Source organism: Bubalus bubalis, chromosome 7 (genome assembly GCF_019923935.1).
Source record: "Bubalus bubalis isolate 160015118507 breed Murrah chromosome 7, NDDB_SH_1, whole genome shotgun sequence".
Classification (NCBI taxonomy): Eukaryota; Metazoa; Chordata; class Mammalia; order Artiodactyla; family Bovidae; genus Bubalus; species Bubalus bubalis.
In genome coordinates, this window is record NC_059163.1 from 80,648,587 (window position 1) to 80,936,944 (window position 288,358).

The following is a 288,358-nucleotide window of genomic DNA, read 5'->3' on the forward strand; positions in this document are numbered from 1 at the left end:
AAAAAGAAAGATTGAGCCAAAAATATTGTGCCCAGCCCATTTGTTTTATGTTTATGGCAACAGAAAAGCAGTCTCAATTTTGTACAGATTCTGGGAACAAAGAAGCATTAATGAGCCCTTCTTTTAAAAACAAAAAAAAAAAGAAAGAAAGAAAAGAAACTACTTAATAAAAAAATCTATCCCTAAAGGACTAAATCAAGAGAAGTAACCCAAACGGGGGCAACTCATATTTTAAAAGTACTGGCAATGATTACTGAGCATATCTAAATATAAAAAATAGATATTATATTTATTATTTAAGGAAAAAGTGAAAGTTTATAGACTGGCTACATAAAAGTTACTATCCATTTTAAAAAGTGTTCGTGGAGAGTATACATTTGTTAATATACTTATCTTTCAGAAAAAGAGTCAAAGATTACTGAAAGATTGATGAATTAAAAAATAGTTGCTTGCTTCATTAAAAAAAAGGTGATTGACATTAAGAGTTTGTAAATAATTTCAAAATATCATTTAGACAGAAACCCAACATAGATCACTAATGCTCTGTGATAAACTGATGAGCAGCAGCCCTTTATGGGTTAGACCAACATAGGGACTGAGAGTGTCATTCAGTAAAATTAAAATATTAAAATTTACAACTTCAAAAGATCTTATATAGCCAGTGAGGGAGAATGTGAGGGTAGCTATCATAACCAAACCAGGAAGGAATTAGTAAAGGTTAAACACCTGAGTCAAAGGAACAGAACAGATCACCTAGAAATAAACTCATGCATATGTAGCCCATTTTCAGTAATGGTGCAAAGGTGATTTAATAGAGAAAGGATAGTCTTTTTGCTAACAGTGCTGGAACAATTGCATATCCATATGCAAAAAACAGAAACAAACCCACCCTCCATACTTCACATCATATACAAAAATTATCTCAAAATGGATCATATGCCAAAATGTAAAACGTGAAATTATAAAACTTCTAGAAGAAATATAGGGGAAAATGTTCATGGCCTTAAGTGAAGCAAAGATTTTTAAAATATAATATCAAAGTTTCACAATCCATAGAAAAAAGTTATAAATTAGACTCTAACAAAATTATGAAGTGATGCTATTAAAAATACTGTAAGAATTAAAGATATTTTTAAAAGGCCCTTTGGAAATTACAGCAAAGATTTCAAAGATATTAAAAAAGAAAAGTAGGGTTCAGCATCCTTTCAAATCTCTAACTTCTTAACCCTTGCAGAGTGGCCTAGCCTACTAGCCATCCCGTATGCCCTACTTAGCCGATTTAGCTCAGATTATCAATTGTTCATATAGCATCTTACCCATATCATTACCACAACCCTTACCAGTCTGTATGATCTACTTCTATTCAAATCTATTAACTAGAACCATTTCAAGTGCAAGGGACAGAAACTGTAACCAAAAATAATCAAAAAAGAAAGTACTGGTTATTAAAGCCCAGGAATAGATCTAATTTCAGTGCGGCTTTCACGGGCTCAAAAGATGTCATGAGAACCTGGTAATTCTCCACCTCCTAGGACCCACCCAACACACAATCAATTAGAATCCCTAGGAGCTAGACTCCAGACCCTTAAATAGCAACCAGAATAAAAACAACATCAACAACAACAGCAAAAACCTTTCATATAGCACTCACTGAATAATTGCTTTATCTGTGTATAGCTTGTCCTTGCAAGCTAATTACAAGTGTTATAGGCAAGGACAATTTCTTTTGCACTCTAATGACATATAAAATTATGCTAGATGGATATAAAGCATATATTCTGGCAAGTCTGATAAATCTGGGAAAGCTGTAAACATCATCCGTGTTGGCATCGAAAGGCTCTGGAAAAAAATCTGACATCCTTTTGGAAACCGAACTAGTGAAAACAGAGCTATATTCAAAATTTTTGAAAAACTACACCCAAATTGTAATAGTGAAAAAGTTTAAAATGGTAAAGAGAAAAGCTTCACACAAAATTCCAAAGAGCTCTATTATTGATCCTATATTATTCAAAATTCTTTTGACTGTGGATAAAGACATATATATATATATATATATATATATATATGCATCTGACAAAACTGAAATATAGTAAATTATAAAAATGTATTTTACAAAGTTCTTGAATAGCATGGCCACCCAAACATTATCACCAGTTCAATTTTGGTATTCTTCCAGTCTTCACCTTATATATTTTTATGTATATATATTGTTGGCTTCTATTTTTCCCCTGGCATAAACATTTTGGCTGCCAACTTGTCTAGACTTACATCCTTACAACTCCAAATCTAGTGGGAAGAAAAGCTTTTCTTTTCCAAGAGCTCGAAAAAAAATTATGATGCCCTGATTTCCATTGGACAGAACCATCTCCCATGCCTGTTCTTAAATACCATTCACAGGTGTCAAGGGGACGATATACCCTGGTTGGCCAAGCCTGAGACCCACATCCACCACTTAGGAGCTTAGTGATGGTGTCGTCCACATCTGAGGAGCTCATGGACTCAGAATGGGAGAGAGGGTGGCTCCCCAGGAAAATCTGATTACTGCTATAATAAGAAAGGGAACTGACTTCTAGGCTGCTAAACTACAAATGAGCCAGGGTCTCTGCTCCCCAGGGACTACATTCCTACTCGGAAAAACTACTGTGTTAACAGATAGTTTCAATATAAGGTGGTAAATGTTGTAATAAAGGTTTGCAAGATAGAGAGACAAGTATATTCAAACAGCAAGGCCAAGATTGTGGCTAAAGAAGTTTCCAAAAGGAGATGACGCCTGACTAGATTCTTAAGTCTTTACCAGGTTAGAAGAGGGCTTGGGAGTGATGTAAAGATGTTTGTTTTTAGGGGGAGAGAGGTTCAAGAGGGAGGGGACTTATGTATGCCTATGGCTGATTCATGATGATGTATGGCAGAAACTATTACAATTTTGTAATTATCCTCCAATTAAAAATAAAATAAAAATTTTAAAAATGTTTGTTTTGTCTTTTTATTGAGGTATTGTTGGTTTACAATATTATATTATTGTCAGGTATAAATGGCATCCTTGACTGAGGAGACTTGATCCTCTTGAAGGCAGGAATCATACCTTATCTTTGCCTTCCCAGAATTCCACATGGTGCCTGATGACTAATCTGTGTTTGATGCATTTATTAACATTCCCTCATTATGTCTTCAACAAAAACTGTGCAGTAATCTGTAAGGTTGATATTTAATCTCATTATTCAAAGTCAGAAACAGAGGGAGAGATTAGATCATCAAAATCAGAGTGCCAACCAACAATGGTGCCATGGCAACCCCCCACAGAGGCAGGGACATATCCAAACCAAACTACAGACATGAAGAAGAATACCACAAATCCAAGCCTTGCCTTAACAGAGCAGTAAAGTGAGAAATTAAATAAAGTAAACATTTTAGTATGCTTGGCAGTTCTTATAAAGCCCCAGACACCAAATTTTCTTCTAATGATTTCAGATGTCAAGTGATAAAAACTTATTTTAAAATGTTCTTGAATAAATAAGGACTGAAGAAAAAAATTGAGAGAGAAATATGTTTGTTTGGGTGAGTTGCTAAGCAACCCCACACATGCCAGAGACTCCTTTTGGATATCCTTCTGAAGGTGGAATCTGTGGGACCAACAGTACTTTGGCTTGGGTCTGTTTCATTGGTTCACACTGGAAAATTAAAGCAAAACAGGAAACAAACAAGCAATTCTAATAGTTCTGAAGTCAGAGGTGTGGAGAATACTAAGTATTAATTAAGCTGGACTATTTTGAAAGTTGCCTTTCAGATGGCTTCTGAGTGTCCTCAGTGGCATTAACATTAATAGGTGAGGTTTTATAAGTGTGTCCCCAGAAGAATCAACCACACAGATGAAATAAAACCAAGTTGCATTCAGGCTATATTATCTATTCCACACAGCGTTTTAGGTCCAGATGCCTGGAATTTGTAATATGGCAATAGAACATAGCAACCAGAAGAAAAAAAATATGAGTTGTGCATCTCATTTAATTTAATAAGGGATAACTTCTTAGAAAAACAGAGTTTTACAATGGGTACTAAAGGAAGAAATTCTGTGAGAAAAGAAATTTACAACCTCAAGGCCTGCTTGAGCAAAAGCTAGGGAGCTCTGAAGGGGCAAAATACGTCAAGGTAAAAGCAGAAAGAGAATATTGGTAAGCCGGAAAGAATAAATAAATATTTGAGCAGGAAACGTATTTGACAGCTGGGGAAAGGTTTATAAAGACTAAGATAGAAATTAGTACTGAAATTCCTGGAATGTAAGAAAAATCTTCACTGCTGACCTGATACTAAATTATATTCTCTTGTCTATTGTTATTTAGACTCAGTGTGTGTATCTCTCCAATGAGATTATAGCTCCCTGAAGGATCTGCCCAGATAGTATTTTGTTTTGTATATTCTAACTAAAATAATAATGTTACTTACTATGTACAGTTAACGCACAGAATTTGAACCCACAAATATTCTCCTCCTTATGTCTCTGGACTCTAAGCCTGCTAGCAGAAAATATTCATAGGAAGAGCAAACAAAAAATGAATAGGCAGAAACTTATTGTCTTCTAAACCTTGAACTCTGGAAAACCAAAATATCCTTGGGGGTCAAATATCACAAAACTGAAACCAGCATTTTGAGCTGGGAATATGATAGCTTCATGTGGGCATAAGCTATTTCAAGGGCCCTTGGAGCCCAGAGGAGAAATGGTGTTCTGCAAAAGTTAAAAAGAGATCTACATGAAGAATTAGGAACTCACTGTCAGAGTCAGCAATCTAGCTGTGTGGCTTAAATGATTGTATCTGACTAGATTCATTCATTCCTCCAACCAATCTGCAGGGAATACAAGCTCTGTAAGGGTGGGGCTTTTCACTGGTGTCATCGTTTGACTCTCTCCTGGTGTTGTGCCTGGCACCTAGCAGATGCTCACTTAGTATTTGTTATGGAATCCTCTGTCCTGGTCATGGAGTGGCCATCTCAAGAAGTTCACTGTCTGGTTAGGACAAAGATTTCCCAACATGCATTTATCACAGATGAAAACATTTATCATGAATAAGCCCTAAGAGTGCATAAGGCTTATGCTTGAGCATTTACCCTGTGCCAGGCGGTGTTCCACATGCCCTTACATGTATAAATTCACCTAATCTTCACAACAACCCTGTGAGGTGAATACTATTAGTATTTCCATATGCACAGACACAATAAGGTTAAGCCACATGCCCAAGGTCACAGCTAGGATGCAGCAGAGCAGGAACTGAAGCACGGTTCATAATTAGCACACTGTAGGCACAAAGAATTAGTCAGACTTAAGGACCACTGATGTTTCTTCTAGACCTGGATTGCAGATGATGGTACCACTGGTGATAACAAACCACTAGAAATACCAGGGAAATGTTTCATGAAACCCTATCCATTTGGAACATATTGGGACTTCTCAAATGTAGGGTGCTCCAGAATTCTTCAAGAAGATACAGAATTTTAGGCCTGAAATTCTGAAGCTTCTGAATCAATAAGGTTAGTGGGGACGTAGAATCTGTATTTTTAATAAAGCATCACACCAATGTTAATAATCATATTTTAAAAAATACTATACTAGACCTATTTGGGCATGATTTAGCAGTTCAACAACAAGACCTATTCTACAGTAGAACCCTTTGATTGAGATTCTGCCCTCTTTTTTCAGGCCTGGCTCTCCTCTGGCGAGATGTCTGTTGGGATTTCTTTGACTACTTGACCTGATAATGCTCCGCTGGGGGCACTGACATCTTTAGAAGCTCCTCAGATGACAGGCATCACAACCCTTACCCAAGACAATTATTTCTGGTTTATTTATCTATCTTCTCTTGATGTAGCTCAGATGGTAAAGAATCTGCCTGCAATGCAGGAGACCTGGGCTCAATGCCTAGGTCAGGAAAGATCCCCTGGAAAAGGTAATGGCTACCCACTGCCGTATTCTTGCCTGAATAATTCCATGGACAGAGGATCCTGGTGGGCTACAGTCCATGGGGGTCACAAAGAGTCAGACATAATTAAGTGACTAACACACTTTTCTTGAGGGCAGGGGCTGTGTCATACTCTGCTCTACATGTTAGCTCCTAATTCAGCAAGAAATGTCTTCTAAAGGAATTGATGGGCGGCATGAACCAGGCCAATGATTCACATCCACCAGCCCTACCCTTGAGAACATTATAGTTAAGTGAAGGATATAGATACCTGCAGATAAACTACAGGAATAGATGATAAAAATGGCTGTGATTACCTAAATAAAAGTAGCATTTGATGAGGGCACAGGGAACCAGCAAAAGGTGCTGCATAGGTGGCTGTATGGGGTGGGAAACCATGCTAGAAGAGTAGACTGGGAGCTTTAACGGGCTGAATTGTGTCCCCCTCAGAAATTCCTATGTTGAAGTCAAACACCCTCCCCTCCCCTACCAGAGCACCTCAGAATATGACTGTATTGGAAATTGGGTCTTTTTGAAAGGTAATTAAGTAAAAAATGAGATCAATAGAATGGGCCCTCATCCAGGAATCTGACTGGTGTCCTCATCAGTTCAGTTCAGTTCAGTTGCTCAGTCATATCCAACTTTTTGCGACCCCATGAATCACAGCACGCCAGGCCTCCCTATCCATCATCAACTCCTGGAGTTCACTCAGACTCATGTCCATCGAGTCAGTGATGCCATCCAACCATCTCATCCTGTCATCCCCTTCTCCTCCTGCCCCCAATCCCTCCCAGCATCGGAGTCTTTTCCAATGAGTCAACTCTTCTCATGAGGTGGCCACAGTACTGGAGTTTCAGCTTCAGCATCATTCCCTCCAAAGAAATCCCAGGGCTGATCTCCTTCAGAATGGACTGGTTGGATCTCCTTGCAGTCCAGGTAAGAAGAGGAAATTAGGACACATGCACACAGAGGTAAGGGCATGTGAAGAAGCAGGGAGAAGACAGCCACCTACAAGCCAAGGAGAGAGGCCTCAGAAGAAACCAACCTTGTCAACACCCTGATCTGAGACTTCCAGCCTCTAGAATTGTGAGAAAATAAATGCTGTTTGAGACACCCAGACTGTAGTACTTTGTTATGACAACCCTAGCAAAAAATATAGGAGCAGATTGTGAAAATTTACTGTCAAACTACAGAAATTAAATGCTATCCTTTAGGCTGTCAGAAGCCTCCATAGAGGTCTAAGCATCAATGTGACAGGAATAGGTTTGGTTCCAGAACATAATTTGGAAACAGTAGATATCAGGAGAAGGAAGGTGGAGTTGGCAGATCCATTGTTCCAATGAAGAATAAAACAAGCTCTAAGGGCCCTGGACAAAAATCATTGACAATAGGAATGAGTATCAGAGGTCCTATCCGAGAGATATTTGTGGGGCAGAAGACAGTATGGGGAAAATGAAGTGTAGGACAAGAGTAGGTAGGTGAGGATAACATGAAGTGTAGTTTGGGTAGTTGAGGGATGCCTCAGATCTCAACCGGGGATACAGAAGGTGAAGCAGGCTTAGAGAAGAGGTGAAAAGATAATAAATAATAAATGTCGTTTGGGATGAATGAAGTTTGAGACAACTGCAGAGTGTCGAGCTGGATGTGTAGGATTCCACTAGTCACGGGTGGTGGTGTGGTGGGAAGGGATCGGCGGACCTCACGCGGAGCACCAGCCATTCAGAAGCCCCAGGACCATATTCTTGGGGTCCCCACAAAGTGTGGAGAAGGAAGCCAACCAAAGAGACCATCCAAAAAGCAGCAGAATTCGGGGCGAGGAGGGCCGCCCTCCAAAGGCCAAGGAAGTCAGCGCTAGGAGTTTGTCAGTATTGACAGTTTTCAGATGAAGGAAAGATTTTGCCCCTGGTGCAGACATCAGTTCAGGCTGGATCTCGTTTTTTCTCACTATCTCATAAAGTGGTTTACCTCTCTCCCCGCACTTTGGTCAATCGAGGTAGAAGTGACTGGCGGGTAACGGGGACCCAAGCATTATCTCAAGTCACGCAGGCAGTGACAGCTCCTGAAACCCTTTCCCTGCGGGCAGGCAAGGGGGCGGGTCAGCGACTCGCACCCCGCCCGAGCCCTTCCACTGGAATGGAATGTGGGCGCCCGCGCCCGGGCTCTGGCTGCACTTGGAACTCCGGCCCGGACGCCGCTCCCAGAGCGGGCCGCCTGCGGGGGCGGCTTCCTCGCGCCTCCCCCTGCAGCGCGCCGCGGCCGCTGGGCGAGGCGAGGCTAGCGGGAGGCGGGCCGAGGGGGCGGGAGAGGGACGCGGGACTGCGGGGAGGTCGGGGGCGGGGAGCAGGAGGCGGCGGGCCCAAGGAAGAAAGGAACATGGCTCCTGCGGCAGGCGGCGCCGAGGACGGCGCGCGGCGAGGGCTCCCCGGGCACCAGTGACCGCGATGGTTAACTCGAGCCGCGTGCAGCCGCAGCAGCCCGGGGACGCAAGGCGGTCGCCGGCCCCTCGAGCGCCGGGCCCCGGGCGGCTGATGGCGGGCGGCGCGATTGCCGGCGCCGGCCTCGCTGTCCCGGGCGGCCTCCGCGAGCAGAGGGGCCTGGAGATCGAGATGGAGCGCATCCGGCAGGCGGCCGCGCGGGATCCCCCGGCCGGAGCCTCGGCCTCCCCATCTCCTCCGCTCTCGTCATGCTCGCGGCAGGCGTGGAGCCGCGACAACCCGGGCTTCGAGGCCGAGGAGGAAGAGGAGGAAGAGGAGGTCGAGGGAGAAGAAGGGGGAATGGTGGTGGAGATGGACGTAGAGTGGCGCCCCGGCAGCAGGAGGTCGGCCTCCTCCTCGGCCGTGAGCTCCGCGGGCGCCCGGGGCCGGGGGCTGGGGGGCTACCACGGTGCGGGCCATCCGAGCGGGAGGCGGCGTCAGCGAGAGGACCAGGGCCCGCAGAGTCCCAGCCCCGCCGGCGGCGGGGACCCGCTGCATCGCCACCTCCCCCTGGACGGGCAGCATCCCCGAGTGGCCTGGGCCGAGAGACTCGTTCGCGGGCTGCGAGGTAAGAGCGCGACCCTCAGCAGCTGATGCACAGACCAGAACTGCGGGTGCTGTCGGAGCCATTCCCGCTGAGGGCAGCTCTCCCGGGCTCCAGCTCGCATCCCCTTTGCGTCCCCGCCTCCCTTGGAAGCGTCTTCCCCACCTCTGCTAATTCTGCTCTATTTCCGGTACCTAGCGCGGAATTCCACGGCGCCCTTGTTGGTGCAAATTTATTGGATACCTCCTTCTAAAAGAAGATCTGTCATCTTATGTTTGCCTTTGGAAATAAGTGAAAGTCGTATTAGAGTAAAGAGGGTACATCTGAAGATTTTTTTTTTATCTTGTAGGGGGAAAAAATATTCTAAGACAGCTAATGGTGGTTGCAACTGCATATTTGCTAATTTCACTAAATAAAAACGAAAATTCTGTGCTAGCACCCATGGTCTTCCACTGGCCTGGATGCCCTGTTGCCCCTTATCCCGTTCTGGAAAGGGTAAGCAACAGTGTCCCGGTTGTGGGAGGAGTGTCATTGGGTAGTCACTGATGTTGTTTTGGTGATGTCTGTGGTTGTTTAGGGGAGAGGGAGCTGTTGAGAACACTACGAATAGAATACAATGCTTAGGAAAACAGTTATTTGGCCATTTCTAAGTCTAGGCATTTTTTTCCCCTAAACAGTTGCAAAGTAAATGTTAACATTGTTTGAAAAACTTGAAAGTATGTTTTTAAATAACTAAATTAATGTTCTTTGACATTCCAATGAAACAGTGAAGTCATCAGATACCAGCTGTGTGGAAATATGTCAGTTTGGTGCACCCAGCTCTCCAAAAGGCAGGAAAGGAATTTTCAAAACTTGCCAGTGCCTTTTAAGAAGACACAAATTTTCCAGGAGCAGATGGGATCCTGTTTTTGCAAAGTTTTGTCAGAGGCATCCTTGGAAAAGAGTTGCATTTGCTCTTACCATCCAAATGATTTTAATCTCTAGTTTTAAGAGTTTTTTCAGTCTCAGTCTTTTGAAATTCTCCCTTCCCTTCCGTTCCTGTCAGTTTTGAAAATCTTGCACAAAAAACTATCCAGGTATTTTCATAGCAATATGATTAATACCAAGTCAGGCTTGTACCTGAATCCCAGTTCTACCACACATTGACTGAATGACCTCTAGCAAACTGCTTAACCGCTCTGATCTCCAGTTTTTTTTATTTTGTTTTAAAAAAGACATAATCATAATACTTAGCTCTTGACATGGGAAAATTAAATGAGACGAGACATAAAATATGTAGCAAGTCTGCCATGTTGTGAGTGCTTCATAAGTAGAGATTAAATCATGGATTTCTACATTTTGGTGCTCTTACGTAGTGATTATGCTAGTTTAATTGATTCAGGGCATGGTGGGGATCAAAAGATCCTTTTTAGTCACCTGTGTGAGAAGATTAGTGAAAAAACTCATTAATACTTTTTTAAGGTTCCAAATTGTATTCAAACAAAATTTATATTATTTTACTTTGTACTAATTGTGCTTTTTAAAATATTCACTGAAATGAGGGGTTTCTTATAAGTTAATAAGTAATGTAAAGTCATGATCCTTTTAACTCAGCTTAAGTATTTAATAACACATTTCATATTGTCTGAAAAAGCTCAGTAATGGAATATAACTACGTGAAATATGTGAATGCATATGTAAGTTTATTTCTTTTAAAGAAAAGTTTCAGAAAATTTACAGTGAATAAAGTAATAGTAAAACTTCTGGTCCAACTTTATCAATGGTTGATAAGATCTCCTAATCTTATCAATTAGGAGAGTAGAATCATGAGAATCTTTTTTTTATAGAAAATTTTAGAAATAAATTTTATTACTTTGTGAAGAAATATAATTGATATCCTTGTCACTTATTAAATAACCTTTGTTAGATAATTAGTAGTACCTACTGTGAAAATAGACTGTGCTAGTTGCCACCAAAAAAAAAGAAAGAACTAAAATAATATATCACCATTTACCTATGGACGGAAACCCAGAAATGTGAAATGAGTAACCATGAATAAATTGTGATTTTTTTCCCCTCATAGGATATTGTTATTGTTGTTTAGTCACTAAGTCATGTCTGACTCTTGTGATCCCATGGACTAGCCTGCCAGGCTCCTCTGTCCATGGATTTTCCCAGGCAAGAATACTGGAGTGGGTTGTCATTTCCTTCTCCAGGGGATCTTCCCAACCCAGGGATCAAACCTGAGTCTCCTGCATTGGCAGGCAGATTCTTTACCACTGAGCTATCAGTGATCGAACCCCCGTCTTGGGATACAATGACAGAAATCTTTAGTGCATTATATAAGTAGTGCCCAGGGTCAGAAGTGGAGAAGGAAATGGCAACCCACTCCAGTGTTCTTGCCTGGAGAATCCCAGGGATGGGGGAGCCTGGTGGGCTGCTGTCTATGGGGTCGCACAGAGTTGGACATGACTGAAGCGACTTAGCAGCAGCAGGGTCAGAAGAGAGAGAGTGACTTGGAATTTCTAAAGATAGGAGCCAAACTCAAGTTTGGCGTTTTCAGGCGCTTCCCTGGAGGTCTCACATCAGACTTCCTAACCTTTGTTTGTCATTTATAAAATGGAAGAGTTGAACCTAATCTTCAAGTTCCCTTCTAGCTTCAGCATGTTGTTTAATGACACGAATCTGAGTGGGAAAACAAATGATCATTTCTCCTTGGACACTGAATAGATCTATTCTCTTAGCAGGAGTAAGATGGCAAAGAAGAAGTTTGAGGCCTGATTATGGAAAGCATTGTGTCTAACCAAGGAATTAAGAAATTACCTCTAAATATTAAGAAGCAGTTGAAAGTTTTTGAGCAGGAGCAGAACATGCCAAAAGGGAATATGAGTCAGGCCTCGTGCTGTGCAGGAGCGCTTACAGAGGGAGATAGGGAGGCAGGAGGACGAGGTAGCGGGCAGCCAGTGAAGGGGAGGTGATGACCTGGACCAGAGGCAAAAAAAGAAGGCTAAAAGATCGAAAGACTGCTCCAAGCTTAAAAGCATCTCCAACTCAATGATCTTGTTTACTTTTTTCTTTGCAAACACTTTTTAACGCAGAGATAAAATTTGAGACTCTATATGAGTTATCAGATTTTCTGAATTTCCAAAGTTGAATGTGTTTTATGGATGTATCAATTTATTAAAGTCACTTTCTGTTTACTGTTTCAGACATACGTCATCACTGTCCATGTCCAGAACTTTTTCATCATCCCAAACAAGTCTGCCCATTAAATACTAACTCCCAACTCCCCTTTTCTTCCCTGCCCTGCAGCCTCTCTGTCTCAATGAATTTTCCTGTTCTGCTGCTGCTGCTGCTGCTAAATCGCTTCAGTCGTGTCCAACACTGTGCGACCCCATAGACGGCAGCCCACCAGGCTCCCCCGTCCCTGGGATTCTCTAGGCAAGAATTCTGGAGTGGGTTGCCATTTCCCCCTCCAATTTCCTGTTCTAGGTACCTCATATTAGTGGAATAATACAGTTATTGTCCTTTCACATCTGGCTTATTTCGCTTAGTATAATGTTTTTTAACATTTATCAATGTTGTAGCATGTATCTGAACTTCATTTGTTTTGATGACTTAATAGTATCCTCTTGTATGTATACAACACATTTTGTTTATCCATTCATCAGTTGGGAGAAGGCAATGGCACCCCACTCCAGTATTCTTGCCTGGAAAATCCCACGGACGGAGGAGCCTGGTAGGCTGCAGTCTATGGGGTCACTAAGAGTTGGACACGACTGAGTGACTTCACTTTCACTTTCCTGCATTGGAGAAGGAAATGTCAACCCACTCCAGTGTTCTTGCCTGGAGAATCCCAGGGATGGGGGAGCTTGGTGGGCTGCCGTCTATGGGGTGGCACAGAGTCGGACACGACTGAAGCGACTTAGCAGCAGCAGCAGCATTCATCAGTTGATGAACATTTGGGTTGTTTCTACCTTTTGGCTATTATGACTTTCCCTGTATTTTTAATCCAACCCTCACTCCATAATTTCTTCCTTTTCCCCTTTTTATTTGCACTATAATTGTGAACAAATGAGACTTTGTATTTTCATTGTGAGGGGATTTTGTTTGAGGGAGGGCTGTTACTCTGTGAGGTATGATAAGACTCTGCTAGTAACAGAATTTGTGCAGTCAACAAACATTTATGGAGCATCTCCTCTGTGGTAGGTACTAGGGATACAGAGATGAATAATATAAGGTCCCAATTCCCAAGGAGTTTAGAGTTTAGTAGGGGGACCACAGATGTAAGTAAATAATTGCAGTGCCAGGTCCCAGATATGGCGGGTACCCAAAGAAGAGAGGACCAGTTAGTTCTATCTGGGGAGGTTAGAAGTAAAACTAGAGTAACATTTTGAAGAATTCAGTGAGGGGAGTTGGGAAGGGAAGAATAGCAGAAGTAAGACCAAGATGGCTGGTACCTCATTGGTATTAATACTTTTTCCTATAGACAGACAGTGAGGGCTTCAAGCAGGGGACTGATACAGTCACATGCCAATCTGAAGATGATTCTAGCAAGGATGTAGGGAATGGGGTGAGTGGAGAACAGGTTAGGAAAAGGTGACAAAGGCTGCAGCCAAGGATTGTGAGCTGGGATGGAAGAAAGCTAGATTAAAGAGAGGCAGAACCCATCAGAATTGTGGTCCAGCCCCATGTGAGGGTTATGAAAAGGGCCTATTCTAAAATGAAACCCGTGTTTCTGACTTGGTACCATTAACCCACCTATTTAGCCACAGGGAAAACAGTTTTCTAGATAAAGGAAAAAAGACAGAAATCTCAGTTTGGGGCATGTGAGTGTAAGTTGTCTGTGGAATATGCATGTAATCTGTGACACATTCCTGTCTTCACCTCAGGAGGAGGCTGCCTAAGAATTGGAGGCTCAAAAGTCAGTATCATTTAAAGTAGCAACTGACTGTTCTATAGAAAATGGACCAATAATAAAAAGTCACTTCCCTTTCTGAAGGTGTCCAAACAATTCAAATGACTATTAGAAAGGATTGTATTCATCTTTCTACGCAAGGTCCACATGTGTCCACAAAAAACGGGATTCTTTTATGACATGAATCCAATGAGAATTCTGTCGGGCTATTCACAGTGACTTCAAAGTCTGCATGGATTTGAGTCTTCACACCAACTTAGCATCAGAAGTAGGATGTCTCCCAAATTTGAACCTATTTCTGAAACCATAAATGGGCCTTTTCCAACCACTCTAAATGCTGTACACATATAAAATTTCTTATTCCCAGAGCAACCCCATGGAGAAGTACTCTTATCCCGTTTCCAAATGAGGAAGTGAAGGCTCATGGTTTGAAGTTAAGGTCTCATAGCTCCTAAGGGCTGATGCTTCATTTAAACACAGCTCAGACTCCAGACAGAGAAGGCACGGGCAACCCACTCCAGTACTCTTGCCTGGAAAATCCCAGGGACGGAGGAGCCTGGTGGGCTGCCATCTATGGGGTCGCACACAGTCGGACACGATTGAAGCGACTTAACAGCAGCAGCAGCAGACTCCAGACCCCCCACCACACCTTGTCATGATCAAGGAGTCCTGAGGAGGTTAATGCATTTCAGATGAGACAGAGTTAATGTGAGGCAAAAGATCCACACTGAATCTTTTTACCATAGAACTGAGAGATATTATATTAACAAGATGAGATGATATGATCACTGCAATTAGTTTCAAAATAATTGAGGAGGACTTCCTTGGCAGTCCAGTGGTTAAGGCTCAGTGCTTCCAATGAAAGGGGCTTCATCCCTAGTCAGGGAACTAAGAGCCTACATGCCCTGTGGCATAACCAAAAAAAAAAAATACAAAGAAACAACAAAAAAAATTGAGGAGTCGGTGAGGATTTTGAAGAATCAAGGTTGGTGTGGAGTTGATGGTAATTGTTAAAGCTGGGTGAGGGATACATGAGAGTTCATTATATCGTTCTCACTGTGATATTTTTTATAAATTGCAAAATAAAAAGGGCTTAGAAGCATTTGGGCTTCCCTGATAGCTCAGTTGATGAAGAATATGCCTGCAATGCAGGAGACCCCGGTTCAATTCCTGGGTTAGGAAGATCCTCTGGAGAAGGGACAGGCTACCCTCTCCAGTATCCTTGGGCTTCCCTTATGGCTCAGCTTGTAAAGAATCCACCTGTAATGCAGGAGACCTGGGTTTGACTCCTGGGTTGGGAAAATCCCCTGGAAAAGGGAAAGGCTACCCACTCCAGTATTCTGACCTGGAGGATTCCTTGGACTGTACAGTCCAAGGGGTCTCAAAGAGTCGGATACGACTGAGAGACTTTCACTTAGAAGCATTTGGATAAAAGAGTTGCAAAATGGAATTTTTTCAAAATTTTTTTTTGGCTGCGCCACACAGCCTTTGGGATCTTAGTTCTCCAACCAGGGATTGAACCCATGACCCTTGCATTGGAAGCCTGCAGTTTTTTTTTTAAGATTTTTTTTTTGTAGACCTTTTTTTTTTTTTAACGTCTTTTATTGAATTTGTTACGATACTGCTTCCGTTTTATGTTTTTTGACTGCAAGGCAGGTGGGATCGTAGCTCCCCGACCAGAGATCAAACCCACATCCCCTGCATTAGAAGGCAAAGTCCCAACCACTGGACCACCAGGGAAGCCCCATCAAAGTCAGTTATGTTGGAGACATTTTTGCTGTTTTGGATTATCCATCTCAGGATTCCCCATATGCATATTAATAAGGAACACTATTTAGGTAATGTGCTCTGACTTTGGGCTCTGGCATTGACTAAGCACCTTCTTACACAGGAAGGAAATTGCGTATTGTCCCCTGTCTTCTCAGATCACAGTCTCCTAACAGATGGAGACACGTTATCTACAGAACGTGAGTACCTTTAGGTACTCCGTCCACAGCTGGGACAATGATGGGAAAAGACAAGAGTTACTTTTGAAGAATGCTGCCATTTTGGACTTGAACTCTACCATTAACCATTCCTATTGTATCATTCTTGCTAAACACGGGAAACATGTTGGCTATAGGACAGCTATTTTTCCCATTTGTAGTTGCAGCCATTTCTTACCCATCAAGATGTGAGGGGTTCCCTGTATCCGAAGACTGACCCTACATATATACACCCAATAGGGAAACTGTATGAAATTTTTATAGCAATACATATTTGAGGAGGTAGGTAGAGTAATTTAGAAAAAGTAAATGCATAGAAATACATTTTTATAAAATATAAATAAAAGGGCTTCTTTTTGTTTGAAATGTTTCCTTCAAGGGCTAGAATTAAATTACTATCAACTCTTGCAAATTTAGCTTAAAGAAAATTTGATAGGAGTTTGGTTTTTCTATTTATAGGTCAAGCAAAACCATTTGTAAATATTAAGAACTATGACTTTTCCTTAGTGCATAATTGTTTATAAACCATGGGAAAGAGTGAAATCACTGACCAAGTGAAGCAAGGCAGCCGTCTCTCCTGATGGTCAAGGGACTAGCAATTTCCACTTATGTGTATATTTTAGGCCTGGCCTCCAAAAGAAATACACTCAAAGAAATGGTGTGGTCGTGTCCAGGGCTACTGAGCCTAATATTTGGCTGCCTCTGTGTTATTCTGAGTTGTAATTTTCCATGTCATCTAAATTTGTAATAATTCTTTAATATGATAGAGTTTCGGCGAACAAACATTCTACTTGCTGCATTTCTTCTGAGTGAGTAATTCCCTGACAACTACCAGATCTTGGCAGAAGCAAACCTGGTCATAAGTTATGCTCCACTTTTGGGGTGGTGAAACCCAGGACGCGTAACACAGTGTCTTTGAAGGCAGATGCTGATTTTTCCAAAAGAAATTTGGGAGAGAAAAAGAAAAGGAAATGAAATACCCCAATTTAGGAGTAGAACTAATGTATGATTATAAGACTTAAAAAGTACATAAACACTAGAGATGAAGTCATTTCTTCCGAGTGCAAGACCATATACCATTCCCCCCATTCTCTGTGGCTTGATTGTGGCGTCAGTGGCTGTGTGAGTTTCCATGAGGAAGGGGTTAAAGTCTGTGGACTCAAGTGGGAGGCAATTTGCCATTAACAGCCGAGTTAATCTAACAAAAAGGATTGAGAGGTTTGTCTTTTTTGGAAAATGCTAAGGCTCTTCCAAGTAACTAGTAATGTGACTTGACCACATTGTTCACTAGCGGGGGTTTGGACGGCCACCATGTCTGTCTGCTGGCCGCGTCCAAAACTGCGGGATCTCTCTCCAGCCAGCTCACCAAGGCTTATGTCATCTTTGCTCAGCTGGCCCAACACTTTTTCCATCTGCTAAAATATGGAGCACGGTTGCTGATTTTACTCTTTCTCCAAAGAGAGAGAGAGAAGGCGGATGAGTTGTTGCTTTTAATTTAAAAATCATCTGCTAATTGAAATTTTAAAAATCTGTTCAGCTAAGCATATTTAGTGTAATCACTCAGCGTTGAATTTCTTAAAAGGCAAAAATGGGTACAGAGCAGAGATTTTATACCAGTGTGTTAGAATATTGATAGATGTTTCCACGATGAAGTGATGCTCCAACCAGGACTTCTTTTTATCAGAGGTGACCTAAAAGGTATCCTTTACAATGTAGTTACTTAAGAGGATAATTAATTTAGTAGTATGATAATTCCTCCTGCATATAGGAAGAGCTGATATGTATGCACAATTATTTAACCTCCTTTCACAGGCTGCCCAAATTTCCTCTTCTCTTTCTAATTTTTTACTAAGATATTTTCTAATGAGGTTGGGAGCTTAGACAGTGATCAGATTGTTGCCTTGTGTTTTGCACATCTTGTGGAGGTGAGACAGTGGAGACTGATGTATTCCCAAATTAAAGGTACTTCTACTAAAACCATTTCTCAGTTTTTTTAGAGCATGCTAAAAAAAAAAAAAAAGAAACAGGAAAACCCTTAAAGTATACTATTTTTATGTATTTTTTTCTTTCACCATTCATGAGATTTTTGAAAAATAAAATGACATCTTTTATTATTATTTTAAAGGTCTCTGGGGAACAAGACTCATGGAGGAAAGCAGCACTGACCGAGAGAAATACCTTAAAAGTGTTTTACGGGAACTGGCCACATACCTCCTTTTTCTCATAGTCTTGTGCATCTGTAAGTAGAACATTTCCTTCCAATAGAGGAAAAGTTTTGAAAATATTTGCCCTGTCAAAATCATGACTAAAAGGACCTATGGATGCACCTAAACAGTTACTTCAGAAGTTCTCTTCTCTGTTATTAATTCTAGTTTAGAATTTGGTTAAGTTCTCATCTCTCCTCAGATAAACGTTGATCAAAATTTGGCATTATCTGATCGGCCACTTTATTATCAGCTGTGACCATTTTCGCTATGACATGCACGGAGCAGACACCAAGACGCCCAGATATCAAGGAACCAAGTAAAAGGACTTTTGTGTTAGATGTTTGAGCGATAATTATAGTGTCAGTATCACTACGTCAGTTAGTGTAAAGTCTGTAAAGGAATTGAGTATGTAGTTTAACTTTCAGAAAATACATATAGTGTCACCTAATATTGCTTTTATGGCTCTATATATTTAAAAGTCCCCTTTTTCTGGATTTGGATGTGTTGTGTGAATGCCTTCATTCTCATTATTTCTTCAAATCTTCAGTAACTGTGGATTTTCACTCTACAGGAAACTTACTGCAGACTCATCTCCTTCTTCTTTCAATACATACCCACATCCTCTGAGAACTGGGGAGGGATGCCTTAGCTAAAAAACATGTCTTTGAAACCATGTGCCTCAAAATCCAGAAAGTCACAGGCAATGGATTACCTCTGAATCAAAGGATGATGATAGAGTGCTGTCCTGTCCCATCTGAAGCCCTTTATGAGAACAGAGAGGAAACAGGTTTATGACCAAAGGCCCTCTTAGTATATTCCTCAGGGAAAGGAGTTTGTTCTTACAGTGTCCACTAAGAAATGCTTAAAAACCGACACTATTCTTGGAAAGTATCCCCTTCTTTGTAAGTGGAGAGAGTTAGGATTTAATCAATACTTTAATAATGCCATTCTTATTATATTAAAATTGACCACCTTGAATTTAACTGAGTGCTAAAAGCTTCCTTAAAAAATGGTTTTTTTTAACTAGATTTATAAGAAGATGTGTAAGTTGAACATAAAAGATTAAGGAAACATTTAAGTTTTGATATTTGTAATTTTAAGAAATTAAATATTGATTTATTTAACATCCCCACACAGGTTTTTATTAATACTAGTAAGCTTTTAATGAGCTTTAACATAGCATGACTTCTTACACTTTCTGAGACTTTGCCTATCCACATGGGAACTTAAGGGGGTGGGGGAAGTTAGTTAAGCTAAAAAGTGTATATGTATGAGGGGCTTCCCTGGTGGTTCAGTGTTAAAGAATCCCCCTGAAATGCAGGAGACACAGGTTAGATCCCTGGGTCAAGAAGATCCCCTGGAGAAGGAAATGGCTACCCACTCCAGTATTCTCACCTGGGACATCCCATGGACAGAGGAGTCTGGTGGGCTATAGTCCATGGGGTCACAAGAAAGGTGGACACGACTTAGCAACTAAACAACAACATATATGTCTGAACAACATCCATTTTCTTGCTTTTTTCTACCTAATTATCTGAAAATTTCTGTTATTTGTTTAGGAAAAAATCTTTCATTACTTCTGAAAACATGTGTTATCTAGGCAGTGCTGAAAATCTACAAATGATCTATTTAGTTCTTTAAAGGTTATAAAGCAAGAGATGGGATATTTTGAGCTTTTATGTTCTATGCTGTTAGATCTTAGAATAAATACTAAAGGCAAGTTTGCTTCCACTGTAGAAATGGTGCTTAAATATTAAACTATGTTGTTTTTGTCCAGTCACTCAGTCATGTCCAACTCTTTGCAACCCCATGGATTGCAGCATGCCAGGCTTGTCTGTCCTTCACCATCTCCCAGAGCTTGCTCAAACTCATGTCCATTGAGTCGGTGATGCCATCCAACCATCTTGTCCTCTATTGTCCCTTTCCCCTCCTGCCTTCAATCTTTCCCAGCATCAGGATCTTTTCTAATGTGTTGGTTCTTTGCATAAGGTGGCCAAAGTATTGGAGCTTCAGCTTGAACATCAGTCCTTCCAATGAATATTCAGGACTGATTTCCTTTAGGATTGACTGGTTTGATCTTGCAGTCCAAGGGACTCTCAAGAGTCTTCTCTAATAACACAGTTCAAAAGCATCAATTCTTTGGTACTCTGCTTTCTGTATGGTCCAACTCTCACATCCGTACATCGCTACTGGAGAAACCATAGCTTTGGCTAGACAGACCTTTGTGGGCAAAGTAACGTCTCTGCTTTTTAATATGCTGTCTAGGTTTGTTATAACTTTTCTTCCAAGGAACAAGTGTCTTTTAATTTCATGGCTGCAGTCACCATCATCAGTAATTTTGGAGCCCAAGAAAATAAAGTCTCTTACTGTTTTCATTGTTTCCCCATTTATTTGCCATGAAGTGATGGGACCAGAAGCCATGATCTTCATTTTTTGAATGTTGAGTTTTAAGCCAGGCTTTTCACTCTCCTCTTTCACCTTCAAGAGGCTCTTTAGTTCTTCTTCACTTTCTGCCATAAGGGTGGTATCATCTGCATATCTGAGGTTATTAATATTTCTACCAGCAATCTTGATTCCAGTTTGTGCTTCATCCAGCCCAGCATTTCACATGAGGTACTCTGCATATAAGTTAAATAAGCAGGGTGACAGTATACAGCCTTGAGGTACTCCTTTCCCAATTTGGAACCAGTCTGTTGTTTCATGTCTGGTCTAACTATTGCTTCTTGACCTGCATACAGGTTTCTCATCAGGCCAGTAAGGTGCTCCGGTATTCCCATCTCTTGAAGAGTTTCCACAGTTGTGATCCACACAGTCAAAGGCTTTGGCATAGTCAATAAAGCAGAAGTAGATGTTTTTCTGGAATTCTCTTGTTTTTTCTATAATCCAACAGATATTGGCAGTTTGATCTCTGGTTCCTCTGCCTTTTCAAAATCCAGCTTGAATATCTGGGAGTTCTCAGTTCATGTACTGTTGAAGCCTAGCTTGGATAATTTTGAGCATTATTTTACTAGCATGTGAAATGAGTGCAATTGTGAGGTAGTTTGAACGTTCTTTGGCATTGCCCCTTTTTGGGATTGAAATGAAAACAGACCTTTTCCAGTCCTGTGGCCACTGCTGAGTTTTCCAAATTTGTTGGCATATTGAGTGCAGCACTTTAACAGTATCATCTTTTAGAATTTGAAACAGCTCAGCTGGAATTGCTTCATCTCCACTCACTTTCATCATGATGCTTCCTAAGGCCCACTTGACTTTACCTTCCAAGATATCTGGCTCTAGGTAAATGATCACAGTTCATGGTTATCTGGGTCATTAAGATCTTTTTTTTGTATAGTTCTTCTATTTATTCTTGCCACCTCTTCTTAATATCATCTGCTTCTGTTAGGTCCATACTGTTTCTGTCCTTTATTGTGCCCATCTTTGCATGAAATGTTTCCTTGGTATCTCTAATTTTCTTGAAGAGATCTCTAGTCTTTCCTATTCTGTTGTTTTCCTCTGTTTCTTTGCATTGTTCACTGAAGAAGGCTTTTTTTATCTCTCCTTGCTATTCTTTGGAACTCTGCATTCAAATGGATATATCTTTCCTTTTCTCCTTTGCCTTTTGCTTTTCTTCTTTTCTCAGCTGTTTGTAAGGCCTCCTCAGGCAACCATTTTGCTTTTTTGCATTTCTTTTTCTTGGGGATGGTTTTGATCACTGCCCCTTGTACAATGTCATGAACCTCCGTCCATAGTTCTTCAGGCACTCTGTCTATCAGATCTAATCCCTTGAATCTATGTGTCACTTCCACTGTATAATTGTAACGGATTTGCGTTATGTCATACCTGACTGGCCTGATGGTTTTCCCTACTTTCTCCAATTTAAGTATGAATTTAATTAATTTAAGTAGTTCATGTCTGAGCTACAGTCTGCTCCCAGTCTTGTTTTTGCTGACTGTATAGAGCTTCTCCATCTTTGACTGCAAAGAATATAATCAATCTGATTTTGATATTGACAGTTTGGTGATCTCCATGTGTAGAGTCGTCTTTTGTGTTTTTGGAAGAGGATGTTTGCTATGACCAATATGTTTTCCTGGCAAAACTCTGTTAGCCTTTGCCCTGCTTCATTTTGTACTCCAAAGCCAAACTTGCCTATGACTTTAGGTATCTCTTGACTTCCTACTTTGCATTCCAAATACTAAACTATAGTGGCCTTAAATTTCAACAGGTAGATTAGAATCATTATTATTACTGTTTTTTTCAACATAGCACATATTCATACACATCTATTATGCAAAATACAAAAATTTGTATAAGTAAGTCTAAAATTTCAGTGTTCCCCCAAATTGCCTGAACATCAGAATCATTGAGAGAATTTTTTTTTATAATTATAGCATGCCCAGATCTGCTAGGTCAAAGCCTTCCAGCTGTGGCTCAGAGAAGTGAGTTTTCAGATACACTGACGAGGTTTGGGAACTAGGCCAGATAAATAAACTAAATAGCTAGCTAGAGTTTTAGGGAACAACCTTGTCATATAACTAACTTGTCATTTCTTGTTTATTTTAGAACTTTTATGCTTTTTGTTCTTTTTCATACTCATCACTTTTTCTTATATCAGCTACCCTTTTTTTACATCCAAGTTTTATTTTCAGAATATTATAGAATCTCTGGTAAGAGGGAATTTTGGCAGTCATGGATCAAGCCTCCTCTGAATGGTAAAATTCCCTCCTTTGCCTGGCAGCATCTTTCCCAAAAGGTCAGTCATCCTGCCTCTGACTGAGCAAGAGTTCTAGATTAAGGAATTGACTCCTTTGAAATAGTTCATTTCATTTTTCTATGGCTGTGTTGGAAAGTTCTTCCTTATGCGAAGCCAAAGTCCATCCTCATCTAACCTCCACTCTTCGTTCTACTCTCCAAGCCCACCTAACACCAAGGACTTTTTCCTTGTCTCTCCTCCAGCCCATCAGAAGTTTGGAGACAGACATTCGATCTCCTCCAAGTCTGCTCTAAGTTAAACCTTTCCAGTTCTGTTAACTATTGATCATGTGATTAGAGACATACTTTTAAACAACCCACGTGATAGAAATTTCCTGCAGTTTATCGTAGTCTTTGAACGTACAGCACGAGCCTCACCATGAAAGAGTGGAGACATGGGGCCATGGGCATTCTCATCCAAATACTACATCGCAGGCCGTGCATCCTGGCATTGCCTGACTCTTTGGATACATCATTCCTTAGTCTCTTCACCACAAACTATAAAGCACTGTGTCCCCCAGCTAGTATTTGAGTATTTTTCCTGGAATGTACTGAAGGTCTTCCCTTTCAGCCCTGTGCAATTTCAGCTCATTAGGATCTGTTCATTCCAATCTGTTGAAATTATCTTGGATCTAGATTCATCCATCTCATGTATCAGTTAGCCCTCTCAGCTTTACAGCATCAACAGAGTTGATATTATCCAAGTCCTTATCCTAGTAAATTAATAAATCAAAAATATTTGGTCTAAGAACATCAGTCCATTAGTCAAAGCTCTTTGGGTGGAGTTCACTGAATTATATTATCTTCTAGCTCAGACTGCTCATGAAATAAGAAAGATTTTTTCAAATGCTTACCTGAGTAACTCCACCACTCTTCTGATCTGTCAGCTAGTCTATCAGCTGTTGACCAAGTTAAAAAGCAAGTGAGGATAAGTAGGCATGATTTACTCCAAGCAGAGCCTTACTGGCTCCTAGTGATTGAGTCCTTTCCCTTTTGTTCAAAATCATCTTTTTAATTACCAGTTTTAAAATCTTACCAGTGATATCAATATCAAAAGACTACTAATAATATCCATCTCATTACTCTGTGGGCAAATAAGATAAGTACTTATCCTTGTGCCTTGCATATTAGAAGCCCTTTATATGAGGTAGATAGGGTTCGAGAAGGCAGCCTAAATAGTAGGAAATGTGATTCTTTGGCATCGCAAAGATCTAGGTTCAAATCCCACCACTTATACTCTAGGTAAACCTGAGCAAGTTATTTAACCTTTCTGAGCCTTCATTTGCTCATCTGTAGAGTACTTATTTTGAAAGATTCTTATTTTAAAAGTGGCAATTAGGAGTAATACACAAAAAGTTCTAGGATGCTGTCATTTATTATATTAATAATAGTAAATAAGAGCAAAATTTGTCCCAAAGATTATTGACAATGGCTGACTTCTCTCATCAGTAGGTTCTACAGAACTGTAGGTTCTAATTGATTGAACATTCATTTGGAGCAGTTACGTGCCCATAAAGAGCTTATTTTCCACCTTAGCAGTGTTGGTTCTAGCCCTTATGGCTTTAAAATCAGTCTGATTAACCAAGGGGATAGGAATACCATGGAAATACCAAGTATTCCCACTTTCCCTGTCATTTAGATTTTATTCTTTCTTGAAACCTAAGACTCCTATGAATTGATCATCAAAGTACTTACATATATGCTGTTGTTCAATCCCTAAGTTGTATCTGACTCTTTGTGACCCAATGGATTGCATCCTGTCAGGCTTCCCTGTCTTTCATTATTTCCCAGAGTTTACTCAAGCTCATGTCCACTGAGTCCATAATACAATCTAATCACCTCATCCTCTGCCTCCCCCTTCTCCTTTTGCCTTGAATCTTTCCCAGCATTAGGGTCTTTTCCAATGAGTTGGCTCTTTGCATAAGGTGGCCAAGAACTGGAGCTTCACTTTAGCATCAGTCCTTCCAATTGTTTAAATCTCCTGTGTTTAAACATAATAATAGAAATCACACGAGAAGTTGAGTCAACATCATAGAAATTAATAATTTCTATACATCAAAGGAACAGACAGAATTAAAAGGCAGAAAACAGTTGTAAAGAATACTTACAAGAAATACGACAAAGGCTTAACGTTTTAACATGTTTACTATCCATCAGTCACTGAGAAAAACACTAAGATTACACTAAATATTTTACAGAATAGAAAATAAAACCTATTTTACAGAGTAGGAAGTATAAACAATTAATGTGGGAAAGTCTTTAATCTTAACTCTCTAGTAGCTAAAGAAGTAATGAAAATGGAGAAAGAAACAACATAATCATCATCCAGTATGATATGTCCTAGGGCTTCCCAGGTGGTGCTAGTGGCAAAGAAGCTGCCTGCCAATGCAGGAAACATAATAGCCAAGGGTTTGATCCCTTGGTTGGGAAGATCCCCTGGAGGAGGACATGGCAATCCACTCCAGTATTCTTGCCTGAAAATTCCCCATGGACAGAGGAGCCTGGCAGGCTACAGTCCATAGGGTCGCAAAGAGTCGGAAATAACAAGCCACAGCATGCACACACGCGTGTCCTAGGACAGGAAGGGCCCTTTTAAGAAGAAACCTAGGAACCTCCATTTCTTTATCTTTGAAAGAAGGAGACTTTGCCTTATATTCTAAAAAAAGAAATAGTATCAAATTCACACATTGTACACCTTAAATTACACTAGTAGTATTTGTTAATTATATGTCAATTAAAAAGGGAATGAATGTTTTATTTTACTTGTAAAAATCTTGTAAGCATGATAGTATACAGATCAGATCAGATCAGATCGGTTGCTCAGTCGTGTCCGACTCTTTGCGACCCCATGAATCGCAGCACGCCAGGCCTCCCTATCCATCACCAACTCCCGGAGTTCACTCAGACTCACATCCATCGAGTCAGTGATGCCATCCAGCCATCTCATCCTCTGTTGTCCCCTTCTCCGCCTGCCCCCAATCCCTCCCAGCATCAGAGTCTTTTCCAATGAGTCAGTTCTTCACATGAGGTGGCCAAAGTACTGGAGTTTCAGCTTTAGCATCATTCCTTCCAAAGAAATCCCAGGGCTGATCTCCTTCAGAATGGACTGGGTGGATCTCCTTGCAGTCCAAGGGACTCTCAAGAGTCTTCTCCAACACCACAGTTCAAAAGCATCAATTCTTCGGCACTCAGCCTTCTTCACAGTCCAACTCTTACATCCATACATGACCACTGGAAAAACCATAGTCTTGACTAGCTGGACCTTTGTTGGCAAAGTAATGTCTCTGCTTTTGAATATGCTATCTAGGTTGGTCATAACTTTCCGTCCAAGGAGTAAGCATCTTTTAATTTCATGGCTGCAGTCACCATCTGTAGTGATTTTGGAGCCCAGAAAAATAAAGTCTGACACTGTTTCTACTGTTTCCCCATCTATTTCCCATGAGGTGGTGGCACTGGATGCCATGATCTTCATTTTCTGAATGTTGAGCTTTAAGCCAACTTTTTCACTCTTCGCTTTCACTTTCATCAAGAGGCTTTTGAGTTCCTCTTCACTTTCTGCCATAAGGGTGGTGTCATCTGCATATCTGAGGTTATTGAGATTTCTCCCGGCAATCTTGATTCCAGCTTGTGTTTCTTCCAGTCCAGCATTTCTCATGATGTTCTCTGCATGTAAGTTAAATAAGCAGGGTGACAATATACAGCCTTGACGAACTCCTTTTCCTATTTGGAACCAGTCTGTTGTTCCATGTCCAGTTCTAACTGTTGCTTCCTGACCTGCATACAGATTTCTCAAGAGGCAGATCAGGTGTTCTGGTATTCCCATCTCTTTCAGAATTTTCCACAGTTGATTGTGATCCACACAGTCAAAGGCTTTGGCATAGTCAATAAAGCAGAAATAGATGTTTTTCTGGAACTCTCTTGCTTTTTCCATGATCCAGCAGATGTTGGCAATTTGATCTCTGGTTCCTCTGCCTTTTCTAAAACCAGTTTGAACATCAGGAGAGAACCCATGCAGATTAATTGTTGACAACCAGGTCAGTGAAGTGGAAGTCAGTGGGTTAATCATCACACTGGCAGGAGCTAATTCCATTTCTGGTGACAAGCATTCAGCTCCCCATGGAGGTCCCCATAGCAAACGTACAGTTTTAAGTTCGCAGGCTCCCATCTGTGGGAAGTAACTACTGAAGACCCACTGTGCCTGGAAAGCTGTTTGTCCTTTTTGGTAAACTAGACAAAAGCTACAACAGCAAGAAATGTATATCCACATGTAAATATTAATTTAAGCATGGCCTTTACATGCATAGCTTTCTGTTTATTTCTTCGTGGTAACTTCTTTGTAAATATTACATATCCTTCTCTCGTGTTTTTTTTTTTTTAAAGCTACACTACTTAATACATGCATTCACTAAAGCACTTGCATTGACAACCTCTGTCCCTCAGATTTCCATCACAACTTGTTACTTACAAGTTCCTTTGAATATTAACCAAGACTGGATTAAAATATTTGGGAGTTTTACTATAATTCACTCTTTTAGTGACTAAATTTTACTAACTTTTTCTGCAGCTTCACTCTACCTCCTGAAAGACCCTCACCCAGGTCACCAGGGAGCTCTTAATTGCCACATTTTATGGGCTGCTTTTAGCCTTTCTCTCACATCTGGTCCCGTGGCATTTGGTCCTCTAGAAACTTCCTGCTTGGCTTCTGTGACTCCGTCTCTTTCTGTATTCCTCCTTGCTCTATTCATTTTCTTAATTTTTTTCTTCCCAGAATGTGTCTAGACAGAGGATTTTCTGTGACTGAGTCTTTGGCTTTCTCTTAAAGGGATCTTTTCCACAGCTACAGGTGGTCCTGTGTGCTGCTGCTCCCAAGTGCCTCTCAACCTCTCGAGTGAACTACAAACCTCATGCCGACTTTCACTGGACCCTCCCCTGCTGCATCTCACAGGCATCTCATCCTTAACATTCCTCAACCTGGACTCATTATCCTGCCCTTCCAAACATGCTTTGCTCACATTCTCTAACTAGATTTAAGTTAATTAGGTTACTTAATATTAATCTAATTGGATTAATAATGCCCAAATATGGGCATCATCCTAGATTCTTTCCCTCACTCTTCTCGTGAGATTGTTCCACATAATTCTTCCTCTATGGTGCTTTTCAAATCTGTCTTCTTTCATACATTGCTGTTATCCTTTTTAACCTTAATCGTCTCTTTCCTCACTTATTCATTTATTGATTCAATGGACTGTTCAGTAATTTAATTAAAAACATATTAGCACTAGCTTTAGAGGCGGTAGTAAGTGATAAGAAAGACAATTGGGAAGAGGGTTTCCCTGCAGAGAAGGCCTCTCAGACCTGAAGCAAGAATGGGAGCCAGTCAGTTGAAGAAGGGACAGCAAGAGTGAATAGTATGAGGCAGCATAGAGTTCAGAACATTCTGGAAGCTGAGTGCAATGACTGGAGAGAGTGCCATCAGATGAGGATGGAAAGGTGGTCAAAGGTCAGGCCCTGCAGGTCCAGTGGGCTTTGGTAAGGGGAAACCAGGGTTTTGAGTAGGGGGCTGACAAGATATATTTAAATTTTAAGAAGATGGCCTTGAACACCATTGGACCACAGGCTGGACAGCACCCGATGTCTGGACTTTGAACTCCCAGGTACTGCCTCCAGACTTCCGTCTCTGACCCAGATTAAACCAGGTCATTCTTCCATCGAACATGCTATAATCACTTCACCTTCCAGATAAAGTCTGAGTCTTTATGTAATAGATTTCACTGTATGGTCTTTGCTTACTTTTTCTAACCTTCTATTCCTTTTGAATATCTGGTACTTTCTGCTCAGTTCAGTTCAGTCACTCAGTCGTGTCTAACTGTTTGCGACCCCATGGACTGCAGCACTCAGGGCCTCCCTGTTGTCCATCACCAATTCCCAGAGTTTACTCAAACTCATGTCCATTGAGTCAGTGATGACATCCAACCATCTCATCCTCTGTCGTCCCCTTCTCCTCCCGCCCTCAGTCTTTCCCAGCATCAGGGGGTCTTTTCCAGAGAGTCAGCTCTTCGCATCAGGTAGCCAAAGTATTGGAGTTTCAGCCTCAACATCAGTCCTTCCAATGAACACCCAGGACTGATCTCCTTTAGGATGGACTGGTTGGATCTCTTGCAGTCCAAGGGACTCTCAAGAGTCTTCTCCAATAGCACAGTTCAAAAGCATCAATTCTTTGGTGCTCAGCTTTCTTTATAGTCCAACCCTTACATCCATACATGATACTGGAAAAACCATGGCCTTGACTAGACGAACCTTTGTTGGCAAAGTAATGTTTCTGCTTTTTAATATGCTGTCTAGGTTGATCATAAGTTTTCTTCCAAGGAGTAAGCGTCTTTTAATTTCATGGCCGCAATCACCATCTGCAGTGACTTTTGAGCCCAGAAAAATAAAGTCTGTCACAATTTCCACTGTTTCTCCATCTATTTGCCATGAAGTGTTGGGATTGGATGCCATGATCTTTGTTTTCAGAATGTTGAGCTTTCAGCCAACTTTTTCACTCTCCACTTTCACTTTCATCAAGAGGCGCTTTAGTTCCTCTTCACTTTCTGCCATAAGGGTGGTGTCATCTGCATATCTGAGGTTATTGATATTTTTCCCAGCCATCTTGATTCCATCTGTGCTTCATCCAGCCCAGTGTTTCTCATGATGTACTCTGCATATAAGTTAAATAAGCAGGGTGACAATATACAGCCTTGATGTGCTCCTTTTCCTATTTGGAACCAGTCTGTTGTTCCATGTCCAGTTCTAACTGTTGCTTCCTGACCTGCTTACAGATATCTGAAGAGGCAGGTCAGGTGGTCTAGTATTCCATCTCTTTCAGAATTTTCCACAGTTTATTGTGATCCACACAGTCAAAGGTTTGGCATAGTCAATAGAGCAGAAATAGATGTTTTTCTGGAACTCTCTTGCCTTTTTCATGATTCGGTGGATGTTGACAATTTGATATCTACTTCATCTGCCTTTTCTAAATCCAGCTTGAATATATGGAAGTTCACAGTTCATGTATTGCTAAAACCTGGCTTGGAGAATTTTGAGCATTACTTTACTAGCGTGTGAGATGAGTGCAATTGTGTGGTAGTTTGAGCATTCTTGGGCATTGCCTTTCTTTGGGACTGGAATGAAAACTGACCTTTTCCAGTCCTGTGGCCACTGCTGAGTTTTCCAAATTTGCTGGCATATTGAGTGCAGCACTTTTACAGCATCATCTTCCAGGATTTGAAAGAGCTCAACTGGAATTCCATCACCTCCACTAGCTTTGTTCTTAGTGATGCTCTAAGTGCAGCAATCACGGATGGAGGTTCATGACATTGTACAGGAGACAGGGATCAAGACCATCCCCATGGAAAAGAAGTGCAAAAAAGCAAAATGGCTGTCTGAGGAGGCCTTACAAATAGCTATGAAAAGAAGAGAAGTGAAAAGCAAAGGAGAAAAGGAAAGATATAAGTATCTGAAATGCAGAGCTCCAAAGAATAGCAAGGAGAGATAAGAAAGCCTTCCTCAGCGATCAATGCAAAGAAATAGAGGAAAACAACAGAATGGGAAAGACTAGAGATCTCTTCAAGAAAATTAGAGATACCAAGGGAACATTTCATGCAAAGATGTGCTCCATAAAGGACAGAAATGGTATGGACCTAACAGAAGCAGAAGATATTAAGAAGAGTTGGTAAATACACAGAAAAACTGTGCAAAAAGGATCTTTATGACTCAGATAATTATGATGGTGTGATTACTCACCTAGAGCCAGACATCCTGGAATGTGAAGTCAATTGGGCCTTAGAAAGCATCACTATGAACAAAGCTAGTGGAGGTGATGGAATTCCAGTGGAGCTATTTCACTGGATGATGATGATGTATGAGTGCTGCACTCAATATGCCAGCAAATTTGGAAAACTCAGCAGTGGCCACAGGACTGGAAAAGGTCAGTATTCATTCCAATCCTAAAGAAAGGCAATGCCAAAGAGTGTTCAAAATACCACACAATTGCATTCATCTCACACGCTAGTAAAGTAATGCTCAAATTCTCCAAGCCAGGCTTCAGCAATACGTGAACCGTGAACTTCCAGATGGTCAAGCTGGTTTTAGAAAAGTCAGAGGATCTAGAGATCAAATTGCCAACATCCGCTGGATTATTGAAAAATAAGAGACTTCCAGAAAATTCTGGGAGTTGGTGATGGACAGGGAGGCCTGGTGTGCTGCGATTCATGGGGTCGCAGAGAGTCGGACACGACTGAGCAACTGAACTGAACTGGAACTATGGTGAAGGTAATGAAGATAATGGTGACCTCCCTCAAAAGATCCCAGGTATGTACTGTTACAATCTGTGCCCCCAACCCTGCATCAGGCCACCACTGACCCACGCCTTTGCCGGAGACTCCGGGACAGCCACAGGCAAGTCTCCTGTGGGGTCACTATTCCTTTCTCCTGGGTCCTTGGTGCACAAGATTCTGTTGTGCCTTCCAAGAGTCTATTTCCCAGTCCTGTGTAAGTTCTGGCAGCTCTATACTGGGGTTGATGGCGACCTCCTCCAAGAGGATTTATGCCGTACTGACACCCAGAGCCCCTGTCCCTGTGGCAGACCACTGCCGACCCGTACCTCCACAGGAGATGCTCAAACCTAGTTCTGTCTCAGTCTCTGTGGGGTCCGTGGGTCCTGGTGCACACAATGTTTGTTTGAGCCCTTTGAGCGTCTCTGGCGGGAACAGGGTTTGATTCTAAACGCGTATTCGCCCCTCCTACCATCTTGCTAGGGCTTCTCCTTTGCCCTTGGATATGGGGTATCTCCTCACAGCCACTCCAGTGCCCATGGTCTTACTGGGGTTTTTCTGACCTTGGACGTGGGGTATCTCCTTATGGCTGGTCCAGCAAAGTGCAGCGCCTGCTCCTGACCTTGGATGTGGGGGTGGGGGGTGGGGGGGCTTCTCTGGTACTTTAACCACATCAAACTACTTTACAAGTCTCAAAAGGGTTTGGACTGTGCTGTCCCCTTCCTGTTGGTCCATTTAGTTCCTCTTCATCCTTCAGGATCAGCTTGAGAGCCAGATCTCTGGAGAAGCCTTTATCAACCATCCCCCCTCCCCGAAGCGTGTGCCCCTCAGGGTGGATTCTCAGACTAGTTCACACACCTCTCCCTCAGTGCCAGGAGGCAGCAAGGCAGCGGGAAGGTGCATCTCAGAGATGGCACATCAATGTTCCCACTCAATGTGGATGACTTGGCCCATTTTCATTTTCTCTCACATTCACTAGTACTTCTTTTCCTTCACTGCCTGCTAAGTCGCTTCAATTGTGTCTGACACTTTGCAACCCCATGGACTGTAGCCCACTAGGCTCCTTTCTCCACGGGATTCTTCAAGCAAGAATACTGGAGCAAGTTACATGTCCTACTCTAGGGGATCTTCCCAATGCAGAGATCAAACCCACATTTCTTACGTCTCCTGCATTGGCAGGCAGATTCTTTACCACTGGTGCCACCTGCAAAAGCCCCTTTCCTTCACTAATAGAGAGCTTTTCCTAATATGACAACTGAAACTGTGCAAGCCTGAACTTTCTTTGATTTCTGTGTAGTACTTTGCATGTGTAAGCACTTTTTAGTTTGTAGAGACCCTTCAAATATCTGTTGCTATTTAATTTCCACCACATCCCTGTGAGGATATGGTACAACCAGAGCTAGCAGAGAAGTCACGTTTCCTGTTAATCGTGATGGCGTTACTCCCTCTGTTGTAGATCATCTGGAATACTGAGACTAAGGCACATATACATTACATCTGGTATATTTATATTTGTGTGACCGTTTTTTATTTCTTGTTAGGCTGGCCCAAGAATTATTAAGAGAAAACATTTTAATTTCTACATGGTTGGATTTTATCTGTATCTTTGTTCATCCTTTAAGAACAAATTTCTGCATTTATGGTTAAAAACTATTGTTTGGTTGGTTTGGGGAGGTCTCTTTGATGGGGATTGTTTAGAGGTTTTTGTTTGCTTTGGGTTTTGGGGCTTCAAACAACAAAAATACTCTGGAGGCTAGAAGCCTGAAATCAAGGTGCCTGCAGAACCAGGCTCCCTGTGAAACCTTCAGGGAGTTTTCCTTGCCCTTTCCTCACTTATGGTGGTTTGCCTGCAGTCTCTGGTATTCTTGGTGTATAGCTGTATCATTCTAATCCTCCATCTTCACAGGCCTTCTCCCTGGGTCCTTTGTTCACATGTCCATCTCCTTATAAGGACACCTGCCTGGTTGACCTTTAAGGATTTGCAGGTGTTTTCTTTGTGGCCTAGAATATTCTTAAATGTTCCATGGAGATTCAAAAAAAAACGTGAGTGATCTCCTTTGACGCAGTATTAAGTATGATATATATACATTGGGAATTCTCCAGGCAAGAATACTGGAGTGGGTAGTTGTTCCCTTTTCCAGGGGATCTGCTCAACCCAGGTATCAGACCCAGGTCTCCTACATTGCAGGCGGATTCTTGACTGCCTGAGCTCCAGGGAAGCTCATACATTAGGTCATCTATTCTATTAAAGCCCCTACTATCCCTTGACCACTTTTATCTTTTTTTCTCTATCAAAGTTTGAGAGAGATGAATTTAAGTTTACAACTACTATTATGGTTTTGGTAATTCCCTTCTATGTATCTTGGTATTGTATCTTATGTATATTGATATTGTTATTCAGTACATAAAAGTTCACTATAGTTAAATTATTGTCTAAAGTATCAATTATCAACATAAAATAATCTTTCACTTTAACTCAGTACTCACCTTATAATCTCCTTATCAGATCATTGTACCACTTCACACCTTTTGTATATTTAATACATATTTTCTCACTCCTTAATTTTTTAATTCATTTTGAATGCACCTGATAAAAATTCCAAAGATATATTTAAAATTTTTAATTCATATTTAAGACTTTGTCATCTAGTAAATTTAACCTCTTCATATTTCATGCTTTTGCCCAATATTTCTCCCATCTTATTTTTTCCTCTCTTTTTATGCTTTCCTGTTACTTTTCATTTTCTTTTCTTGTTGCTGTTGTTACACTGGAAATTTTCTCTTTGCTTTTTATTCCACTGATTTGGAGTTTATACAGTGCAATCCCCTTTATATAGTTTTAGTATTTGAGCCAATATTGTTTCAACCCTGTTAAGAATAAAATGGTATTTATAACCTATTTTGAAATGAGGTCATGTTTTAAAAGAGCTTCAGTTAGTTTACATGCTGATTATTTGGCGATACTGTGATAGTATTTTTTATTCTGGCTTATTTCTTAGAAAATTGATTGAGAGTTAAGGACTTAATGGCAGAAAATATGCATGCACATAGGGTATATATGTGTTCTTTACCTTATATTTTAAAATATTTTTTCTCCTTTTCTGAGCTTCATTTATGGTTGTTTCATGCTATAACTTTTTTTCTGTACGATTCAGTTCACTTAAAGAGCATATGTTACCTTCCAAGTGGGCTTTCCCTATCAGAGACTGAAAGGAGAAATGATGTAACAGTCTTACATTTCTGTTATATTTAACAGTATGCAAAATGTGTGTTAACATGCATTATTCCAGGTAGACTACACAAAAAGCCCTAGGTGTTATTATTCCTAATTTCTAGACAATAAACTCAAGCTCAGTAAAGTTTAATACTTGTCCAAGATCCCAAGATACTGAAACCCACAATTAAGAACATCGAGGCTGACTTAAGGGTGAAGCAAATCTGAAAGTCAAACCCAAATCATTCTAACTCCAAATCCTAAATGTCCTTTAGCTACAGCCTAGGTAGACAAGTGGTCATGTATGGATGTGCGAGTTGGACTATAAACAAAGCTGAGCACCGAAAAATTGATGCTTTTGAACTGTGGTGTTGGAGAAGACTGTTGAGAGTCCCTTGGACTGCAAGGAGATCCAACCAGTCCATCCTAAAGGAGATCAGTCCTGGGTGTTCATTGGAAGGACTGATGCTAAAGCTGAAACTCCAATACTTTGGCCACCTCATGGGAAGAGTTGACTCGTTGGAAAAGACCCTGTTGCTGGGAGGGATTGGGGGCAGGAGGAGAAGGGGACAACAGCGGATGAGATGGCTGGATGGCATCACCGACTCCATGGAAGTGAGTTTGAGTAAACTCCGGGAGTTGGTGATGGACAGGGAGGCCTGGCGTGCTGTGATTCATGGGGTCGCAAAGAGTCGGACATGACTGAGCTACTGAACTGAACTGAACTGAGGTAGACTTATGGTGAAGCTGACCCCTGGAGTGGAGTGTGTGGAGCTATCACTTGATAGCTGCCTGGCACAAGGGAGGGGCTGAGTTTCTGTTTGCTGATTCAATGTGTTAGAATCATCATCCCCTTCAATGCTAGGTGGCCTTGTGCCTCTGGATGTCCAGCAGGTGGCGCTGCGTAGCCAAGAGGCTGTAAGAATTTCAAAAGCAGTCTATTAAAAATAGAGGCCAATAAAGGAGATACATTTAAAAATCAATGGCTAAATATATACATATCCATATACGTGTGTATATATATATATCATATATATATGATATTTATAAATAAAAGCATTTAAATAGTTTGTCATAATTCTTTTTCAACAACCAAAAACCCACAGGTAAAAAATTTAAGCATGATCCACATTAACCAGCCAATCCAAAGCAAATCGTGATTTCAAGTTAACTGAAAAAAAGTCAGTTTAATAATTGTTTAGTTGACTATGGGGAGTCTCCACACCTCCTCTTGAGTGTGGTATCTGCTTTGGATCTGAAGGCCATTGTAGAGTACATTGTACTTTGTTCACCCCTGTGTGGGGACTGGTAGGCAGCGCACCCCTTGGGGACACCATGAGCTCCTCTTCTTGAGGACAGAGATCACATGTTGCTCATCTTCATGTACAACATCTTGTCCCATCAATGTGAGTGGATTAAAAGTCCAAACCTGTAACTCTGGTCCAGTGTGGTTTTAAGAGGTGGCAGGCCATGTAATACTGAAAGAGGAGTATTCTTGTCCTAATTAGTGGGTCATAGGATGATGACATGGACGGAGACTAAGGTGAGGGACTGGAAGGTGTCCCTACCCTTCTTGATACAGCGCACGAGCAATGTTTTGTCTGTATTCATTGCTCCACTGACTGCTCGAGTTGGACTTGCAGACTCATTCATGTTTGGGTCACTATTATCCACTCCTCTTTTAATTCTCTCGTATACTTGGGTGGGAAAGGGGACTAGGTGAGGGAAAGATTTTACTAAATACCATTTAAACCCCAAATCACTTACTATGAGGTTTTAAAATGCATTTTATGCTGTCCCAAAGATTGTTACAGAATCAACTAAGTATTCATCACTTCCTGAGTGTTGAGAACTGTGGTCAAAAGATGTATAAAACCTCTGTGATCAAAAGAAACGAAGAAGTATTTCCTTCTTCTCGAAGTATATAGGCATGCTTAGGTATTATAGTGTATTATACTGTAGTCCGGAGACGGCAATGACACCCCACTCCAGTACTCTTGCCTGGAAAATCCCATGGACGGAGGAGCCTGGTAGGCTGCAGTCCCTGGCGTTGCGAAGAGTCGGACACGACTGCGCGACTTCACTTTCACTCTTCACTTTCATGCATTGGAGAAGGAAATGGCAACCCACTCCAGTGTTCTTGCCTGGAGAATCCCAGGGACGGGGGGGCCTGGTGGGCTGCCGTCTATGGGGTTGCACAGAGTTGGACACGACTGAAGTGACTTAGCAGCAGCAGCAGCATACCTGTAGTCATTAGAGTTCAGCACAAGACAGCACTCATTAAAGTGTTGAGATTTTTTAACAGATTTGTTGTAGCAGTTTGGTTATGGAGGAAGAGTCACCATTACTAGACTCTTAAGTGTCAACCATTGTACTGGATGAATTTTAGTAATTTTTTTTTAAGTATGAAAAACTCCCATGAGATAACTCATTATCTCCATCTTATAGAAGAGGAAACTGAGGCTTAGAAAGTGTAAGCTACTTGTACAGGTTACAAGCAACTTGTACAGGTCACAGACCTGATTTGTACAGATCAGATTCAAATCCTAATCTCCTGTGACCTACTCAGACTATGATCTCCCCACCTTTCTCCCAAGAGCATTCAGAATGGGCTGGTAAGATCGGCAAGTCTCCATGGCAGAGCTGTGACTTGAGTTTAGAGTGTGCCATACAAGATCAGGTGGGTGGATGGGAGGCAGATGTGTCTGTGTTAGTCAGCATCCCAGAAGGAAAGAGATGGGAGACGCAAATGGTAATTAAAGAAAGTTTAACAGAGGGGCTGTTTACAGAGGTGTGGCAAGGTTACAAGAGTCAGCAAGGGGACATGAGGTGCTGGGAAGGATTCCCACCTCCAGGCCTGAAGGGACAGGAGAGGGAATGGCATGGCGTGAGGCCAGCATGACTGGAGAAGAGATGCCCCCAGCAGCTGTGGCCACAGTTAGAGGGTCCTGCCAAACTGCATCCAGGTAGTGAGGGAGAGGGCAGAGGGGGAAACCAACTCCTGGGTCCCCAGATCTCCTGTCCTGCCTCCTATTGACTGAATGCAGGGGAACCCAGTGGTGCGGTCTGTAGGGGTCATCTGTAAGGCGCAGAGAACAGCAGAGAAGAATGGAGAATTGATCTGAGAATAAAGTGAGATTGGCCTACCCATCCTATTGTGGAGAGAGTGAGCAGCAGCCCACAGCAGGTGGATGAGAAGCTCCAGTGGCCTCTGCTGGGGGCATCAGACTCACTGGTCTGGACAGTGTTCCAGGAGGTGGTGGGAAGTGAAGTTGAAGGGCACGTTAAAAGTCCCAAGCATCAAGATCAGAGACGCCTGATCTTAATCTGATATTCAGTAGTAAGCCAATTCTGTTTCACATAAGCCAGTGTTAATTTATTTCTTTTATAAGCCATAGAACTGGGGAGGAACCCTGGGAGAATGATAAAGGGAAGGAAGGCAGGATGGCTGTCTGCGTGTCTACTGAGATGGTGTGACCGAGTGTGCTGGGTCCTTTGCACACTTCATTTGGCTTGTTCTGTCTTCCAGTGACCTATGGGATGATGAGCTCCAGTGTGTACTACTACACCCGGATCATGTCACAACTCTTCCTGGACACCCCGGTGTCCAAAATGGAGAAAACTAACTTTAAAACTCTTTCTTCAATGGAAGACTTCTGGAAGGTATTTGCAAATGACCTCTTTATCATTGAAAATTGTTCATTTGGCTTCATAAATTCAATTCAGTGGTGTCTACAGATCTTGCATGCACTTAACCCTGGGTGAGATGCTATAATTATGGTGAGTTGTTACCACTTCTGTTGAGAACCTTGCATGTACCTTGTCTCATACCTTACCTTATTTAACCCCCATTGTAACCTAATAAGGTAAGTACAAAAATCATGTCCCAGATTGTAAATGAAGAAACTAACATGCAGAGTGCTTACATGTGGCTAAGAAGTAAGAAGAATGGACTTCTCTCTGGTGTGACAGAGACTTCCTCACCCTAGGTTGTCATTCATTCAGTCATTCATGATGCAGTAAATACCTGTTGAGTATCTCCTAGGATATAAGGCCTATGAGGGCAGAATTTGATTGTTTTGTCTAGTTTTACTTCTGTTTTTGTCTCTTTTGTTGATGGTGGCATGTACCCCAGAATAGGGATTCATGTGCCTAGTACAAGGCAGGCACATTCTTTCAAAGATCTCTAATGTAAAATTCAACCCATCCCCTCCCCAAATTGTCACAAATTCCAACATTAACATTAGAGGATAAGCAATAAGCGATATCATAGGAAAAATATTAAACTGATCTCGAAGTTATATCCAGAATCTAAGAATATGGGAAGGGAATTTGGAGAGAAAATGCTTGTTTCCTCCTGGGGAAATACTTTCTAACATTCTTCTTATACTCTGGCGTCACAGCTGTTGATTTAAAAGATAGAGGAAATGGATCACAAGAACCAGAGTACACTAAATAATGCCTAAAAATTCTTGGAATCAAAAACCACGTATATAAATCTTCCCCATTTCAAGAAAGCAAAACATTCCATCTCAGTTGACCCTCTGATAAAGATAAGACACTGGGAAATAACTCAGTGTGACAAAAGTGTGTTTGTCATCCCTAGAGGCAAACTAAGATGTCTCACATATACACAGTTCTGTGATGATGAATGCCAAACTCTAAAAACAGAGGAGGAAGAGGGGGTGGGGGGCTAAAGGGTTCACAATATGACAGAAAACTCCAGACAATTTAAAGATCCACCAGGTAGCAGACTGGTAATCAAAGCAATAGTCTTTTATCTCTGCAATGATAATGCACCAGGATTACTATGTGGGATACTATTTTAATAAGGGAAAGTGAAATTGATCATGGTTATAGATTTATGCAAATGACATCCCCCCCCACCCCCAGCCTTTAGAACTAGGGTAAAAAAAATCCAAGTTACTATTTATGAAGTGCCCACTCTGTGCCAGGTACAGCAACCACACAAAAGATAGATATTACAGGGACGTTCCTGGTAGTCCAGTGGTTGGGACTTCACTGCAGGGTGTGCAAGTCCGATCCCTGGTTGAGGAACTAAGATCCCACATGCCACGTGATGTGGCAAAAAAATAAAATAAAAAAAGATAGTATTACAGATGCTCAAGTCCTCGCAGCTAGCAATTAAATGGTGGAGCATGATTGGAGCAAGATCCAGTTCCTCTGACAGCAAAACCCACTCTTGTCACTCTGCCCTGTTCACAGAGTTGTCAAACTGTGGGTCACACAAGCATTCCAGGAAGAAACAAGGCCGCCTCTGAGCTTGGAGCTTTTCAAAATTGTTGCCTTTGCTTTCAGTTCACAGAAGGCGCCTTGTTGGATGGGCTCTACTGGAAGACGCAGCCCAGCAACAGAACGGAAGCCGACAACCGAAGTTTCATCTACTATGAGAACCTCCTGTTAGGGGTACCACGTATACGGCAACTCAGAGTCAGAAATGGATCCTGTTCCATCCCCCTGGACTTGAGAGATGAGATTAAAGAGTGCTATGATGTCTACTCGGTCAGCAGTGAAGACCGGGCTCCGTTCGGTCCTAGAAATGGAACTGCGTAAGTGTCTGTGGCTTGTGGACCTGGGCCCTGGCTTCTCATGGACATTCATTCCGTCATTTTCTGACCCCTTCACCAAGGAGAATTTGCCTTTAATGCTTATATTTAAGGCTGTGGCAAAACTTTGGCTTCTCAAGTTTTCTCTACTTTTTACATGCTTCAGCTTCCACATATATATTTTTCAAAAGGCTTAATTATTGACCCCATCCCCACAGGCACAAAGCTACTTGGGTCTTCAGAGGTTCCTTTTAAGATGCCTGGATCCTGTGTTTATAGATCTAGTGCCATGATTCACTAGATGGTTACTAGGAAGTTCTTTTGATACAGAAATTCTTTTTTATTAGCTGTTAGAAATAAATTTGTGTTTCGAGTACAATTATTTAAAGTGTATAATAAGTTTTTGAGGCAGTTTTTCTGTCTGGTTTAAAACCTGTCCTCAAATGTGTGTTTATGATTTTGAGTACATATCTACATTGTGTGTATTTGCAGGGATTTTTTTAGTGTTCTTTGATAACCATACTTAAAACATCTTGTGTATCAAGGGAGGGCAGTCATTATTTCTAGAATTATTATAAAAAGTGAGAAGAGCTCTCAGACTGTCCCAAGGTGGATCTCTTGGGTCACGGGCCCTGGGTAAGTCACTATGGTTAGAATTTTCTTCTAAGCTTTATTACACTCTTTGAGTTTCTCTAGATCCCTTTCTTGGAAACCAAGACACCAGAATCCGTATTAGTTGACACACTTGCGGGCAAACACCTTTTCTGTAACCAGGTTCTTTGTCATTCATCCAGTGCACACCCTCTTTAATGCCCCGGCCTGTAATAAACAAAATATTACACATCAGATTTAGAGTAAAGGGACTGAATCCTCAAAACACAATTTTTCCAGGTTGTGAAAAATGATTTTGTTCTCTAATGCTCCGTTTTCTAGTTCCTGCAAAGTATAAGCATGTGTTTAAACTGTGGCTCCTTATCTCATATTTTTATTTATTTATTTTTTCTTATCTCATATTTTATTTCATGTCTTGATAAGAGAGATGTATGCAGCCTCTACTCCATGCCAGGTGCTATTTAAAAAGTGAACTCATGCATTGTCTCCTCTACTTTTCACAGAACAACTTTGACATAGGTGTCAGTTCCACTTTATGGATGAAAAGATGGAGGCTCACTTACCCAAAGCGTTTCCGCTAGTAAATGGAACCATGCTAGGATTTAACCAGCTTGACTCCAAAGTGTTTCTTCTGTGATACCACATTGCTTCTTCCATACTAATTGTGTTACTCTGGTGGTTGCTGTTGCCCTAAGCTTCCTGTCAGAATTCAAGCTTCTTGATGGCAGGGACTCTGTTTTGTTCAACTAGTATCTTTCCAAAGCTTTGAACAGTACCAAGTACATCCAAAATGTTCAGTAAATACCTGTTGGATACACAATGAATTAGTGATTTTCCATGCAGGGTGGGCTATGAAGGGGTCCTTCCTGTGTAAATACACACATCTAAACCATCCCTGGTCCTGCCAGAATCTAAGTTATTCCCATTTTGCCTTCCCTTCATCACCATACTTCTTGAAAGAAGAGTCTTCACTGCTTCTTCCTTTTCATTACCATTGATTCACACCCTAACGCTTAAGCCTTTGCTTTTGCCATCTCTCTTGGAAGCTATTACTGGGCTTGTTCTATTTGCCGATCTGCTGATCTATTACCAGCCTAATCCTCATCAACCCCTCTGCAGGATATGGTCTTGTTGATTGCTTGTTCTTTTGACTTTGGTGAGTGATAGTGAAATAGAGTTTCTCTTAATTCTACAACTCCCTTCCTCTCTCTTATTTCCAGGTTCTATATTCAGATCTCTATCTTTTCTTTCTTTATACTCTCTCCTTTGGTATTCAGATGGCTCCCATTCTCTTCTCTGTTTGATGATTCATTGTTTCTCCAACAAATATACTGAGTGTTAACATGTGCCAGGCATGTTCCCAGTGAATTCTCCCTTTTCTAGAAATGCCCTTGGTGCTGGCTGGAGTGAAGAAGCAATGTTCTGTCACTGCTAACATTCGAGTGATAGAGGATGAGTCTGCATGCTACCTGTAGCTCCTGTCATTCAAAATGCCCCAAACTGAACTCATCACTTTCTTGTTGAATCTGAACTCTCTCCTGTACATGGCACCACCATCTTTGCATTGCCCGTAAAGAGACTCAAGTCATTTTTCAGAGGTCTCCTCTCACTTGCTCCAAGTTCCAAATCAGTGCCAGGTTCTGTTGATAGTCACTGCCGTGGCCGTGTCAGTTCTCCCTTTTCCTTCCCACCTCACTGCTCTAGTTCAGGCCTCATTGCCTCTTGGTTCTTGTAGGGACAGCTGCCTCAGCTGTGCTGGGGTCCACGGGACCACCCCAGGTTCAACAAGTTGCTCAAAGAGCTCCCTGATTCAGCATATATTCACAGCTACAGTTTATTGCAATGAAAGGATATATGCAAAAGCAGAGAAAGGGACAGGCATGTGGGGCACAGTCTGGAGGAAACCAGGTGCAGTTTGCGAAGGTCCTCTCCTAGCGGAGTTGCGGGGACACGCTTCCTTCCTCCAGTAACACACTGTGACAACTCATAGGAAATGTTGTCTGTTCAAGGTGCTCATCGGAGACTTGGTGCCTGCCCTATTTTACTGGGTGCTGGTCACATAGGCAGGCTCTGCCTGCCACATCCTCAAATCCCAGACTCCCAGAAGCAAAGCAGGCATATGCAGCATAAGCTACCTTGTTTGTGTAGAAGCCTAGGTACCTCAAGCCACTGTTTCTGGTCAGAGCAAGTGTTTTATCAGTGTAGGGAGCTATTTACCACCTAAATTCCATATACCAACTGAGGACCAACCTTGCAAGCAGGGCTTTTTAAGAAATGGTGTTCTAAGACCCGCTATGTTGACTCTTTTCTGCCCATGAATTCTCTGTTCCTCACCACGTCAGGCTTGTCCACAGCTACCAGAGTAACCCTGTTCTATGCCTCCCAGAAACCTTCTCTTCTGTGACCCTGTGAGGCCTGCCCCTCACTGCCTGACCACAGTCTATCTTTCAGCCTTCTCTTCTTCATCATATGGGAGCCAAACCAAACTACTGGCAGATACCTTGTACTTCCTTGGCTCTGAAAGGCTTGGGCTTAAAAATACCATCCCCATCTCCCTGTCTGAATCCTGCTTACCTTCCACAGCCTATGTTCAACATGTTTTCTTCCCAAATCCTTCTCTGATTCACATTTCTCTTCATCACTGAAGCTTCAAAGACTAGCTTCCCTCAGATTGGTCCAAGAAATCTCTCTATGCTGCTTCTTTGGTTCTTATTATCTGCTACCTTGTATCTTCATGGTTTAATTACAGCTTATAAATTTGGGAGAGAAAGGATCTTGGTTCATCATTCTATCCTCATTAATGCCAAAGGATCATCTGCTTCCCAAGAGCCTCTGTAAATGTCTGTGGATTAAATTACTGATGCTCTGTGGAGTCTCACTTAGTTCAGTTGCTGCCAGTGGTACTTGATGAATTTGTACCTGTTTTGGCTAGAATTTTTGGGAGGCCTCAAGTCATCTAGTCCCAAAGTTACCCTGTGAAGGCAACCATATCAGCTGAGGACTAATAGAATAGACCTCGGAATACAGACAGTTCTGGGGTAGGTTTCTGACTTCACTGTAAAAAGATTGGAGACAGAGCTGACCTCACTAAGCCTCAGGGCCCTTATTCCTAGAAGGGGGGTAATAGCTATTTGAGAATTATGTAAGAAAACACAAAGCACTGTGGAAAGCACATTACCCAGCTTGATGAGACTTGCATTTATTTTTTATCAATACCTATTCTATCTTACCAGGAACCAGTTATCTCTGTAATTGCTCCAAGTGTTCCATTGATTTTACCTGTTTGTTTTGTTTTTTAATTAGTTGGATCTACACAAGTGAAAAAGACTTGAATGGGAGTAGCCACTGGGGAATGATTGCAACTTATAGTGGAGCTGGTTATTACCTGGATTTGTCAAGAACAAGAGAGGAAACAGCCGCTCAGGTTGCTAACCTCAAGAAAAATGTCTGGCTGGACCGAGGAACCAGGGCAATTTTTATTGACTTTTCAGTGTACAACGCCAACATTAACCTGTTCTGCGTGATCAGGTGTGTATGAAGAGCACTCATTCCTTCCGGTTCTGTGTATTTGTAAAAACATCCTAGTCTGGATTTTAAACCAGAAAACCATTGCCTGCAGTTGTCTCCATGAGAGTGTCAAGGATCAGAACTGATAACAAGGAAGGATGAAAACCAAAAGCTTATTGGGATGGGGACATTTAGGGGAAAGGAGTTAGGTTCCCTGAATATTGCAAGTTAGGAAGAACCTTAAGTCTGGTCCAAGTTTATCCCAAAGCTGGAACTTTCTCAGATAAAGCACTGTGTTTTGCTAGCATTTATCCTTTCCCATTATGAAGATGCTCTGTTACCAAGGAGCCCTGGCATCAAAGCTTGTCTCACTTTCCTGAGTTTCCCAGTCTCATACAATGCCCCTGCTACCACAACACAAGCACAGTAGTCAGGGGCTGTGCCTGGGTTGAGCAGGATGCCTAGGTATCTGCTCCCACTTAAAAAGATTTATCAAAGACACATAAAGTTCCTTCTACCGATTCTGTGACGTCGCCATCGCGACCACTCTGCTAATAGTGAGGAAACTAACAAAAGATCTCACTAGCTTGTTTGGGCCTCTCCTTCATCCATTCATTCAACAAACCTTTATTAGACACTTAGTATATGCCAGGCACTGTTCAAATCTTTTGGCATGCATCAGTGAACAGAATAAATTTCCCTGTCCTTGTAGAGCTCGCATTCAATCAGGAGGAGATAATAAATGATAAACAATAAACCAAAGAAGCAAATAGCATGTTAGAGGGCAGTGTGCTATAAAAAAGCAGAACTCTGGAGATTCAGCATCCACCCACTTTAATCCTCCTTGTGCACATGGTGCAAGGTGCAAACACTGCCAACATGAATTACTTGCATGTTTGTTTGTGTTGTCTGTGTTGTGTGCTCGATTGCCCAGTCGTGTCTGACTCTTGTGACCCCACCAGGCTCCTCTGTCCTTGGAATTTTCCAGGCAAGAATACTGGAGCAGATTGCCATTTCTTGCTTCAGGGGATCTTCCCAACCCAGAGATCAACCCACATCTCTTGAGTCTCCTGCCTTGGGAGGCAGATTCTTTACCACTGCGCCATCTGGGAAGCCCTGCACATATGTTTACCCACCAGATAATAAGAATAAATTGTTATAGTAGCTTTATTTTTGAGACTAAACTCAAACTCTACATTATATAGCCAAGTGGATTTTCCCAGAATTTATATCTAACAACTTTTATCACATTAAATCACATTGTAATTTACATTAAATCAAGTAATAGATATTACTAGAAATGAACGAAAATTTGCTGCAATTATTATTGAACATCTAATGAATCTAGTGAGAACAGAAAGAGGATAAACACAAGCAAGCAACTCTGATTGACATTTAAGGAAGTAACATATATATAGAAGGTATAAATGAATATGTCTCACTTCCTTCCCACACTTCAAGAGTGAATCTTTTCAAGGCAGTTGCTTCATTTTTCTGCATTGTTGCCTCAGTATCTGGAGGGGTTGACCATGCAGAACCAGAACAGGCAGAGAGACATGACTCAGCACACAGAGGCCACTTCCTGCCCTTGCGAGTTTACACTGAGGCTGTCACAAGGCTTTTCATTTCAGTATTGCTCTCTGGTTTGTGGTTCTCACTCCTACTCTCTAGCACATCAAATAGGAAGGAAACAGGATACTGATACTATGAAGGAAGGAAAATGTTTCACGTTGCTTTGACCAATTCTAATTTGCTATAGTCCCTGCGTGTACTTGAGTGTTGCTCATGCTTGAGCCTTAGATACTCAGGTTCTAGACGTCCTGTCCTGTCCATCCTGTAGTGGGAGAGATAGTTATGCCTAATAGCTGACTTTATGTCTTTTAAAAAGTCTTAAAGTTAAGGGTCTAGAGAGTCTATTTCTAGTGTAAAGGGAAATTGTACCATTAAGTGAATCATTTTACCTTCTCACTGTGACACCTGCAAAGGTGAGTTTGGCAAAGACGCATCTTCATTTCAATTATGATAAAGCACCAAAGACCAGTGCCTTCAGTGTGAGTGTAAAAACATATGTTACTGATTCAGACAATCAGACATTTACTAAGCACCAATTCACTATAAGGTTCTAGGAAGTTCCAATAGCAGAAAGGTTTTCCTAAGCAAATAGTCAATGCTGATTCACCAAATGCATGAATGAGAAACTCGGTCCCTTTCTTTATCTGTATACAAAACAGACATCCTACTTCTCAGCTGGGCCATAGGTGTTTTGAAAGATGACACAAACTTCTTATGTTCTTCATGGCCCATTTGAATGACTTACATTTAATAGAAGTCTGAGAAAGGCTTGTTTGATTAATTTCTGCATTTAAAAAGCAATTATACAGCATTCTGAGTAGTATGACTACCAGAAAAGTAAATGGGAGAGTGAGGAGAAATAATCTCTTTGGTCTGGAAGGATTTGGGAAGACAAGATTTGTTCTTCTTGTGACACGGAATTCTACAAGGAGGGGGTTACTGGCTGTGATAAGAACATTTTGTCACTTGTTTGGAGTGACTTGTGGTGGTCATCCCAAACTAGGATGACTAGGGTTTCCCAGATGATGCTAGTGATAAAGATCCCACCTGCCTATGCAGGAGATGTAAGAGTTGCAGGTTTGATCCCTGGGTTGGGAAGATCCCTTGGAGTAGGAAATGGCAACCCACACCAGTATTCTTGCCTGGAAAATCCCATGGACAAAGGAGGCTGGCGGGCTACAGTCCATGGGGTTGCAAAGAGACACGATTGAGCGCACACACACAATTGGGGTGACTTGTGGTTGCAGTTTTATTACCTTCTAGTGTAGGGACAGAGTAAATGATGTTCTTCCCTGACTGCATCCATGTGTTGTTTTTGATGTTATTGTTTAATTGTTCTTTTTACAATGCAGGTTACTGATCGAATTCCCAGCAACAGGAGGTGTGATCCCATCTTGGCAATTTCAGCCTGTAAAGCTGATCCGCTATGTTACAACTTTTGATTTCTTCCTGGCAGCCTGTGAGATTATCTTTTGTTTCTTTATCCTTTACTATATGGTGGAAGAGATATTGGAAATTCGCATTCACAAGCTACACTATTTCAGGAGTTTCTGGAATTGTCTGGATGTTGTGATCATCGTGGTAGGTTGGAGAACAACACCAAATCTCCTCTCTGTTATAGAAGCGTGTTAGAGTCTCTGCTGTCCTCACTATTGTGGGTCTTTATCTTCCCGAAGGAGAATCTAAAGTTCTCCTCTGTGATAACAGCTTCAGTGTTCCTAATTGTCTCATTTTGCATGAGTAACCCTTCTGCATATGAAGTGGAGAGGCATTTGCAATAGGCTGTTGTTTGGCCAAACTAATAAGAAGAATAGCTTAGTAATTCATATTTGGCTTTGGCATGCCATATGAGATGTGGGAGAGATTACAATGTTTTGTTTATTCTGTTTTGGTAGTGGTGTAATAGGTACATTTGCAAAATCCTACACATGATAGAATTTTAAATATTTGGATAAAAATAAGTACAAACAGAATTGTAACACTTTCTTATCACTTGCATAGGAGTTTTAATATTTTATTTCTTGTTGATATCATGGAAGTTGAGACTAGTTTTTTGGCTCAGCAGCCACAGAATTTTGCAAGTATTTTCTTGGAAACTTGCTTCCCTATGCTATTGTTGTTATTTTTTTTTAACTCTTAGTACTGACAAGACAACAATTCAGACAGTGTGCTTTTATAAGTACAGGAAACAGTTACTGGAACCCTACTTCTCCTTTGAAACCTTTTCTGACCCTGTAGAAATAGGGCATACTTTCTGTGAAGCTTATATCAGAAAAAGAAATTTCTTCTGTAGATAGAGATGAGAATCTCAAAACTTGGAGTCACATAATGACCCAAACTCTCATAAATTCTCTTTCTTCTCTTTTCTCTCTCATTCTCTATTTTGAGGGAAGAGTCTCAAGGAAATTCAGTGTTTTTCTATGATACGATATTGATGGGCTTCCCTGGTGATTCAGCTAATAAAGAATCCGCCTGCATTGCAGGAGACCTGGGTTCTATCCCTGGGTTGGGAAGATCCCCTGGAGAAGGGAACGGCTACCCACTCCAGTATTCTGACCTGGAGAATTCCATGGACTGTCTCGTCCATGGGGTCGCAAAGAGTCAGACACGACCAAGTGACTTTCACTTCACTTTACTTCCGTATTTTTATAAACATTTGCCCTGGGCAGAGCTAAAACAAAGGACACCTAGTGAGAGTTAGTAAAAGTTATTTTTAAATTCAGTCAGCCATTTTCTTTCAGCTAAGTCTATGGAGAAAACACTTATCAGTGTATTCCAAAAAGCTCAAAGGAAATATTCCTACCACCAGTGCAAAAAATACTAGGTCAAGACTGGGACTCCTTTACAGAGAAGAAAAGGAAGGTGGTGAGGTGGTCTTTTTCATCTGTAATTGGCAGCCAATCAGGTCTTGACTCTGATAATCACCAAGACAGCCGTCCCAGTAAGGGCTGATGAAGTGGTCTGTGACCATGAGAAGAAAGAGAGAATGAACAGCAAAGGTCACGGCACTTGCCACAGCCCAGCTGCCCTGGATTCGGGATCTATGTGAGGGCCAGACATTTATGGTTGACCCTTAGCACTTTCCACACATACACGTCCATCCAGAGGTGATGGATGCAAGTAGGGCCCAGTATTCCCCTCAAACCTGGTTTTATAGCCCAGAACCAAAGCGGATATGAAGAGTCGTATGGTCGTGAGTTAAAGGACAGAAACAGGCAAGGGGCCCTCTGGGCTACATCTTCCCACTGCAAGCTTCTCAAGCCCTCTGTGCCCATCATTCCCGCCGTCTAAGACCAAGCTCCTCCTTTCTTCTCACAAGCACTCCTTTTAATATGTCTCGATTTACCCTTCACCTGTGTTGTGTGATGTCAGCTTCTTCGAAGGTTTTTGTACTATTTGTCTTTGTGTGTTTATTTGCCCTTGAACCAGAGTATAAGTTTCTCGAGGACAAGGTTTGTACTTCTTACTTCCATTTGTTCCTCGTGATCCCTACCACAGTGCTGTAGGTTTAATTATCTATGTATTTGTTGAATAAAGGAAAGGATAGATGGCTAGAGAGTGAGGAAATAGCCCCACAAATGAAAACAGAGAGTGAGATGAGGCCTGAGAAAGCAGAAGAGTAAGTGATTTAAAGGAAGGTGGCAGAAAAAACAGAAGGCGTTCCTGTGTGATTTGTTTTGTAATGAAGTGACATCTCGGGTGTGTGCACACACACGTGCTCTCCTGAAATTCTGTTTCTAACTAAGGAAGTGCAAACAGTGTATGTTCCCTTTTTATGGCAGTGTTTACTGCTTTCTCTCTGGGTGTGTGAGTGACTTTTATGAATGCCATTGGGTGAATAGAGTGGTGAGCCCTAGAACTAATACACTGGTGAAGGAAAATAAACTAGTGATTTTAAGGTGAGCTATAGATTTCTAGAACACTGTAATAAAATCTTTATTTAATCTTTTGTTTTCCAGCTATCAGTGGTCGCTATAGGAATTAACATATACAGAACATCAAATGTGGAAGTTCTGCTACAGTTTCTAGAAGATCAAAATACTTTCCCCAACTTTGAGAATCTGGCCTACTGGCAAACACAGTTCAACAACATAGCTGCTGTCATAGTGTTTTTTGTCTGGATTAAGGTAATTTATAAATTTCACGTTCAGATTTTTAATATTTTTTCTTCTTTTTGTTAGTGTGAGTCACAGAAAGTGTTGAAGGACCTGAATTTGCTTCTGTGGCCAAATTGAAGTAACCAAAGCTGCTCCATGTATTATGACTGAAACAAACGAGCAGGACTCTCATGATCGTTTATCTTCACTGTTGAATGAGGCTCCTGGTTTCTTGCACTCTTGCAAGAATGTATTTGTAGGTTTTGTTTAATAAATGTATTAAGAGCCCTTTTCAGTGTGTCTGCTGGCCTAGGGCACCTGGCTATACAGAGACAGAGACAGGTTCGAATTTTACCTGATGTGGGGTGACCAGGTGAAGGAAAAGAACTAAGAAGGGGGAAGGGTGGGGAAATGGAGGGGAGAGAGACTGCATTGGAAATGTTCTCTGGAAACATTGCCTCCTTTCCAGGTGGAGGTCTTAGGGAAGCTTTACCTAGAATTGAGATTGGACAGACACCTCCTCCAAGTAGTGCCTTCAGGACTCATTTCCTTCTTCTCCTAAAGCGTCACGTGCATTTCCTTGTATGTGAAAGCGTGAGTCATGTCATATACAATAAGCCTCAATTCTGGAGATGCAGGAAATTTTAGTTCTTAGACAGCTGCCAGACTGTCACCAGTTAAGTTTTGTGATTGTCCATCCAGATAGTAACTGCTATTAGTCACAAGTGACTAGATTTTAATTTAAAATTTAAAGTTGTATTGAAGAGCACCTTTATAGAAGGGACTTTCCAACAGTTACTTATTTTTTGGAATGGTATTCATAGCTGGAAGGCCTGAGATTTATCAGGGGGTTTAGACCTTGTCCTGAGTCTCTCATGCCATTTTTTCATTTACATATTTGTTCAAGAGAAACCATCACTAACATACCAAGCCATTATCACAAACTGTAATAATAATCACAATCTCATAGAAATACTGCTGGGAGCTGTATTAAGTAATGTTACAACAACCATCAAAAATGTTTTGTTATGGCCAGAAACAGTTTATAAGAGGTCTTTAAGTAAAATGCTAGATATTTTCTTTCGGTATGTGCCTCAGGCTGAGTGTTTAATTTAGTGCTTCACCTGTGAATATTTCACTCCCAAGACCATGGGAACCATTAAGTTCTTTAAGGCAGGGATCAGAACTCTACTTCTAATGGATCTCTCCACGTCCTTCCACCAGGGCTCCTAGCTAGAACTGTGTGGGATTCATGCCCTCTAGGCTGGAGCTGCCCAATTTGGGCAGCGTCCTCAATGCCTTGTCTACAAAAATGTGCAACGTGGCTGTGCAGTCAGAGCCTGGTGCAGATCCTTACTCTGTACCCTGGCCAATGCCTGGCACACAGTTGATGCACATTAAATAACAGTTAATAATATTCAATAAGTATTTTCTGGAGTTTTTTTTAACTAGTGTTTTTTTTTAGGTTAACTCTTTTTGTTTTTGTTGGACTATAATTAATCTACAGTGTGTTAGTTTCAAATGTGTAGCAAAGTGATTCAGTTATATTTATATTCAGATTCTTTTCCATTATTCCTAGAGAAGGGAACAGCTACCCACTCCAGTATTCTGGCCTGGAGAATTCCATGGACAGAGGAGCCTTGCAGGCTGCAGTCCATGAGGTTGCAAAGAGTCACACATGACCGAGCAACTTCCACTTTTCCATTATAGGTCATTGCGAAATATTGAGTATTGCTCCCTGTGCCTTACCTAGCTAGTTTTCATTTGTGGGTTTTTTCCCTTTTATTTTAGTCTTTCTAGGGGAAAAATATCAATGATCATTTTAATTATAATTAAACTTGTTTTCTCTGTGTTTTAACCAACATGTGAAATATAAGTGACATGAGGGCAGGGGCTTTGCTCTGTTCACTGGTGTATTCCCATCTCCAAGAACAATGCCTGGTATATGGTAGTCCCTCAACAAATGGGATAATATAAGTTGCTGGATTTGAAAAAAAAAAAAAAAAAAACACATCTTTTTTGTCTCTCTCTTTTTTTGTTGTAAAATATACGTAAAAAGTCTACCATTTTAACTACTTTTAAGTGTATAATTCAGTGGTATTAAGTATCTTCACAGTGTTGTGAACCATCACCACCCTGCATTTCCAGAACTTTCTCATCATCCACACTGCAACCTTTTTATCCGTTCAACACTAACTCCCCATTTTCCTCTATCCACTCAACACTAATTGTTTCTCGTTTTCTGCAGCTCCTGGGAACCTCTATTCTTCTTTCTGTCTCTATGAATTTCCCTACTCTAGGTACCTCATATAAGTAGAATCATGTAATATTTGTCTTTTTGTGTCTGGCTTATTTCACTTTAGCACAGTGTTTTCAAAGTTCATTCATGTTATAGCATGCATCAAAATTTCATTCTTTTTTAGGGCCAAATAATGATCCGTTGCATGTATATACCACATTCATCTGTGGTATATTTTGTGGTAATGGGTTATGTGGTATATTACCCATTCATCTGTGTATATTTCCCCTCTCTTTTGCAGCTCTTCAAATTTATCAACTTTAACAGGACCATGAGTCAGCTCTCTACAACCATGTCTCGGTGTGCCAAAGACCTCTTTGGCTTTGCAATTATGTTCTTCATTATTTTCTTAGCATATGCTCAGTTGGCATACCTTGTCTTTGGCACTCAAGTTGATGACTTCAGTACTTTCCAAGAGTGTATGTAAGTATATATGAAATTAAGAAGACAAATTTAATCAGAGAAAACACTGCCTTCTCAAGGTTAAAGAAACCTTCATGGTGGCTGTGTAACTACCAAGTGTTTAAAAGTAGTGGTTTAAAATGAGAATTAATTCTCTTTTCAAAAACATTAACCCACCAATGCAATTATGACAATAATTTCTGAAATGCTAATGTTTAAAATAGAGCCTAAAAATACCATAGTAAGATAGAGAATAACAGTTATCATAAACCAGCTCTGTCCCAAAGAATGAGGTCTTCTCAACACTAAATGCAGATGGTAGCATTTAAGACAATTTGCCTCTATTTTTATACCTATCAAATATTGTTGCCGTACATTTAAACTTCAGCTTATTTTCTAAGAAAAAAAAAGCTATTTCTAATATTCAAGGAGAAGCACAAACCAATACAGAAATTTTCAGGTTTTGTCCCAAAATTCATAAACATAATATTAGAAATAGGTAAAGTAGCCAGTATCAGACTTCCATGGCCTGTACAAAGAAGTTAGTTAGGAAAGATGATGGTCATGATAATAGAAGTTAATAGGGCTTTGTGTACAAGAATGCCTAAATAATGGTACTGTTTCATGAAAGTTGGGAATGGAAACAATTTTACTGATTAAGACCCATTATCTGGCAACACACAGCAGTTCTTGACCCCACTTTAAGTGCATTGAGAATATTGGATCTTCAAACACATACAATTTTGGCTATCCTTCAAAAATCTTTTTTTCTTAAGAGATTTTAAATTCATATGCAGGGTGACCATTGTGAAGATTTAGAGTTGTCATCTTTTACCTAGATTATGTATTAAATTCTTATAGTCAATTGCTTTATAAGTCATCTAATAATAATTATTATGTTTTCTTTTTAACCAAATGAAAACAACATATTTTGCATGAAAGCATATTATTTTTATTCTAGAAGGCTTTTAATTGCTCATATAAGTAGCAAGAGTTTTCCCAAGGGGTTGACAATCTTCTGTTATTTGGCAGCTTTCCACATTGATTTTTAAAAAAGGTCCAAAAGTATGAAATTATCTTTTGAGCAATGTTATGTCAAAAGAATGCTGGACACTCTTTGTTTTTGTATTGTGGTGTTGTGTTTTGTTTTGTTTTTATAGCTTCACTCAATTCCGTATCATTTTGGGTGATATCAACTTCGCAGAGATTGAGGAAGCTAATCGAGTTTTGGGACCAATTTATTTCACTACATTTGTGTTCTTTATGTTCTTCATTCTTTTGGTATGTACACTTTTGTTTATAGTGAGGTGATTTAAACTTCATAAATCACCATCATAAATCATCATCTCTTCTTTTCTTTCACACTGTATTCTCTATCAGTTTTTTAAACACCTTGAAAGTAGTAAAAAGTAAATATTAGAAAACATGTTTTGTTTTATTTCTCATTCATTCACAGTTTTAAGTCTTTACCAAATATCTTTTCCATGATCTTTCATCTATATATATGTACTCAATTTTAAAAAAAAGTAAATCAAGTGCAGACTTATAGTTACCTAAAATAGTGCTTTGCCTAAGAAGTAGAATATGCTTATACACTTTTTTTTTTTTAACACAAATGTCAGCACTTTCATGATCACTTGCTTGCATGACTTTTCATTTCTCTCCTTCTTCTTTTCTTTTTTAAAAATAGAAAATGACAGAGCAAGCCAGATGCAGGGTACCAGGAGTGACCTTTGAGTGAATTGTTGCTTGTCTAGGTCAAGATAGGTTGTTTTAACTTATTCATGTTTCATATACCTAGAGACTGCATGCAAAAAATATTTCAAATTTTATTTAAAACTAAATCTCACAATGAATGGAAGTTGTTTTAAATTTTATTTTCAAAAATATTCCTCTTATTCTCTTGGTTTGGTACAAATTCAGATTTTTAGCATTTTGGCCTTTAAGTTTTTTTGAACGGCATTTTGTGCTTCATCTTAGCATTTATTTATTTATTTAACATTTATTTGTCCACTCCACTAAGTATTAAGTTAGCTTAACCTGGGCTGTGGGTATTTTTCATTTTAAACACTATCACTTAAGATTTTCCTTATATTAACTATATCTTAAGAAAAAACAATGTTTCCATTTTTAATTGATTTTGTAAAGATCCTTTGTATAAAGTTCATTAATTCAGTTGTAGGAGCTCCAGAGTTGGTCCAGGTATTTAGTGGTCAAGTATATGGTGTTTACTGATTGAAAATTAGATGTACTTTAATTGGACTGAAGGAATCAGGAATAGCATTTATATCTTGCTGTCTGTACATATCATGATTAGTTTTAAACTTAAGCCCCTTAAAAGTTTCTGTTTCCTGTCATATATCAAAGAAAAAAATAGAAGAGTAAGCCTTTGTCACTCTCTTACATTAGTAATATTTTGAATTCTGAAGCATCTGAATCCCAGAGTCTCTACTAAGAGAACAGAAGTCAGGAATTAAGAGTTCTGCGGCAGACCCTTTAGTTGACTTCAGGCCACTAAGTTTTCTCTGTACATCAGTCTGCCAGAGAGAGACATGATCATGGCAATTGGAAATGCTCAAATGTGGACATATTTGAATGTTGGCTTCTAACAGGCAGTGCCTCCTAAATTGTTCAGTCATTTTATCAGATCAATGCCTGAAACATGAAAAGCTCTTAGTTTTTGTCTTTATACTGAAATATTTATTTGTACTACTTCACGAAAAGGAATTGTTCTCCCTGTACCCTCCAGAGAGAGGGGAGGCTACTGTCAATACCAATCTTTTTTTTTTATTCCCTGTAAATGGCAAGCCAAGGGCAGGGCTGATCACCATTCTGAGATGACTGCCAAGTGTTAATCTATTGCCCTCACTTAAGAAACCACAGTGGTGTGAGCTGGAGCAAAAGCCCCTCCATCAACAAGGAAAGACCTCCTATTCAAAGTCCGCCCCTCAATCAAGTGACACAGAATGGAAAGGCCATGAACTTCCTCTCCCCACACCTTCCAAGAACCATTCTAGCCACTTTCCATTTTTTTAAATCTCTTCAGAAGACGCACACTATAATCCATTTCAACTGACATTTGCAGGCATTGGTTATTGATCATTTGGAAAAGAGACATAAAACATTAGACGCCTGTGTGGGAAGAACGAAGGTGGGTGACAGTCCACCAACTGCAGCTGTCTGCCCTTATTATTGAGCATTAAGCCACAAACTTCTGTGTATTTTATATTCTGTTCTCATTTCTGATTCAGAATCCTAAATGATATTCCTCCTTAATTCATAGAGATTTAGTAGCTCATTAAAATAATGGAGCTCTGATTTGTTTATTCATCAGTCATCAAGAAATATTTATGGAGCCACCACATTTCAGGCAATATACTGGGTACTGGGGATGCAGGTAGTAAGGAAAATAGATACCAACCCTCCTCTTAGACGATTCTGTGGACTTGTATGGAAAACAGACATAATACACAGCTGTATAGTCACAAACCATAGTTACATGCTAGAAAGGAAAACCAAAGGGAGAACATGTTAAAGAAGGACCTTGTCAATTAGGTGTGATACTTTGAGAAAATCCACTGGAAACAGGATTGGAAATGCAAGTCAGTATAGAGGGGGAGGGAAAAGTCAGGAAAATGGACTAACCACTACTGAATGATAATAATAGCTGTAAATAATGGAGCTCCTGCCATCTGTTAATTCTGTCCTAAGTCCTTTACATAGATGAACTCATTAATCCTTACCACAGATCTGTAGTGGAGATGCTACTATTTCTCCCATTTTATAAATGCAAAAACAAATAAATTTTAGAATGAAGAAGGGAAGAATGAATATAGTCTTGGCAGTGCCAAGATAGAAACCCAAGTTTGCTTGCCTTCAAAGTCTGTGTCTTTTCCACTGAGCTTTTCTTGACTATCTTTTCTGCTAGGCCTACCATCTTTCTATTTGCAGAGATCTTTTTAACTACTTTAAATATGTTCTGCAAACCTCAACTATTATAACAGTATTTGAAATAAGCATAGACTCCACTTGTCTGGCTTGACTACTGAAATTTGAGAACCTATTTAGAGTTCTACACCTCTAATAATTTACGTCAAGTGAAAAATGTACAGAACATAGATAAGCAAAAGTAATAAAATACCCCCACCATTCCTAGGTAAATACATTAATATTTTGTTGTATTTCATTCTTGTCTCTTTTTGAAAAATATTGCATTTGTAAGTAAGAATATATATTGCATTTTTATTTGCCATAACAAAGGAAAAACTAATTTTCCCAAAGAATTTGGTAGCAAAACTATTAATTGATGACTTCTTGAAACAGATTGTTTTAAAAAAAAGGTCAAATGTGTCAAGTTTTAGATTGATGTTTACAAAATATATTTAGGTTTCTTCTTTAATCTCTAAATTTCTTTGATTTACAAACAGAATATGTTTTTGGCCATCATCAATGATACTTACTCTGAAGTTAAATCTGATTTGGCCCAGCAGAAAGCTGAGATGGAACTCTCGGATCTTATCAGAAAGGTATGACAAGCCCTAATTCTCAGAATCATTTTATTTTCTACATGAAATAAATGTTGTTTCAGCCAGATTGCCAGATCAACATGATCCACTGACACCATTTAAAATAAAGAGTAGGTTGCTATGTTCCAGGAATAAGTTAAATGTTCTCTACGTTGGAGATAGGGATAGATACACTGCTATCTTGGATTTAAATTCTGGGAATCCTTTAATGCCCTAGAATTGAATTCTCAATAATCTCTTGCCTCTTAAGAGCTTAGCTGCTGGGTTCATCCTCTTTATTTATTTTGACACCTTCTCTAGTCAGCTCTCACTTTTAGATCCAGAGTTCAGAATAAACGGGAAGAGAAGATTATATAAAGACATTTCCCCTTCTTCTATCTTAATTTTGATTTTTTAAAAAAGAAAAGTTTTAGAGGCAAATATTTTGTTGTTCACACTTTACCCTTGACCTTCCAGGGAAGTTTTAAAATAGTCAAAGGAAGAAGTCCTTGGATCAAGTCCACAGCCTAATGTCCTGAGAACTTTCACCTACGCACCTTCTCAGGAAGTGTTTAATTGTTAAATGGAAGGGCAGGACAGGAAAGCTGGGCAACTTTGTTCTTCTCCATGTGACTTCTTGTGACTTTTCATTTGAAGTATAAAACTTCAGCAACAACAAATAACTACATCTGAAGTGCACAGCTTGTTGCCAGTCATCATCCTGCTGGATACAGTGGTTCCTTGACCATAATATTTTTCTGTTTGGTTCAAACCACAGGACAATGTTGTCTGTGAATCATGTTGAAACAGAGAATTTCCGCTTTGTAAAACAAAGACCCCTGGACAAGACCTAACATTTGTGTTATCCTGAATTTTACATAACAGTTGATTATATTCCAGCAAATCCCCAGGGTAATTACAAGCAGTCTTTACTGTGCTCTTTGGGTATGATGTGCACAATTTCAGTGATTTCAGTTAAATAACACCAGCCTTTCAGCACAGTTCAAATTTCAGTTATTGCAATATACTGACTGAGAAGTCACATACAGTACAAACTTCACTTTCAGTTATCACAGTATATTTCAGTTATCATAGCATGTTAACTGTGAATAATAACAGGAAGGACAAACTTCACTACCAGCTCTGTAAGTCATTACATAAATAACAAATGTGCCTCATCATCAGTGACTCATAATGTCACTTAGTCAAAGGTTGGTCCCTGAGCATCTGCTATTCAGTTTATGCACAAAGTTTATAGTCATATTGCCTCCTTATCTCCCAGTGATAAACCCATGTGACATTTTATAAATATGCATAATTAAAGGAGAGACTAGGCCAGCAAAGAAGAAAGTATAGCAAAGAAACAAAGAATGATAACACTGGAAGTGAAATTAAAAACATTGGATTTTTAGAAGAAATACGTAGCTGGCCATGGGAGTGTTGACATTGCTACCTCTCAAGAGCTTGAGAGCAGCCAGAAGGACTAGTGAAGGCATGTTTATCAACATAAATGAAGAAAGAGATTGTGACAAATAGGATGAAGATGTCTTGATGCTGGCAACTAATTTCACATTAAAGGGACTCTCAGAGATATTTCACGACTTTGGAAGTGCAAGGGATAAAATGTTGGAAGCTGATCCAGGTTAAGAAAGGGTTATAACTCATCAAGACGTAGAAAAGATGCTCACTTAATAGTGTATGTTATACAGTAACAACAAGAAGGCAATTATTATTTGGAGTACTCTGAATAAGTTTTTTATGAAGAAATAAAACTTCAATGTTTCTACTGTTTAAAATGTCAGTGTACTAAAATAATCATTTTACTCTTTTTTAAATTTCCTCATAGATTTGTAGCCTATACCAAGGGAGTTTTTAATGTTTTAACAAAAATTTCAAAGGTCACAGAACAGTCATAATTTTTCCCGTTGATTAATTAACATTGCTTCCCACAGTTGTACTGTCTTTTGTACAGCCCCGTGCTGCCCTGTATAGCAAGGACTGCTGTGTATAGTGAAAAATCCTCATCTCCTTGTTATTGAAGTGTTTTTACACTCATGAAAGGAAATTATCAACTGTAAGATAATATAGAAAATAATCTATGACTCAGGTTTCTTAGTTTTCTTAAGAAATATTGCACATTCCTACATACTCTGAGGCAGACAGCTGTGGAATGTACTGACTTTCGTCCTGTACACTAAACTTGAATACAAACCAAAAGATCCCTAGTTCTTCATTTACTGAAAGACCTGACTCCTCCCACATGAGCGTCATGGAAAACTCAGGATGCGTTTGTCATTCATCCCACCCACACCTGTTTTGTGGTCCATTTATGTCAGATACTGTTCTGGTCACTGAGTTTACAGTAGTTACCACTGTAATTGAAAGGCAGAACAAATGAAAAAGGAGGATAAACTAAAACAGTCTTTCTTTCCGGCAGGGTTACCATAAAGCCTTGATCAAACTAAAACTGAAGAAAAATACTGTGGATGACATTTCAGAGAGTCTGCGGCAAGGGGGAGGCAAGTTAAACTTTGATGAACTTCGGCAAGATCTCAAAGGGTAAGAATCTCAATTTGCCAGTGCTGGGAAAGTCCTTATGTAAAGATAAACCCTTAGTGCTAAGTCTCCTTCTAGCTCGAGTGCTCATAGAGACACGTTTGTTTCAGAGGTAAGTGTCTTTCTGGAATGTATTCTAAGAGGAGGACAGCCCTGACTCAGCAGTTTCTCCTTTCCTCCCACATGTCAGTGTGTCTGTGTTTGGGATGGATCGTGTGCATGGATGAGTTCATCTGTAACCTCTCACTAATTTCAGGAAAGGCCATACTGATGCAGAGATTGAGGCAATATTCACAAAATATGACCAGGATGGAGACCAGGAACTGACTGAACATGAGCACCAGCAGATGCGAGACGACTTGGAAAAAGAGAGGGTGGGTCTGGTTTAGGAGAACATGATTGGTTCAACACCTGCAATATTTCAAACAGCTTATTAAGTAGTGGGTTATTGGGAGCATATGTGTCTCTCTCTCTTTCCCTCTCTCTTTCCATTGATGTAGTAGTACCCTGCCTACTCCAAAAAGGATATATAACACCATAATATATTGAAATGTATTGTTTGCATAAATGTAGAAAAATAGAGTGAAGCAGAACAAAACTGAGATATAAAGGCAAACCTGAATGAAACTAAAAAACGCACTTCACAAAAAATATACTTTTTTTATTTTTATTTTTTAATTTATTAATTGGATGATAATTACTTTATAATGTTGGTTTCTGCTGTACAGAAACATGAATCAGCCATAAGCATGCATATACCCTCTCCTTCCTGAACCTCACTCCTGCTACCCACATCCCACCCCTCTAGGCTGTCACAGAGCACCAGGTTGAGCTCCCTGTCATGCCTAATAAGGTTGAGCAGCAGATTTAGCCCTAAGCTTTCTAGTAACCCATTTGAGGAAAACTTTGAGTAGTTATATACTTCACAGTGTCCATGAGAATGGGGAAAAAAGATTTCTCAGAAGAGATAAATTTAGTTGTTCTTTAAATTATCATGTATAATGAAATAAAACTAACCACTGCCTTCCATTTGAATATTTACTATGAAACTGTTAAAAATAAGCTTACATGAGCTTTTATAATCAGAAAAAATAATTTAAAGTTTTAACATTAACTTTAAAAATAAATAGTTAAACAAACCCCAGAAAATTCATGCTAATTGAAATACAGAGAATGCAAATGAATGTTATACAAAAGTTAGTTCCTATGAGGAGACAATATAGAACAGTGGTTTTGAAATGCTGCTCCACAAGACAATGCCCGTAAGTGGAAAAACTTCACCAGTCATAGTGAAGTATGAGCAAGAAGACAATGAATAATATTTTCACATGGCTGTATTTAGTCAAAATTCTTACTCTGAGATGGTATCCTTCCTTACTTCATAGCTATTACATGTGTTCACTTTTATGAAAAGGTGAAAACATATTTCTTCATTTACTTTTTTCTCTGCTTTTCTGTATTTTTACTGTTCTTTCTTGTCCAGACAAGGAGTTAGCAACTTCTTGCTGGTCATTAAAATCTATTTTGAACATTTGCCAATACGTGAAACTGAAAAGTGTGAGGATCACAGTCTGGTGTTAACCTCACAGGAATCCTAGGTAAATGGCACACACCCCTTTCCCGTTCGTCCCGGTCCTCCATGAAACTTCTGTGGGGCCCTAGGGTTCCCGCCCGTCACTCAGTGATCCCGTGTTCTTCAGGAGGACCTGGACTTGGATCACAGCTCTTTACCACGACCCATGAGCAGCCGAAGTTTCCCTCGAAGCCTGGATGACTCTGAGGAGGAGGATGACGACGACAGTGGGCATAGCTCCAGAAGGAGGGGCAGCATCTCCAGTGGGGTTTCTTATGAAGAGTTTCAAGTGTAAGTATTGAGGAAATGATAATTCGAGTTGACAAGGGGCTTCCCATGTGGCTTAGCTGGTAAAGAATCTACCTGCAATGTGGGATACCTGGGTTTGATCCCTGGGTTAGGAAGATCCTCTGGAGGAGGGCATGGCTACACACTCCAGTATTCTGGCCTGGAGAATTCCATGGACTGTATAGTCTGTGGGGTCACAAAGAGTCAGACACAACTGAGCGACTTTCACTCACTTATTCACTTGAGTTGACAAGAGTCAAAATGACACTAACTAGCTTTTCCCCCCTCTCTGATTTTCCATAACTAATTGTCAGTTCTTTTTAATAAATATTATTGGTGTTCTTTTTTCTTTATGAAAGTAATTTATTTATTATAGGAATTTTTCATTTCATTTCTTATTCTTTTCAACTCCAGAATTTTCTATTTAGTTCCTTTTAACAATTTCTCTTCTTCCTTGATTGATATTTTCTATTTGATGAGGTGGTGTCATCACACTGCCCTTTATTTTTTATTTTTCTACATGACTTAGTTTAGCTCTTTGGATATATTTATAAGAGCTATGTGGACTGCTTTGTCTACTGAGTCTATCTGGGCCCTCTCAAAGGCAGTTTCTGTTGCCTGCTCCCCCCCGCCCCCCCCGTGTTTGGGTCACATTTTCATGTTTCTTTGTGTGTCTCATAATTTTTTTTTGAAAACCGGAGATGTTAAATAATATTATAAATACTTATAAATTCCCCTTCCCCTCAGAGCTTGTTTTTGTTGTCATTTGTGTATTTGTTTTTTAGTGACGTTTGTTTCCCCCACATGGTGAACCTCCAGTGTCACTTCTCAGAGGTCACAGCCCGGACCACGCACACAGTTATCCTGGGGAGACAGGACTTGCAGGTCTTCCCCTGGGCTCTCTGTTAAGCCTTCTGCCTCTGTTGATACTGCATCTGCCTCTTCAGTTCTCATAATTGTTGGCTGATTGGTCTGTGATTTTCATCAGTGCCTTGGGATACAAATTGCTCCACACTCTGATCCAGTGAAATTCAGGTGCCTTCTCAGGGGGAGTTTTTGAAGCCAGTCTTTGGCTGACTTCTCTCTCCTGGTTCTCTCTGGTAAACTAGCTGGTAAATGGTTTAACTTGATGATCTCATGAAGTGACCAGCCTCCTCTTAACTGCTTATCACCACAATCTCCACTGTTTTCAAGAACACTCTTAGGCTTGAATTTCTGCAAAGTTGTTCCAAATAAAGCCAGTTCACTTAGGGAAGCTTTGGAGCTCTGTTCTGTGGCCTGACTGTCCTTCCAGGCAAAACCTTGGTGTCACTGTTCCAGAGCTAGTGGGCCATTTCTCTCACAGTGACACCCCTGTTTCATGAATAAGGCATGAGCCTTTGGTGTTCTCAGCTTGCCTTTCCGGGCATGGAAAAATCTACCCTCCAGCTGGAAGTTGAGTGGAAGAAAAGAATCCCATCTCTTCAGCCATTCTTGTCTGAATTAGAGTCTCTGCAGTGTAGATTTGGAGGTGGAGGTACAAGGGTGAGAAATACTGACAGCCTGACCCTTTCTGGGAAATAAGTATAGCCCTCCAGTAGACGCTGACAGGAGAGGGCTGAGTGTTCTTTGCTGACCCACCCCTGGAGGTGGTAAAGAATCCCCTTGCTGATTCAGGAGATGCAGAAGACACAAGTTCAATCCCTGAGTCAGGAAAATCCCCTGGAGGAAAGCATGGCAACCCACTCCAGTATTCTTGCCTGGAAAATTCCATGGACAGAGGAGCTTGGTGGATTACAGTCCATGGGGTCATAAAGAGTTGGACACGACTGAGTGAGCACGCATATGCCCCTAGAAGATCTCTGTCACACAGAGATAGGGAGCAGGAGAGAGAGAGCAGATTGTAGTTCAGATATTACTAAAAAAAAAAAAAAAAAGCTTCTTATTGTATGCCCTTAAGAAAATTTCCAGAAATTTTTAAAAAATTAATAATTTTCAACAGTTAGGGTTGTTTCAATGGGGAGAGGTCCTCCAGGGCCCTCATGCTACCATTCCAAAAGTTTTGTCTCCTTTTTTAAAAGTATTTATATAACATTGTGTTTATTCAAAAAAATGGGATCATAAGTGAGCATACTGTTTTCTAACTGCTTTATTTACATTATAAATAATGTCATTCTATTTCATGATTAGAATGTAAACATCATTCTATTGCATGAAACATTCTGTCACAGTATAATTTCTGGTGGCTTCAAATTTTATTGTGTAAAGAAACAATAACATATTTAAGCAATCTTCTATTAATTTTTAACAATTTTAATGACCTACTATTACTAAGCAGAACCCCAGAGAATATCCTTGTAGTCAAAAATTACACATATACTTATTTCCTTTAAAACTTCTCAAAGGACAGCCTGGATGGGAAGTGAGTTTCAGTGAGAATAGATACATGTATATGTATGGCTGAATCCCTTTGCTGTTCACCTGAAACTATCACAACATTGTTAACTGCCTATTGTTGTTTAGTCACTAAGTCGTATTGGACTTTTTTTGTGATCCCATGGATCATAACCCACCAGGCTCCTCCGTCCATGGGATTTCCCAGGCAAGAATACTGAAGTGGGTTGCCATTTCCTTCTCTAGGGGATCTTCCAGACCCAGGGATCGAACCCTTTTCTCCAACATTGGCAGTTCCCCCAATATAAAATAAAAAGTTAAAAAAAAAATGGAATGTCTGAAAGATAGATAGGCATACCTTTTATGGTAGACATACTTCTGATAAAATCTTGACTCGCAAAAGAACTGTGCCAGTTGGCATTCCTACCAGCAATGTATGAAAAATCTGTAAAGTTCTAGACTATTTAGAAAGTGTTTTAGGTTATAATATTGTTTAAGGAAAAAATCTTAACATTTCTGTTTGATAAGACAACTGGGCTGAAAAGTCAACAACACAAGATGTTTTGGTCCCTCTCAACTGTGGTTTCCTACAGCCTAGTGAGACGAGTGGACCGAATGGAGCACTCCATCGGCAGCATTGTGTCCAAGATTGATGCTGTGATAGTGAAGCTTGAGATCATGGAGCGGGCCAAACTGAAGAGAAGGGAGGTGCTGGGAAGGCTGCTGGATGGAGTGGCTGAGGTTAGTGGTCATCTGAAACAGAAACACCCTGATTTTATAAAATATCAAGGTCATAGTTTAAGTAACCCTTAATCTAAGAGGATGTTTTTCTCCATACGTGCAAATCAGTGCAGATAAAATGGTAATCCAGAGCTGTTGCTTTCTTAATACTCTTCACACTGATGATACTGCCTTCACTGGAACCTCCCCTAAAAAAAAAAAAAAATTGCTCCAGTGATTCTGAGAATTGTTGTTAAGACTGGTATTGTTCTAGCCTTACCTAAGTGGGATTATTGGATCCCCAGATTTCCGAAGGCAATTCCTAAATTCACGAATATACATCAGTCCACCTCAACACCTTGTTTTCTTTTTCCTTCATTAGGATGAAAGGCTGGGTCGTGACAATGAAATCCACAGGGAACAGATGGAACGGCTTGTGCGAGAAGAGTTGGAACGCTGGGAGTCTGATGATGCAGCTTCCCAAATAAGTCATGGTTTAGGCACACCCTTAGGACTAAATGGTCAGCCACGCCCCAGGAGCTCTCGCCCTTCTTCCTCCCAGTCTACAGAAGGAATGGAAGGTGGAGGTGGAAACGGGAGTGCCAATATTCATGTGTAGGACATGTGTTCTTAATAGGTGAGAAGGTGCCTGTTCTGAGTTGCCATAACAAGTACACTATTTATGTGCCCTGACCACCATATGATGCTGGTCTTTGTGACCAATCATTAATTCTTCTGCACTTTAATTTATTTTAGATAAACTTTGCCCATGATCAAAGAAGATGTTTCTTTTTCTCATATAAGAAATTCAGATGTAAATATTGAGTACAGAAAAAAATTCTTTGTAAAGTATATTGAGTGGTGTGCCCACTTGTTACCATGACTGAGTCTCCTCAGTTGACAATGAAGTAGCCTTTTAAAGCTAGAACTGTCAAAAGGCTTCTGAGTTTTATTTCCAATCACGAAAATCAGTATTGTCATTTTTGCTAAGTGTGTGAAGGAAAATAGGGGCATTCCTTTCCACTCAGGCTTAGCTCATAGGCTTAATGCATAGCTTTCTTTTAAGAAAGGAGGCTTCTATTTTAACTACCTTCCTGGGGTACACTTTTCTAAAAGATGAATTGGAAAAGAATCCCAAACCATAGAATGGGTATGTAGTCATTATGCTAGAATTTGTATGAATGGTTATGATAATTGTTGAACACTATGTTTTTTTGTTATTTTATATCTAATGCCTGTGGGACTAACCATTTCACTTACTTTTTACACTATTTTCACTCTCATTTGAAGTGAGCTGCATGAAACCATCAAAGATCAATTGTGAGTTAAATGAAATTTCTCACAATAACATAGGAAAATTGGAAAGAGCCAAATCACTAAATTTGATGTTTTCCTTAAAATTAGTTCAGTATAAAGATTTATCTGTATAGTCTTTTGCTCATGTGGCTGAACTTATTTGCAACTAATCTAGGAAGATAAACTTACTAAAATTTTTAGGATGTATCAAAAGTTTTGATTCAGCAAATATGTTCATTTTAAATGAAATATTAAGAAATTTGGAAATTCGTATAAAATATTATAAAACTAAGACTTGAGTTTTAGACTGTTTTAAGAATACAGAACTCAAATACTCTTGATCCTGCATTTCAAAATTAGAATTTATAACCTAAGTGGGATTCATTTTAATGAAAAAGAGTTTTGGTTATTGAAAGTTCAACCATCATCAGAAGGTATCAGCCAAAGTTTGAGTTTGCAGGGGTTTTTATCGCCTCTTTTTTTCATTAGGAGAGGGGCTCACCAAATTTATGGGGAAGAAATCTATTTCTTAACAAAAATTAAAAATCTTATTTTTCAAAACTGTTACATATGCTGACCTTTTGAGAGCTAATGAGACAAGCAAGAGAGAATGCACTGGTGAATAATTCTCACTTGGAGAATAGCAGAGAGACCTGTTTCTCATACTATAGCTTAAATTCACATAGTTGCTTATTTAACTGGTAGACTTTGTCAGTCAAATTTTCAAAGAAAACATGAGCAAAAAAACCTTTTTAAGCTGTCTTCTACAGAAGCGATACAGATTGCATTTCTTTAACAGTTGTTTCTTATCGCTCGTCTCCATCTTTGCTTTCTTTTGAATATTTTTTTTGAATAAAGTTCTTTATTATTAGGTACTAAAATTTGCATTCCAGGGATATTGAGTGTACATATTTATGTATGTGTGCCATGTTGTTACATGTAAACAAGCTTCAGTTTGAAGTGCAGCTATTATGTGGTATCCATGTGTATTGACCATGTGCCATATACCAATTATGGTCACTAGAAAGTCTTTTTATGATACTTATTATTATTCTGTGTTTTCATTTCACCTGTAAAAATTTGCAGAGTTCTTTCTTTTTACCCATATGTTACATTTTTTTCTTCTTTAGTCATGAAGAATTCCCACCTCATCCCTCCCCTATCATCTTCCTCTTTATATTGGTACCATTAAGAAACTGTTACATATGTAAGTCTCAATAATTGGGAATTTCATTAATGTGTAATACTGAGCACTTTACTTCTTAATAAAGACTTGATATAATAGCAGATGTAAGAGTTGGTCTGTTTCTTAAGTAGAAGCAGTTGGGTGATTTGTTTTCTGTCATGAGACTAACAGTAAAAGCTCAAACCTTGAAAAAGGTATCTTTTTATGTTCAAAAACAACAATGGACGCATTACTTTTTCTGTAGGATGTACCTCTAGTAAATTATTCTAATGACTACATAGTATTTCCTAGTGTACAGCCACCACATTGTACTTAACCATTCTGATTGGCTCCAATATTTCTGCTGTTTCAAAATCTTTGTTCATAATTCCCTTGCTGACTTTTCATTCTTTCCTCAGTGGGTACATGAAAAGAGTTGGAATGTTGAGTCCCTGGCACATGTTTAATTTTACCCAGGACTGTCAGGTCGCTCTCCAGAATAAATGCAGCAGTCTACAATTTCACTGCTGCTGCTGCTGCTGCTAAGTCACGTCAGTCGTGTCTGACTCTGTGCGACCCCATAGACGGCACCCAACAGGCTCCTCCGTCCCTGGGATTCTCCAGGCAAGAACACTGGAGTGGGTTGCCATTTCCTTCTCCATACAGTTTCACTACATGCATCAAAGTACCAGTTCTACCCACACCCTTACCAGCATTGATACCGTCCAGCTTCCCAAAATCTTTGTAATGGAATGGTTTTGAAATAAGATCTTATTCTATTTGGCATTTCTCTGATTCTTAGTAAGACTGAACACTGCCTTATATAGTTGTTCAACATTTGGATTTCCCTTTTTGTAAATTGCCTGTTCACATCTTTAAAATAGTAGACTTTGATCTAACAGGAAACAGGTGTGTTTTTGTTCGGTACCCATTTTTCCATTGAGTCATGATCTTTTTTGTTGATTAGCATAAGTTCCTCAATGTGGCTTAATTATTAATCCTTTATTGGTTTTGGACTCAATATCTCTCATCTGACTAATAATTGTTTCGAGGTTTCCTTAGTTTTCATGTAGTGATACTTGTTACTTATTTGTTAGTTGCTCAGTCGTGTCCAACTCTTTGTAATCCCATAGACTAGCCCACCAGGCTTCTATGTCCATGGAATTCTCCAGGCAAGAATACTGGAGTGGGTTGTCATTCCCTTCTTCAAGAGATCTTCCCGACCCAGGGATCAAACCCAGGTCTCCCGCACTCAGGCAGATTCTTTACCATCTAAGCCACCAGGGAAGTTACTTATCACTACATGTAGTGATATCTGTCAAAAAAATTTTTTTTTGCTTTATTGTGTTTGGGGATTTTAAAGAGACCTTTGTAAGGTCACAAACTTATTATACTTATAGTTTTATTTTCACATTTAATAAATCTTAAAGAGTAACTTTGCATAAGGTCCATAGGAATTTTTTACCATATAATTGAGCCAGTTTGTCAACACGCTATTAAATAAGTCCTTTTCCTCATTATTTCATGGCATCACTGATATATTTCAGGTCATGTTAATATACATGTGTCTATCTTTTAATCCTTTAAACTGGTCTATGAATGTTCCTGTACAGTAATTTTTATTATTGAGTTTGTAGTGTGTCTTCCTTCATATGTGCTAAGGTTTTCATATATATTCTCCTCTTTGGCCCTCATTTTATCAACTAGGCTATTTTCATCAACAGTTATTTTTCCATATAAATGTTAGACAGAGTTTGATGGGTTTCTAGGCATGTGAGTTGGGGAGGAGGAAAGAGAGGAAAAAAGTCCTGCTTAAATTTAATTGGAATTGCACTGAACATATGTTTGGGGAGAATTGGCCTCTTTATAGCATCAGAAACATAACTCCTAGTTTTTATTTATTTGGCTGTTCCAAGTCTTAGATGTGGCATGTGAACTCTCATTTGCAGCATGTAGGATCTAGTTCCCTGACCAGGGACAGAGCTTGGGTCCCCTGCATGGGAGCACAGAGTCTTAGCCACTGGACCACCAGGCAAGTCCTGATGTAACTCTTCATTTATTCAGAACTTCCTTAATACCCTCTAAGTGTTTCTTTAAATTTCTTAAAGATTTTATGCATTCTTTAATGATTTTATTGCTACCATAAACAGTATCTTATCTTCCATTAAATTTTCAAGTTTGTTAATGATGAGATAAAGGAAAATTGCTACTTTTTTACAAATTAATCTTACATATGACCATTATATCTACTACTGCAGGCAGGAATCCCTCAGAAGAAATGGAGTAGCCATCATGGTCAACAAAAGAGTCCAAAATGCAGTACTTGGATGCAATCTCAAAAACGACAGAATGATCTCTGTTCGTTTCCAAGGCAAACCATTCAATATCACAGTAATCCAAGTCTATGCCCCAACCAGTAATGCTGAAGAAGCTGAAGTTGAATGGTTCTATGAAGACCTACAAGACCTTTTAGAACTAACACCCAAAAATGATGTCCTTTTCATTATAGGGGACTGGAATGCAAAAGTAGGAAGTCAAGAAACACCTGGAGTAACAGGCACATTTGGCCTTGGAATATGGAATGAAGCAGGGCAAAGACTAATAGAGTTTTGCCAAGAAAATGCACTGGTCATAACAAACACCCTCTTCCAACAACACAAGAGAAGACTCTACATGGACATCACCAGATTGTCAATGCCGAAATCAGATTGATTATATCCTTTGTAGCCAAAGATGGAGAAGCTCTATACAGTCAGCAAAAATAAGACCAGGAGCTGACTGTGGCTCAGACCATAAACTCCTTATTGCCAAATTCAGACTTAAATTGAAGAAAGTAGGGAAAACCACTAGACCATTCAGGTATGACCTAAATCAAATCCCTTATGATTATACAGTGGAAGCGATAAATAGATTTAAGGGCCTAGATCTGATAGATAGAGTGCCTCATGAACTATAGAATGAGGTTCGTGAAATTGTACAGGAGACAGGGATCAAGACCATTCCCATAGAAAAGAAATGCAAAAAAGCAAAATGGCTGTCTGGGGAGGCCTTACACATAGCTGTGAAAAGAAGAGAAGCGAAAAGCAAAGGAGAAAAGGAAAGATATAAACATCTGAACGCAGAGTTCCAAAGAATAGCAAGAAGAGATAAGAAAGCCTTCTTCAGTGATCAATGCAAAGAAATAGAGGAAAACAACAGAATGGGAAAGACTAGGGATCTCTTCAAGAAAAACAGAGATACCAAAGGAACATTTCATGCAAAGATGGGCTCGATAAAGGACAGAAATGGTATGGACCTAACAGAAGCAGAAGATAAAAAGAAGAGGTGGTAAGAATACACAGAAGAACTGTACAAAAAAGATCTTCATGACCCAGATAATCACAATGGTGTGATCACTCATCTAGAGCCATACATCCTGGAATGTGAAGTCAAGTGGGCCTTAGAAAGCATTACTATGAACAAAGCTAGTGGAGGTGATGGAATTCCAGTTGAGCTATTCCAAATCCTGAAAGATGATGCTGTGAAAGTGCTGCACTCAATTTGCCAGAAAATTTGGAAAACTCAGCAGTGGCCATGGGACTGGAAAAGGTCAGTTTTCATTCCAATCCCAAAGAAAGGCAATGCCAAAGAATGCTCACACTACCGCACAATTGCACTCATCTCACACGCTAGTAAAGTAATGCTCAAAATTCTCCAAGCCAGGCTTCAGCAATATGTGAACCGTGAACTTCCTGATGTTCAAGCTGGTTTTAGAAAAGGCAGAGGAACCAGATATCAAATTGCCAACATCTGCTGGATCATGGAAAAAGCAAGAGAGTTCCAGAAAAACATCTATTTCTGCTTTATTGACTATGCCAAAGTCTTTGACTGTGTGGATCACAATAAACTGTGGAAAATTCTGAAAGAGATGGGAATACCAGACCACCTGACCTGCCTCTTGAGAAATTTATATGCAGGTCAGGAAGCAACAGTTAGAACTGGACATGGAACAACAGACTGATTCCAAATAGGAAAAGGAGTTCATCAAGGCTGTATATTGTCACCCTGTTTATTTAACTTATATGCAGAGTACATCATGAGAAATTCTGGACTGGAAGAAGCACAAGCTGGAATCAAGATTGCCGGGAGAAATATCAATAACCTCAGATATGCAGATGACACCACCCTTATGGCAGAAAGTGAAGAGGAACTCAAAAGCCTCTTGATGAAAGTGAAAATGGAGAGTGAAAAAGTTGGCTTAAAGCTCAACATTCAGAAAACGAAGATCATGGCATCCGGTCCCACCACTTCATGGGAAATAGATGGGGAAACAGTGGAAACAGTGTCAGATTTTATTTTTCTGGGCTCCAAAATCACTACAGATGGTGACTGCAGCCATGAAATTAAAAGACGCTTAGTCCTTGGAAGGAAAGTTATGACCAACCTAGATAGCATATTGAAAAGCAGAGACACTACTTTGCCAACAAAGCTTCATCTAGTCAAGGCTATGGTTTTTCCTGTGGTCATGTATGGATGTGAGAGTTGGACTGTGAAGAAGGCTGAGCGCCGAAGAATTGATGCTTTTGAACTGTGGTGTTGGAGAAGACTCTTGAGAGTCCCTTGGACTGCAAAGAGATCCAACCAGTCCATTCTGAAGGATATCAGCCCTGGGATTTCTTTGGAGGGAATGATGCTAAAGCTGAAACTCCAGTACTTGGGCCACCTCATGCGAAGAGTTGACTCATTGGAAAAGACTCTGATGCTGGGAGGGAATGGGGGCAAGAGGAGAAGGTATGACAGAGGATGAGATGGCTGGATGGCATTACTGACTCGATGGACGTGAGTCTGAGTGAACTCCAGGAGTTGGTGATGGACAGGGAGGCCTGGGGTGCTGCCATTCATGGGGTCGCAAAGAGTCGGACACAACTGAGCGACTGAAGTGAACTGAACTGAACTGAAAATGTATTGAGCACATCCTATGCACCAGGTACTTCTAGTAACTTCACATGTATTACTTTAATCTTCACACCTCTGTGGAGGTAGATGCTATGAGTATCCCTATTTCATGGATCCCTATTTCATTAATCAAGTCCACAGACTTGATAAATGGAGAAAGGAAAAAGGGGGAAGTAGTGGAAAATTTTGCATAAGTAACTGTAAAGATAAACAGTTTTGCACATGTTTGGCTTCTGCACGTGTTTGCAAAAGTGACACCCCGCCCCACAGTTTGGGCGCTGGTACTATTGTAGTATGTTCCAAATCTCAGCAAGGAAATGTTACTCATCTGTCACAAATTACTGGGCTAGTCACAGTTGCTGAAACTCAAGTTTCCTCATCTGCAAAATGAAGTCAGAACAGCTTGAGATTTTCTGAACAGTGTACAGCCAAGCCCAAAGTCCTTAAATCATTCCCTTTAATCACTGAGATGATGCCTCAGCTTTACTGCTTGGAAAGGGGGGCAAACCGAGAGGCCACATCCTCAGTGGACTAGAGCAGTCCTCCTTTCAGCTCTCATGATCAGAAACCCATGCCTGCTGTTTTGTGGGGTTTCCAGGTAAAAGAATGATTCTGCAGGTTAAAAAGGTTTCAAGATCCAGTGATGATAGTGAGCTCATGTAGTTCTAAATGTGATTCTGATACTTAGGTGGATACAAGATAGATGGCTTAGAACACAGACATTACACAGTGATTATTGCATCAAGATCAAATCATCACAAATGTAAATTAAATGGTCTTAACTCTTTATTCAGTCTTGCCTGAAAAATCCCATGGACAGAGGAGCCTGGTAGGCTGCAGTCCATGGGGTCGCTAAGAGTTGGACACGACTGAGTGACTTCACTTTCACTTTTCACTTTCATGCATTGGAGAGGGAAATGGCAACCCACTCCAGTGTTCTTGCCTGGAGAATCCCAGGAACAGGGGAGCCTGGTGGGCTGCCGTCTATGGGGTCGCACAGAGTCGGACACTACTGAAGCAACTTAGCAGCAGCAACTCCTTATTAAAAGCTTCAGTATTTCCCAAAAAATCACCTGGAATTTCCAGGTCCACTCCTCAGAGATTCTAAGTCAACAGGTGAAAAAAACAATAGTTCTTCCTTCCTTTTTTCCTTTCTTACATAAGCATCTCAGATGATCTTGATTCTTATCAGGCAAGCTTAGGAAACCCCACCCTGCTGCTGCTGCGTCTCTTCAGTCATGTGCGACGCTATAGACGGCAGCCCACCAGGCTCCTCTGTCCTTGGGATTCTCCAGGCAAGAATATTGGAATGGGTTGCTATTTCTTTCTCCAATGCATCCATCATGTTAAGTCGCTTCAGTCGTGTCCAACTCTGTGCAACCCCATAAACGGCAGCCCACCACACCAGACTCCTCTGTCCACAGGATTCTCTAGGCAAGAATATTGGAGAACCCAGTATTCCCGTTTTTTGTTTGTTTGTTTGTTTTGCTGTTACCCTAAGTAACAGCAAAAAAAAAAAAAAAAAAAAGGAGAAAATGTCTATAAAATGGGTTACTTCGATTTAGAATATAAGTATTTTATGTTCATATTGCTCAGTGGCGACAAAAGGTTACAATCACCATGTGAGTCAACCATTTTTTAAAAAATGTGTATATAGAGACAGAAGGCCAGGAGGTACATTAAGTTGGTAGCCACGTTTGGCTGAGTTCCAGTATTTTTCCTTCGGGCTCTTTAGTCCACTGAGGATAAACACATATCCTTGAGAGTGAGGTGAGGATACTGATTTTCTCCTGCACTGTTGTTTTTTTTTTAAAAAGATGCTCAGTTGTGTCCGACTCTTTGTGATCCCATGGACTGTACAGTCCATGGAATTCTCCAGGCCAGAATACTGGAGTGGGTAGCCGTTCCCTTCTCCAGGGGATCGTCCCAACCCAGGGATTGAATCCTGGTCTCCCACATTGCAGGTGGATTCTTTGGCAGCTGAGCCACCAGGGAAGCCCAAGAATACTGGAGTGGGTAACCTATTCCTTCTCCAGCAGATCTTCCCAACCCAGGAATCAAATCTGGGTCTCCTGCATTGCAGGCAGATTCTTTACCAGCTGAGCTACCAGGAAAGCTGTTGCAACTATTCAGGTTAGCTTAACGAATTCCTATGAATGGAATAGATATCCTTTGAATTAGTCTTTTTTAAAATTAGTCTTAAATCCTCAGGCAGAGAAGGCAATGGCAACCCACTCCAGTACTCTTGCCTGGAAAATCCCATGGACGGAGGATCCTGGTGGGATGCAGTCTATGGGGTCGCACAGAGTTGGACACGACTGAAGCGACTTAGCAGCAGCAGGAAATCCTCAGAAATAAATGAATGTTGGCTATTATTTTTACTCCTTCAGTTGCTCTGTAGGGCTTTCAAAGAAGAGTGCAAGACGACTTGCTCTGGAAGGTTCTGTGGCATCTTGGATGTTGTTATAAAAAAGGATGGAAGGAAGGAGGTTATTCATGAGTTTAACAACCTGGTGGCTTTTATTTTAAATGAAAGTAATTTATTTATCCTTTTCATTATCAACTAGTTCTTCTGACATGCAAGAAAATCAAAATTCAAAAGAATATAGACATATTCTGAAATAAATCTCTGTAAAAAATCTTTTATTTTCTACTTTATAAGACTTGCCCTTTCACTTACATTTTTAAAAAGTATTTATTTGACTGCATTGGGTCTTAGTTGCAGCCTGAGGGATTTTAATGGTGTGCAGCTTGCTGGTTTGTGGGATCTTAGTTCCCTGACAAGGGGTTGAACCCACATCCCCTTCACTGGAAGGTGGATTCTTACCCACGGGTCTACTGGGGAAGCCCTTTACTTTTTAAAATGTTCCTCAACTTAAAAATGGTTAAGATGGTAAATTTTATGTGTTTCTTACTAATAATTTTAAAAAGAAAAAAGATAATTATACAAAAGGAGGGTAAGTAGGACAAGATATATTTAAATTCTTACTACTTTTAGAAGTAGGTATTAATATTTTGGCTTTATCTCTTTTGTTAAGTATATTTTGTATATAAAGTATAAATATGTATTTCTGTCTGTACACAGAGAACTGTGTAATATGTTTCTTCCTGTGTAAGGAAGAGAGAACTGTGAGTAAGCCAGGGTTATGTAAAAAGAAAGAACTATACCAAGAAGAGGAAAAAACTCAACCCTATCAGTTCAGTTCAGTCACTCAGTCGTGTCCCACTCCTTGCGACCCCATGGACTGCAGCATGCCAGGCTTCTCTGTCCATCACCAACTCCCAGAGCTTGCTCAAACTCATATCCATGGCGTCAGTGATGCCATCCAACCATCTCAACCTCTGTTGTCCCCTTCTCCTCCCAACTTCAATCTTTCCCAATCAGGGTCTTTTCTAATGAGTCAGTTCTTTGCATCAGGTGGCCAAAGTATTGGAGCTTCAGCTTCAGCATCAGTCCTTCCAATGAATATTCAGGACTGATTTTCTTTAGGATTGACTATTTTGATCTCTTTGCACCCCAAGGGACTTTCAACAGTCTTCTCCAACACCACAGTTCAAAAGCATCAATTCTTCGGCGCTCAGCTTTTTTATAGTCCAACTCACATCCATACACAAATACTGGAAAAACCATAGCTTTGACTAGACGAATCTTTGTCAGCGGTCCTATAGTCACAAAATAATCAGGTAAAAAGGGGGTGTGATGATCTATTACAAGATGATGTATTAATCCAATGTCATAAAACAAGAAAAAATGTTCCTTAAAGTCCAAAGATGAAACTATAATGCTATGCCCCTGGATTGATGTTGCAGCAACATGGCGGGGCACCCACTGACACGAAATGATATTCCAAGATGACCGGTCATAGCGGGTCTACACACTGTTTCCTCAGCTTCACTTACTTCCTCCAATACTGAAAAGTATTTACTTTTAAAAAGGGAATAAATTAAACAGAATATCCTGAACTGCATGCTAGAACAATTAAAGAATACTAATGGAAAAGTAGTGAAATCTGAATAAAGTGTATAGTTTAAAAGTAATGTACCAATGTTAATTTCTTAGTTTTGACATGTATCATTGTACACAAAATGTTAACATTAAAGGAAGCTGGGCAAAAGATATACAGGAACTTTTTGCATGATTTTTGCAACTTTTCTATAAAACTAAAATAATTACAAAATGAATAGCTTATATTAATAACCTATTCCTTTAATAAGGAAGTGGGGGGCTTAATTAAGGATATATTTATACACACAGAAACACAAAACTGAGCTGTAGTGATAATCTGATAGTAGCAACAGACAGGAGTGCACAAGTGTCATTTCAAAAATAATCCAGAGAGAAAGGAGAAGTAGTCTTGGGAGAGAAGCCCAAGGGGGCTTCTGTGCACTAATAATGTTCTATTTTTTGATACGGATTAATGGTTGTATAGCTGTGTTCCTTTTATAATTCACTGGACAGTACCTTTTCTTATAAAAAATGTTTAAAACACTCCCCTATTACTGGTAAATGTTAGAATAAAGAGAAGATGTGTAAATATATGAGGTGTATATGTAGGAAAGTAAAAACCCTGTATAGAGCCAGTTGTAACAGTTCTTCTATGAGAAGTCTAAAATTGTCAGAGCTGGGAAAGATCATGGGAATTACCAAATCCTGCCGTGGACAGTTCTTTACACAGGTAATCCCGGCGATTACAATGCAGCAGGGCTCAAAGGACCCTGAAATCTGTGTTGGAGCAAAATTCCTCAAGAGATTATGAGGCACACCAAGATTACAGACTACTGAACTCAAAAAGGGTAAGTCGCCAGAATCCTGGCCCTCTACACCTGGGTCCAAAACCCAGCTAAGACTCTTGAGATACTCTAATTCCACTAGAGGGAAACCTTAGTAAATTCAAATAACCTTAAAAAGCTTATCAAACTGCTTTCTATTAGAAAGGCTTTTTTATCTATATATGACACTGTGTTTTTCCAGCATGGTTTGGATTTCATACTTCTACTACAGCATCAATATATTTGTTATTTATTATTTATAAGATAATAGAGGACATAGGTTTATATAATATTGAAACTGGAGGGCAACTAACCTGCCTATTCATTTTAAAGGGAAGGATACCAATACCAGATATATTAGTAACTTGACACACGTTTCTAGAACTCATTTCTTTTTCAGGTCAATAAATTAAAGTAGATTTCTTTCCTATGGTTACCATCTGACAAGATGAACTAATATGTAGTACATAATATCACTAGTTTATGACTTGGGTTTTTTCAGGTATAATTTAGTTCATTGTGATTTCTATAAATGTTTCTGTTGAAAATAATTCTTGCTTTACAACAGTATGAGGCAAGTGAAAAGAAGACAACCAAAAATAATAAAACACATTGGCATAATATAAGTAAATAAAAAGATGAAAACAACCAAAAAAACTTCATTGGATATGAAAATCAAAAAGTCCCTTTTTAATTGGGGGTAAATCACTGAAATTAAAGAGGAATTTAAGAAAATTTTTTAAGGAATAACAATTTCAGGTAGGCAATTGTAAGGAAGATAACAATCATGCATGCCAAGGCTACGTGATTCTTCCACAGGCCCCAAGGTGAGATATCGATGCCCTGGTTTGTCAGAAATTCTTCGCCAGTACATCTGAAATTCAACAGAAAAAGAATATAACTTCATTTTTAGCATCTGTCAAATTTTACTCAATATATTCACTGTTCCTTAAAGAAACCTACAGGTTACCAAGTCTTAAATTACCATCCCTTCATTTATAATAGAAAACAGTTTTAGAGGGTTTTTGTGGTGTGTGTATGTGTATGTGGTTTTAGCTTTATCGTTCTATTCTATTGGGATATAACAGGGGTTCACAGGTCAGTCATATGCATCATAAAAATATACAGAAAATAGTCATTGAGTGCTTATAATTCTGTTAGATACTATGAAGCAACCTGCTTATAATAGTTTGTGGATGTATGTGTTTAGTTGCTAAGTCATGTCTGACTCTTTGCAACTCCATGGACTGTAGCCCCCCAGGCTCCTCTATCCATGGGACTTCCCAGGCAAGAATACTGGAGTGGGTTGCCATTTCTTTATCCAGGGGATCTTCCTGACCCAAGGATAAAACCTGCATCTCTTGTGTCTCCTGAATTGGCGGGCGAATTCTTTACCAGTGTGCCACTTGGGAAGCTCTCATATGATAGTTTAGTTAATCCCTAAAACAACCCAAATTTAAAAGATGAGGAGACTAAAGTTTAAGGAACTTGGTCAACTTCACAGATTCACACTTTGAATCAAGTTGCTAGTCTCCCCAAATAGGTTGGTTTCCAAGTCTATGATGCTGCCTGCCTCTCTTCAAAGGACAGAAACATTTATCAAGTAATTTTTCACAAACGCCTGATGGGGAAAGTCTCAGCTTTAGCAGATGATACTGAAGGCACTTACAAAGATGACCAAAGCTGTTTTTAGGGCTCATTACTCGCAAATCAGCCATACCAAAAAAAAGAAAAAACACAGGCTGAGAGTTCTAAAACTAGGGGAATAGGTGAATAGAGGTCTCCTACCAGAGTCACACTCTGTCAGCTCTTACACCAAGACTGGAATGAGCATCACAGATGCTCGGCTCTAAGACATTACCAGCAGGTCAGATTATCAGGTATGCCTTAGTGGGAGCTGGAACAGAGCAGAATAGGATGGAGTAGCCCTGATTAGGGGGGTTCAGGATGGGGAACACGTGTACACCCGTGGCAGATTCATGTTGATGTATGACAAAACCAATACAATATTGTAAAGTAATTAGCCTCCAATTAAAATAAATAAATTTAAATTAAAAAGAAAAGAAAAGCAGCTGGTATTAAAAATATCTGGCACAACCATAATTATTACCTGATTCCATTTTTCTGCTACTCTTGGAATTCAGCAGATTGAAAAAAAAATGTTATACTCATATCAAAAGAAAGGGAGTAGGCAGGATAAGGAAAGCTTCTCTTCATAGAGGTTTTCTGGCAATACTTCTAAATAGCAATTTGTCCTATTATTAAGAATTACTTCTAACCCACTTGAATATTCATGAGATTTAGGATACTAGCATTCTCTTTTCTCTCATTAATTAATATATCAAAATCAAACCATTAACAACAATCATCAAAAGGAAATGTTACTTAACTTTAAAATAATACCTTTATTTCTATTAAAATCTGTTTTTCTTATTATACTGAAAAAAATGAGATTCCCTTCTCAAGCTTACTGAAATATATGTTCCTTTCTTTAGAGGAAACATCCTTCAGTAGGGAGAATTCCAAGTCAGTCAAAAAAAAAAAAAAAAAGTTGTGCAGACTTTGATTCCATGTTGTCTCCTGGATACAGGAGGAAGAGGCAAGAGCCAGACTGGGGCAGGAATATGTTCCCTCCCACTCCTAATGCCGTTTTAGCTCTTACTACTAGCCATGGGTTGGGTTTCCCTGGTGGCTCAGATGGTAAAGAATCCACATGCAATGCAGGAAACCTGGGTTTGATCCCTGGGTCAGAAAGATCCTCTGGAGAAGTGAATGGCTACCCATTCCAGTATTCTTGCCTAGAGAATTCCATGGACAGAGAAACCTGGCGGGCTACAGTCCATGGGATCACAAAGAGTCAGACACGACTGAGCAACTAACTCTTTCACCCTGGCCGTGGGTTGAGCTCACAGGAATCCTAAATTCATGGGTCCATACACTTCATATAATCCATACAGTTCCAGTACTGTTAAGGCTTGGTAAAAATACCAAAGCAGCTCTCATTTCAAACTCAAATGTTCTGAAAAATAGAAATCCAAACCCACAATCCAAACTGCAAAAGGATCTTTTAAAAGACCCCAAACAAGTAACACATAAGAAATGGTTCTCCAAGTAAAATACAATTTTGACCTAAATAGAATACCCAGGAGTTGTAGAGCACTTTTTCATGCATTAGTGGATAACTCACTTTATAAATGAGAATATTCAGACTCAGAGAAGTCAGTGTGTGAAAGGATTCCTCAGCCCAGTGGTATTTCTGTATCATACCACAACAGTAAGCAAACCCATTGTGACACTGAACGCAAACTTACATTGCATAGCTACAGGTATTGTTTGTTGTTACATTGAGTCCTGGGCAGAAGTTTTGTCCCAAAAATTCATTATGCTGCAAAGCCTATAACATAAGTGGGAGCAGGATAAAGAAAATAGTTTTAAATGTCAAAAGGTTTCCAAAGAATTATTACAATTATGTCCACTAAGTTTAATCTCTGTTGTTATCTCTAAAAACAAAGTTTCACATTCACAGTCTTTGTCATACCAAAGCAACTAAAATTATTTTTCCTGGCAATCAAGAGGCCTAGGGTTGGGATTTGGGGCTCTGATACAAAAACCAAGAAGAGAGATCTCTGGCTATATTATTCCATAGCTCTTTCCTTCTTCTCTCCCCATTTTTATAACCCCATAGTACTATAATCAAAATGATACAGTGATACTCAATGACTATTGTTCATTTATAGTAACAATCTTTGTATTTTTCTTGTTTGTTCTCATCAAAATCAGTTATAATTCTTAGGAGTTAGAAATTTAATTTTACTATATTAAGGCACATTTTTCTCTGGAGTTGATTAGCTTTCTAAAGTCAATAGTAGCTGTGAGTATGACATGTTTTTTATTCTAATTTCCCTTTCAATTTAAAATACGTATTCTAGGCCTTCATCTTCTCATTAATTTCTTTGATGAACTGAAACACTGTATTTTTTTATATCAATTAGTCAATCTTTGTCCGTAACTATGAGTTATCCCAATTCTTCAGCTCCCTCAGACGCAAGGTGACTAGAGAAATCCCAGGTGATTATCAACTTGACCCAAGGCTTAATAGGAAACTCTCCTTCATTGTCCTAAAACTTGCACAGCTCATGGCCAAGGACATGAGAGGCTTTATTCTGGTTGTTTCCAGCATGGGGATAATGAACCAGCACGGTGACAGATAAGGAGAACATACCGCATAGCCGTATCGAGGAATGCTCAAGTATTGAAGCCATGACAACCAAGACACAACGGTTTTGAGATTTACCAACAGCCCTGAAAATATCTACAAAAAACAAATACCAAGAATCAGATCTGGTGCCGTGATTTCATGAAGAATTCTAGCAAATAGCCTCTTTAAGTCCCTGACAGTCGGGTGAATACTGCTAAGGACAACTCTTCTTTGAAATTCTTTCCACTACTCTGAAGACTTACCCTATCCTCTTTGTACGTGTATATCTTTCTGGAGCTGAGGCTGTTTAGGGATCTAAATATATTTATAATATACATTTTATTTAATTGAGAGATTTCTAATTGTTGAGGCTTTTACTTTCTCTGTAACTGCACACAATGGAAAGTGAATAGTACTGATTTGCAATGATACAACCAACTATATATTCCCACCAATAAACACACCTGAATGTATCCTGAGCACCTCACGGCCCCAATTTCTGTAACACAGTAATATTTGTTATTTACAAGGGTTTACATTCTATCTCTGTATGACTTTAGGAATAATTCTGGGTTCAGTTCACATGCTTAAAATAACCCAAAGGCTGGAACTGGTACACAGCATAATGTGGTAAAGCACAGCATAAAATATGGTCAATTCCTTAATTTAAAGCTGCAAAAAGGAGCATTACAATGAAGATTCCAGAAATAACCGCTCCAGCAAGAGATGGGTACATGAGAAAATGTTCACATAAAACACTTTCTAACTGGCACAAGGTATGCTGGGATGGACATAACAATGACAATGTTCCTGGTGTGACCACATAGCTTTGAACTTGACCTAACCAAGTGCGTAATGCATAACACACAATATCTGGGTAAAATATAGTCTTATGAGTAGTTTCTAAAGTTTTATATATAATACAAATCCTTAAATAATAACAAATCAAAGTATCTAATATATAAAATAAAACATTTTAATTTTGAAGAACACCTTATATATTATATGACACTATAGAAAACATACATAACGTTGCCCATTTTCTCAATAATGGTTAGATTGGCAGTTTTCAAACTCAATAACGGAAGAATTAAACTTTGGCAAGAGTTTGTGCTAATACCTACCTTTTAAAGACATGTACTGCTACTCTACCAGAAATGGCATGTGTATGAAGTAAAGAGGCTACACGTTTCTGTTTATTTGATGTTTGTGGCAGAAAGTAGTAACTGGTTCCCTTCATCTACTGATTCATCTTTGTGTGTGCAAAATGTAGGGCCATGTAAGGTTAGGATTAAGTAACTATTTTCAAAAGGTAAAGAGAAATATATTGATACAAAGAAATGTCAGGAACCCAGAAAGGAGAGGTCCTAGTACTGGAATTTTTCAGTATTTTTAAAACACTCCTTTTCAAAATCTAGGAGGGGCCCAAGACAGACCCATGCACATGTTGCTCTATTTTCATGGAACTTAGGTTTCCCCCTCGAGAGTAGTAGATCCAACCAAACCATCTTAGCTGCCAGTTAAACAAGCCAGCAGTTCTCTCCCACCAGCAGGAAAGTCAGACAATGGACCTGTCATTTTAACAGTTTTTTTTAAATTTTAAAAATAAAAATTTTTCGGGTTTTCAAAGTTCCAATTTATCGAGCTTTGCTGGTATGTCACCAAGAGGCCTCTTTTTAAAGCTCATTAGTAACAATACATTGACTAAGGTTCTAATAACTGTATTAGAACAGTAGCAAAGCTAGCTGGGTGAGATCAAGAAAAAGCTGATACATTCTCTAATAATATAAGCTATATTTCAATATACAGCCTCCTTGAAGCAAAGAGTCCGATGTACAGAATCCTCAAGCAGATCTTACAAGATAGGCAAGTTTGGGGGTAGGAAAAGGGGAAATCATAATGCCTCAGGGAAGCACAGTTTGTACTTACCATCATAAACACAAAAGAGATGGTCATGAGCAGAGTTGCTATAGATACCACACTCTGACCTGCTGCTATAGCCAGTGCCATGGAACTAGCTGAATAAGCCACAATCATCAGGGTCAACATCATGATGAAGAAGGCCTCCACCTTTGGTTTCAGTCCTTAGGGAACAGAGAGGGGGTTAATCCAACACTGTCTATCAGGGACTGTTTATTATTTAAAAAACATTGTAATACTTTGAAAAACTACTATCACAGTGAAAAAATTCATCCTTCATCCAACCACACAATATAACCGTACAAAGTTATATGCAATTTTCTTTTTTATGCTCACTGTATAAGCACTTTTCCATGTAATGCTCTTGCTTCTTTATTTGTAATTATTAATAATTTATGAGTGCCTGAGATGGAGAGCTGTAAACAACTAGCCAGAATTCTACTGCTTTCTCTTCTAAGAAGGAAACTTGCCAAGAGCACATTCATTTTACCTAGACATCACATTACTCACTCTTTGCTATAAAAGCATTATATGGTAATGCTCAGGATTATATGGTAAGGTCAGGATTATATGACCACTCAGTGGTTTTAAAATCTGGGGGAGTGGGTCCATAATCCAAGTCTCCCAAGACAAATCACCCTATGACTCTGGGATTGAGGGTGGGGTTAAATAAGCTTCATAAGACTGCTTTATAAACTAAAATGGGCTAACACTATGGGTCAAACAAGAATCTGAAGACTTCAGAACAGCCATAAGGACACCAGATAGGAATTTAAGAATCTAAGTTCTATGCCTGATTCTTTATGATACACCCTCTTATTTGTAAAACAGAAGTTTAAACTCAATCAGTAGTGCCTTGTCAAAAAAGAAATATTTTTGGAGTGTGTATATATCTGTGTGTGTGGGCATCTGTGTATGTGAGAAATAAAAGAGAATTCTGATACAATGAGCCTGGGGTATAGTCTAAACAAAATGCACAAATCAATCTTTCTACATCTATCAAACAAATATTTTATTACCAGTAAGCCCCAGAAGTCACTATCTTCATTATCTTTATATATTCATACACAAAAATAAAAATATAAATAGGTAAGTAATAAATATCCCAGCTCCAGCTCCTCCTACATAGTTTAAAGTAGTTTTAGGAATTATTTCCATGTTTGTTGTATATAACACACAGTATGTCTATATGTATAGTTTTATAAACAGTTTTAAAAGTTACTTTGGAGAAAGCCTTGACAAAAATCTCCTAGGAGAACAGTTATTTCAGAATACGCATAATGAACAGATGCTTCCTAATCTCAGGACTCGATTTATAGTTTTGAGAACCAAAGCATGTTTACAGAAAGTCCCCTCCCATCCAAGACTAAAGACACACATCTTTTGTCTTATTGCTTACCTAACAAGAAGTATGTTATACAAGTAAATATAATACTTGGTAACATCCTCATGGGGAGTAAATCAGATAACAGTTTTCCAAAGAAGTAAGATGACACTCTATAGTATCCACTGATATATTCATGTCTAGAAACAAAAATTCACATCATACAACCTACATTAGTTTAAGACCAGGAGATTAAACCATTTGCTATACAGATGTCCTCCCTGCTATACAGATGGGATTGGTAAAGAATCTGTGGGCAATGCAGGAGACGGGGTTCAATTCCTGGGTCGGGAAGATCCACTGGAGAAGGGACAGGCTATGCATTCCAGTATTCTCGGGCTTCCCTTGTGGCTCAGCTGGTGAAGAACCTGCCTGCAATGCGGGAGACCTGGGTTCTATCCCTGGGTTGGGAAGATCCCCTAGAGAAGGGAAAGGCTACCTACTGCAGTATTCTGGCCTGGAGAATTCCATGGTCTGTATAGTCCACAGGGTGGCAAAGAGTTGTACACAACTGAGTGACTTTCACTTTCATACAGATTTCCACTGCTACCAGAAGTCTAATAGCTACTGTGTCCCCATCTTCAAGGTTAGCCTACCACCCTTCTTCCCGATCAGCATCAGGCACGTCTCACGTGTGCACCTTCCCTGGGATATCATCCCCCAAGGCTCTGTGCAATGACCCCTCTTGTCATTGCAGAACTCCCTCTGAATGCTGGCCAGTTTGCCTCTGAACACCCACTCTGGGGGAACAGGTCCTGCATCACCTCCCTTTCTCCTGACCCTGGCTCTCTTTGAAGGCCAGCCTGTCAGGAGCTCATTTCAGTGGTTCCTTTCTCCCTGCTTCTAACTATGAAGAAGGTGCTGTTGCTGTTCTCTAAGCCTCAAATGCAGCTTTGGGTCACTCATCTCTTTTACTTCTTCCCCTCTCATGATAAAAAAATAAAATGACACTTCTTTCCATGATCATGCCTGCCAGCCACAGTGCCTGCCAACCTGTCAGTGATCAAATTCTCTTTTCACCCCTCTTAGATTCTAGATCCCTCCTTTTCCTGAGATCTTCCTCCTGTAATTCCAAACTATTCCACCAAGATCTTCATTCTTTCGGTCTCTAATGATTCCTTTCCTTAACATGTAAATACGCAAATCTCTTCCAACTATGAAAAACCGAAGAAACAAAACAGCTTACACTTTTTAAGGCTGCTCTCTGGCTCCTTCATTCCCCCTTCCACTGAAGACTTGGTCTGTATTCTTGGTCACCTTTACCTCCTCACCTTGAATATACTGTTCAACACACTACCTTCTCTCTACCAAGTCCTTCAAACTTTTCTTGTGACAGTGATCACAACCTCTTATTTGCTAAAAACAAAAGATCCTTTTCAGCCTCTTATTGCTTGCTTTCTCTGCAGCATGTAGATTTGTGGACGGTGCCCTAATCTTGAAACTCCTTTCTCCCTTTTGTATCAGGCCCCATGTGCTCATGGTTTTCCTCCCAGACTCTGGCTGCTCTTTCTCAGTCAACACTGGTAATCCCCAGGAACCAAGCCATGGCCCAGTTCTGGATGTGACCAGTCTGACCAGCAGCCCCATTCCTGAAACAGAGACCTACTCACATAAACAGCTTCTTCTCCACCACCAGGAGCTCCACGGCTGACACACTGCTGAAACACTGATTGGTCGTCAGGAAGAAGAGCACCCCGGCTCTGTGATGTGAGAAAGGGAACAAAAGCCAAAGCACTGCGGTCAATTAAACATTCTCAGGTCATTCTTCTTCCTGCAAAATTCTTCCCTCAGATGATATCTTAACACATTAAACACACAACCGTTCTGGTTAAAACAGAGAGGGAAGCATGAGCCCCTCAGGTCACTCCCATACCCCTGCGTCTCCATAGTGGTACCCTTGGGACTCCACATAGCACAGTCTGAAATTCACGACCAAGTTTGCTGTAGATTGAACTGCATCCTCCCCAGGTCCTATGCTGAAGCTGGAATTCTCGGTGTGATGGCATTTACAGATGGTGACACTGGGAGCTGGTTGGGTTTAGATGAGCTCATGAGGGTAGGGGCCTCACTACAGATTAGTGGCCTCACTATGGATTAGTGCCCTTAGAAGAAAAGGAAGAGACCTCAGAGCTCTCCTTCTCTGCCATGCAGGAACATAGCAAGAAGGCAGCAAATATGAAGAGTATCCTCTTCAGAACCTGATCATACTGGCAACCTTATCTCCAGAACTGCGAGAAATGAATTTCCGTGGTTTAAGCCACCGGGTCTGTGGGTCTTTGCACCAGGGCTTCCCAGGTGGCAGTAGTGGTAAAGAACCTGTCTGCCAATGCAGGAGACATAAGAGACATTGGTTTGATCCCTGGGTTGGGAAGATCCCCTGGAGGAGGGCATGGCAACCCACTTCAGTATTCATGCCTGGAGAATCCCTGGGATAGAGGAGCCTGGCAACTAGAGTCCATAGGGTCGCACAGAGTCAAACACAACTCAAGCAACTTAGCAAGAACACAGTCTGTGGCAGTCAAGCTGACAATTAAGTATTCCATAAAAATACTATCACCTTGGATTTTAACTAACAATATGCCAATTATAGTTCTTAAAGTATGAACAGAGAAACAGTGAGACAAATAAAGCCTGCAAAGGTTAAAAACCTCTATCAGCCACTTTTTAAAAAGTCAAGTAATGAAAAAACGAAGATAAGGCAAAGCGAAAGCCAGTGGAGGGAAACACTGACCAACACCTGATCACACATCCATTGCACGACCACCAGCACAGCCTTGATACTCTCCTTGACCACCCCCTGCTAATGGGGTCTCTTTCTAATGAGCTCAAAACAGAAAACAAAAAAGAATGCTCATACAGAAAAAATTAATTTGTGTACCTGGGAGAAAAAGAAGATTATTAATGCTTCTCTGTCAGTAAAATAATAGAAGTTTAAAAAGGAAAGTACTCAGTTAATCCACGCTTGGATAGATACATGAATTTTATGAAAGCATGCCAATACTCCTGAAACACTGCTGAGCTTTCCTTCCTAACCAAGTGATCTAATTGACATTGAGAATGTGAGTTGAAACTAAAAGAGATGCGGTGACATGTCATTTAAATGATACAAGAGAATTTTTAAAAAGGTAAACCCAAGTATATGACCTTAAAAAAAAGAGTCTGTAGACAGTCAGTAATTGTTTTCAACACTTCCTCCTCCCAAACTAAAGAGCTTAGGGACTGGGGTTGTTTTAAAAGTAAATGTTTATACAATAAAGAAATGGGAAATAGCCAGGCCTACAACACAAGCAACTATGCTACTTGTGAAGCTAAGTGTGCTACTTGCCATACACAAATAAGCCTAACATCAGCGTGAAAGGTGCGTTCAGAAAGGGGGACACGGCACTATTCAGCTCATTTGCTCAGTGTTACATCTAATAGCACAATAATGTTCACAATGATTTTGAACTAGCACATAATGAGATTTCTTCTAAATCACAGGACAATTTATTTTATACTAAGTAATTTTATTGTTAAAGAATTTAATGTATTCCAGTTCTTTCCAAGGTGGCAAGTCATGTCTGTAATATCTGTCTATTGATTCAAATATTCTTAAAGTAACTTTTCCCTTAATTAATTATGATTTGTTTAGCTATCTCCACAGCTCTGTAAGGTAGTTGTTAGGTCACAGAGCTCATATTCTAGACATGATTATACAGGTTAAGAAAAAGAACACAGAGAACATTTTTCTGGAATAATTCACTCCCAAAAAGGAGAACCAAACCACAGTGGCCTCCAGGGCAACTTCAAATGATAAAAAGTGGCAGTAAGCTTAGGTCAAAGATACAAATTAAAATAGCTCCAATGCTCTATTTTTCCAGAAAACATTTGACGAAACAGTTAAGGATCTTCTATATTTCTGGATTCTTTTACCAAGAGCTTTAATATCCAGATTTCTTAAATTCCACTTGAGGACAGGTTTCCCAATATTCTTTTTCCAAATGCTTCCTGCTACACAACACAAAAGCCCCACAGGCTCTAGATTCCTGTGATTACAGGAATCTGTGCTTTGTGCTTCACAAAAACACAGCATCTACAAAGGGTACACACTGCCTATTACTAACAAGTTTCCAAACAGGTCAGAGAAGAGCCCATCCTTCAGGAAAGATAAAAAGAAAAACAATGACTCTGATAACTCTGGAAAGAAAGAAAATGAAACTCCAATAGTTATCTCATGATCTGCTGCCACATAAGAGATATTTTACTTTACCTGAGGCACTGACTTTTATGCTTGTTCTTTCTTAACAGTCACCCTTTCCCAAATATCAAAACAGATTCAACTTAAGCTACTGCAACTTTGCCTAATAGTGAAATGGGGATAAAACCATCCAACCTTCTGGCTGGAAGGGTAACCTGAGGACCCCAGATATAAAGCCCAGAGGACAATGCCTGGCCCAAAACAGCTCTTAAAACACAAAGCCAAGGAGAACTCTACAGTCTTCCACTCTGCTCAGCTCCTTTATTCAGACTATGCTGCTAAGTCACTTCAGTCGTGTCCGACCCTGTGCGACCCCAGAGACGGCAGCCCACCAGGCTCCCCCGTCCCTGGGATTCTCCAGGCAAGAAGTCTCATCAGGAAATGTAGCTTTAACAGCTGTTGTAACCAAAACCAGGTAAGGTAGTACTAACCCGACAACAGAAAAAACTTGAGTCCCAACCACCACCCCATGTCAAACAAATCAAAAATCAAAAAGAAATTAACACAGATGAAACAAAAGAAAAAAACCCCAGATAAACTGGACTATGTCAAATTTTAAACTTTTGTGCATCAAAGGACACAACAACTGAAAGAAAAGACAACCCACAGAATGGCAGAAAATATGTGCAAATTTATATCTGTTAATGGTTCATATCTAGTATATACAAAGAATTTTACAGCTCAACAATTTTTAAAAGCCCAATTAAAAAGATGGTAAAAGAACTTCAATAGGGCTTCCCTGGTGGCTCAGTGGTAAAGAATTGGTCTGCTAATGCAGGAGACACAGGTTCTATCCCTGGTCTGGGAAGATCCAACATGCTGTGGAGTACCTAAGCCCATGCACCACAATTACTGAATCTGTGCTCTCGAGCCCAGGAGCCACAGCTACTGAAGCCCAAGTGCCCTAAAGCCCACGCTCCACAATAAGAGAAGCCACTGCAGCAAGAAAGTCACACATCGCAACTAGAGTAACCCCACTTGCCGCAACTAGAAAAAAACCCATGCAGCAACGAAGACCCAGAAGAGCCAAAAATAAATAAATAAATAAACAAAATTTTAAAAAAGAACTTCAACAGACATTCTTCCAAAGAGGATACATAGATGGTCAAGGCACATGTGAAAAGATGCTCAACAGTACAATAATCATTAGGGAAATGCAAATCAAAACCACAGTGAAATACCATCTCCCACTAATGAAAACAAAACAAAAAAATAAGTGTTGGTGAGGTTGGGAAAAAACTACAGGCCTGAGCACTACTGGTAGAAATGCAAAATGGTACAGCTGCTATAGAAGAGAGGGTGGCAGCTCCTCAAAAAATTAATGGCATTACCAAATGATCCAATAATCTCACTTCTGGGTGTATATCCAAAAGAATTTAAAGCAGAGACTCAAACAGATATTTACTTGAATATCCATATTCATAACAGCATTAATCACAAAAGCCAAAAGGCAGAAGCAACCAGTACCCATGGTCGGATAAATCAATACACAAAATATGGTATATCCATACAATGGATATTATTCAGTCTTTAAAAAGAAATTCTGACACATGCCACAACATGGACGAACCTTGAAGATACTATACTAAAGACAATAAGCCAGTCACCAAAGGAAAAATACTCTGAAATTCCAATTATATGAGGTACCTAGAATACTCAAATCTAGAGACAAAATGTATAACAGTGGTTTCCAGGGGTTGGGGGAAAATAAGGAGTGGGAGTTGTTGTTCAGTTTGGGAAAATGAAAAAGTTCTAGCAATGGATGGTGGGGATGGTTGCACAATAATGTAATTAATGCCACTGAAGTGTACACTTAAAATTGGTTAATGGTAAATTTTATGTTCTGCCTAGTTTAGCACAATACATATATATATGTTATATAAGAATATGAAAACTCTCATTCAGCTTTCAGTTCACTGACTCGTCCTACTCCTCAGTGTACCCTGTGCTTGTTTCAAATTCAAATTCTTAATGTAATTTCATAAACTTGAAAGAAAAGTAACCACATACTCTCAAAATCAAGACCCAGGTTTACTCACCTGTTCTGAATTCCTGCAGGATCATTTTTTAGATCATAGAAAATGGCACCTATAACCAGTCCCAGGAAGACTGTCACAATTAACTTTTCAAAAAGAAAAAAGAATTTCAATTAAAGGTAAAAACTTAACACACCCTTTATTATTAAAATATATCTGGCTACTTAATCAAATCTATCCACTGATACAGATATTTTAAATGGCTTGAACACAGTCCTCAGGAAAATATAAAATGTACATGTTACTGGACTGCTTTTTGAGTTAAAGTAAAAATAACTTATTCATGTGTTCAGGAGACTGACAGGAAGACAAAGAAGAAAAGCTAAGATTCCCAGCATTTTAGCCGGCACTGCCAGTTCATGGTCCAGTTCAGGCTTTGGGGCCTGGGAAAGACGCACAGTGAAGCAGAACAATGCAAGCACCCAGAAAAGTAGTTTGGGGGCAAAATAAGGAGTTCTGGCCTAAACTCTCAACCTTTGTGCTAATGAAGACGCATAGTGTGATATTTCAAGAGGTTCCAATAAAAACAGGATATCCTTACTCTTAACATGAAAAACCAAATGAAAATACATAAAAATTTTAAAGTACACTTAAAAAAATTCTAACAATGGAATTTTACACAATAAGGAAGTAGGGGTAAGCTGAGGTCATCTATCCGACCTGGGGAGCCCACGTCTACACTGGAAAAGTGCTGTGTCACTGTCACCAAAGCATTCAGCCAGCTCTTGCTGAGGCACCGAGTGCTTCCATTACCCACCCTCCTGTCACTGCTCCTCCAGCAGCCTCAGCCCAGAGGCTCTACCACCAACAGCTGGACTAAGCTGCCAAGTCTTCGCCATTCTTACCCACCTTTGCTGACTCCTAAGAGTGTTTGATGACTCCTAAGAAACTTCTAAATGTTCAAGCTGGTTTTAGAAAAGGCAGAGGAACCAGAGATCAAACTGCCAACATCTGCTGGATCATCAAAAAAGCAAGAGAGTTCCAGGAAAACATCTATTTCTGCTTTATTGACTATGCCAAAGCCTTTGACTGTGTGGATCACAATAAACTGTGGGAAATTCTGAAAGAGATGGGAATACCAGACCAGCTGACTTGCCTCTTGAGAAACCTATATGCAGGTCAGGAAGCAACAGTTAGAACTGGACGTGGAACAACAGACTGGTTCCAAATAGGAAAAGGAGTACATCAAGGCTATATATTGTCACCGTGCTTATTTAACTTATATGCAGAGTACATCATGAGAAATGCTGGGCTGGAAGAAGCACAAGCTGGAATCAAGATTGCTGGGAGAAATATCAATAACCTCAGATATGCAGATGACACCACCCTTATGGCAGAAAGTGAAGAGGAACTAAAAAGCCTCTTGATGAAAGTGAAAGAGGAGAATGAAAAAGTTGGCTTAAGCTCAACATTCAGAAAACGAAGATCATGGCATCTGGTCCCATCACTTCATGGGAAATAGATGGGGAAACAGTGGTAACAGGGTCAGACTTTATTTTGGGGGCTCCAAAATCACTGCAGATGGTGACTGCAGCCATAAAATTAAAAGATGCTTACTCCTTGGAAGGAAAGTTATGACCAACCTAGATAGCATATTGAAAAGCAGAGATATTACTTTGCCAACAAAGGTCCATCTAGTAAAGGCTATGGTTTTTCCTGTGGTCATGTATGGATGTGAGAGTTGGACTGTGAAGAAGGCTGAGTGCTGAAGAATTGATGCTTTTGAACTGTGGTGCTGGAGAAGACGCTTGAGAGCCCCTTGGACTGCAAGGACATCCAACCAGTCCATCCTAAAGGAGACCAGTCCTGGGTGTTCATTGGAAGGACTGATGCTGAGGCTGAAACTCCAATACTTTGGCCACCTCATGCGAAGAGCTGACTCACTGGAAAAGACCCTGATTATGGGAGGGACTGGGGGTAGGAGGAAAAGGGGACGACAGAGGATGAGATGGGTGGATGTCATCACTGACTCGATGTACATGAGTTTGGGTGAACTCCGGGAGCTGGTGATGGACAGGGAGGCCAGGCGTGCTGCGATTCATGGGGTTGCAAAGAGTCAGACACGACTGAGCGACTGAACTGAACTGAACTGAAGAAGACTGGATAAACATCACTTTTGTGTTTAAGATTTTTAAAGTTGATAAAATGTCTCGTAAAGATATTTTTATAAACAAAGATTTAGGGTTATGTTATAACTTATATAAGGAAATTATATTTATTATACTTTTAATTAAATTTTATTAAATGTATAAAAATAAAGATATAAGAGATGATCATCCAAAGAAAACAAAATATCCTACCATATATGTTGGAATCTTCAGAGTAAAAAAAAAAACCCCAGCACTGCAACAGTGCAATGGTATCAAAGCTTGTAGTAACTTGTCAAGAGACTTTTGGCAAGAGGCAAACAAAACTGGAAAACAAGATCATGATCTGTGAAGACTAGCTTGTGAAGACCAGAGTCTGGAAAAAATATGATTTAAGATGTACTTTAAAACTTCCTTGCTAAAAAAACACAGTCAGAAATTTGAAAAAAGAAAAATTTTACTACCCTGGCTTATCTTAATTACCTTCAAAATGTACTATATTTCATGTCAACAGATCAACTCCCAAAATAAATAATGATGATCCCATTAGCAGGTGTGCATGCACATGTATACTAATCTATACTTTCACACTGTAAAACTCCAAGAATATTCAGACTTTTAAAAGAGGGCACTCTACATGCTTTGCTTCTTTTGCATTCAAACTTAATAACATATTAACAGACTGTCAGTTTTAGCATTAAGATGTTTCCTAAAGGTTTCAAAGCGCTAAAAGTATTTTCAAGGAAAGTTTTCAAACACTGACAAAGTGATTAATCTCATAATTTTAGCATGCTTTTGCAAGATGTGTCTATGTTATTCCTTTTTCCATTAAGCAAAAGAAAACAAACAGGAAGACTAAACTTTGCTCATTGGAACAAAGAGACTCTATCCTATGAGTTCTGTGCAGCTGGAGTCTTTTGAACAGAAGGGGGAAAAAAAGGAAATTTCCTAAATATGTAATTCTAATTTTGTTCAACTGTATTTAGCAACATTTTTCAAGGTGAATTCTAAGGGATGTTTATGGCTGTTGCTGAAAAAATTAATCCATAGTCAAATGTTAAATGTGCTATTAGAAACTATGACCCTCCCAGAGACATGATAGTATTTTCCCAATTGATTTGACCAGGAAAACTTTGGGACATTAAATGAATATTAAATCTTATATAGAAAATCCATTCATTCCAAGACCTTCCAAAGACAACCTTTGGTTAAATGCATTACCAAAAGCAAAGTCTAGCTCATGTAAATGACTAGTTCAAAAGTAACTATTGCTATAAGACTATCCACACGAGATTTATCAACAGGAAGCCATAAAATATTTTAATAGCTCCACATTCAAACACTTAGAGAAGTAAAAGACAGACTCCCAAGATTAAAAAACCCTAAACCGAAGTCAGCAAGCTATGGCCCTAGGCTTATTTCTGTTCAGTCCATGAGCTAAAAATGGTTTGTGGGTTTCTTGGACCATTTTTTTAATTGCAAAAAATACATATATATTTCTTGTCATGTGAAATTCATATACAATTAATATTTCAGTGTCCATGAAAAAAGCTTTATTGGAACAGAGTCATGTTTATTTTTTAAATGTATTTATGGCTACTTCCTTCCTAAAATGGCAGGGTTGACTATCTGAGACCAAGACCATGTGACCCACAAATCTTACAGTATTTACTCTGATCTTTTACAAAATTGGTTTGCCTATTTCTGGCTTAAGCTAACTTTCCAGGACTGACTCATCTGAAAAAAGAGTTTCCTCCCACAGGCAGATGCTCAGGGAAAAACAAGATTCTGTCCTTGTTCTGTGAGATTATCACTGCTTTGAACATTGTTGGGATTCCTGTAGCGGAGTTGAGTTCACTGAGGAGGAAAGCAGCTGAACATGCAACCTGGAGACACTAGGCCTGCCTGGAGCTGGCATCTGAAGAAAGCCCAGCACCAAAAGATGCATAAACCTGGTGTACTATTAAAAATAGCCCCACATTCTAATCACCCCTGCCCAGAACTACCACATAACGTCATTTCCTGGTATTAGCAGGGGGATCCCCTTGGATATCAAAATCTACAGATGTTCAAGCCCCTCATATAAAATGGAGTCATATAGTCAGCCCTCCACATCTGTGAGTTCCTCCAACCTCAGTAGGTGCAGAACTTGCAGATAATGAGGGCCGACCATATGTGACTTGGACAAGATATTTAGAAACCACTTTCAGAAGCAAGAGAAATTTCTTTTCCAAATAAAAAAGTCTAATACATAAATCACACTAAAGAATCAACACTCATATCATTTTACTGTTGAACAATAGATAATGAGGTTGACATTATTGACAGAAGTTGTTCCCAAATAACATCAAATCTACTAAAAGAATTAAAAAGTATCCTTGACTGAAAGTATATAAAACTGTTCATGTTCTGACAAATGCCAAATAACAAGTTAAAAGTGTCTGGATTAATGAGCAATATGTCTTGAAGGATATAGGCTCTCGAAATTAATACTTAAAAGGCAACAGTACCACAGTATGAAAATGATGCATGTATAGTAAGAAATCAGTGATATTTCATTAGAGCCAACAACATGCCATCTTTCAGTACTCAGTAGAAATTCAATGAAAATAAAATCAGCTACTCCCAAAATAACTGGTTAAATTGACTTCCTTAGAAAGGATGAAAAAAATGAGGGTTTTGGATGACAGAGGGCTTAAGAATAACAGAAAAATCATAAAGGAGTAATCATCAACAACTATCAATGAAGTCAGGCAAAAGAGAAAAAGGAACATTAACTCAACTTAATTAAGAGAAGGTCAGTCTGACAGTGAAGAGTCTTACTGAACAGAATTCCAGTCTGCTTACTACCTTCATGTTAACTGCACACTGTTTTAGGTATCTAGTGCTCTCCTAAGATCAGAACACCTAAATGAGGAAGGCTGATTAGAAGGGACAGCATCTGTAAACAGGCTCTTCAAGAAAACAGTGAGAGGCCCTATCGCTTTCAGGCGCATTTGGCAATGCCAAGCTGAAGGTGTCCCTGGCCACCTGATGTAAGATGCAAACCAACCAACCTCTTTCCTTTCTTTCCCTCTTCCCTTCCTTTCTCATTTCCTTTCTCTATTTCTCTGCTTAAACTCTCTTCCCAGCCCCTTTTACCATCTGACATGCTATTTATTTCTATATGAATTTATCATCTGTCTCTCCTCATAAGAAAGCTCCCCAAGAGCAGGGATTTTATTTTTGTTCATGGCTATATACAAGCTCTAAAATGCAGCACATAATCAATAAGAACTTTTTGAATGCATCAGGAAATGAACATGTGCAGCCATCAAAAAACCACAAATGTGGTCAAACATTTTCTTTACTTAACAAGTTTTGGGAAAAAAATTTTTTTTTCTACAAAGATTATCCATTACAGCTTGTCTGAACCAAAAAAATTCTGAGTGGGTGATCAAAAAAAAAACCCCACTAAAAAATAAGTCTTTCTAAAAGTAAAAACCTAATTAGGTTTTGCTTATTTCTATACCCTAAATGGAATGGGGATAAATAAGTATAGCGTGGGCAGAAGATAAGCATAATGTCCCCAAAATGAGTATTTTACAGCATAATTAGAAGACTCCAGTAGGTTACCTGAGCTATAGAAGCCTGGGGATTACCCAGTAAATTTTTGAATGAACGCCTGGAAATCCATTTGAGCTGATGACAGAAGGAGGTGGCATAAGTGACCTCCTTGTAGGATGAAAGCTTATTCCTTCTCTGATCCCCTGAGAATTTATCTAATTCAACTTTTGTTTCCTTGAAGAAGGAGGAGTTGATGTAAAACTCAGCTAATTTTTCTATGAGTGGAGTATCTTTTTTGGAAGGCTCTTCGGTCTCGTTAGCTGTGGAATAAAAGCAGATAAAAAGGAAACATTATTTTAAAAACAACAGCAGATTTAATCCATTTTTCCACAACCCCTTTCTTAGATTTTACTCTAGCACCTTCATTCTAAAGCTCAAGTATAAAAAAATTATGGGTTCTTTCACTGATTTACAAGGTAAGAAAACAAACTAAATTGGCCTCCCTCCATAAACTTAGGGATACAGCAAATTCACTGACCTTTTCCTAATTATAATATTTGGACCCTAAATCTTTCAAAATAGACTTCTCACAATTTGGAGTTATAATTCCTAAAAAAAAAAAAAAAAAAACACCTGGTCCTTGCTTTTTACAATGAATAAATGCATAAATTGCCAAGTTTCTTATTTCAAAACACTACACAGTTGGCCCTCTGAATCCGCAGACATGGAACCCAGGGATATAGAGCGCCTATAGAGGGATTGAGCATCCTTGGATTCTGGTATCTACAGGGCATGGGGGGAGGGGCTTCTGAAACCAATCCTCCATGGAAACCAAGGGACCACTCTGTAAACAATGGGCACTTCTTTTAAAATGGGAACTCTTGTTAGAACTGACACTGTCCTATCAATGCTCATTTACAGATTAAATAAATAGCACTCTCACAGATGAAAAAAATCTGTGTTGACTGATGTTATTAGATTGAAAGTTTGTGTGTACCCAAAATTCATATGCTGAAACCCAATCCCCAGTGTGATGGTATTTGAATGGAACGACTTTGAGGGATGATTAGGTCACGAGGCTGGAGCCCTCAGGAGGTGGGATTAGTGCCCTTATGAAAGAGGCCCCAGAGAGCTCGACTCCTACCACCTGAAGAAGCTATAATATGGTCGTCCATGTATGAACCAGGAAGCAGGTCCTCAACAGACACTGAATCTGCTGGCACCTTAATCCTGGACTTTCTGTCTCCAGAATTGAGAGAAGAAAATGTCTATTGTTTAAACCATCTGGTCTATGGTATTTTTGTTGCAGCAGCCAAACAAGCTAGTACAACCCATATCAGAGGACAGCAGTAATATAAATTCAAACAGCCATGGTTTAATAACCACCACATTGCTAAACTTTAGCCAACTCAATTAAAAAATAATCTGTGATTCTCAACAGATTTGCTTACCTTCATCACCTATGTCTTCTCTATTTAACACCACAGCAGAAGAATCTCCATTAATGATGTCCAGGAAGAAGTCTGCAGGGTTATTATAGGGCTCACAGTGGAAACCTGCAAAAGAAGGTAACTCAGGTACACAAAAATTGATAGTCCTGGTAAATAAAGACTGTTTTAGAGAGTGAGGAGGTGCTGCTAGGGAAGACAGAATCTAATAATTTCTCTCTCATTTTTCTTCTCTCTCCTCCCCTCATTAATTTATATTTTCTTTTTATATATTTAATCACACAATATTTCAACAGTTTTCTGACTCTTTGCAAAACAACATACTCCAAACCAACCTTGGACTATTAGAAAGTCTTACATTAGAGCTTGGTCCTTACCCATCATAATTCATGAGACCTGAAATAGCTAGCAATATGCTCTGGTGCTTATCAGAACTTCTTCAAAAATCTAGACATGGGTCTAAGGAAAGAAAACACATTGAAAAGCCATGGAAAGACTAACATTCTTTAAAGCAAGGCAACAAGCAAAGCCAGCTAAGGCACAGGACTGTGTTTGGGAGAGGCCTGGGGCATGTTCTGTTCTTCAAGTTCACTAAGAGACTGCTAGAATGCTAGTACCCACTTCAGCAATGATTATTTCTGCCCCTACTAAATTCAGGTCCAAATGGTTATTTATTATGCTATTATAATTCCAATATAGAGAACAAATCACCAGAACAGCATTCTCAAGAGAATGTAGCTGGGACAGCACAGTTGAATGCTTACCTTTGACCTCTCCTGGCACTATAACAGGGAAGAACAAATCTGACTCCATACTGGATCTATTTCTTTTACTTTAACCTTTGTATTCTATTGCTTTTGCTACAAGTTAAGAATGTTGCCTGTAGCCTGAAATATATGGGATAGCTCATTCTCCAGGGTCTGATCTCTAAAGGTATAACACTTTTCCATTCATATAGAGATAAAAAGTTCCAGAACAAAGAATAACATTTGTCTTGTTGGAGGTTTATAGGAACACCATGACCAGACCCACACAGACAGATGCAAGAACAAAGGATTCCAACACCAACAAGTTTGCAGCAATCAACCACACCCCCTTTCCTTTTAGTATAAAAGAAGCCTGATTTATAACATGGGTAAGATGGTTCTTTGGGATGCTAGCCCATCATCTTCTTGATCTGCTTGCTTTCCAAATAAAGTCGCTATTCCTTGACCCAGCAAATTATCTCTTGATTTATTGGCCTGTTGTGCAGCAAGCAGTATGAGCTTAGACTCAGTAACAACCTGATCATCTGAACTCAGCTTTGCCTATAGTCTAACCCTTAGGTTCATCTCCCCAAAACTCTAGACCCATGTAGACTTAATTTTAAATGATAGAGATTAAAAAAAGACATTTTAAAATATGGCTGGCAAATATTTTACACTATATTTGAAGTCATGGAGCATCATCTATAATCATATCCAAGTACCTCTAAAACAAAGTAGACTGCATGAGTCATTTAAAAATTATATATTTCCATTTTAAATAGAATCAGGCAGTCCAGAACCATCAGAAATGTTGGCCCATTGAAGTCAGACTTATGACTAGCCATTGTATTGACAGGTAAGTTGCATACATGCTAAATCCACAACCTAATATCACTAGAAAATTAAATATAATAGCATCTCCATTAACCCTCACCAAGGAAAACCAATATCCCATGTAAGGGAAGAACATGATAAACCTTAATCTGTATTAGCTAAGAAGACAAATAACTTAGGGACATTAGATCTTTCCAAAAATATCTATCTAACAGAAAACTGGCCATGAGGTCAATATATTTATTGAACTGTTAGGGGAAGGTCACCAGAACTGAGGACAACAGATATAGCCCCATTAGAAACACACACACACACACACAAAAACATATGTATGCATGTGCATGTACTCAAACAGGACAAAAAAGAGACATAAATAACAAACTGGCACTGCAAAGTAAAAAAAAAAATTCTAACACCAAACTAACCGAAGATGTTTCGGAGCAGTGGAAACTGTGATATATGTATATCTACTCAAAGATCAAACAGCCCTCCAAGTGACTCCTTTGTTCTCCTTTAGGATACTATTAATGAAGGATCTTACAGCACAAAAAAGGCAACCATACCAATGGCTCCAAAGTAACCCAAGGCCTCCTGAGCAGGCCCATGGAACATTAGTCTTCCTGAGGCCAACAAGGTGAGGCTATCAAACAACTTGAAGATGGAATAACGAGGCTGATGAATGGAGAAGATGATTGTCCGTCCTTGTTTAGACATCCTAAATTAATAGTGAGAAGATAACAATGAGTCATTAAACATCTGAAACTTACATTTCTTGGTAACATACTTTATTACTCCTGCCTTTAGATCATTTATTCCTCATTCAACTTGATTGTCTCTTACTAACTTCTCATCTTATATAATCTATCTGATAATTAGGGAACCTAAACTCAATGTTTTCATGAAACTAGGGTTTCTAAAGTGTTTTCCATGGGCAATCTAGAATCAATCAGAATATTAATTAAAAATGTATATTCCTGGACAGTCTACTCAGACCTGCTGGGTCCAGGGAAGCATATTTTAACAAGCAGCCAGGTAATTTGTAAGTACACTCAAGTTTGAAAACTTATTATGAACTAAATCTTAAAACAATGGTCATATGTCCCATCCTTATTGATCATTTATTTAAGTCTTCTGGCTCTTTCGGAACTAGTTTTCAATTCTCTGCCTTAATAATACAATTAACATTACTGAGTACTGACTATATCTTTTTTTTTTTTAATTTTTTTCCTTACAATAACTTTATAAATCTTGATTTTTAATTTACAATATTGTATTGGTTTTGCCATACATCAACATGCATCCACCACGGGTGTACACGTGTTCCCCATCCTGAACCCCCCTCCCACCTCCCTCCCCATACCATCCCTCTGGGTCATCCCAGTGCACCAGCCCCAAGCTTCCTGTATCCTGCATTGAACCTGGACTGGCAATTCGTTTCTTATATGATATTATACATGTTTTAATGCCATTCTCCCAAATCATACCCCCCTCCCTCTCCCACAGAGTCCAAAAGACTGTTCTATACATCTGTGTCTCTTTTGCTGTCTCGCATACAGGGTTGTCATTACCATCTTTCTAAATTCCATATATATGCGTTAGTATACTGTATTGGTGTTTTTCTTTCTGGCTTACTTCACTCTGTATAATAGGCTCCAATTTCATCCACCTCATTAGAACTGATTCAAATGCATTCTTTTTAATGGCTGAGTAATACTGCATTGTGTACATGTACCACAGCTTTCTTAGCCATTCACCTGCAGCTGGACATCTAGGTTGCTCCCATGCTTTGTTTTTATAGATGACCTCATCTAAATTCTCACAATATTGTTACAAAACAGTACCAATAATTTTACCTTTATATAACAGATAAGACTCAGAGAACTAAGCAATGGCTCAAAGCATCACAGTTAGAAGGGGCAGGCTGGGATTTGATCCCTGATCTAATACCATGGCCAAAAGATAGTAACTCCTATCTTCATACAGGAGCTACTACTTATGGAAAGAAGAAAGAAAAGCCAAAATCACCACTTAAAAACTATTACTGAGAACAATAAACTACTATTATTACTAGTAGTATGAGAAGAATCACATCGATTTAAACATTTTCTGAGTACTATATGCTAGCCATGGATACAAGTTTGTTCTACCTCAAAAAGACCAATTGTTTTGATACAAGGAGGAATAAAAGTAGCTGAAGGTGCTTTGTAAGCCTAATAGGAGACTATAACCCATCTGAAGCTGATGTAAGTAGTGTATCAAAGGGACTGACAGGGAAAGAAGGTGGAGAAAGACAGCAAACAAAATGTGCCATAACATGATCTACTTCAAAAACTGCAAGTACTTCAGTGTCATTGCAGAGCTGAGGTGTATGTGCAGAGGCAGGGACTGGAGACTGCAGAAAAGACAGCAACGAAAACCAGGCCCATGATGAATCCTGTCACTCAGAGTTGGCTCATTAGGCAGTAGACAGTTAAGGAGCCAGTAAAGGATTGGAAGCAGGGAGGTGGACTGGTGTGAGAACTCTGTTCTCCATGTGTGGTCTGAGGTATCAGTATTAGTATCCCCTATTAGAAATGGAGAACCTTGGCCTCCCATTCAGAGATCTAGAATAAGAATCTGCATTTTAATAAGATCCCAAGTGATTAGTATACACAGTGGAACTCTAGACAAATGAAGTTAAAGCTCTCCAATGTGAGGAAAGATGCGTGTGAGCTAACTAGTCCAAAACATAATGAAGCATAACACAGTATGATATTCTATGTCAAGTCATCATTGCCAAGAAAAAAAAAAAAAGCAAAATGGCTGTCTGAGGAGGCCTTACAAATAGCTGTGAAAAGAAGAGAAGCAAAAAGCAAAGAAGAAAAGGAAAGATATACCCATTTGAATGCAGAGTCCCAAAGAATAGCAAGGAGAGATAAGAAAGCCTTCCTCAGTGATCAGTGCAAAGAAATAGAGGAAACAATAGAATGGGAAAGACTAGAGATCTCTTCAACAAAATTAGAGATACCAAGGGACATTTCATGCAAAGATGGGCTTAATAAAGGACAGAAATGGTATAGGCCTAACAGAAGCAGAAGATATTCAGAATAGGTGGCAAGAACACACAGAAGAACTGCACAAAAAAGATCTTCATAACCCAGATAATCACGATGGTGTGATCACTCACCTAGAGCCAGACATCCTGGAATGTGAAGTCAAGTGGGCCTTAGGAAGTGTCACTGCAAATAAAACTAGTGGAGGTGATGGAATTCCAGTTGAGCTATTTCAAATCCTGAAAGATGATGCTGTGAAAGTGCTGCACTCAACATGCCAGCAAATTTGGAAAACCCAGCACTGGCCATGGAACTGGAAAAGGTCAGTTTTCATTCCAATCCCAAAGAAAGGCAATGGCAAAGAATGCTCAAACTACCGCACAATTGCACTCATCTCACATGCTAGTAAAGTAATGCTCAAAATTCTCCAAGCCAGGCTTCAACAATATTTGAACTGTGAACTTTCAGATGTTCAAGCTGGTTTTAGAAAAGGCAGAGGAACCAGAGATCAAATTGCCAACATCCGCTGGATCATGGAAAAAGCAAGAGAGTTCCAGAAAAACATCTATTTCTGCTTTATTGACTATGTCAAAGCCTTTGACTGTGTGGATCACAATAAACTGTGGAAAATTCTGAAAGAGATGGGAGTACCAGACCACCTGACCTGCCTCTTGAGAAACCTATATGCAGGTCAGGAAGCAACAGTTAGAACTGGACATGGAATAACAGACTGGTTCCAAACAGGAAAAGGAATACATCAAGGCTGTATACTGTCACCGTGCTTATTTAACTTATATGCGGAGTACATCATGAGAAACACTGGGCTGGAAGAAGCACAAGCTGGAATCAAGATTGCCAGGAGAAACAGCAATAATCTCAGATATGCAGATGACACCACCCTTATGGCAGAAAGTGAAGAACTAAAGAGCCTCTTGATGAAAATGAAAGAGGAGAGTGAAAATGTTGGCTTAAAACTCAACATTCAGAAAAGAATGGGATCCGGTCCCATCACTTCATGGCAAATAGATGGGGAAACAGTGGCTGACTATATTTTTTTGAGTTCCAAAATCACTGCAGATGATGACTGCAGCCATGAAATTAAAAGACGCTTACTCCTCGGAAGAAAAGTTATGACCAACCTAGACAGCACATTAAAAGGCAGAGACATTACTTTGCCAACAAAGATCCGTCTAGTCAAGGCTATGGTTTTTCCAGTAGTCATGTATGGATGTGAGAGTTGGACTATAAAGAAGGATGAGTGACAAAGAATTGATGCTTTTGAACTGTGGTGTTGGAGAAGACTCTTGAGAGTCCCTTGGAATGCGAGGAGATCCAACCAGTCCATCCTAAAGGAAATCAGTCCTGAATGTTCATTGGAAGGACTGATGCTGAAGCTGAAACTCCAATACTTTGGCCACCTCGTGAGAAGACCTGACTCATTTGAAAAGACCCTGATCTCTGGGAAAGATTGAAGGTGGGAGGAGAAGTGGATGACAGAGGATGAGATGGTTGGATGGCATTACCGACTCAATGGGCATGAGTTTGAGTAAACTCTGGGAGTTGGTGATGGACAGGGAGGCCTGGCGAGCTGCAGTCCATGAGGTCGCAAAGAGTTGCGACTGAGCGACTGAACTGAAGTCATCATTCTCTAATGAACACTGTTAATATAATTAATTACAGATAATAAAAATATCATGGATGTATTCTCTAACTGAACCTGAATCCCAGACCTGTTACTTGACATCTTCACTTACATGTGCAATTGATATCTCAAACTTAAAATGTCTAAAATCTTAGACATTTCCATCTTCCTGTTTCTTCTTATTCTAGCATAGGGGCTTGCTTACAAGGGCATGGACATCAGAAGAAGCAAGATAGGGTTTTCCCTGGTAGTTCAGTGGTTAAGAATAGCATGCCAAAGCAGGGGACATTGAGTTCTATCCCTGCTCCAGAAAGACCCCACATGCCGAGAGGCACCTAAGCCCATCTGCCACAATTACTGAACCGGTGCTCTAGAGCCCATACTCCACAAGGAGAAGCCACCTCAATGAGAAGCCTGTGCACCGCAACAAAGAGTAGCCACCACTTGCTGCAACTAGAGAAATTCCCCATGTGCAGGAACAAAGACCCAACATGCCCCCCCAAAATATATATATATCTATATAAAATAAGGAAATAAAACTTAAAAAAAAAAGGTAATAATATGGAGGGCGTGCCATATAAAGATGGTGTATCCAACAGTTTTTTAAAAATGGGGAGTAGCGGTAATTGTCCCAGAGGTGGTGAGCATAGGAAACCACCAGAGTGACTGGGAAACTGATTAAATTGAACAATTAAGTTAGTTTACTGAGGAAGAAAGGAAACATACTGAGATAATGGGAGCCAAGTTTCTCATTGTCTGAAAAGTCATTTAGAAACACGGAAAGGCAGAAGGCTAAAAAGAGCACTCAAGTGTTAGATCAGGATTGGAAATAATATAAATCCACTTAAAAAAAATATGTACACACTAATAGTGCAATAGTTACAAATATGCTTCTACATGTAAGTTCTATTCAAACTATTACACACATACATATAACATATTTATAGTAAATATATTTCCAAATAAAATATACATATGTATTTCTATGTTATATATACATACATACACATACACATTTCCTAGGTCTGTCTGTTAAGTGGGTCTAGAAGCAACGACAGTCCCATAGCAGTGAGCACACCAAGTAATCAGATCTTGGTTTTTAAATCATAGCTAAACTGGGAGGAACCAGGACTCCATGAAGAAACATCTGATACAGAAAAAGTACAAGATGAGCCTGGAACATCTTGCTGACCATAAGGTAAAGAAATGCTTAAAGAATGACAGGGACATGTAAAAATGACACAAAAGGCAGACTGAGGGCCAAATCAGGGTGAATTTTGTCATGAAAATAAGTAAGAATAACAGATTATAACCCACTTAATAAAAGGAGAAAATGAGTACACATATGAACAGAGAAGGAAGAAAGTTTCTTTACAGTAAAAGACCAATGAATACATGCTGAATGAATGATGTAAAAAGAAAATCACCACTTGGTTACCCTCATACTCATAGCTGATAGAGGCAGTTGTGAATATAGGCTAAAACTGGTGCATGGAAGATTTTATGAGGAACGGGATACTGGCCTAATATCTGATTATCTCCCCTAATAAAATACTAATCAATTATAAAGGGAAAATAGTTATTTCATAGCAGATAAAGCCAGCAGATACCAAGATGACCAGCTGATGAAGGTGAATACCACCCATGATGGGAGAAGTCAAAATCACACAGCCTGATGTTATCACTGAGCATACAGCATCATTTCTGCAGCATCCCTGCCAAGAATTCATGGCATGAGTCTGATCATGAGGAAACACTGGGTGGATACACCTTGAGGGTCTCCCTATGAAATGTACTCTCAAATATGTGTGAGGACGTGAGAAGCAGGGAAAGAATAAAGAACTGTTCAGGATTAGAACAGACCAAAAAAAAAGGGGTGGGGCAGGTTCTGGAGATAATCCTGAGCCAGAAAGGGAAAAAAAAGACACTTCTGGGGCAGCTGGGGAAGTCTGGAGCTCATGGACTGGATGGGGACAATATCATCAGTGCTGTGGACTCTGTGGCTGGGAAGTGTGTAAGGTGGCAAGGTAGTACTTGGTACTACTCTTGTAACTGTTCTGGGAGGTTGAAGCTTTTTAAAAAAGATGTCCAAAACTTTTGAAATTTATCCTATAACCATGATTCTCCTCCCATCTTCTTTGTAAAAGTAAATGACATGCTTTTTTTTAAATGAATTTATTTTTACTTAAGTATAATTGCTTTACAATATTGTGTTGGAGTCTACCAAACATCAACATGACCCAGTCATAGGTATACCTGTGCCCCCTCCCTTTAAACCTCCCTCTCCATCACACCCCTCTAGGTTGTTACCGAGCCCCAGTTTGAGTTCCCTGAATCATAGAGCAAATTCCCATTGTTTGCCTAGTTTACACATGGCAGTGTATATGTTTCCATGTTACTCTCTTCATACATCCCACCCTCTCCTTCCTTCTCCCTCTGTAAATGACATTCTTTACTCCATTCTTCCATTTTTCAGGCCCCAAACCTCAGAAGTTATTCTCTCAATAATCACACCCTACATCCAGTTCTAAGCTAATCCTGTTGACTCTATTTGGAAAACAGACAGAACCACCTACTTCTCCCCCTCTCCCCACTACCATCCTAGTCAAAGCTGGCATCATACCTCAACTGTATACAAACAGCCTCCTGACTGGATTCCTCCCACTCACCCCTGACCAATTATACAGCCTTTTCTCTACATAACTGCTGGTCCTCGGTTCTACAACTATCTGAACGCTTGCCACATCACCTAGACATTAAAAGCCATAGTTCTTAGAGTGATCTATAGTCTACATAATCTGCCAACCACTCAATCCCATCTCATGTCCTTTTCTAACTGTTATGAACTGAATCGTGTGTCCTCAAAATTCATGTTGAGGTCCTGACCCCTAGCACCTCAGAATATAACTGTATTTGGAGAGAGGCTCTTTACTATAAAGAGGCAGTTACGATAAATAAGGTCATATGAGTGTCATCATTCAATCAGGACCAGTGTCCTCATAAGAAGAGGAGATCAGGACATGGATACACAGAGGGAAGATGAAGTAAAACCACAGAGAGAAGACAGCTATCTACAAGCTGAGAAGAGGGACCTCAGAAGAAACAATTCTGCTGAATGCCTGGTCTTGGACATCTATACTCCAAAAACGTGAAGAACTAAATTTCTACGTTAAGCCATCCAGTCTGTTATACTATGCTAAGGCACCCTGAGCAAAGTAATCAATAAGTAACACCCACCCGCCTCCACAGCTTACTGGGTTCCAAACACAGGAGCCACACTCTGCCCCAGGGCCACTGGCTGTCCCTCCACTAGAACTCTCTACTCTCATATACTCAGGTCTTGTTCACTTGCTCCCAGCTCAAGACCTCGTGGAGGTCTTTCCTGATCATTCTATATATGACACAGCATCTCTATTCCACCATAGCCATATTTTGCTACACTCTCAGCCCACCTTGTTTTTCATGAAACACTTACATTTGTTAACTGACTTTCCCTGCAACCAAGGAAGACATTTCTGTCTGTTGTGCTTACTGATGAATCCCTTGCACCAAGAATAATACCTGGTACATAGCAGGTGACCACGCAGCAGATCAGTGAAAGAATAATATTCTCATAGCATTTACCTCTTCAGGAGCAAAAGGACAGCATTTGCTGTGCTTGAATCTAAGCCAGTTGTGGGCTCATCCAGGAACAAGATGGATGGATCAGTAATAAGCTCCATTGCAATACTAGTCCTTTTTCTTTCTCCTCCAGACACACCACGGATAAACTGAGTTCCAACCTAAAACACAAATATCATTATTAACAATAGCATCCTCTGCCACTATCATTTGTTGAGCTCCTAAAATGTTCCAGCCCTAAAAGAGTTACTTAATCACATCATCCTTGTTTTCTCAGAATAGCAAATAAATGACAATATGAGAGAAGAGGCAGGCTTCTCTTTAACTTGAAGAGTAAACTGAGGTTCAGGTCAGAACTGGTAAGATATGAAGCCTATGCTTTATATGTTTCTTAAGAAGCCAAACATTTAGTTTTAAGACAGTTAAGCTAGAACACTAAAAGATTTGGTCTGAAATTACAGACCAAAAAGGGAGATGAAGATAGGAGCAGGGAAGTTGAAAGCATCTATAATTGTTAGTCTTCTTATAGCCTTCTGATACCCCCACCCCATCCCCAATAAAGTCATCAGTGTGGCTTGGTAGCTAGGAAAGTTCACCTTCTATTATACCACATTAGCACCTCTTATATCAAACTGAGCCCTCCTTTACCTTAACTTACTAAGGAAGTCCTGACTCATTCTACAGGGCAACTGGATGAGTAGACTATTCTACAGGGCTATTCTACATGGGAAGGTAGACTATTCTACAGGGCAATTGGCCGGGTCTTTTCAACCAGTCAGCGTTACTGTGTGGTGGGGGACCAGGAAGGTTTTGGGGGAGAAAGGAGGTAGGAAATAATTCTTATATTAATAGTCATCAATATCCTTCTGTAAAAGATGTAGAGCCAGCATGACTAAGCTCAGGAAACAGAGTATACAGGTTAGATCTAAAGGAATAGATTCAATATGAAGTCAGGTTCAATCATATTATCACTTCAATTCTTATGAGTCCTCAAAAAGATAATAATCAAGTGCTACTCATGCCCATGATTGGATCCTCTAACAACTGACCTGTAACAGACATTTTGGAGAAAAATGAGGAAATGTGAATGAATGTGGCTTATAGTCCATACCAGATAGCCCATTCTCCAGGATCTAACCTTTAAAGGTCAGAATGATTAGACTTTTCCATTCATACAGAGATAGAAAGTTGCATAACAGAGAATAACATTTGTCTTGTTAGAGGTTTATAGGAACATTGTGATCAGATCCACATGAACAGCTGCAAGAACAAAAGATTCTGACATTAAGAAGTTTGCAACAACCAATCACACCCTCTTCCTCTTTTATTATAAAATAAGTCTAATTCTAATTTGGGTAAGATAGCTGTTTAGGACATTCATCCACTATCTTCTCAGTCTGCTGACTTTTCAAATAAAGTCACTTTTCTTTGACCCAACAATTCATCTCTCAATTTACTGGTCTGTCACATGGTGAGCTATACAAACTTGGACTCAGTAACAACTAAGTAATCAGACTATTCTCTCTACATTTGTCATGCTTAAAATTTCATAAAAACTGAAAACATTAAGTGAAGTATTTCAATTAATTAGATAAATAAATTCTAAGTCAACAAACTGTTTCAGCTTGTTTTCCTTGGAAATCCATGCAAAGAATGGGTAATGACTGCCTATTGGTAGAGAACTTTTAGTTAAAGGTAAAGAATGGTAAATACTTTATTGGAAAGACAATATCAAATAGACAGAGCTAATACAAAGGAAATCCAATCACTCTCAAAATGAATTTAGTGGAATATGGTGGCATAATACAAAGGAAATCCAATCACTCTCAAAATGAATTTAGTGGAATATGGTGGCATCTCAGAGTTATTTTTCCAAAAAAAATACAGCAAAATATACTTTGCATTAAATAATGTCAGAAAGTATCATCAAAACAGCAGCCAGCAAAATACCCCCATTCTTTGTTACCTCTACCACAAGGGGACTAAACTAGAGCCATTGCAAGCTGAAAAGCTCATCTTCACCAAAAGATACAGACGTTTTCCAGAAAATCTTTTTATACCTAGTCATCAACCATAAAGGTTACTCATTTATCTCAATTCTCCTTTCCAAACTTGCATAACTCACAAAAGGAGTTACTTTACTCTCCTGCCTACAACTGTTATATCTAAAGCCTAAAATAGACCAGCATGTAACAGTCTGTAAGTAGATACTGGTAGAAGAAAGGGAGAGGGGAAGTGAGGGAGGGAGGAATGGGAGACAAAAATGTCAAAAGAAAGACTTCAGAAAAACAAGTTGGAAGCTACACAAACTACAAATAAGTCCCTAGTTTGACTGAATATAATTTTGGAAGCCAACTGACAGCAAAGTGAAACATACTGAATCCTTGAATTTTCATCATTTATGAATTCCAGAAATATAATTCTCAAAAGCAATGGAAGAAAGCCTCATGGAAGAACAGAAGAAGAACAACTACAAGGGGATAAGAAAACAGGAAGAAGGAAAGTTAGCATGAAGACACTGAATGAGACGCGACAACCAACCAACCGGAGGGGGGATAGGATCAAGAGCTGCAATCACAGAAAGGGTCACCTGTTCACAGCAAAGAACACTTCCACATACTAGAACACATTGCCACACTTGCTGCCCAAGAGTTAATCACTTTCAGTTTTTTTTAACCTGTTAACTTCCATCTTCATGTTAGGTAACCAGTCACTTTTCTCACAGCTTCAGAAAGCAGCCACTCTTGACCATACATATTATAGAAAATCTCTGAGTAAGTCATACTATCCACACAGGTGAGGTCCTATTTGCTGACTATGATATTATCAGTTTTTTCCACATTACCTTGGAATCTGCCACTTTATCCAGACCTAACTCTTGAATAACCTTGTTAATCCGTTCATTTTTTTCATAACTTGTCATAGTTGTTGGAAGCCGAAGGGCTGCTGAGAACTGTAAGTTTTCTCTCACTGTCAGAGTTCCCATCACGACATCATCCTTAAAGAAAAAGGGCATTTTAACAAGATATATCAGGTCTTTTCTAATACCATCACTCTGTAGTATATCTAACTTATCCACAAAAATAAGATACCCAAGTTCTAACTAATAATGAACTTGTGTGTGTTGTGTGCTCAGTCATGTTCCACTCTGCAATTCTATGGACTGTAGCCTGCCAGGGTCCTCTGTCCATGGGATACGCCAGGCAAAAATACTGGAGTGGGTTGCCATTCTCTTCTCCAGGGAATCTTCCTGACCCAGGAATGGAACCCACATCTCTTGCATCTCCTGCATTGGCAGGTGGATTGCTTACCACTGTGCCACCTGGGAAGCCCCAATAATGAACTTGCAATTAAACAAATTACAATAACTCCATGTTCAGACAGCTGCATAGCCTGATGAATTAATTTTCATTTCTAACCTGTATACCCAGAGAGAACACAGGTAATTATGATTACTACTGACAGACATTTATAGAATGCTTTACACAAGGATTATATAACACTGTTCTAAGCTAGGGGAAGGACAGAGGTGAGGGTAAGGCAAAAAAAGTAAAATAGTAATGTGTTTTAGAAATGATATGATAATAAGAGTTGATACTACTGCCCTTACAAGGGTCATATTCCAGACTTTCTTTTCGTTTAATACTATTCTGAATCTTATAGGATATTATGAAAAGCGGGTATAAAGAAAAGTTGTTTCTATGATTATGTCATGTAGTCAATTGGAAGCACACTCAACTATCAGCCAAAGCACTTGCCCATATAAAAAATCAGAAGAAATCTAATAGGTAAAGTCACAAATACTTACTTGTACCACATAACCTGAGTTACATTTAAAATTGGCAGGTCGAGGTGCTCCATTGATCAAAACATCTCCAGATAATCCATGTGGATCCTTCCTTGCAGCTAAGATATCTAACAACCTATAAAAGACATATGTTATTGCCTTTTTTCCCCTCCATATCAGGCTTTACCTAATTTGAATCCAAACTAACAGATCAAGAAATTACATGGTTTAACTAAAATTATATACATATATTGTAAATCTTACCTTCTTTTTAAAAATTATGTGCTATAATAAAGCCCAAAAATATGAATGTAAAGCTCTCTTACCTGATCCAGCACAGACCACCCAAACTGCCCCCTTGGTTGTCTGACCTTGGGGGTCTCCAGGCAGGCAATGTGCTCCTTTGCTTAAGATATAAGCCTTCACTATGCCGTTGGCTCCACTCCCCACTTTCAATTTTATCCCCTTCCTTTTCCACTCCATAGCTCAAATCATAGCTGACAGCTGTATGCCAGTCACCTTATCGAGTCCTGTTAGTGTCCTATTAGTAAAGCTGACCTAATAAGACTTCCTCAGGACACAATCACAAGCTAGCACAACTGCACCTTATCCGTAGCAACCTGTACCAAACCAGACATGCAGAAAATGTTCAACAGACACCTGCTCATACGAAAGTGTTCTTTAAAAGCACCTTAAAACTGGGGGTGGAGAATAGGTGAAGGAGATTTGAGAGGTACAAACCTCCAGTCATAAAATAAATAAGCCACAGGGATGTAACACACAATATAAGGAATAGGGTCAATAATACTGTAATAACTTTATACGGGGACAGACGGCCTGACTTATGATGGTGATCATTTGATGAATGCAAATGTCAAATCTCTATATTTGATACATGAAACTAACATAATATTTATGTTGACTATAATTCAGTTTTTTAAAAACCACACATGAAAACTACAAAGAAAAAGCTTACTTATACTGTTATACTCACGAAGATTTGCCTCCACCTGTGGGTCCCAGAATGGCATTGAGGCCAGGTTTCATGACTCCACTGTAAATGCAGAAATATATCCAGTTACTGACCCAGTTTAAAACCAGTTCTATAATTTAGGGTTTGTATTTAATACACTCAATGAAGGTTGATAAAATGATAGAAAAAAAAAAGCACAAATCAACTCTTAAAGGAAAAAGAAACTGAACTGTTGAGTAATAAAAATCTAGCAAACAACAAAGAATGTTAATCACTAGTCAGGACTTAAAATAAAAATGACTTGGGCTCCTCTAAACTCACTTATTCTCTACACCATTTAAACTTTTTTAGAAAAGGACACAAGAACTTTCAAAGTTCCCTGACGTAACAGATGTTGGTGAAGCGTCTCTGTTACACTTACTCTCCTCTCACAGTGTAAAATAAAGTGCATAGTAAGTCTTGAGTGACGCTTGACGATTATTATCTTCACATCATGTGACTCACTACCTTGTCAAGTTCTACACAATTAATGTCAGTGGATTTCTAGAATCATCAGTAGTAGTGTCCTCATTGCTTAAATCTAGTCAGAGAAAGAAGCAGTAAACCTGCAATGAAATTCAATGGCTAGAATAAAGCACCTCAAGGGGGTTAAAAAGAAAATATCACCAGTTCTTAACCCTCACAAAATTCTTAATCAAATTAGAAAAGTAAAATATATACCCTCAAGATATATCATTTTCTTTCTTGTAAAGTATAAGTAGAAATTTATACTTATTTCTTAGTTTAGAAGTGGTGGGACGAGATACATATATATATATATTTTCTGGTGGCTCAAATGGTAAAGAATCTGCCTGCAATGCGGGAGACCTGGATTCGATCCCTGAGTTGGGAAGATCCCCTGGAGAAGATATAGGCTATCCACTCCAGTATTCTTGAGCTTTCCTGGTAGCTCAGATGATAAAGAATCTGCCTGCAATGTGGGAGATCTGGGTTTGATCCCTGAGTTGGCAAGATCCCCTGGAGGAGGGCATGGCAACCCACTCCAGTATTCTTGCCTGGAGAATCCCCATCCCCATGCCCCACTGTAGCATGGCAGCTACAGTCCATGGGGTCGCAAAGAGTCAGACACAACTGAGTGACTAAGCACAGCGTGTGTGTGTGTGTGTGTGTGTGTGTATAACTATACTGATTTGTGTTGATATATGGCAGAGACTACCACAACATCGTAAAGCAACTATCCTCCAATTTTAATAAATGGTGGATGCCACTTCCTACAGTAGATAACCTTTAAGGATATACAGAGATGGTGTACACACAGCATGTTCCAAACAGACAAGGCAGATGTTTGAGGGTAGTCAATATTCAGACAGAAAGCAGAAGGGAGGAAAAAATTAAGGTAGTGTTGACGGTTCTGAGTCACAAGAAGAGGGCAAATATTTTGGTTTTTATCCTAGAGGTAGACAGTAGAATGGTTAAAGAGGATGAATGGGAGAAAGAATTAAGGGCAAGGCCTCCACAGTTATAAAGGCATGATGAAATAAGAGGCCTATGAAGCCCTTCACAACTCTGATGACTAAGGCCAATCTCTCTTTGAAACTGGTAGGCAAGTCAAAATTTATTCCACAGAGAAAATGGCATTTATTCCAAGTGGAAGTTCCAAAACCAAAGGGTATTCCATTCCCACATATTTTCACAGAAACAAATTATTTGATTACACAAGTGTTGTGAGCGATAAACTTTACAATGTGCCTCAGTGCTTCCAATCAAGAGGACCTCAGCATTTATTGACTTTTGAGCTTGCAACGTCAAAACTGTGAAATGGCTGGTACTAGGATGACAAGTACGTTTCACTTTGCTCATCAGCTGAAACACTGGCAAGTAAATGAGTTAGGTAAACCAGGAACAAACTGTAAAACAGAAGAATCTCTTATTTTTTCAGTGACCTTTCCCCACAGATGTAAAAGACATACAAATGGTTGAGTGAACTTTCAAGATGCATTTATCAATAGCTCTTAATGTACCCGATATAAGCTTGTTATTCATTAAGACATCATTGTTAGGACTTCCCTGGTGGTCCAGTGGCTAAGACCCTATGCTCTCAATGCAAGGGGCAGTTCAATTCCTGATCAGGGAACTAGATCCCACATACTGCAACTAAGATCAGTGAAGCCAAATAAATAAATTAAAAAAAAAAAGATTTAATTGTCAGAAAATCTTTCCAGGTTTTAAAAATATCTCCTCAAATTAAGATCAAGCAATCTGAAATAATTAATTCTGAACTGAATGTAAACATTCTAAGAGAGAATTTTACAGGTTCTTGGAGACAACAATAGCAGACAATCACAACTGCAACAGTTCCAATGCGGAGCAGTGGCTAATTCTCCCTTCATTCATTCAACACAGTTATCCAGTGTCTACTGTGTATAACAAGATACTCTTCTAGGACACAGGTCAAAGTTGAGAATCAATGTCCTAGCCTGAGTGGAATTTACATTCTAGTACAGCTGGTCACTTGTCTTCTACTTCTATAAATGAAGTGTTACTGGAACAGAGCTACACTCATTCATGTACATGTTATTTATAGCTGCTTTCATGCTACAACAACAGAGATGAGTAGTTGCAACACAGATGGATGGCCCATAAAGTAGTCTATGGTCTGTACTTCCCTTGTTTCCCCACCCTGCCCTCTGCCCTACTGTCATCCCTCAAAACCAATTCCCCACCCTTAGGTACTGCTTTACAGCATTTATATGCAGAAAAGTTCCCCTCTTTATACCATAAAACTTTGCCAACAAGAATTATGTCATCTTGTCCTATCCCCCACCCCCAAAGCATGTAGCACAGTGGTTTACAATGGGTAGACCACCTAAATACTGATACATGAAATGAAACCTAGCTAAAAGATTCACATCACACGTATTACTTTTTAGTGGATAATGGGTTAATCCTTTGATCTTGGGTTGCAGTCAATGCCATTCCCACTGCCTGGAACATGACCCTTCTCCACCCTCTACATACACACACACACACACACACACACTCCCACACATAAGTGTGCACATATACAATTTTCACCTTTTCTCTCTCCACACCTCCAAACCTCTGATTTAGGGTTAGTGATATCCACAGTGTCTTCTAATCCTTCTATTACAGTAGAATGACACAGTGAGGTATGCTAGTTGTCTGAGTCCCCCATCAGAATAAAAGGTTTCTAAGGACAGAGGACACATCTGTCACTAGCATCTTGCACAATGTCAAGTACCTAGTAGATATTGGACATTTGTTGAATAAATGAGTCTCCACATTTCCATAAATGACAATTACTTATAGGAAAATCAAAAGAAATATTTTCAATAAAAACTAATGTCAAGAAATAGGAAAGGGACTTCCCTGGTAGTCCAGAGGTTAAGAATCTGCTTCTCAATGCAAGGGACGTGGGTTCAATCCCTGGTCAAGGAACCAAGATCCCACATGCTGTAGAGCAACTAAGCCCACACAACTAGAAAGCCTGCACATTACAATGAAAGATCCTGCATGACACAACTAAGACCCAATACAGTCAAATAAATAAATATTATTTTAAAAAGAAGTAGGAAAAGTTTATGAAAAATAGGTTTTGTCTGATTGGGAAAAAACTTAGTTATATTCCCTATTTGTTATTTGATGTTCAAATATATCAGTCATTTCTATTAGACTTCCACTTCCCTTCTCAGTAGGAAGGTGATGAAAGTGGGTAGATGTACAGCAATGCCAGTATCCAAGAACATAGGCTGCAAAGGGAGGTGGGAGGAAGAGGGCAACAGGTGAAGGTGCAGGAGTCTCATACTGAAGAATAAGAACATTGATTGAGTAAACCAGTAGGTAACTCAAAGACAGTGAGAACCAGGCTTGTCAACATTCTGAAATGATGTTTCACAAACATGGATATGTGGAAAGAACATTGGAGTATTAGACAAAAATTGGAGAACGTAATAATGAGAAAAGTCATGGGTTTTAATCTACATACACAGATATAGAAAGTTTTAGATATATGTGTAAGTAACACACGTGCATATACTGAAACATACATATGTTCCCTAGGTCTGTCCACTAAGAAGTCTAAAAGCTATAAGAAGTCTAAACCCTAATAGCGATAAACATTCCAACCACCCAGATCTTGGTGTATAATTATTTCCATCCTCCACAAAAAGGAACATCAGCTGATTCCAGGTCTGACACAGGTTAAGTACACAATGAGTCTGAAACCTCTTGCTATCCAACAAAATATTCAAAGAATGAGAATATGTCAAAAGAATGAGTTAAAAAAATACAGAACCTACCCTGAAAGTTTCTCACTGACCAAATTAGGAACAATAAGAGTATCAAGACAAATAATGACAATAGTGCACTACTGTTGAATGCTGTTGAATAAAATACAAATCTATGGGTCTATATTTATACCAATACAAATATAAGAGATGGTGAATGAAGTTCTTCCTTTTACTAGAATGCAAACTAATACATACAGAAGAGATGGATGAAAACAGAAAGTCACATTTTGGTAAATATAGAATAATTAACTACCAAAGCAGATTGTTCCTGCTCATTCAGGCAGGGGTCATCAATGGGGGCTAGAGCTGGTAGGTTGAAGTTTAATGAGAAATAGAATTTTGGAATAATGTCACAGTATCTCTCTCGTAAAATCTGTCAATTACAAAGGGGAAAATGGTGACATATGGTAAAGAAGGCTGGGAGACATTAACATAACCAGATGACCAAGATTAAGGGGTGGGACAGGAATAAACCAGCTTGGATGAGACTGAAGAGACATGATGTGGTTGGTGGCCAGTCAACCATGTGAAGAGCATGGTTTACCAAGGCTCCATAAGACCCATCACTGTGTTCATTATGAAGCTACACTTCCCCTGAGCTTACTATAGACAATGACCTGTGTTTATCTAAGAGAGGGTCACTATTTCTAGAAAATATACACTGGAGGAGTTAGGAATACTGGAGCATCATACAGACCGCTTGCTCTCAAGTGGTTTAGAAAAATCTTAGTGACAATGGGTAGATAAAGAAACAAAGTGATGAACAAATGCAGTGAAATATTCACAGCTGGGAATCTGGGTGACAGGGTTATATTCCACAAGGTCTAAACTTGAAATGATCTCACAATAAATTATTAATTTAAAAAATTCCCAAATAATATAATGGATTTCCCTGAACATGATAAGATAGCCACGCAGCCACTGGAATGGATCACTTATTCTAGAAATCTTAAGCTTTGGTGAGAAAAAAGTTCAGCTGCTGGGTATGGAGAAAAACTAAGCAGGAAGATTTTTATAAGGAAGTAAAATCTCATCTTTTTGAATTCATATAGTCAGATTTTATTTTAGCATCTGCTCCCCCAGAGGGAAATGAGAGTCTATATTGATTCTACAGGTGAGATTATAAAATGTCCAAAGGAAAAACAAAAAATCAAGATCCTCATCAGCTTTTCTGGAACAGTTACTATTTTGAATGCTGATGGTGCTATCAAACATGAATCAAATATGAGATAAATGAGAGCACCCTTTTCCCCATCCCAGAAACTCTACTTAGTTGAAGCCTGCAGATAGGGAGAACATAAAAAACACTACTGCCTAAACCAGTAGTGCGAGCAAGCAAGCAAAAAAAAAAAAAAAAAACAACCTTGTATCCTTTTAACTGTAAAATTTGAAATGATTACAAGATTTGACTGAGTTTTTATGAACCTAGAAATGCATGTAAGGATGAACTCATCTGTTGCTAAAATGCACACCACTGAACCATAAAAACATTATGAAGCCTTGAGCAGATGATGCTTTTAGCGTATCAAGTTACTAATTTACTACCTTTAAAGCATAAGCAAGGTAAATGTACCCTGGAGCAGTGTATATTTTACCAACCTGTACATATTCAAATCATTTGTTACCTTTTACTTATCAGCACAAAATCTGAAGTGACCAGCATTTTTCTTGATTATTACGCTCCACCAAAAAAAAAAAAAGTAAGCTTTACAGAAAGGTCAGTCAACGCTAGTCTAGATATGGAACAAAAGATAAAAGCTTTTCATCAATTATTCCTCTCCTGATACACAGAGTTTCTCAACATAAGAAGGTGGTACAATCTGTGTTACTGCATACAGAAAATTTTATTTAATTCTACACCACTCCTGGAGAAGGCAATGGCACCCCACTCCAGTACTCTTGCCTGGAGAATCCCATGGACGGAGGAGCCTGGTGGGCTGCAGTCCATGGTGTCGCTAAGAGTTGGAGATGACTGAGTGACTTCACTTTCTCTTTTCACTTTCATGCATTGGACAGGGAAATGGCAACCCACTCCAGTGTTCTTGCCTGGAGAATCCCAGGGATGGGGAGCCTGGTAGGCTGCCATCTCTGGGGTCGCACAGAGTCGGAAACGACTGAAGCGACTTAGCGGCAGCAGCAGCAACACAGCTCCTGGCCTTCTGGCAACCTAATCAATTTTAGATCCCTGATGTTTTTTCCCAATCCACATCCCAAAATTCTCTCCCCTGTCATTTTCTAGCCCTCTGGAAGCAGTTGGCTGCCAGTAATAGAAAAGACCACAGTCGCATATAACGCACTAAGAAAACGTGAGAAGCATCTGATTCCATACAGGTTTGTAGCTGTACCTGGCCAAAGGGTTCTTAATAAACCATTCTTCCAGTCTTAGAAAGCCAGAAAAAGCTGTTTGCTTTATCTAGGAATAATTATTCCCCTATTAAACAAAAAAAATTAACAAAACACATAGGCTGTGCTATCTAAGCAAACCCAGATGCACTTTCCACTCCATAGAGAGGAAGAATCCAGCTCGTATTTTCTAGAATTCAGAAAAACAGTAAAACCCTAAAGGCTATAATATATGAAAAAGATATCTTGGGACCCAGTAGATACTAAGTGCTCATTTTCTCCCTACTCTATTGCCCACTTTGCCACCATTTAATGCATTAGTTGCTGGATGAAGAGAATGAAGAATCAAAGTTTTGTATTAACTTGGATTCTAAACTATAATTAAATATTAATTTGGATCCTAAATTCTCTTATCACTTTGGACTTCAACTGCATAACCTAAGCTAAGATATAGTTTATATCTTAGACTTAGTTTATAGTCTTATATTTATATATACTTAACATGTGATCCAACCCTTTCATTGCTAGTTTAGTCAAATGAAATGAAAGCATGTGTCTATATATCTGTATAGACTTGCACACCTTTATGTGCAATAAGCAAAACCTGCCAAAACCTGCATGTCAATGAACCTACTTAGATAAAGTTCAAGCACATACTTGATATTTGCTAGTATTTCTTTCTCAATTGTTTTCCGACAAAGTAGAAAGCCAGTCTTCACTTTTACTCGATAGCAGATGTTATGAAAACTTAACACAGCTCCTTCAGTTAATGTCTGGAGGTCCTTAGAGGTTGTCTCTGGAATGCCGTTGGTTTTTTTTGACATTGGGATAGAAACCTCGTAACTATTGGATGACATTTTGAGCATTTCTGCCTTCCTGTGGAGGGAAAAGCAACAATAAGTTGATAGTCCAGGTAAATGAGACTGTAAACAGTAGTTAACAATACACTTAAAACAAAACTGCTTTGGTACAAATTCCAGTTATAAAATAAATAAGACCTGGGGATATAATGTGTGGCACAGTGACTATAGGTAATAATACTGTATTGTATATTTGAAAGTGGCCAAGAGAGATCTTAAAAGTCCTCACCATAAGAAGAAAAAAATGTGTGACTTTTGTGTGTGATGGATATTAACTAGGTTTATTTTGGTGATCACTTCACAAAATATACAAATATTATGTCATTATGTTGTACACCTGAAACTAATGTTATTATGTCAATTATTTGTTAAAAATTTTAGAGATCAAAAAAAGTTTAATGTAAAATGCCTTATTGGTCATTTTATATTGACAACATGTTTTAAGTAAAAATATTTTGGCTATGTTTGATACAATTAAATGTATTTTTAAAATTTTAAAACAAGTCCATTTTAAACTTCAATGCAATAAGTAGCTCCATTTCCAATGAATAGGCCATATCACAACAACAATAACAAGCTTGGAACCTACATTAGGGAGGCAGACACAACTCTGAATATATAAACTCCAATTAGATTTCAATTAAGCAGCTAACAAGTAAATAGGGAGAGTATGAAAATTACTCAAAACTCATGAAGCAGGAAAAGATGAATGGGAGTTAGAGCTGACTTTAAAAATATATTATAATATGACTCAAGATCAGGGACAGACTACATGATCACCATCAATCCATTCTTACTTGAGTGTATGACATAGATATTACAAAAAGGGGGGTGGGCAAGCAGTCAGGGACAAGAGACATTTCTTTGAATTTAAAGCTCCTGACTTTACATCTCTGGTTGCTATGTTCCTTTTTTTTTTTTTTTTTTTTTTTTTGCTATGTTCCTTTAATCAACTAAGAAGACAAACTCCAAAATTGTTTGGAATGATAAACTCATTTTCTTAATGGGCAACATATAAATTCTAGGAAGGTTTAGAATTATGTATAAAAATGAGAAAATCAAACCAAGAGTTAAGTAGTTAAAGAATTTTAAACAACAGGTGAGTATTAAATTTATAAATGAAGTTTAAAATATTTCATTTAACAAGTTAGAAAAGGCCCCTTTATAAGGATTTAGAGTAGGATCTTAAGGTGAACTTAACAGCTTGTGCAATAGCTTTGAAAAATGAAACTTCCATAAACTTGGTTTTAATTCTTAAAAATCAAAGTAATCAATGAAGAACTTTCTCTCTGGCTACTGTAGAGTAGCTGGTCCAAACCAATCATCCTCCTACGGACAACTGTAGAAGCAGACAAAATACAAGATGCAGCTCTTTGAAGAATGTTTTCTGATGGGTGTAACCAAAGCAGCCAGGACTTAAGTATCTAAAACTCTGGAAAAGAGAAAAGATGAAGCATTCCATGCCCAGCATTCTTGAGGCCAATTACACATATATGGGGTAAAACCCAGAAAAACCAGGCAGAAAGAAGCTGCTCAAAAGCTGAATGAATATATTTAAGTAGCCTCTCATTAATAGGCGGAGAAGGCACTGGCCACCCACTCCAGTACTCTTGCCTGGAAACTCCCATGGACAGAGGAGCCTGGTAGGCTGCAGTCCATGGGATCACTAAGAGTCAGACACGACTGAGCGACTTCACTTTCACTTTCCATTTTCATGCATTGGAGAAGGAAATGGCAGCCCACTCCAGTGTTCTTGCCTGGAGAATCCCAGGGATGGAGGAGCCTGGTGGGCTGCCGTCTATGGGGTCGCAGAGTCGGACACAACTGACGTGACTTAGCAGCAGTAGCAGCTCATTAACAGGGAGACAAAGTTTGGAGCTGTGAGTTTACCAGTTAAAAATACCAAGTTTTTGAGATCGTACCAGTAGGGCTATGACCTGAAAATATGAGCAACCTAGAAACAGACCAGCCTTTACTCAAGTAATGTGATCCACTCATATTTTGCTAAAAGAAATTTAAATCTATTCCAAAGTCATCATCAACCAAATTTTCAATCAAAAATTACCAAGCACGCCAGAAAATAAGACCTAATGTTCCAAAACAAGAAAATAGAAGTAGACCCATAAGTATTGCAGGTTGGAGTCATCAGACATCTGCGTTAAAATAACTGAGTAATATGTCTAAGAAAATAAATGAAAAGATAGGCTATCACCAAAGAACTAATCAATAGTTTTTAAAAAATCAGTAGATGAGTTTAATAGCAGTTTAGATACAGACTGGGAAAGAATTAGTGAACTGACAGACTTCCATGTAGAAAACATCCAGATTGAAGGGTGTATGAAAATTATCAGCATGGAAAAGAAACAAAAAACTCCAGACTGAAGAGAATGAAGAAGTAGCTTTTTTTTTTTTAAACTACATAAAAGAGCTAAGAAACATATGAGATGTGATGAAAAAGATCTGGCATACATGTAACTGGAGACCTGAAAAAGAGAAAATAAAAATGAAGCAGAATCAGTGTTTGAAAAAATATTGGCCAAGCATTTTCCAAAACTGAAGGTATCAAGCCACAGACTGAAGGAGCTCCAGGAACACCAAGACAGGATATGCATAAGAAAACCACACAGACCTGAGCATATCATAGTAGAACTTCCCCCAAACCAAAATAATCTGTAATTGTTCCTATAGCCGGAAACTGCTCTATTGTTATCACATTTAAAACATATTCCATTTTGGAAACTGCAAAAGTAGGAAACCACTTATAGACTGGCACCCAGGAAATTAAAAGAGCTTAGTTTTAATCTGTGAGCACAATGAATGGTAATAATTAGCTAAAGCCCTACTCTCTGAAAGCAGTGAAAGAGAAGGCTCAAGGTACAAATAACTATGGAGACCTTGCATATTGACTTTGTAAACTTCTTAAGCCATCCCCCATGTCTTCAAAAGCCAAACTATACTAGCCTGACACGAGCAATTGCTTCTCTTGCCATTCCCCATTTGATGTTCAGGCTCCAAGGACACTTTCTAACACTCTCCCAAGGCTGTGTGTGTGTGTGTGTGTGTGTGTGTGTGTGTGTGTATAAGGACACTTTCTAACAATCTCCCAAGGCTGTGTGTGTGTGTGGTCAGTCTGTCCAACTCTTTGCGACCCATGGAATGTAGCCTGCCAGGCTCCTCTGCCCATGGAATTTTCCAGTCAAGGATACCAGAGTGGGTTGTCGTTTCCTATTCCACAAGGCTCATTAAGAGAATCAAATAACATCCCACCTAAATTTAAATAGGCCATTGGCTCAAGACAGACATTAATACAAAATCTTTGTGAGATTTTCTGTTAATAAAAGGCACCAACTGGAACTGTAGTACCCAAGAAAGATCATCCATACCCATCCATCCATCCAAGATAGAGAACTGATAAATACAATCACAATTTTAGAAGTGTGTGCATACTGAGTTCATCTTCACTGTGATAGGACCAAGTTAGTAATTCACATTGCTAGGAGGTGCTTAGGAATAGGAGGTGCTTAGTACAGGGTCTTGCTTAGAAAATCCCATGGACAGAGGAGCCTGGTAGGCTGCAGTCCGTGGGGTCGCTAAGAGTCGGACACGACTGAGCGACTTCACTTTCACTTTTCACTTTCATGCATTGGAGAAGGAAATGGCAACCCACTCCAGTGTTCTTGCCTGGAGAATCCCAGGGACGGGGGAGCCTGGTGGGCTGCCGTCTGTGGGGTCGCATAGAGTCGGACATGACTGAAGCAACTTAGCAGCAGCAGTACAGGGTCTTAGTAATTCATGTGTCACAAATCAAGAGATAAGCAGGCATAACTGAAGTACACCATCCAGCTGAAGCACATTATACCAAAAACCAAACTTATTTCTAACACCAATATGAAACAATATATTACTCTAAGATGAAACAAAAAACTTATAGGAATGATTACAAAATTTTAAAAACACACATCTCAGCACCATATTAACCTCAAGTACTCAAGTCTCCAGTTTATACAGTATCCTGGGTATACCGTATACAGTATACTGGGTTTATCCAGATACTGGGTTTATCCCAGTATCCTGGGTTTTTAGAGGAATCACTGAAAGTAACTGTCTCTAAGTAAACATTAATCTTTCCCTACAGATATATATATATATATATATATAGATAGATAGATATATACACACACACACACCACATCTAGATTTCCCTATGACAAAAATCAACTTCCCACCTTGTTGCTGCTTCCTTGCTTCCAGTTCAGTTCAGCTTCCAGAGCATGTGCTAAATCGTTTTCTGAATCTGAGATTCACTTCAAAGACTTTAAAAATAAAAGAAGCATCCAAATGGCTTCATACAACTCGCCTGAACCAGCCTGCCCTGTTATCTGGCCTGATTATCTTTCCACCAGCTGGAACAGTCTTCCATACATGACTGAGCGGCTTTGAATAACGAGATTCTTTCCCCCTTTCCAGCTATCTCTTTTCTACCTGTGTCTACCTTTGTCCTTTCCTCTCTTCTTGTTGTTTTCTAACTAATGAGGTACATTTTTACTTTTTTGAAAAGTCTTCTTCCATAGACACTGGTATATCTATTATAAGAATGATAACTTGCATTAAAAATACCACTTTTGAATGGACTTTTGGACTCAGTGGGAGAAGGCTAGAGTGGGATGATTTAAGAGAACAGCATTGAAGCAAGCACATTACCATATGTAAAACAGATGACCAGTGCAAGTTCAACGCATGAAGCCAGGCACCCAAAGCCAATGCTCTGGGACAACCCAGAGGGATAGGGTGGGGAGGGAAGTGGGAGGAGGGATCAGGATGGGGGCAACACATATACCTGTAGCTGATTCAGGTTGATATATGAAAAAAGCCATCATAACACTATAAAGTAATTATCCTCCAATTAAAATAAATTAGTTAATTGAAAAAAAAAAAAAAAGCCAAAATAGGCCTGCTGCCTTTGAAGCCCACACACTCAACCATATATAATTCTGTTCCCTATTGCAGAGTTCAATAATATAGGACTCGCTTTAAAAAAAAAAAATACCACTTTTCTCTATCGTACTCTTTACCATACTCTTAATCAGACAGTCTACTATAAACAGAGTACATAAGTCAATAGAAATTGCACACAGGTAATAAAAGTAGAGTTCAATTCTAAAGTCCTCAGCCAGACAGCTGTCCATAGCTGTAAATTTGCACCTGCTGGTAGAAGCCAGAGCAGCCTCAGGTCAAGAGTTCAGGCCTTCTTCTTACTTTTTTTTCCCCTAGGGATAATAATAGCAAAAGTGACACTCTGCCTCATAGTCAAGAGGACATGCTGGGTAAACACACCTTCTTCAGCTATTCCCTGTGATGCCAAGACCTCGCTACCCTGACAAGGAATTAGGCTTCTTGGGTCACTGTCAGGTGACTGCTACAAAACTTATGAACAAACAGAAATAGAAGCAGGATAGTTTTGAACATTGTTAGAAAAGGAACTCAAAATCTGAATTGTGACTTCCGTAATAAATCCCTGAAGTTTAAAGAGTCCTCTATCCATCAATGGGTTTTCACATCATCTCTGCTCTAACAGTTCCACCCTGGAGCAAACATCCAGTGTTGACATCGGCACTGTAGCGTTGGAGTCAGAGGGCTGATGTCTTCAGGTCAAGGGAACGATCTGGCACTCAAGGCCCCCACAGCACTGCAGCAGAGTGATCTGGGGAGGGCGGCACAAAGAACGAGGTCAGACAGACAGACAGGAAGAAATTCCATTGTGGAAGGTCTGTATAGTCCAAGAGAAGCCACTGAGGCCTTTCAAGCAGGAAAGGCTCATGATCTTAACTGTGTTTTTTAAAAATCACTCTAGCTGCTACTGTGAGAAAAGTGTGGAAGCAAGGGCATTAGGAGGCTACTGCAGAAAACCAGTGAGACATGCCAGGACACAGGAATGGGCCTGGTAATGAAAACTTTTTCCTCCCCTCCTCTGTAGCTAAGAGAAGGATTTATCAAGGACTGAGTGCTGAGGATATGTTTAAAATAGTGGAGATTAGGGAGCACCAGCTAAGAGATATATAACTTGACAAGATAAAAATTACCCACTCCCTGGAATTCCCTGATGGTACAGTGGTTAGGACTTCGTGCTTCCACTGCAGGAGGCATGGATTCAATCCCTGGTTAGGGAATTAAGATCCCACATGCTTAGCAGCACACCCTCCCCGCCCCACGAAAAATAAAATTACCAATTCCCTTCATTCTCACAAGTTATACAACCACTGATTTTATAGATGGTAATCTGGTTTCTTATGTGTAAAAAGGCTGTAAATAAGGCCCAAGAAGTGATTCTCTTGAGTTCAAGATAATCAGAGGTCAGAGGGAAAAGTGCCTGTGCTTCTTTCCATGTTCTTTATTAATAAGCATAGGGATAATAAAATAGTGCTGTCCACCAGACACATAGGGCTGCTACTCAGCACTTGAAATATAGCTGGGGAATGTTTTATGTTATTTAACTTACTCACTTATACTTAAATAGCCACACGTGGTTAATAGTTACCATATAGGACAACACAGGTCTAAAGTGCTTACTTTTTAAAAATGTATTTTCTCATTCTTGGGTTACTTTATGAACAATCAATTTTATAACCCCATAAAAGACACATATACTTGAACACTATGAGGACACCCCAAGCACTCCCATATTCATCCTGCATCAAAAAAAAAAAAAACAACAAAACTTGCTATATGCTATTATCAAATTCATTCTCAGAGTTCAAAATATCATAAAACTATACTATATTTATAGCTCAGTCAGTAAAGACTCTGCCTGCAATGCAGGAGACCCGGGTTCGATTCCTGGGTTGGGAAGATCCCCTAGAGAAGGAAATGGCAACCCACTCCAGTGTTATTGCCTGGAGAATCCCATGGACAGAGGAGCCTGGCAGGCTACAGTCCATGGGGTCTCAAGAGTTGGACACAACTTAGTGATTAAAGAGAGAGAGATATTATATTTATTTCAAAAATACGACAGTGTATATGTTTCAGGTTAAGAATAACAAATCTATAAAATGATCATATATACAATGGCTGAAAAAAGGCAATGCTTCCATTATTTTAGAACTGTCTTTTGAACAATAGCTAAATTGAATTAAATCACTTTCCTCAAGTAAAACAAACGAGATGAATCCCTGAAGCATCTGATCCCCAAACAGAATTCACATTTTACCAAAACATTTTTTACTGCTGAGTGCAGGAAGGGGACCCCCTTACAGGACCCAAGAGTGAGCTCTTGTCTAACACTAAGAAATGAATGGTCCAAGGAGATACACGAACTGACAAAGCAAAAGACTTTATTAGAGAGGGGTGCCTCAGTGGAGAGCAGCAGGGGAAGGGAACCCAGGAGAACTGCTCCGCCACGTGGCTCAGAGTCTCAGCGTTTATGGTAATGGGGTTGGTTTCCAGGTTGTCTCTGGCCAATCATTCTGATTCAGGGTCCTCCCTGGTGGTGCCTACATCTCTCAGCCAAGATGGATTTCAGCGAGAAGGATTCTGGGAGGTTGGTAGGATATATTGACTCCTCCCTTCTCCTTTTGGCCCCTCCTGAACTCTTTCCTGTTACTTTTTGGAGGTAGTACCTCCTTCTTTACCAGGACCTCCTATTGTGAGACAACTCAGACAAGCAATTATCATCATGCCTGGCCAAAGTGGGCAATTAATGGTTCCCTAACAATAACATAAATTTCATAGCATTTTCATGGTAAATTTCAGACTACTTTATTCCAAATTTCAAATACTGAAGGTGGGCTGATGAAAGAAAAATAATAAATTTAAATGAACTATAGACCTTCCAGCCACCCTCCAAAGCTTTCTAATAATAGTCACAAAGCTTTATCTAACAATGTATGACCAGTATTTGGATCACAGCTCATCAAGCAAATTATCATTAAAATGTTTTTTCTAGCCCTAGCTCACAGTGCAGGAACATTCTTCTCATGCCCTTTTGGCCTTCAGCCATCTCCCAAATTATAAGTAAAATCATGATATTTTACAGTTATCTCCTTTGGACTTTATTGCAAACCTGCATTTCAGAAAGCCATATATGCGTTTGCAAACTAAAAATTTGCCCACATGTCTGTTGTAAGAGCAGGGACCTAATGTCCATCAATTTTGTATCCTTTAAGTAAAGTGAAGTCACTCAGTTGTGTCCAACTCTTTGCGACCCCATGGACTGTAGCCTACCAGGCTCCTCCCTCCATGGGATTCTCCAGGCAAGAGTACTGGAGTGGGTTGCCATTTCCTTCTCCAGGGGATCTTCCTGACCCAGGGATCGAACTCGGGTCTACTGCATTCCAGGCAGACGCTTTAACCTCTGAGGCACCAGGGAAGCCCTTGTATCCTTTGGAGTCACTCATATCATGTTCTCAATTATTCCCGCTGAATGAAAGACTAAATTACAATATGCCACACCCCTGTATTAAGCAAAGTAGCTTCATAAAGATATTCTGAGCACAAATAAAAGGAAGTCACTAACCACCCTATTTAGAGAGGTCATCTACAGAAGTTAAATTCTGCCAGAATTAGTAAACAACATGTACAAATTAGAAAGGACACAAATACCACCGAAGATTTCACCTGGACTTTGTGGAAGGTAAGGACAAAACTTAATGAATACCCCCTAAAAACTCACTGTATTAACCCAGGTGGAGTTGAGAGAAAATATAATTATCCTGTTTCAAAGCAGAATTTCCATCCAGGAATGTCCTTTCCTACCCCTTTGCCTAGAGCTTCAGAATTACTTGAGGGATTAAGACCAGTTTCATCTCTCAGGGAATACATGGCTTGGGGCAGGGCGGGTGGGGGTGGGGGTCACAGTGGTTAGAAGTGGCCTACTAAAGGAGACTAACCAGTTATATAGGAAGGAGAGAAGAGAAAAGAAAGTTGTCCTAGTAAAGGAAAGCAAAATCATTAAACTGAAAGAGATTGCTTTGGGAAGTGCATGCAGTTTGAGAAATGGAGTACTTCCTGCCATATCAGTAAACAATGAGGTCACAGTCACCAGTGATCCCAGCCCTCCAGGGCACCCAGGAAGGAGAAGAACACCAGCAAGATCTGGCAGCCTTCAGGCTGCAGCCACTCCCTATGGGGAGCCCAGGAGAACTCAGGATGTGAAAAACCACAAGATACTGGCCCCAGATAGCTGAGATACATAGGAAAGGAAAGACTTCAGCGAGCTCAGAGGCTTGCATCTTGCCATATACAGAAAAGTGCTAAATTCCTTAACTTGAGATAGCTGGTTTTCTTTAATTCACAAAAATACTTTTGATGTTCAGACTACCTATCCTTTGTTGCCAAGGTCTACATAACCTGACTCCTCCACCCTGCCTCCTCAGAGCAGTTCTCTCAAGGCTACTTGAAATGTTGCCTCCCGGTCTTGAAGTCCTAAAAATTCCCACCAAATACAACATAACCCTCAACTTTTAGGTTGTGACTTTTTTTTAGTAAGTAAGTTCATTATATTAAAGTTCAGCTTTGGGGAAAGGGCAGTAAGAAAATTAGGCTGGAGAGGCAGCAAAGGCCATCAGAGAGTGACGTATGCCCTGTAGGGAGCTAAGACTTGACTGTGGAAGCTCCACAGGTCCCCTCAGCCATCTCCTCACTCATTCTACAGATCCCCGTCCTTTCTGCACTGAGGAGATACACAGTAAGACCAGTGAGGGATCCATGGAGAATTGGTGACTTATGGCTCAGATGGTAAAGACCCAGGTTTGATCCCTGTGTTAGGAAAATCCCCTAGTGAAGGAAATGACAACCCACTCCGATAGTCTTGCCTGGAGAATCCCATGGACAGAGGAGCCTGGTGGGCTACAGTACACGGGGTCACAAAGAGTCGGGCACAACTGAGTCACTAACACACACAAAACACAGAGGAAAAAGGAATAGATAACAAACAAGAGGGGGAACGTTTTGGTACATATAACATTCCTTCCAACATAACACCAACTCTACTCATGGTTCAGCCTAATCTCTGTTTTTTGTCATGTTTATTCAAAACGTGTCAATAGTAAACAGTGTTGTAGACCATCAAACATCCTCTTTAAGTACAGTTTTTGGACCTTGAAGATGTATACAGACATGTAATCATGAAAAGTAGGACACAGACCATTTCTATCATCCCAAAGAAATTCCCTCTGCCGCCTCAGCCCATGACAACCATAGATCTGTTTCCTGTCCCTTTTTTAATTTAATCTTTTAAAAAAAATTTATTATTACTATTTTTTTACTTTTTGGCTGCACCCTGAGACATCTGGGTTCTTAGTTCCCTGACCAGGGATTGAACTCACACCCCCTACATTAGAAGGCAGAGTTTTAATCACTTGACCACCAGGGAGGTCCCTCCATTTAATCCTAATCCTCTCTTTAAATAGATACAAGTGTACCTAATGCAACTACAACTGACCCTTGAAACCTGGCAGGACCCTGTGTGGCCCTCTTGCATACAAAAGTCTCTCTGTGTCCCGTTTCTTGTTTGTAGGGAAAAAATTTCAGCTTCTCAGACCTTCCCTGAGTTTCAAAGGGCAGATTCAAATGGTTGCTAATTAGAAGAGTGAAGGAATGCAGAAACCAAGGAAAGGCAGTCAAGAAACAATAGGACAGCCATGGGGCAGGGTCCTGGTTCCCCCTCAAGGGATATACATTACAATATCTTTGAGTTTTTCTATAGGAATTAAGGCCCCCACCAGGATGGACAACAGTAACTTCAGGCTGAGCACAAGATTCCTGAAACACCACCATGCTAACTCATCACCAACCAATCAGAAGTCACACACCCTGCAGTCCTCACCCCAAATTTTGCCTATAAAAACACTTCCCTGAAAACCATCAGAGTTCACATCTTATGAGTACAGCCACCCATTCTCCTTCCTTGGTCCTTGCAATAAACCTTTCTCTGTTTCAAACTCCAGTGTTTCAGTTTGGCCTCACTGTGTGTCGAGCATATGAACTTGCATTTGGCCATACCTTGAACAAACAGATTTGAACTGTGCAGGTCCACTTATATTGTGGATTTCTTTTCAATAAATATATTGGAAGATTTTTTTTTCAAGATTTGCAACAATTTGAAAAAATTTGAAATATTGAAAAAAATCAAGAAAGTTAGATATGTCATCAATGATAAAATACATGTAGATATGCATATAACATATAAAATATGTGTTAAGTTTTGGAGGAGTCAAAAGTTATAATGGATTTTTGACTGCATGGGGGTATGTCCCTAACTCCTATTCCTTTTTCCTTTTGATGAAAAATGTCAGAGTCAGCAGTGCTAAAGAGAAAAAAATAAAAGTGAAGGAGGAAACGAAGTCAGGGCAGGCCTTCCCAATGAGGTCTTGGAGCAGAAACCTGAGGGTGGCTCTCTGGAGGTGTGATGCCAAGATCAAGTGCTAGCCTGAGGACTAGCACGGCCAGGGGGACTGAAGCAGAGGGAGGGAGAGCATAGGATATGAAGTCAGAGGTTCAGGTCAATTCTGGCAGTGTCCATACCTCAGGCCACTGCAAGAACTTTGCTTGGCTTCTAGGTGGAGGAATAACATAATCTAATTATGTTTAAAAAGATCACTCTGAGTTGGGGGTAGGGGTGGGGGTGCTGGAGAGAGGAGCAGAGCAGGGAGACCACATAGAGGCTACTGTAGTCATTCAAGAGCCAAGATGCGGACACTGTCCTACCTATGACAGCTAGGTCCTGCACTACAGGCATATTCTTACCACCTGAGCCACCAGGGAAGCCTCTTAAATACAACACCAGACACAAAACAAGCACTCTGAAACTGTATGTAAAAACATTATCTGGTTTCTAAGGAAGAGTGTATTCAGATATATATCTTAGGATGCCAGTTACCCTTGGTGTGCAGCCTTTATCCACAAGAGAGTGGGGCTGGTAGAGCAAGGAAGATCCAGCATTCCAACAAGCAAAAGGCACCTATTTCCACAGCAAGGTCACAGCCAATGGGAGTTTTATAATGACTCTCTACTGTTTGCCCCATTCCAAAGCAACCCCACTCTCTACCTCCCCCAAATCTGCCCAATTAAGGGAAAACAAGGGCAAGTATAATAATGGTCCAGCTTCGGGTCCATGGAAACTCATTTTATATTCATTTTACATTTACATCCACACTCATTTACATTTAAGAGGAAACTGACAAGACGTGGATGTGGACAAGGAACATTGCCTGGCATTCTAGTAAACAAAGAATGCTGCCTCTTACTCCAGTAAACAAGGATCAAGCCATTAGCCACTGCAGTCACATTCCCCAAACCCCCCTGGTACAGCTGAGGAGAGATTAGGATAGAGAAGAAAAGGAAGCATTGTGTGTTCTGGGCACTGGCCCTAGATAAGTTAAGATGCATATCTAAGGAATAATTACAATGAGCCCAGAGTCTTGTATCTTCTCATACAGAAAAGCACTAAAATCATTAACTAGTAATGTCTATTTTTTGTGACTATCAGTTATCTTTGATGTTTGACTACATGGTTTGGTTTTTCCTGTCGTTGTTTTTCGTTTCAGCAAAATCTCCTAAATATCCTGGCTACTCCCTTATTCTTTTGTCTTTGGAGCAGTTCCTCAGAGTGATCTGAGAGGCTGTCTCCTGAACCACAGTCCTCAGTAAGATCCACAAATAAAACTTCACTTGCAACTTTTAGGTTGTGCGTTTTTCTTCAGTCGACCGCTTTTGTTAGCCACAAAGGGACCCAGAGCAGACTTCTTGCCCTCACCCGAACTCTACAAGAATCTGGAGCCTTGGTACCAGCAAAGACCTCTTGTGCCTAGCCACCTCCTCAGAGTCCATATGAATTTAGCTAAGTCTCTTCTGGGTCCTGGATCTCCACCATTGGCTGATTATCCTTAGTTTTATTTGGTAGTGAATAAAATCCTCGCTGGAGGAGATTTTCTTTGAACTTAATATCAAGAAGAGGTACCTGGGTTATCCCAGATGAACTGACAATGGAAAGATTTTGCTCAGTTGAAAACTGGATTACCACAGTTGAGAGACGCTGGAAAGACTTTATTATGTATGTACAGAATTTATTCCTACAAGTACCTGCTTTGTGGGGAATTAAAGGAAATCGCACCTTAAAAAGGACCAAATGTGGGTTCTTTTAACACTCCAAAGTTAATTTTTGTGTGCATGTGTGCAGCTAGAAAAAGCCAGCTTGATAAAACATCTTCTCGGAAATCTGACCTTAAAGGAACAAAAAACTTTTCAAAGGAGGAACTAGCATTTCTCTCACTGTGTCTTTGAGATATAAATGTTTTACCTGATCTTAAGACTTTTTTTCCTCCCTGTGTTATGAGAGCTCTGACAATGGCCAGACAATGGAGATTAAAATTGAAGAAAATTCTAAACTGGTAAATTTTTAGAGAACTCTCAGTATTAACAGCTGGATTACTGGCACCTATGAAAAGATCAAAGTAGAAATCGGATACAAAAAAATATAATGGCTAACCTTAATAACTCTCTTAGTTTAAATGAACAAAGAGCAACAACAAAAAAAGTTTGGGAACCTAAATCTATGGTCAATTTCCCCTCAATGTGTCTTACAGATGCTAATAAAAGCATTAGATTGTTAGTTAGGTTGATTAACAGGAATAAGAAAAAACTGCAGAGAAAGTCTAGAGACATCTCTCAACAAGGTAGAAATTTTAAAGGGACTTGCTCCAAAACAAAATCTTTAGATGGTTAAGAAATGGGATAAATAAAGCAATAAATAAATGTATGAAAACAAACATTTTGTACAATGCTAAGGTTGGATGGCCAAAGGGACTCCCTATCGGTCCCCATCATTAAAGAACCCCAAACAAGTCCACTCTATTTACCCCAGTTTGGGCTTCCCTGGTGACTCAGACAGTAAAGAATCTGCCTACAATGCAGGAGACCTGGGTTTGATCCCTGGGATAGGAAGATACCCTGGAGGAGGGCCTGGCAACCCACTCCAGTATTCTGGCCTGGAGAATCCCCCATGGCCAGAGGAGCCTGGTGGGCTACACTCCATGGGGTCGCAAAGAGTCAGACACACTGAGCAAAATTAAGCACAGCAAAACATATACATATTTAAAAGGCTGCTAGAAAATTCAGTTGCTTGGGGCAACAGTTAGGCCAATTAATCAAGTTAAAATATCAACGAAAGGCTTGAGTCCCTTGGCTCAACCCCTTGGCTGGGAAACCCAAAGCCTTTTATATAAAAATAGATAACGTGGTCAGGGAGATAAAAAGAAACGTTTCTGGGACTCTGTGTAAGACCAAGACAGGTTGATGGGGACTTAATGGAGGTTAAAATTACAGATATAAGAGCTGAGAGAATTGAGATGAATGTTTATAAAAGTTGGTATGTTTAAATGGGCTTTATATAAGATGGTTAAATCTCTTCTGCCAATTATATTATGGAATAAACTTAGGTCTCCCTTGCCTGGTGTATAGGGCTTATAAATCTGCCCCTCAGGCAACATTGATTAAACACACTAAGGAAAATCAATAGGGTTACCTGAGCCCACACAATATGAAATAAAACTGGGGTCTAATATTCAGGAGTTAATAAAAATAATGAAGACTTTTAGCCCCTAGAGTGAACTGCTCTGGGTTTAATTTGTATACTCAAAACAGAGGGCCTTTATTGAATGGCTTGTGCAAAGTTTGGAAAGCAGGATAAACTGAACCCTAAAATTCTAGAACATATAACTCTTGATTTTCACTGTAGTTGGAAATCTTTTTACTGATATAAATAAGCAAATAAAGAAAATGTAGTTGGGCAAATCAATCTTTCAGTACCATATAGGTGGCAGACCAGTTCTCTGAGGAATTAAAAGCAACTGTCTTGTCTTACAAATCTCTACATATCAGAAACATAAGTACATCCCACAAGGACCTGAGACTGAGCTGAATTAGCTCAATCAGGTAGAACCTGCACCAAAAAAAAAAAGAGAAAGAGAGAAAAAGAGAGAAACAGGCTTTCCTGAACTCAAACTGCTAGAAAGCATCCCTCATCAAATCTAATTCACAGCCTCCTTCAGGATTTATCAAGGACAAATACAAACTTTAAAATATTCTCCACAAACAGTGAAAAGCTTTAGTCATCTGAGCAAATATATTTAACTTATTCAAATTGTTATTTATAAACTAGTAAATTTATAATGCAATAACTGATACATAACTAAGTTTTCAAATGAAGCTATGAGGTCTCTAGTTATGCCTTTTTATATTTCTGTGTGTACATTATACATACAGTATGTTCCTAACTCCAGATAATATTATCAAAATTACACATATAAAAAAGCTATATTTAACTGATGTAAAAGTTCAGTTCATTTGCTTAGTCGTGTCTCTTTGCAACCCCATGGACCACAGCATGTCAGGCCTCCCTGCCCATCACCAACTTCTGGAGTTTAGCCAAACTCATGTCCATTGAGTCCGTGATGCCATCCAACCATCTCATCCTCTGTCGTCCACTTCTCCTCCCACCTTCAATCTTTCCCAGCATCAGGGGGTCTTTTCCAACAAGTCAGCTCTTCGCATCAGGTGGCCAAAGTATTGGAGTTTCAGCTTTAGCATCAGTCCTTCCAATGAACACCCAGGACTGATCTCCTTTAGGACGGACTGGTTGGAACTCTTGCAGTCCAAGGGACTCTCAAGAGTCTTCTCCAACACCACAGTTCAAAAGCATCAATTCCTCTGAGATCAGCTTTCTTGATAGTCCAACTCTCATATCCATACACGACTACTGGAAAAACCATAGCCTTGACTAGATGGACCTTTGTTGACAAAGTAATCACTTACAAATTGATATTTTTAAAATATAATAAAAAACCAGCCTGCAAATTGCCTGGCAGTCCAGTGGTTAGGACTCTATATGCTCACTGACAAGGGGCCTAGGATGATTCCTGGTCAGCAAATTAAGATCCCACATGCTTCAGGGCTTGGCCAAAAAATTAAAAATAAAAAATCTTGAAAAAAAAAATTTTTTTTAATTAAGTTACTTAAAAGAAAGCCAACCCAAATAAATTTCAAGTTCCTGTGATCTGGGAAATAGTCAATATTATACTAATAATCAGTTTTGCCTCTTGAGAAATTTGTATGCAGGTCAGGAAGCAACAGTTAGAACTGGACATGGAACAACAGACTGGTTCCAAATAGGAAAAGGAGTACGTCAAGGCTGTATATTGTCACCCTGCTTATTTAACCTACATGCAGAGTACATCATGAGAAACGCTAGGCTGGAAGAAGCACAAGCTGGAATCAAGATTGCCAGGAGAAATATCAATAACCTCAGATATGCAGATGATACCACCCTTATGGCAGAAAGTGAAGAGGAACTCAAAAGCCTCTTGATGAAGGTGAAAGAGGAGAGTGAAAAAGTGGGCTTAAAACTTAACATTCAGAAAACGAAGATCATGGCATCTGGTCCCATCACTTCATGGGAAATAGATGGGGAAACAGTGGAAACAGTGTCAGACTTTATTTTTGGGGCTCCAAAATCACTGCAGATGGTGACTGCAGCCATGAAATTAAAAGATGCTTACTCCTTGGAAGGAAAGTTATGATTAACCTAGATAGCATATTCAAAAGCAAAGACATTACTTAGCTAACAAAGGTACGTCTAGTCAAAGCTATGGTTTTTCCTGTAGCCATGTATGGATGTGAGAGTTGGACTGTGAAGAAAGCTGAGTGCCGAAGAATTGATGTTTTTGAACTGTGGTGTTGGAGAAGACTCTTGAGAGTCCCTTGGACTGCAAGGAGATGCAACCAGTCCATTCTGAAGGAGATCAGCCCTGGGATTACTTTGGAAGGAATGATGCTAAAGCTTCAATTCCAGTACTTTGGCCACCTCATGTGAAGAGCTGACTCATTGGAAAAGACTCTGATGCTGGGAGGGACTGGGGGAGGAGAAGGGGATGACAGAGGATGAGATGGTTGGATGGCATCACTGACTCGATGGACGTGAGTCTGAGTGGACTCCGGGAGTTGGTGATGGACAGGGAGGCCTGGCGTGCTGCGATTTCATGGGGTAGCAAAGAGTCAGACACGACTGAGTGACTGAACTGAACTGAACTGAATCAGTTTTAAAGTTTAAATTTGTTGGTTTAATGAATACAGACCATTCTTACTTTTATTGCACCTAGGTTTACCAAAAGTTAAATAGGTCATACTATCTCTGTTATAAAATTTTCAAGAAAAATATCTTGAAATGATGGCTTATTTTGTGTAATGTCTCATTAGTTTTCATGGGTAATCTAAACATAACTATAATTCAACAGATATAAATAGAGTAACAATTTTGAGGTAAATTCTTTAAGAATAATTATGTCTTATGGTTTGTCTACTTAAAAATAATTTCTCCAGATTTTAGGTAACTTAATATTTATAGTTTTGCTAAATTAAGTGAAATGATGGAAATTATTAAATATCTGCTGCTGCTGCTGCTGCTGAGTCACTTCAGTCATGTCCGACTCTGTGCAACCCCATAGACGGCAGCCCACCAGGCTCCTCCATCCCTGGGATTCTCCAGGCAAGAACACTGGAGTGGGTTGCCATTTCCTTCTCCAGTGCATGCATGCATGCTAAGTTGCTTCAGTCGTGTCCGACTCTGTGCAACCCCATGGGCAGCAGCCCACCAGGCTCCTCTGTCCATGGGATTCTCTAAGCAAGAATACTGGAGTGGGTTGCCATGTCCTTCTCCGTTCAAATATCTAGATCATTCCCAAATAAAATAAGATACTGAAACATTAATTACTCAACATAGGCTGCCTTTTTACAGAGAAGATACTTAGGTCTACTAATAAAAATATCACATTGAAAAATTTTCATTAAAAAACCACACATTTTTTAGAAATCATAAACAGTATTTGTGATTTTGACAATCTACAGAATAATAATCGAAAAATGGTTTATAATTGCATACTTCTTAGTTTTCACTAGAAATTAAGGTTTTTAAAAAGTTAGAATTCTGGTTAATGTATGTAATTGAGACAACTAAAATTGGTAAGGAAAACATCTTGCATGAAAGGAAAAAAGGTATAAGAAATGAAAATACAATTTGTTGAGGGAAAAGAAAGTAATTTTATCCTAGAGAGAGAGAAAGGAAAAGCACAGGACAAAACCTATCAGTAAAAAGAAAGTTAAAGAAGGTTTGTGGAAATGGAACTCTTAGAAAAGACTTCTGTACATGGTCCGGACTGGCTTAGATTAAAATAAAGTTTAACTGAGTAAATTTCAATATTAAAAGTAAGCTGGCATGATTAACATAAATCAGATATGAAATTAAACTGAATCTTTTTAACCAGTGAACCAATAAACACACACTAAATTATACCTAAAATATAGAGAAAGGGTCCAAAATTTCTGGATATTAAAGGGTCCTCTGAGCCCACTAAGAGTCAAGAGAAATGAAAATCTTGCCTAAAACCTTTCTTTTCAGAATGAGAAAGTAGGCTCAAAGACTTACCCAGAAGTCTTTGTCGTGTGGGGAAGTGGAGGCCAGGATGTCACAATTCATTTAAAGACATTTTGCATTTCTGAAAGATATGATCTATGCATATCTCCCCTTCACATACATTCAGTAAGTAACAAGCTAATTTCTTATCATAGCCTGAGTAAATAAAAATTAATGTGTTTATTCTATTTGTTTTATAAACACTTACAGGTCTTCATTTGAGAAAAACTGGGAACTTTTAAAATTCTAGCCCTTCCAATTGTATTTCTTTCCCATAAGAGACTGAATGCAAATTGGCAACTATGGTCTCTAGAGTCTTTGAAATTTAAGGCATTACTCCTCCTGTAGAGATGCATTTGCTAAGTCACAAATCTATGAAACTTAAAAAGTTCAAAGCAACTTCAGTAACACACCAAGTACCCAGATCTTGGTTTCTGATAATAACAGCCTCCAAAACAAGGAACCAGAGTGCCTTGGAAAAATGGTTGATGCAAGGGTCGGGGCATGGAAAATAGAAAAATCAGCTTGGAGCATTTCATGATACCAGAAAGCAAGGAAATGCTTTTTCAAAACGGAGGATGGGGAGGTGGTACATCAAAAGGGCACAGGGGCCAACCTGAAAGAAGAGCTCCCAGTGGCCAATGGTGGAACCATTTGATCAGCAATTAAATAATGACTGTATTCAATTATAACCTATACAATAAAATAAATATCCATGAGTCTATATTTATACAGTTGAATAAATAAATGAACAGCTCTTCCTTATAAAATTCTCATTAATAAAGAGAAGTAATGAGAAAACAATCTTTAAATCACTGTTAGAACAACACAGTACCATGTGCATCCAGTCCCACCAATGGACTAAAACTAGTGAATAAAGACTTAAGGAGAAACAGGATATTTGCAAGGCCCAAGTTTCTCTCCCATGATATATATTAAATACAAACGGAAAAAATGATAACTATCAGGGACCTGACAAACAGCACTTAACCAAAGTTTACATCAGTTTACATCAGTAATAAGACATCATGTACCCCTGATATGATGCACTGGGATTACTTCTAGAGAAAGTGAGGTTGCTCAGTCCTGTCTGACTCTTTGCCACCCCATGGACGGCCTGCCAGGCTTCTCCATCCATGGGATTTTCCAGGCAAGAATACTGGAGTGGGTTAGCATTTCCTTCTCCAATTTCTTCCTAAAATGCATAACTTCAATCTAATCATGAGAAAATATCCAGTATTAATTGCAAGACAGTCTACAAAATAACTAAACAGTATTCATTATAAGTGTCAAGGTCAGGAAAAGCAATAGAAGGTTGAAGAGCTGTCATAGTTTGAAGGAAATTAAGGATATACAAAAATCAAATGCAATGTGAGCTCTGAGGCTGGATCCTGAATAGAAAAGAAGATAGTGGAAAGCTGATGAAATCCAAATAAGTTTATAGTTTAGTTTTAACAATGGTACTATAGTTACATAAGATGTTATAGGAACTCTCTGTACCATTTTCTATAACATTTAAGTAAGTCTAAAAATGATTTCAAAATTAAAAATTAAAAAAATAATAACCCCAATATTTTTCAATGTTTATAATGCTAGTGTAATATTAGACTTAAACTGCCATCTGTTCTTTAAAACTTCCTTATCAAGACCGATGCAACCCAGCCACAGCTGTATATATTTGGAAAAGCATTGTTTTATAAAGACTAATGCACCAAAGATCTCTTTTTCTAGTTTCTCATATTATAGAGGGAGAGAATAGCAATTTTATTTTTGTTGAAAAATTTAAACCACTTGAATTTACTTCTGGGTAAGGGTGGCCTTCTAGGAGGCTAGATAGAACATATCTCACTGGGGGAGAGGGCAGGTATATATCTAAGTATGAAATCAGAACACAAGAATAGCTTGTAGCTCGAGGAAAGAGCTAATCAGCACATACACTGTAGCAATGTAATGAGTCACCTGGCCCTAGGTTGCTAGTAATAGCTGGGTATAAAACAACATTGCACATGTCAAATGGATTATACTCATAGCTTAGATTCCAGAGGAAGCAGTGAATGGTCTGGCATGATAATAACAGTACTATTAGATTGAAGAGATAACTGAAATGATACTATTGGGTTTTTAATTACAGTTAGCCTACTACTTTAGGTTTCTGAAGTACATATGTTTATTAGTATCATATGAGATATTCTAGAAAGACATATAACAGTCTCCCTATGTTATGAAAAGGAGAAATGGATCAGAAAGATTCTAAATCAAAGTAGATGGTTTGCAGAATCCTTTATTGTAGGATAAGGTAAGAATACTAAGAATTCTCAGCATACCTAACACTTACTACTATTCTGGCAATTTCTACTAACTCATATTCTACTTCTGGACTCCTTAAAAAAAATCAGACCTCTCTTGCGCAAATTCCTATATTCTTTAGTCCCACGAAGAAACTGGTTCACAAAGATGAAGAGATTTCATGGCACAGTGACTAGACCCAAGTTAGGTAGGTCTGGGCCTCCCTGCTCTCACAGGCTCTTTTCACTGTCCCTGCATGCCTTTACAATGAACTGAGCTGCTCTGTGAACATGGAAAGAAAATGTGAAACAAATGACCAGGCTGTTTAAAAAAAAAAAAAAGAAAGGGTTGGTGATCTTTAATAAAGTACTTTGTCCCAGCAATAAATAACCCTGTCAATTCTCTGCCTCCTCCTCTGTAAGTACGAAACTCCAATACTTCCCTGAAAGGCTTGGTGTGACCAAAAAATGAGAATAAATATAAAAACCACCTGCAGACAGCAAGCATTCAGCAGTTAATGGCCATTTCCGTTTATTAATTCTGAAGACCTGAACAACCTTTTGTTGTTGCTATTCAGTCACAGTCATGTCCAAGTCTTTGTGACCCCATGGGCTGCAACCCACCAGGCTTCCTGGTCCTTCACTGTCTCCAAGAATTTGCTCAAACTCACATTCATTGAATCAGTGATGCCATCCAGCCATCTCATCTGTCACCCCCTTCTCCTTCTGCCCTCAATCTTTCCCAGCATCAGGGTCTTTTCCAATGAGTTCGTTCTTCGCATCAGGTGGCCAAAGTACTGGAGAAAAATGTGGATGGAAAATATAGCTACTGCTTCAGCTTCTCAGAATTTTTTTAATTTCAATTCTGTTCAGTTGCTCAGTCATGTCTGACTCTGCGATCCAATGGACTATAGCACACCAGGCTTCCTTGTCCATCACCAACTCCCAGAGCTTGCTCAAACTCATGTCCATTGAGATGGTGATGCCATCCAACCATCTCATCCTCTGTCGTCCCCTTCTCCTGCTGCCTTCAATCTTTCCCAGCATCAGGGTTTTTTCCAGTGAGTTGGTTCTTCACATCAGGTGGCCAAAGAATTGGAACTTCAGCTTTGGCATCAGTCCTTCCAATGAATATGCAGGGTTGATTTCCTTTAGGATTGACTGGTTTGATCTCCTTGCAGTCCAAGGGACTCTCAAGAGTCTTGTCCAACACCACAGTTTGAAAGCATCAATTCTGCAGCGCTCAGCCTTCTTTATGGTCCAACTCTCATATGGCATTCCAAACTAATATGGGATGGTGGAGGAAAAGTTGTAAAATGAAATACTTTATTCTCCCTTTCTAAGGATTCTGTGGTCCCTGTACCTTTTGCATCCCTTCTTTTCACTCCTCTAGGGTGAAGTCCAGGGCTTCCCTGGTGGCTCAGAGGTTAAAGCGTCTGCCTGGAATGCGGGAGACCCGGGTTCAATCCCTGGGTTCGGAAGATCCCCTGGAGAAGGAAATGGCAACCCACTCCAGTACTCTTGCCTGGAGAATCCCATGGAGGGAGGAGCCTGATAGGCTACAGTCCATGGGGTCGCAAAGAGTCAGACACGACTGAATGACTTCACTTTACTTCACTTCAGGGTGAAGTCAGGGTGTGGTCAGCATAGAACTGCCCACGCAGCAGGACCAGAAGAGAAGAGACAGGTCTCCTGTGCAAAACATCTGAAGTTTGGGTACCCCTCAGGCAATCTTTCCTCTTTCTTTGTAAGACACTCAGCTCAAGTGTTTTCAGAGGGAGCTAACAGGGCGTGCTGCTTTCTAGAGACTTGTTTTTATGCTTCCAGATAAGAACTTAAATCCTGTTAAATGACAGAGAACTGCCTACTGCTACCTCCATCTAAGCAGTAATTTCCAGCCAACCATTGCTCTAAAGAGTAACAGGTCTTTTCAGTTGCAAAGGGACTGAGCTAGTAATCAGCATTTTCAATGGAGTTTTAAGATTTCATTCTACCCTTCTTGCCAAAAACAAAACTTCTTCACTGGAATTGGGATGTGGGCAGCACTTCTGCTTCACCCACACCCACCCACCTCATTTTAAACAACAGAACACCACTAACTTTCATTGTTACGATTCTCTGACTATTTTACTTATTTCTATAAACAAGCTAAGTATGTGGCTCAAAAATTAGATGTCCACTTTCTAATAGTCTCCTTGTGAAGCAGAACACTGGTTTCCAAAAAACTACAGAGGCTAAGGGGATTATGGTGAGAAGGAGGAGTGAGTGTTAACTGGTTTTTAGGGGCGAGAATGATGAAAATGTGAAGACTGCAGAGACTGCATACTTTAAATAGGCATGAACTGTATGATATGTGAATTAGATCTCATAAACTGCCGTTGGGGAAAAAAAAAACTATAAAGCCAAACTCATCTAGATACTCCATCATTATTGGTTCACATTCTGAACTCAGAACTGATTTTTTAAAAGGATAAACTTTAGCTTACTGTAGACCTATATGGGCTTCCCTGGTAGCTCAGCTGGTAAAGAATCCACCTACAATGCAGGAGACCCTGGTTGATTCCTGGGTCAGAATAGGGTTCCCAGAGAAGGGATAGGTTACCCACTCCGGTATTCTTGGGCTTCTCTGGTGGTTCAGACGGTAAAGAATCCACCTGCAAAGAGGGAGACATTGGTTCGATCCTGGGTTGGGAAGACCCCCTGGAGGAGGGCATGGAAATCCACTCAGGTATTCTTGCCTGAAGAATCTCCAGGGACAGAAGAGCCTGGCAGCCTACAGTCCATGAGATTGCAAAGAGTCAGACACGACTGAGCGACTAAGCACAGCATAGCACAGACCTATATACCCTGTATCAAGGATGATCATTCAGGTTCTTTAAGTTTCACTAAAAGAGCCTCAACCTTAACCTCCAACCCCAGTAAGCAACATAGAATAAAACTTCTCACTTGATATAACCTTCAACTGACACCAAACTTCTGTCAGAAATGCCTAAGAGAAAGAGTATCTGAAAACATGAGGTCTACCTACCCCTCTATAAAATCCAGATTTATTCCCAAACTATCAAACCACAGCATGTGGGACCATAGAGGCTTAGCATCCTACAAGTGTTTCTCATAATACTTATGGTAAGGAGAATGACAACTACAGCAAGCGGTCCTAGAAAATGCAGGACCGCGTGTCCTATGGGTGGGCACCCAGGAGACTCTTCCACCGCTATACTTCAGTCTCGTCTGCAGCCTTCTGTGATATTAGACATTTCCCTCAGAAGTAGGTGCCAGGAAAAGCTTCTCTAAGGAGCTCATGTATATTTCCTGCCTTTGTCCTCACTGAATTGTGTGACTGATTGGTCCATTTTTATTCTAGCTTCCAAGATATAACTTTAATTTGCTGTCCACATACATCCAAATGTACTCCCCCACAGTGACTCTTTTTTTGGTGCATTTCTCTTTCCATTTGTAATACTTAGGCTTGTCTCAAAAGCTCATGAACACTTAACACAAATAAATGTAGAAATTGGTTTTGGTAAGTGTATTTTAATATCATTTTGAGGCAACAGCACCTCAGGGGGCTCTAGCTAAATGTTCAGGGTCCAGAACAAAGATGACCAATGAACATTTGTTACTATAAATCTTTTTTTTCCCTGAAAGTGGAATGAGCTTTTATTCTCATTTTTCTCATTTATTCTACCACTGAGTGAGAAAATGAAGCAAAGCAACATTATGGGTATTTTTTTTAACTGTTTGCTAGATTTACAATCTAACTTTTTTGGTTATGTATTTTTCTGTATTCTAACTTTAGTAGCATTTTTAACAAGTATTTTTAATAAGCTGGTTAATTTTTTGAAGTTAATCATTGAGTCAACTATCCACAGAAAAATTACAAAAGGCAGCTCAATAATGCTTTAGCACACCAACCAAAGTTGTGGACAAACTTTATGTCCTAGGGAGAAGAAATGGGCATAGAATATATCGGTTAATCCCTTTAAAGGTACCAATATTAACAAGTTTCTCTGCTGCCTCCATACTCAATAACTTTTTATCTATCCAATATCATACATTTGGGGAAAGGGAAGAGTTTTACCAACCGGCTAACACACACTGCTGCTGCTGCTGCTGCTAAGTCGCTTCAGTCGTGTCCGACTCTGTGTGACCCCATGCTACCAGACACGAAATCGGTTGCACCAAGGAGCTGTTTTCTGGAGGCGGGGTGGAGGTCCAAATTTAGGGGAGTCTAAATTTTCAGTCTGTTTCATACTCACTTTCAAATGAAACTGAGAGGGAATAATTAAAACCCAGTCATTTCAATTGTACAGTTTTCTATTGCCTACCAAAAGCACACACAATAGCCACGGACCTTTCATGCCACATAATTCCAAACGGTTTTCACAATTTACTCACTCAGTTAGCGGTTCAGTTTTAACCGAGGGCTTCAATCTCAAGAGCTGTTGTGCTCAGAGGCAGAGCACTAACAATCATTTATATAAAACGCTGAGTCAGCTGGACCTTCCAAATATACCCTACGGAAGCAGCTCCTACTTAACAATGACATCAGGCATCCGTACAGTGCTTCCTAAATGGTGAAAAGCTTTTACAAAAACTCTCTGGCTCCTTTCCTCCTTCCAGCGTCTCCCCAGTCCCTATCTGACCGCCGGAAACTCCCTCTAGCGTCTCGCGCGCTCGGGATTTGCCAGGTAACGGCGTGGGATTCAGGACACAGCCCGCGCTGGCGGCAAAGCCCAGCCGGGGGCGACTTTCCCCGACCGACGCCCACGACCCCCGGCGGCAGACCACCCACCGCGCCCGCGCGCCCCCCTAGCACCCCGCACTCACCGGCGCAGCGGCTGACCTGGGAAGGAACTGGCCCGGGGTTACCGTCACGTCGGAGAGAGCGGGCGGCGAGCCGGCGGTCGAGGGCCGACGAGCGAGCGCAGGCAGCACCGACTTCAGCCTCACTTCTCAAGCTTTAGACTGCTGACCGGGACAGCGCCCGGCAGCGGCCCCACCCTCACGCCCCTGTTCCCTCGGGGTTGATGCCCGAGGGCCGTGAAAGGTGTGGCGCTGCCTGCCTGGCTGCGATAAGCGCCCGGCGTCTGGGCTGAGAGCACGCAAGTGTCATTAGAGGACCCAGCCAGGTACTGGACCTGACCGTCACCCGGCCGCCGGGAAGAAGTCAGGGAGATGACTATCCCTGGGCTTGCGGCGACAACGCTACAAATCCTGCTTCCCGGGCTGGTATGAAATAGACAGTGGGGAGTACCCCTGGAGACCACAAAATGCTACCCCGGGGGATCAATACCTGGTCTGACCTGGGCGGATTTGGCCACTGCCAGTGTCCCACACCCCTAAATACCAGGGGACCCTGGCACCGAGGTTTTTTCCTGTCACACACATTGTCCACCCCCAGGGCAAGTAGGCGGTCTCTAATGAATGAGCTTCTGAGAAATGAGGTCCCTGCTTCCCAGGGCCAATAAAATCAGGAACTGAATCTAAGGGTGTCCGGAGGGGGAAACAAAACTTTTTGAATGAAAATATTCAATGAATAGTTTAAATATGTTCCTCACAATCCTGTGATACATGCATCTATTCAATACTCCGATCGTGTAGAAAAGCTGTAAGAGTGTGCAGATTCAGGAAAAGAGTTCATAACCTCTTCCTAATGCTTTCTCAAGTGGATCATTGCCATCAAATTCTGTTCGAAAATTTAAGATTGAAGCCAGCATTTCATAATTGCATTGCATTATAGAAATGAGTCGTTTTAACTTTTAAGTTAACATTTTACTTTGGGCTAAGCTTCACAGGTGGCTCAGTGGTAAAGAATTTGCCTCTGCTGCTGCTACTCTTAGTAGTAAAGAATCCACCTGCAAGCAGGAGGCACAGGTTTGATCCCTGGGTCAGAAAGAGCCCCTGGTGAAGGAAATAGCAACCCACTCAGTCTTCTTGCTGGAGAATCCCATGGACAGAGGAGCCTGGCTGGCTATAGTCCATGGAGTCACAAAGAGTCAGACACGACTTAGTGACTGAACAAAACCAACTATTTTCAAATGCCGTTTTCTCATTTAGTGTTTGGGTATTTTAGGTAACAGAATATTAGGGAGGGAGGAACCTAAAGACTACCTTCCTAATTTTAAGATGACCCACCTGGTCCAAATGAGGCCATTTTGCACAAGGTCAAAAGTTAGGAGGATAAATGGGTGACTCAGTTTCTCAGACCACTGCCCTCTGCTCACCCTCTTTGAACAGAATAACTGCCCAGTATTTATAGTGCCTGGTTATTGGGACAACTACTGAATGTGTTCTCTTTTTTTTTTTTGACCCCACAGTACCCACTGTTTCAGCCAATGAAGATCTTAGTTCCGGGCAGGGATCAAACCAATGCTTCCTGCAGTGGGAGCACGGAGTCTTAAACACTAAACCACCAGGGAAGTCCCTAGATGTGTTCTTAATCTAACACTTTTTCATTTCCATGTAACTAAGCTTTTTGTCCCTCTCTTATTACATATCAAGAAATAGATGAAAATCATCTGTACCCACCAGCCACATACCATCTGCTTTTAGTCTCTTTCTCTGCATACATGTTTTCTTAAAAAACAAAAATGGGCTTGTATACAAAGTACGGGGATGGACATCATCATCTCTGGAGTCCGATAGTCTGTGTCTGAATTCTGCTCTCCCAAACCCTGGAGACCTGAACTAGTTCCTTAGTCTTTAAGTGGTTATTGGTAATCAGGGGAAAGGGTCTCTCAGGATAGTTACATTAAATGAGACAATGTGTATAAAGCACTGACAATGTATGTAATGTCATTAGATAGCACTTAACAGATGCTGGGGCTTCCTAGGTAGCTCAGTGATAAAGAATCTGCTGGCCAATGCAGGAGTCCATCCTAAAGGAAATCAGTCCTGAGTGTTCATTGGAAGGACTGATGTTGAAGCTGAAACTCCAATACTTTGGCCACCTAATACGAAGAGCTGACTCGTTTGAAAAGACCCTGTTGCTGGGAAAGATTGAAGGTGGGAGGAGAAGGGGATGACAGAGGATGGGATGGTTGGATGGCATCACCAACTCAATGGACATAAGTTTGAGTAAACTCTGGGAGTTGGTGATGGACAGGGAGGCCTGGAGTGCTGCAGTCCATGGGGTCGCAAAGAGTCAGACACGACTGAGCGACTGAACTGAATGCAGGAGAGGCAAGAGACCAAGGTTCAATCCCTGGGTCAGCAAGCTCCCCTGGAGTAGGAAACAGCAACCCATGCCAGTACTCTTGCCTGGAAAATTCTATGAACAGAGAAGCCTGGCGGGCTTTGGGGAGAGTCAGACACAACTGAGCACGCGCACACACACACTAGATGGTAGCTATTACTATTAATATTTTGTAAAACTGCTATTTTGCAACATGGTTCCCTGTCATTCAAAATCTTTCTACAACTTTATATTTAATGGGCACATGGTATTCAGTGTTTGTTATGTACTTTAACCAATCTTCCTATTATTCACAAAATATCTTTATAAGCTCTGTCATTACACACACACTCAGGTAAATTCCAGACAGGGAATTGCTGAGGCAAAAGGTATGCTCATTTAAAAGTTTTTAATACATATAGCTAAATTTCCCACAAAAAGTTGGTCCCAGATTCAGTCTCCCAACAATTGAAGAGTGCTTTGTGCTCAGTCCCATTTGCCTCTGCCCTTGAAGTCATAGTCATGTTTTACATGCCTTACAGTCAAATCATAGACTTATCAAAGTCAGGATTTCCCAACTGAAAGGTCTGAGGTCAACTGGAGTTCACACCTTTGACACACATATCATTGTTGTTGTTCAGTAGCTAAGCCGTATTTGACTCCTTGCATCCCTATGAACTTCAGCACATCAAGCTTCCCAGTCTTTCACTATCTCCTGGAGTTTGCTCAAACTCATGTCTCAGTCGGTGGCGCCATCCAGCCATCTCATCCTCTGTCTCCCCCTTCTCCTCCTGCCCTCCATCTTTCCCAGCATCAGACTATTGGAAAAACCACAGCTTTGACTATATGGACCTTTGTTCACAAAGTGATATCTCTGCTTTTTAATATGCTGTCTAGGTTTGTCATAGCTTTTCTTCCAAGGAGCATATTTCTTTTAATTTCGTGGCTGCAGTCACCATTCACAATGATTTTGGAGCCCAAGAAAATAAAATCTGTCACCGTTTACATTTTTTCCCAATCTATTTGCCACGAAGTGATGGTACTGGATACCATGATCTTAGTTTTTTGAATTTTAAATTTTGAGCCAGCTTTTTCACTCTCCTCTTTCACCCTCATCAAGAGGCTCTTTAATTCCTCTTTGCTTTTGGCCATTAGAGTGGTATCATTGGCGATCTTAAATGAGCACTAGAAGGGCCTAGGTGTCACCATGCGTTTCTGTAGGCAGTGCACACAGGCATAACTAGATGTTTCAGAAAAAATGCCTTCAGGAAGGAAGCCAATAGTCTTCTTCATAAAATCACTTGAGCCACCCTTTTGAAAACTCTAAAAATAACTGGGAGATTTTGCAGTGGGGGCAGGGAGGGAGCCTAATACTCCTTTCCAGTCATCACCAGTGAAGGGTGTTTGCTTGTATGGCTTTCACAGGGGTATCAGTGCTTGATGGAATGTCAGCAACAGATGAGTTGATATCAACTTAATGTTGATAAACTTTATTAATAAACTTAATAAACAAATTAACTTAATATTGATAAAGTATAAAGGGTATGATTTATTATACAGAATGGCAAGAAAGTAAAAATCAAAAACAAAGTCTTCTCATTAAAGGAACAAGCTTCCTGGGCCTATAATGCCATCAATCAGGCAACCCTATTATCAAAGCTCTTATATGGACCTATTAGAAGTTCTCTTCATCCTTCTCATAGAATTCTTAATATCCTCCAAACCTCTCCCAGCCCCCTTGAGCTCTCTCTGTCTGCTTGCCTGGCTACCAATTGCAAGGAAGTGGTAAGGACTTGGCCCATTCCTTATGTGTTCTCTAAGTGGTGAACACAATTCCCCCTTAGCAAATTCAGGTGTCAGTTCAGTTCAGTCGCTCAGTCGTGTCTGACTCTTTATGACCCCATGGACTGCAACACACCAGGCCTCCCTGTCTACCATATCCATTGAGTCAGTGATGCCATCCAACCATCACATCCTCTGTCGTCCCCTTCTCCTCCCACCTTCAATCTTTCCCAGCATCAGGGTCTTTTCAAATGAGTCAGTTCTTCACATCAGGTAGCCAAGGTATTGGAGTTTCAGCTTCAACATCAGTCCTTCCAATGAACATTCAGGACTGATTTCCTTTAGGATGGACTGGTTGGATCTCCTTGAAGTCCAAGGGACTCTCAAGAGTCTTCTCCAACACCACAGTTCAAAAGCATCAATTCTTTAGCACTCAGCTTTCTTTATAGTCCAACTCTCACATCCATACATGACTACTGGAAAAACCATAGCCTTGACTAGACGGATCTTTGTTGGCAAAGTAATGTCTCTGCTTTTTAATACACAGTCTAGGTTGGTCATAACATTTCTTCCAAGGAGTAAGCGTCTTTTACTTTCATGGCTGCAGTCACCATCTGCAGTGATTTTGGAGCCCACAAAAAATAAAGTCTGCCACTGTTTCCACTGTTTCCCCATCTATTTGCCATGAAGTGATGGGACTGGATGCCATGATCTTAATTTTCTGAACGCTGAGCTTTAAGCCATCTTTTTCACTCTCCTCCTTCACTTTCAACAAGAGGCTCTTTAGTTCTTCACTTTCTGCCATAAGGGTGGTGTCATCTGCATATCTGAGGTTATTGATATTTCTCCCAGCAATCTTCATTCCAGCTTGTGCTTCAACCAGCCTGGTATTTCGTATGATGTACTCCGCATATAAGTTAAATAAGCAGGGTGACAATATACAGCCTTGATGTACTCCTTTTCCTATTTGGAACCAGTCTGTTGTTTCATGTCCAGTTCTAACTGTTGCTTCCTCACCTGCATACAGATTTCTCAAGAGGCAGGTCAGGTGGTCTGGTATTCCCATCTCTTTCAGAATTTTCCACAGTTTGTTGTGATCCACACAGTCAAAGGCTTTGGCATAGTCAATAAAACAGAAGTAGATGTTTTTCTCAGAGAAGGCAATGGCAACCCACTCCAGTACTCTTGCCTGGAAAATCTCATGGACAGAGGAGCCTGGCAGGCTGCAGTCCATGGGATCGCAGAGTCGGACACGACTGAGTGACTTCACTTTCACTTTTCACTTTCCTGCATTGGAGAAGGAAATGGCAACCCACTCCAGTGTTCTTACCTGGAGAATCCCAGGGATGGTGGAGCCTGGTGGGCTGCCGTCTATGGGGTCGCACAGAGTCGGACACGACTGAAGCAACTTAGTAGCAGCAGCAGCAGCAGTTTTTCTGGAACTCTCTTGCTTTTTCGATGATCCAACGGATGTTGGGCAATTTGATCTCTGGTGTCTCTGCCTTTTCTAAAACCAGCTTGAACATCTGGAAGTTCACAGTTCATGTATTGTTGAAGCCTGGCTTGGAGAATTTTGAGCATTACTTTACTAGCGTGTGAGATGTCAGGTGTCAGGCAGGGCTTATTATAGCCCTGGGGGCATTTGGGAATATAATATCTGTATTGGCTCCCAGTGTATTTATTTTCACTACTACTTAAGTTGAAGCAAATAAAAACCAGTGCAAGAGGCTGTATGCACCATGTCCCCCACCATGGCTCTGCTTATCAGCTACCAGGGGCCTTCGATCAATTCAGTGAGAGAACAGTTAGTCTCTAAATAGAAACAGGGTATAAACAACACTTTCCAAAAGTCTCACTATAAAAGGAAGGTTAGAGAAAGCAGTATATCTAAAGAGTATCTTGGGGCTCCGAGAAAATATTTCTTGTTTGGTTTAAATTAGGCCAGAATAGGTGTGCATGCCAAGAAGACAAGCCATAAAGAAGAAAAGGTGGTTAATCAGGTAACTTAGAAAACAGAATGGATCTAGAATTCAGAGGAATTAGAAAAGAAAAGCAAATATTATATATTTTTAAGTTGTGACCAAAGGGGACGGAGTCAAGATGTGTAGATAAATGTTTTAATTAGGGAAAAGAGAGAAAATTGAAAGAAATATCTTTGCTTCTTTCCCTAAAAGCCTACTTGGCTTTCCTAAAAGTCCTTTGTTTTCCCATAGAATCCCTTTCTCCCCATCCCACTTTCCCCTATTAAACTGGTCTATAAACCCCAGGACCTTATCTTTTTTCTTTTAATCTGTTGTCAATTAACTTTCAGCTCATCCCCCACCACCACTAGACCTAAATTGGTAGACAAAAAGTTTTTCTTCCAAGGGACCTAAAGAGAGATTGCCGAGCACCAAGACCCCTAAGACTGGATTCTATAAATGTGGTGACATCAGAGTTACAAATGGACATGGCTTTCCCAATCACAGAGAAGTAAAGCTAGAGCAGGTTAGAAGGCTGAATAAATTTGAGGATGTGGTTTTGCTGGGTGGATAAGGCAACAGAAAAATGGAGCAAGAGTTTGAGCAGGTTAAGTGATTCATCACAGAAAAGTGAAGGCAGGAAGACAGAGGTGGTGAGGGGACCTAAATTAGGGTCACTTGGAGGCTGAAGAGCTGAAACCAGAGGGTGAAGTCACTGAATATAATAATATTATATTATTAGCAATAATATTAGCATATAATATAATATTAGCAATCCAGGCTTAACAAGGTCCCATGATTTGAACATGACAGTTGAATTACGGAAATGGAAGAAAGGTGTATCTGTCTTCTAGTGCTGAGTAAGAACTTGGCATTGGTTTAGCATCTTAAAGCAATACTCATTTATTATTTCACTGGAGGTCAGGAATCTAGGTGGGCTAGGCTGGGCTCTGCTTAGGCTATCATGCATTCAGTCCCGTCAGTCAGCTGGATTCTTATCCGAAGACTTCCATCTGAAGAATCTGCTAAGGACCGATTGTTGGCAGAATCCATTTCTTTGTAGTTTTAGGACTGAGTTCTGTGTTTCCTTGCTGACAGTCAACCATCTTCTTCAGGCTGCCCACATTCCTTCTCATGTGACTCCTCATCTCAAACCACGTCCTCAAGCTTCTCTCGGATTTTATCTCCCTCTTTTTAAAGGGCTTGTGTGATTACATCAGGCCCATCTAGATAATCTCACTATTTTGGGGTGAATTCATTTGGAACTTCAGTCACAACTTCAGAATTCCTCAGAGCAGTTCCCAGATGGGGATCTTTAGAATTCTGCCTACATTGAAGGTTACCTTGAGATCAAAGAACACAAAAGCTAGGGTGATGGCTTGGTCATCTAAATAAACACAGACTCTGCCGAGGTATTGACCATCTTGGAAAGAAGAGAAATACCAAAAACCAATTATCAATGTCTTTTATGGGTATGGAGAAAAGAGGCTGGCATTAATACAGAGAGACAGCATAATGGGGGGGGAAAGGGGAGTGGTGAGAGAGCAGGGTGTGGTGGAGGTGTTGAGGCCAGATGTGAAGCCAGATCACCTTGATTCTAATAATTTTCTTTATGTAGCAGACAAGAGACCAAATGATTCATTTGGTTGTAAAGTTCACAGAGGTAGTCAAGCCCTAAAAAATAAGCATAGTAGAGGGGAAAATGTATATAATTAGGTACAGATAATTAATCTGCAGAGTTAGAAAGTGGGGCAGAAGATGTAACATTTGTCCTTGAAAAATAGACTGAAAGTTTAAACGTTGACAGTTCACCAAACTAAATTTCACGTATCTATAAAGTCTTTAAACTTTTTAATTGAAGTATAATACACATATAGAAAATGTACAGAAAATCTAAGTAAACAGCTTGATGTATATTTACAAAGTAAACACACTTGTATATCTGTTACTCAGATCAAATATATGCATATATATATTTGTATGTGTATTTGTTATATGTCAATTATATTTCAATAAAAATAAACAAGCCAAAAAAAAAACCCAAATAAACAAAACTCATGTATAGTGATAAAAGTGAGATGAGTAGTTATCTTTGGAGGGGACAATGACTAGGGTAGAACATAATGGAAACTTCTGGGATATTGATAATAAACAAATATAAAAATATGTATACACATATATATAGACAGAGAGAGAGAGAAAGAGGTTAGGGTGGCAGATATACAGGTATGTTCACTTTTTAAATATACATCAAATCGTTTACTTAAGATTTTCTTTGCTTTTTCTGTATGTATGTTATACTGCAATTTAAAAGTTTACTTAAACAAAAGACTTTATGAACACGATGTGGGGAAAAGAAAGATGAGGAGATGCTAGATTAAAACAAGTTGATTAAGTAGGTTTCATCATTGCAGAACACGTATACAGCATTTGTTCATGGAAGCTCTTCACCAAAAAGTAGTTCAATCACTGTAGTCTCAGAAACATACTAACAGAAATGTAAGAGAATCTTCTGGGGCCAAATGTGGAGGCCCTAAGGCCAAACCAAGAGTGCAGATTTATCTTGAGAGTGAGAAACCATTGAAAGTTTAGTGCAGAGGAATGACACTGTCCAAGTGGTGTTTAGGAAGAGTAATCTGTTTACGTATAGGATGGAAGGCGGATGTGGGTAAGCAGTGAACAGTCCGGAAATGAAAAAAATAGACTGAACTAGAGTTTTATGGTGGAAAAAAATTTGTGAGGAAAGAAACACCATAAAGGAAGAATTTACAGTCCTGGTAACAGATAAAACATTGAATGTGAGAGACAAAGAAGCTGGAACATCTTGTGGGTCATTAAAGGGCATTACGAAAGTAGAAAGTATGTCTCCCACCTCAGTGTATTTCCTAAATGTTGCCTTGCTCAGAGCCTTGAACACAACAGATACTTGATAAATAATTATTGACTGAATAATAAAAGTGAGTTTATCTTATGTAATTCAGGGGCTTATCCACCCTGACCTGAATGTTGTAAAAGTGGAGAAGGGTTTATTGAGACTGACCTTTTTCATATGATACCTTACTGACTACTATAACATTTTATTGACTGTAGAGACAAGAATTCATTCGTGGGAGCAACTGAAGTTAAAGTGTAATGAGCATTAAATGACACATCATTCATTATATAATGTCTTAGACTTTTTTCATATCTGGCTGTCATGCCATCTATTATAACAGATGATGTCAACAGAGCCAAAGCTTATAACTTCATCCAGAATGAGATTTTAGTCTTCTCCATGTCATCACCCATATTAGAGCAAGAAATATACATTAGTTATTCTATTTTATAACAAAGTCAACAGCCAGTCTAGATGTACCCAAGGTTCATCTCACCTCTACAGCTTTTGCTATTTGATCCTTGGGTGCCTCAATTTCTTTACTTCAAATTAAGGGTGATAATACCTATGTCACAGGGTTGAATAAAGACAATAAAATTATGTATATTTGGAAAACATAAGGTAGCCTCAATCTTTCCCCAGTACCAATAGTAGTGGCTAATGTTTATTGAGTACTTGGTACTTGCCAGGCAGTGTTCTAAGTGCCTTTAGGTTTTGTGCAGTTTTTTCTAAATCTCATTTGATCTTCACAACAATGCCTTTAGGTGGGTTCTGTTAAAATTTTTATCTTGAAGATGAAACTGAAGCATAGTGGGATTATGCAAAAACTGCTAAAAGATTTCTTTGAAGAGAGAATGTAAAACAAATTTGTTCACCCTTCAAAATCCTGCTCAGTCACAATGTATCAAAATAAAAGAAGAAAAACAAGAAAATCCAGGCAGTTGCAAAACCAAGATGAATATCTCCATGAAAGAAATCCAAAGTGGTGAGAATTACCAAGCTTGTGGGTTGAAGGTCTTAAGTCCAGGAACAGGTGATGGTGGTAAGGAGTTTGGCTAAATAAAGGGGACTCCACTGACAAAAAGTTGGGGACCAGAACCAGGCTCTCTGCTTGAAGCCCAGGCAGGGATGAGGCTGCCCACTTATAAAAGGGTGGAGTGGTATTTCCCTGGTGGTGCAAAAACTCCTCACTGCCAATGCAGGGGGTCCAGGTTTGATCCCTGATTGGGGACCTAGATCCCACATGCCACCACTAAAGATCCTGCATGCCTCAATGAAGACTGAAGATCCCATGTGCTGCAACTAGGACCGTCGCAGCCAAATAAAAGTATATTTTTAAAAATACGCTAGTTGTAAAAATAAATAAAAGAGTGTAGATAGTGGGAGAAAGTGCCTGTGGATGTGTGGTATGGATGGAGATGTTGAGGCAGAGACACACCACCTGATGGTGAAGCCCCTCAGCCCATCGTGTCTCCCTGGTGCCTCTAGGGGCCTCTGTGCCGCCATAAAGCAGGGTGGGTGGGGGGAGGCAGTGGACCCTGAGAGCCACTGGAGTGGACCTCTGACTGTGATATGCCTGGTCTCACCTGTTGCCTCTGAGAAGGTCTCTAACACTGCTGGATGGACTGTGGCACCTCCACGGCCTTCTGTTCGCTAACAGGCTGTTCCTCAACAGAAGTGTAAAATTCAAGCTACAATCCCGGCCTTACCCAACCTCAGTAATTTGTAAGACTGATAATGAAATAAATCATGTTAATGCCAAAATTAAAATAAAAAAAAGTACAGCTAAGTACATGTCCGACTCTTTGAGACCCCATGGACTGTAGCCCACCAGGCTCCTCTGTTCATGGGATTTCCCAGGCAAGAATACTGGGGTGGGTTGCTCTTTCTTTCCATTAATCTTTCTTTTAACTTTCTATCCATTTGAATCCAGGAACTCTGCTCAGTGTTATGTGGCAGCCTGGATGGGATTTCAGTACGTTTTTTTTTAATTTCTAAGAGTAATCTTTTGTTCTTCTTCAAATTGGCCTAATCATTAGTCTCCTATTTTTGCTCATGTTTTCAAAGTCCTTTTTTAATCTAAAAGCATTTCAAGCAGGCTTATTTTTTTAGTTTAATTCTGATAATTAATTTAAAAAGTTGAACTCTCTATGGTTCTGGGTTTGCTATCTATGGCTTGCTTGATTTTTGTTTTATACTTTTTACTATGAGCTTCTTGTTGACTGTCTCCAGGAATTCTTTGAGGCCTGCTTGAGGGTATGCTCATCTGGAAAAGGCTATTTTTACTTCTATCAGGCACCTGGGGATAGTACCTAACCTGCTACTCTTTAAATTATAGGCTTGTGTTTTTGGATCAGGCAAAATATGTGGACTGAGTCCCAAACTATGTGACATCTAGCCGGTAGAAAAAGTTCTCAAAGAAAATGTTGTTGTTTTGTTTTCTAACTTCCATTCATAGCCCAGTCCAACACAGAAGCGTGTTCTTGGGGTTCACCTTGAGTTCGCCTGTTCTGAGGGTGTGCCTCTCTAAGATGTAGGTATTATGCTTCCCTTCTACGTGACTTCAGGCTTTGTTTCTGTCCCCTCTGTGCAATGCAGTTCAGAGTGTCAATAAAGAATACTGCAGGCCTCAGAGTAGCCAAGGCTCTAAAATTTAGTTTACCTGCCTAGTCTGTACTCCATTCTGATCTTAGTGGGAATCATCCAATCAATTAAGAGTGGTTTCAATATTTTCAACAAGGACCTACTATATACACATGGAACTCTGCTCAGTGTTATGTGGCAGCCTGAATGGGAAGGGAGTTTGGGGGAGAATGGATACATGTATATATATATGGCTGAGTCCTTTCATTGTTCACCTGAAGCTATCACTATATTGTTAATGGCTATACCTCAATGGAAAATAAAAAGCTTAAGTTAAAAAATAAGAGTGGTTTTAATATTTTATCAAGCATTTTTAGATATTATGTAACTGAGTAGTTTCAGGGCCTCTTAACTCTGCAATATTGCTGAAACTAGAAATTCTCAAATGTATCTGTCATCTTTTTCACTTTTTCTTACCACTGTAGTGGCTCAGACAGTAAAGAATCTGCATGCAATGTAGGAGACCCAGGTTCAATCCCTGGGTCGGGAAGATCCCCTGCAGAAGGGAATGGCTACCAACTCCAGTATTCTTGCCTGGAGAATTCCATGGACAGAGGAGCCTGGAAGTCTACAGTCTCAAAGAGTAGGACATGACTGAATGATTAATACACACAACACACGGAAATTTCCAAGTATTTCACAAGTACAAAGAACAGTACGATGAATGACTACTTGCTAATCTCAACTGGTAGTCAATTTTCATTTCACTGATACTCCTCTTTTCTCCCCCTTTCCCATAGATTATTTTGAAACAAATTTCAGACAACAAATAATTTTATTTCATAAATATTTTCTTTCATGTCTGAAGATGTGGATCTTAGTAATTTTCATTTTATCTCAAATATTCATCTTCCGCCAACTTTTAAAAAAATAATTTAATTAATTAATTTATTTATTTTTGGCTGTGCCGGGCCTTCCTTGATGCCTGGTCTTTTTCTCTAGTTGTAGCAAATGCGGGCTACTCTCTAGCTGCAGTACGTGGACTTCTCATTACTGCAGCTTCTCTTGTCGCAGCGCACAGGCTCTATGGCACACGGGCTTCTATAACTGAAGCACCTGAGCTCAGTAGTTGCGGCTCCGGGGCTGCGGAGCACAGGCTCAATAGTTGTGGTGCGTTGGCTTAGTTACTCTGTGGCATGTGGGAATCTTCCCAGATCAGGGATCAAACCCATGTCTCCTGCATTGGCAGGTGGGCTGCCAATTGATCCTGATGGGCTATAGTCCATAGGGTTGCAAAAGAGTTGGACAAAACTTAGCGACTACAACAACAACAATATTCAACATGGTACTGGAAACTGTAGCTAAAGCAAATTAGGCAAGAAAAAGAGAGGCGACCAGACTTGAAGGAAATAAAATGATTTCTGTTAATAGGTGACATTATTTTTATGAAGAAAATGCTAAAAATTTCATACACAAAAAACTGTTAGAGCTAATAAATTCATCAAAGCTTCAGCATACAAAGTCAATACATAAAAATCAGTGGATTTTCTATACTCTAGCAATGAACAATCTGAAAAGGAAATTAAGAAAACAATTTCATTTATAATAGCTTCAAAAAGAATAAAATAAATTTAACCAACAAAGTGAAAGACTTGTACACTGTAAACTACAAGACATTGCTACAATAAATTAAAGAAAACATAAATGAATGGAAACACATCATGTATTCATGGATTGGAGATTTAAGATTGTTAAAATGACAATACTACCCAAAATGATCCACAGATTGAATGCAATTACTCTCTAAATTCCAATGTGTTTTTGCAGAAATAGAAAAACTCATCCTAAAATTCACATGAGTCTCAAGGAACCCCAAATACCCAAAGTAATCTTGAAAATGAAGAACAAAGTGGAGTTCTCACACTTTCTGATTTCAAAAATTGCTGGAGAGTAACTTCATGGGAAATAGATGGGGAAACAGTGGAAACAGTGTCAGACTTTATTTTTTGGGCGCCAAAATCACTGCAGATGGAGACTGCAGCCATGAAATTAAGAGACGCTTACTCCTTGGAAGGAAAGTAATGACCAACCTAGATAGCATATTCAAAAGCAGAGACATTACTTTGCCAACAAAGGTCAGTCTAGTCAAGGCTATGGTTTTTCCTGTGGTCATGTATGGATGTGAGAGTTGGACTGTGAAGAAGGCTGAGCACCGAAGAATTGATGGTTTTGAACTGTGGTGTTGGAGAAGACTCTAGAGAGTCCCTTGGACTGCAAGGAGATCCAACCAGTCCATTCTGAAGGAGATCAGCCCTGGGATTTCTTTGGAAGAAATGATGCTAAAGCTGAAACTCCAGTACTTTGGCCTTCTCATAAGAAGAGTTGACTCATTGGAAAAGACTCTGATGCTGGGAGGGATTGGGGGCAGGAGGAGAAGGGGACGACAGAGGATGAGATGGCTGGATGGCATCACTGACTCAATGGACGTGAGTCTGGGTGAACTCTGGGAGTTGGTGATGGACAGGGAGGCCTGGTGTGCTGTGATTCATGGGGTCGCAAAGAGTCAGACACGACTGAGCGACTGAACTGAACTGAACATCAGCATCATGGCAGTGTAAGATGCTTTATTTCTCCCCCTCAATTTCCAACTAGTAAGACATCCATAACTTGCCTCTGCTCAAACTACCAGGATGCTGCAGAGACCCACACATCTGTATATCTGAAGGTGGGTGGTTTGGAACACACAGAGGAGGTGGAACTAGGGTAACAGTGGCGGCAGTGCCTACAACCCCCACTTCTCTTCTGAAATGGCTAAGCCTGCAGTCCCAGAGAGCCAGGCAGCAGCTGTGGAGGCAGTGCATATGGCTTTCTGGTCATGGCAGAACCAGGCAGCAGTAGTGGCAGGGCCCATGACTCCGGTCCTTCAAGCCATGGTGGTGCCCGTGACCCTCATCCCCCTGCCCATGGTGGTGCCTACGAACCTGACAACCCCAGCTGTGGTGGAGGCACCTGTCTGACCCCAGCTTCTCCCACCCACCCCTCCTGCTGAGACTAACCAAGTGACCCCAGACACAGCGGGGTACCCATCATCCCAGTGCCCCTGGCAGCAATGACAGTGACAGCTATGGCACCGACATCAGCAGGGCACCAATGAGCCTAGAGGCACAAGCAGGGCCCATGCAGGGCACCTGTGACACCTCTGGAAAGGCAGTGAAGGGTGGAAAGTGTCAATTCTCAAATATTGTCAGAGGCAGCTCAGCAAGAAAAACTGAAAACTTGTGCTATAGCACCATCTACTAAAAAACAGAAGAAAGACCTCTAATTATCAATCTGTTGAATTGTTAGAGTTTAAGTAAACCAAACTTCATCTAAATTAGAAAGGGGTTTGCTACTTCAAACCAGGGGCTTCCCAGAGGTTAAAGCATCTGCCTACAATGTGGGAGACCCAGGTTCAATCCCTGGTTTGGGAGGATCTCCTGGAGAAGGAAATGGCAACCCACTTCAGTATTCTTGCCTGGAAAATCCCATGGACAGAAGAGCCTGTTAGGCTACAGTCCATGGGGTCACAAAGAGTCAGACACAACTGAGCGACTTTCTTTCTTTGTTTTCTTTCTTGTTACTTCAAATGCACCAGCAGAGAAACAACTCATCAAACACTGTGAAAAAACCCAGTCACACAGTATCACAAAAAAAAAATGACCAAACTTGAAGTCAAGGAAGATTGTGATCTAAATGACAAAGAATTAAAAATAGCCATCGTGAAAAACTCAATGGGCATGAGAAAGCTCAGAAGGCAGTTTAGTGAGCCTAGGAATAAAAGTAAGGAACGAACCAATACTTTACCAAACAGATTGAAACTTTAAAAAGGGACCAAACTGCTGAGCTTAAGAACTCAATAAATGAGATGGAGAATGCATTAGAAGTATTGGTAAATTCCATTTTCTCACAAAGAAGAGAAAATTAGTGAGCTCAAAGATAGAAATCTAGAAGTGATTTAAGCAGAAGGGGAGAAAGAACCAAGATCTTAAGAAATTGAAGAAACTCTATCCAACTCCATTAGAGAAGGCAACATAAAGAAAATTGGTATCCCAGGAGAAGAGAGAGAAAATGGAACAGAAAGCTTATTTAAAGAAATAGTAACTGGGAACGTCCCAAAGCTGGGGAAGGAAATGGACATACAAGTCTACCAAGTTAACAGAATACCTAATTATCTTGATGCAAAAGAATATTCTCCAAGACAGAATTTAATAATAAAGAAAGAATTTTAAAGATAGCTATTCCCTGGTGGCTCAGTTGGTGAAGAATCTGCCTGCAATGCAGGAGACCTGGATTCAATCCATGGGGTCAGGAAGATCCCCTGGAAATGTGAATGGCAACCCACTCCAGTATTCTTGCCTAGAGAATTCCATGGACAAAGGAACCTGGTGGCTACTGTCCATGGGGTTGCAGAGTCAGATACAACCAAGTGACTAACACACACACAGGGGACAAAAGATAGTAACCTACAAAGATACCCCCATTAAGCTATCTCAGCAGAAACTATAGAGCAAGAGAAGGTGGAGTGATATATTTAAAATATTGAAAGATAAAAATTATCACCCAATGTGGAGAAAAGGGAAGCTTTGCTTTGCACACTGTTGGTGAGAATGTAAATTGGTGCAGCTTCTGTGGAAAACAGTACAAAGGTTTATCAAAAAACTGAAAACAGAACTACTTTATGACCCAATAATTCCATTCCTGGGTATACTCACCCCTCCCCCCCAAAGAAAACCAAAAACATTAATTCAAAAAAATACACGAACTCCAATGTTCACAGCAGCAATATTTACAATTGCCAAGATATGGAAGCAACCTAAGTGTCCATCAAAAGATGAATGGATAAAGAAGATGTGGTATATGTATTCAGTGGAAAACTACACAGTCATAAAAATAAACTTTCCATTTGCAACAACATGAGTGGATCTATAGGGTGTTATGCTAAGTGAAATAAATCAGATGGAGAAAGACAAATACTGTATACTCTCATGTATATGTGTAATCTAAAAAACAAACACAAAAATGAAAACAGACTCATAGACTCAGAGAACAAAGGGTGGTTGCCAGAATGGAGGGTGGGGGAAGAAATAGACGGAGGAGATTGAGAGGTACAGATATCAGGTTATAAAATAAATAAGCCATGGGGATGTAATATACAGTATATATGGTTAACAATATTGTAATAATTTTGAATGAGAGATGGTTATGAGACTTATCATGGCAATCATTTCATAATATATGCAAAGGTCAAGTCACTACATAGTACACCTAAAACTAAATAATATTGTATACCAATTATATTTCAATTTTAAAAAACGGTGTTGAGAAAACTAAATCTATGTGCAAAAGAATGAATATGGAAACTTTCTTTACACCACAGACAGAAAACTAATGAGACGGATAAAAGAACTAAACCTGAGAGCTAAAACTATAAAACTTTAGGAAGAAGCATAGGAGAAAATCATTCTAAGAATAGATTTGGCAATGATTTCTTCAATATGACACTTGCTTACTTTACGCTTTCCCTCCTTGGCCTATGACCACTACATGCCAATAGCAACCCTCAGACATATGACCACCAAAAAGGGTAGCAGACATTTCTAAACATCGTCTGGGGGAGGGCGGGGGATGCACTGCTCTCACTTGAAACCACTGCAAGACTGAAAAAATATTTGTGTGATGTTAATAGCATGTTTTCAGAGTTGGAAGAGAAAACTTCATCTAGTGGGGTATCTTTTTTGACAAGTATCCTTAACATAGAAAGTTAAACTGACTAACTGACCCTTTGGGAACTTCATTTATTTAAAAATTCTTTTTTAATATAAGAATTATGCGTCTCGTTTCAAGTGATTCAAACGATTCAGAAGTTTTAAAAAATCAGTGAAAAAAAAAATCCACATCTGAAAAAAAAAAAAAAAAAAATCCGCATCTGTTCATGGGATTTCCCAGGCAAAAAGACTGGCTGCTGCTGCTGCTGCTGCTGCTAAGTCACTTCAGTCGTGTCCGACTCTGTGCAACCCCATAGACAGCAGCCCACTAGGCTCTGCTGTCCCTGGGATTCTCCAGGCAAGAACACTGTAGTGGGTTGCCATTTCCTTCTCCAGGGGATCTTCCCAACCCATGGATTGGACTCAGGGATTGAACCCACATCTCCTGCTTGGCAGGCGGATCTTTATCATTGAGCCACCTGGGAAGCCTTTGCTGAACAAAAGTGACAAAAGCAGGCATCTTTGTCTCATTCCTAATTTTAGGGAAAAGGCTTTGTCTTTCACCATTGAGTAAGATGTTAGCTATGGATTTTTCATATATGGCCCTTGGGTTAAAGAAGTATCCTTCTACTTCTAGTTTGAGGTTTCTTTTTTTTTTAATCATAAAAGGTATTGAATTTTATCAAATGCTTTTTCTGTATCAATTAAGATGATCATGTAATTTCTTCCCTTCATTATGTTAATATGGTGTATTACATTGATCTTCCTATGTTGAACCATCCTCATATTCCAGGGTTAAATCCTACCTGGTCATGGCATATAATCCATTTAATATGGTGCTCAATTCAACTTGTGAGTATTATATTGAGAACTTTTGCATCTATATTCACAAGGGATAGTGGTTTAGTTTTCTTTAGAGTGTCTCTGTGTGGCTTTAGTATCAGGGGGCTGTTGATCTCACAGATGAATTAGGAAGATTCAGGTTTTTTTGGAAGAGTTAGTTATTTAAATATTTGGTAGAATCTACCTGTTAAGCCATTTTGTCCATTGCTTTTCTTTGTTCGGGAGGTTTTTAATTACTGATTCAATCTCCTTCCTAGTTATAGGTCTGTTCAGATTTTCTATTTCTTCATGAGTTGGTTTTGGCAGATTGTATTTTTCTAGCAATGTGTCCACCTTACCTAGGTTACCCACTTTGTTGACAAGCAATTCTTCATAGTATCCTTTTATATTATTTTTATTTCTATAAAATTTATAGTAATGACCCCACTTTCATTTATGCTTTTAGTGGTTTCTGTTTTTCCTTAGTCAATATAGTTAAAGCTTTATTGATCTTTCCAAAAAAACAACTTTTTTTTCATGGTATTTTTATACTCAAAAATATACCTACTTATAAAATATGTTAGAGTACTTACTCCATAATTTTATAACTGCTACTTATGTATTTTCTTTTTCTTTTTTTAAGCATATTATTTTTATTAGAGCATAGTTGGTTTATAATACTATATTTCAGATGTACAGCATAGTGATTCAGTATTTTTGCAGATTACACTTCATTATAAATTTTTTTTAAATTTTATTGAGAATTAATTTTTAAGGCTAGTTTCTAGCTTTAAATAGGTACTCAATAAATTCATTGTTAAATGAATGAATAAGTTTAAAGAGGTAAACAAAAAGAAATATACATAAATCACAAATGCAAATGAGGCATGGCATAGTTTGAGGTAAATGTACAAAGTTAACCCTCAAATACTGAACACAATACAATTCCCTTATCAGCATGAATTTTTTTCTTTGTTAGTATTTACAACAGTCATTGAGGTGAATTTCTAATTTTAAAGCCTGGTTTCTACAGAGTTTAGAGTTCTTTCTTACTCTTCTTTGATGCTTAACCTGTTTTTCATCATGAGCCAGCAAATAAATCCCTAGTCTTATCAGGAAACATTGATTTTTTTGTACTCCTGCCTTAACTGAACTTCTGACTCCTGGTGTTTTTGTTTGTCCTCAAATCCAGCTGTGCCTCCAGTGCTCCATAAAACCTTTCATACAGCATTGCAATTAAGTCATTCAAACATGTAGGAGTTTATTTACAGAATTAGAAGTGTTAATTCTGCTTAAGTTTTAGGTCCTTTCCAACTTCATCAGTCCAGGATTCTGCTAAAAATGAGATACTCAGGTTGCTGAGTTTAAATGCCACTCAAACACTTCCTAGCAATAGGTTGCAAATTATGGTATAATAATCCTAGAATACCAAGAAGAGGCTTTAGGACTTCACAAACCTTTTATTTAAATATTGTTTTTAAACCATTTTTGCCATTCAGTTCAGTCAGTTCAGTTCAGTTGTTCAGTCATGTCTTGACTCTGCGACCCCATGAACCACAGCACGCCAGGCCTTCCTGTCCATCACCAACTCCCGGAGTTCACTCAAACCCATGTCCATTGAGTCGGTGATGCCATCCAACCATCTCATCCTCTGTTGTCCCCTTTTCCTCCTGCCCTCAGTCTTTCCCAGCATCAGAGTCTTTTCAAATGAGTCAGTTCTTTGCATCAGGTAGCCAAAGTATTGGAGTTTCAGCTTTAGCATCATTCCTTCCAAAGAACACCCAGGGCTGAGCTCCTTCAGAATGGATTGGTTGGATCTTCTTGCAGTCCAAGGGACTCTCAAGAGTCTTCTCCAACACCACAGTTCAAAAGCATCAATTCTTCAGCACTCAGCTTTCTTCACAGTCCAACTCTTGCATCCATACATGACCATTGGAAAAACCATAGCCTTGACTAGATGGACCTTTGTTGGCAAAGTAATGTCTCTGCTTTTGAATATGCTTTGGTTGTTGCAAAAGTAACTGTGGTTTTGCACTGTTGAAATTTGCTGTTTGAAATTGGAATACATTCTTAAATAAATGTGGTTATGTTATATGTCATTTTAATGCACATTTCTCACTTTATGTTTTTTGCTAATGATTTATTACTTGCTGTTTATTTTATATTTATTTTGGACTAGGGAAAAGACATTAGACAAAAAGTAAATTCAAGCAATTTTCTTATTCAAGTTCAAAATGGGTCGTAAAGCAGTGAAGACAACTTGCAACACCAACAAGGCATTTGGCCCAGGAACTCCTAAGGAATGCACAGGGCAGAGGTAGTTTAAGAAGATTTGCAAAGGAGACGAGGGCTTGAAGATGATGAGCATGGTGACCAGCCACTGGAAGCTGACAACAACCAACAGAGGATCATCACAGACTAGAGCTGCAGAAGGAGCAGGGGCTACTCTATGGGTGCAGTAGTTGTGGCGCCTGGGCTCTAGAGCACAGGCTCAGTAGCTGCGGTGAGTGCGCTTAGTTGCTCTGCGGTTGCTGTTTCAGCAGCAGGGTCAGCCAGAGAACCCCGTGAGCTCCACTCCTGTCTTGCCCGCACAGCTTGCAGGGTGACCTCATTTGCTAGTCAAGGAAGAAGTCTCTATAGTCTCATGGGCTTTTGTCCAAACCCATCCTTTGTATCACTTCTTTCCTTCTGTAACATACCTTAGTACATTATGATGTAACTGACTGTCCCTTGTCATCACTTTATCATAAGGTCAGCTACCCTACCCCAGGGCCTGTTTCACACCTGCTTAGTCCACCTGGTACCTCTCACCTGTATCTGTTTCAAAACAGCATTGTCACCTTATCAACTCCAGAAAAAAAGGAAGTTTTAAATCCCATGGAGTCAATCTGTCAAAAGCAGGTGGGGGAAAGTCCTGTATAGTGTTACTACTTTTACTGAGAGACAAACAACTTTTACTGAGGCCAACTTTTACAGCAGTTTTGTAGAAACTGCAAGTGTTCTCTCAGAAACAGAGATAAGAGTTTGTGAAAGACAGTTCTTTGATTACACACTGTGTATAGTGAACCTGCTTACTTAATGTCAAGTATCGTATCTAGCAAGTATGCCTTCAGTTTTGTTGGGAATTGTAAGTCTTCCTTCTGGCAGGCATCCAAAGCCACAGAGAATGTCATCTGCAACTTGCCAGTCAACAAGAAAGCATTGGGCTTCCCTGGTGGCTCAGTGGTAAAGAATCTGCCTGCCAATGCAGGAGACATAGATTCTATCCCTGGTCCAGGAAGATCCCACATGCCACGGAGCTACTGAGCCCGTGCACCACAGCTACTGAGCCTGTGCTCTACAGCTCATGTGCCACAACCACTGAAGCCCGCGGGCCTAGAGCCTGTGCTCTGCAACAAGAAAAGCCACCGTAATGAGAAGCCCACACACTGCAACTAGAAATTAGCTCCTACTTGCCACAACTTGAGAAAAGCCCTTGCAGCAATAAAGACCCAGCACAGCCAAAAACAAAAAACCAAAAAAAAAAAACACAGCATTATGTAGTGAAAACTCTGGACATCAGAAGAATTGCCTCTGATACCATATGAACATTCCAGTTTGACATATAACACAATTCAGTACCAGTTATGCATTATTACACAGTACTTACAATGAATCAGCTCACAGGCCTCTCAATGACAAAATCACTTTTAATTTTTATCTTTGACTACAAGTTCTACAGATATGTTCAAACACTGTTTACAGGAACACAGATCATGGATATTTTTACACAGGCATTAAGACACCAGCTCTCAGATCATCTATTCCTCTCAGGTAGAGAGGGGGAGGAAGCAGAGAGGGTACAACTGGCACCAGTAAGCATAAGTTTGTTGTGAGCTTTTTGAGGTAATAGAAAAGTTCTAAAATTAGATCAATAATGGTTACACAACTCTATAAATTTATGAAAATTCATTGAATTGTACAATTAAAATATGTGGTATCCAAATTTCAATAAAGCAGTTTTAGAGCAGTTTGAAGCCAATCAACAACAACAATATGTTCATTTTATATATTTATTTTTATATATATAGTATATTATATACATTACATATATATTATATATTTTTTTATATATATATATATGTTGTTGTTCAGTCACTAAGTTACCGACTCTGTGACCCCATGGACTGCAGCACCCCAGGTGCCTTTGTCCTCCACTATCTCCCACAGTTTGCTCAAACTCATGCCCATTGGGTCGGTGATGCTATCTAACCATCTCATCCTCTGTTGCCCCTTCTCCTCCCACCTTCAATCTTTTCAGCATCAGGATTTTTTCCAATGAGTCAGCTCTTTGCATCAGATGGCCAAAGTATTGGAGTTTCAGCTTCAGCATCAGTCCTTCCAATGAATATTCAGGGTTTATTTCCTTTAGGATTGACTGGTTTTGATCTCCTTGCAGTTCAAGGGACTCTCAAATGTCTTATCTAGCACCACAGTTTGAAAACATATATGTGTATTTATCTATTCATTTAAGACACTTAAGAAATTGTATAAAAACATACTTCCTGTGCCTTCTCATGTACTATCTACCACACTGGAAGCCTATGTGTTAACCTGTGTCATTTTTATATGTATCTCAGAATAAATCTTCTCTTTTCATCTCTGTTTAATCAGAGAAAATCATAAAATTGTAAGATGAACAAAACTTCAAAACCTGAAGCTATTTCTGACTACTACTTTTCACTTTCATGCACTGGAGAAGGAAATGGCAACCCACTCCAGTGATCTTGCCTGGAGAATCCCATGGATGGAAGAGCCTGATGGGCTGCAGTCCATGGGGTCGCTAGGAGTCAGACACGACTGAGCGACTTCCCTTTCACTTTTCATTTTCATGCATTGGAGAGGGAAATGGCAACCCACTCCAGTGTTCTTGCCTTGAGAATCCCAGGGACGGGGGAGCCTGGTGGGCTGCCGTCTATGGGGTCGCACAGAGTCAGACACGACTGAAGTGACTTAGCAGCAGCAGTCTCTGAATCAGATTTTTCTCAATACTACACAACCAAATTTAGAAATAAATTTATTTCAGAGACTTTCTACAACTATAAAAAAATTACTTTACACAACATTTCTATGCTCATCAAAAATATTGCCTTTTACTAACTTCCTAGTAAGTAAATATATACATTTTAACATTTAAAAATACATTTTTAAAATATTGAAGTTGTGCATCCATTTTTAATTTTAAAAAATGTTTCTATTGCTAAAACAAACAAAAAGGATCTAAACTCTCCTGGGCCACAGGTGGCACAAGAAGATCAAGCTTAACTACAGTTTTACTAGTACGGTGATTAGAAATAAGTTAAGTTTAAAAGAATACTTTATTATTGTCCTCTGAGGCTCCCATGAAGGTAGATGGGATTTTACTAGACAACAAAGTTTTGGGATTTTTTTTTTTCTGACATCAAAGTTTTAACTTCAAAAAACATTACAAAATAAAAAACTCATGTTTCCATTTCTTCCTTTACCCAACATTTCTTAGAAAACTAGAATGCTCTTTCCTGCTTCCTCTTTCCTCTGGGCTGAAATTCAAACAGGACTGGCATTCCTAATAGCTATCACTATCGTGGACAGTGAGATGACTCAGAATAGAAACCACAGATAGCAAAGCAAAAAGATAGAAGGAATGTGAGTTCTTGAAACAGGAAATTGTTATACTGTCTCTGGAATGCTTACCTCTGGATTTTTTGAACATGAGAGACAAACATCTACATAATCAGAGAAAATCATAAAATTGTAAGATGAATGAGACAATATAACGACTGTTTTATACCACAGTCATACAACTAAACTCAAAAGAGCACGCTGAGATCAGAATGGTGCTACAGAGGGAGCAATAGGCCCAAAGCCCTCAGATTGGAAGTGCTTGGCATCTCCATGGACCAGCAAGGTAAACAGGCTAGGGCATCTGTAATGGGAAGGAGAATGTTAGGAGACAGGGTGACGGCTGATGGGGAGGCAGATGGTGTAGGGCCTAGTGGCTCACTGGGTCTTTGAGCTTTTATTTAAATGTAGAAAACCAGTGGAGTGTTTCAAGAAGAAAAGTGACTTGTTTGATTTATATTTTTAAAGAATTTCTTTGTAGAAAATAGACAGATGTCAATGCATAAAAATCCTCATGGTAGGTACATAACTATTTATTACAGTATGCTCATATTTTTATGTGTGCTGTGCTCAGTCACTTCAGTTGTGTCCGACTCTTTGTGAACCTGTGGACTGCAGCCCACCAGGCTCCTCTGTCCATGGGATTCTCCAGGAGAGAATACCGGAGTGGGTTGCCATGCCTTCCTCCAGGGGATCTTCCCGACCCAGGGATAGAACCGGCGCATCCTTATCTCCTCCATTGCAGGCGGATTCTTTACCACTGAACCACCAGGGAAGCCCATTTATTACAATATGCTCTATATTTTTATTTGTTTAAAATATTCTAGTACTGATTTTAAAAATAAAAGTCAACTACTTTCCTGGCAAAAAAGGAGGGTTTATCTGGGTGTAGCAGAGAATTACAATTTGGGACAAACAACTCATGGCAGAAACCATAGGCAAGCCCAATGAACAAAGGAAAGAAACATTATTTTAAAAAAGAAACATGGAGAAAAGAGGGGATGTTGCAAGAGGTTGTTTTGAATCAAAGTCCCTTGGAGAAAAGTGAGAGTTCAGAGTGATGATGGTTCTCACTGACTGAGTTGCTAGGAAGTGGATTTCTTCTAGGAGGCATGATACACATCTTTTCCTGGAGATGCTATGTATACTTTTTCCTTTTGGAGACTATAAATGATGAGTCTTTGTTGATGATTCTTTTGGGTCTATCATTGGCATTTCTTCCTGTAATGGATGTGGAGTTGTCCTGCATGAAAGCTCCCCATTCTGGCCTCCCAGCTTCATTTTTAGTGTCAGTCAGTTCAGGCACTCAGTCGTGTCCGACTCTTTGTGACCCCATGGACTGCAACACGCCAGGCCTCCCTGTCTACCACCAACTCCTGGAATTTACTCAAATTCATGTCCATTGAGTCAGTGATGCCATCCAACCATCTCATCCTCTGTCGTCCCCTTCTCCTCCCACCTTCAATCTTTCCCAGCATCAGGGTCTTTACCCATGAGTCAGCTCTTCGCATCAGGTGGCCAAAGTATTGGAGTTTCAGCTTCAGTATCAGTCCTTCCAATGAATATTCAGCTGATTTCCTTTAGGATGGACAGGTTGTATCTCCTTGCAGTCCAAAGGACTCTCACGAGTCTCCTCCAACACCACAGTTCGAAACCATCAATTCTCAGGCACTCAGCTTTCTTTATATTCCAACTCTCACAACCATACATGACTACTGGAAAAACCTCATTTTAGTGAGGTTTTACTTATTAATTTTCATACCAGGTTATACAATTTCATGGAAAGCTTCACACAGTCACCTTTATTAACTTGCCAAAGCTAAAGAGGAACCACTGATAACTAGTATTAGAGTAACCTGTCAGAAAAACTAATGTGTTAACACAAGGGTTTGTTCTATTAATACATAGAAACTAAAACTGGTCTAAGATAGTGTACGGAGGGCTCAGAGAATACTATGTTCAAATCCTGTCTCTGGATTTTATTAATTGTTTGGATGAGCTTGAATAAATCATTTAACCTTCCTAATCTACCAAAGTGTAATCATCTTTATCTCTGAAGATTTTGTGAGGATGAAGTTTTTAGCCAATTTTCTGGCATAGAAGAATCATGTTCCATGATAAATGATAAATCACATCTTCTATGATTTATCACCTTCTATGATTGCCAGGAGAAATACCAATAACCTCAGATATGCAGATGACACCACCCTTATGGCAGAAAGTGAAGAGGAACTCAAAAGCCTCTTGATGAAAATGAAAGAGGAGAGTGAAAAAGTTGGCTTAAAGCTCAACATTCAGAAAATGAAGATCATGGCATCCAGTCCCATCACTTCATGGCAAACAGATGGGGAAACAGGGGAAACAGTGGCTGACTTTATTTTGGGGGGCTCCAAAATCACTGCAAATGGTGATTGCAGCCATGAAATTAAAAGACGCTTACTCCTTGGAAGGAAAGTTATGACCAACCTAGACTGCATATTAAAAAGCAGAGACATTACTTTGCCAACAAAGGTCCATCTAGTCAAGGCTATGGTTTTTCCAGTGGTCATGTATGGATGTGAGAACTGGACTATAAAGAAAGCTGAGCGTCAAAGAATTGATGCTTTTGAAAAGTGGTGCTGGAGAAGGCTCTTGAGAGTCCCTTGGACTGCAAGGAGATCCAACCAGTCCATCCTAAAGGAGACCAGTCCTGGGTGTTCATTGGAAGGACTGATGCTGAGGCTGAAACTCCAGTACTTTGGCCACCTCATGCGAAGAGTTGACTCATTGGAAAAGACCCTGGGAGGGATTGGGGGCAGGAGGAGAAGGGGACGACAGAGGATGAGATGGCTGGATGGCATCACCAACTTGATGCACATGAGTTTGGATGAACTCCGGGAGTTGGTGATGGACGGGGAGGCCTGGTATGCTGCTATTCATGGGGTTGCAAAGAGTCGGACACGACTGAGCGACTGAACTGAACTGATGATAAATGATAAGCCATGTCTTTATCATTACTAGTCACAATTATTAGAGTTTGAGAATATTTAACTACATTTTCAACGTTAGAGCAGGGCAACATGAAACACCCAGTTCCTAAAGATGTTTTCCTCTGTCATAGGTTGAGACAGCTGACACAAGCATTTTCCATTACTTGGATGAAACATCTCTCAAGCGTATACACTTATCTTTACTCTCATACCCAGAAGTGACCGTATAGGTGACCTGAGTACTTCTGTCATAGGAAGGAATGTCCCTTAAGAGAATCAATTAATTATCATTCTGATTCAAGCTGATCACCTCAGCTTCTTGAGTTTAACTGTCATGAATCAGCAACTATGAGTTCCAACCTAGCATAAGTACACAGTGAAAAGACCCAATTTCTGAGCCTGCAAAGTAAAGCCAGCATCTTAACTAAGTTGTTCTTATCTCAGTACAGTTTAGTATTGGGGTCCAGGACAGGCTACCACAGAATATGCCTCAATGGCATGATGATTACACTGAATTAAAGTTCCATGAAAAACAACTGGCGGGAAAAAATATTTTAAAAAACCTCAGACCCTCCTCTTTCTCCCTTCAGTGGGAAATGAATCTCCTCCATGAACGTTCCCTCCTTATACCAGGAGAATAGAAAGCAGTCTTGTCAAGAGAGTTGGGGAATTTGAGGCTAAGAAAGCTGTGTAAACTTTGTTATTTCTTCATTAATCTGATACCCCATGCATAAACCCAATTGTTTTGTTAAATCTTTGCAAATAGTTATTTCTTGGTCTTTATATATCAACAGCCTGCTTCAGTTGCTTCAGGCGGCCCCATTTCTAGAGACCTTCATGCATACAAATTAAATCGTTTTATTCTCTTGTTAATCTGTCTTGTGTCAATTCAGTTATTAGACCAGTCAAAAGAACTCAAGAAATTTCCCCTTCCCCAATACTACCAAGTACTAATTATTGCTGCTTGAGCATCAATTAATCATTTGGTAACCAATTCAGACATAGAAACACATCCAAAAAAAATGTGTTTGCCATCACTGTTGAGGACAGAAATTGGCATTTAAAACCATTCAAGCAGACTCCCAATTTTCAGTCAGATCCATAAAGACCTTGGAAGACATCACTCTTTCCTAACAACAAATTTTAAAAATCAGTAATTTTTCTTAGATCTGTCAGAGAAGTGAGCACATGGGGCAAAGTTTCCCCTACGATTGGAAGGATAGAGAAAAACACAACTTAGAGTAGAAATCCACAAACAAAACCTCTGTGAGAAGCAGTGCTAGGGTAGGAGAACCTGGACATAATTGATGAATTGTCAGAGACTCAGAGTGGCTAAGTCTGTGAGTTAAAAATTCCAAAGGGTTCCCTCTCTTGTGAGTTTTACCTCCTGGAGTTCCCCCAGGTTCCCAAAGAAAAGATCAGAGAAAAAGCCCCTTGGGCTTCCTGCAGGAAAAGTAACCATTTTGAAATACACCAGAGCATTCAGTTTTTAACAAAGCTTGCCCTCAACAGAAATTATTTCACCAGAGTCTAACTGCTCTGGGGAAAAGGAACTACCTAACCCCATCGGGCACCCCATTCCAGTACTCTTGCCTGGAAAATCCCATGGACGGAGGAGCCTGGTAGGCTGTAGTCCATGGGGTCGTGGAGGTCGGACACGACTGAGTGACTTCACTTTCACTTTTCACTTTCATGCATTGGAGAAGGAAATGGCAACCCACTCCAGTGTTCTTGCCTGGAGAATCCCAGGGACGGTGGAGCCAGGTGGGCTGCCGTCTATGGGGTCGCACAGAGTCGGACACGACTGAAGCCACTTAGCAGCAGCAGCAGCAGCAACCCCATCTAGCAGTCTCCAGCCATCGTGTCTTATCTATGTTTGGGGGCGTGGAGAGAAACTGAGAAGTACTTACAAAGTTCATAGCCCAGGGTACAGGTTCACTAAACAACTGAGACCTAACCACAGGACTACAGAAAGCTTCTCCTCTCCATTATCTTACCACCACATCACTTAAGACCTATTTATCAGAGTTTCTCTTACCCAGTAAATGCCTGGCTTTCAGCAAAAAATTTCAAGGCATACGAAAAGGCAAAAAAAAAAAAGTTTAAGAGACAGAGAAGGCATCAAAACCAGACTCAGATAAGGCAGGGATGTTGGAATTATTAGACCATGAATTTAAAACAACTATGATTAATATGCTAAGGACCCTAATGGAAAAAAAGTAGATAAAATGCAAGAACCAATGTGCAATATAAACAAAGACAGAAATTCTAAGAGTCAAAAAGAAGTGTTAGAAAACAAAAACACTCTAATAGAAATAGAGTGCCTCTCATGGGTTTATTAGTAGACTGACACAACTGAAGAAAAATCTCTGAGCCCGAGGCTCTGTCAACAGAAACTAAAGCAAAGAGAAAAGACTGAAAAAATTAAGGGTCTAGAATATCCAAGAACTGTAGCAGAACTATAAAGATAGTAACATACACATAATGGGAATATCAAAAGAAGAGGGAAAGGAAAAGAAGCAATATTTGAAGCAATAAAGACTTAGAATTTCTCCCTATTAAAATCAGAAACCAAACCACATGTCTTAGTCAGCCTGGGCTGCCATAACAAGATACTACAGACTGGATGACTTAAACAAAATTTATTTTTCACAGTTCTGAGAACTACAAGATCAAGGTACTGGCAGATTCTGTTTCAATGAGACCTGGTGTCCTGATTTGTAGGTGGACAATTTCTTGCTGTATTCTCCCATGGCAGACAGTAAAGACAGTGACAGCAAGTGCTTATGGTTCTTTTTATAAAAGTACTAATCCTGTTCATGAAGGCTCCATCCTCATGACCTAATTACTTCTCAAAATCTCCACCTTTTAATACCATCACAAATGGGTTAGGATTTCAACATATGAATTTTGGGGAGATACAAACATTCAGTCCATAACATCACAAACCACAAGAAGCTCAGAGAACACCAGAGAGAATAAATGTCAAGTAAACTACACCTGGACATGTCATATTCAAACTGCAGAAAATCAAAGACAAAGAAAAAAATCTTGAAAGAGGCCATAGGAAAAGAGCATCTTACTAAAGAACTCTTAAAACTCAATACTAAGAGAACAAACTTGTAATGCAGGAGATGCAGGTTTGATCCCTGAGTCAGGAAGATTCCCTGAAGAAGGTCATAGCAACCCACTCCAGTATTCTTGCCTGGGACATCCCATGGACAGAGGAGCCTGGCAGGCTATAGTCCATGGAGTTGCAAAAGAGTCAGAGATGACTTAGCAACAACAACAAAACAACAACAAAAAACAAAACAACAACAAAACAAAACAACAACAACAACAAAGAGAACAAACCACATTAAAAAATGGACCAAACACCTCACCAAAGAAGATATATACACAGCAGCAAATAAGCATATGAAGAGATGTTCCACATCATGTCATTATGGAAGTGCAAATTAAAACAAGAATGAGATAGTGTTACACACCTATTAAAAAGGCCAAACTCCAGCACGTTCTCTAGCAGTCCAGTGGTTGGAACTCAGCTCTTTCACTGCCAGGGACTGGTTTCAATCCCTGGTCAGGGAACTAAGATCCTGCTCATATCAGGTGGCCAAAAAAAAAAAAAAAAAGTCAAACTCTAAAACAATATCAAATGTTGTACAGGAACTTTCATTCATTGCTGGTGGAAATTCACATTGATACAGCCACTTTGGAAGACTGTCACAGTTTCTTATAAAATTAAACATACCCTTACCACCAGATCTAGCAATCACATTCCTCAGTATTTACCCAAATGAGCTGAAAAGTTAAGTCCTGACCAAAACTCGAACACAGATGATTAGAGCAGCTGTAGTTATTAATTGTCAAAACCTGGAAGCAACCAAGATATCCTTCAATTGATTAATGGATAAATAAACTTTGGTACAACCGGACAATGAAATATTATTCAGTGTCAAAAAGAAAGGAGCTATCAAACCATGAAAAGACAAGGAGGAAACTTCAATGCATATTACTAAGTCAAAGAAGCCACTATGTAAAGGCTACATACTGTATGATTCCAACTACATGACACTCAGGGAAAGGTAAAAGTATGCAGACAGTAAAAAGTCAGTGGTTGCTAGGTGCAGTGAGACAGGGAAGAATGTGGAGCACAGAGGATTTTTAGGGCAGGGCAACCTTTCTGTGTGACCCTACAGTGATGGCTGCATTTGTCAGAGTCCATGGACACACAAAATGCACACCACCAAGAGGAAACCCTAATGTAAACAATGGACTTGGGGAGATGATGAGTCCGTGTAGCTTCACTGATTGGAACAAATGAACCACTCTGGTGGGCGATATTGATAATGGAGGAGAGTACGTTTGGGGTAGTGAGCAGAGGATATACGGAAAATCTGTCTATCTTCCATTCAATTTTGCTGTGAACCTACAACTGCTTTTTTTTTTTTAATATATTAAAAAATTAGGGGAAAAATTACTTTGAAAGTTGTGACTACATAGGTAAAACCATAATACATATCCAGTATTGATAGCTCATGGTGAACGATGATGGATTCACGATCTCCGAAGATGATTTAGCTTTGGGACCAGGGACCGGGCTTGATCACTCAACAGCATTGTGTAGCAGAGTTTTATTAAAGTGAAAAAGGGACAGAGAAAGCTTCTGACACAGACATCAGAAGGGTGATGGAGAGTGCCCCACTTGCTAATCTTAGAAAAGGGAGTTATATACTTTTTCAATAAATCAAAAGAATGTTTCAAGGTTGTAAAGATCTTACTAGACCCACTCCCACAATTTACATTTTAAGATGACAGGATTAGAACGAACAATAGAAAGATCTTACCAGACCCACTCCCATAATATACATTTTAAGATGACAAGATTAGTCAGAAGGTTCTTGTTAAGGAGAAATATGTCTTTTGAGCAAGATACATTGTTATATTGACTAAGACATATAGAAAAAAAATTTACCTTTTTCTCCTTGAGAGTTCCAGACCCTTTTCTCCTCCTCGAGGACCCTGGATTTCTTATCAACCTGCCTAGGAATTGACTCAGTATTCTAATAAATATTCTAAAAAAGTGTTGTCTTAAAAGATAGCAACAATATTAAAGAATGAAGAATTCCATTAAGTTCAAAAAGCTTTAAATTTAGACCAAAAGAACAATTACATTAAGGTCTCTCTCTCCCACAATTTTTTTTTTTTTTAAAGCCTTTTCCAGTCAATGCTTAACCTAGGGTAAACTGTAGACTTCAGTTAGCAATCAGAAGAATTAGCTAATATATAACCTAAATGCAAGGACATGATAATAACTCATTTTAAAGTTACCGAATCACCTATGATTCATGGTCAGGGCAAGAAGTCAACCTCTGCAGAAATCTCCAGTTCCAGGTCAGGCTACCTTACTAGCTTAGTGTTAAGAGTGATATAGTTTCCTTAGTGTTAAAGCATCTTTCATTCTAGGAAGGATTGGGAGTAATTATAGAAATGTTTAAGATAATCAGATCTATGTTAATACTTTGATATTACAGAATTTTTATGTCTTGTTTATACATAAAAAAAGAAATTTTATATATTTACATTATTTAATAGAATTTGACCCATTAGAGTATAAGATAAATCTTGTCTGTCCAATTTCAAGTATGTAATTAAATAAGTGATTTAGGCTTTTGATTTAAAGTTGAAATCCTACTAAGTTTGTAGAAAATAATAGGATATTTAAAAGAACTACAGTTTATCGTATTTATAATTTCAATTATTTGCTTCATATGCATTATTTGAGCAATTGGGAAAACTTAGTTTGTTAAATTAGAAAATAGAAGTAACACAGCAGGTCTGAGTCTGCTATCCTTAGAAAGGCCTGCTCTCAAGATTGGCCCTTGGTTGGGATTTGGAAGTTAAGTCACCAAGTATTCCCATGCAACAGCTAACTGAGAAGGATGGTTCACTTTGCCTAAACTGTTTGTGAAGCAATACAGTTTATGCAGAATGCCTGCTCACCTTCTGGGAGTCTGGAATTCTGGTGCATGCTAGACAGAGCATGAATGCCTACATACTCAGCTCCCAAGAAAAACCTTGGGCTCTAGTTTTTCCCTAGTGGTTTCCCCAGGCCAAAATACTGCACACCAGAACAAGGACCTACTGCACAGCATGGGGAACTCTACTCAATACTCTGAAATAACCTACCTGGGAAAAAAATCTTAAAATGAATGGATTATATGTATATGAATAACTGAATCATTTTGCCACACACATAAAACTAACGAAACATTGTAAATCAACTATACTCCAAAATAAAATTAACATTTAAAAAATACTGCACACATGTTGCAGAGTTTCTACTGCTGGGGGAACAGCATGTACTGTGTGACCCCTTATGAGAGCAGAAAAGCATAAGAGAGCTTATAGATGGCGTCCTCCAGACTCTGCCTTTGTCTTTCCCTTACTACCTGTGTATCTTTACTATGTTCCTGTAATAAATCTTAGCTATGAGGAGACCTATACATTGAGTTCTGTAAATCCTTCCAGTGAATCTGAAGGTGACGGTAGTCTAGGGGTCTCCCAACACACCAGGGAAATTGAATATTTTTCCTCCACATACAAAGTATTTGGAAGTGTTAAATTAACTAAGTTTATAAATTAGGCCAAACACCATTGAAAGATCTATTAGAAGTAAATAATAAAATCTGCTAGATGCTAGACTTATAAATAGAGCAATAGCATTGGTAAATTGAATTTGTAGACTTAAGGAAAACTAGAGGTTTGAATTTACAACTTTGATCACCAAATATTAATTTCTAAAACTCAAGTAAACTTTTGAAGAGGCCTTTCAGTGCCACCACCCCCCCAAAAGTCCCTTGAGGGGATCAAAATAGTTCATATTTAGTATATCTCATCAGCCCATAGCAGGCTGCTTATCCTGGTCTCAGTGGAAGAAGGGCATTTGTTCAAATCAACCACAGTTTCATGTCACTTAGATTTTGGTTAAAAAGGAGCCTAGGATCCAGTCTTTATACCACTTACTAGTTAACCACATTACACCACCTCACTTACAGAATCTGCTTCTAATGGTGATATTAAAATACAACTTTTATAAAAGCACCAGTAGGTAGGGAGTCCAACTGGACTCATGTAATAGCTGGTAACTCCATGGTGTTAAAGACCCAGGATAAGTTAATAAAAATTATTCTTTTAATATACTTTAAAACCTTTGACAGATTTCCCCATTGGGTGATGAAGAGTGCAGCAGGAGTGTCCACTAGAGCATCATGCCTGACACTGCTAGAGTCCATGGGGTTGCAAAGAGTCAGACATGACTGAGTGACTAAGCACAGCACAGCAGTAAACACAGTAAATACTAATAAATGAATGAAGGAGCTAATGATTTACTTGAGGGGACAAGATAAAGGCATCCCAAAGTGAAGTGATAATATGAGACAGTGCTTCTGAAGACATACAAGAGAAAGTAAGTGATAAGTTGCCAAATTAATGGAAGTGAGATTAAGCATTAAGATCTCAAAGCAAGAGATAGCTGCAGGCTACAGGGGTCAGAAAAGCTTCACGGAGGCAGCTGGTCTTAAAAAATCTTGGCCTTGAAAAATACATTAGATTTGAAGATGTAAGAATGGGGAAAGGTCTGAGAAGTAAGAGTATGCCAAAAGATGAAAGTGAGATGATAAGAAAATAACAGAGATGATAGTGAGATGCATGTTAACTCTCTCACATTGCAGCCCAGATCTTTAAAAAAGAAAAGAGGGAAGGACTTCTCTGGTGGTCCAGTGGCTAAGACTCCATGCTCCCAAGGCAAGTGGCTCGAGTTCCATCCCTGGTCAAGGAACTGAAAGCCACATGCCACAATTAAGACCTCTCGCAGCCAAATAAATAAATATTTTTTAAAAAGAAGAGTGGGATTTAGAAAGATGGTAACAATAACCCTGTGTACGAGACAGCAAAAGAGACACTGATGTATAGAACAGTCTTATGGACTCTGAGAGAGAGGGAGAGGGTGGGAAGATTTGGGAGAATGGCATTGAAACATGTAAAATATCATGTATGAAATGAGTTGCCAGTCCAGGTTCAATGCACGATACTGGATGCTTGGGGCTGGTGCACTGGGACGACCCAGAGGGATGGTATGGGGAGGGAGGAGGGAGGAGGGTTCAGGATGGGGAACACATGTATACCTGTGGCGGATTCATTTTGATATTTGGCAAAACTAATACAATTATGTAAAGTTTAAAAATAAAATAAAATTAAAAAAAAACTAAAAAAAATAAAAATTAAAAAAAAAAATAAAAAGAAGAGTGGGGAACAGCCTCTAAGCCCCAGGTTGTGATGCTATGTTTCTCAGGCTCAGAAATTTGGACTTGATTCTTTCCATAGGGAGAACAATGAATGGTTTTACAACAGTAATGATAGGTGAAATAGTTTGGTGGCTCTGGAATAAAGATTATACTAGGGATAAGGTGTAGGAGGGTTTAGGTTGGATTAAAGGAGTGAGCATTGTTGGCAGAGAATACAGTAGCTAGAAAACAGTCCAAAAATAAAGTAATAAAGGGCTAAACTAAGTCATATTTCTTAAGCATTGTAAAGGAAGAAGTGATGGGATAGATTATCACATCCAAAGGAAAGATAAGAGTATGTTTGTGAAAGTGAAGGAGGAGAGTAAATTTTCAGAATGAAGTATGTATCCGTGCATTGTTTATATTTTCATATTTTCTTTTTACACCAAATGAGTTGGAATTAGCATGTATATCAGAAGGTAGTGTGAAAAGAAAAGTTTAGACCCCTACTTTTCCAAGAGAGAAAAGAACATTTGCAACTCAAAATGTAATTGGAATGCATGCCCCAAAGGTTTAATGTTTATGTATTTTAATATTAGAATCTTGGTTTTACCAAACAAAGCTCAGAGAGAGTCAAGCAACTCATATCTAGAGGGATAATGCACACAGCGATAAACTGGTATATTGCAATCTGCTGAGGTCTCGGGAAGATTTTTCAAGACTTTGTAGAAAAGAGCCCAAGACACAAACAACTTTGGTGATTGTGTTTCAGCAAAGAGGACAGGCTGTCTGGTTCTCTGCCAGTGCAAGTTGAAGGAAATAGATTTGGGGGCCATTTCCTAATGTGTCCCAACTGGTAGACGTGCTTCAGGAAAGGGTGAAGAAGAGGAAGCGCCTTTAAGAAAACAAAGCCAAAACAAAGAACTGGCAGCACTCTTAAGAAGCTGAGTAGCACTGTTTAGGCCAGCCTGGCCTTCCTGTTCCATGGAATCACAAACATATTCTGTATTTAACTGACAAATTTTATAGCAGCTTAAGATCTGGATTTCAAGCTTATTTCCATATAGCACCAACTACTTTTAAAATTATGAAATCAAATATTCCTATCAGCATCCTAATCCTCTAAAACCATGCAATTATTCATTCTATTATGGAGAGAATAAAAAGTTTTTCATCAAAAGCAAACAAAGTCCTCTATTCCTTCAAAACACTGTCAATCGCCCCCTTTATTTGTAGGCAGCAGAACAAATACAATAAAATGTCACTTTCTTGTTCTGCCAAAGAGGCCAACAGATCCAGAACCTAAAAGGTACTGAAGATGTACAAAACTACTGCAGACGCATGATACATGTGGCAACTGTGGCTGAACAACTTCATGCTCACACTGCTGATTACTGACCATCTATAGCAAACTCATCCTTTGTACCCAAATGGTACACTGAGAAATATAATCAAATACCTGTTATTCTTGCAGCAGGGGGCTGGCTTGCTTGAATTCTTTCTAGGTAGAGTATGTTGGGCCTTTCAGAAACAAACAATCCTTTCCTACTTGAAGAGAAGAAAATGACAGAAAAATAGAAGCTCTGCAAAGTGATTAAGGAAATATGTAATTATCTTTATTCAGTTATATTCTCTTTTCAGGAACAGAAATACTTTTGGTCCAGCTGCTGCTTTAGGGCTTTCTGGCCCCAGAACAAAGTATTTCTTAGTAATCTATAAAGATTCCCAAGTGGTGCCATGATAAAGAGTCTGCCTGCCAGTGCAGGAGGTGCGAGAGACGTGGGTTCAAACCCTGGGTCAGGAATATGCCCTGGAGAAGGAAATGGCAACCTACTTCAATATCCTTGCCTGGGAACTCCCATGGACAGAGGAGCCTGGAGGGCTAACGTCCAAGGGTTCCAAGAGTTGGCCATGACTTTGAGAGTAACACAACAACAATTTCACTTTTGGGGATCTAACGTAAATGGTACTACGTCTTTAATGTTCACTGCTAGTATATACGAAGTGGTTGACTTTTGTATATTAATTGTCCTGCAACCTTGCTATATCATTTACTAGCTCTAGGAGTTTTTGTTGTGTTGTTGTTGTCGCTATTATTTATTTGTTTGGATTTTCTACATAGACAATTATGTGATTTGCAACCCCAAACTATTTTATCCCTTCCTAAATGCCATGACTTCTTGTCTTATTGCATCGCTAGGACTTCCAGTGTGATCTTGAAAGTGTGAGAGAGATCATCCTTGCCTTGCTCCTGATCTTAGTGAGAAAGCTCTTTTCTTACCAGAAGTATGAAGTTGACTGTAGGCTTTTTGTAGATTTCTTTACCAAGTTGAGGGAGTCCTCCTCTATTCCTGGTTTGATAAGAGTCCTTAATCATGAATCCATACTGCATTTTAGCAATTTTTTAAATCATCTTTTGATATGATCACGTATTTTTTTTCCTGTGGCCTGTCAATGTGACAGATTACAAAAATGTAGTTCAAATGTTGAACCAGCCCTGCATACCTGAAATGGAGGCCATATTGTGTGCAATTTTGAATGAATAATCCCAAGAGAATGCACTTGTCATGGTAAACACCCTCTTCCAAGAACATAAGAGATGACTCTACACATGGAAATCACCAGACGGTCAATACCAAAATCAGACTGATTATATTCTTTGCAGCTGAAGATGGAGAACCTCTATACAATGAGCAAAAACAAAACCAGGAGCTGACTGTGGCTCAGATCATGAATTACTTATTGCAAAATTCAGACTTAAATTGAAGAAAGTAGGGAAAACCACTGGGCCATTCAGGTATGACCTAAATCAAATCCCTTATGTACATACACTGGAGATGATGAACAGATTCAAGGGATTAGATCTGGTAGAGAGAGGGACACGGAGAACTGAAGAACTATGGACAGAGTTTGTGACATTGTACAGGAGGCAGTGATCAAGACCATCCCCAAGAAAAACAAATGCAAAAAGGCAAAATGGTAGTCTGACAAGGCCTTACAAATAGCTGTGAAAAGAAGAGAAGTGAAAGGAAAAGGAGAAAACGAAAGATATATTCATCTGATCGCAGAGTTCCAAAGAGTAGCAAGGAGAGATAAGAAAGCCTTCCTAAGCAATCAATGCAAAGAAATCGAGGAAAACAATAGAATGGGAAAGACTAGAGATCTCTTCAGGAAAATCAAAGATACCAAGGGAACATTTCATGCAAAGATGGGCTCAATAAAGGACAGAAATGGTATGGACCTAACAGAAGCAGAAGATATTAAGAAGAGGTGGTAAGAATACACAGAAGAACTGTACAAAAAAGATCTTCACGACCCAGAGAATCACGATGGTGTGATCACTCACCTAGAGCCAGACATCTTGGAATGTGAAGTCAAGTGGGCCTTAGAAAGCATCACTATGAACAAAGCTAGTGGAGGTGATGGAATTCCAGTTGAGCTATTTCAAATCCTGGAAGATGATGCCATGAAAGTGCTGCACTCAATATGCCAGCAAATTTGGAAAACTCAGCAGTGGCCACAGGACTGGAAAAGGTCAGTTTTCATTCCAATCCCCAAAAAAGGCAATGCCAAATAATGCTCAAACTACCACACAATTGCACTCATCTTAACGCTAGCAAAGCAATGCTCAAAATTCTTTGCCAACAAAGGTCTGTCTCATCAAAGCTTTGGTTTTTCCAGTAGTCATGTATAGATGTGAGAGTTGGACTGTAAAGAAAGCTGAGCGCTGACGAATTGATGCTTTTGAACTGTGGTGTTGGAGGAGACTCCTGAGAGTCCCTTGGACTGCAAGGAGATCAAACCAGTCCATCCTAAAGGAGATCAGTCCTGAATATTCATTGGAAGGACTGATGTTAAAGCTGAAACTGCAATACTTTGGCCACCTGATGCAAAGAACTGACTCATTGGAAAAGACCCTGATGCTGGAAAAGATTGAAGGTGGGAGGAGAAGGGGACAACAGAGGATGAGTGGTTGGATGGCATCACTGACTCAATGGACATGAGTCTGAGCAAACTCCAGGAGCTGGTGATGGACAAGGAGGCCTGGCGTGCTGCAGTCCATGGGGTCGCAAAGAGTCGGACACGACTGAGCAACTGAACTGAACTGAACTGAACTGAACTGAACACAGAGTAAGAATCAGTCCTACAAAACTGCTCCAGTTCACCAGTTGCAAGTCCCAGGTTTCCACTACAAATCAGGTGTTCCCACCATCCCCTCCTCAAGTGTGATAATTTGTTAGAATAACTCATAGAAATTGGGAAAACAGTTTACTTACTGGTGTATTATAAAGGATACAACTCAGGAACAGCCAAATAGAAGAGATCCATAGGGCCAAGACAGAAGAAGCAGCGTAGAGTTTCATGCAGTCTCTGGCTGCACCCCCATGTCTCAGCACCTTGATGTGTACACCAATCCAGAAACTCTCCGAACTCTCCCTTAAATTAGGGGGTTTTAGGGAAGTTCCGTTACGTAGGCATGATCGATTAAATCAATTGTCAACAGTTACTGATTAACCCAACTTTCAGCCTTCTATCCTCCTGGAGGTTGAGACTGAAAGTTCAACCCTGTAATCCCATGGTTGGTTTCTCAGGCAACTACCCTCATCCTCAAATTCTCTGGTGGCTAGCTAGTATAAGCTGATAGTATGTTTTCAAGAGTGACATAAAAAAATACAGTAAGAAATACATATTTGGTCTTTGCCCTTAGTTCCCGACACAGCTTCTAAAACTCTTTACTTTTTTAAGTTTTTGGCTATACTGCATGGTGCATGGGATCTTAATTCCCTGACAAGTGTCCTCTGCATTCAAAGTATTGAGTCTTAACCACTGGACCACCACCAGGGAAGTCCCCTAGAACTCTTGTAATTTATTCAGTGATAAGACTCATAGGAGCTTCTTTTGTTATTCACCACAATCTCCTTTCAACCATACTTTGAATTTATGCTAATAACAGGACTCTTATAATTTTCTACATAAGTGAGATGATGGATACTGACTAAACTTATTGTGATAATCACTTCATGATGTACAACCAAATCATTATGCTGTATACTTCAAACTTACACAGTGCTAAGTTATATCAATTGTATCTCAATAAAACTGGAAGGAAAAAAAAAGAGCCATTTTCAAAACCTATTTTTTCATATCCTCAGCATGTGAGTCATGTTCAAAAGAATAAAACAAGTATATAAATAATTAATATATAGTATAGAAGATAAGAGATATGCAGAAAAGAACTGTGAGAATTTAGAGAACACTTTAGACCACATTCAAATAATCGAGATAATTTTGGATAAAACAATTTCTCTTACTTGAGGGTATAATCAAACTAAGATCACACTAAGGAGAAAAATAGGATAGGCAATAAAGATAATTAGGGAAGTAGGGTACAGGGGAAAGCCTTTCTTGATCTTTGCTTCAAGATAAAAGCAAGTTTGGTCACTTTTCTTTCTAATCTATTAGTGTGTCATAAGCATTTGTAGTGATTTTGAGAATAAAAGCCCTTAGTGTAGAGCTATCCCATAATTAAATTGGCCATGCTCATATTGTACAGGGCTTATGTCCCAGTTTGCACAGGAAAAGTCCCTGTTTACACATATGGCTCCAAGTAATTATCAATTGCACCCCTTCTTCAATGAATAGTCATTGGAAGGACTGATGCTGAAACTAAAGCTCCATTAAAGGCCACCTAATGTGAAGAGCCAACTTCATTTAAAAAAAAAAGACCCCGATGCTGGGAAAGACTGAAGGCAAAAGCAGAAGGCTACGAGAGGTTGAGATAGTTAGCATCACCAACTCAATGGACATGAATTCAAGCAAACTCTGGAACATAGTGAAGGTTGGAGAAGCCTGCCCTACTGCAGTCCATGGGGTTGCAGTCGGATTTAGCAACAGAACAACAAAAAGCTTTAGATAGGGTATTCCCAGGTGGCTCAGTGGTAAAGAATCCACTTGCCAATGCAGGAGACACAGGAGATGCAGGTTCTATCCCTAGATCAGGAAGATCCCCTGAGTAGGAAATGGCAGCCCACTCCAGTATTCTTGCCTGAAGAATCCCCATGGACAGGAGCCTGGCAGGCTACAGTCCATGGGGTTGCAAAGTGTCTGACACGACTGAACAACAGAGCATGCACGTAGCTTTAGATGAAGAAAAAAAGTGATCTTTTGCTAGACTCTGGTGCCCTCTTGTGATTAAAGCATAAAAAGTCATTATAGAAGCAAAAGTGCTTTCCTTGAGGTTACGATGGAGAATTTCACATTCTGATCTTGTTTATTTTGAGAGAAGAAATCACTGCAAAATGTGAACATCCCAGAGTGGATCATCTACTCACTTCTCCCAAATCTCAGCTTTGAGTTTCAGGTCACCAGACTTCATCACTGGCTACTTTCCATGGCTGCTGCTATCTTTGGACTCTGTGACCTCTTTTCCCATTTATCAGTAACTGAGACACTACTGCTCTCTCTAACAAACACTACTTCTATCTTACCTCTCAGTGAATTCAGTATACACATAGGTGATTTTCCCAGCATGCTGATCTCCGCCTACCTTGAACTTCTCTAGAGACACTAGAGACATTTGTTTGCTCTTCTCCAAGAACGTTAATGGTATTTATGTAGTTGGTCTACCTACTATGTTTCAGGCACAGGCTTCCCAGTTGGCTCAGTGGTAAGAATTTGCCTGCCAATGCAGGAGACATGGGTTCGATCCCTGGTCAGAAAGATCCCCTAGAGAAGGAATTGGTAGTCAACTCCAGTATTCTTGCCTGCAAAATCCCATGGACAGAGGAGCCTGGCAGGCTATAGTCCACGGAGTCACAAAAGAGTCGGATACGACTTAGCGACTAAACACCAACAAGGCATGTTTCAGGCACAATGTTAGATATTGAGGATAGAACAGTGAATGAAACAGAACCCTGGTCTTGGAAGAAGACAGATAATAAACAGTAACTCAATCTAGATAGTCTAGTATGTTAGAGGTGAGAAGTCCTGGAGAGAGGCACATGGTGAAGGAAGTGGTAGTCTAGAAGGCAAAGGAAGGTTTTGCAATTTTAAATAGACCAGAGGAAAACATTTAGGCAAAGGAAATGGAGGCAGGAGTATGTCTAGCATGTGAGAGAAGCACCTAGGCAGCCAGTGTGGATGGAGGAATTATTTCTCTCAGTGTTCCCCACAGCCACACGTTCTGGCTCTGTATTACTGGCTGCTGGTTTAAGGCATGTACCCAATGCTGTGGGTTTCCCTGGTGGCTCAGCCAGGAAAGAATCTGCCTGCAATGTGGAAGAACTGGGTTTGATCCCTAGGTTGGGAAGATCCCTGGAGAAGGGAATGGCTACCCACTCCAGTATTCTTGCCTGGAAAATCCCATGGACAGAGGAGCCTGGTGGGCTACAGTCCATGGGGTCACCAAGAGTCAGACACAGCTTAGCAACTGAAAAACAAGAACAGCAGCCTCTTAGGGAAGTGAAAACTTTATTATTAGCTCACACTTTCTTCTATGCTGCCATGGCTACTTTGTATATGGACCCATTGATGGGATACCTGGAGAAGGAGGCTTCGTGACATTTACTAATATATCCTCTTGATCATCTGAGTTTTTTTTTTACACCCCCCACCATTGGAGCTTCCCAGGTGGCGCTAGTGGGAAAGAACCTTCCTGCCAATGCAAGAGATGTAAGAGGTGAGAGTCTGATCCCTGGGTCAGGAAGATCTGCTGGAGAAGAAAATGGTAACCCACTCCAGTATTCTTGTCTGGGAAATCCCACAGACAGAGGATCTGGTGGGCTACAGTTCATGGGGTCACAAAGAGTCGGACACTCTTAGGCATATATTCAGACAAAACTATAATCTAAAAAGAAACATGCACCCCTAGCAGCACTATTCACAATAGCCAAGACATGGAAACAACCTAAATGTCCAGATGAAGACATAAAGAAGATGTGGTGCACATATACCATAGACTACTACTCAACCATAAAAAAGAATGAAATAATGTCATCTGCAGCTACACAGATGAGCCTAGAGATTATTACACTAAGTGAAATAAGTCAGAAAGAGAAAGACAAACACCATATGATATCACATATGTGGAATCTAAACCAGAAATGTGTTATTTCAAGATACTGACTGAAGCTATGCCTGTAGTCTCAAAGCATGCTCTCTGGTTGGTAGCATTAAAATCACCTGGCAGCTTTTAGGCATGTGAATTCTAGGCCTAGTCCTAGATCTACTGAATCAGCTCTCTCAAGTTAGGACCCAGAAATCTGTGTTTTAGCAAACTCCCCAGGTAATTTTCAGTCAAAATAAAGTTTAGAAGCCCTCCTCTAAAATGTTTACCCCTGGGAACTAAAGGTTTTAATGGATATAAAGGTTGTGACAAACACACTAAAAATTTTGACAAAACAAGTAGAAAAAGGATTCTTTTTAAGGCACAAAGGTTTCAAATTTTTACAGGGAAAGCCAATGAACTCTAGTAGAGAACAATAAGGGCTGTCATAGGTCTTGAGGGGATGCTTGGGAAGATGAAGAAAAGTACAGGATAAACCTGAACTTAGAGCAAACAAGCGAGTTTAATTTCAATACACCCACTAACTGGCTGTGTGCCTTCTCACAAATCGCTTAACAAGAACTTCATTTTCCTCCATTATAGGTAAAAACAAAAATCCCCTTGACATGACATATCCCCATGATAGTTGTGAAAAATCAAGCAAGGTAAAGTATGTGACGATGCTTTGTATGGAAGGATAGCATGGTGATCATTTCATTTTCTGCAGTATCTCTTTACAAAAGAGTATAGGCATTTTCCCTCTACTCAGGGAATGGATAGGACTTTTGAGTCACCTACAATGACTTAAGAGAACCCTACTTTCTTTAGTGAAGGTTGCAGGAGATACACAGCCAGAATGAAAGGTTGCTCTGGGCTTGGAAAGACAGGGAAGTGGCCTCACTGGAGAGAACAGGGCTAACGTGCTGACAGATGCTAGACAGATGCTGTCTCTGAACTCTGAATATGTTATAGGTTATATGTCTCTGAACTCATATGTAGCTTTACAATTTCTCCCCCCAATAAAAGTTCATGAAAACCTAGCTTAGGCTGATGTTCAACCCCATGTACTTCTTACTGCCTACAAGTGGTTTGCCATTATATGGGCTGTTTACAGTAGCTACTGTTCTGATTGGTCAGAACAGTAGCCATATAGGTTGTTAAACTTGTATGTAATTCCTCTGTTATACTCCATAATAGAAAGGAAAGTTATCTGAAGCTTATTTCAAACAGAAGCAATTCCCCTCTGTCTGAGATGGTTTAAATGGATTCATACTGGGCCTCACCAGGTCTGTTCATGCCACTGACCTTTGATTCCACTGACTATCCTTGACTCAATGACAAATAGTTTCAGCATGTACTTTAAAACAACACAAATTTTAATTTGCCTATTCTATCTTAAGCACATTTCTCTAGCTGAGGAAGACACAAACTACCACTCTAGAAAAACTCCCATGCATGTGGGAAAAAGAATCCTATTTTCAGGCTGGGGTTTCTTTTATTCATTTCGCAAACTTGACTTCCACGGCCATCACTTTCCTTTCTTTCCCTGTTTTTATCCCACTACTGTTTTCTACCCTCAGCAAGGCACACTTCCTATTATTTATTTTTTTCCTTCTTGGCTTGGCACTTTTGGATTAAAAGCAACTTTCAGATAAATACGTACCATTTAGGGCAGGGAGCTATTCAATTTAAAGAGGAATACTCTCACAAGATGATAAAACATATCAATTATATTCCTTACTCAAATTGACTTTAAATCATATCATAGATGCATATGCCTCACAACCTTAACCTCCAAATGGGAGGAGGAAGACATCAGTTATTTTTCTAGATGCATAATTTTCAATCGAAGCTGAAATATTCAAGTGACCACTAGTTACCCCAGTTAAGGCATGATATGACTACTATTCCCCAAACTGCAAAAATATTTCTGGCTCTGCTCAAAGTGGTCCATGCAATCTAAGGAGCAGACCAACATTCTATCTCACTTGGGGTGACATGGCTTACCACATCTAGGAACTATTTAACACAACCCCCAAAACTCTGAGCTAGTCCATCAAAGCAAGTCAATCTGGGCACTGACAGTGTCTCATTTTCCTTCCAGGCGCTCTACACAAATCATGTGCTCAGCCAGACACCTTTATTCTGCCAACATCTCCCAACTGCTTGCCCTACAGAGCAATAAACCTAGAAGGTTTTAAGCTGTTATTACTCTGTTTCATGGGCCAGCAGCACTGAGGTCATCTGGGCACTCCTCAGAAATGCAGAATCTCAAGCCACCCTAGATCCACTGAATTCTGCTGCTTTTAAACAAGATCTTCAGGTTCGTATGCACATTCAAGTTTGAGAAGTACCATTTTAAAATGACACACTCATTAAAGCACACACCGAAAAAGAATCAAGACTCTCCACTCAGTACGAACATTTGAAAAACAAAAACAGACAACTCACCTCAGTTATGATCTGTGATGTTGGAAGGAAAACAGCCCAAACCTCTGTAGAGAGGCAGTGGGGATACAGAGAAGATTTCGACTCTTGTCGGCTTTCTCATAGAAACTTCAAGCAAGAGCCGCATCTATTAACAGTCCAGGAGCTTCCCTTCCTGCCATCTTTCAAGGCACAAGAGAAAGTATCAGAGAGGAACCTTATCAGCCCCCTGCAACTACCAGAAAGACTGAGGCTTTCCAAACAAGCTAGTCTTGGGAAAATGTCCAGTTCTCATATCTAATTGACTTCCTTTTTTCTCCATTGTTAGCTGGTTATTAACCACAGTTCCTTCTCCATCACTCGGATTCAAACTGACAACCTAATGCTTCTAACCAGTCTGAGATCTTTTTCTGGCGTTCCTGGCAAGGAGATGGGAAAAGGAAAAATTCACGTGTCAGAGATATCCTTTTTGTGCGATAGAATCCCGACGACAGTATCTCTGACACTAACTGCAACTTTAATAAGGACTATTTAAAGCAATTTGAGCAAACAGTTTTCTTCTGTGTAAACTTCCTGTCTTCTGCTACGTCTGACATAATGTGGTCTCCTTTTACAAGCTCTGCCTTCTAGCAAAAGAGTGCAAGCAGGAAGATAACACTAATTCAGAAAGGAAGTGAAAGAAACCGAGCACAGACAATGTTAGGTTGCATTGCAAAAGCCCACTAGGGATTTGGAGAGGGGTTTTATTTGGAACACACCATCCTTCTAATGTTCTCTTTCCTAACCCAGAAGTATAATAGGAAGTTAAGGCTGCATTAAACAGGTATTTCATATTCTGAAAACATGAAGCATGTCAAGTGACAAAATATGACATATACTAAGAGCTTCTGGCTCCATTCTTTACCAGCCGTGACGTGTTTTTTTTTTTTTTTTAATCCAAGACTTCTCAATATAAACCTGCGGTAACAATAATGCATTCCTTAGAGTTGACATAACAATATTAAGAGATACCTGAAATGCTGATTACTAAATCAACCTTGCCAGAAGTCCTCTTTGGAATCAAGTGCTAATTTTCCTCTCTATGGTGCATACCTAAGCACAGGTCAGGCAGTCAATGGATTGCAGATCGTGGATAATGGATCCTTACTCCCTACTGATAAAGACCCATGGTCAACTCAGTTAAGGTGATTAAGTGAACTCATAGCAAGTCGAAATGTCAAAGTGTTAGTCACTCAGTTGTGTCTGACTCTTTGCGACCCCATGGACTGTAGCCTGCCAGGCTCCTCTGTCCATGGGATTTCCTACGCAAGGATACTGGAGTGGGTTGCCATTCCCTTCTCCAGGGGATCTTCCCGACCCAGAGATCGAACCTTAGTCTCCCGCATTGTAGTTGGATTCTTTAACACCTGAGCCACCAGGGAGGCAAAGCTCAGAATAATTGGGCTCAAACTCTCATAATTGCCATTTATTCCAGAACAATAAACATTACATAAGTCCTTGCCTAAGAAGTAAATGAAGCCATTGTTTCCATTAAGGTAAGTCTAAATGATTCTAATTTAAGAAACACTGCTTTTCTGAGAGAAGGTAACACAAATTTAATTTTTAAGTTTCCTCCTGTGTTTCATGCAACACGTAATTTTATGTTATTAAATGTAATATTAAGACAATAGTAATTCAACATGGAAAGGAAAGAAGCAACGAGGCAAATTAGAACTTAAATATTCCAGAATTTTTGCTGGGAAAATGCCATGGACAGAGGAGCCTGGTGGGCTACAGACCATGGGGTCACAAAGAGTCAGACATGACCAAGCAACTGAGCACACACACACACACACAAACACACACACACACACACATTTACCAATAAAGGTATGGTTAAACAAAATGTAGCATATGTGTACAATAGACTATTATGTAATAGTTAAAAAGGAGTGAAATAGAAATATGTGTACTATCATGACAAAGAAAGGTCTCCAAGACACGTCAATTATAAAAAACAAGATGCTAATTAACACAAGAATATTGATCTTGGAGGAAGAGCAGTGAGTGGTCTTGAAGAGAGATCTTAGTTCCCTGCCCAAGAATTGAACCTGGGTAACCTGGATGAAAACTAGGAATCCTAGCCATTAGACTGCCAGGGGCTAGAGGCTAGAAGCAAAATGGCCCTTTGGTTTTCCCTGATTTGAAAGCAAGACTGTTTCAAGAAGGCAAAAGCTGTAAAAACATGTGCAAAGTTTGTTATTAGAGATACAACACAATGTATGGGAAAGCACACTGAAAAACTGTTTGTTAATTTATGTCAAAAGCAGGGCAGAGATACACATCCAGAGAGAAAGGGTCCGGGCATCCTCTCTCATGAGGAGTGCAGGAAGTCAGAAACTAGGCAGAGATACACACCCGGAGAGGAGTGCAGGCATCCTGAGCGAGGAGGAGCACAGTTAAGAAGGTGCTGCAAATCCCTTATATAGGGCGGTCCTTCCGGGTCTTTGTATATATTTAACCAATCATCTTGTTTCTCTCTTCACATCTGATTGGTCCTAGGACCCTCTCCAAGAGAGTCCTTGCGGAGCACAATATTTTTCTAAGATAGATCCCACTGCAGAGGCCTATGGATGCATGTCCACACTTATGGGGTGGGGACCCCTCCCTTTTTAGACCCCCAAGAAGCTTTCCTGTACATGTGTAGACAGGGAAGTCTTCCTTGACCTCAGGAGTGGGCACCTTATCTCTTTACTTTAGCAGAGCTCAGCTTTTGCCACTAGCTTTGTCCTTGAAGTGTCTGGGTGAGAACAAAGCTTGAATTTTACTCTGCTTGACAAACACCTGATATCTGGTCCTGTGTGTGTGCTCACTCGGTTGTGGCTAACTCTTTGTCACCTCATGGACTACAGCCTGCCAGGCTCCTCTTTCCATGGGCTTTCCTAGGCAAGAATACTGGAATGGGTTGCCATTTCCTTCTCCAGGGGATCTTCCTGATCCAGGGATTGAATCCACGTGTCCTGCGTCTCCTGCATTGCAGGTGGGTTCTTTACCACTGCACCCCCTGGGAAACTGTGTCTGACCCAGAGGTCCCCTGTCTCCTACCTCCCCAGTGAATATAAGTTCACTGGGCTTCCCTGGTGGCTCAGCTGGTAAAGAATCCGCCTGCAATGCAGGAGACCTGGGTTCAGTCCCTGGGTTGGGAAGATCCCGTGGAGAAGGGAATGGCTACCCACTCCAGTATTCTGGCCTGGAGAATTCCATGGACTGTATATTCCATGGGGTCGCAAAGAGTCAGACACAACTGAGTGACCTTATTTTTTATGTTAAAATGCACACATGTAGACAGAGACACACACACATATCCTCACGAAACAAAATTGTGTATTTCTATTTGTACCCACCTATGCATGTAATCATGGAGAAAAACCTTTAGAAAGATATGACCCCAAATGGCAGCAATGTCTGGGAAGTATAGGTTTAGGAAGTGGAGATACTGTTTTGAAAATACATATATCTATTGTTTAAATACTTCCCACAATATATTCATCTATTTTCCTATTTCTCTTAAGAGTAAAAGCCAAACACCTTTACAATATGTATCTTCCACCCCTACTCTGACCTCACGTTCCCCTTTACTAATTGTAATATAGCGAGACATATCTCTGTTATAGCTCAAATATACACACACTGACCCACTTCCTGGCCAGTGACCTAGCTGCTCTGGGCAATTCTTCCCCTATTCATCTATTTAGCTCATTCTTTCACTTCCTTCAAGTTTTTCCTCAAATGGTAACTTCTCATGAGGACTACCCTGACCAACTAAAAATTGCAGTTCCTCCTACTAGCATTCTTGATCTGCCATATCTTATTTTTGTTACTAGCACTTATTACCTTCTAACATATTATGTAATTTCCTTACTTATTATATCTGTATTTCTGATTCCATTAGAATATAAGCTCTATGGGGGTATGAATGTTTATTTGCTTTGTTCATTGACAGAGCCTTAGTTCCTAGGATTGTACCTAGTATACCAGTAGGAACTTGATAAAATATATTAATCAATTCACAAATTGTCACAAAAATATATTTGTGTATTTTTAAAATCAAAGATATCCACCAATCCACAAACAAAAAGTCAGAACAAAATGTTTAAGGACTCACTGGGTTCTGTGAAATAAGATTTGAACACCTTTGGTTTAAAGTTATTAAATAAGATAAAATATACGGGAAGGCAGCTTTTTGAATGGAATCCCTTCTATTGACTTGGGCACACTATCTAACAATGCATATTATCTTGTCCTGGATCACCTATTTTCCAAGCAACTGGGAATAAGCTAATCATTCCTAGGAACTTCTGTGAAATCCCCAGCTATTTCTTTATAAAGGCAAAGAACCACTGACGATCCCTTATTTCTTATAAAGGAAGCATTATGTCCAGGTGAAGAGGTGTAGTAAAAATCCTATCTAATTCTTGGAGGCCTCTTTTATCTTTCACAAATATGTATATCCCTTAAATGTACATAGAGTTTAATTCCCAATTTTGTTTGAGTAGATACTGAACACTTTGGAATAGGGAAAGTGAGAAAGGTTTCAGCCAGCCTCATCCTCTAAATCAAAGAACAATGAAGTCCTTCAGCTAGAGAAGACTTTTTTCTAATTAGAATCCATGGCATGGAATAGGGAGGAAGCTAATCCAAATTATCGAGGTGGGGAGGTTGAGAAGATGGTCCCCAGGCAAATATTTTCACAGTCTTGTTTTTCCCTGGACTTTAACCATTCCTCAGTGCTCTGAAAGGCTGTAACAGACAGCAGTGCTTAGGTCAGTTATTTGAAAATGGTGGAAGGACCTTTGATATTATGCAAAACTTGTTTCGTTTTCCAACCTGTGTTGGTTTATGATGGAGTCTTCAGAATTCTCCAGAATCCATCCATGCAAATTTATGATGATCTATTCCTTTGTTCCAGGGTATGGAAAAGTTGCTCCAAATTTTCTTTAAGGTTTAGAAGCAAACTCAGGACAGTATTGTTTATAAAGAGTCAAAAATCCTATGCTGCATACTTTTATTATCAAGACTGTCAATGACTATGTACAAGTACCTCAGAACTCATAGTTTGTGTTTCTCACTTTGCCAATTATAAGCTCCTCCAGAGTTAAAGACCACATGTTAGGCTTTTGTAGTCCCACAGTATGGTGCTGTTCACATGGTAATCATTTAACTGAGACTTACAGTCATAATTATAAACCATACGATAATATAAACAGAGGCTATGAACATTACTTAAAATCACTCTTGTGGCAGAACTTTGAAACACCAAATCTGCTTCCATGGTGCTTTAAAAATTTTAAAAGCCAAACACCACAGCAGAAAAGCAGTAATCCTGACAGATTTTTCTTGTAAATTCTTCATACATGTTATTTATGTACTGAACTGGCAGCACAAGAAACTCTAGGAGAGAAGAGGGACTCAAATCAACGCAATCATTTTTACTGAACCAACCAACCCCACCTCTCTTTATTGCCTCCCATGTTGGTATGGTTGTTAATAAATATTTAGAGTTTAAGAAATCTAGGTACAATAGTTTATGACTGGTGCCTTGATCACCTCTATAAAGAGAGACTCTCAAGAGGGAAGCACTGCCTGATGACTCAAAAACTGAAGATTTAGACAACAAATGCAGTAAATTTTATATATTTACATAATTACACATGTGTATGTTTGTATATATCTATGAAGTAGAGAAGGCAAGGGAAAGTGTCATAAAGGAAGGATATATTTAAAGAGTAAAAAAATCAGAATCAATCAATGTGCCCATGAGAGAGGAATGTGGCAAACTGTGGTATATGAACCATAGTCATAAAAATCAACAACAACTGTACGGTCTAAACTGATCATGGCATATGGGAGGAAAAATGTTTGCTCTGCCCGCTTAGGTTTCCTCCCTGGGGACCTCTGAATTAAGCTGACAAAAGACAAAAGGAGGAAAAAAGGGCTTATTCATACGGAAATAGCTAGTAGCTCACTGGTTAAAGACAGAAGCTTATGTACCTAACTTAGCAGGGGAAGAAAGGAAATGCAGAAAAATCTTCTATGGAAAGAACAAGTGAGTTTCTGTAGGAAAGATAAATGGATTTTTAGGAGAATAAACTGGAGACAAAGTTTGATATAATATTGGTTTGTGAAAATGCAAGTGGTCTTTTCTGTCTTCATGGCCATGAAACTCCCAGAGAGATTTACGGTATATTTACTTTTATCTCTCTCCTAGGAATAAGCCCATCCTGAAGAGGGAATTTATGACAGCCTCATTTCTCAGAAGTTTCTGCTTTTTAATCAGATAAGGGAAATGCTGAGAAGGCTTCTTTCTGCATCTGTTGATTCTTAATTGCATTCAGCTCAAATTAATCCTCATGCCAAAGGGGCATATTGGAGAAGGACATATCCTGACCCTTTCAGTATAAAGTTATATTAAGTGAAGAAAATCAGAGCTAAATTAGCATGAACATATTCACTGATTTTCAAATACAAAAAACATATGCATAAGCACGGCAGAGATGAGAAATCAGTTTGGGGAAAAGAAAATAGTGTTTTAATAGTCATTATTAACTTTCTTATTTTATAAGTTTACTGAAGTTCATAGCCGTCAGTCATTTTTTAGGTGAGTGAGGAAAAACTATGAGAATGTTAAGAAGAAATTGGCACTTTCCTGGCCATCTGGTGGTTAAGATCCTGTGCTTCCACTGCATAGGGAGAGGAATGCATCCCTGGTCAGGGAACTAACATTCCTCATATGGCCAAAGGAAAAAAAAAAAAAGAAGAATTTGGTTAGGGAGAGAGATAGTAAAAAAGAAAAAAGCAGAAAGGTAGTGAGAGGGAAAAAAGCACAGAAGCGGACAGAGAAAAAACAGAGATGTTTTATGCCACAGTGAAAGGCAAAAGGACACCTAGAGAAATAGGAAATAGTGGCAGAAAATGGGATACAAATTACTTCATAGGTTGTGTATTAACTATTTAATGTCTCTCAACAACCCATGTGGTATAATCATCCCCATTTTACAAATGACAAAATTGAGTCATCTGTTAAATAACTGGGCCAAATAACTGCTCAGTTTTTCAGGTAAGGAGGTCAGGATTCAGGAAACTCCAGACTGGACCATTTTGCTTTGACCCCTCTTATGCAGATAAGCCAACATTTCAGAAGATAAGTTTCCATCATCCTCTGAAATAGTAACAACTGATTCAGCAACTTAACATAGATGTTTGTGACATCTAAAATAGTTCTTTGCCTTTACTTTGATAAGTTTATTTTCAAAGTAAATATTTATTTTCCCCCAGATTCTAAAGCCTTCCATCTTTGGAGAAATGACAGTGCCTTTCCGTCTCATCTACACCCCTATGGTAGAGCACATTTATTCGTTTCTTCCTTCATTCAGCAAGCTGAGTGCCCACTGTGGCAGGACTGTGACAGGTGCTGTGTGTGTGCATGACTGAGTAAAACCACCTAGGCCCTGTCCTCAAAAACTGCACAATGACCTACGGGTATACACTCAGTCACTTCAGTCGTGTCTGACTCTTTTGTGACCATATGGACTGTAGCCCGCCAGGATCCTCTGTCCGTGGGATTCTCCAGGCAAGAATACTGAGTGGGTTGCCATGCCCTCCTCCAGGGGATCTTCCCAACTCAGGGATCGACCCCCCCTCTCTTGTGTCTCCTGCATTGCAGGAGTCTTTACCCGCTGAGCCACTGGGGAAGCCCCATGGGGTACAGCTTGGAACAATTTCTGGATTAACACCTAATAAACTGTGTGACCTTGAAAATAAGAGGTTTACTATTAGAAAATTCTACTATTCTCTGACTTTCCAAATTGAAACCTTGAGGCAGGGATTCTCTTCAATGAACTTGGTTTTAGGCTTTGGCAGTAGACAAGCTTCTCATTATGTTTTGTTGTTGTTCAGTCGCTAAGTCATGTCTGACTCTGTGACCCATTAACTGCAGCACTCCAGGCTTCCCTGTCCTTCATTATCTCCCGGAGTTTGCTCAAACTCATGTCCATTGAGTTGGTGATGTCATCCAGCAATCTCATCCTCTGCCACACCTTCCTCCTCTTACCCTCATCAAAGTGATGTCTCTGCCTTTGAATATACTGTCTAGATTTGCCATAGTTTTTCTTCCAAGGAGCAAGTGTCTTTAATTTCATGACTGCTGTCATCGTATGCAGTGATTTTGGAGCCCAAGAAAATAAAATCTGTCACTGTTTCCACTTTTTCCCCATCAATCTGCCATGAAGTGATGGAACCAGATTCAATGATCTTTGTTTGTTTGTTTTTGATCTTAGTTTTCTGAATGTTGAGTTTTAAGCCAGCTTTTTCACTCTCCTCTTTCACCCTCATCAAGAGGCTTTTTAGTTCCTATGTTTAGCATCAGGGAAATATCACAGTGTAAAGACGTTGCAGGACCTACTAAAACCCTTAGACTTGGATATTCTTACATTATTATTGTTTCCTACTTCAAGTACCACTGCCGTACTTTCTCAGCTGTGCCATCCTAGCTTGCTAGAACTGACTGAATAAGATCTTCATACAATGGTGCTGGGCCCACCTGCCCACTTTGGTTGTAATTTTAGAAACCTTAAGGCTTCATTTCTTAGTAACACAGTGCATTTTTATTCTTTCCATGATTCATCATTTTTGAAGGGTGTACACTCAAGCACTAAGATAAGGTTCAGGAATGAGATAATAACTTCTCTATTTTAAGCATGTCATTCATGCATTCCAAACTTTACCAAACGCCTACTGTGCTGTTAGGATTATTTAGGAAAGAGACCTAGCCCCTGCCCTCAAAGAATTCACCCTAATGGTGAAGAAAGGGAAGGAAACAGAGTTCTGATACAGGGTAACAGCTGTTAGAATAGACGTAAATATTGGATGGCAGAGGACCAAATGGAAGGGACATTCAGACTGAAGGAATGGCAGAATAAAACATCCGATGGGACATGACATCTGAACTTGAAGTTTACCTGGGAAAGAAGTGGGGTTGTGTTACAGGGAAAGAGAAGAACGTACACAGGCTGGGATAAAGTTTAAGAAGGCAAGTTAGAAAAAATGACAAGGGAGTAGAGGCAGGGACTAGACAAGGAAGGAAGGGCTTTTTTTTTTTTTTTTTTTTTTAATGCAATGCTGAAGTGTTTTAAATTATCTGGGAGGTGAGCTTGAAAGAATGCAAACATGAGTATGTGGTGATCAGCATGTGGAGAATGGACAGAGGGAGCCTGACACATTTCCCGATTACTCTATTCCTCCTGGCTTTCAATGAACAACTGCAGCATTCTCAGTTCCTTCTGAAATTTTTTTCCACCTAATTCTTAATATATAAGTGCTTATTAACCTTACCTGACTTCTGTTGTGGAAAAATTTGCAGTAATAGGGCTGTGTTTGAATCCCTAGCTGCACCCTCAGGCAGTAACTTTTTTTATTTTGTTATCTGCAGGAGTTAAAGCCTGTACAGAAGTCCTATCAAACTAGCCATGGGTTGGAACTGAGACTCTGCTAGGGTGGAGGCGGCTTCCCAAGTGGTGCAGTGGTAAAGAATCCACCTGCCAATGCAAGAGACGCAGGAGATGAGGGTTCTATCCCTAGGCTGGAAGATCCCTGGAGAAGGAAATGGCAACCCATTCCAGTATCCTTGCCTGGAAAATTCCATGGGCAGAGAACCCTGGCAGGCTACAATCCATGGGGTGTTAAAGAGTCAGAGGCGACTGAGGACACATACACACACACACACACACACATACGGCGGAGGCAGCTGTTCCCTCCATTTGTCTGTCGCTCTCTGGGGAAGTATCTGCTCTCTCCAAAGTCAAAAGTGTGTGTATTATCTAGAAATGGCCATGCCAGCTGACACAATCTCTCAAAACCAGCTCCTCCCATTATACAGTTAGAGAGCTGATCCTTCCTTTAGTATAGACTTTGGTCGCTGACTAGCTAAAGAATGGTTTTCTTCAGGATCCTGCCATCCAAACAGCAAAAATGTATCACTTTGGACACACATAGCCACTTATGCCCACCATTTAAGCAAGAGCTAGGAACAGGGCAGTTTCTGGGAATGAGGATTTGTCTGAAACCTCAGACAAGTCCTTTCATCTCTTCAGTATTATCTGCAAAGACAGTTAATACATAGCAGTTGCTGTGTTGTGCTGCCCGGAACATACCTCCAGGACCGAGGAACTACAGTATCTCGCTGGTTGCGGGGACACTATCAGGGGCATAGCTCTCATCCCGCACTCCTCTCCAGCTATTTTCCCGGGCAGATGAGCGCCTCCCCGCCGCCAACAGCCCCATCCTCTTTCCAAACAGTCGGCCCCCCGGCAGTCGCTGGAGGATGTCGGGGAGTAGAGGCCAGTTCCGCCAAGCCCACCCGGGGCGCACAGAGTAAAGAAAGCCGGCAGGAGGCGGGACCAGCGAGTGCCTCCGCGCGCGATTCTCTCAGCTTTGGTATTTAGGCGACGGTCTCTGTCAATCCAGGGAGATTGACACCGCGGGGCGGGGAGAGGAGAGGAGAAAAGGACTTAGGGTGGATGGAACCCGAGAAGAGACAAAGCGGAAAAGGAGGACCGGAAGGGCAGCTAGCTGTTCGGACCGTCTTCTGGCGCAGGTCCGGGTCTCCGCGAGGCCCGCCGGAGGCGCAGCCGCCAGACCAGTGGAGCAGGGGGCGCCGGGTCGGAGATACAGGGGCTCCGGGCGGGGGATGGAGGGGCGCGCGGCGGGGGTTACAGGTCTGGGCGCAGCCTCCCGCCCCCTTCCTGAGACTGAGGAGAGCGCCCCACACCGCTATTCTCGTCTCTGCCTGTGAAGCCAGGATGCGAGCTGCTCCGGGTGTACCTGGTTGAGGAGTCCGAGGCAGCAGCCCTAGTCACCACCTGGGGCCAAGCACCACCCACAGTGCTGCTTGTTCAGTGCAGGAAGGCCTTGGGATGCAGTGAATGGGCGCCCTACTTTTTCCCGTGCTCTGCATTAACTTGCCGCGTTTGCTTTGAAAGTATTTCCCCTCCGGATACGGGGGCACGACCTGTACAGCTGCACAGGACCCAGCTGGTGACTCAGATGGTAAAGAATCTGCCTACAATGCGAGAGACCTAGGTTCAGTCCCTGGGTGGGGAAGATTACCTGGTGGAGGGCATGGCAACCCACTCCAGTATTCTTGCTTGGAGAATCCCTTGGACAGAGGGGCCTGGAAGGCTACAGCCCATGGGATTGCACAGAGTCGGACACGACTGAGCGACCAACACTACTTGTCACGAAATATGTAACCAGTCCTGCCTTTGGTCGCTTGCCTCCTATGACATAAGTCACCTGGTCCTTGAAAGAATCTACCCCTGATTTGTGAACAAGGTTCGGTGACTTCACTGGTTAGATCTCTGTTGGCTCCAAACATTTTTGCTTCACCTGTCTAGGTCAACACTGATGTCCTTCTGGAAATGTTGTGGAATCCTGAGTTGCAAAACACACCTCAGGGGACACTCAAGACTGGAGTACAGTTTATTATGCCAGCAGGTCCAAGGGGAATCAGTTCCCAACAAGGACCCTGATGTTTTTGAGAGGCCCAGTTTTACACACACACACACACACATACACACACGTGACTGGTTACATGTTAACAATCTTTTTGTTGTATATGATTGAGTTTTACAAGTAGGTACTAGGAGAACAAACAATTAAGGTTAATGGGGGAGGTGGGGCCGGGAGAGGGGAACAATGATTATACATCAAGGGAGGATGTCTCCATGATTAATCTAACAGGGGCAGCCTGACCACAACTACAATCTCCGTTTGCCATCTGTAGGGAGCGAAGTCTCCAGGAGACCTGGTTTTCACTAGCAACTGTTTCCTCACTCTTGAGCAGGGTTCCGGCGCAGTTCACATCCTGTCTTTAAGATGGATGACAGGCTTCAAGATGGAGTCTCTCCTGCTTTCCTCACACCGGCCCCAACAGTATAACTCTTTCCTCTCTTCCTTGTCTCCTGACCAAGTTCTAGGGAGATCAACCACTAACCCTGCTAGTGACACTACCCTAGTGTCATTTACAGACACATATACTAGGTTCTCAAAAAATGCTTGTCATTGGTAAACTGACTTACTGGACTTCCATAAGTGATCATCTAAACCCTGCAGTTTAAAGCATTATTCTGTGCATTCACTCATTTGCTCCCCAGTTATACTCCTTTGGCTTGGACATAATTTAGTTCTCTACCCTAGTCTTAGGTGACAAATGCTCAGTTACTGTCTCCATTATGTTCATTCATCCACTTCAGTTTCTGGATCATGTCCTGATGACTTTTTCACATCCACCAGAAAGCCTTCTGCAGGTGAATGTTAATATGTTTGATAGCAGTGAATTAGTTTTGCTTTTGTTATTAGGGAGGTATGGTAAGATAGAAGAAAGACTCTAAAGTCAAAAGCGTCTGGATTAGATCTTGCTGTTATTAGCTACTTAAAGGCCCCATTTCCTCATCTATAAAAATGATCATTAGAAAGGCTTCCTTGAATAGATTTTAAGATTAAGTGATCAAAACCAAGTCTTTCTTACTCTAGGGACCATATTCTTAACACCTACACTGTACTATTCACAAATATTCTCCCCACTCCACCCCCCCAAAAAAGATTAAATGAGATAATAGAGGGATTTCCTTGGCAGTCCAGAGGTTAAGATTCTGCACTTTAACTGCAGGGGTGCAGGTTTGATCTCTGGTCAGGGAACTAAGATCCTGCATGTACCACATTGCAGCAAAAAATGAAAATTTAAAAAAAAAAAAGAAAGAGATAATATATGCAAAAGAAAATAGCACAGAGATCCTTAATAATCATTTCCCTTTCTCAACCTTTTAAAGAAGTAAGGTTATAGTCATCCATGCAGCACTGCTCCTTAGGTTTGTTCAGAACAAAATTCTGTACCATACTTATACTAATATCCTTTACAAGGCAAAACTGACACATGCTAAGGAAACATGGAAAGAAGTTAAATACTATTCATTCACCATTAAATAATATGTATGACTTAATATTTAAAATAGCTAATGCCCATTTCCCCACTAACATAAAATTAATGAAAGTGTAATTCAGTGCATTAATTAATGAAATGAATTCACTTATTCAATAAACATTAATGATTCAACAAACATTTTTTCCTCATTGCTAAAAGTATAAAAAGTTCTTGGTCAGGAGTTTCAACAAAATGAAATAGATCTCTGCTACCATGGGGTTTACCAAGTTACCTTCAGAGGACACTCTAGAAGAGATCCTTGTGACAAAAGACTGCAACCATGACATTTTATTCAATCAGTGAGGACATTAAAACTTGCTTACTTGTGGAATTTCCACTGAACATTTGTTTCTCATTTTTCATACATGGAGATGCTGCAGTGAAATATACCACAGGCAAAATACTGTAGAAATCTTCACAACCATTTTCTTCTGATGTACCATTTTTGGATGAGGGAAATGCAAGAGACAAATCTTGTTTTAAATCAAATCAAAAAGATTTGAATAAATAAGTATATATAATATTTTCAAAGAGTCTCATGTTAATTTTGCAAACAGGCAGAATTTGGCTGCCAAAAAATTTCCCAATCATTCACTGACTCCTTTATATCAGTGTTCACAAGGCCACATAATATACTGGAGTGTGTGGATGCCAAACAAACACAGTTGGATTTTAAAAGTGTTTAATGCATGTACTTTATTTAAATGTTTTAAACACTTTTATATGATTTTAGTATGCTTACAGTCATTCTAATTCATACTTTCAAAACAATGGTCAAAGCAGCAATTACATCAACATACTACAGAAGTGCTATATAACCAATTAGTACTTGAGGAAATTATAAAACCAATGTACACAAGAGCACTTTGGCAGAACTTAATTTAGAACACAGCAAGGTGTTAAATTCTATACAGAAATCCAGTGAAGGATGAGTCATTCTTGGAGATGGAACAACATGATGATTTCACAGCCTGGAACGCTCAACAGGACCATCAACGGGCCGTTTCAATAATCTAACAACCAAGGGGAGCTGCCAGAGAGTCAGGCGGTCTCATTCCAGATGCCAAAAGCAACAGGCAGACCATCACAGTTTGGCTTCTAAAGACATGAGTTTTTATTTCTGTTGAACTCATCCAGAGAAGCGAATCTAGTAAATACAATAAAATGTCACCCAACCAAGATTTTATGTCACTTTCCACAGATGCAGGTATATGAACAACTTAAGTACTAAAGGAAAATACAAGTAAGTGTTTGTATTTAAGGGTTCAATACTAAACTTTAACTATCCCTTCCCCCACCCCACCTTGAAGCATTTTCTTATTGTCTATCATATTACCATGAAATTTAATCCTTGTCCTCTCTTTGAAAGGAAACTAAATGTCCTGTTTGATACTGAAAAGTTAACATAGGCCTACTCATTCTCTACCAAGATTCATTAAAAAAATAAAATTCAACTTTTTGAAAAAATAATTTCTATTTAAATTACATGCTAACAATTCTTCAAAGTAAGTAATTTTTTAAATGGAACTTGAGAAATGTTTCCATCATAGAGTATAGAAATTCAAAACTGATTCCACCAAAACTTTTTTTCTCTAGAAAAAAATGCATAAAACTTTGAAGCACTTAACACAAGGGTCTGTAGCAAATGGTTGATAGAAAGCAGGATTCCATTTACACTTGAATATATAAGGTACTTAATTTATACTTGTGGAAAATCACAATGATTTTAAGAATATTTTGCCAAATCGATGATGGCAAATAAAGTTTGGCAACACATTTTAGAAAGATGATTTATATACTACATATAAATGAAAGGCAAACATAAATATGATTGATTTAAGTTTAATTACATTAATATAATTTACACCATACCAATACCCACATGGTAATAGCCACATGGCAAATTCACAGTTATAACTAAAAAAAACTATTTAGAACAGTCGTTTTGTTCCATTATTTGCATAATTTTCAGTAATAGACTTAGAAGCCTAATACATGTATGCTTATCTTTTATGGGTTATTTTATGGGTTACAATAATCTAAAAGTTATACTTTAACATTGTGGCTTAAAAAACAAATATCAGTGTGTTTTTATGCTGTAGTCAAAGCTGACTAGTTTCAGGTTTTAAAAGCTTTCAGGGGGATCAGAGCAAACTCCACCCCAGACCAAGGCCTATGTAGTCTACAGATTCTTCTTTGTCACAGCTGGCAACCCACCCAATGGATCAGTGACTCTTAGACCCTGAACTTGACAACATCACTCCCACCCCTGTTTGTTTAAAGTAAAAGAGAGGAATAGCAAAGTGAAGAATTCAAAACAAAAATAAAACCTACATTTTTAGGAGGTCATCTTGTGCTTCAGAGTTTCTGTTAGCTTCCTAGTTTGGAAACCCTTCATACTCCTAAATGTAGCCTCCATGTTTATGTCCCAGGACCCTATACAGAAAGAGCGAGAAAGTTTTCCAGTCTTCTTAGACCATTTTGGTTCCTCATTTTCCAGGCAATGAATAGAAGACCATATTCTTTCTTGTAATGTTTTCCTTTCTTTTACCAAACTTCCTTGAAAAAAAAAAAACCTTGAAAAATTCCCATACGCTTTTTTCCAAAGGACAATTCCTAACTAATACAGACAGGAAAGCTCAAGATTTATTTTCTTCCATTCCCAAAAAGGTGAGAAGATGTGAATATATTGTGCCCTCTTCCTTCTAATAAGTCTTGAGTAAAATTTAAAGAAGAAAAAAACATCAACCGGAAAACTAAGAGTTTAAATTATATCAACTTTAAAGTTTTGGTATTTCTTTTGTTTCTACAACAAAACTCCACATCTTTCTTAACATTTAAGCATTCTTCTCACATCCTATTATTTTATACGCAAATTACCATATAACAATGTAGCGTCAACATGCTGGTTCTGTTCCTAGGTTTTTCCACATAAGTTACCTACCGCAAAATATCTCCTACGATAATTTTTAACCTATCTGCCAGTAACCATTGGTTCTCCACTACAAAACTTCCCTCAGTTTGTCAAGAGTTCTTAGAGATAAATGTATCAATAATCTACGGCTAACTGGTGAAGGAGCTATGAAAGATTGTTCCCTTTCATTTTCCATTAGTCCAAAATATACATATATACATACACCTACATATAACAAATTTACACTGTCTGCAGAAATAAACTGCTGATATAATTCCATACACATATTTAGGGATTCACATTTTAACAGTAAACTTACACACAGATATAAGGAAATATAGTTTTACACCCCTAAATTACATAGCAAGCTGAAATAGATAATGCTTTAAGATTTATTCTTTCTTATGAGTCTTAGAAAAAGAAGACATAAACCTCAAGCTATGTCTATAGCAATTATCAGTCAATGTGGGATTATCTTTAAGGACAAATTATCCGACTTGCTTACTGTATACAAAAAGTGACATAAACAGACTATATACAGAACACAAAACTTAGGATTAGAGATAACAAATAGAAACTTCATACAAAACACCTGATACTATCAGATGTACTTTGTATAGCTTTGACCAAAGAACTCTTATATTGGACATTCTTTTTCCGATATGAACGAATAGTCACAGCTATATATTAGCTACAGAAAAACAGGAATGAATTGAGTGGGGGCAAGACAGACCTGGGATTTCCCTGGTGTCTCAGAGGTCAAGAATCTTGCCTGCAATGCAGGAGCCGCAGGTTCGATCCCTGGGTCAGGAAGATCCTCTGGAGGAGGGCATGGCGACATAGTCAAGTATTCTTGCCTGGAGAATCCCATGGACAGAGGAGACTGGAGGGCCACAGTCCACAGGGGCACAGAATTAGACATGACTGAAGCAACTTAGTACAGCACACATAGGGGAGACCTGGTGACACAGCTGAAATATCCAAGTGCACTGTAGTCCATATGTATACATTTTAACAGTGTCATGTTAGCCGAATTAATTTCTATTGTATTGTTAAGTTCACCAGTAAGGGATGCAGAATACAAAATATAGTAAACACTTGCAGATAACACATTGAGTAGCCATCAAAATATTGACTAGTTTTGAAGAACTTGAAGGCAAGAACCTGGTCAAATGAATAAAGGTTAGAAATGACCAAAAGAAGCTCACAGCTGCCTAAAAGTTTTAAAAATTAGAAATTAGACACTCAGCAAGTGTATCAAAACCATGTTTCATTTGCTCACTTAACGCAGAGGCTCACTCACAGTATCTGAATTCCACATATTTATTCTGAGTATATACAGTTAGCTGAACATAAATATCACAGGTACTTATGAAAAACTACTATGTAGATGGTTACTAAGTTTATGTTGATTTATGTACTGGTCTAGTGAGTTCTAGGGTCACCACTTACAGTTCACTTTTTAAATCTAATCAGTTTCTTGATACACTCAGTGAAAAACTGTTGCACAGAAACTCCAAGTCCCAGCAAGCAATCAGGCCCATCGTCCACTAGAGGCAAAGCTTCTGCTGAACGAGAAGGTGATTTCAGAGTTCTTGTATTTTCCCCAGGCACCAAAAGGCACTACTACCGCAGTCGTGTTATCTTCAGTACCATATTGTATTGCCTGCAAGGTATGGCAGGAAGGAAGAAATGAACAACGGAAATCAGGATCCGTACAAAAAGAAATCAGCCTTTTCCTAGAAGGCCAAACTAGTTTAATACACAGTTACAAGTTATTTCACAGTGGTTTGTGATTCTTTCCCCAGGTATCAATGCCCACAGTTTAAAATTTTAGATTGTGATAGGATAACTAATGACCCAAAGTAAATACCATTGTAGCAGTTTTGGCAAATTGTACCAGTGAACTAATAAGGTATGAGATATGTAGCTCCTGAAGAAGAAAATACACATAAAGCATTTAGCATAGGGACTAATGCAAGGTTACACACAGATGAGATGGTTGGATGGCATCACTGACTCGGTGGACATGAGTCTGAGCAAGCTCCGGGAGCTGGTGATGGACAGGGAAGCTTGGCATGCTGCAGTCCATGGGGTCGCAAAGAGTCGGACACAACTGAGTGACTGAACTGAACTGAATGAAAGTTTAAGGATTCAGAGAATGTTAGCTCTTACCTAGCAATTCTTCTAGGAATTTAGCTTAAAGAAATTATAACCTAAGAAATGGATGACTTCCCTGGTGATACAGTGGATAAGAATCTGCCTGCCAGTGCATGGGACCTGGGTTCAATCCCTGGTCCAGGAAGATTCCACGTAACATGGAGCACCTAAATCCATCTGCCACAACTACTAAGCCTATGTTCTAGAGCCCATGAGCCACAACTGTTGTGCCTGTGTGCTGCAACGACTGAAGCCTGCACACCTAGAGTCTGTGCTCTGCAAAAGAGAAGCCACCCCAATGAGAAACCCATGCACCACAGTGAAGAATAGGCCCCGCTCACCACAACTAGAGAAAGCTTGTGTGCAGCAATGAAGACCCAATGAAGCCAAAAATAAATAAAATTTAAAAATTAAAAAGAAATGGAAGTATACAAAGATATAAAACTATAAGATAGTTTACTACAGTTCATACAAAATGGAAAATTGGCATAAACTATACTTTCTACAGTAGAATTATAAGTCAATTTTAGGAACAAATGTTTTGTTCCTAAAAACAAAGAAAATTTTTACACAACAGCTTTACTAACAAAGAAAAAAGGTGCAAATTTAAAACACTAAAATTTGATTTTTCCACCTATCAAATTGGCAAGATATTACCTATGATAAGAATTTGGAGAAACTATAAAATATGCCAGTGAAAAGTATAACATGGACAGTATTTCTGGAGGGCAATTTGGCAAGCTTATTAAAAGCTTCAGAATGCTATATATTCTTTTACCTAACAATTTTGCTTTGATGAATTTAACCTAAGAAAGTAATATCTAAAGGAAATAGATGTGCACAAATATATACAGAATGTTTATTATAGAGCTCCCTCTAAAACATGGAAAAGTGAATGTAAACTAAATTAGTTGATTATGGTAAGTATTAAATGAGTAATAGTACTCAGATGAGGGATAGTATGCCCTGGTAAGTTAGAAAATACATATCTTAAGACAAGTGGTTGAAATTAAGAAAGAAGTGGTCATACACAAGAATTGGGTTGTTTCTTAATTTCATGAGCATATATAGTTACCATGTGAATAACTCATGCTTATCGATCTGTTTCCAAGTAAATAATGCTTTTTAAGTAAGATCTTATATCTTAATTCCAAATGTTAGCACTTAAAAGTTTGGGCCACATTTGGCTCCCCGATTGCAAATGTAAAAATTGGGATGCAAAAATAGCTGTATGTATGAGTTAAAGTGTGCCTCTAATGATTAGTGATGGCTAGAACTTAGAAGAGCTATCTATCCAAATAGAATATTAAAACATGGAAGTTTTACATTTTTTTTTTACACTGGATATTATATAGCTTCCAAATTTTAGCTCTAATTGGCTCACTGACACACCACTCATCCATATACCTTTATGTATTTGTTTTCATGCACCCATTTTTAAAAACAAGAAGTTGATTATGCTATACTGTATGTTTTTTAACCATAGTGTTTTCATATTGGGTATTTACATGGAGCAGTCTAGTTTCAAATCATCTAGTGGTTGGACTAAGAGCTCAGCTATCTGGGTTTGAAGCCCAGTTCTGGAATGTAACAGTGCCTCTGCTCTCCTCCTCTGTAAAGACAAGTTAGTTCTAGCTCCAGCCTCAGAGGGCTACTATGATGATTACATGAGTTAAATACATTTGAACAGAAAAGTGTCTGACACATAGTACTTGCTACTGTTATAATTTACTATTGATGTTACTAACGTTTCAAGATAGGTACAAAGCCAAAAATAAACATAACTCATTTTATTGACAGATTAATTTTACTTAACTACTTGGGAGAACCAGCAAAAAAAAAAATTTTAATTGTTAATACTATGGGGTCAAGTGTAAAATTTACTGTAATACTGAAAGCTAAAACACATGATTTCAAAGAAATCTCCAGACAGTGGCGGCCCCTCTTGGCTGCACCAAGACCTGGACCTGGCTTTGCCCTCTCTTCCCCACTTTGGGATTTTTCTTGCAGAAGCTCTGCTGTGTTACCTGTTCAGTCACTGCATGGGCTGCTTCATTGGGATCGTGGCACTGATTGACAAAGTCACAAATCTCTTGACTGTTCACCATGAAGTTAATTCCATCTGTAGTGAGGACCAGGAAGCTGTCATCAGCATGATGTAGCTGCAATCAGAACCAAACGTATAGAATTACAAACTAGACTTGGCCTTAGAATAATCTTCATAATTCAGTGATTTTATCTGTTTACAGAGTAGTCATCTGTGTTTCAGAACTTATAGACAAACAGAGTGAAAACAGGCCTTCATTTAGGGCAAAAACAGCAACATTTAGCATCAATCATGGAGGACAAACCTAACATTTACTTAGTAACACCATGGAGGAAGAAGCCAGATAGCTAAATGCTGAGAGGCAGCCTAATGTAATGGCTAAGACCTCCTCGGTGTGAAGCCCATCTCTATTTTTCAGCTGGGAAAACATAGGTAAGTTGAACTGTATATGCTCAGATTTGTTTTCTCTGTGTAAAATGGGATAGGAGTGGCTATTTTGAACAGAGCCCAACACATTGTAAACTGCTATAGAAGTATTTGTTAGATGAAATGAACATAAGTGGGATACCTGTAAGACATAAAACTGTTCAATAAATTAACAATCATTTGCTGCCATTACCGGGAGCCTATCCCTATATATAATGTATTAGGTACTAGAGCAGGCTGGGAGTTATATAGGTAAAGTATCAGTTCACCACTAAGGTATATGCTGGGGGAAGTGCAGTGTAAGGGGGTAATGATTAGTAGCAAGCAGAAGATGTCCTTGAAAGAGGGATGGGGTGATTCTCTGGCTTGGTGAAAAAGGGAAGTCAGGATATCTTCCAAATGATGGTGATGCTGAATGATGAGGTGCTGGTGAGGAAGGGCAGTAAAAACAGGCTTCTAGGCAAATTCCATAGCAGGATGAAACAAAGCCAACACTTCATCATATGTAAGGCCAGGAAAGAAGTATCTTTCTTACTTTATCTGAAAAGTCTATCTTTCCTTCCATTAATCATTTCTTTTTTTTTTTTTTTTAATCATTTCTTTTTAGAAGTCATACAGGCTTCAATGAAGGCTTCCAAGAAAGCCTGCAGCTGGAGACAATCCTGTGTTCACTCCTTGCCTATGTATCAGGTGTTTGCAAGTCTTTTCTTACCTTAATCCTCTTTGTTTCAGGTTCTGCTATCACACCACTGGTTTTAAGATCCAAATCTCCGAGACTCCTTGTCATTGCAAGTCTGCCGTTCACGTGAGGCTGTCCCAAACTATTCCAAGCTACAAACCCCCCACATTTCTTAATCCTGGTCAAAAAAAGTTAAAAAAGACTATGATGTGATACCCAGAAAACCAAGGGTTAAACTTAAGCATGAAGTCAGTTTAAAATGCAAGGTTTTATTTCTATTTTGAACTATATACATATCATCCTCATAGAGCGATTAGCGGAAGTGGTACCTTTCTTTCTCGTCTTTTCTTTCTGGAGTGTGGTCGATGGTCAGCTTCATGGGTTTTCCTTTTCTACACAAAATAGCTCGGCTGTCCCCAACACTAGCTATAACCAGTTCAATACCATCTCTCAATAGGGCTACTGTTGCAGTAGTCCCAGAGGTCAGAAGCGTTGCTGCAAATGATGAAGAAGAGTACAAGTCAGTGACAATCAAATGACTGGATCTGGAATGTTTATTACAAAATAAAACACAGGCATGTTAAACTAATGCTGAAATGTATCATTCTAATTTAACTAGAGCTATGCAAATAAAATGCAAATGAACTATGGAAGTAAGAGCATGCAGAAAAAGAAGTATTTAATTCAGTAACAAGGCTCTATGCAAACAGAAAAAGCTGCTAACCTAATTTGGTAAATGCATCACTATCTCCAAATGGCTTCTATTTATATAAAGTAGAACTCAAATTTATCATTCTGACATCTCTGTGTGTACATCAGGTGTCAGGATTAAAAGTAATACATTTTAATTAGATTGGCTAATAAGGCAGAGTGATTTAGGTCTACAGAGCCCATTCAGGCAAGCCAACTTTTCTGTAATCTACGCACTCAACTTTTTTCTTCCATTTCTTACCCCCATCCTATGAAACTATTATCAATTAATAGACTAAGCAAGATATGTCAAGTGTTTCACTGGCTCTTTAAGAATTGTATTTTATATTCTTTCCTTCTATAACTGCTTTAATTTTACAAATGTTCACCAAAAAAAAAAAAAGAAATCCTAAAATGATTAAAGGTTCATATTTTTTCCTTGATTATCTTTGTCCTCCCCAGATGTAAAACAAAGTTACAGCCATCATTATATTAGGAGAAAATCTGGAGGGCAGGGAATGAAATTCATTCTAGTTTCCCATAAACTTGGTATAGTTCACACTTCTGGTTGCAGCAGGATCTGAAACAATCAGTCTGTTCCCAAATGCAGGAAAGTACTGCCAAGTGCTGCTCCTGTGGTCACGGCCTGGGCTCAGAGCATTCCAAGAATGTTAATTTCCCCTGACCAATAACAAAATTATATGTAGCTTGGCCTGAGGTCATCGCTGTGTCCTTCATCCAATTCAAAGTGCATTTTTGCATCTTTCTTTAGTTTATTCTAAATTGTCTCCCTAAAGTTCTTCACTATTTGTTGAAATTTTTGAGGGTGCATTGAGCCTTGTCAAAGAGAATACTGTGAAAGTAGACTAAAAAGTAAAGCCAATTGAAAAAATCTAAAAAGATAACAGTTAAAGCAGGTATTATCTTCAGTAACATGGTTGATTCTTTAAAGCATCTAAGTAAAATATTCAGGTGATCATCTAAAGATGATTTTGACGTCAAAGGCAGATTTAAGAAAAATGAAATGCTATTGGCTGATTGAGGCTCAGTCTTTCTTTTTAAAACAGCAGTAATGCATTTGGAAAGATATATATGTATATATTTCCCAATCAATGTATTAAAATGCCTGCTTTAATCAGAAAAGTAAAATGGGGAAAAAAAAGAATAAACCCTGCTTAATCTCCTATATTCATGCTGAATTTACTGAGAAATAGCATTTATAATTGCACTATCTTCCCATTTATCTCTTGATTTTGGAACTGCTGTGCCAAAGTAATATCACTGTGGCAATAGTAAAGTAGATTATATATTGTCATTGTACAACACAAAAGTTTCAGTGTAAGTATCAGTGATGTTTATATTACAAACGTTAAACTGTGAGTTTCATAAAACATTGTATAAGGGAATCTTTACAGTTTAACCACTGTAATCTTTTCAAATGATTAGAAGAGCCTGGTAAGAAAACATAGGCATTTACTCAGATGCTACTTGTCCAGGGAGTTTAATGTTCCTCTCCTTTGTTTAAAATGTAAGTGGCAGCTTTTTTTCCAAGTGTTTTTTAATTGTCTACCTTAAAAGAGTTAATACTTCATAAATGAAAAACTTCAAATTTAGCCATTTAGGATTATAATCCATGGCTCTGCCACCTAGATATTTAAAAGAGTTTGAGTTTTTAACCAACCCAACTTCACAGTTCCAAAATCCCAGGATTTATGGGAAAGTTTTCTAAACAGTTGATTCTGGTTTGCTAAGCATCTAAGAATATAAATATTAAATCAGCATTTAGTTTCATTTAACATTTAACATGGGAGTAAAAATTCTCACTTTTTTCCTTAACAATAAAATTATAAAACTAAGACATCTTTCAATAAGTTCTTAACACTCACTGGACATTTTCTACTGCAAGTCATCTCAACTAATGGGACAAAGAGGATGTGGGAACCTTCCAGTAGTCCAGGCTAGGAACCGCTGGACTCCTTCACCTGGGACAAAATTAAGCAGATCTCTCTTTCCACTGAAGCCCAGCATATAGTGTCCACGGGCTCCAGGTCTAGAGCTGCTGACCAGGCACAGTTCTCTGCCACAAATAACACGCACAGAGGCAAATAGGAAATTCACCCAGGAATTGTGCTCAAACATTACAAACCTGCAACACAGGGGAGGGTAGAGAAAGAGCTGCAAAATAAGGGGAAGGGTTTTTATTTTGGTGAGATTTTCAGTAGCAAATTACATAATATTCCAGGAGATGCCAAGTCAATGATTCCAAAACTCAGTTTGACCAAGTTGATGGTATTTTGTAGTTGAGTCTGTTTTCTTCATCACAGAATAACACTTCTTAGTTTTGTGTCTTCCCAAGGTAGGAAAGCCCATATACAAATGTATGTGCACCAAGACACATATGTGGTGACATACACACAGGCTCAGCCAATTAATCTTAAAGAGTAAATCAGTACCTTTACTGAGTTGAAAAAAATACACTGTAAATTTGTTTGGTATCAGTATCAGAATTGTCCCAGTAACAAAAGGGAAATCCATGGGTAGAGCACTGAATAATTTGTATCTGACAAGCATACTAGAGAGGATATAAACTACAGTATACTACCAAATTGCTAGGATTAAAATATAAATCAAAAGGAATCAAAGCACCTCCTATACCAGATATAAGGAGTAGCTTATTTGTTAATGGTAAATGCAGGGATTTTAGGATCTAGATGGTATTTCCTGAATAGAATGATTAATTTAATTGTTTAAATAAAAGCTAGCAAGGCTCTTGAGTGCTAAAAAATGTTTACAATTTTATGTAATTCATAAAATGGGAGTTTCTGCAGCTCTCTCTTTCCCCCAGTGTTGCAGGTCAATATATCAAAAGAAAAAATGATCAAGACTTTGAATGGCAACATAAAGAATCAAGCTGTACTTTTCTAAGTATAACCTCCCCCACCTAGAAATTATTCAACTGTGTCAACAATATGGATAAACAAATACAGTTTCAATATTTACCAAAATGATGTTCTAAACATGAATGAATCATAAACACTAAATCAGAGGAACGAGTTGAAGCAGTAACAGCACAATAAGAGTATCTCTCCAATGCTGTCCCTATTTTTTGCTTTTGGCTGCCTCCAACATAACAAGGGTAATCAAACACATTGCATTTCTCATACTGGTTATTTTTTAGTTTAATTCTTCCATAAAGAGATCAAATAATACGAAGAGCAGGGAAGTTTGCAACAAGACTCACAATACTGCCACCAACGTCTCCCACTCTGAACATCAGAGCATCTTCTCTCTTTGATCCATTTGTCTCTTGGGGACCTTTGTTGCTTTCAAATCTTAAGTAATCTAGAAACACTTTGAAGAGTTTATTGGATATATAGGATATCATCTAAGTTTTCTACCATCTGGTTTAAGTGACAGTTTGTCCATTAAACAATAAACTAATGGGCAGACATCATTTGAACTTACTGGCTGATTTCATTAGCTGTAAAAATACACATGACTGGTATAAAATGAATACAAAATATTCAAAGATGATGATGAAATTAGCTATTTGTAAATAAGGGTAAATTCAAAATGCATCTACAACAAATCAATAAAGATAGCCAGCAATTTCTTAAGGGCTACTTCTTGATAAATGGTATTCTGATTTTATTCTCCTCAAACTACCCTCATTTAAAACTGAAATAATAAATATTTTAAATGCTAATGAGAAAGCTTGAAGTATTTTATGCAGATATGACAGCTTTAGATGAGAGTCTTAAAAAGATGAGTATGTTTTATTGTCGCCTTATTATTTTCACTTTCTTTTGAGAAAGCTAATAGTATGACATGGGGCACTCCTCCCTACCTGAAATTCCACCATTAGTGATTCATTCCTAAGGTTTAACCAATCTCTTTTCAGGTTTCCTTACTCAAAATTCAAATCCCCCCAAAAGTGGTAACACATAAAAATATATACATTAAATAATTTAGTTAAATTGGCTGTAGGACAGTCAAGTTATAAGTTATAATTACTTTGGTGATAAAGAGTAAGCAACGGAGATTAGTTTAGTCCAAATAATTATTGAGTACTTTTCAGACTCTATGCAGAATGTTGAACACTAGAAATTCAAAAATGAATAAGCCATGGTCCCTACCCTCAAGCTGCTCACAGAAAGGGTTCAGTGAGGCCAAGTGGAGCTGATGCTAAAAGAAAAGGTGAAAGAAATTGGAGAGGGCAAACTGCACTTCTTCACAATTTTATTTAACTAGCACTGGTCCTACCCACAGCTGTGCCAAAAAGAATATTATCTACTCTTATAATACTGATACTGCTTCAGTTCTACTAAAAAGTTAAAAAAAAATTTTTAATTTAAATAATAATTCTGAAGTGGTACATGTTCTTTTTAAATCCACAAATTGAAAAGTTTAGTATATTTGATAAAATAAGCCCCAAATATCAAAAGCCAATTTTTGAAATCTTTGAAAGCCTGGCAACTGATTAAGAATAAATTTCAAAATTGTTCTCAAAATACTTATTTAAAAAAAGAAAACCACAGAGACTAATTGACCTATAAGAATACATCCAAAATAAAATTCAAGGACAATGTCATAATAGATTCTTTTTTTTCTTTTAGTAGTACGCTAACCATCATTCTGTCATGCTCCATTATACTTGTAAGCAAATTGCCATTAAATGAAAAACAAACTTTAGAATATCTTATGAAAGTTCTGAGATCATTAACTCAAAAATTATGACAGAGGAACTAAGTTTAAATGAATACATTTTCATTTAATTATTAGAAATGAAGAACTATTTTATTCATTCCTTTGCACAACTAAATTGATGTGAGAAAGGTGTCTGTAGAAAATTTCTTTTAAAATAGCAAGTTAGATCAATTCTCTCCCTAAATTCAAAATTCCCTTTAACTGCAATTTATTATTTCATAAATGAAAGGAGTCCTCTCACATTTTATACCAAATCTATCACTATTTTAAGCATTTTTATCAATTAGATCCTGCACAAAGGGCTGACTACACCCATGAAAGGTTAATGGTTTTTTATTGTTGGCCACCATTTCCAAGATACACTTGAACATTCCTTTCTGAAAACCTTGCCCAGTGAGCTCTACCTGTTTACACAACAGCTGGGGCACACCACCTGCACTACAGCCGATAAACTTCATGGTGTGAGATACAGCCGACCTGCTTATAAATGAAATAAGAGCATACCAATATTCAGAGTTACAAAAATAAAACTATAAGAAAGTGTTTTCATGTCCTCTTCACCTTCGTATGTTTTACCCATTAGGAACAAGAACAGAATCTTATGCTAAAACCTACCCTCTCTCACCTCTTATTTTCACAAGCTCAGGAGCCAGTTGGAAGGGGAAAAACGTCCAAAGGAATGAAAGAGAGAAAATGGACCTAAGTAATCTACAAATGAGAAAATAAATCCTTGAACAATGAGAGTGGACTCTAAAGCTTTTCGGAGAAGTATGACAGTGATAAAGGTCTTGAAAAAGAGGAGGAAAGTGTCTTAAGATGGCAAATGAAGCCATCCTAGAGTCATCCTAATACTCATCATTAAATATGCCCATGAGAGAGGCCACAGTGGGTGCCAGGAAAATCCCAGCCCTAACTCTCCAACTGACCTTTTATCTCTCTCTGAGTTTCAGTTCCTTATCTGTAAAATGGGGAGAATTTCCAGCCCTACACACTCCAACTGAAAATTACAAAGATAACATTGCTGTGGTGAGCTTTGACCTCCTTTAAACAAGAGGATGAACAAAAGACAGATGAATATTATTGCATGATTCATTTTAAAATCAGTTATGAGGTCTATATGCACACATTTTAATGGTTTGCTGTAGAAGCGTTAAAAAATTATGAGCAATAAATTTGGGGGCCAGCTAGCTAGAAAACATTAGCTACATTTTCATGAAATGGTTTAATAAATTTAGTCAAAATCAGAGACATTTGTCTTTCAAAATATAAAGACATCCAGTACACAAATTCTAAAATTCAGCTGTTATAGTCTTGTGTTTTACAAATAAAAACAAAAATGTCAACTAGTTACCATAGGAAAGCTGCAAGATCAAGCTTTTTTAAGAAGTGGAAGAAAAAAATATCTTCCTTCTAATTTCACAAAGTAGTGCATATTAACCATTGTCCTTTTGAGGACCAATTAGCAATTTTCTTGTCTGGACAACTACTCTCTGAGATTACCCTGTAGCAAATTTCAATAGTCGTTCATCAGATTCCTCTAAAAAACAAAAACAATAAACCCTCTCATAGTACATGCCTCTTGTTCATAAAATGAACAGATTTTTTTTAATGTTTAATCTTTTTAAAATCAAAATTCAACATCAGATCTATTTTGGAGCTTCAATTTCTAAAACAACCTCTAATATGTTTCATTTAAATGTGAGATACTACCCCTAGTTTGGATTCCAAACAACATTCAAAATGATTATTTAAAAAGTCATTTTCAATGTAAGCATCCTTACAATAAATATTAAAATTCCCACCCCTGAAAGGCTTAAATTGTTTCCTTCTTACCCCAAATTCCCAAGGACTTTAAGGAATGAGATTGTTTTACTTACCATCAGCAGATAGGTGGGCGTGCCTTGCAAAGGTTTTATCTATTTCAAGAAAAGCCAAGGTCAACACAGTTTCCAAGTTCTCCTCCTTAGGAAGCAAATCCCTTCAGGGAGAGAAAAAAAGAGGCCGATCACTTTACAATAGGTTTCCTGCCTTCCTCTTTGTCCCTCCAGCTAACAGAGTCACTCCATACAATGGACCTCCAAGGTTTGCCCTTCAGATGCTTGCGTGTGGGAGTCTTTGCAACTATACGGACCAAAGCCCACCAGGCTCCTCTGTCCATAGGATTCTCCAAGAATACTGGAGCGGGTTGCCATTTCCTCCTCCAAGGAATCTTCCTGACCCAGGGATCCAACCCACATCCCTTAAGTCTCCTGCATTGGCAGGTGGGTTCTTTACCTCTAGAGCCACCTGGGAAGCCTTTCAGATGCTTACGATCCACATATTAATAAATCAAATTGAGAAAGAATCAGGCCCAGAGATAAGTTCTAAAAATAATAAAATAAAAGCCTAAGTCTCCAGTCTAAAGATACTAATCCTCACCATCATAATCCTGAGTAGTCAAGAATTCCTTTATATTAAATTAAGCCACTGAGTTCCTTCGTGGAATAAGGCAAAATATACATAAATCAATTGATGAACAGTATGAATAACTATAGGGACTTCCCTGGTGGCTCAGATGGTTAAGCGTCTGTCTACAATGTGGGAGACCTGGGTTCGATCCCCGGGTCAGGAAGGTCCCTGGAGAAGGAAATGGCAATCCACTCCAGTATTATTGCCTGGAAAATCCAATGCACAGAGGAGCCTGGTAGGCTACAGTCCAGGGGGTCACAAAGAGTCAGACACGACTGAGCTATCTTCTTCACCATGAATAACTATGCTTGGGAAGAACAGTCACATGGTCGTAACTCTTACATGTTCTCCCCCTCTTTTAATTCTAGAAGTAGTGTGACACTCAAAAATATGTAAATATTGACTGTAGTAAATAAACTTTTTAAAGAGCTCCAAAACACCCTCATTAAAAGCATTTTCCCCATATTTTTGCCAATCATCTAAAGCTATTTTCAACAAGTATTCAAAGCTATTTATACCACTTTAAAAAATAATTACTATTTATTGAAGCACTAAGTGCCATGCACAGGGAGAAGTAAGTGCTTCTCATAGATTCTCATAGTACATGAGATCATGTACTTTATTATGTGAATTCCCTTGAAATGATCACAAGTGCTGTAGATTCTGGTCAACGCTCTCACCAAGAGAGTGGTTAAAACATACACATTTCTGAAATGGTAATACTCATCAGCAATTAATGGCATGCTTGAGCTACTGCTTGTTCATAAACAATAGTATGAAAGCAATCAAATAACTACCTTAACAGTGGCTGTCTCAGCCAAAAGGTGAAAGTTTAAACAGGAAGGATTAGGCAAACTGCAAAGAGTGAAAATCATTGTATCATTGTACGTACAGGATGCATTTCTCCATGTGGGTATGACAGAAATCGGCCGCTGCAGGTCCACCGTGGCCATCATACACCGCAAAGTATAGGACCTCATTGGTCAGCTGAGCAAAGCCAAACCGGTCTTCATTCTCTTTCCGTTTGCCAATCTGTGATGCGCTGCCCACGTTCTGCAAGCTGACTTTGGGAATTGGCTTGCCATACTTAATGCTGGGTGGCAACAGAATTGGCTCCTCCAGGCGGTTATCCCAGATGCCAAAATTATCCCAGGTAGCTGGTCGGCCACTACCATCAGGATCAAAGCGAGACCATCTCGGCTCTGAAGTGGAGCTGTGGCACGTGGGCGTCACCCACCTGTCATCCTGCAGACTGCGGGCTCTGAGCAGCACTCTCCTTCTCACCTGGTTCCCACCACTTCTTACCAAAGTAAGTAAGGCAGCTGTTGACATAACTCCAGAGGGCTCGGGAATGAGAGAAAGGTCAATGGAACAATAATGGGATGCCTTCCAGAAAAATGATGCAACTGAGTAGAAAGAGAGACAGAGACACTCCATCAGTAATTTCAAATACAATTGATATATCATTAGATATTACCAAGAATGAAGTCTGTAAAGAAAGTGGCACTTAACAGCCTACTCCTGAGAATAGTGGTTCAAAAATGAATCGATTTACCTACCCCACCCACTCACAATGTTTTAATTCTATAAAAACTTGACAGTGTGCACAGATCACATAGAAGAAGTGCTTCTACATCTTTAACCTACAATCACCTGGGGATCTGGTTAAAATGTAGATTCTGATTCAGTCTGCCGGGTGGTGCCTGAGATGCTGTATTTCAGACCACCTCCCTGGTGATGCCGAGCTGCAGTTCTGGCAGGCCCACACTTTTGATTAGGGAGAATACAGAAAACAGGTGTAAATAAATAGTCTTCCCTTCATCAACTTCATTGCTCTGAAGAAAAGGCGGAGCAAATATTAACAATAACAAAGTCTCTTACAAGAGTAGAAATTAGAAAAAAAATAACTGGTTATTAGAATATTTACTGTCGTGGGAGTGTGTAATTTCCTCAGTTCTGTCTCATCATAACAAAAAATTGAAGCCATGGACATTAAAGCCCTCGGACAGACCGTGTCTCAGCTCTTGGGACAGATCAGTGTTAACAGCTCTCGGACAGATCAGTGTTACAGCTCTGTGTTACAGCTCAGTTTTATTTAGAAAATAAAAGAAAATACATCCTAGAGGCATGAGGGCATGCCGACCCAAAAGATGCAAAGAGAAGAGAGAGAGAGAGACCCCCAGCCCTGTAGGCTCCTCTTTTTATATGTTTTTTCTCCTCCCCCCAGGGCTGCCCTATGTAAATTGGGCTAGCCAGAAGTGCTGTTTGTTCTACCTGAGGTCCTCACTCCAGTCCTCGGACCTTCCTTTGTTCTACTTTCCGGGCTTTTCCCTTCCTTGTCTTTTAGTCACCACCAATCTGGACTCCTTTTTACCTATTCTAACTACCTAACATTATGATAGTTCTGTACTCAGAGAGTGCCCAAGTTTTAGCATAGATACAATCTAGGATATCAGTTCTGTTTGTTTTAAGGTTTCTCAACTTATTGAACTTTACATATTCTATTACTCTGGTTAATATAAACTGGCTCATGCAAACACCCACCAGAGGCACAAAGAAAAAGTAACTCTGATGTGTGTGATCTCAGAGATTAGGGGAAACTGCATTTATGACAAGCAGTCTTTTTATGAGCCACCGATCTATGCATTTACATTAACATCTGAGGCTCATCCGAATGTCTCCCCTGGCTGTTGGCTGGGGGAATTCCTATACCCCTGCAGGAAGGACTGTGTTGCTGGCAGTTTGCATACAAGTAAGGTTTAAGCAGAAATTCATCTCCAAAGTATTTCATTCTATTACTTTATGAATTAAAAACCAACTTGAAAAAATAGGATAATATCAACATTTGATAATGCCAGTGGAGGGTATACAGGTGTTATATTATTCTTAATTGTATGTTTGAATTATCTCTCTATAAGAAATAAATTTGAAAAAAATGTATCTCCCCAAAAGGCACAATCACACACACAATAAAAGCCCAGCTTGAGTGCATCTATAAGAAAATGTATTACAGATTTTAAACAATCATTTTCAAACAAATTTTTGGAAATCAATCTAGTTATGTATAGGAAGAACCATTAGTCCTTTCAGTAAGTAAATAGAAGTAGAAGGAAAGGATGAGGTTCCAAAGAATGCCATTGTAAATCTAAGCAATGGAAGACATATGAGCGCAGCCTTCTAAGAATTTAGAATGAAGATGGCCTCCCAAATAATTAACAGGTCATGAAAGACTTAGGAGGCTGCTCCTTCTTGGCCTTTTAGTTAACATCATGTATTAAAGTCTGAAACTCACTTCTTTTGCATTATTGGGGGTAGAGGAGACACAGTACCTCTTTATCAAGTATCAAAGAGAAACAATGCATTCCATTACCAAAATAAAAAGAAAAGTTTATTCCTTTGGTTCTGTTTGAAGGTTGTATTTTATTCCAAAACAAAAACTGTGTCAAATAAAGGTGAACTTGTAGAGAACTTTCAAAAGTGTAATACCATCTTGCAAGTAAGAGAACTAAGTACTAATTCTTGATGGAGATAATTCACAAAGCAGCTTTGCATTATAGGAAAAATAAAACTTTAAATGTTTATCAGAAAACATTCACATTTGAAGAGTACACCAGAAATTAGCAAAGTACTATTATTCTCTTGGCTTCAATCTGAAAGCATGTATACCATACTCAGCCTTGGGTCATTTTGCAGTCACACATGTACTTTAAACAAGAGTTCTAGAATTACAAACTAATAAATACTGAATAGTTTCCCTGCAGCTCTTCTAGGATACTCTTGTCATTTCTCACTCTCTCCTCCGAATGAACAGAGCTGCATTCACATGAGGCAATATGCATCTACTGTAAACATTACTTAAGAATGAAAAATGCAGGTTGAGCAGTTTCTTTAAGCCTACATAAACTAAAATCAGTCCTCAACTTGTCCTCCTTCCTCATTCCTTATCTGCACAATCATCTCAGAAAGTAAGCAGAATAGTCACAGGAAAATATTTACTTTAAGGCATATTATCGGCTATTGGCATACATGAAGCATAACCCAGTTCACCAGTTTACAAAACTAGGTCAGCATCATTTATGCAAGCAAGGGAGTGTCTAAAGAAGTGGTTCCATCTCCTTTGTAAACGAAATTATACTAATCTCCATGTTCCCAAGGAAACAGTTCAAAGAGGACTTTGTTCCCAAGCTAATTAATAACTCTGAATTAAACTTACACATCAAGAAGTTTCCTTCAGAGCTTCAAACTACCAATCAGCCGCTATTGCCACTCCCCTCCCCTAGCTCTCCAGATGCCCATGGAAATGATTAGACACTGATTAGCAGGAAGAATTTATAATGTGGGGGGAAAAACAAAAGTCTTAAAAAAAAATCAGTGTTCTTTATAACAGAAAGAGCTGAGAACAAATTGATAAATACCTAAAAAATCTTTTATTGTCAGTTGAAGAATTAAAAATTGGCATGTGTTTATCTTTCTGCAAGCCAAAAATAGTTATTCAGGAACCCTTTATGTCAGTCTCTCAATCAGAGATCAAACCTAGCTTATTTTCCTTTTAACAGTTATATTCAATCTTTGAAAGTCAAAGTAACCCAAAAGAGTCAAAGGGCACAAGTAATTCTGCTTGAAAGCCATTTGAAGACATAAAATGTCAAAGCAAAATTTAAATGAACTAAGAGCCCAAGAACACATTACGTGACACACCATATTCTACTAGCAAAAATACTTTCCTTTTTCACATTAATTTGTGTGACCAGGCCTTCATCTTCCTCTGACTCAATGCTTTGGTTAATCTGATTAAAGTATCAGATTCTGACACAGAACTCTATTGAACAAAGTTGACTCCTGATTTAATAATATTGACTAGCAGGGGGGATTCTCAGAAAAGAGGGTTAAATGAAATAAGTTGAGAGTCCGCAAGAGTAGACATTGAGATTCCACAAAAGAGTGCTGGTTAAAAAGCCACAGCCTGAGTGTAGGAAATCTCAAGTGAAAAGCATCAGGAAAAGGAAAAAATGCATTTGGTAAACTTCTGAGGTATACACTTCGTTTAAAAATAATAGCAGTAGGAGATCCAACCAGTCCATCCTAAAGGAGATCAGTCCTGGGTGTTCACTGGAAGGACTGATGCTGAAGCTGAAACTCCAATACTTTGGCCACCTCATGCGAAGAGTTGACTCATTGGAAAAGACTCTGATGCTGGGAGTGATTGGGGGCAGGAGGAGAAGGAGATGACAGAGGATAAGATGGCTAGATGGCGTCACCGACTCAATGGACATGAGTTTGGGTAAACTCCGGGAGCTGGTGAGGGACAGGGAGGCCTGGCGTGCTGCGATTCATGGGGTCGCAAAGAACTGGACACGACTGAGCGACTTAACGGAACTGAACTGAGTGGTGAAGAAAAGCCACATATACCACTACAAGACTGCTATGCCAATTTTATACTTTCATCTTATTCCAATTTTATAATCCTGCAATGATTTAAATACCTCAGAGCTGGCCAAATGTATTTTTGGAATAGGGAGGTATTCACGGTCCCTGGCAGGAGGGTGCACTTGGGATGTGAGTTAAACTGCTCTTGACTGCTGAAAGCAGGTCAAAAGGGCAGTTTATTGATGTCATATTAAGCACATGCCAAAATTACTCAGGAGTTCTAAGGATCAGTACTGCTCAAACCTGCTTAGCTTTATATTTCTAGCAAAAATGTTTAAGAATGTATTCATATCTGCCCATTATAAAGTGGCACTCATGTATCTTCATTATCAACAACTTCCACAATGGAAACACAGGTAATTTTAATATTCTTAGAATGTTTCTTTAATGACTCTACCAAAAAAAACAACCAATTTATCACAATAAATTCAAATATTATAGAAGCCTCCAGAATGTATCTCAGGAAATTTGGACTCCAGTATCCTCTTTATCAGTACCCTGCTAGGAGGAAGGGAAAGAAAATGTACTAGTCTAAATGAAGGAAAAAACAAAACCAACAAAAGAAACCCCGAATGACTCCCCTTATGTTTGACCTGAACATATGTTTAGATGTGCAAACTGAGAAAAGAACAAGGGAGCAATGAAAAGTATTCATTATTCTAATTCCATAAATATTTTTTAAAACATTTCAGTTAACATGGATACAACTCACAGAACCATGTTCCAAACCTTCATTTAAGAAGAATTTTCCAGAACAACTAAGTATAAGGTGTGTATTTTTCATTTCCTCTATAGTACCTAATACAATGTTGACATCTACACATTAAATTTTCAGTAAATTTAATTTTTTTTTAAAAAAAGGAGAATTTTCCTTTACATTCTATGCCACATCACTAACATCTCTCCCCTCTTCCTTCCTCTTCTCTTAAGACTCGAGTCAAGTAGGTGCTTGAGTTGGTGGTCAATAGAAAGTGACTAAGGTTGCAAGAAAAAAAATCTTGAAAAATTATAACTGATATATTTTATTACACAGTGGAGTATTTTTTTCCTAGGCTAAGACACCACTGTTATCTTTCAAGACCATTACAATCTGTCACCTTAGTTACTCATTCTGAAACCGCGGACAACCTCATTCTTTCCTCCGCACAGGCGAAGGGGGTGCAAAAGACTGAAGAGGCCTTGCTGCACATTTCCAGACTGAAGCTCAGAAAGGCCGGTGGAACTTTAGAGACTCCAAATTCCCTGGCTATTGCCACCCGGAGCCTCGTCTTTGTCACCTCCCGTGAAATCTCTAATCTACAGAAAGCGGCTGCTAAAAAAGACATCAAGGGCCAGAAGGCCTTGAGATTACAATGCTCTTTTGGCAAAGCAAAACCCACGTCCTCAGATCGACACCAACCAGGGCTCTGCATCTTTCTCTGCTCCGATCCCCTGAAAAGCTCACCCTTGGACAGTTTGGGATCCTGGGCTTGGCTGGCTGGCCGTGACAGATGAATGACCAGGGCGAAACACGGCACGAAACACACCCTCCGGCCGGCGCAGCCCGCGGGCACTGCAGATGGCTGGGTTCCCTCCAGCACTTTCCGCCGCCTTGTCTCCGCCTCTCAACCACCCTCGCTGCGTACAGATTCCGGGTGTCGCCACGTCTCCCTCAGCCCGACCGGCGCTGCACCGGCGAGGAGGCGCTGACACTCGCAGCATCCTCCGGCCCGCAGGTTGAGGCGGGGCGGGGGCCGACTCGAGGCTTCGCTGAAGGGAAGCGCGGGCTGGGAGCCCCTTCCTTCCCTCTATCAGTTCAATTCAGTCGCTCAGTCGTGTCTGACTCTGCGACCCTATGGACTGCAGCACGCCAGCCGTCGTTCCTTCCAAGTTCCATTCCCTCTTTCCATCTCGGTCCAGCACATTCACCGGCAGGAGCCTCCAGCCTTCCGGCCAAGTTCAGGCGGAACGTAAAATCTCCGCAGAAAATGCCAGCAGCGGGTGGCTCAGCCGAGGTGGGCCCCGCCCCGACATGCTGCTCCAGACCTCGAAACGGAAGAAAGCTGTGCACAGCGAACCCAGACAGTGACCGCTGGGCATGCACTGAAGGGGCTGGAGAAATTAAACCGACATTTCCCCTCCTCTCCCTGGAGAACCCGTTTACTCTCCATTCCGCGGATGGGGAGCAATGGGACATGCCCCCTCCTGTAAATAATACTATAAACGGTTAACATAAATGAAGTGCACTCTCCAACCTCTTACCTCGTGATGGCAATATCCCTGGAAAATGTTCAATTAGCTAATGGAGGGCGGGAGAGGAGTTTTCTGTAAATAAGACTGCCTTCTCCGATGTTTTCAATCTCTGAAGCAAGCAGTTAGAACAGCCACTGGCTCAATCTGCTGGAAATTCTTGAGAATTTTTCGCCCGCAGTAGACCAAGTAGAGAGGGGGGAAGTCTGTTCCCGCTGACTGACGGCAGCTCCAACCAACCCACGCTTCACGAGGCGGCGCGCCCGCGGCCCGGCCCTTATTCGCAGCCAATCACAGGTTCCGACAGGACCGTGCCTCCCCGCTAGAACAGTTTGACTTGGCTGACTTGCAGCAGCTCACAGCAGAGCGACGTCGACTTGGGCCAGTCGTGGCTTGTGGGGATGCCCGCCCTCCCGAAGGCCGTGGCGCGCAAACCAACGAGGGAACGCCTCAGCAGTAGACGAGAAATTTGGTACCTCGCCATAGGATTGAAGAGAGGTGGTGTTGTGTCGATTGGGACAATAGAGCGGTAGTTATGACAACTAGGAGCAAGAACGGAATGCCAGCACTTAGCACTTTGCAGGGCAAAGGTATTGAAAGGCATCAGGTTTCATTGCTATTCTTTGAAACATTCACAGTAAACCGTTCTTCCTGACTGAGCAGGCAGGCATCTCATGATCCCTTGAGAATGTTTTTTGGTTTTTTTACTTTTTTTTTTTTTTTTGGCTGCGCCCCACAGGTTGTGAGATCTTGGTTCCCTGACCACGGGTGGAACCCCTTGTCCCCAATAGTGGAGCGATAGTCCTAACCACTGAACCGCCAGGAAATTCTCATTGAGAATGTTGATTCTTTCATTTGACAAGTATAGGCATTGATATTTGTTTAGGGAGGACCTTTGAATACCTGGCACTGGGATATAATCTTGAAGCAAATAGACATGATAGTCGCCTTCATAAAGCTGCCAGTCTAATTGAGGAGGAAGAGGGAGAAGACAAACAGGTAAACAAGCCAATAAAATAATAACAAATTATCACAAGGAATGAAATAGACAAGGTGTGGGTATAGAGAATAATTGGAGGTTGAAGTTAGATAGGGAGGGAGTAAGAACTTTATTACATTTAAAGGAAAAGTGAGAAGATCAGTCCAGCCATGGAACCTGGAAAGAGATGACTGTTCTGGGCAGAAAAGACACAGAGCAAACGTCCTGAGGTGGGACAGCTTGACATTTTGGGAGAACAGAAAGAAGGCTAGTGTGGCTCTAGTTTAGAGGGAGAGCGAGAGCAGCATGACAGAAGGAGAGAGGTAGACAGAGGCCTGCTGATGTAACCAAGACTTGGAGTTTCCTTTATATTTTAAATTTAATGAGACTCTATTGAGGCATTTTAGGAAAAGAAGCAAAAGAATCTGGTTTAGACTGTAAATCATTTTGGTTAATGTGCAGAGAACAGGCAGAATAGGGTATTGGGAGACTGGTTAGGAGACTAAATCAGAAGAGCTTCAAGGGGGGAGATGACCTGGTTTATTGCAGCCATGAAATTAAAGGACGCTTACTCCTTGGAAGGAAAGTTATGACCAATCTAGATAGCATATTCAAAAGCAGAGACATTACTTTGTCAACAAAGGTCCGTTGGACTTCCTGATGTTCCAGCTGGTTTTAGAAAAGGCAGAGGAACAAGAGATCAAATTGCCAACATCCGCTGGATCATAGAAAAAGCAAGAGAGTTCCAGAAAAACATCTATTTCTGTTTTATTGACTATGCCAAAGCCTTTGACTGTGTGGATCACAATAAACTGTGGAAAATTCTGAAAGAGATGGGAATACCAGACCACCTGACCTGCCTCTTGAGAAATTTGTATGCAGGTCAGGAAGCAACAGTTAGAACTGGACATGGAACAACAGACTGGTTCCAAATAGGAAAAGGAGTTCGTCAAGGCTGTATACTGTCACCCTGTTTATTTAACTTATATGCAGAGTACATCATGAGAAACGCTGGACTGGAAGAAACACAAGCTGGAATCAAGATTGCCGGGAGAAATATCAATAACCTCAGATATGCAGATGATACCACCCTTATGGCAGAAAGTGAAGAGGAACTCAAAAGCCTCTTGATGAAAGTGAAAGAGGAGAGTGAAAAAGTTGGCTTAAAGCTCAACATTCAGAAAACGAAGATCATGGCATCCAGTCCCATCACTTCATGGGAAATAGATGGGGAAACAGTGGAAACAGTGTCAGACTTTATTTTTCTAGGCTCCAAAATCACTGCAGATGGTGACTGCAGCCATGAAATTAAAAGACACTTACTCCTTGGAAGGAAAGTTATGACCAACCTAGATAGCATATTCTAAAGCAGAGACATTACTTTGTCACAAAGGTTCGTCTAGTCAAGGCTATGGTTTTTCCTGTGGTCATGTATGGATGTGAGAGTTGGACTGTGAAGAAGGCTGAGCACCGAAGAATTGATGCTTTTGAACTGTGGTGTTGGAGAAGACTCTTGAGAGTCCCTTGGACTGCAAGGAGATCCAACCAGTCCATTGTGAAGGAGATCAGCCCTGGGATTTCTTTGGAAGGAATGATGCTAAAGCTGAAACTCCAGTACTTTGGCCACCTCATGTGAAGAGTTGACTCATTGGAAAAGACTCTAATGCTGGGAGGGATTGGGGGCAGGAGAAGAAGGGGACGACAGAGGATGAGATGGCTAGATGGCATTACTGACTCAATGGACGTGAGTCTGAGTGAACTCTGGGAGTTGGTGATGGACAGGGAGGCCTGGAGTGCTGCGATTCATGGGGTCGCAAAGAGTTGGACACGACTGAGTGACTGAACTGAACTGAACTGTTGGAGAAGACTCTTGAGAGTCCCTTGGACTGCAAGGAGCTCCAACCAGTCCATTCTAAAGGAGATCAGTCCTGAGTGTTATTTGGAAGGACTGATGCTAAAACTGAAACTCCAATACTTTGGCCACCTCATGCGAAGAGTTGACTCGTTGGAAAAGACTCTGATGCTGGGATGGATTGGGGGCAGGAGGAGAAGGGGACGACAGAGGATGAGATGGCTGGATGGTGTCACCGACTCAATGGACATGAGTTTGGGTGAACTCTGGGAGTTGGTGATGGACAGGGAGGCCTGGTGTACTGCAGTTCATGGGGTGGCAAAGAGTCAGACACGACTGAGTGACTGAACTGAAACCTATGGTGATTCCACTGGAGGTAAAGAAAAGCTGAGAGACTGAAGATTTTAAAGATAAATTATTATTATTAGCTACATCTTTTTACTGTGATAGACTGTAAACCACAGTCATATTGTTTTAATGTATTGGGTAGCCCGGTCCCAGGACAACTGTTTTGAATCCAATTCATTGAGTATTCTCTTTAGAGAGTGATTCTGTTTTCATGGGCTACATGCAGTTTTCTTTTTTAAAACCTTTTATTGCCATCAGGGAAGGCAATCTTATTTACAGAAAGCCCCTCTCCCACCATGTTCGTATGTATATCCATATATCCAGACATATATCTTAAGAGTATATGTACGCTAAGTCGCTCAGTCGTGTCCAACTCTTTGTGACCCCATGAACTGAAGCCCTAGGCCACCAGTCTCCTCTGTCCAGGGATTTCCCAGGCAAGAATACTGGAGTAGATTACCATGCCCTTCTCTAGGGGCTCTTCCTGACCCAGGGATCAAACTCTCATCTCTTACATCTTCTGCATTGGCAGGTGGGTTCTTTACCACTAGGGCCAGCTGAGAAGTCTCTAAGTGTATACAGCTCAGTGAATTTTCACAATCTGAACACACCTGTGTAGCCACTACCCAGATCAAGAAACAAAACCTTATTTCCATCAAGGGACTCTGTCATACTGCCTTCCAGTCATTGCCTATCCTGACTTCCAACACCATAGATTAGTTTTGCCTCTTTTTGGACTAGATATATATAGAATCATAAAGTATGCATTCTTTCGTGCTTGACTTCTTTACTCAACTTTATGAGATCTTTCCATATAGTTGTCGATTATTGATGTTATTTCATTCTATAAGTGTACCTTTGAATTTACCTTTCTGATGGATGTTAGGGTAGGTTTCAGTTTGGAGCTATTATAGATAGTGTTACTATAAACATACTAGTACATATCTTTTGGCCTTTTCTTTTGATGGAACATTTTGGTGGCTGAGTTTTAAATACAATTAAGTTATTTTTGAATCTGTTCATCAGTAACGTAGTACTATATATTTCAATATCTCAAACATATAAACACCAGATTATGAAGGACTTTGCTCTCACAAATGTGAAAACTTTTGGCAACAAGAACTGCTGATGTGAGAAATTTTAAGTTTGGAAGTCTAAAACATCTGGAATTACATTTGCCATTTTGACCTTCTTTTTAAGCAGTCACAAACTACATGTCCAGGATTTGAGAACATCATGACTTTGCTACATCTTTTTACTGTAATGGACTGTAAACCACAGTCATATGATAAGCAAGGTCAGTTAGGCTGTCCTGAAGAATGTGCAAATGTTTGGTACTAACACAGTCCTTGGCCTTGTATTTGAAAATCATATCATTCTTTATCCTACCACAGTTGTTTAGGAACAAAGCCAGCAATTTACTTCTTTTGAATTATATATTTCTGCTTTTTGACTCTCTGAAGCATGGGAAGAGAGCCAGTCTCAGAGATAACTATTATCAGCTGAGAGACTCTTCTGCATAACAAGACAACACTTATTTACTGGACATTCCTACTCTCATATTCCTGTAACTTGTCTTCTCCACCCAGAAACCCCTTTTCCTTTGTTTTGTCTAAAATAGTACATAAACCTCAGTCATTTGGTCTCCTAGCATCTTATTTCTTTATGAAATTTCCACGCATACTTACATAATTAAAACTGTCTTTTCTCTTGCTGATTTGTTTTTGTCAGTTTAATTTCCAGGGTCCCTAGGCAGAGAACCTAAGAAGGTAAAGGGAAACATTTTTTTCTTTTGCTGCATTAGAATTGGCAATTCTCCAAGTAAGAATATGTGCTACTTTTGGCCTCATGCCTAAAGTATGGGATATTAGGCTATATTTTCCCACAGTTCAGGCAGTTCTATCCAGAAATGCTAGCCCAGCTGTCCTTTCTGCGTGTCACCAGAATAACTGTCAAAGCACTGACTCAAAGAAATTTTACATCTTGTCTTTGAACCCTATTAAAACTTTGTAGTGGTGATTTTATTTTAGAATATAATTGTTTCTCTTTTTCCACAAACAGGGAATAAATAAGCTTCACTCAGTACCAGTGTTATAGAGATCTGAATTCTCTTTCCATTTCTACCTCTGACTTTTCTATTTGACCTTTCAAAAGTGTGTTAGTCACTCAGTTGTGTCTGATTTTTTGTGTCCCCATAGACTGTATGTAGCCTCTGTCTGTAGAATTCTCCAGGCAAATATTCAAATATTCAGTTAAATATTTGAATAAGGGGTTCTACAAGTGATTGTATATCTCAATATACATCACTCTCATATAGAACTGTTGTGAGGAAAACTGCATTTTATAAATGTAGAAAAGGTTATAAACAAAATTGCATTTTGTTACTTAAATTGCAAAAGCTCAAAATCAAGGAAATGAAATGTGATAGTCATTAACAATATTTGCAAATATGTCCTGGTCTCCACTTCCCAGGCAATTTCTATTCCCTTTGTGGGTGATGCTATGGGAAGACGGGGTACCTGTGACTAGTTTAGGTCAATGAGTTGTGAGTGGAGGTGACTCCACTCACAGCATTTAATGTCCTTCTGCAAGATCCTTCAAGGCTTATTTCCCTCTGCCATTACAACCAACAAGTTTCAGATTGTGTCTGCATCTTCAATTTGGGTCCCTGAGTAACTATGAAGAACAGAATCCTGCTGCCAACCCATCATACCCAGATAGCCTGAGCGAGAAACAAACCTTTGTTGTTTTTGAAACCATTGGGTGTCATTTTGGGTGCTCCCCAAGAGGTCCAGTACCACAGACCTTTAGGTCTCCTCACAGAAAAGAATTTAGCAAGAGGCAAAGTGATAGATAAGAAATGATTTACTAGAATAGGACGCTTGTGAGGCTAAGAAGCATGCAGGCACGGGGGTACCATGCCCAGAGAACTTACTGGGCTACAGTTGTACAATCAAAGGAACAGTAGGGTGGGGGTGGGGGGGGCAGAATTTCTTTGTCTTTCTTGAGTAGACATCATGCTTCCATCATCAGTTCCTCCTCCAGGTTGAGCAGGGGAGTTTTCTTGTCCCTATGTAATCAAGCTAGGTCCACAAATTACTATTTTTTTATGTGTGCAGAAAGCATGTCCTAGGGATCATTAACTCACTGAGCTCAATGATCAGGATATGGGTCTCATGCCACCATTGTTTCATTGTTTTGGGGCATGTCTCATGTTTCTGTTGCATGATTTTGTTCCTAAGCTAGATTGCTTGGTTTTGTGGTTAAGCAAACCTACTTTTCTGGAGTATCATTAATTTACAGAGGTCTCTCATACTTTTTCTACTTACAATCCCCTAGTGGGATTAACTATTTAATCACCTGTTTTGTCCCTTCATTCTGTCCCTATCATTTTGAACCAATGATATTGTTTGTTACTGCATCTTGAATCAACTTAATCTAGCCTATCCTGACTCATACAAGTAGCTCCAACAATGTCATTTGGCTGAGTTTTTCTTGGGGCAATTTTAGTCAAAAAGAAATTTTCATTTAGTTTTTCAGTAACTTTTCATGAAGTTCCTATGGGGTTTACAGCAGTGAACGAACAATATAAATGTCTCTGTTCTCATGAAAATTGGAAGAGGGCAAAGGAGACATTAGGCATATATCTAAGTATGATGAATGCTGTAATTGGAAAAGTATGGCTTTCTCTAAGTATTATTCTTAGAGTGCTGTGGTTCCTTTTCCCTTTTCTGTCTCTCTTTTAAATTAGAGATTATTCAGTCACTGAATATTATGCAAGGCTACCTAGAAAAGAATGAGAAAGGAAAAAAAAAACAAGTTTCTAACTCTTGAGAAGTATCTTGGAATCATAGAAATGTACCTTGTCCAGTCTGGAACTTAGATTCCAACATTGCTTTTGAACAGTGGGCAGCCTCAGACAAGTAGCAAGCTTTGCTGTGTAAAAGATGTAAAACAGATCAGATGTAAAACAGCACTAAATATAACCTCCTCTGGCCAGACTTTCATAATTACTACAATAATTAAATTAAGCAGAGAATTAAGTGTCCCATAAAAAAGAAACAGTGTTATTATTCTTTGAAGATTTTACTTGAAATGCATTGGATGAGGCTATAAAGAACCAATTAAAAAAAAAAAAAAGATTTGGTCTGCCTGTAAAGCAACAGATAAACAAATTAAAATTAAAATTGTACCCTTCCAGCTGTGGGAAATTTCACAGAATGACACAGTAGAATTACACCTTCAAGAATCTAAACTCAGTGTTCATTGCCAAGTAATATCTGCTAATGTTGTGCTATTAGGATATGGTTGAAACATGCCAAAAATTTCCTTGTAATCTTCACAAGAAATATTCAATACTTTTCTTGTCAGTAGAATGAAATGAATGTACAAATACCTAGTTTTATACAAGTGGATAAACAAAAAAATGCATGCAGCATTAAAAACTGCCATTGTCTGTGAGATCTGTAATTTCAAAAGTGTGTATACTTATAACTTGTTGGAAATACCTAATGTTCTGAACTCATTCCTCTTTTCTAAGTCTCATTTAGATTAGAGTTCAGAATCTCAAGGTAATGTTATAAGAGATGATGAAAGGCACATTTGTCACTGGTTGTCAGGCAACCTAAAGCATGAGTTATTGGCCTGTACAAACACATCTCCTTATTAGGCACACAGAGTGGGTGTAGGTGCTGAACTGCTTTTCTATTGGTTAGTTTCCTTTCCAATGGCAGAAGAGAAAGTATTTTTCTCCAAGTTAATTAGCATATTCTGGGAGAGATTGTGTTTCTTTCCCTGGTAGTGTTAAATATAGACTTGAAAACCAGCCTTTAGCATTTGTCATTTAAAAGTTACTTTAACTTTGGGTGTTCTATATTTTTATGTACAAAAATACTTCAGAAAAGCTTTTGAAAATTCAAATAATAGCTCACAATGATTATGCTATAAGAAGTTAGCTAGAGAGAAAGATTGGTTTTCTTGAGGATGCTTTTATATAAAGAAAATAATAATTGACTATCTTCCCAGATTGAAACAAGGAAAAATAACTCCAGGTCTGAAAGGACAACAGAAATAGTGTTCCTGATCCTCACCCCACCTTTACATAGACCACAAGGAATAGTCAGAAAACTGGGAAGAGGGCAGAGTTATAGCAAAGGAACAAAGGGGAAGGGACCAAGACAGGGATATCAGTCTGCCCACATGAGGGACAGCCAGATGGCCTGAAATGTGACCCAATGAAAACAGTATGGAAACAGATGCTTAGTGCTCTTTGAACTGTATGTAACTGCATAGTGCAAGCTTACAGAATATTTCCTACATGTTTTCTCATTCTCTGGTTTCTGCCTCCTCCTATTTCATCCTACACCCACTGATACTATTTTGCATCATATAGCAGTGTTTCACAAAGCTTCAGTAGCGCCCTATTTCCAATAGTGTTAAATTTATAAAAGAAAGCCTAAGCTTCTACAGCTGGTATTCACAGTTTTCTATGGGCTGCTGCTACCCTTCAACAACCTTCTGACCCACTACTTTCCTAAACAGACACTAACTCCACCCAAACACGTCATTTACTATGCCTGCTGTGAGGGTTCTGGCTCGCTTGCTCCCTAGCCTCTGCTCAAGGCAAATCTTAATTTTCTCCTCTTAGTTTTCTTAAACCTTCAGAAATGGAAGGATCAAAGTGAAAGTTTGCCTTGTGATTAATGACAGCTTGTGCTGTTAGAGAAGAACCAGAATAGAGTATCACTTTATGCTGCAAACCATAATGGTCGACACCTGCAAACCAGATGGTCGACACTAAAATCAGATTGATTATATTCTTTGCAGCCAAAGATGGAGAAGCTCTATACAGTCAGCAAAAACAAGACCAGGAGCTGACTGTGGCTTGGATCATGAACTCCTTATTGCCAAATTCAGACTGAAATTGAACAAAGTGGAGAAAACCACTAGACCATTCAGGCATGACCTAAATCAAATCCCTTATATACGGTGGAAGTGAGAAATAGATTTAAGGGACTAGATCTGATAGACAGAGTGCCTGATGAACTATGGATGGAGGTTCATGACATTGTACAGGAGACAGGAATCAAGACCATCCCCAAGAGAAGGAAATGCAAAAAAAGCAAAATGGCTGTCTGAGGAGGCCTTACATATAGATGTGAAAAGACGGGAAGCGAAAAGCAAAGGAGAAAAGGAAAGATATACCCATTTGAATGCAGAATTCCAAAGAATAGCAAGGAGAGATAAGAAAGCCTTCCTCAGCAATCAGTGCAAAGAAATAGGGGAAAACAATAGAATGGTAAAGACTAGAGATCTCTTCAAGAAAATCAGAGATACCCAGGGAACATTTCATGCAAAGATGGGCTCAATAAAGGACAGAAATGGTATGGACCTAACAGAAACAGAAGATATCAAGAAGAGGTGGCAAGAATACACAGAAGAACTGTACAAAAAAGATCTTCAAGACCCAGATAATCACAATGGTATGATCACTCACCTAGAGCTAGACAACCTGGAATGTGAAGTCAAGTATGCCTTAGGAAGCATCACTATGAACAAAGCTAGTGGAGGTGATGGAATTCCAATTGAGCTATTTCAAGTCCTGAAAGATGATGCTGTGAAAGTGCTGCACTCAATATGCCAGCACATTTGGAAAACTCAGCAGTGGCCACAGGACTGGAAAAGGTCAGTTTTCATTCCAATCCCAAAGAAAGGCAATGCCAAAGAATGCTCAAACTACCACACAATTGCACTCATCTCACACACTAGTAAAGTAATGCTCAAAATTATCCAAGCCAGGCTTCAACAATACGTGAACTGTGAACTTCCAGATGTTCAAGTTGGTTTTAGAAAAGGCAGAGGAACCAGAGATCAAGTTGCCAACATCTGCTGGATCATCAAAAAAGCAAGAGAGTTCCAGAAAAACACCTATTTCTGCTTTATTGACTATACCAAAGCCTTTGACTGTGTGGATCACAATAAACTGTGGAAAATTCTGAAAGAGATGGCATATCAGACCACCTGATCTGCCTCTTGAGAAATCTGTATGCAGGTCAGGAAGCAACAGTTAGAACTGGACATGGAACAACAGACTGGTTCCAAATAGGAAAAGGAGTACGTCAAGGCTGTATATTGTCACCTTGCTTATTTAACTTATATGCAGAGTACATCATGAGAAATGGGCTGAAAAGCACAAGCTGGAATCAAAATTGCCGGGAGAAATACCAATAACCTCAGATATGCAGATGTCACCACCCTTACGGCAGAAAGTGAAGAGGAACTAAAAAGCCTCTTGATGAAAGTGAAAGAGGAGACTGAAAAAGTTGGTTTAAAGCTCAACATTCAGAAATCTAAGATCATGGCATCTGATCCCATCACTTCATGGCAAATAGATGGGAAAACAGTGGAAATAGTGTCAGACTTTATTTTGGGGGCTCCAAAATCACCACAGATGGTGACTGCAGCCATGAAACTAAAAGACGCTTACTCCTTGGAAGATAAGTTATGACCAACCTAGAAAGCATATTGAAAAGCAGAGACATTACTTTGCCAACAAAGGTCCATCTAGTCAAGGCTATGGTTTTTCCATTGGTCATGTATGGATGTGAGAGTTGGACTGTGAAGAAAGCTGAGCACCAAAGAATTGATGCTTTTGAACTGTGGTGTTGGAGAAGACTTCTGAGAGTCCCTTGGACTGCAAGGAGATCCACCCAGTCCATCTTAAAGGAGACCAGTCCTGGGTGTTCATTGGAAGGACTGATGTTGAAGCTGAAACTCCAATACTTTGGCCACCTGATGTAAAGAGCTGACTCATTGGTAAAGACCCTGATGCTGGGAAAGATTGAGGGCAGGAGAAGAAGTGGACGACAGAGGATGAGATGGTTGGATTTTATCATCGACTCCATGGACATGGGTTTGGGTGGACTCCGGGAGTTGGTGATGGACAGGGAGGCCTGGCATTTTGTGGTTTATGGGGTCGCAAAAAGTCGGACACAACTGAGCAACTGAACTCATCTGAACTGAAACAGACAAAATTTTGTCCTTGTGCAACATACACTCTAGAGAAAGAAATAGAAAACAAAAAAGATAAATATGTTCTTTGATATTTATAACAATGAATCGTCTATTTTAAAAAAAAAAGAAATGATGACTAATGGGCTAGAGAAAGGAATTTGTGCTCTTTGAGGTGAGGAAGTGAGCGAAAGCCTAGCGCTGGAGGGCAAAAGCCATATTGAAGGGAGAAAACAGATGCATACATATATTTGGAGGTAAAATGTTCCAGGCAGAGGAAAGGGAAAGTGCAAAGGCCCTGCAGCAGAGTGGCAAAGAAGCTTGCAGGATGGGAATATATTTAATGAGTGTGGCTCAGGTGGTAAAGAGTCTGCTTGCAATGTGGGAGACCTGGGTTCAAACCCTGGGTTGGGAAGATCCTCTGGAGAAGGAAAAGGGAAAGAATACCCACTCCAGTATTCTGACCTAGAGAACTCCATGGACTGTATAGTTCATGGGGTTGCAAAGAGTCGGACACAACTGAGCGGCTTTCACTTTCACTTTACCACTAACCCAGGTGGTGCTCTTGGTAAAGAACCCGCCTGCCAATGCAGGTAGACATGAGAGATGTGGGTTCGATCCCTGGGTTGGGAAGATCCTCTGGAGGGAGGCATGACAACCCATTCCAGTATTCTTGCCTGGAGAAGTCCATGTCTAGAGGAGCCTGGTGGGCTATAGTCCATGGGGTTACAAAGAGTTGGACATGACTGAGAGCCTAACACTTTCACTTCACGTTCCGTAGAAAGAATATGGCCAATCTCAAAAGGCAAGAATGGCCTTGGGAGAAACACACTCTACAGAGTGTGGGCCATCACAGAAAGCCTAGAGGCCTGAAAATATGGGGTGGTTAGTTTTTATGGGTTGGATAATTGCATAGGCTAATGACTGGTAGGATTATTCCAACTATTTTGGAGAAGGGGCAGAGATTTAGGAATTGGATCACCACCCACTTTTTGACCTTCTGTGTTCAGCCTCAGAACTGTCATGGTGCTGGTGTGTGTGTCATTTAGATACTACTACTACTACTAAGTCACTTCAGTCGTGTCTGACTCTATGTGACCCTATGGACTGTAGCCTGCCAGGCTCCTCTGTCCATGAGATTCTCCAGGCAAGAATATTGGAGTGGGTTGCCATGCCCTCCTCAAGGGGATCTTCCCAACCCAGGGGACGAACCCAGGTCTCCCGCATTGCAGGTTGATTTTTTACCATCTGAGCCACCAGTGAAACCCCAAAGTGACATATATAGAAGTGAATACAAGATGGGATGTAGATTTTATTCACAAATCTTTGCAAAATATTTGCTCTTAAAAATTGCTTTCAGTATCAGTTATTGGTGTGTGACAAGTAACCCAAATAATCATCAGCTTAAAACAACAGTCATTTATTATTACGTTCTTGTTTCTGCAGCTTGGCTGAAGTTCAGCCAACCTAGGTTTTGTTCAGCTGAGGAGCTCTGCATCTCACTGCAGTTCTGCAGGTTAGCTGGATCAGCTGTATTCAGAGTGTCTCTCCTTCTCGGGCAAGTGGCCCTTCTTTTCATGCTGATGATAAGAGCACAAAAAAAGGAAACACTCAAGGATTGGTTAGGCCTAGACTTGGAACTCGTGCATAGTCTCTGTTGTCTACATACCATTAGCCAAAGCAAGTCACATGGTCTAGTAGATTCAGTATGACCATCAGTTACTTTTGACTCCTCCCATCAAGAGGTAGTTTACTTTACACAGATATTCTTTACCTCTTGAAGATAGGCTTGTGACTTGCTTTGACCAATAGAATCGGATAGAAGTTAAGTTTGTTATATATATACATATTTGGCTGTGCTGGGTCTTCATTGCTGCATGTGGTCTTTCTCTAGTTGTGGCGAGTTGGGGCTACTAGTCGTGGTGCATGGGCTTCTCATTGTGGTGGCTTCTCTTGTTGCAGAGCACGGGCTCTACAGTGTATGGGCTTCAGTAGTTGTGGCTCGCAGGCTCTATAGCTGTGGTGCACAAGTTTAGTTGCCCTATGGCATGTGGAACCTTCCCGGACCAGGGATGGGACTCATGTCCCTCACATTGGCAGGCAGATCTTTAACCACTGGACCACCAGGGAAGTCTGGAAGTGAAGTCTTGTCCCTCAGGGAACCCTAGCTTAAAATGGACTTGTATTTCCACCCTCACCCTCTTGGGACGCTGCAACCACCACATGAGGATGAGGAAACCCAACTTAGTTGAGCCTCTTCGTGGATGAAAGCTCATATGGAGAAAAGCCTGACAATCCCAACTGTCCAAGCTCAGGTCCCAGGCTCTCTGTCTAGTTAATGTAACTTTATGAGTGAGCCCAAGTCAGAGCAACAAAAGAATTCCCATTCAAACCACAGAATTGTTACAGAGCTATTTTAAGTCACTGGTTTGGTGTGCAACAACAGATAAATAATACATATATCTAAGGCCAGAGTCAAGGCACAGTGAAGTATACTCTGCATCAGGTAAGTGTGTGAATACAGAGAGGGGTAAAGAATTGAGACCAACAAATCAATCCACTCTAGTGTATAATATCTGACTTTCGATTATTTTAAATATAGATTGATCTTTAGTTGTTAGTGGCTTTGGGCATTTTAAATTTGTTTTCTTACTACCCAATCCATTCTATCTTCATGATAGTTTATCTTCAGTTCTTCCCTTCCTGTCCTCACATACTGTTGCCCTATCATAATGTGGAGTCTATTTCTGTACACCCTTCAACCTGGGCTGGCCGGAAACTGCTTTGACCAATAAAGTACAGGGAAGCAACACTGTCTCAACTCCTAACCTTTCAGAAGCCTGGCAGCTTCCATGTACTGCCTTTTGGAAGCCTGCCACCTCATAAGAAATACAACCATGGAGGCAAGTCTGCTGTGAGAAACCAAGTTTCTGACATTTGTTGAAGACAAATGATCACTTACACATATGTTTTATAAGGTTCTAGTTTGCATTCAGATTTTTCAGATGATAGACACCGTATTTTGTTTTTTCAGACATCAGGTGATAGCCATGCCAGGGGGAATTATGAATAATGCTGCTGTGAACATTCACCTGCAGGTTTTTGTGTGGATACATGTTTTCACTATTTTGAGGTACATCCCTATGAGTGGAATTGCTAGGCCATATGGTAACTGCTACACATCTTTGAATCTCTTTTCCTAAAGGAATAAATTTTTTTAAAAAATCTGAATCTGTGACAGAATTTAGAGGGTCAGAATTCCTTGAAAAATGCAAGACATTGTTTAAAATATAGTATGTTGGAGTAATTATTAATAGTATAACATGATTAAAAAATAGTATAACCATACTATAACATGATTAAAAAGTTCAATCCAATCATGTAAACCATAAAACAAACCAGAAAGGAAGACAGGAAGCCATAGTATATCTATTAATATAAATGATCAGATCAGATCAGTCACTCAGACATGTCCGACTCTTTGCGACCCCATGAATTGCAGCATGCCAGGCCTCCCTGTCCATCACCAACTCCCAGAGTTCACTCAGACTCACGTCCATCGAGTCAGTGATGCTATCCAGCCATCTCATCCTCTGTCGTCCCCTTCTCCTCCTGCCCCCAATCCCTCCCAGCATCAGAGTCTTTCCAATGAGTCAACTCTTCACATGAGGTGGCCAAAGTACTGGAGTTTCAGCTTTAGCATCATTCCTTCCAAAGAAATCCCAGGGCTGATCTCCTTCAGGATGGACTGGTTGGATCTCCTTGCAGTCCAGGGGACTCTCAAGAGTCTTCTCCAACACCACAGTTCAAAAGCATCAATTCTTCGGTGCTCAGCCTTCTTCACAGTCCAGCTCTCACATCCATACATGACCACAGGAAAAACCATAGCCTTGACTAGATGAACCTTTGTTGGCAAAGTAATGTCTCTGCTTTTGAATAATGATGTCATGTGCTTATTCCTGGATCCTGATCTGACCCTGTTCTTCCCCTATCTCTAGGGCAGCTCTGCTCTGCCCCCTGCCCTCCACATGAGACAGCTCAAGGGACCACTATCTCCCCTCAGGTCTCTGATCACCCAGCAGTGCGTTAGAAGGCTGTTCCCTGATCACCAGCCTACAATAGCTGTCCCCCACCGTCTATCCCCTTGCCAGTCCCCATCTCCACAGCATTTATCAGCCCCTCAGATGTTTTCTCACTCACTGATTCATGTTTGTCATCCCCAGACTGTTAGTTCTGTGGAAGGTGGATTTTTGTTTAAACTGTAATATCCCTCAAACCTAGAACAGAGCCAATTGCTCATGTGTATTTATTAAATGAATGGGTGAATGAATGAATGACTGAGGAGTCCTTCTTTTCCTTGCAAAGCCTTTGCTGCTTCGAAGATTACACTATGGGCAACTGCATCAAGCAAATACCACGTGAAGCTGGCCCCTGTCAGAAAATGCCAAGGGATGTTAATCAGTTCATCTCTGAGTCACGGAAGCAGAAAAGAAAACAAAATTTAAAACTAACCTAAACACTTCCCTTCTCACTTCATGACATGGTTTCTGCTGCTTCCCTCTTCAGAAGTTTTGGCTTTTTATATCCTTCAGTGTTTGCTGTTCTTTACCTCACACCTTGTGTGGCACAGAATAGTAGGGCTGGTTAAAAAGCCTCAGGTCTGAAGAAGCCTTAATTATTGGTGCAGAAAGAGCTCAGCCTGATTATTTCTACAAGAGTCCTTTTAAAAGTCTAAATCAGAAGGCAAGTGTCTACCTGGCTTTCTCTTCCATGTTTTCTTTATATAACACGTATCCTTATCAGTCTTTAAAAGGCCTTCTTTTCATCTCTTGTCATTTCTTTCACATTTGCCTCCACTTTTTCCATCTTTGGCCCCATCTAAACTCAAGGACTAGTGTAGACAGCTGTAGCAGGAGATGTCCGTACTTTTGTGTCTCTTTATGTTTTATGTCACATCTTTTAATTACTTCCTTACCTCAGTTCACTTATGTTGAGCAAATGTTTGTGGAGTAACTACTATGCTGGATACTTGCTAGGCCTTGGGAACTCTAAAATAATCAAGCAACTCCTGCTTTTAATATTTTGCAGTTTAAGCAGTCTCCATTCCATTCATTTGTGTCAGAATTGTAAGCTTCTTGAGGTTTCTCTATGGACTTAGAATAGCTTACACACGGGAAATATTCACTGGTATGAGAAATTAAACTGAATTGATAACCAACCTAAAATTTGTTTTCTTTCCTCTACTCCTCTTCAGTCTAATCTATGTCTACCTGTGATACAATAAGAAATACATATTTGGTCTTTGTCCCCAGATCCCAACACAGAGCTCCTAAATTCCTTAGAATTTCCTGAGTGAGAGGAATATCTTCTGTTCTAATGAAATGACACTTCCTTGGCCTTTAGCTAGCTTCAGGGTGGGGACTAGTTGCCAAAAGAGCAAGACTTGCTTAGAAGTTTACAACTTTCAACCCCCAGGGAGGGGAAAGAGGTTGGAGATTGAGCTCATCACCAGTGCTCATGATTTGATCAGTCATACTTGCATAATGAAACCTCCATGAACCCACCTAAATGATGAGATTCTGGCAGCTTCTGCATTGGTGAACACATGGAGGTGCTGGGAGGGTGGTCCCAGAGAAGGCATGGTAGCTCTGCACCCCTTGTCCCTTGCCTAGCTCTATGCATCTCTTCTATTTAGTCATTCCTGGGTTGTACCCTGAAAATCGATAGCAGTAACCAAACAATTTTCCTGGGTTCCATGAGCCAGTCTAGCAAATTACCAAACCTAGTGGGCGGTGGGGTGGATCATGGGAACCACTCTCCCAGGTATGGTAGAAGTTGTTTAGAAGTACAGGTGACAACTTAAAGTGGGGAGCAGACTTGTGAGACTGCACTAAATCCAGGTAATTAGTATAAGAATAGACTTGAATTGTGGCACACCTATTTGGTATTCAGAGAGTTGGAGAATTGGTTGGTGTTGGGAAAAAGAACACCTCACATTTGGTGTCAGAAGGGTTGTGAGAAAAAATTCTTGGGTATATACCTGGGAACTGCTGGATTATTTGCATTCAGAGTATATAAAGAACTGTTGCAATTCAGTAATAAAAAGACAAGCAAATTTAAAATGGGCAAAAGATCTGAATAGATGTTTCTCCAAAGAAGATATACAAATAGTCCATTAAAGCACATGAAAAGATGCCCAACATCATTAGTCATTAGGGAAATGCAAATTAAAGCCAGGATTAGATGCTGCTTTAGAAGATGCTGGAGAAGGCAATGGCACCTCACTCCAGTACTCTTGCCTGGAAAATTCCATGGACGGAGGAGCCTGGTAGGCTGCAGACCATAGGGTCGCGAAGAGTCAGACACGACTGAGCAACTTCACTTTCACTTTTCCCTTTCATGCATTGGAGAAGGCAATGGCAACCCACTCCAGTGTTCTTGCCTGGAGAATCCCAGGGATGGGGGAGCCTGGTGGGCCACCATCTATGGGGTCGCACAGAGTCAGACACGACTGAAGCGACTTAGCAGCAGCAGCAGCAGTTAGAAGATGCTGCTTTAGATCCTGCTGGAGAAGGAAATGGCAACGCACTCTAGTGTTCTTGCCTGGAAAGTCCCATGGACAGAGGGACCTGGCGGGCTATAGTCCATGGGGTCACAAAGAGTCAGACATGACTGAGCGACTAACGCTTCCCACCTGCTAGGATGGTTATAATAAAAAACATGGACAATAGCAAGTGTAGACAAGTGTGGAAGAATCTTAACCTTCATACATTGCTGGTAAGGATATAAATTGGACAACTACAATGGAAAATAATTTAGCAATTGCTAAGTGTTGGGCATAGAGTTACCATTTGACCCAGCAGTTCCTAGTGTATACTCAAGAGAAATTAAGACACATCCACGCAACAGTATGTACATGCATGTACATAACAGCATTCTTTATAATAGCCAAAGAGTAGAAATAACCCAAGTGTCCATCAGCTGATGAGTAGATAAAGAAAATGTGGTACATCCATACAGTGGGGTATTATTCAGCAATAAAAAGAATTGAAGTACTGATACATGCTATGACATGGATGAACCTTGAAAACATTATGCTAAGTAAAAGAAGCCAGTCTCAAAATACCACACATGGTGTGATTGCATTTATATGAAATGTCCAAAATAGGCAAATCTATAGAGGCAGAAAGTAGCATCATGGTTGCCAAGAACTGAGGACTGTCAGAGTTTGGAGGAGTAGTGGAGAATAAATACTGATGGGTTGATGGATAAAGGGTTTCTTTGGGGGTGGTGATTAACGTATTCTAAAAGTACTGGTGGTGATGGCTGCACAACTCTGTGAATACATTAAAAACCGCTGAACTGTGTACTTTAAACAGGTGAATTACATAGTATGTGAATTATATATCCATCTGGCTGTTTAAAAAATGATATCGGCCTTCTCAGGGAACAGAGCAAGGTATGCACCTAAAATGGCAGGTTCAATATGACTCTTCTCAGTTCATGGACTTTACCATGGGTTATTCACTTAACATAAGCAAGAATCACAGTACTCAGAGAAATGCAAAGTGAAACATTCACAAGGATATCACTTCACACTTTTAAGGCTGACAAAAAATCAGAAATGTGGATCCTGTCAAGGGTTGAAAGAGATGTGGGAAAAGAGGAACGTACTCTCCTCCACTGCCAGTGGGCATTCTGGAGAAATAATCTGTCATATGTTGGTCTAATGAAGAAGGCACATTTTCTATGATCTAGCAATTCTGCTCCTATATATATTCCAAAAACATTTTTACATGGGTATATGTTGAAACATCCCTGGAGAAGAGAATGGCAACTCACTCCAGTATTCTTGCCTGGAGAATATCATTGACAGAGGAGCCTGGTGAGCTACAGTCCATAGGGTCACAAAGAATCAGACATGACTGAGAAACCAACACACACACACACATAGGTGGGAACATGTTCAAAGATATTCATGGCATCACAGCCCAAGGTGAAAGGGGTTGGAGTCTATCTCAGTGCTCATCCTGGGAGAAGAAGGAAGAAGACAGGTCATATATGATGCACATGCAGGAATCTAATAGCTGCATGAGTAGCCTCATGTTGTTGTTGTCTAGTCATGTCTGATTATGTCATGTCAGACTCTTTCAGCCCCATGAACTCCAGCACACCAGGCTTTCCTTTCCTTCACTGTCTCCCGGAATTTGCTCAAACTCATGTCCGTTGAGTCAGTGATACCAGTGAATCCTCTCATCTCTGTTGTCCCCTTCTCCTCTTGCCCTCAATCTTTCCCAGCATCAGACTCTTTTCCAATGAGCCAGCTCTTCACATAGGGTAGCCAAAGTATTGGAGCTTCAGCTTCAGCATCAGTCCTTCTAATGAATATTCATGGTTGATTTCCTTTAGGATAGACTAGTTTGATCTCCTTACAGTCCACAGGGCTGTCAAGAGTCTTCGCCAGCACCACAATATGAAAGCAACAGTACTTTGGCACCCAGTGTTCTTTATGGTCCACCTCACATCCATACATGACTACTGGAAAAACCAGAGCTTTGACTATATGGGCCTTTGTCAGCAAAGTGATGTCTCTGCTTTTTAATAAGCTGTCTATGTTTGTCAGTGCTTTTCTTTCAAGGAGTGTCTTTTAATTTCATGCCTCCACCATGATTTTGGAGACCAAGAAAAGAGTCTGTCACTGTTTCCATTTTTTCCCGTTCTATTCACCATGAAGTGATCAGACTGCATGCCGTGATGGTTGTTTTTTGAATGGTGACCTTTATACCAGCTTTTTCACAATTCTTTTTTAGCCTTGTCCAGAGGCTCTTTAGCTCCTCTTCACATTTTGCCATTAGATTGATATCATATGCATATCTGTTCAGTTCAGTTGCTCAGTTGTGTCCGACTCTTTGCAACCCATGGACTGCAGCACACCAGGCTTCCTGTCCATCACCAACTCCCGAAGCTTGCTCAAACTCATGTCCATCAAGTCGGTGATGCCATTAAACCATCTTATTCCTCTATCATCCCCTTTTCCTCTTGCCCTCAATCTTTCCCAGCACCAGTCTTTTCCAGTGAATCAGTACTTCGCATCAGGTGGTCAGAGTATTGGAGTTTCAGCTGCAACGTCAGTCCTTCCAATGAATATTCAGGACTGATTTCCTTTAGGATGGACTGCTTGGATCTCCTTGCAGTCCAAGGGACTTTCAAGAATCTTCTCCAACACCACAGTTCAAAAGCATCAATTCTTTGGTGCTCAGATTTCTTTAGAGTCCAACTCTCATGTTCATACATGACCACTGGAAAGACCATAGCTTGGACTAGATGGACCTTTGTCACCAAAATAATGTCTCTGCTTTTTGTCTAGGTTGGTCATAGCTTTTCTTCCAAGGAGCAAGCATCTTTTAATTTCATGGATGCAGTCACCACCTCCACTGATTTTGCAGCTCACTGTTTCCGTTGTTTCCCCATCTATTTGCCATGAAGTGATGGGACCAGATACCATGATCTTAGTTTTCTGAATGTTGAGTTTTAAGCCAACTTTTTTCACTCTTCTCTTTCACTTTCATCAAGAGGCTCTTTATTTCTTCACTTTCAGCCATAAGGGTGGTGTCATCTGCATATCTGAGGTTATCGATATTTCCCCAGCAATTGTAATTCTAGCTTGTGCTTCATCCATCCTGGCATTTCCCATGAGGTAGTCTGCATATAAATTAAATAAGCCTGGGTGACAATATACAGCCTTGACAGACTCCTTTCCTGATTTGGAACCAGTCTATTATTCCATGTCCAGTTCTAACTGTTGCTTCTTGACCTGCATACAAATTTCTCAGGAGGCAGGTCAGGTGGTCTGGTATTCTCATCTCTTTCAGAATTTTCCACAGTTTCTTATGATCCACACAATCAAAGGCTTTGGCATAGTCAATAAAGCAGAAGTAGATGTTTTTCTGGAACTCTCTTGCTTTTTCGATGATCCAACGGATGTTGGCAATTTGATCTCTGGTTCCTCTGCATTTTCTAAAACCAGCTTGAACATCTGGAAGTTCCCGGTTCATGTATTGCTGAAGCCTGGCTTGGAGAATTTTGAGCATTACTTTACTAGTGTGTGAGATGAGTACAATTGTGTGGTAGTTTGAGCATTCTTTGGCATTGCCTTTCTTTGGGATTGGAATGAAAACTGACCTTTTCTAGTCCTGTGGCCACTACTGAGTTTTCCAACTTTGCTGGCATATTGAGTGCAGCACTTTCACAGCATCATCTTTCAGGATTTGAAGTAGCTCAACTGGAATTCCATCACCTCCACTAGCTTTGTTCGTAGTGATGCTTCCTAAGGCCCACTTGACCTCACATTCCAGGATGTCTGGCTTTAGGTGAGTGATCATACCATCGTGATTATCTGGGTCATGAAGATTTTTTTATACAGTTCTTCTGTGTATTCTTGCCACCTCTTCTTATTATCTTCTGCTTCTGTTAGGTCCATACCATTTCTGTTCCTTATTGAGCTCATCTTTGCATGAAATGTTCCCTTGGTATCTCTAATTTTCTTGAAGAGATCTCTAGTCTTTCCCATTCTATTGCTTTCCTCTATTTCTTTGCATTGATCACTGAAGAAGGCTTTCTTATCTCTCCTTGCTATTCTTTGGAACTCTGCATTCAAATGGGTATATCTTTTCTTTTCTCCTTTGCCTTTAGCTTCTGTTCTTTTCTCAGCTATTTGTAAGGTCTCCTCAGACAACCATTTTGCCTTTTTGCATTTCTTTGTCTTAGGGATGGTCTTGATCACTGTCTCCTGTACAATGTCACCAACATCCATCCATAGTTCTTTAGGCACTGTATCAGATCTAATCCCTTAAGTCTATTTGTCACTTGCACTGTACAATCATAAAGGATTTGATTTAGGTCATACATGAATGGCCTACTGGTTTTCCCTACTTTCTTCAATTTTAGTCTGAATTTGACAATAAGGAGTTCATGATCTGAGCCACAGTCAGCTCCCGATCTTGTTTTTGCTGACTGTAAGTAGCATCTCCATCTTTGGCTGCAAAGAATATAATCAATCTGAATTCGGTATTGACCATCTGGTGATGTCCATGTGTAGAGTCTTGGACTCTTGAACACAAGTCTTCTCTTGTGTTGTTGGAAGAGAATGTTTGCTATGACCAGTGCATTCTCTTGGCAAAACTCTATTAGCGTTTGCCATGCTTCCTTCTGTTCTCCAAGACCAAATCTGCCTGTTACTCCAGGTATCCCTTGACTTCCTATTTTTGCATTCCAGTCCCCTATAATGAAAAGCACATCTTTTTTGGGTGTTAGTTCTAGAAGGTCTTGTAGGTCTTCATAGAACCATTCAACTTCATTTTCTTCAGCATTACTGGTCAGAGTATAGACTTAGATTAGTGTGATATTGAATGGTTTGCCTTGGAAATGAACAGAGATCATTCTACCATTTTTGAGATTGCATCCAAGTACTGCTTTTCAGACTCTTTTGTTGACTATGATGGCTACTCCATTTCTTATCAGGGGTTCTTGCCACAGTAGTAGATAGAATGGTGATCTGAGGTAAATTTGCCCATTCCAGTCCATATTAGTTCACTGATTCCTAAAATGTTGATGTTCACACTTACCATCTCCTGTTTGACCACTTCCAATTTACCTTGATTCTTGAACCTAACATTCCAGGTTCCTATGCTATATTGTTCTTCACAGCATTGGACTTTACTTCCATCACCAGTCACATCCACAACTGGGTGTTGTTTTCACTTTGGCTCCATCTCTTCATTCTTTGTTCACTCTTCTCCAGTAGCATATTGGGCACCTACCGACCTGGGGAGTTCATCTTTCAGTGTCCGATCTTTTTGCCTTTACATACTATTAATGGGGTTCTCAAGGCAAGAATACTGAAGTGGTTTGCCATTGCTTTCACGAGTGGACCACGTTTCGTTAGAACTCTCCACAATGACCCATCCGCCTTGGGTGGCCCTACATGGCATGGCTCATGGTTTCATTGAGTTAGACAAGGCTGTGGTCCATGTGATCAGTTTGATTAGTTTTCTGTGATTGTGGTTTTCATTCTGTCTGCCTTCTGAGGGCATATCATGCATATCTGAGGTTGTTGATATTTCTCCTGTTAATCTAAATCAGCTTGTGAGTCATCCAGCCCAGCATTTCACATGATGCACTCTGCATAGAAGTTAATCAGCAGGGTGACAATATACAGCCTTGACATACTCCTTTCCCAGTTTTAAATCAGTCCATTTTCCATGTCTGATTCTAACTCTTGCTTCTTGACCTGCATACAGGTTTTCAGGAGACAGGTAAGATGGTCTGGTATTCCAATCTCTTTAAGCACATACCACAGTTTGTTGTAATCCACATAGTCAAAGGCATAGTCAATGAAGGAGAAGTAGATGTTTTTCTGAAATTCCCTTGGTTTTTCTATGATCCAGTAGATGTTGGCTATTTGATCTCTAGTTCCTCTGCCTTTTCTAAAGCCAGCTTGTATACATCTTGGATCACATACTGCTGAAGCCTAGCTTGAAGTATTTTGAGCATTACCTAGCTATCCTGTGAAATGAGCATAATTGTATGGTAATTTGAACATTCTTTGACGATGCTCTTCTTTGAGATTGCAATGAAAATTGACCTTTTCCAGTCCTGTGGCCACTGCTGAGTTTTCCAAATTTGTGGCATATTGTGTGCAGCACTTTCGTAGCATCATCTTTTAGGAATTGAAATAGATCAGTTGGAATTCCATCACCTCCATTAGCTTTGTTCATAGTAATGCTTCCTAAGGCCAACTTGACTTCACCCTCTAGGGTGTCTGGCTCTAGGTGATTGACCATACTATCATGGTTGTCTGAGTTATTAAGACCTTTTTTGCATAGTTCTTCTTTGTATTCTTGCCACCTTTTCTTAATATCTTCTGCCTCTGTTAGTTCCTTGCCACTTCTGTCTTTTCTTGTGCCCATCCTTGCATGAAGTGTTCCCTTGGATCTCCAGTTTTCTTGAAGAGATCTCTAGTTTTTCCCATTCTATTGTTTTCCTCTATTTCTTTGCATTATTCACTTAAGAAGGCTTTTTTTATTTCTCTTTTCTATTCTCTGGAACTCTGCATTCAGTTAGGTGTATCTTTCCCTTTCTCTTTTTCCTTTTGCTCCTTTTCTTTTCTCAGCTATTTGTAAGACCTCCTCAGACAACCACGTGGCCTTCTTGCATTTCTTTTTCTTTGGGATGATTTTGGTCACTGCCTTCTGTACAACGCTACAAACCTCTATCCATAGTTCTTCAGGCCCTCTGTCTACCAGATCTAATCCCTTGAATCTATTCGTCATCTCCGGTGTATAATCATAAGGGATTTGATTTAGGTCATACCTGAATGGTCTAGTGGTTTCCCCTACTTTCCTTCAACTTAAGCCTGAATTTTGCAATAAAGAGCTCATGATCTGAGCCACAGTCAGCTCCAGCTCTTGTTTTTGCTAACTGAAGTGGATGGGCCAAAGTGGAAACAACACTCAGTTGTGGATGTGTCTGGTGATGAAAGTCTGAGCTGTACAGAATAATATTGCATAGCAACCTGGAATGTTAGGTCCGTGAAACAAGGAAAATTGGATGTGGTCAAGCAGGAGATGGCAAGAGTGAACATAGACATTTTGGGAATCAGTGAACTAAAACAGATGGGGATGGGTGAATTTAGTTCAGATGACTATAATATCTACTACTGTGGGCAAGAATCCCTTAGAAGAAATGGAGTAGCCCTCACTATCAGTCAAAGAGTCCAAAACACAGTACTTGGGGGCAATCTTAAAATCAACAGAATGATCTTGGTTCATTTCCAAGGCAACTTATTCAATATCACAGTAATCCAAGTCTATGTCCCAACCACTAATGCCAAAGAAGCTGAAGTTGAATGGTTCTATGAAGACTTAAAAGACCTTCTACAAAAATAAAATAAAAAAAATAAATAAAATTAAAAAAAAAAAGACCTTCTACAACTACACCAAAAAAAGATGTCCTTTTCATCATAGGGTCTGGAATGCAAAATCAGGAAGTTAAGAGATATTTGGAGTAACAGGCATGTTTGGCCTTGGAGTACAAAATGAAACGGGGCAAAGGCTAACAGTTTTGTCAAGAGAATACACTGGTCTTGGCAAGCACCCTCTGCTAACAACACACACCTCAGGGTAGATGTGGGTAAAGCTTCATGGATTTTTCTTAAATATTGTTGATTGGAAAAATATAAACACCAGATGGAGATATTTAATACTGTTTCCATCCATTAAAAATGAGCATACAGGGAATTTCCTGGTGGTTCAGTGATTAGGATTCTGTGTTTGCACTTAAGGGGGTGAGGTTCAGTCTCTGGTCAGGGAACTAAGATCCTGTATGCCTTGTGGTGCAGCCAAAATAAGTTTGAATTTATAGAGATAGTTAAGATGAAAAAATATTCATCAGCAAGTCTGTAGGAGGACTTGAATAGGAGCTTGGATAGGAGATGTATCAAATGGCCTAGAGCTAGATAAACCAAAACAATTCTATCAATAAAATAAGACAAGTTTCTAGATTATGTTTCAGTTCTGAAATGACCTAATTTCTTGACTGTTTTAAAGGTCAGTAGCCAGAGGTGGTTTCTCCAAAACAGAATTTAATTTCTCAGCTCCTCTGTTTTTCTACATTGTTGTTGTTGAGTGTTGAAGTCATGTCCGACTCTTTGTGACCCCATGAACTGCAGTACACCAGGCTTCCCTGCCCTTTACTGTCCCCCAGAGTTTGCTTAAATCATATCCAATGAGTCAGTGACGCCATCCAACCCTCTCCTCTGTCGTCCCCTTCTCCTGCTGCCCTTAATCTTTCCCAGCATTAGGGTATTTTCCAGTGAGTCAACTCTTCACATTAGGTGGCCAAAGTATTGGAGTTTCAGCTTCAGCATCGGTCTTTCCAATTGTTAGGTAATTAGAATAGGAAAAAGGAGTCCAAAATGGCAGTGGCTAAAAGGCAAAGAAAGGGAAAAGCCTGCGAAAATGGAGCAAAAGAAAATCCACAGATTGGAGTGAGAACTTCAGGTGAAACAAACACGCCCCCTTCTTGGCTAGCCCAATTTGCATAGGGCAGACTCAGTGGGGAGGAGACAAAAGGAGGAAAAAGAAGAAGAATAAAATGAGGAAGCCAAGATAGATTGAGGCTTCTCTTTTTGCATTGGTTTTCTTTGGGATTGGAATAAAAACTGACCTTTTCCAGTCCTATGGCCACTGCTGAGTTTCCCAAATTTGCTGATGTATTGAGTGCAACACTTTAACAGCATCTTCTTTTAGGAATTTAAACAGAGATAATAAAATATATCAGCTATTCTAAATATTTTCTGTATATACAAATGTATATATTGAAGCTCAAATTATGTCCTGTTCATTACGCATTTTATTCTGTTAATTTTGCTTTTACTTGTATATAAATTCTTTAGTTGGTCTGTCATGTCCCACTCTTTGTGACCCTTTGGACTGTAGCCCACCAGGCTCCTCTGTTCATAGGATTTTTCTGACAAGAATACTAGAGTGGGTTGCCATTTAAACACACACACATAATGAATTGCTGTCCATGTCAATATAGATAGATTAATAGATAATAACTGTCATGCATGTTGTGGACAGGGAGTAAAAGGGAAATCTGTATACTTTTCACTAAAGTGAAATCTGCTTTTAATAATAGACTATTTTTTTGAAAAATGTATAGTTGATTCAAAAATATGATGGAGAAACCTAAAATATGTTTATAGAATTTCATGATTTAATTCCCTGGTAGTCCAGTGTTTATGACTCTATGCTGCCAATGCAGGAAGCACAGGTTGGATCCACGGTCAGAAAACTAAGATCCCTCATGCCACTTGATGTGGTCAAAGATAGGTAAATAAATAAATAAAATCATAATTGTTATTGAATCTAGGATTGTACTATGTTAGATTATATTTGCAATGTAATATTTCCATATTTAAATAGTGTACTCAATGAGAGAAATGATTTCAATATGAACATTTAATAAAAAAATTTTAGATAATAGCTCTCCATATCAATATATACTTCTAAAAAAACAGACTTCACTTTTCAGAGCAGTTTCAGTTTCTTAGCATTGAGTGGGAAGTAAGAGAGTTCTCACATATCCCTTGCCCCCTTACACATGCACAGCCCCTTTCACTATCAACATCCCCCGCCCGAGTGTTACATTTGCTATAATCGACTTGACACATCATTGTCCCTCAAAGTCTGTGATTTACATTAGGGTTCCTTCTATGGATTTTGACAAAAATATATGTTTTAACGACTTCATGGAATACCATGATATGACTCACCATGAATAGTTTAAGTAATTATTTGAAAATAAAGTTTGTTTGAAAATCTTTTCTACTACATACAATATAGATGATGCAATGTGTGTTAAAATCCTTAATATTTTAACTCATCATCAATATAAGATTGATGCATAGAAAAATCAACAGAGCACATGTAGAGGCGTTTTATAAAAAAAGAAATAAAAATGGACAGTACAAAATGATAAGTTGCTCAGTCTCATTAACAGTCAAAGAAATGAGATTTAGAAAAAGGCATAATTTTTGAGAGACATAGATTGGTGGAGATGAACAATATATTTGTGGGACTGGCGCTGCTCTAAACTGGGGATGGAAGGGTAAATCTTTGTATACCTCTAAGAGGGCAAGTTAGCAATATGTAACAATGGTTACACTACACAGATCTTTTGGATTATTTTTGACTTTTTAAAACCTGTGGAATAGTATTATTATTATAGTTCTTCTAGAGACAAACATTGAAATATTATGAATTAAATTTTATAATGTGGTTTGTTTCAAAATAGTCTGCTGAGGGCTAGGGAAAAGTGGGCAGAGGTATAGGTGAAGCAATAGTTCTCGTGTGTTGAAGCTGGGTATGATAAATATATGCTTGTCTTTTGTCCTTGGTTACTGGTACACAGCTTCTAAATCCCTTGAGTATAGGAGCATCTTTTGTTCTAATGAGGCTACTCTCGGTGGCTTCAGGGTAAGGGCTGATCACAATGAAGACCAAGGCACGATTAGAGAGATGGAACTTTCAGGCCCACTCTCTGACATCATTCTGTCCTTCAGTGGTTTGCAGTAGAGACAGCCTCTGTTTAGAACTTAAGATGGTGACAATAAAAGGGAAGCAGGCAAGTCCATGTTGGAACCTACAGAAGAAGAGAAAAGTTAAAAACTTGTGGCTGAGAGCAATACTGGAGTTATAACATCAGACTTCTAGGCTCCCCAGCACTTCATCCTCAATGCTAGACCACCGGCTCCGTGCTCCTTTTCCTTCAACTACTGCCCACACACAAAGCAGCCAGCATTGCTATGATGAAATTCCTGATACTGCTGCCCAGTTATAGAGACCCTGAGGCAGCAATGTCTCTGGGGTAAAGGTTGGTAGGTGCAGTTGAAGGGATGTAAGTGAAGAGGTGGCAGAGATGTGGCCCTGGTTCTGCTTTTTTTTTTTTTTTTTTGGCCATGTGGCATGGCTTGTGGATCTTAGTTCCCCAACCAAGGATCCAACCTGTGCCCCCTGCAGTGGAAGTGTGGAGTCCTAACCACTGGACCTCCAGAGAACTCCCTGGTTCTCCATTTTGAATAGATGAATGTGTTTCTCATGAAAACATTCTTGCCCTTGGCATCAGGCCCTCTTGGTGTCATTGGACAACATAAAGATTTGTGGGCTGACAAGAAACCTAACCACCATAACTTCTAACATTATAATAGAGAAAAACCCATTCTGTGTTATAAACAATCAACTAACAAAGGCTTTCTTAGAACATAACTTCATTCATTCCACAACTATTTATCAAGAGTCTACTAGTTTCTTTTTTTGTTTGTTTTTTATTGAAGTATAGTTGATTTACAATGATGTGTTAGTTTCTAGCGAACAGCATAGTAATTCAGTTTTATAAATGTATGAAAGTGGGCAGTGTGGTCACTCAGGTGTGTCTGACTCTTTGCAACCCTATGGACTGTAGCCCACTAGGCTCCTCAGTCCATGGAATTCTCCAGGCAAGAATACTGGAGTGGGTTGCCATTCCCTTCCCCAGGGGATCTTCCTGACCCAGGGATTGAACCTGAGTTCCCTGCATTGCAGTCGGATTGTTTACCATCTGAGCCACTGAGGAAGCCCTTTATATATGTATATATATTCTTTTTCACATGTTCTGTATTCTTTTCCATTATGTTTTAATCACAGGATATTGAAAACAATTCCTGTGCTATCTAATAGGCCCTTGATGCTTATTTATTCTATATAAAATAATTTGTATCTGCTAGTCCCGAGCTCACAATCCGGCCTTCGCCCACCCCCTCTTCCCCCTGGCAACCACAAATCTGTTCTCTATGTTGTAAGTCTGTTTCTGTTTTGTAGATAAGTTCATTTGTGTCATATTTTAGATTCCACATATAAGTGATATATGATATTTGTCTTTCTCTTTTTGACTTACTTCACTTAGTGAGATAATCTCTAGGTCTATCTGCATAGCTGCGAATGGCATTATTTCATTCGTTTTTGTTAGCTTTCTAGTTTCAAGCACTACTTCTAGGTGCTAGTAATATGACAGTGAAAAAAATGGCATAAAATCCTTTCTATTAAGAAACATTATTTAAACCTTGGAAATAAAGCAAAAGCATGAGTTGTGTGTACTTTCAGTGTCTTTGGGAGGGCGTTGTTTATCAGGCAAATCAAGGAATATGTCATAATCTAGGGGAATATACCCTGTTCAAAACACTTTGCTCTTAATTAAAGGCCAAAATCATAGTGAAGTTACATGTTTTTTTTTCCCATAAAGATGCAAATAATTATTGTCCATTAGAAAAGAAAACCCCAAAGGGGTTAATTGCCTTGAAGAACCTTGAAGTGAAGTAAAGTGAAGTGAAGTCACTCAGTCGTGTCCGACTCTTTGCGACCCCCATGACCTGTAGCCTACCGGGCTCCTCCGTCCATGGGATTTTCCAGGTAAGAGTACTGGAGTGGGTTGCCATTTCCTTCTCCAGAGGATCTTCCTGACCCAGGGATCGAACCCAGGTCTCCCGCACTGTAGACAGACGCATTACCATCTGAGCCACAAGGGAAGCCCATTAGACATTAACCATTTTTATATCTAGTGTAGCTATCTTATTCTAACAATCTTTCATTATATAGGAACCAGTCTTACCATCTTGTTGGCTCCCTATTAATTAGTTGAATAAAATCTTTGACTTGTGTTTGTTATATATTTTTATGAGAATGGTATTTTTAACTTTTTGAAACTTATACTTGACAGTCTCTCCATGGAGTTTAAAATTTGGTTATATTTTCTCTCTTTGCTTTCTTTTTCTAGATTGGGGTTCAAACTGGTGGACTGAGAATAATTTTCCCATTCATTTTTCTTCTTCTCTTTGCCTTTTTGGATAGTAAATGAAGGGGACCAAATACGTCACCACAAAATATGCCTCTTTGACCTAAAAATTATTTTGAGCTTATGGCAGTTAAGAAGCAATGAACAGGGGAGGGAGGAGGGAGGAGGGATCAGGATGGGGAACACATGTATACCTGTGGCAGATTCATTTTGATATTTGGCAAAACTAATACAATTATGTAAAATTTAAAAATAAAATAAAATTAAAAAAAAAAAAAAAGAAGCAATGAACAGGAAAGGCTTTCCCTACTTGCCTCCTATTCTGCCTCTAGGCAGGATATAAATTCTTCTTTTTCTGGAGATAAACTGTGTGAGCCCAGAGATGGCAACAGAGAAATCCACAAACAAAGCTTACTTCATTCGTTTCATCCCATATATTTACCTTTCCAAAGTTTGCTGTACTTGGAAGCCTAAAACGATTTTCCTTTTTCCTGTGACTTTCCTACAAATGTATTGTTCTTTGTTGAATATGCTATATAGGCCAGAGTTCTAAGCCACCACTTTGAATCAATCTTCATTTTAAGTTTTTCCACACATGATGTGTACTACACATTAATAATAAACAATTAATAATTAATTAATAATTAATAAACAATAGTTTATTAATATACACATTAATAAACCATTGTTCTCTTATTAATCTGTCTTTTGTTAAAGAGCCCCAGCTGAAAACCTAAAAAGCAAAGATGGGGAGATATGTTTTGCCCTTCTTCTTCACACATAAAGAAACAAATCACTGGCAATGGACTGAATGTTTGTATCCCCTCCTCCTGCTCTAACCCCAAAGTCTCATAAGTTGAAACCATAATCGCAGTGTGATAGTATTTGGAGGTGGGGTCTTTGGAACATAGCTACTTCATTCGAGTAGAGCCCTTATGATGAGATTAGTGCCCTTTTAAGCAGAGGCGGGAGAATTGGCTCTGTTTCTGCCATATGAACACATATTGAGAGGTCAACAATTTGTAACAGAAGAAGGTTCTCATCAGAACCTAACCACGTTGGCCTCATCTCAGGCTTTTAGGCTCTAGAACTGTGAAAAATAAGTTTCTGTTGTTAAATGACCCATGGTAGTCTATGATAATTTGGTATGTGTGCATGCTCAGTCACTTCAGTTGTGTCCGACTCGTTGCGACCCCGGGGACTGTAACCCACCAGGCTCCTCTGTCCATGGGATTTTCCTGAAAGAGTACTGGAGTGAGTTGTTATGCCCTCCCCCAGGGATCTTCCCAACCCAGGGATCTTCCCAACCCAGGGACTGAACTCACTTCTTCTGTGTTTCCTGCATTAGAAGGCAGTTTCTTTACTGCTGAGCCATTGGGGAAGCCCAGTTTGGTTTAGTAGTGTACAATAAACATCACTGTTAAATATCTCATTTTGACTGTTCTTGCAATATGAGTGACAGTTGATTCTTAAGTCATGATCATATAGTCTGGCTGCAGGTAGGCATACAAGTACTTAGAGTTTGATTTTTACAGATCAAGCTGAGGACTGGAAAAGGAGGCTTTGGCAGGTCATGATTTCACAGCTTTCCTGGCTCTTAATGTCTTGTCATTAATCACTTCCTGTATGCCGCATCCCTTTACCCCTCACAGTGTTTTTAAAAAAAAAAAAAAAAAAAAAACCACTCTGATTGAGGTGGATAGAGTCAAAGTTCTAATGAGGGTTAAAGGAAAGATTCAGGGGCTCAAAGTACACTTTTCATCCAGCCCTGTGGTGAGGACTTGAGGTGACTTAGTGGCATGTTTGTACTTTGTGGCAAATGCATTCCTATTTGCCCCTTTCCCCCCCACTTTATTCCCTTCTTTTTCGTTCATTTTTATTATTTTGATATTCATTCAAAAATCTTTACTGAGTGCCTATTTTATATGAAGCATTGTAGCAGATGTTAGAAATTAAATGCTAAGTCAGGACATAGTACCTCTCTCTCATTAAGTTTACAATGACTTTCTCTCCATATATAACAACAATAACAATTAATGCATACACAGTGCTTACTATATGGCAGACACTCTTCTACGCATTTTACATTTATTACTGAATTTAAAGGGTTTATTGTTGCCATTTCATAGATAAGGAAACAGACACTGAGAATAAGAAATTTGCCAAGTCACAGGACTATGGTGATGGATCCTGTATACTATTTGCTACTTTTTTAAAAACTATATTTACTCTCCTTCCAATGTAGATGTCACCTGGGGTGTTATTCCGATCCACTCATTTATTCATTTATCTACTCATCACACTGTTATTAAACATCTTTGATGTGCCAGTCATGTGGGCATGGTTCTGGTAAACAAAGAATTAGTCATAGTCTTTGTCATTGAGCAGATCGTAGTCTACTGAGAAACACCCATGAACCCATAATTCCAGCTTAACCTTTTACATGCAAAGGCAGGGCTATGTAACAGGTGAAATGGAAGCAAAGAGGAAGAAATAATGAACTTTGCCTACGGTTGTACACAGAAGGAACATTTTTTATTAGTGTCTTAAAGGTAATTAGTAACTCATTAGTTAAAGAATAATAGGAAAATCAATCCAGAGGAAGGAGAGGACACATGGAAAGGCCTGGGGTCATGCTAGTGCAAAATATTTACTGACAGTGATGATGTAGATAAGTGGAAAAGAACAGGACTTAAGGATCAGAGGTTGTGTTGAAAACAGTGACTATTGATATACTCAGAGGAGTGAGCATACAGGTGTGGATTTTAGAGAATCGTCTATCACCATTTTGAAGGACATCAAGGCTAGAAGGTCCTGAGGAAAGGAAGAACATGTCGGTAGTTATTGCAGCCATCTGAGCAAGATTCAGTGAATCAACTAAGGCATTGGAGAGGAGCCGATGGAGACATTTTAAAAGATGGAGCAACAGAGACTTCCCTGGTGACCCGGCAGTTAAGAACATGCCTTCCAATGCAGGGGACATGGGTTGGGTATCTGGTTGGGGAACTGAGATCCCACATCCCGTGGGGCAACAAAACCTGCACTGCAACTATTGAACCCATGTGCTCTTGAGCCTGTCTCCATAATTAGAGGAAGCTGGCACTCCACAACAAAGATGCACCACAGCCAAAAAAACAAACAAAAGATGAAGCAATAGAACTGGGTGACCACTTAAGGGTCAGAGCAAGGAGTGATCAGGTAACTGGGTAGACAGTGATCACCCAACTGGAAATAGTAGTTCAAATTCTGCAGGGTTACTTTTTAGCCAGTCTGCTCAGGGTACATTTAAAGGAGGCTTTGTTGAACTATGAGGGCCCAGAAAAACAGTAGCTAACTCATACATTGCTTTGCAGCTCCTACAATGTAGTCAGGCATTGTTTGAGCTATAGAAGAGGATTAATTCAATTAATCTTAACAACAACTCCTATAAAGTAGGTGCAGTCATATCATCATTTTACAGATGAGGAAAGGAATAAACAGAGAGGTACACTGATTTGACTAGGAACATATAGCCAATAAATGGAGGACTCAGGTGTTTTAGAGACTTTGGGAATGAGGGTGGACTGATCTGCTGGGGTGGGTCTAGGGGATGCAGCACATGACAGGGCAAACTTTCCCCCCAAAATCCTCTTTAATTACCCAAAGCAATCTATAGATTCAAAGCAATCCCTATATTGTGGTGTTTTTCATAGAACTAGAACAAATAATTTCACACTTTGTATGGAAACACACAAGAAACCTCAAATAGCCAAAGCAATCTTGAGAAAGAAGAATGGAACTGGAGGAATCAACCTTCCTGACTTCAGACTATACTACAAAGCTACAGTCATCAAGACAGTATGGTACTGCACAAAGACAGAAATATAGATCAGTGGAACAAAATAGAAAGCCAGCCCAGAGATAAATCCATGTGCCTATGGACATCTTATCTTTGACAAAGGAGGCAAAAATATATAATGGAGAAAAGACAATCTCTTTAACAAGTGGTGCTGGGAAAACTGGTCAACCAAATGTACAAGAATGAAACTAGAACACTTTCTAACACCATACACAAAAAGAAGCTCAAAATGGATGAAAGATCTAAATGTAAGACCAGAAACTGTAAAAGTCTTACAGGAAAATGTAGGCAGAACACTCTCTGACATAAATCACAGCAAGATCCTCTATGACCCACCTCGCAGAGTGATGAAAATAAAAACAAAAATAAACAAATGGGGCCTAATTAAACTTAAAAGCTTTTGCACAATGAAGGAAACTAAAAGCAGGGTGAAAAGACAGCCTCCAGAATGGGAGAAAATGATAGCATATGAAACAACTGACAAAGAATTCATCTCCAAAATATACGAGCAGCTCAATATCAGAAAAATGAAAAACCCACTCAAAAAGTGGGTCAGAGAACTAAACAGACATTTCTCCAAAGAAGATATACAGATGGCTAATAAATACATGAAAAGATGCTCAACATCACTCACTATTAGAGAAATACAAATCAAAACCACAATGAGGTATCATCTCACACCAGTCAGAATGGCTGCCATCAAGAAGTCTACAAACAATAAATGCTGGAGAGGGTGTGGAGAAAAGGGTACCCTCTTACACTGTTTGTGGGAATGCAAACTGGTACAGCCACTATGGAGAACAGTGTGGAGATTTGTTAAAAAAACTGGAACTAGAACTGCCATACAACTGAGCATTCCCACTGCTGGGCATACACACCAAGGAAACCAGAACTAAAAGAGACATGTGTACCCCAATGTTCATTGCAGCACTGTTTACAATAGCCAGGACATGGATGCAACCTAGATGTCCATTGACAGACAAATGGATAAGGAAGTTGTGGTACATATACACAATGGAATATTACGCAACTATAAAAAAGAACACATTTGAGTCAGTTCTAATGAGGTGGATGAAACTGGAGCCTGTTATAAAGAGTGAAGTAAGTCAAAAAGAGAAACACCAATACAGTATATTAACACACATATATGGAACTTACAAAGACAGTAACGATGATCCTATATGAAAGGCAGCAAGAGACACAGATGTAAAGAACAGACTTTTGGACTATGGGGAAAAGACAAGGGTGGGATGATTTGAGAGAATAGGATTGAAACATGTATATTACCATATGTAAAATAGATGACCAGTGCAAGTTTGATGCATGAAGCAGGGCACTCAAAGCTGGGGGCTCTGGGACAACCCAGAGGGATGGGGTGGGGAGGGAGGTGGGAGGAGGTGTTCAGGATAGCGGGACATGTGTGCACCCATGGCTGATTCATGTCTATGTATGGCAAAAACCAACACAATATTGTAATTATCCTCCAATTACAATTAATTAATTTTTTTTTTTAAAGAAAAGGTTAAAAACCAGAGTGCCAAGGCGGGGAAAAAAAATCCTCCCGAAGTTTACGCTCACTCCAGCTGCTAATCTCTCTCTCTGCTCTAGGGGCTATTGCTTCCACACCGCCTGGTGTGTATGTGCCACTTACCTCTGAGAATGTGACCCTCTTGCTCCAGTGCCTTCATAGGACAAGTAAAATCCCCTTTGGATCTGTTATTTTTGGAGAAAATCAAGCCCTGTTTTAATTGCAGGGCAAGGTAGGAGGAGGAGGAGAATTCTGGGAATGGGAAGGAGCTAAGGGTTTAGACTTGATTGGGGCTTGTTTTGCTTGTGGTGTCTCATGGATACTCAAGAGAAAACCAGAAGTTTGAAGTTTTTATTTTGAAAATACTGACCCAATGTTTGGTTTCAGATACTTCACAGGAATATTCAAACAGTATCTCCCTGGTCATTACTTCTAGAGTTTTGGAAAGCAGAACTTGTACACAGCTAAATATTTTTTTCTAAATAACTTTGGAAAGGAAACGAAACTAATTAGACATCAGTGACCAAGATGTTGAGGCCTATTTTTTTTATATATATAAGATTTTTTTCTGGAACTAGTTTATGATCCATATTCTGAAATTTGCCATTTACTCAAGTGTAAAGACCCACATAGAAGCATGCATCATTATGTATCTATCCAAAATTTGATAAATAAAAGTATATATAGGTTGTAATTTTAATTTGAAGATTTTTATTAATTATGAAAAACCCATGTTGATCATTGTTGTTGTTTAGTCGCTAAGACATGTACAGAACATAAAATAAGAAACAAGAAGTGAAAAATTCATCTTCTATATAGTAAGCACCATGAACATTTTGGATGTGTTCTCTAATAAGCTTCCTCCCTTCTTTTCCTTTCTTTTTGATTACTACATTTCTTTTATTTTATAGTTATAATTGTTGCTGGTGTTCCATTTCAAACATAGCCATCTCTTCCACATAGTACAAAACCTGCTACTGGAAAAAAATTTTTTGTTTAAATAACTATAAAAAATATTACATTTTCATTGTAAAAAAATTCAAATTCAAAGTCATGTAATGCAAAAGGATATAGGGTGAAACACATACATTTCTTCTCTTTACCCTGGTCTCATTCCTGGAGGTACTTCAAGCAACAGTTTGATGAAGTCCACAAGAATTTCCAAAAATAAAGTAATTATTGGGTTTAGTTTTTTTCTTCATAGTTATAACCTAAATCAGTATAGACATATTTTCTTTAAAGTGTATTAGTTTTTTTTTTTTCAAATGGTTTTTCAGACTGCTTTTTTGTGCAATGTTTTTAGCAATTATGAATTGTGAAACGCTGCTAAAACACCAGAATGCCAGTTTGCCTTGCTTTGAATGATCTGAAGGGAAGATTTTACACTGAGGGTGTTAGTGGCATCATTGGAATGCAGTCATTCTTTGAATAGCTTCTAATTATGGACTAGATTCTCTTCTTTCTTGACCTTTCTTAAAAACAAACGTCTTAATTTGGAATAATTTTAGACTAACAAAAAGGTTACAAAGATCAATACAGAGAGTTCCTATGTATACCACCCAGCTTCCCCTTAACGTCAGTATCTTATATAACACACTATGTTAAAGCTAAGAAATTAACATTGGTACAATACTTTTAACTGCAGACTCTATTTGGATTTTATCAGGTTTTCCACTAATACTCTTTTCCTTTTCCAGGATCCAGTTCAGGATACCTGATTATATCTAGTTACTTCACCTTTTTAATTCTCAATTGCATTGCTTCACAGAGATTGTGAGAAAGGAAGGAGGGTAGAGACAGAACACGTACACATGTGATGATCATGTTAGCAAAAGGTTACACTCACTGGCGTTTGGGGATTCTTGGCGAACGTTATTTTACTTAGTCATCCTTTCTCCTTTGGGCAAAAATATTTGAGGGTTGGCTGTACCAAATGTCATCCAAGAATGGAAATTCTTATGGTGTGATATATGAGATGAGCAATGTCACACATGACTCTTTTTTCAAAAATAGCTCCTAACTGCACCAACATTCTCCTGAAAATTTTAGGAACAGGGATATGTTTATCACTCTGGATAACAGAGGCCTTCACATGTCTTCGTTAGAAGTACAAATCTTCCTCTTGATTTATTAGGTCTGCTTCTTCAGTGGGTTGCCAGGCAAGTTGATCTAAGGGAAAAGCCTCGGTAGGTGTCTAAGGGAGATGCTGAAGGACTGATCTGGGGAGTTGGGAAGAACATGGAACACACTCAGGTGTTGGTGTTGAGGTATACTTGTGGGAAGTCGGTATCTAGGGGTGTGTGTTTGGGGATTGTTGGCAGGTAGGAAGTTTGGAGAAAGGAAAAGTTATACTGTGGAGGAGAAGATGCATTTCTGTAGGCTATGCTAGGAAAAGACAAATCCAGCCTTCTTATAAGCTTTCCTGCAGCTAAATAGGTGCCAGGAATAGAACACAATGCCGCAAACACCCAGGAATGTTATGATGTTCATCCAGTTTACACTGATACAGGCAGACCAGCTCTGAAAATACTGAAACTTTTCCATTTCAGTTGGTAAAGTGTTGCTCCCAGGAACCTCCAAGTGCCCTTTCACTGCCCTAGATGTCCTGTCCCTCCCCTAGGACCTCTGCCAGAAGGTCTCAGCTGGCACAGCAGGAGCCTTCAGAGTCCTGCCCCAGGACCGGCCCCCCACCCCCACCCCCTGCGTCCTTTCTGATAACTGTGCCTAAGCAAGGAGAAAATATTTGCACAACATTCCTTCTGATAAAGACCGTGACTCTGATCATTTGCCATTTTTAGCTGTTGAGAGGAGTCCAGCTATCAAGGTTTCCAGATGCAATCCAAATTTATACGATATACATAGAATCCCTCTACCAATAGGTCTTAACTTACTTTAAAAAAGTGTGTAAAATGTACATAACAAAATTTACCATGTAACCATTTTTAAGTATACAAGTCAGTGGAATTAAGTTATTTTTTATAGTCTTATTGCCAAGAATGCAATTTTTATCCTCTTCAGACCATTCTCTAAAAGGGATTCCTGAGGGTCCTAGGGCTCTGTGCTTTGGCTCACACCGTTTCCTTCACTTAGAATGCTTTGTTCTTTCGCCTGCCTGTTAAAAACTGGAATATGTATCTTTATGGCCACCAAATCTTCATTCGCCTGTCACAGCTGAGACTGAGCCCTGCTTGCTCTACTCTTGGAGCACACAATTTGAAATTGTCAAGTATTTTCACTTCTCCCTTGCATCATGATTTTTTTCTGTGTATATTTATATGCTAACATCTTCTGCACACGTGTTTTTCAAAGTATTGTTCAGAGATCACCTGTATTAGAATCACCTGCTTTAAAATAATGAGGATTCTCAGACCTCAGGGCCAAATATTTGTTTAATAAGTCTAGAAAAGGGCCCAGAGTCTTTCTTTTAAATAAGTTCCCTAAGAAAATTTGTGTGCACTAAAGTTTGAAAGCAAAGTTTTGAACAATTGCTCCTAGAGAGTAGGTGTTTGTCTTGCTTATTATCTTTGCATCTTTTGCAATACTAAGTGCTCACTACTCAGTAACCCTTGCATTGAGCAGCCTGGCTGACTGTGTAGCAAAAATGTGAAGGTATTTTCTCTTAATCTCTGTGAGTCCAACAACTGGTTTTTGTTTTTGCTGAGTTTTGCATGACCAGTGTTTAATTCTACTACTGCTAAAAACACCTCATTTTCCTTATTTGCTCTAGAGAACTACTCCCTCCAAGAATTGTATAGTTCAGATGGAGTTAAAGCTACTCACTGGCCCCAGAAGTCAGACTGTTAGCCAGGCCAACCTTTGAAGAGTAACAGATTCTCCTGGCTATATTACAATGATTGATTCAGAGGTATGCATACAACCCAGGCTGAGACAGGGGAGTCAATCCTAGCACTCGATTCTGGTAAGCTCTTTCCTGAAGCTGAGAATACAAGGGAACAGATTCTCTTCTAGAGCCTCCTGAAAGGAATGCAACCCTGCTAGCAAAGAAAAAAAAAAAAAAAAAAATTAAATTAAAAATAATAAAATAATTAAAAAAAAAAAAAAGAAAATCAGGGATCATACACCAAGAATGATCATTATGGAAGGGTATGGAAGTGTTAGGGGCTCCCCAGGTGGCTCAGTGGGTAAAAAGCCCACCTGCCAATACAGGAGACATGGGTTCCATCCCTGGGTCAGGAAGATTCCCTGGAGAAGGAAATAGCAACCCATCCCAGCATTCTTGCCTGGGAAATCCCACGGTCAGAGGAGCTGGTGGCTACAGTTCATAGGGTGGCAAAGAGTCAGACACAACTGAAATGACTGAGCACACACACACACAGAAGGGTGTGTGTTAGCTAACCTTATTGTGATAATCATTTTACAATTTATACAGATATCAAATCTTCATGTTATATATCTTAAACTTACATTATATGTCAATAATATCTCAGTAAAGCTGGGAAAAAAGAAAGGGGAAAAATTGGGCACTTGACATTTACAGTCTTCAAATATTATTAATATTTTCAAACATCTTGTGTGATAATCATGAAGAATGAGAAACATGGGAAAGTAAGTGACTTACTTTACAAGCTCATAGTGAAAAAGTCTTATGCCTACACTGGAAACCAAGCCAAAAGTACCGTACAAAGTTATATAACTCTTCTCATTTTATGCTGACATCTCCAAATGGGCACTGTTTCAGGTCATCGAGAGTAAGCTAAGCTGTGTGCAAGAAAACAATTCTGAAGTTTACCGTTTGTTTGAATTAGAATATCCCAGTTCATCAGGAAATAACTCCAGTCAGGTGGGTTTAGGGAGTGATTGCTATCCACAATCTGAGTTATTAGACATACTCTTTCTGGTAACAATTCAAACATTTACATTTACATGGACATCAACTTTAATAAAAAAGACAACTTCCATTGAGAAGACTGATAGTCTTGAGACCTAGCCCTTCAAAGCAGCACAGAATAGGGATTTCCCTGGTGGCTCAGTGGGTAAGAATCCGCCTGCCAATGCAGGGGACATGGGTTTGATCCCTGGTCTGGGAAATTCCATACGCCTCATGTGCCACAGCTACTGGAGCCCTCGTGCTCTAGGGCCCTCAAGCCACAACTAATGAGCGCTTGTGCTGCAACTACCGAAGCCTGTGTGCCTAGAGCCTGTGCTTCTCAACAAGAGAAGCCACTGCCATGAAAAGCCTGTGTGCTACAACCAAGAGTAACCCATGCTCACCCTAACTAGAGGAACCCTGGTGCAGCAACGGAGACCCAGTACAACCAAAAGTAAATTAAAAAAAAAAAAGCACAGAATAGCTAGTGCATCTGAATCTCAGGACTGTGTTTGAAAAACTCTCACATTTTAACTCTGTCTCTGATTGCTGATTTCTGACAAATACTTTTTAAATTTAATTTTTACTTTATATTAAAATATAGTTGATTTACAATGTTATGTTATTTTCAGGTGTGCCACAAAGTGATTCAGTAATACATGTGCATATATCCATTCTTTTTTAGATTCTTTTGCCATATAGATTATTACATAATATTGATTAGGGCTCCCTGTGCTATACAATAGGTCCTTGTTGATTATTTTATGTGGTGGTGGTGGTGATGGTGGTTTAGTCGCTAAGTTGTGCCTGACTCTTGTGACTCCAAGGACTGTAGCCCACCAGGCTCCTCTGTCCATGGGATTTCCCAGTCAAGAGTACTGGAGTGGGTGGCCAATTCCTCCTCCAAGGGATCTTCCCCACCCAGGGGTGGAACCTGAGTCTCCATGTTTGCTAAGTCACTTGAGTTGTGTCCAGGAAAGCCCATATATAGTAGTATGTGTGTGTGCTAAGCCTGCCAGGCTTCTCTGTCCATGGGATTCTCCAGGCAAGAATACTGAAGAATACTTGCCATTTTCTTCTCCAGGGGATCTTCCTGACCCAGCGATTGAACCAGCGTCTCCTGCATCTCCTGTGTTGGCAGGCGGGTGCTTTACCACTAGCGCTACCTGAGAAACCTTATATAGTAGTGAATGTATGTTAATTCTAAACTCCTAATTCATCCTCCCCCCATCTTTCCCCTTTGGCAACCACAAGTCTGTTTTCAAAGTCTGTGAGTCTGTTTCTATTTTATAAATAAGTTCATTTGTACCATTTTTTAAGATTCTGCATATAAGTGATAAGATGTTTGCTTTTCTCTGACTTACTTTACTTGGTATAATAATCTCTAGGTTCATCCATGTTGCAACAAATGGTATTATTTCATTCTTATTGTGGCTGAGTAATAGTCCATTGCATGTGTGTACCACATCTTCCTTATCCATTCCTCTGTTGATGGACCTTTAGGTTGCTTCTATATCTTGGCTCTTGTAAATACTGAGGCAACAAACATTAGGGCACATGTATCTTTTCAAATTATGATGTCCTCTGGATATCTGCCCAGGAGTGGAATTTCTTGATCATATGATATTTTTAGTTTGTTAAAGAACCTCCATATTGTTTTCCATAGTGACTATACCAATTTTCATTCTCACCAACAATGTAGGAGGGTTCCCATTTCTCCACACCCGCTCCAGCATTTATTGTTTATAGACTTTTTGATCATGGCCATTCTGACTGGCGTGAAGTGATACCTTATTGTAGTTTTGATTTGCATGTGTTTAATAATTAGTGATGTTGAGCATTTTTTCATGTGCTTCTTGGCCAACTGTATGTCTTTGGAGAAATATCTGTTTAGATCTTCTGGCCATTTTTGATCAGTTTTTTTTTTTTTTTTTAAATATTGAGCTCTTTGAGCTGCTTGTTTATTTTGAAGATTAATCCTTTGCAGTCACTTCATTTATAAATATTTTCTCCCATTCAGTGGGTTCTTTTTTTGCTTTGTTTATGGTTTCCTTTGCTGTGCAAAAGCTTGTAAGTTTAACTAGGTCTTATTTATTTGTTTTTGTTTTTATTTTAAATACTATAGAGGTGGATCCAAGAAGGAATAGCTGAGATTTATGTCAAAGAGTGTTCTACCTGTTTCCCTCTAAGAGTTTTGTGGTATCTGGTCTTACATTTAAGTCTTTAATCCATTTTTAGTTTATTTTTGTTTATGGTATTAGAGAATGTTCTAGTTTCATTTTTAAATTGAGTTGTCTTGTTTTCCCAGCACCACTTCAAGCAAAATTTGACCTTAATCCCAGAAACTAGATTTTAAGGGTGTTCATTAGATGGCACTCATTTGTAGTTCTGAACAGGTACCTGAGATCTCCCAGGGGCTCACAGGTGTATTGAGTGTCCTTTTCTGTTTTCTTCCACGGCTTGACTCATGAGTAGTGAATCCAGGAGTCATGTCCTGGTACCTTGACTGCTGTGGGGGTAGAAAGTATTACAGGGTAGGGGCCCTTCCATGTGGGCTGGAGTTGAGCCTTTGGGGACCCATCTTTCCAGACTTTAATTAGGACTTGAGTCCCTGGAGCATATAGTGGTGACTCCTTAGAATCTTTTGGCTCCTGGTTCACACCCCACAACCATATATCCTGTTGGAATTGCCCAATGGCCATGGTATAAGACTGGAGGGTCTGAGCCTCTGGATCTAGGAAGAAGTCATTGATATAAACAAAAGGTCTCACATATAGCATCTCTAAACAAAAGGTCTCACATATAGCATCTCATACAGACTAAGACCAACCTGTTCCTTAGGGGCAATACAGGTGCAGAGGAGAGCTACTGGTAAAGCCTCCTTCCATCCCAGGGAGGTCTCCTGGGTTATCTTTTTTATCGTTGATTTTAAGAATAGGTTGGCTCTTTTCCTGAAGATTAAGGCCTCCAGGTACCATGGAGATAGTAAGTAATGCCCAATGCTTTAGAGACCTCTTGGGTGACCTTAGAAGTAAATGATGTCCCATTATCACTTTGTATTGATCTGGGCAGACCAAATCTCGGAATGATTTCATTTTTTTTTTTTTTTACCACCTCCTCAGCCTTCTCAGTCTGGGTGGGAAAGCCTTCAATCCATCCTGTGAATGTATCTATCATGACTAATAGGTATTTATACCCTTGAGAAACTGGCATCTGGGGGAAGTCCATCTGCCAGTCCTCTCTTGGGCAAGTCCCACATTGTTGGACAGGCTGGGCCAGATGGGGTCTTCAAGCTTCTTGCTGCTGCTGCTGCTAAGTCAGTTCAGTCGTGTCCGACTCTGTGCGACCCCATAGACGGCAGCCCACCAGGCTCCCCTGTCCCTGGGATTCTCCAGGCAAGAACACTGGAGTGGGTTGCCATTTCCTTCTCCAATGCATGAAAGGGAAAAGTGAAAGTGAAGTCGCTCAGTCGTGTCTGACTCTTCGCAACCCCATGGACTGAAGCCTACCAGGCTCCTCCTTCCATGGGATTTTCCAGGCAAGAGTACTGGAGTGGGTTGCCATTGCTTTTGGGGGTTGTTTAATTGGCAAGTGGGACAAATTAATCTTTGGAAGGCCTTTTCCCCTTAATGAGTGGTGGCATGTAAGGAGTTAACCAACTTCCATTGGAGGTTCCCAGGCAGAAAAAGAGTCCCTCCTTTTGGAGCCACCGCATATGATCTTCTTGAAAGCCCTCACTCTTAGCTTTAAAAGTCTCAGCTTCAGTATATGAAGGAATTTCTGGCAAATTAGCCTGTGGAACTCAGGTGGCAACCTCTATTAGGTCATGGTTCTGTAATGCTGCTCTCTTAGCTGCCTGATCAGCTGCTTGGTTCCCTCATGCCACTTCCGTGCTCCCTTTTTGGTGTCCTTTACAGTAGGAGACTGAAACCTCAGTGGGCAGATGGACTGCCTCCAAGAGTCTAAGAATTTGATCACCACATTTGATTGGGGACCCTTGGGTCCCTCAAGTGGCCCCTTTCTTTCCAAATAGCAGCATGTGCACATAACACAAGAAAGGCATACTTGAAGTCAGTGTAAATGGCTATTCTTTTTCCTTTTCCCAGCTCTAAAGCTCGAGTCAGGACTATGAGCTCAGCTAATTGGGCTGAAGTACCTGGTGGCAAAGGCTTAGCCTCTATGGTCTCAAAATTGGAGACTACTGCATATCCAGCTCTTCTTTTTCCATCCAAGACAAAGCTGCTTCCATCAGTGTACCAGATTTCCTCAGGATTTGTCAGAGGATCTTCCAACAATCCCTCTCAGGGTTTTGTCCAGTGGTCCAAGGTTCCTAGGCAAGAGTGAATGGGGAGAGAGCCCTCAGGGGTAGGCAGGAGGGTGACTGGGTTAAGAACTTCACAAGGGGATATAGTGAGGCCTGGATTTTCCATCAGCACTACTTGATATCTGAGGATTCTTTGATCAGACATCCATAGATGGCCTCTCCCATTTAGTTGTTTCACTTGGTGGCTGGTAAAAATAGATAGTTTGCCCCCAAAAGAGAGTTTTAAAGCATCTTCTATCAGGACTGCAATAGCTGCAAGGTTTCAAAGGCAGGGAGAGATTTCTTCCTAATAAAGGAGGAAGACAGTCAGGAACCACTAGAAACTGATGGGAAAATATTTGTCCATCCCAGCAGCAAAGTGCTCAGGTGAATCTTTTTGTAACTGTTTTTCCTGTAGCACCCAAAATGGTACAGGTTGGGAGAAGAAGGCTATAGAGTAGGAGGTCAACCAACCTGTGTCAACCAAGAAATTCTCAGGCCTACCTGCCACATCCAGTTGTACCCTTGGCTCCAGCTCCGTGATGGTTATCTGTGACAGGCAGGGTGGCTATAGCAGGCTGCTTCAATCCTGTTGACCCATCGTGAGGGAAGGCTTGGTGCTAGACCTTGAGGCTCTTGGGTCCCCAGGGCAGAGAGCCACCCAATGTCCCAGTTGATGGCATTATAGCAAGCCGTTTTAGGTGACTTTTCATGGTTTGGACATTCTTTGGCCCAATACCCCACCTGTCTACAGATTAGGCATTTGCCTCATGCCTTGTCCTTCTAGGACTTGGGGTTTGCCATAGGGCTTCCCCGGAGGGCGGCCAGCGTCTGGGCATGCCTTGTCTCTTTCCTTTTCTCCCTTTCCTGGGCCTTGGCCTCCTTCTCCTCTTCTCTATTATAAAAGGTATTGGTGGCTGTGTGGACCATCTCATCTAAAGAGGAAGCAGGGTTTTGATGCTGTAGTTGTTTTAACTTTATTCTGATATCTGATGCACATTGTGACAGGAATTTGTCCTTTAAAATCACCTGTCCCTCGTAAGAGTCTAAGTCCAGATTGGTAAAGTTTTGGAGGGCTTCTTTTAGCCTTTCCAGAAGGCAATGGGGTTCTTGTTGGGCTCCTGAGTTATTGCTGAGACTGGGCACAGTTCCACAAATAATAGGCTTCCTTGTATTTCCATGGGTGGACTTCCTTACGGGTGAGTCTTTCTGAAGCTTATCCTACCCAGTACTGTTGCAACCTGAGAGCCAGGTGTCCCCAGGTCAGGGTGCAGATCCCCAGGCAGGCGGAGGCATGACAGCCTCCTGGAGATTGAATCCCCAGGCAGGTCAAGGCAGGTCGGCCTCCCGAGAATTGGGTCCCTGGGCAGGGTGAGGCATGATGACCTCCTGGGACACCTAGACTAGCGCATCCCCAAGCAGGTTGAGGCATGACAGCCTTTCATGGACCAGATCCCTAAGCAGGTCAAGGCTGGTTGACCTCCTGGGACCCCTGGACTGGAGTTGGGCATTCCCAAGATCTCCAGCATGACTAGTGCTGAGTAGGATTAAGGGGTTGTAATTTTAACTCATTGCCAGTTGGTTCACCACTGATGGGAATAGATATCATGATGTAAAGGAATCCAAGCCTGTACCCTGAGACCGGGAACCTGGTGAAACGGTCATAAGCTTTATCTTCTTACTGCTCTAAGGGATTGTAAGTCACTGATTTCCTCCCCTAGTCCCCTATAGGAACAGGTTAAGGTGTCTCCAATGGTAAACATTTCATTGTCATAGACCCACTTCAGGTAATAACAGAAATAATGACAAAGGAGTGGGTTATCTGGCCCTGTTAAGGGCATTAAAGTATTTTAATAATAGGATGGAGCAATGTTGCCTAGAAGGGGGAAGGGTCCTGGTTGTAGGAGTAGGTAGGCTTAAGAATAAATTTGGTAAGAGGCAACAGACAAGATGTTATATAAAAGTGGAGTGGAGATTTGATCCTGGGGTATGTTTGTAAACTTAGGAGAAGGGTGGTAAGGGTTTGGGCCTTACCATGCCAACAGATGGACTTCTAGCAGGCATCGTGTGCCTGTTGCCCGCCCTAGCAGGTTCACTGAGGGATGCTGATGTTGCACATGTTGTAGGAAACATGGAAGATGAAGGCCTGAATATCTACAGCGATTGGATATTACACAGTATTTCCCTCCCAAGGGCCAGCTATTTTCTAGCTGTCTCTCCAGAAGATTGTAGAGGCCACATTGTGGGCCTGGATGGGGCTCAGGAAAAAAGCATGAAACAGGAGGGAAGGGGGCAGGGAACAACTTTTGAAAGAATGACATAGCACAAGGGCATAACATACACCAATTAAAATCAATTGGGTCCAAGGTGACAAGTCAAATTCAAGTAAACCTTAATCCCCAATCTGTAAGCTAAATGACACCCAGATGTGGCAGGACTGCTCCAAGGCAATGTCAAAAGATGGGAACCAATAGTTCCCCAATGGTTGGGATGATCCTCCCAATCATTAGCCTATGAATTCACCCAGCTGGCAAAAACTATCCAGACTGCATTCCATGGCCTAAGTCCAAGGCCTAAGCCCTTGCCCTCTGCAATGGCCCGCACCCTGCAGAGCGTGCTTTCCTCTGAATCCTAACAAATCCACCTCTTACCTATCGCTGTATCTCTCACTGAATTTTTGCAATAAGACATCAGAGCCCGAGCTTCATTAAGTCCTGAAGCCAAGCATCATGGGTTTTGGCCAGGCTCAAGTCCCAGGAAAGAGGAGCTGAAGGACGGGAGGAAAAAGCAGTGGGGAAAACATGCCAAGAAATCCCCTTCATAACCTCCCGGAAAATCTGCTAAATACCTGACCTGTGCTCACAGTTTTCATTGGCCTGATCCATGGTACAAAGAAGATTTAGGACAGAAAACCCCCCACCGGCTTGGGTAGCAGCTACTGGGGCTCAGCAGATATTGCCTTTGCCTTTGGGACATATCGAGGAGTAGCCTCTCCAGAGTCCCTCAGTTGCACCCACTGCCACTCACCTGTTTGCGGGGGGTTCGAGGAGGGTTCAAGGAAACAAGAAACAAGAGATTGTAAAGGAATTAAGATTTTGTTAGGCATATGTCCCTCCAGCCATAGTAGCAAGGACTGCCTACCTTAACCAGAGGTCTTTTCAAAGCTGAGACTGAGCCGCATGAGCTTTATGCTGAGTTCATTATTCACTGTCCCAGTTTCCAGCACGCTTAGCTTCTTGTCACTTCTCCTGCATTGGGTTTTCTTCGTGTTCCGCTTCTACTGCAGGAGCTTTTGTCGAGTTGGGTTCCTGCTGTGCTTGGCTTCCTCTTTGTGGAGGTCACACCAAGGTTGTTTCAGCCAGGTTAAATCCGAGTCATGGCACCATAGATGTCAGGGTAGTGTGTAATTTCTCTGGTTCTGTCTCATCACAACAAAAATTTTAAACGATGGACATTAAAGCCCTCGGCACATCACAGCTCTTGGACAGTCCGTGTTATAGTGCTCGGCTCTTGGACAGATCATGTTATAGTTCTCGGACAGATCACTTTTATTTAGAAAATAAAGGAAAATACATCCTCCAGGCGTGAGGGCATGCGGACCCAAAAGACGCAAACAGGAGAGAGAGAGAGAGAGAGAGAGAGAGAGAGAGAGAGAGAGAGAGAGCACAGGAGAGAGACCCCAGCCCTTTGGCTCCTCTTTCTATAGGTTTTTTCCTCCTCTTGGGCCTGCCCTATGTAAATTGGGCTAGCCAGGTGTGCTGTTTGTTCTACCTGAGATCCTCACTTCAGTCCTCAGATCTTCCTTTGTTCTATTTTTGAGTGCTTTTCCCTTCCTTGTCTTCTAGCCACCGCCATTCTGGACTCCTTTTTCCTATTCTAACTACCTAACAGTTTCTATTTGGTCCAAGGCTTGGGAAAGGGCTCCAAGATGGTTAAAAAGCTGCCTAGTGGTTGCAGAGAGGGGCTTCAGGTAGAAGCCTTGACATTAGGGGGCTCCTTTGGCTTAAAGCTCAACATTCAGAAAACGAAGATCATGGCATCTGGTCCCATCACTTCATGGGAAATAGATGGGGAAACAGTGGAAACAGTGTCAGACTTTATTTTGGGGGGCTCCAAAATCACTGCAGATGGTGACTGCAGCCATGAAATTAAAAGACGCTTACTCCTTGGAAGGAAAGTTATGACCAACCTAGATAGCATATTCAAAAGCAGAGACATTACTTTGCCGACAAAGGTCCTTCTAGTCAAGGCTATGGTTTTTCCTGTGGTCATGTATGGATGTGAGAGTTGGACTGTGAAGAAAGCTGAGCGCCAAAGAATTGATGCTTTTGAACTGTGGTGTTGGAGAAGACTCTTGAGAGTCCCCTGGACTGCAAGGAGATCCAACCAGTCCATTCTGAAGGAGATCAGCCCTGGGATTTCTTTGGAAGGAATGATGCTAAAGCTGAAACTCCAGTACTCTGGCCACCTCATGAGAAGAGTTGACTCACTGGAAAAGACTCTGATGCTGGGAGGGATTGGGGGCAGGAGGAGAAGGGGATGACAGAGGATGAGATGGCTGGATGGCATCACTGACTCAATGGACGTGAGTCTGAGTGAACTCCGGGAGTTGGTGAAGGACAGGGAGGCCTGGCATTCTGCAATTCATGGGGTCGCAAAGAGTCGGACACGACTGAGCAACTGAACTGAACTGAACTGACTTTGGCTCCAGAGGCTCCTAGTTATGCTCGCAGGTGAACCTTTTAAAGATACTCACCCAGTCCAGCCTGGGGACCAACCAACCTGAGAGAGTTAGTTGGGTGCCCATCTTCTTGAGGAGTTTCACCAGCTCTTCCAGGAAGCTGCTCTCCAGGAAGTCACAGAGGTGGGAGTCTGCGCAGGCAGAACCCCAGGCATGCAAATCCAAAAGGGCCTAGTTCAGATTCTTCTCCATGAAAATGGCGGCCTCCACAGCATCCTGGGTTTTAGCCAACTCATTTTGAGATGGCCCCTTCATGTCCTGGAAAAGGGCACAGACTCCAAGCTGGTTTTGTATCTTCAGGAGACAATGGGCATCCTCCTGCTTCTCTTCCACTGATTCATGGAAAAAGTGGCAGATGCCCTCCAAGGTCACATCCTTTCCGGTCATAGTAGAAGCTCAGAGACAGGTGGGCATCCGAGGCCTGCAGATGCAGGTTGACCAGACAGTGGACAGAGGCCTCCACCTGGACTGAATAATTCTGATGAATCTGGGAGCTCATGGCTGATCAGTAATAAGGCATTAAGGTCAAAAAATGGCGATGCTGATCCTAGTGACTGAGGATAGCTTAGTGGCTGATTCCAAAGGTTGTGATTGGAGAAATGTTGGAGGGTGGTCAGAGGCTAGAGCAAGGGGCATCTCTGGGTCTGTTCCATCCAAACATTGTTGAAGAGCGATATCTGAGGGACCAGAGAGCACTTGCTCAAATCCTGATTTTTTTTTTAACCTAACAGTGTATTAAAAAGCCGAGACATCACTTTGCTGACAAAGGCCCATCTAGTCAAAGCTATGGTTTTTCCAGCAGTAATGTATGGATGTGAAAGCTGGACCATAAAGAAGGCTGAACACCAAAGAATTGATGCTTTCAAACTGTGGTGTTGGAGAAGACTCATGAGAGTCCTTTGGACTGCAAGGAGATCAAGCCAGTAAATCCTAAAGGAAATTAGTCCTGAACATTCATTGGAAGGACTGATGCTGAAGCTGAAGCTCCAATACTTTGGTCACCTGATGCACAGAGCCGACTCATTGGAAAAGACCCTGATGCTGGGAAAGGTTGAAGGCAAAAGGAGAAGGGGGCAGCAGAAGATTAGATGGTTAATTAGCATCAGTGACTCAATGGACATGAATTTGAGCAAACTCCAGGAGGAGTAGAGGATAGAGGAGCCTGGAGTACTGCAGTCCATGGGTCACAAAGAGTCAGACAGGACTTAATGACTGAACAACAAGTGGCATTTTGCTCTTTGCTGTGATGAATATTTTTGTGTATAGGAATTTTTCAGTTTAAATGGGGTTTCAAATATCCATTTCACTAAAATAAAAAAGAAAATATACATCTTTCTTTTAGTACCTCTGCCATGATGTTAACTTTACTTGACTTTCTATTCAACAAATATATAATCACAGTATACAATTCCAAAAGGAACCTTAGAAGTAATTTGGTTTTGCCTAACTTCTATGAAATTTCCAGGAGATAGTCATCTGCTTTTTGTCTGATCACTTCCACTGGTTTTAGAATTGCTATTGCCATATTATTATGGACACATAAAACTAACATGTGAGTTTTGAAGCAGCCTCTTGGACTTCCTTTATATGAAACCATTTCCACCATCACCCCCTCCTATCCCTACTTCTATAATTTCTATTCACTGATTTTAGCTATTTATTTGCCAGTTTTCCTCTTTGTACTAATATCTTTTGTTCTCTCTTCAATCCCCCCTACCTCTGCCCTTCTTCACCCTGCTTTCTGACCCAGGAGTGGTCTGAATCAGCTCTTGGCCTGATGGGGCCCCCAGCAAGGATAGGGCATTCAGGGTATTTACTTTGCTGCTTTCCTTCTTGCAGGATAGCTTAAAGCTGGCTGTATCCTTCCATCAGAGATTAGAGATCCTCTCAAGGTGACCTTCTCCAAAGTACTTTCTTGAGTTCCTCTTGCTGGGTTTTGTTAACCATTCTCTCACATATCCCTTCAGGCCTCAGGACACTGCACTGACCTCAATACTTTCCTGTGTATTTCCCACACTTTTGTAAAAGAATCCCTTTAATCAACCTATTTCAGTTCAGTTCAGTTCAGTCGCTCAGTCGTGTCCTACTCTTTGCGACCCCTGGTTCCAAATAGGAAAAGGAGTACGTCAAGGCTGTATATTGTCACACTGCTTATTTAACTTATATGCAGAGTACATCATGAGAAACGCTGGGCTGGAAGAAGCACAAGCTGGAATCAAGATTACCGGGAGAAATATCAATAACCTCAGATATGCAGATGACACCACCCTTATGGCAGAAAGTGAAGAGGAACTAAAATGCCTCTTGATGAAAGTGAAAGAGGAGAGTGAAAAAGTTGGCTTAAAGCTCAACATTCAGAAAACGAAGATAATGGCATCTGGTCCCATCACTTCATGGGAAATAGATGGGGAAACAGTGGAAACAATGTCAGATTTTATTTTGGGGGGCTCCAAAATCACTGCAGATGGTGACTGCAGCCATGAAATTAAAAGACGCTTACTCCTTGGAAGGAAAGTTATGACCAACCTAGATAGCATATTCAAAAGCAGAGACATTACTTTGCCGACAAAGGTCCATCTAGTCAAGCTATGGTTTTTCCAGTGGTCATGTATAGACGTGAGAGTTGGACTATGAAGAAAGCTGAGCGCCAAAGAATTGATGCTTTTGAACTGTGGTGTTGGAGAAGACTCTTGAGAGTCCCCTGGACTGCAAGGAGATCCAACCAGCCCATCCTAAAGGAGATTAGCCCTGGGTGTTCTTTGGAAGGAATGATGCTAAAGCTGAAACTCCAGTACTTTGGGTACCTCATGCGAAGAGTTGACTCATTGGAAAAGACTCTGATGCTGGGAGGGATTGGGGGCAGGAGGAGAAGGGGATGACAGAGGATGAGATGGCTGGATGGCATCACCGAGTCAGTGGACGTGAGTTTGAGTGAACTCTGGGAGTTGGTGAAGGACAGGGAGGCCTGGTGTACTGCAGTTCATGGGGTCGCAAAGAGTCGGACACCTATTAGGACTATCCCAATTTGAGTGAACCATCTGTTTCCTGTTTCCTGCTGGAATGTGTCTAACTCACTCTATATACACTCTTAATAGGTGCAATCAGATTATCACAAAGCTAGAGTTACAATGATTTGCTCTGTTAATACTGCTGGTTGAACAGTCCAGAAATACTGACTTGGCTGAACATGCTACCCTCTCATATTCAACAATGTTTCTTCTTCTGATTACAAGTTGGACTTGTTTTGTGTTCACAAAAAAGGAGGTGTGGATCAGGAAGTGAAAAGGTGGGGGAAAGATGTGAAGGATTGAATGAAGGCCAAGGAAAACTTGGGTTTCCTCACTACATATTGGACAGTCTCACTGCTCACTTTGCTTAGTCAATCCCATCCATTTCTATGATTCTAATTACTTTTCATAGATGGTCCCAAATTCAAATCCCTAGCACAGACCTATCTGAACTTCAGATCCACAAATGTGACTGTCTTCTTGAATGTCGCCAAATAGAGATGTCTCAAATGCGTGATCTTCTTTTCCATGTCCAGGATTTCTCCTCTTCCTGTGTTCTCTATGTAAGATAATGACAACATTATCCACCTAGTTACACAAGCCAGACATCTAGGGATCATCCTTGATACCTCACTCTCCTTATCTCCTCATCACTTCTCACCCATTTTCTCTCCAGAATGTATCTCATTCATATCTACTTTGTCCTTTGCCATCACCTCTTGCTCCTTCCCAGACAATAGCAGTTACATCCTAACTGGGTTTCTCAGTATCCCTTCTTCCCATCCTTTCAACTAGTTCTCATGCTACGGGTCACATGATTGTTTTGAAGTGCAAATATATTCATGCTATACACACACAGAGCTTTCCTCCTTCTTTAACATTTCAGTGACTTCCTTTTTCTCATTATGAAAATAAAAAACCAAGGCCTATGCATCACTGCATGTCCTGGTCCTATCCTACTTCTCCAAATTAATCTTATTTCTGCTCTACCACTTACTAACTCTATAACCGTGGACTGGTTACTTCTCTGTGCCTCAGTTTTTTTGTCTGTAAATTGGGAATAATAGCAGTGTCTTCCACGTAGCATTGTTGTGAGGACCAATGTAAAGTGCTTAGATCTTAATAGTAGGTACTCCACAAATGTTAGCACATTTTAGCTCTCTTCAGGCTCTTTAATGTTTTTTCTCAAAGGTGCCATATTTCCTTTCATCATAGAATCTCTGTATGGCCTGCAGAGCCTAAAACGTCTACTATCTGGCCCTATATCTGGCCCATCAGTACACAAATGATGTTTACTGACACCTGACCTAGGCAATTGATGTACTTTTCTTATTGCTATTAAATGGACGGGTAACTATTAGAAAATACATATATTTTAGGGTAGGAGAGGGAAAAACAAAATCAATAGCCAAGAAATTTGGTGGTGTGTTTAAGGCCATATTAGAAAAGTATATATACTGATTATTACCTCTGTATAAGAATAAATTTGATGCTCAAATTTTAATAACTATTAGCATAAGTATAATATGTGGTGTGATGGGAAGATAGGTTCTTTTAATAAGTTGCAGTTAGGAAAAAAGACTTTTGTTTCTTTAACTCTAAGACTAAGGACGGAAACCTTGGAGTTCAGTTCCATTTACTCCTTCCTTCTTCATGTCTCCCCTACCCACAATGCCTTCAGCTGCTTGGGGATTGCCAGGCAACCAGCTGCTACTTTGCACACCAGGCTAAAATAAGCAGGGAATCAGTGAGAGAAGGCAGGTTAACAAGTGTAAATGAACAGGCTGACTGACTTATGACAAATTCTTGGCAGAATCAGCAGGAGGATACTGGATTGCAGATGGATTGCCTCAGCCCTGAACAGAAAGTTGTGCGTGATAATAGAGCCAAGGAAAATGTCAAAGGAAAAAAAAAAAAAGATATCTTTTACAGCTACATAACAGAAAAATAACTGATTTGCCTTTTCTGTAGATGTGTCTCTAGAGTTGGCCGTTATGATTAAAGTTGCTCTTGAGAAAAGGAAGCAATTAGGATTTTTCAGGAAATTAAGAATTTCAAGAGGAAGGAAAACTGAGTGTACAGGAAGACCAGTCAACAGGTCAAAGGGGGCAGCTGTGAAAATTTTCAGCTTTTGGACAATGTCATCTTTGTTTCAGTGAGAAGCTTCATTGCTCTCTATTAGTAGCCATAATGCAGTAGATCCTGAAGGAAAACAATCCCCCTTTCGCTTTGCACCACACTTTCTGCTGGGTCTGTTCACTCAGCCTTTAGGTAGGGATGGAGGGTCGCTCTCAGCTAGGCACTCAGCATCCTCAGTAGCAAGGCAGACAGAAGTCTTGCCTTCATGGAGCATACAATTGGGCAGAAAGGGATACCCTAAACCCAGTAAATAAGTATATTCTATAATATTTAGAGGCTGAGAGATGCAATGAAAAAAGTAAAGCAGGGACAGGATAATGGTGAAAGGGTGGGTCTAGCATTAAAACAAATGTGGTCAGGAGAGGCCACTCTAAGAAGGTGAAACTTGTGCAAAGACTTGAAGCAGATGAAACATGAGCCCTGAGCATGTCAGGGATGGGTCTTCAGGAAGGGGGCCTGAGGGTGCAAAGGTATTTGAGATGATGTGTGCTTGGCATTGTGAAGGGACTGTAAGGAGCCCTGATGGTTTCAGGGAGGCAAGCAAGGAAGCATTTAGGAATGCTGGAGAGTTGAGGGGCAGGTGGCTAGATTGTAGAGTCTCGTGGGCCGTAGCTTTTACTGTGGATGAAATGGGTGAAATTCTCTTCTCTAAAGGGAGATCTGAGATCTAAGATCTGAAATCCTCTCCTAAGTCTCCATACCTTCTGCCACCCTGTTTTGTCTTTAATCATTCCCACCCCCTCCAGAAGATCACCATAAAACCAGGGCCAAGATTAGGGTTGAGAGAAGCCCTTGCCTCCCATGTAAAGTTTAAGGGGGCACCAACACTCTAAGGAGTCACCGGTTTTCCCTCTGCCTCAGACTCTGATATGGGACAGGGCAGCGCTGTTACTGATCCTATCTTTATGTAAATTTTGTTTTTTCACTTGGTCCTGAGGTTTTGACATTGTTTTTTATTTTTTAAAATACTACATTAAAATATTATTTGGTTGACTGTTTTTGGTGCCCCTTCCCCTTAAATGTTGTGCCCAAGGGAAGTGCCTAAATCACCACATCCCAGTCCCCACGTTGAGGCTCTCTCTCTCTTCCCCTTGTTTCCACAGGGGTTTGTAGACACTTTCTGTAATGGCCAGACAGCTTTTTCAAGCTATCCAGTCTCTGTCACACTCTGTCACACTGGAACACAAAAGCAACCAAAGACAGTAAGCAGACAAGTGAGAGCGACGGAGTTCTGATAAAACTTTATTAGTAGATGCTGAAAATGGAATTTCATTTAATTTTCTTTTTTATTTGTTTTATTTAATCTAGAAACTTGATCAGATTTAGGTTAAAATTTCTAACTAAGTTATAATTATTATTTTACTTTTTATTTTTAATTTCTATTTTCAAAAAATTTAAATTGAAATATAGTTGATTTAATTTCATGTAATTTTCATATGTCATGATATATTATTCTTCCTTAGATCTTCCCCCAGTCATTTTAAAAATGTAAAAATCAATCTCAGCTCACACTCCATACAAAAACAGCTCGCAGATCAGGCTGGGAAGCCTTGAACTGAGGGGTTGAGGCCCCGAGAAGGCTCTTTTAATGGCCCTGTTTGCTTGCCTCTCGCAGGTGCTGGGACACCTCCAGTTTACTACAGTCAGTGCAGACTTTCAGGGCCTCTGTGTTTGGCCCTGCTTTCTACTGAAACTTGTTTATCTTCCCTCCCCCGAAAAATACGCACAGACTCACTGTCCCCTAAATAAAGCAGGTTCATTATTAGCTACCTGCTTTTGACCTTGTCTCTTTTTCTGTCTAGAATCCACCCTCCCTTCTCTCTCTAGCGTCCCTGTAAAGTCACTCTTCTTTCCTGACTCCACCAAGCAGGCGTGGCCTCTTCATTTCCTCTGAATTCCTACCATCAGTTCAGTTCAGTTGCTCAGTTATGTCCAACTCTTTGCAACCCCAGGGACTGCAGCATGCCAGGCTTCCCTGTCCATCACCAACTTCTGGAACTTGCTTAAACTCATGACCATCGGGTCAGTGATGTCATCCAACCATCTCACCCTCTGTTGTCCACTTCTTCTCCTGCCTTCAATCTTTCCTAGCATCAGAGTCTTTTCCAAAGAGTCAGTTCTTTACATCAAATGGCCAAATATTGGAGCTCCGGCTTCAGCATCAGTCCTTCCAATGAATATTCAGGACTGATTTCCTTTTGGATGGACTGGTTGGATCTCCCTGCACTCCAAGGGACTCTCAACAGTCTTCTCCAACACCACAGTTCAAAAGCATCAATTCTTCAGCACTCAGCCTCCTTTATGGTCCAACTCTCACATCCGTACATGACTACTGGGAAAACCATAGCTTTGACTAGACAGAGCAAAGTAATGTTGGCAAAGTAATGTTGCTGCTTTTTAATATGCTGTCTAGGTTGGTCATAGTTTTTCTTCCAAGGAGCAAGCATCTTTTAATTTCATGGCTGTAGTCACCATCTGCCATGATTTTAGAGCCCCTCAAAATAAAGTCTGTCACTATTTCCTTGTTTCCCCATCTATTTGCCATGAAGTGATGAGACCAGACACCATGATCTTAGTTTTTTGAATGTGAGTTTTAAGCCAGCTTTTTCATGCTCCTCTTTCACTTTCATCAAGAGGCTCTTTAGTTCCTCTTCACTTTCTGCCATAAGGGTGGTCTCATCTGCATATCCGAGGTTATTGATATTTCTCCTGGCAATCTTGATTCCAGCTTGTGCTTCATCCAGCCCAGTGTTTCTCATGACGTAATCTGCATATAAGTTAAACAAGCAGGGTAACAATATACAGCCTTGACGTACTCCTTTTACTATTTGGAACCAGTCTGTTGTTCCATGTCCAGTTCTAACTGTTGCTTCCTGACCTGCATACAGATTTCTCAAGAGGCAGATCAGGTAGTCTGGTATTCCCATCTCTTTCAGAATTTTCCAGTTTATTGTGATCCACACAGTCAAAGGCTTTGGCATAGTCAGTAAGGCAGAAGTAGACGTTTTTCTGAAACTCTCTTGCCTTTTTGATGATCCAATATATGTTGGCAATTTGATCTCTGGTTCCTCTGCCTTTTCTAAATCCAGCTTAAACATCTGGAATTTTTCAGTTCATGTACTGTTGAAGCCTGGTTTGGAGAATTTTGAGCATTACTTTGCTAGCATGTGAGATGAGCGCAATTGTGCTGTAGTTTGAGAAGGAAATGGCAACCCACTCCAGTCTTCTTCCCTGGAAAATCCCATGGACAGAGGAGCCTGGTGGGCTACAGTTCGTGGGGTCACAAAGAGTTGGACATGACTGAGCGACTTCACTCACTCACTTGAACATTCTTTGGCATTGCCTTTCTTTGGGATTGGAATGAAAATTCTAGAGGTGCAAGAATACACAGGAATTCCTACCACAGGTGTCACTAATACTCCTTTTAGTTCTTAATTCTAGCTTCTCTTTGTTTTTCTCTGTTTTATATGTGTAAGCATTCTGTTCCAGATGAGATTCCTTATCCTCTGTAAAGCCTTCCAAGTGCCTAGTCCAGAGCTGAGAGTATGATGGAAGCTCGACACTCAGGAATTGACTGACTCTATCTAGTATGAGGATGTCTTCTCTTAAAAGAGTCAGGACCGATGACATTCTTAGGACATGCCCTCTGAATCTGAGGGAGGTGATTGTTTAGATGGGATGTACAGATTATCTATGCTCTCTTGCCTCCTTTACCCTGTGATTAGCGAAAATTTTGTTGCATGTGAGTGCTAAGATTGTTATCTCATTGCCTTCAGATGTGCTTCTGTCACAGCTTGTACTTGCTCCTGATTCACCAGTTTACTAAAAGAAACCCCCAGCTTAAACAGAGACCTGTTTGACTGCTTTGAATTAGTAGAAGAGGAAAAAGAAATAGTCACTGTTTAAACACCTACTGAGGTAGCAAGCAGTGTCCTAGGGATTTTACAAAAGGTAAATTTTGTAGAAATATGCAGCATTATTAAATAGAGCACTTATAATGTATTGCTAGCCTAAGTAGAATGTGCTAGGGAAAATAAAATTAGAAGATAACTTTGTAAAGAGTTCCATGGCAAAAATAATTTCTACAAATCACAGAAAGAACTAACAGTTTCCTCTCATAAATGTACAGTCAAAAGAGTTGGTTTAAGTTGTCGAAGACACACACAAATGCTGTCCATTAACTATTTGATTAAGTATACAGTATACTTTACATATATTAGACATAGACTATTATATTAGACATACTCTATGTCTAATAACTAATTTAGTAGTATAAAAATGCCTTAGTGTTCTCCAATCTTATAAAAGTTAGTATTCAAGAATTGGTTTGATTTCACTGTTTGTTCTCCATTTTAAAAAAAAGCTTCAAATAGTTCAAACATATTCCTTATATTAATAGGCATTCTAGAAACACTGATGCATCTGTGGCTCCAACAATCCTTCTTTCTAACTCGAGGCACCTACATCCTGTAGACAATGCAGAGTGGAGCAGACAGTAAAGACTTGTTTTTCAGGATCAGTGATCATTAATGCTGGAGCCCTTCTGAGCAACTCTCTTCCTCTCTGGATCTTACCTTCTTTTTCTCTGCTCCTCCCTACGTCAGCCAAATTCCCCAATTGCTGCTCTTTATATGCTTAAACATTTTACATCTTCCAGCTCTCTCCTCTCATCTAGATTTCCTGTAGGACCCTCCTGACCATCTTACCCAACTGTCACTTAATACTTCAGGATTACAATCTGTATCTTCTCTCTCCTACAAGATTCAAAGTTCCTCAAAGGTGTACACCACATTTTATGCCTCACTGTGATCTCAGGTAACCATACAAAGTATTCTGATGATTAAATTATTCAGTAAATTTATGTTAAGTTGATCTCTAGGGCCATCCAATTTTGGCATCAGGTTTACTGGACTAGATCAAAAATAGAAGATTTTAATTTGCAGTACACTCTGGTTTATTGGTATTAGCTGTCTGAAAAGTTGTGTGGAAAAAGATTGGGTAGCAATATCTGCCGTGTTTGTTTATAATGACACAGATGCAAGTATTTGCTCCTAAGTATATGCACGATCTTGGCATGCATATTCTCATCTAATTGTTTTTAAAAGATTCTGCAGAAGAAGGTCTTTGACTGTAATATGTGTCCCTGCTTATGCTTAGCTTCTACTGAAATAAACATTTTCTTCAGACCATTGGGTCAGACTTTGCTCAGGACTCTGGGAAATAGGGTGCATATAGCCCAAAACGAATGCTTGCTTTTGGGGGTGCAGATCTTTTTCAGTGCTCAATCCTGTCCAACTCTTTGCGATCCTGTGGACTACAGCCCACCAGGCTTCTCTGTCAATGGGATTTCCCAGGTAAGAATACTGGAGTGGGTTGCCATTTCCTACCCCAGAGGATCTTCCCAAACCAGGCATCAAACCTGCATCTCCTATATCTTCTGCATTGGCAGGCAGACTCTTTACTGCTAGCACCAACTTCAGTCAGTCAGCCAGTTCAGTCACTCAGTCGTGTCTGACGCTTTGCAACCCCATGGACTGCAGCACGCCAGGCCTCCCTGTCCATCACCAACTCCCAGAGTTCACCCAAACTCATGTCCATTGAGTCGGTGATGCCATCCAGCCATCTCATCCTCTGTCGTCCCCTTCTCCTCCTGCCCGCAATCCCTCCCAGCATCAGAGTCTTTTCCAATGAGTCAACTCTTCCCATGAGGTGGCCAAAATATTGGAGTTTCAGCTTTAGCATCATTCCTTCCAAAGAACACCCAGGACTGATCTCCCTTAGAATGGACTTGTTGGATCTCCTTGCAGTCCAAGGGACTCGCAAGAGTCTTCTCCAACGCCACAGTGCAAAAGCATCAATTCTTTGGCGCTCAGCCTTCTTCACAGTCCAACTCTCACATCCATACATGACCACTGGAAAAACCATAGCCTTGACTAGACGGACCTGTGTTGGCAAAATAATGTCTCTGCTTTTGAATATGCTATCTAGGTTGGTCATAACTTTCCTTCCAAGGAGTAAGCGTCTTTTAATTTCATGGCTGCAATCACCATCTGCA

The 288,358-nt window shown here is 40.0% G+C and overlaps 3 protein-coding genes across 13 annotated transcripts; 1 reads left to right on the forward strand and 2 right to left on the reverse strand.

Annotated features, from left to right (window-relative positions):
- The first annotated feature begins 8,272 nt into the window (after window positions 1-8,272).
- On the forward strand, window positions 8,273-66,962 carry PKD2 (polycystin 2, transient receptor potential cation channel). Of its 2 annotated transcripts, none has more exons than XM_044946061.2 (15): window positions 8,273-8,990; window positions 17,974-18,087; window positions 37,836-37,969; window positions 39,626-39,876; window positions 43,789-44,013; window positions 46,917-47,145; window positions 49,524-49,691; window positions 52,202-52,383; window positions 53,523-53,643; window positions 56,790-56,888; window positions 59,305-59,426; window positions 59,680-59,797; window positions 61,127-61,287; window positions 64,251-64,398; window positions 64,760-66,962. In XM_044946061.2, the coding sequence occupies exons 1-15, from the start codon at window positions 8,390-8,392 to the stop codon at window positions 64,994-64,996; spliced, it is 2,910 nt and encodes a 969-aa protein (XP_044801996.2). In that variant the 5' UTR covers window positions 8,273-8,389; the 3' UTR covers window positions 64,997-66,962. The 2 variants fall into 2 exon arrangements, with proteins under 2 accessions (XP_044801996.2, XP_025146044.3); XM_025290259.3 differs by having other exon boundaries at window positions 8,274-8,990; window positions 61,124-61,287.
- Window positions 66,963-77,210: 10,248 nt separating this feature from the next.
- On the reverse strand, window positions 77,211-201,015 carry ABCG2 (ATP binding cassette subfamily G member 2 (Junior blood group)). 9 transcript variants are annotated; one of them, XM_006042280.4, is made up of 17 exons: window positions 184,425-184,541; window positions 181,587-181,710; window positions 119,345-119,563; window positions 112,056-112,115; window positions 111,083-111,197; window positions 110,120-110,272; window positions 107,278-107,435; window positions 99,543-99,694; window positions 97,403-97,507; window positions 96,021-96,271; window positions 90,322-90,404; window positions 85,656-85,745; window positions 84,061-84,185; window positions 82,671-82,825; window positions 80,766-80,855; window positions 79,855-79,937; window positions 77,211-77,417 (listed from the first exon to the last, which is right to left on the reverse strand). In XM_006042280.4, exons 3-17 carry the CDS (start codon window positions 119,551-119,553, stop codon window positions 77,270-77,272), a joined length of 1,977 nt encoding a protein of 658 aa, XP_006042342.3. In that variant the 5' UTR covers window positions 119,554-119,563; window positions 181,587-181,710; window positions 184,425-184,541; the 3' UTR covers window positions 77,211-77,269.
- A 4,424-nt stretch (window positions 201,016-205,439) lies between these two features.
- Window positions 205,440-227,534, reverse strand: PPM1K (protein phosphatase, Mg2+/Mn2+ dependent 1K). Of its 2 annotated transcripts, none has more exons than XM_006042282.4 (7): window positions 227,353-227,534; window positions 220,577-221,090; window positions 219,114-219,214; window positions 212,169-212,334; window positions 211,873-212,017; window positions 210,715-210,849; window positions 205,440-208,193 (listed from the first exon to the last, which is right to left on the reverse strand). In XM_006042282.4, the coding sequence occupies exons 2-7, from the start codon at window positions 221,014-221,016 to the stop codon at window positions 208,062-208,064; spliced, it is 1,119 nt and encodes a 372-aa protein (XP_006042344.1). In that variant the 5' UTR covers window positions 221,017-221,090; window positions 227,353-227,534; the 3' UTR covers window positions 205,440-208,061. The 2 variants fall into 2 exon arrangements, with proteins under 2 accessions (XP_006042344.1, XP_006042345.1); XM_006042283.4 differs by lacking the exon at window positions 227,353-227,534 and adding an exon at window positions 226,556-227,270.
- Window positions 227,535-288,358: the final 60,824 nt, after the last annotated feature.

What these genes read in the sequence shown, in the direction of transcription:
- PKD2 (XM_025290259.3), top strand. Translation starts at nt 8,390, where the DNA reads ATGGTTAACTCGAGCCGCGTGCAGCCGCAGCAGCCCGGGGACGCAAGG. An exon ending in AGTACTTTCCAAGAGTGTAT is followed by an intron (nt 52,384 to 53,522) that starts GTAAGTATATAT and finishes TTGTTTTTATAG; the next exon opens with CTTCACTCAATTCCGTATCA. An exon ending in TTATGTTCTTCATTCTTTTG is followed by an intron (nt 53,644 to 56,789) that starts GTATGTACACTT and finishes ATTTACAAACAG; the next exon opens with AATATGTTTTTGGCCATCAT.
- ABCG2 (XM_006042277.4), bottom strand. Translation starts at nt 119,553, where the DNA reads ATGCTCAAAATGTCATCCAATAGTTACGAGGTTTCTATCCCAATGTCA. An exon ending in ATAAAGTGGCAGATTCCAAG is followed by an intron (nt 107,436 to 110,119) that starts GTAATGTGGAAA and finishes TTTGTGTTTTAG; the next exon opens with GTTGGAACTCAGTTTATCCG. An exon ending in AGAAGACATAGGTGATGAAG is followed by an intron (nt 96,272 to 97,402) that starts GTAAGCAAATCT and finishes TTTATTCCACAG; the next exon opens with CTAACGAGACCGAAGAGCCT.
- PPM1K (XM_006042282.4), bottom strand. Translation starts at nt 221,016, where the DNA reads ATGTCAACAGCTGCCTTACTTACTTTGGTAAGAAGTGGTGGGAACCAG. An exon ending in CACATGGAGAAATGCATCCT is followed by an intron (nt 219,215 to 220,576) that starts GTACGTACAATG and finishes CTCTCCCTGAAG; the next exon opens with GGATTTGCTTCCTAAGGAGG. An exon ending in CGCCCACCTATCTGCTGATG is followed by an intron (nt 212,335 to 219,113) that starts GTAAGTAAAACA and finishes CATCATTTGCAG; the next exon opens with CAACGCTTCTGACCTCTGGG.